General features: G+C 42.5%; 5 protein-coding genes, 1 long non-coding RNA gene and 1 pseudogene across 13 annotated transcripts; 3 read left to right on the top strand and 4 right to left on the bottom strand.

Annotated features, from left to right (window-relative positions):
- Positions 1-9,460: 9,460 nt before the first annotated feature.
- Positions 9,461-30,654, bottom strand: LOC143680879 (alpha-1,3-mannosyl-glycoprotein 4-beta-N-acetylglucosaminyltransferase C-like). Of its 2 annotated transcripts, none has more exons than XM_077157442.1 (4): positions 30,146-30,654; positions 28,465-28,665; positions 27,414-27,570; positions 9,461-12,928 (listed from the first exon to the last, which is right to left on the bottom strand). In XM_077157442.1, exons 2-4 carry the CDS (start codon positions 28,570-28,572, stop codon positions 11,793-11,795), a joined length of 1,401 nt encoding a protein of 466 aa, XP_077013557.1. In that variant the 5' UTR covers positions 28,573-28,665; positions 30,146-30,654; the 3' UTR covers positions 9,461-11,792. The 2 variants fall into 2 exon arrangements, 1 of the variants encoding a protein (XP_077013557.1); XR_013174215.1 differs by lacking the exon at positions 9,461-12,928 and adding an exon at positions 24,771-25,279 and having other exon boundaries at positions 30,146-30,642.
- A 36,292-nt stretch (positions 30,655-66,946) lies between these two features.
- On the top strand, positions 66,947-102,031 carry LOC143680881 (uncharacterized). Its single transcript, XR_013174216.1, has 5 exons — positions 66,947-67,008; positions 90,398-90,599; positions 98,161-98,341; positions 100,470-100,656; positions 101,889-102,031. It is a non-coding gene; the product is annotated as an uncharacterized LOC143680881 (long non-coding RNA).
- On the bottom strand, positions 69,760-74,061 carry LOC143680880 (alpha-1,3-mannosyl-glycoprotein 4-beta-N-acetylglucosaminyltransferase-like protein MGAT4E). The gene is made up of 4 exons (XM_077157444.1): positions 73,968-74,061; positions 73,765-73,892; positions 72,191-72,347; positions 69,760-71,488 (listed from the first exon to the last, which is right to left on the bottom strand). Exons 2-4 carry the CDS (start codon positions 73,867-73,869, stop codon positions 70,350-70,352), a joined length of 1,401 nt encoding a protein of 466 aa, XP_077013559.1. The 5' UTR covers positions 73,870-73,892; positions 73,968-74,061; the 3' UTR covers positions 69,760-70,349.
- A 7,668-nt stretch (positions 102,032-109,699) lies between the features above and the next one.
- LOC143678991 (heterogeneous nuclear ribonucleoprotein H2-like) lies at positions 109,700-111,303 on the bottom strand (annotated as a pseudogene).
- Positions 111,304-112,741: 1,438 nt separating this feature from the next.
- On the top strand, positions 112,742-128,214 carry TMEM183A (transmembrane protein 183A). Of its 4 annotated transcripts, XM_077157446.1 has the most exons (9): positions 112,742-112,950; positions 113,144-113,233; positions 114,058-114,225; positions 118,333-118,492; positions 119,402-119,582; positions 121,963-122,043; positions 124,571-124,726; positions 127,531-127,691; positions 128,008-128,214. In XM_077157446.1, the coding sequence occupies exons 1-9, from the start codon at positions 112,842-112,844 to the stop codon at positions 128,018-128,020; spliced, it is 1,119 nt and encodes a 372-aa protein (XP_077013561.1). In that variant the 5' UTR covers positions 112,742-112,841; the 3' UTR covers positions 128,021-128,214. The 4 variants fall into 4 exon arrangements, with proteins under 4 accessions (XP_077013561.1, XP_077013563.1, XP_077013560.1 ...); XM_077157445.1 differs by having other exon boundaries at positions 112,743-112,950; positions 127,531-128,214; XM_077157447.1 differs by lacking the exon at positions 112,742-112,950 and adding an exon at positions 113,049-113,067 and having other exon boundaries at positions 127,531-128,214.
- Positions 128,215-131,451: 3,237 nt separating this feature from the next.
- On the top strand, positions 131,452-180,940 carry PPFIA4 (PPFI scaffold protein A4). Of its 4 annotated transcripts, none has more exons than XM_077157449.1 (29): positions 131,452-131,581; positions 142,360-143,009; positions 146,400-146,501; positions 146,878-147,042; positions 147,351-147,425; positions 147,671-147,760; positions 148,358-148,549; positions 148,865-149,011; positions 149,306-149,440; positions 151,990-152,073; positions 152,373-152,504; positions 152,802-152,864; positions 153,531-153,622; positions 155,624-155,732; positions 157,388-157,596; positions 159,052-159,292; positions 159,788-159,823; positions 160,049-160,182; positions 160,486-160,652; positions 162,558-162,651; positions 163,129-163,210; positions 163,719-163,919; positions 164,640-164,702; positions 167,092-167,267; positions 170,998-171,095; positions 171,826-172,001; positions 174,232-174,300; positions 177,717-177,894; positions 178,550-180,940. In XM_077157449.1, exons 2-29 carry the CDS (start codon positions 142,776-142,778, stop codon positions 178,597-178,599), a joined length of 3,594 nt encoding a protein of 1,197 aa, XP_077013564.1. In that variant the 5' UTR covers positions 131,452-131,581; positions 142,360-142,775; the 3' UTR covers positions 178,600-180,940. The 4 variants fall into 4 exon arrangements, with proteins under 4 accessions (XP_077013564.1, XP_077013566.1, XP_077013567.1 ...); XM_077157451.1 differs by having other exon boundaries at positions 179,952-180,939; XM_077157450.1 differs by lacking the exon at positions 131,452-131,581 and adding an exon at positions 142,136-142,213.
- A 4,542-nt stretch (positions 180,941-185,482) lies between these two features.
- MYOG (myogenin) lies at positions 185,483-188,147 on the bottom strand. Its single transcript, XM_077155777.1, has 3 exons — positions 187,639-188,147; positions 186,772-186,853; positions 185,483-186,218 (listed from the first exon to the last, which is right to left on the bottom strand). Exons 1-3 carry the CDS (start codon positions 188,107-188,109, stop codon positions 186,097-186,099), a joined length of 675 nt encoding a protein of 224 aa, XP_077011892.1. The 5' UTR covers positions 188,110-188,147; the 3' UTR covers positions 185,483-186,096.
- Positions 188,148-251,423: the final 63,276 nt, after the last annotated feature.

Consider the following 251,423-nt stretch of genomic DNA (forward strand, 5'->3'; position numbering starts at 1 on the left):
GATAGTCAAAATATCACCATTGGATTCTTCCAATGCTTTACTTGCATGAAGTCAGTGTCTGAAGGATAATGGTTTTTTTTTTTTTTTTTTTTTTTTTTTGGTTTCCACTATTTTTATTCATAGCACATAGAATACCATTTTTAAAAATACAAAACACGTAAAGAAATCAGAAAATGTGATCCATAATTAAGAATTGACACAACCAATAAAAACAGAATCACAGATGACTAAGTTAATGGAATCACTCTTTAAGAGCTTTATGATAACTGTTAGAAATGTGTTAAGGAATTTTTTTTTTTTATTAATTAAAAAAAGAATTAACAAAACAATTAGAAATCATTCCAATCTACATGTACAATCAGTAATTCTTAATAACATCACATAGTTGCATATTCATCATTTCTTAGTACATTTGCATCAATTTAGAAAAAGAAATAAAAAGACAACAGAATAAGAATTAAAACAATAATAGAAAGAAAAAAAAACAAAAAAAACAAAAACAAAAAACCTATACCTCACATGCAGCTTCATTCAGTGTTTTAACATAATTGCATTATAATTGGGTAATATTGTGCTGTCCATTTCTGAGTTTTTATATCCAGTCCCGTTGTACAGTCTGTATCCTGAAGGATAATGTTTTTTGACACCTTTATGGAGTTTTGTGGAAATTGGAGGTATAGAGATGTTGGCTGGCTGTTGTTAGATATGCTGTATACATTAATGATTGAAAGGGATGTGCTTAAGGCTTCAAATGAGAAGCTTACACACCATCTGAAGGAAAATCTTATTTCCTGTAGCTGTAGATTTGAGATCTCAGAAAATTAGACTCAGAATCTTATTGTTAGAGTAGCAACTTTTCAATATAAACTGAAATCTCAATCTTGCTTTGTGTCTGCCGTTAAAGTGGGGGCATTATTGGAAAGGAGTGGGACTCTGAAAAATGGGATGATGACATATGGATTGATAATGATGTCAATGGAGAGGTTGAAACCCTAGGTCATGCTGAGTCTTCTCTAGATAACCCTGTAATAGTCTTCCCTGAGGGCATAGCTGCCCCACCTCCAGCCTGCCCTGAGGAGTTGGCCACCCAACTTCCAACTGAAGGGATGAATGATTAATCATGTTTCATTAGATGAAACTGTGAATGAATGCCCTGCAGCAAATGGCTTGGAAGATACTTCTAATTCTTTTCATGACCCACCCCTACTGCCCCTCATTTCTTCCAGACCTATAACTAGACTAGAGTCCCAACAGGTCCCAAAAGGTGAGGTACAAAATATCACCCTTGGGGAGTTATGTTATACTCCAAAAGGACTGTGTAAATTTTCCAATTTATATAAACAGAAATCAGGGAATATGTGTGGCAATGGATTTTAAGGGTGTTGGATAATGGTGGAAGAAATATAAAATGGAGGGTTTTTAAATTTCTTTTTATAATCAACTCAGGCTGAGTTTATTGATATGGGCCAATAAGCAGAGATTCTGCATTCAATGTCATAGTTCAAGGAGTAAGAAAGACATTAACAGTTTGTTTGGATAGTTGACTGAAATATGGATCAAAAGGTGGCCAACATTATCTGAGGTTGAAATGCCAGAACTGCCCTGGTATAATGTCGATGAGGGGATCCAGAGGCTTAGAGAGATTGGAATGTTAAAATGGATTTATCATGGGAACCTTCTCTTACACTCCAGGAATGTCCGGAGGATGCACCTTTTACTGGAACTGTAAGAAATAAATTTGTGAGACTAGCACCATCATCCTTGAAGAGCTCTGTAGTTGCAGTTCACTGGAGGTCAGATATTATTGTGGGAACAGCTGTCATTGAACTGGAATCCTTAAACACAATGGGGATGAAGGATCCTGAGTTGGCAGAAGCCAGGTGGCAGCACTTAATCACCAAAGACAAGGTGGACCTGGCTATTATAATAGACAGCAGACTCAAAGGAGGAGTCAAAATAATCTGATGTGCAGAGACTTGTGGCATTGACTAGTAGATCATGGGGTACCTAGAAGTGCAATAGGTGGGCAGTCTACTAAGTTCTTGTTTGAGTTGTATAACAAAAAAGTTCTAGGTCAAGTGAACAGAAGTCTAACTTGAATTACAAAAACACAGAGTCACGGCCCCTTTAATCAATTTTCAGACTTGAGACAGTTTACAGACCCAGGCCCCTTGAATGAGGGGAGGCCAGGTCCTTTTTGGGGAGGACCCTGTTACACTGCCACAAATTTATACTATCAATCTTCCTCCAAGTCTTCCCCAAGGAGACCAACGGCCTTTTACTAGGGTAACTGTGCATTGGGGGAAAGGAAATGATCAGATATTTCAGGAATTATTAGACACTGATTCATAAGTGACATTAATTCCAGGCAACCCAAAACGTCACTCTGGTCCACCAGTCAGAGTGGGGGCTTATGGAGGTCAGGTGATCGGATGGAGTTTTAGCTCAGGTCTGTCTCACAGTGGGTCCAATGGGCCCCCAGACCCATTCTGCAGTCATTTCCCCAGTCCAGAATGCATAATTAGAATAGACATACTGAGCAACTGGCAGAATCCCCGAACTGGCTCTCTGACTTGTGGTGTAAGGGCTATTATGGTAGGAAAGGCCAAGTGGAAGCCACTAGAACTGCCCCCTACCTAGCAAAATAGTAAATCAGAAGCAATACTGGATTCCTGGAGGGATTGCAGAGATTATTGCCATTCTTAAGGACTTGAAGGATGCAGGGGTGATGATTCCCATCACATCCCCACTCAACTCTCCTATTTGGCCGCTGCACAAAACAGATTGGTCTTAGAGGATGACAGTGGATTATCATAAATTCAACCAGGTGGTAACTCCAATTGCAGCTGCTGTTCCAGATGTGGTATCATTGCTTGAGCAAATCAGTACATCCCCTGGTACCCGGTATGCAGTTATTGATCTGGCAAGTGCTTTCTTCTCAATAGCTGTTAGTAAGGACCACCAGAAACAAATTGTTTTCAGCTGGCAAGGTCAGAAATATACTTTCACTGTCCTATCTCAGGGATGTATCAACTCTCCAGCCCTATGTCATAATCATGTCTGCAGAGACCTTGATCGTTTTTGTTGCTCAAATGTGGCCTGTCTCTCTAAGCCATTTTGGCAGTTGAACTCACTGCCCTCCCCACTATGTGGACATAACTCCCAGGGGCATAAATCTTCCTGGCAATGTGGGACAGAAATCCTGGAATGAGAAGGTACCCAGCATTAAGGAATTGAGAAAGCCTTCTTGACCAAAAGGGGGAAGAGAGAAATGAGACAAAATAAAGTCTCGGTGGCTGAGAGATTTCAAACAGATTCGAGAGGTTGTCCTGGAAGATACATTATATAGATATCCTTTTTAGTTTATGGTGTATTGGAGTGGCTGGAGGGAAGTACCTGAAACTGTTGAGCTGTGTTCCAGTAGCCTTGATTCTTTTTTTTTATAGCCTTGATTCTTGAAGATGATTGTATAAAGATATAGATTTTACAATGAGATTGTGAGATTGTAAAAACCTTGTGTCTGATGCTCCTTTTATCCAGAGTATGGACAGATGAGTAAAAAAATATGGATAAAAAATAAAGAAAGACTGGGGGGACAAAGGATAAAATAAGTTGGGTAGATTAAAATACTAGTGGTCACTGAGAGGAAGGGGAAAGGAGTATGGTATGGATGAGTTTTTTCTTTTTTCTTTTTCTGGAGTGATGCAAATGTTATAAAAATGATCATGGTGATAAATACACAACAATGTGATGATACTGTGAACCACTGATTGTATACCATGTATGTAATGTATGTGTGTGATGGTTTATCAATAAAAATATTTAAAAAAAGAGAAACACAAAAACAAAAACCTGGCACCTCAGAGGCTTCTATGACCCTGCCCTGATGTGAAGCCAGGGCCTGCTTTGATTTGAGGGTGCTTTTTCCCATCTAGGTTGTTAAATGTTTTAAATACCACCTGTGATATAATGGAAGGAAAAATTAATCCAAGGTACAGTTAAAGTTTCTAGAGCAATTTATATGCCAGACTTGGGGGTGATGGTGATGGGAAGGCACTTGCTAATGTGTTCTTACAAAGTCCTCATTAACACCACGGGAAAAATAGGCATTATTATTATCCGTATATTAAAGAAGAGACTCAGAAAAGTAAAAGGAAGGAACACTTATTAAGGACCTGCTGTTGTAGATTCTGCTGTTTCTGCCTTTGTCCATGGGTCTTAATACTTGTGTTTCCAGGCTTTAACTCCTGGAAATTATTATCTCAGCTACTTCAGGATATCTCAAATTAATTTTGATCCCCAGGACCCACTTTGTTCCCTAATCTTCACCCCACAGGAAGCTTTTAGAATGAAGAAAAAGTCAGTAAAAGACAGCTGGATGGACATAGTCACATGAAGGAGATGAAGACAAAACAGTAAGAAAAAATCAAAGAGAAGTACTACTGAAAACAAGGCTGGATGCACTGGAGTTTCCCCCTCAACTTCGCTTCTCCCACCCTGTGTATTAGAATTGGTGAGAAAGGGTTGGGAGAAACTCTAAGTGACAAATTAGGGAAACTCATTAACCCTTGCATTGTTTCTGGCCTCATTCCAGATATTCTGAATGAGTATTTGGCTCTCTACAGCCAGTCTCAGCTCTTTCCTTGGATTAATTGGGCCAGATAGGTAGATAGATATCTACAGTCTATCTGCCTAGTCTACATTCCAGCAAGACATGGAAGTCATACTGACTCTGTAGCCACTGGGAACAGACACTTCAGGCCCACTGATGACTGATCAGGATTGAACTGTGCTGCTGGAACACCCTCTCACCTGGGGGGACTATGAGTTACTGAAGCGTCTCTGAATGCTGCACCCCCACCCTCAGCACATAATGCCTAGTGGTGACCCCAGACTAGAATCTAAGCCAGCTGACTGAAGCCTGCTTCTCTACTGGGGCTCTCTTTTTAAAATGGTTTTTCTGGAATGATCCAGCTTTGTATCAGAAATATATTCCATCTATGAGCAGAACATCCAAAGCCCTGGGCCTCTGCATATGTGTGTCGCTACAGACTGTGTCCTGTACACGGGAAAGTGATGGGGGACTGAAATTCCTCCCTAAAAGCCCTGGTTTGGGCTTTTCAAAATGGGAGCCACCCATCTTGGGAAGGAATGCCTACTCGACCTTCTTCTTCAGAGCGGAGTCAATTTCTCCTTAAACAATGGTGACTCCTCATCTGCTGGTTGCTGGACAGAAGGAGTTCAAAATGCATGATATTGTTCAAAAGGATGCTTGTTGTGTCCCTGGCAAGGGCACATCCCCTTGAGGACCAGGACTTCCAACCTTGCAGAGTCCAGAGTTGCAGGGATGGGAAGCTTAAATCTCCAGCTGACCATTGGGAATGATTGTAAGTTGAGCCACTCCTGCTTCCACTCTTAGGTTCCTAGACCCATATATTCTTCCTCTTGGGTCCACAGAGCGGTCTCTGATTTAATGCATATATTGCAACCAGAAAGATGGGACCCCCCCATTTTTTCAGTGTTACTTCCAAGCTGGAACTTCAGCTTACCTTTAAATAGCCATTCCAGTGCTCTATGTAGTAAGCTGCTCCTGGATTGTGTGTTCTGTGATATGAGCAGTGTATCCTGTGGTCAGGGACTCACTTTTACGCCTCCTTTGCTGGGAAGTTGGTCCCTTGGCTAGATGTTATATTGTGTGGGATTTCATACCTGAGGATCAGGTATTTCATAAGCTCCTGGATAGCATTGCTGATTGAGACTCTCTGAGCTGGAAAAAGCAGCCCTTATTAAGAATAGATGGACCATGTGGATGAACCACTGGCTTTTCAATGATAAAAGGGGCCCAAATGTAGCTAACTTGCCATTATGTGTCTGGTTGGCCTTCTCAAGGAATAGGGCCATACTGGGGACTTAATATTAATCCCTGTTGCTGACAGTTTGGGTATTCATAGGCAGTTGTAGTTGGTTGGTCTTGCTAAGTAGGAGTCCCTGCTGTTGGACCCATATGTAGCTTCCATCTTTGCCACCATGACCAATTCATTCATATGTCCATTGTGCTACTTCCAGGTTGGCTAATGTTAACTGGCTGAGTTATTTGTCTATTTGGTTGTTCAGAACCTCTTTCATGGGGTTGCTTTCTGGTGGGTATTAATGTGTGATACGAAAGTCTTTGCTCCTTGTGTCCACTCTCATATGTCAACCAGCATTCCTCTATACCAGTCCTTCTTATCTCTAGTCTTCAAGTTCTTTTCATTCTAGGCCCATGACAAGATGTCCAGACCATTGGCCATTGGCCAGAAATCTGTGAATTAACAGATGGACTTCTCACAGCTCTGCCTTTGGGATGATTTTCCTTCTCTACTTTCTTTCAAAATCACTCCTGAAGGTGGCTATCATGCAGCCACCATCCATTTTCATCTTATACTTAACACATTGAGAAGATCCAACCATAAACCAAGTTTGGGCCTTTTTTCTCTCCTTCTGCTGGTTGTAGGGCCATTGGTACAAGCTGGGAGAAGGATTTGTGACAGCTGTTAGATGCCATGGGAGTATGGTCTAGCTGCTAATGCAGCTTATTCATGCTTTCTGGCCCTGTTTGGGCTTGATCCCAGATATACCACTTTCACTGTTTGATGGACTGCTGCTGGGCCTGTCTGATTTTATAACTTGGCAGGTCTAATGGAACTCAGCTCATACTGGCAAGTTTGGGACAAATGGTCACTAGGGGCTCTTAAGCATTTTGTATCTACCAGGGACCAGGAGTTGTTTCTCAAAAGACATAATCCTCTGTGTGGATAGCATGACTTTGCTCCAGAATCTAGGGGTCTCCAGTGAGATTTTTCCCATTGGGGCTTGCAATAAACTGTATACTGCATCTATTCTCATCACTCCAACCTCCAACACCACAGGGTCTGCTGAATTGTATAGCAAGAGCCCACACCTGATGTAGAGCCCTTTCTTACTGCAAGACCCACTCAAAGCTGGGAGCTTTCAGTATCACCCAGTAATCAAAATGGAGCAGTATTTCTAGGTGTGGACGGCATTGCCTTCAGAACCCCAAAAGATCTAACAGGCACTGGGTTTCCTTTTTTGTAGAAGAGGATGCAAAGTGCAGCAATTCATCTTTTACTTTGGAGGGAACATCCTGGCACTCCCTTGATGACCTCAGTCAAGATTCTGAATATTTGTAGGATTTATCTTTCTCTCCCTTAACAAGGCCTCCAGCATACCAGCCACTTCTTGCTTGTCTTGACTGGTCAGTGTGATGTCATCAATGTAGTAGATGAGTATGAAGTTTCTATGGGATGTCTAGGCTGCTTTATATATGTCTGTCTGGACTATATTATAACAGAGGGCAGGAGAGTTAACATAGTTTTGAGGCAAAAAATGTAAATAAATAATGTCCATTTCACATGAATGCAAACTATTTCTAGACCTCTTTTTTAAAATTTTTATTAATAAAACAAATCAATATACAATATAAACATACTTTTTTTCTTTTTTATCACATAGTTGTATATTCATCTTTATGATCATTTCTTAGGACACTTGCATCAATTCAGAAAAAGAAAGAAAAGGAAAACAGAAAAAAATTCATACATATATACCCCTTACCCCTCCCTTTCATTGATCACTAGCATTTCAATCTACTAAGTTTATTTTAACATCTGTTCTTCCTATTATTTATTTATTTTTAATCCATATGTTTTACTTATCTGTCTCTAAGGTAGATAAAGGAAGCATCAGACACAAGGTTTTCACAACCACACAGTCACATTGCGAATGTCATCATACAATCATCTTCAAGAAACATGGCTATTGGAACACAGCTGTACATTTTCAGGCAGTTCCCTCCAGCCTCTCCATTATGCCTTAACTAAAAAGGTGATATCTATTTAATGCCTAAGAATAACCTCCAGGATAACCTCTCAACTCTGTTTGGAATCTCTCAGCCATTGACACTTTACTTTGTCTCATTTCTCTCTTCCCCCTTTTAGTCGAGAAAGTTTTCTCAATCCCCTGGTGCTGAGTCCCAGCTCATTCTAGGATTTCTGTCCCACGTTGCCAGGGAGATCCACACCCCTGAAAGTCCTGTCCACATAGAGAGGGGGAGGGCAGTGAGTTTGCTTATCTGGTTGGCTAAGAGAGAGAGGCCACATCTGAGCAACAAACGAGGTTCTCTTGGGGGTGACTCTTAGGCCTATTTTTAAGTAGGCTTAGCCTATCCTTTGTGGGGTTAAGTTTCATATGAACAAACCCCAAGATTGGGGGCTTAACCTATTGCTTTGGTTGTCCCCACTGCTTGTGAGAATATCAAGAATTCTCCACTTTGGAAAGCTGAATTTTTCCTCTTTCTCACCATTCCCCCAAGGGGACTTTGCAAATACTTTTTATTCACTGTTCAAATCTCTAGTCCTCTTTTCTAATCCAAATGGAAAATAATGCACACACCAATCAATGGCTACATAGCTAGTTTTTGCAATGATACCATGTCTGGCACAGCAACTGCAATTAGGGTTACTAATTGGATGTGTTTGTGGTGTATTATATCATCTGTCAGGATTTATCTGGTTTCTGCAGGAGACAGGCTAGGGAATTAACAGAGATATGATAGGGAACACCAGCCCCTTTGTCCTTTAGGTCTCTAAAGGCAATAATCCCTGTCATCCCCTCCATCTCCCCCTCACCCCCAAGATATAATATTGTTTTTAATTTCTTATCTTGGCCAGGAATGGGGCCAAGAGGTTTCCACTTGGCTTCCCCATTATGGTAGTTCTTACTCCATTGGTCAAGGGCCCAATGTGAGCTTACTACAACTGCCAAATACATCAGTTCCAATGATACACTCAGGGATTGGGACATGACCACTGGATGGGTCTGTGGACCCACTGTACGCAGGACTTTGGCAAAGACTCCGTTTATAACCCAACCCTCTTAAGCTCCCACTCTAACAGGGGCTGGGTCATGTTTCACATTTCTGGATGTTAGTATCAACTCAGACCTTGTGATCAATAATCATCAAAATGTTTGAATATTTTTCTTTCCCAGTTGTACAGTGACTCAAGTAAATGACTATAGGTCCTTCTCAGAGGAACTGGGGAAATCATTGCAGTATATACTTGTTGCAAAGTTGCAGGGTCCTTTGTTCTAGGGACCTGGCCACCTCTTCAGTCAATAGGTCCTGATCTGAAAACTCGTTCAGGTCCAGGAACTGAGTTGGAATTGTGACTTTTTTATTGGACTGGTGGCTCTCAGCCTCCTGCTTCTCCATTCTTGCCTTCTCTTGGTTGTAGATGTTAAGCAGCAGCTTTATTGTATGCCTGTCTATTTTGCCTATAAGGATACTGTGCTCTATTAACAATCCCACAACTCTTTGAGGGTTATAAGCCATCCTAAGTACTTATTTTATTATCCATTTTCTCAGACCACTCTTCATTAGTTCACATCTGCCAAGAAGCTGACAAAAAACAGGATTAGATGTTCAAGAGCTTTATTAGTGGCATGAACAACAGAAGGTGGGAAACCTTGGTGAAAGTTGGCAACTCTAAAGGGTGACAGAGAAGGAAGGATTGAGTGGGAAGAATCTAGGACTGCAGTGGGCTCTAAGAAAAGTTTTCAAGCTAAAGTCACTTGTTGGAGGAACTCCCCATCTTGAAAGAATGGGCCTGGCTAAGTATCCCTGCTGCAGTCAGTGATTGGCTAGGAGCAGTCTGTGGGAAGTATGGCCTTGTCACTAGCACTGTGGTAGATCCAGAGAGGCAGCAATGGGACTGTCAGTCAACCATGCTGCCCGCAGAAGGAGCTCTGAACATTGTATATTCATGGCTGCCATTTACACTCACCCTATTCCCCAACATTTGATATTCCCAAAGCTTTTATGTCCTACCCTAATTAGGTTCCCTCCCTGCCCCCCTCCTGTTTCCATCCTATTTCCAAATTACCCAACTTTTTAGCCACTTTGATTACAACTCATTTGGGTATTCTTCCTCACTATTGATTTGAGTTCTTCGCAAGTATTCCACTGTTGGAGATGGTTTTCTGAGGGCTCGAGCAGTTGGCTGTCCGCCGAGGGCATGAGCATTGGAACACCATGCTCGGCTGATGTGGAAAACTGCTGAAGCAAATGCTCTCAAGGACACTGACTCAAGAGCCTGAAGAGAGCTGAACAGAGAGCATTCTGATAAGAAGTAAATGGTTCCTGGGACGAGGAGCTGGGAACCAAACTTTGTAGCTGTGCAGGCATGACATATTCAAAAATAATCTTTCTTTGATTATACTCCCTAAAGCAGTTCCCATGTAAAAGCACAATAAATATGTGGATGTCAGTATATCTGGAGTTCTTGCTCTTGCTCCTGATGAGCTTGAGTCCCCTGACCCCGCTTAACTAACTTGTGTCTGTCGTTTCTTAATCCTTCATGGTGCCCCTTCTTTTCCCCTGTTCTCCAGGGGATTCCTGGCATTCCACTGAAAGTGCTCCTTTCCTTTTCCTCCCCGCTGGCTTCATGGGTTATAGTTCTTTTGCTGGTGAAAAACTCTCCATCCACTGCAAATTAGTTGAGCTCAGAATTCAGGGGTGACTTTTTGTGAGAATAAAGATCTCTTAGGAAAACTCAGCTAAAGATGTTAGTAAAATATCTGAAGTTTTTCTTATAAAAAAAATCCAAGGTGCTTTATAATCCCAGAGATAAGACTATGCTGGAGACAGGAGCTACCAGAAATATGAGAAAATTATTTTTAATAATTTTAATGCTACTTATAAAAGAATCCTCTGGTATGTTGGGTGGTATTGTAGAAGAGGACTCTGCCTAACCATACAGGTTACTTGTAGTGGATTGAACAGGGCCCCTGCCCCTCCAATTCATGTCTATTTGGAAATTCGACCGTGATCTTATTTGGAAACAGTGCTTGCAGTTGTGTTTAGTTAAGAACCTTGAGATAAAAATCATCCTGGATTTAGGGTGAGCTCTAAATCCAATGACTGGCATCCATATAAAAAGAGTAGAGGACAGAGAGACACATGGAGAGAAGAAGACCATTTGAAGATGAAGGGAGAGATTGGAGTTATGCTGCCATAAAGAAGGGAATATTTGGGGTGACCAGAAACTGGAAGAGGCAGGAAAGATGGTCCCTAGAGCCTTCAGAGGGAGCAAGGCTTTGCTGATACATTAATTTCAGGCTTCTGCTTCCAAAACTGTGAAAGAATAAATTTCTATTATCCTAAGGCACCAAATTTTTGGTAATTTATTATGGCAGCCCTAGGAAGCTAATACAGTATTCAATCAATGTTTATGAAATGAATGAACGCCTTATAAAGGAAAGATGAGATCACAGAGGATATAGTCATGTTTCTGGCCAACTTAGTTTTTCTTGTCATAAAGAAAGCTCTTCCTTTAAAGAATTCATTTCCTGGCTTGTGGAACAATCCTCTCATACACTGCTAGAGTCTTGGGATATGAGCAATTAGTTGTTCCTACTCACATGTTCCAATTGTTTCTAGAGGGCTGATATTCTTGCTCCAAAGAAAGAACTTTGGATGGTAGACCCTTATGGATGGAAAATCAGGGAAAAGCTTACAAATTTTCTGCCTCTGAGTCTATCTGGGACCAAGAAATATTACCTCCACTCTGCCTTTCAACGTGCTGTATCTTCTGCATTAAGAATCTTGAAAAGATCCGGCAATGAGACATCTCTGCTAATTTAAAGACTTTAATGTTTTGTCACCTCTGTAGACTCTCACCTCCAACTTGCCCTCCAAGAAGCCCCCAATGTAGTCTCCATATATTACTTAAACTTTACTTAATCCAGAGGTTGATGTGCCTGATTACTATCGCAGAGGGTGAAGTAGCTGTGACAAGCAGTCTCACACATTTCACCTTCTTTCCAGATTTTTCAGACAATACCTGCTTATTCAGGATGCCATTTACCAATAGCCCCAGCAGAGTATAGTTGTCGCAGTCATTATTCCCATAAGTAGACTCATAGCCCAGTTCTACTTGTCCCTCTTTCAACTGATTCTCCTCTTTTAAGTCAGAACCAGTCAGCACTTGAACTCGGAACACTTTGGCAGGTATGTCCAAAACCACAGTCAGATGGTTGCCAGCCTCAGCCCCCTTGGTGTAGAAGAAATTTTTATCCAGGCTATAGGCATTCATGGGAACAGAGTTATTGGTAACCTGGAGGTTAGTATAGATGGAGGCAGCAGGGTTGATGGGAAAGCCAATGTCATTTTCTTCAAACTCCTTATCTTTGAGGCTATTTAACTTACCCTCAGTGGAAGAGTAATTGCCCATGTGATAGAAGAGAGAAGGGAAGAATTGAATTGGTTTCTTTTGCATGAGGAGGTCAAAAAAGTGGGAGATGAGGTGGTCACAGGGCATTTCTTGGTAGAAAAGGAGAAGAAAATGTACAAAGCGGGGGAGGTCTCCAGTACGAAAGAGTTTTCCAGTGAAGTTCAGCTGAGAGAACTCCAGAGTCACCCAAGGTTTGTCTTCCCAGGCAGACAGTATGGTAGCAATCTGGGTTACAAATCCAGGAGCACATTTCACATCATCTTCAATCATTAGGAAATAATCAGAGTGGTTGGTAGCAAAGTTCATGAGGAAGGCGTAATCCATGTTCTGCTTAGAGCGGAAAGCTACATAGGCAGAGGTATCATTTAATTTCTTTTTAAGGTTCTTCAAGGGAAGATAGCTTTTAAGAGGGGTATTGATCACTACCAGCTGTCTGGCCAGGATGTATGGTTTAAGAAGTCTTGAGATGTTGGAGAGTATTTGATCAAGCCATTTGGGGTCAGGATCTGACAGGTGTACCAGAACAATGAAGTGTTTCTGCTCAGATGGAGAGGAAGCAAAGAAGAGGGACTGCAAGGTGTCCAAGAGGTAGCTCCCTTGGGGACGCTGTACTGAGGAAATCCCTATGGTCAGCAATTCTAGAAGGGAGAAGTAAAGGGACCTTTATCAATTTAGGACTCTGAGGAAAGTAGTTGCTATGGCTGAGGTTATGATACTGTCCTAGATTTTCCCATATGCCATCTCCATATGTGCCTATGTTTACATTTTCCCTCCATAGGGCTAAGTATGGACTAGATTAAATGTTAGTATCTGGCCATGTGTTGTGAGTTTTTTTTTTTAATCATTACTTTTCAAAAACTGTTGGGGGGATTGGATAAAGGATGACAAATTAAACATTAGTATCAATGCCCACCTCCTACCTAAAATCCTACAATCCCCCCAGAAAGGTTGCCATAAGAGAACTACAATATTTGAAGATTTCCTGGAAGGTAGAGAGAAGACAGCACAGGTTTGGTGGAGAAATCTAAGTGGAGGAATCATTAGCTCAAAAGACACACAAGAGAAAGCCACTACCTGGGTGCATCTTTCCGTCAAAAACCTCAGGGAAATTCTAAGTTCAGGGCCACTAAATACAAATAAGAGGAGTGGGTGCTGATGTGGTAATCTAGGCAATTAACTATAGAACTGGTTCAAAACTGCTGGGTCCAGTGACCACCAAGGGACTGGTGGTAGCAACATCTATTTCCAGGTTTAAGTCTTCAGGATTTCTGTGTAAATAAAGGGAATATCTGCTAGAGTAAAGCACATGATTTGAGTCCTGGGGCTGGAGAGAACATAAGAACTGAAGCCAAGAACTCTAGCTGACAGAGGGAGAAAAGGCGATACAACTGACTATGACCTTTGCCTCTAGGATAATGCTCTGTGTGTAGTTTCTGAAATAGAAGTTCAGAAATGTAGAGACTGCCAGAATGTGTCTACAGCAGATAAATGGGGTAGTACTTCTGATGACTTGAGCCTCAACTATTAGAGATAGGAGGATTCTTTACCTAGAAGACCAGCCATCAAGATCTCTTACTGGTTTCATGTTCTGCTCCTCTCCTACAATCTACCAAGACAGGTTTCCAAAACAGAAACCCATTTTTACAGCAAGACAAATAGGGATGGTCATTTAGAGTGAAGAATTACACTGTTCATTCAAGAGTCTCAAATATAAATCTGAAATAAGAATCACCAAAAATTTGAGGAAAACCAACATAATTGAAGAGAAACAACTCAACCAGAAAGAGAACACCAGAAACAGAGTTAACAAAGGAGACAGTAAATTGAGGAAAACTTCAAATAGGTTAATTCAGTCCCTAGAGAGATTGGGGAGGAAATCACATCCTTTGGAAAAATTTCAAGTTGTTACGATTCAGAAAGAATTTGTAGAAAAATGAATATGGAGACTTGATCAAGTTCAGGTTAGACGTTCTGGCAAGACTACTTCATGGATTAGTGATATGTTCTTCCATCAGAGGCACATAATGACAGAGTGTTTGTTTTTATTGTATCAGCAGCCTTTGCTGTTCAATGCCTGAATCTATTAGTTCATTACGGATTGCAAAATGGTAATAGCTCAGTCAATCATTCCTTCTTTAGTTATTATCTGGAATGTTTATATATATATATATATAACATTATATATATTGTTATATATAACATTATATATATATAATTATATATATATAATTCCTTTCATTTACTGTTTGGTTACCAAGTGATATGGTTTATATGGGAAAGTAAGCTAGAAGTTTGATTCTTTCCCTTTATTTCCTAGTTTTCAAAATAATGGGTTGGCTTCTGTGTTAGATTCAGTTGTCAACTTGGCCAGGTGAGCATACCTAGTCTGGTTGCTGCAGACATAAGCCAATGGTACGTGAACCTCATTTGTTGCTAATTACATCTGCAGTCGGCTAGGAGGTGTGTCTGCTGCAATGAGTGATGTTTGACTTAATTGGTTTGTGCTTAAATGAGCTCGGCATTCCTCATCTCAGCACTTGCAGCTCAGCCCAGGCCTTTGGAAATGCGGAAAGAAGTCACCCCGGGGAAAGCTGTTGGAACCCAGGGGCCTGGAGAGAAGAGCAGCAGAGACCATCCTGTGCCTTCCACGTAAGAAAGAACCTCAGTGGAAAGTTAGCTGCCTTTCCTCTGAAGAACTAACAAAATAAATCCCCTTTTATTAAAAGCCAATCCGTCTCTGGTGTGTTGCATTCCGGCAGCTAGCAAACCATAACAGCTTCCTAGCATCTTCCAATGGTACCTAAATTTGTCAGTTTTGCTTTTGTGTTATTATAAACTCAAGGATTTTGTATGTTTCAAACCATTGAAATTTTATTCTTACTGTGACTTTACTTGTCCCATCTTTGGCAAGTTGTTGGGACTGAGTCCTTTTGATACAACTTTAGTCAATTTTGAAAGCTTCTTTGTGATATGGTATGACATTTCCTGTCTTGGACCTGGAACCAGTCATTTTTTTTTTTTACAAAGAATTCTGGTTCATTTTAATAGAAAATGATATTTAGAGTCCAGAGATTGTGTACTAGGGATGCTCACTGATAGTGAATTGGTCATTCTAGGCCTTAGTGAACAGACTAGAGACATCTTTTAAAAGGTGAAACATATTCTCCAATTCAAAATGCATTTAAATTTAAAGAAAAAGGTAGTTTGTTTTCTTTGAGAGCTCTTTGTGTTATTATTAAGCTTGTTACTTAAGTATTCCTTAAATTAATCTTATTTTATTGATGTAGTAAATAGATGATAAGTCATGCCCGCCTCAAGGTTAATTTTTTTTATCATAAGCCATCACAACCTACGGGAATGTAATAGGTGTCGTATTAGGACTTCAGGAGAGTACATGGTTGCCAAAGTGAAGATGGTTCAGCAAAGAGGATCATAAAGTCTTGATTGAGCTGAAAGAGAAAAGGCTATGTGTTCTTTAGCCACAGACTTCAGGAATAGATGCCAGCAGGTTACCAGTGACAGGGGAAAAGGCTACCATTGTTGCAGAGTCCAGTGAGGACCACAGATAGATTCAGGCTGGAGCAGTAATTTTGAGCATACTTAGCATACAGGTGGTAACTAAGGCTCTGAGATTGAACGCGGTCAGTGAGAAGGCGAATCTCAACAGAGACTGAGCTCTTGGTATGTTAACATTTAGAGGCTGGGGAGGAAGATAAAGCAGCAAAGGAGCCTGAGGATCTGTCAGTAAGCTTGGAGGAAAACCAAAAGATTATGGATCCTGGAAGCAACTGATGAAAATATTCAAAGAAAAGATTGATCTACTTACTGTGTTAAATGCTGCGATAGGTTAAATAAATTAAAGATAGGAAGTTGACCAATGTATAAGCAGTGTGGAAGTCAGTGGATTTTGTTGATTCTCTCTATTGTTTTTTAATTCTCTGTTTCATTTATATCTGCTTTAATGTTTGCATTTTCTCTTTTCTGCGCGCTTTGGGTTTAGTTTGCTCTTCTTTTTCTAGATCCTGCAGTTGTGAGGTTAGATCTCTGATTTGAGGTCTTTCTTCTTTTTTTGTTCACTGTGAATATTTTTAAATTTTATTTTAGATATTTTTTTAACTTCAGTATTGTAGGGTATAACATATATACAAAGCAAAAAAGTAAAAGAGCTATAGTTTCCAAAGCACTCTTCAAAAAGTTGTTAGAAGATAAATCCCAGAGTTTGTCATGGGCTACCATGTGATCCTCTCATATTTTTCCTTCCAGCTACTCTAGAATAGAGGAGGCTTAAAGGACCTCTTTCTTATTCTGGGCTCCCTGTGTTTCAGTTGTTCAAATGAGCTATACAGATAGGTTAATTAGATTATGCACTACAGACAATTTCAGTTCCAGATCAAATAAAACTTTCTTCCATTGGTCTCAAAGAGTATGTGTGGTTCTAAAATATAGACACTGTCCTCCTTACCCCTGTGTTCTGAATTACTTTCACTCCAACGTATTCGGCTTCATTCTTATCTCTAAATATCAGGTTATATATATAAAACAGCCTCTCAAAATCAAAAAATAATAATCACCACGCCAGACTTAATGTATCTGCTCTACGTTTACAATCTAGGGCCCTGTTTTCTTATAAACATTTTCTAAAGGTGACCAGACCATTGTTGTTTTCTTATTTCTGGCTTATTTGGTCTCACCAAATGTCCTGCATGTTCATTCACATCATTGCATGCCTCACGACATTGTTCCTTTTTGTAGTAGCGCAACCTTCGTTCAGAAGTATGCACCATCGTTCACCAATCTTGTCAGTCAGTGCATCTTTCAGCCACCTCCATCTACTGGGCTTCACTTATAATGTCCAAAGTCAACACTCCATCAACATTCTCAATTTTAGATAATTTCATTGATCGCAAGAGACAGAAAACCAATAAACACATCCTCACCAAATAGGAAATCTAAACCTTTTCTTAAGTCTTGTCCTTACCCCATTACCTCTGCTGTTGCTGAGGTAGTGCTGGTGGTTTCCTTTTGAACATAGCTCATAGCATGCAATAGCAGTTTTTCCCCTGTACCCTGGACTTAAATACTCTTTATACAAGAATCGTATCTTTGAAATAATTCTTACGAGAACTCATTCACATTTCTAGTGTGAGCCAGTAGAACACGTAGGTCTATACAACCCCTTTCAATCTTATTTATCTTCAGTATGGTAATATTACTTCTAGGCCCACTAGAGAATCACCTTTGCTCCTATCTATTCTCTTACATTGGAGTTCAATGTCATTAGCTAACAGTTTATCCATCTCTAGCTTCTATGTATCTCTAAGACCCCTATATTCTGTATTATAAGCCTCTGATTATACCTTTATGCTGGCCATAAAAGTGGAATCATACAGTATGTGTCCTTTTGTGTCTGGCTAATTTTGCTCAGCATTATGTCCTGAAGGCTCATCCATCTTGTCATGTGTTTCAGTACACCATTTTGTCTTAGGGCTGCATAATATTCCATCATATGTATATACACTTTGTTGATCCATTCATCTGTTGATGGGCATTTGGTTTGTTTCCATCTTTTGGTGATTGTGAACAATGCTGCTATGAACATCAGTGTGCAAATGTCTGTTTGCTTTCAGCTCCTCTGGTATAGACCAAGTAGTGCTATTGCTGGGTCATAGGGCAATTCGATATTTAGTTTCCTAAGGAATTGTCAAACAGTTTTCCATAGGGCTTGCATCATTATACATTCCCACCAGCAATGCATAAGTGTCCCAGTTTCTCCACATCCTCTCCGACATTTATAGTTTCCTGTTTGTTTAATAGCAGCCATTCTCATAGGTGGGAGGTGGTATCTCATTGAAGTCTTGATCTGCATTTCCCTTATGGCCAATGAAAATGAGCTATCTGTATTTGAGCCATCTGTATTTGCTCTTCAGAAAAATGCCTAGTCATATCTTTAGCTTATTTTGTAATTGGATTGTTTGTTCTTTTGTTGTTGAGTTGTACGATTTCTTTATATATATAGGAAATCAAACCTTTCTCTGATGTGTGATTTCCAAATATTTTCTCCCATTGAGTTGGTTGCATTTTCACCTCTTTGACAAAGTCTTTTCAGGTGCAGAAGCATTGGATTTTGAGGAGTTCCCATTTATCTATTTTTTCTTTTGTTGCTTGTGCTTTGGGTGTAAAGTTTAGGAAGCTACCTCCTATTACTAGGTCTTGAAGAGGTTTCCCTACATTTTCTTCTAGAAGCTTTATGATGCTAGTTCTTATATTTAGGTGTTTGCTTCACTTTGAGTTGACTTTTGTGTAGAGTATAAGATAGAAGTCCTCTTTCATTCTCTTGGCTATTGATATCCAGTTCTTCCATGCCCAATTATTGAAAAGACTATTTTGTCCCCATTCAGAGGACTTGGGGGCCTTGTTGAAAATCAGTTGGTCATAGATTTGGTGGTCTATTTCTGCACTCTCAATTCGATTCCATCAGTCAATGCTTCTGTCTTTGTGCCAGTACCATGCTGTTTTGACCACTGTGGCTTTATAATAGGTTTTGAAGTCAGGGAGTGTTAATCATCCCACCTTGCTCTTATTCTTTAGGATGCTTTTAGCTATTCAGGGTCTCTTCCCATTCCAAATGAGTTTGGTAGTTAGCTTTTCCAAATCTTCAAAGTAGGTTGTTGGAATTTTGATTTGTACTGTGTTGAATCTGTAGATCAATTTGGGGAGAATTGACATCTTAACTATATTTAGCCTTCTTATCCATGAGCAGGGAATGTCTTTTCACCTATTTAGATCTCCTTTGATTTCTTTTAGCAATATTATGAGCTTTTTGGGTACAAGTCCTTTACATCCCTAGTTAAGTTCATTGCTAAGAATTTGATTCTTTTAGTTGCTATTTTGAATGGATTTTTTTCCTTAACAGACTCCTCAGCTAACTCATTGCTTGTGTATAGAAATGTTACTGATTTTTGCACAGTAATTTTATATTCTGCCACCTTGCTGAATTTGTTTATTAGCTCAAGTAACTTTGCTGTAGATTTCTCAGGATCTTCCAAGTATAGTATCACATCATCTGCAAATAATGAGCGTTTTACTTCTTCCTTTCCAATTTGGATGCCTTTTATTTCTTTGTCCTGCCTGATTGCTCAAGTTTGAACTTCTAGAATATGTTGACTAATAGTGGTGACAATGGGCATCCTTGTCTTGTACCTGATCTTAGGGGAAAGGCTTTCAGTCTCTCTCCATTGAGTACAACACTGGCTACTGGTTTTTCATATATTCCTTTTATCATATTGAGGTAGTTACCTTTGATTCCTATCTTTTGGAGTGCTTTTATCAGAAAAGGATGCTGAATTTTGTCGAATGCTTTCTCAGCATCAATTGAGATGATCATGTGATTTTTCCCTTTTGATTTGTTAATGTGCTGTATTATATTAATTGATTTTCTTTTGTTGAACCATCCTTGCTTTCCTGGTATAAACCCCACTTGGTCATGGTGTATAATTCTTTTAATGTGCTGTCAGATTTGATTTTCTAATATTTTATTGAGAATTTTTGCATCTATGTTCATTAGGGAGATTGGCTTGATTCTTTTCTCATTGCATTTTTACCCAGTTTTGGTATTAAAATTATATTAGCCTCATGAAATGAGTTAGGTAGAGTTCCTTTTTCCTCATTTTTTGGGAAAAGTTTGAGCAGGATTGGTGTTAGTTCTTTCTGGAATGTTTGATAAAATTCTCCCGTGAAGCCATCTGGCCCTGGGCTTTTCTTTGTAGGAAGATTTTTGAGTGCTGATTGAATCTCTTTATTTGTGATTGGTTTGTTTTGTGTCTCCAGGAATTTGTCCATTTCATCTAAGTTGTCTAGTTTGTTGGTGTATAGATGTTCATAGTGTCCTCTTATGATTTCTTTTATTTCTTCAGGGTCTGTGGTAATGCACCCCTTCTCATTTCTGGCTTTGTTTATTTGCCTCATCTCTCTTTTTTTCTTTGTCAGTCTCACTAGTAGCCCATCAGTTGTATTGGTTTTCTCAAAGAACCAAATTTTGGTTTTACTGGTTCCTTCTATTGGTCTTTTGTTCTCCCATTCATTTATCTCTGCTTTAATCTTTGTAATTTCTCTTCTCCTATTTGCTTTGGAGTTAGTTTGATGTTCTCTCTCAAGTTCCTCCAGGTTTGCTGTTAAGTCTCCGATTTTTGCTCTTTCTTGTTTTTTTAATATAGGCATTTAAGGGAATAAATTTCACTCTCAGCACAGGCTTTGCTGCATCCCATAAGTTCTGATAAGTTGTATTCTCATTTTCATTCATCTCCAGATAGCTACTGATTTCTCTAGCAATTTCTTCTTTGACCCAGTGGTTGTTTAAGAGTGTGTTATTTAATCTCTATATATTTGCGAATGTTCTCGTCCTTTGGTGGTTACTGAGCTCCAGCTTCATTCCATTGTGATCAGAGAAAGTGCTTTGAATAATTTCAATATTTTAAAATGTATAAAACTTGTTTTGTGCCACAGCATATGATCTATCCTGGAGAATGTTCCATGAGCACCAGAGAAGAATGTATAACTGTGTGTTTTGGGGTGCAATGACCTATATATATCTGTTAGGTTTAATTCATTTATCAAATTATTTAACTTCTCTATTTCCTTGTTGATCTTCTGTCTGGTTGTTCTCTCTATAGAGGAGAGTGGTGTATTGAATTCTCCTACTATTATTGTTGAAACATCTATCACTCCCTTCAGTTTTGCCAATGTCTGTCTCATGGACTTTCGAGTTCCTTGATTGGGAGTATAAATGTTTATGATTGCTATATCTTCTTGGTGAATTTACCCCTTAATTAGTATGTAGTGTCCTTCTTTGTCCCTTCTGATGTCTTTACATTTAAAGTCTATTTTGTCTGATATTAGTATAGGTACTCCTGCTTTCTTTTGGTTGCAACTTGTGTGGAAAACCTTTTTCCACCCTTTCATTTTTAATCTATTTGCATCCTTCTGTCTAAGATGAGTCTCTTGTAAGCAGCATATAGCTGGATTATGTTTCTTAATCCATTCCACCAATCTGTATCTTTTAATTTGTAACTTTAATGCATTAATATTCAAAGTTATTACTGAAAAGGCATTTCTTGATTCCACCATATTATTTTTTTATTTTATTTGTCAGATTTATATATCCTTTCCCCTTTTTCTCTCTGTATTCTTTAAATTACCTTTGGTGGTACTCTTCAATTTTGTGCCCTCCTCCAGACTTCCCTCTCCTGTCTCTTTTTCTCAGCCGGCAGAAATGCTTTTAGTATTTGTTGTAGGGCTGGTCTCTTGTTGACAAATTCTTTCAGGATTTCTTCATCTGTGAAAACTTTAATCTCTCTCTCAATTTTGAAGAACAGTTTGGCTGGGTACAGAATTCTTGGCAGGAAGTCTTTCTTTTTCAGGATCTTGAACATATCATGCCACTGCCTTCTAATCTCCAGGGTACCAGTTGAGAAGTTTGAAGTCTTATTTGATTTCCATTGAATGTAGTAGATTTTCTCTTGCTGCTTTTAGAATTTTCTACTTCTCTTCAACATTTGACAGACTGACTAGTATTTGCCAAGGCACATACTTTGAGAAAACCAACAGGCCTATTTGGATTGATTTTGTTTGGAGTTCTTTGAGCTTCTTTGACTTTTATTTTTATGTCCTTTATGAGGGTTGGGAAGTTTTCCCCCATTATATCCTCAGCTAGTCTTCCTAGTCCTTTACTCCTCTCTTCTTCTTCTGGGATACCAATGATTCTTATATTTGTGCACTTTGTTTTGTCTATCATTTCTCTGAATTCCCATTCAATTTTTTCTATCTTTTTTGCCATTTGCTGTTTTGAGTCTTCAAAGTCAATTATCCTGTCCTCTATATCACTTTTTCTTTCTTCTGTCTTTTCAAATCTGGTGTGTGTACCTCTAGTATGTGTTTTATCTCATCGACAGAGTCTTTAATTTCTGTTATTTTTCTATTTCTTCTTTCAATTTTCTCTTTGTGTTCTTCTACTGTCTTTTTGATCTCCCTTACATCATTTGCTATCCCACTTGTTCTATTAAGTAGAGTTGTATGAACGTCTTTGATTAGTTGTTCCAATGTCTGTGTCTCCTCTGGTGTTTTAATTTGATCATTAGGCAGGGCTATATCTGTCTGCATTGTAATATGCTTAGTGATTTTTTGCTGCCTTCATCGCATGTAAATATCTTGATTGCTTTACTTTGGGCATTGATTTCTTTCAGTAGTCTACAGCCTTGTGTCTGTGGGATGGTCGTATGGCAGGGAGCAGGGCATGGGGTGGGGCACTCAGTACAGTGATTTGTTTCAGGGCATGTATGGGTGCAGGTTGGGGATGTTACACTGAGGCTTGTGAACGTGGGTGCCCAGCGGCCAGGGAGGCTGCAGCTGAACAGATGCTCAATCTGGGTGGTGTAACCCTGGTGTACACTCGCCTAAAGCACGGGGCTCTTTGTGTGCATGTGTAGAGCTGTGGCAGCAGGTCAGCATTATGCATTTGTGGATTGGGGGCAGATCCACAATCTGGGCTGTACAGATCAACATTTTCTCAGAACTGTGAAGTGAGGCTGAGGGCTGTGTGCATGTGTGGTTGTGGGGCTGCTGTAAAGTACAGTTCCCAGAGCTGAATGATGTGATTTGGGGCCCATGAGCATGCATCGGCCTGGGAGTGCCATAAACAGATGTGCTGAGCTCAGGGAGTGCTGGGTGAGGCTGTGTGACACTATAGGCAGGGGGTGGGGGTAGCCTAGGTATGGAGATTAGTGCCCACAACCTTTATGCACTGGCAACAGCTTGCAGGGAACTGGAGGAAGAGATAGTGCTCAGGAGGGGTACAGGAGAAGTGGGTTGGCCTGCATTTGGAGTGGGAGTGTGGGCAGGTATGTGCACTGGGGGCTGGTGGGGTGGGGTCACTGGAGCACAGGGAATGGGGGTGGGTGACATGGTTCAGGTGTGTGGGGTGTGGGGTGAGTCGCCGGTCAGGAGGCTGCACTGGTGAGGGTGGCGCACCCAAGGAATGCGGCCTGGCTTACTTACTAGTCCTATGTTCCCGTACTTGCACTCCCATGGATGCCCTGGCTCCGTACCTCCACGCCAGTCTCCAGCTTTCTGCCTCTCAGTTCCTCGGCCTCTGCAACCAGTGCTGCCACATGTGGTGCAGAAGGCTCTCCCAGGTCAGCCACACTCCCAAATTGCCACCTTAGTCACCCTCCTGTCCCTTCTCTAACTTTTCTGTAGAGCAGGGATAATCTCAAGCTACTCTAGTCCATTTATCTTTTTTTTATATAAGTATTTAGAACTATAAATTTCCTCCTCAGAAGTGCATTTGCTGCATCCCATAAATTTTGGTATTTTGTACTTTCATTTTCATTCACCTCAAGATATTTCCTGCATTCCTTTGTGATTCCTTCTTTGACCCATTGACTGTCTACCAGCCTTTTCCACCAGCTCCTCCTTGGATGCTGCATAGTCTTCCACTAGACTCTCTAGTTTCAAAATAGTTGATTCAGACAGTTCCTACCAACTGATTCTTGGAACGTCTTACTCTGCCATCTTCCCACAATCTGCTTTATAATGGTTAATTTTGTGTGTCAGCTTGACTGGGTGATAATATTCAGTTGTTTGGTCAAGCACTGGTTTGCTTGTTACTATAAGAATATATGAGGTGCATCTGTGATCAGTTGATTGTGTCTATAATCAGTTGATTGCATCAGTAACCAACAAAGGAGGTTGCCTTCACTTATATAGGTAGTCTTCTCAAACAATCAGTTGGAGGTCTTAAAAGCTAGAACTGAGGATTTCAGAAATCAGAAGAAGAATTTCTGCTTGAACTTCAGCATTGGCTCTTGTTGGAACTTTCAGCCAGCCAGCTTCCCTTGGGGAATTTGGACTAAGGACTTTAGCATCACCTTTATTGGAGTTTCTACCTTGTGTTCTTTCCTGCAGAGTTTAGATTTTGAAGCTCTGTTGGCTCTGTTTCTCTGGAGAACCCTGACTAATACAGATTTTGGTACCAGCAGTGGGGTGCTGCTTTAACACTTGCCTAAAGATATAGAATTGGGTTATGGATGGAGTTGGAAGAATTTTGAGGTGCTTGATTAGAAAAAGCCTAGATTGCTTTAAAGAGACCATTGGTGCCCCCAGTGAGGCCTTAGAAGGAAATGATGAAACTGTTATTTGAAAATGGAGAAAGTTGAATCTTTGTCTGAATAATTTGTCTAAAAAACTTGTCTGAATAATTTGTTTGAATTATGTCCAATGTTGGAATTTGAGTGGAACTTGTAAACAATAACCTTGGATATTTAGCTGAAGAGATTTTCAAGCTAAGTTTGGAAGGTAGAGCCTGATTTCTCCTTGCTACTTGTAGTAAAATATGAGAGGAAAGAGGTAAATTAAGAACAGAATTGTTAAGCAGTAAGAACCAGAACTTGATGATTTGGAAAATTCTTAGCCTATCTAGATAGCATTCTCTTAGACTAGTGCCAGAAATGGCCCTAAAAGAGCCCTCTTTGAATTCCTGGAGGTTAGTTCCTAGAGGATAGAGTACTCCACATGAGGGTATGATGGAAGAGCCATTTTCTAAAGAGATCAAGCATATGACACATGGATCCCATCAACCCTCTTACGGGAAGTTAGAAATGGAGATGCAATTATTCAAGAAAGTCAATGAAAGATCCTTTTGCCTGATGACTTGGACCCCTTGATTGCATGGAAGACTGACAAGGTTTGTGAGAATTTTGTATCAGCAGAAACACTGCCAGCAATGGCTGAAAGGTATAGAGACAGGATGAAGTGAAGGAAGAGTGACTTCAAGGGCAGAACCTTATAAGCAGAGGTTTGGGCCAAAGAGATCTCTTCAGGCTAAGTGAGAGGGACTGTGACTCTTGCATTTGTAGGGTCCTTTAGCCCCAGTGTTCAGAAAGGATGAGTCTTGTGTTTCAGTGCTCAGGGAGGGTGGGGCTGATGCTCCAGCAGACCTGTGGGACAGAGCATTAAGCTACAGATTACTCTGAGACACTGAAACATAATGGAATTTACCCTACTTAGATTTTGGACTTGCTTAGGACCTGTGACCCCTGTTTTCCTTCTAATTTCTCCTTTCTAGAACATGAAAGTCTATCCTATACCTGTCCTGTCATTGTAGTTTAGAAATGGATAACTTGTTTTCTAGATTTCATATGTCCACCAATGGAGAGGAGTTTTGTCCTAGGATGAACCACATGTATAATTTATTTAGATGAGATTTCAGACTTCAAGCTTTCACTGAAATTACTTAAGGGTTTTGAGATGATGGTATGGGGTGGATGTATTTTGCATGTGGGAAGGGCATGTCTTTTTGGATTGTTTTGGATTCAGTCATATCTCCCACAATGATATGTTCAAGTCCTAACTCCTGGTCCTGTAGAAATGAGTTCATTTGAAGGTAGGATCTTTGAAGATCCTTAAGATGAGACTAAACTGAATCACAGTGGATCTTAATCAAATATTACTGGAGTCTTTATAAACCAAGGAAATTTGAACAGATTAGGAGTGAGGAGGAGACAGGAGAAGACAGATTACCATGTGATAGAGACAGAGGTTGGGTTGTGGATTGCCAACAGAATACTACAGACTTCAGAGAAATATGCCTGTGAATATCTTGATTTTGGGCTTACAGCCTTCAAAACTGTGAGACAATAAATTCCTGTTGTTTAAGCCCATCAGTCTTTTTTATAGCAACCCTAGCAAATTATGACACATGCCCAATAAACATTTGATAAAATTCCATTTGCTCTCCTTGATACAATTCTTAGCTAGCTAGGAATAGATGGTAAAATCCTTACTTTGCTAGTAATGTAGAAATAGACTAATGCAAGCCTCCTCTTATGATAAATGAGAAATATGACTCTCCTTTAAAAAGGCAATCATAGTTTTCATTCAAAGGAAACTATGAAGCAGGTCTCTTGGATATAAAGGTAGATTTTTTTTAAGACACTGACTGTAAAATATTTTAGTCTGTACTATTAATAAGCTGAACTTATTAATGAGGCACTCATACTCAGGTTGAGTAAAAGTCTCAATTGAGTTTAAAGCTTTATGTTGCAGATTTCACTTACGTGTTTTCCTTTTATTTCATGTAAATAAATAGAACCCTTATCAAGTTGTTTTATTGTAAGAGCTTTTTTCTTTCTTCATCTGAAGTGAAAACCTTTTATATTTTTATGGTTCCCAAGGCTTGGGAGGCATGTTTTAAATAATAGTAGTAATGTACTAGGTAAAACAGGAGATACTGTTACCTCATAAATTGTACTTATTGTCAGTCCATTTCAAATGTTTGCAGAACTTAACAAGAGGCTGTATATAAATTAAAAATTGTATTAGAATGGATTATATTTATTGTATTGAGATAGTTTACATTGAGGATGTGTTTATTTACTACAAATGTATTTTTCCTCATTTGTAGTAAATGAATACATCATTTGCTACATGATGTGTCACTGTCAAAGGTGCCCACATCAAAGATGGAAGGACAAGCCCTCCATCATATGGGAGAGTCTACAAAGCACTGAGAACCATCATTGCTGGCCTGAAAACTTGCCATAGTCCTAGCTTTGCTCTCCAGAACCATCACCTGTCTTGCAGATCTACTGAGGTAGTACTTCTAAAGCTTTAGTGTACATAACAATCACCATGAGTGTGGTTAAAAGGAAAAGTGTGATTCTGTAGAACTGGGAGGGATGCAAGATTCTGCATTTCTAATAAGCTCCCAGATACTGTCAGTGCTGTTGGTCCATGGACCACCATTTGTGTAACAAGCCACATAAAAACCCAAGGAGTCCGCCCACCCAAGACACTGCATTGCCACCTCCCAACTTCTTTCCATTTTATTTAGTCCCCCTTCCCATTGTTTTCTCCTGTATTCCTATCCCATCTTCTCCTCCCTCATTTTATCCAGGATGGGAGATTAATGGACTCTGGATTACTATCTTTTGCAGTTTAAGTTCTATAAGCATGATCCATCTTCTCAGCATCCCTGTCTTCTTCAGCAGGTACCTATTCCCTTTAACTTTCCATCCACTTTCTCTTTCTTAACTTTGCTTGACTTATCTTTGGATAGTTATGGGCACTCACTTTTTTCCTTGGGAAGATCTCCAATCAAGATCTGGGAGTTCACATTTTTGAGTGGTTCTGAGTTTTTCTGCATATCTTTGAAGATTTCTAAGTGGTTTGTTCTGCCAGGGTTGATCTGCATCCGGGCTCTCTGCCAAGCTACCATCTTCTTTTCCTCCTGAGAAAAAGGTATGTTACAACACCATGATTCATCCCCTTTGTAGATCATAATGGAATAATCTCGAGGATACAGGGCAGGTTTCTTAGGGCTCAATTCACTACTGTTCCCTCCTTATCTTCTGAAAAAAAATTCTACTTTAGGTGTTCTTGTATTGGTCCTGAGTTGGGATTTCTCTAACTTTCTTGAATTATATATAGGGAATGAGAATGCCAGTCTGTATCATTCCTTATCACTGTTAAACCAACTGTTACAGCCTTATGGGTCACATAATCCCATGAAGGGCACAGCATGTGTTAGGTGTGAGAGATAGAGGGTATTAGGTAATTATCCCCAGTCTAAATTCTTTCCACTTCACCCTTCCAAGTTCATTCAACACCCTCCCTTCTTTTCTTTGGCATCTTTGGGTTCTGGTAGAATTTTCTTTACTCATCAGAGTTTTGTGCTTTTTTTGCCTGGAGAAATAACCTCTCTGATGTTTAGGATCCTAAAGTCTAAAGTGGGTGTGGGTGTGGGTTGGAGTGGATGAATACATAAATGAAAATATGAATATGAATATGAATATGAAAACCAAGGGAAACTTTCTAGAATGGGAAACTTGGAAAACTTAGCTACTTCTTCAGTTGCTGTATGAAAAGGGCCAACTCTGCTGAAGCATTCAGTAAGTGTTATTTCTTCCTAGCCCTAATTCTCTCTTTTCTAGACTGGCACTATTTCTTATTATTGTCTCCATCAAAGAAAAATGATACTTTAATTTCTCAAGCTTTTCTGTCTTTCTTGTTCTTTGAATGCCTACAGTGTTAGTGATTTCATACAGATAGAAACTTAGATAATATTTTCTTTTTTCAGTTGAGGAGTTTTACCTTTGCTCCATCCATAGTTTCTGATACTCACCAAAGACAGGAAACTTGTAGTATCAAAGGGATTTTCTTTAATAAAAAAGAAGATCGGGAGCACCACTGCTGTTGCAATTATGACACATTTCCATAGGAAATATTTCATGGTGCCCAGGTTGGACTCTCATTCTTGTACAGCTGTTTCTCAAACTGCAATTCATAGGTTAGCCTATTGACTCGGATGTCTGCAATTTAGACACTGTTGAAAATAGTTTTCATGTGAATGCAATATTAAAGAAAGCTTTTCTAGTTACAAAGAAAAAACTCTCATACGATTACAATGGGCATATTTTAAATAAGCTTAGTTTCCAAAGCCAATGATTCTGAAACTGGGGTTCTTATCTATATTCTTAGGGATCCTTAACATGCTTTTCCTTCAAAAAAGAGACTATATATTTCTCATGTCTGGGAAACACAGCTATATAGGGATGTGTGCAAGGTGCTCTCAATCTCACAGCCTAGGGCTTCCATCCTCTTGCCTGCAAATCTCCCTACCCATGCCTTCATTTCTCTTGTTCTGGGCACCACTCTTTAATTATATTGGGTCCCACCTTGATTGCCCCACCCCATGCCCCCTGACTTGATTTTGATCCAAGGTAAGGCCAAGGGCGGGGAATTTGATTCCATTCCCCCCTGCCTTCAGCATGTCCTATAGGAGTCCAGTTGCATTATGGGGAGTTGCTCTCATTCACACATTGGAACCAGACAGCAATCCTTGAGGAAGCAGAAAAGGAGTGATGAGGGAATGGGTCAGGGATTGAGAAGGGGTGATATTTAGTGGATATTTGTGATACAAGAATGATGGAAAAGCCTATTGGCTCCTTAACCCTATTGACTCCTGACATTCTGTAGACTTGGCTTTTGTTTTTATACCTTACGTTAAGTAGCACGGGATGTTCACAATAATGTATATTCACAGTAATGTGAAATACTCTTGACTAATCCTGAGGCATTTAATCGTCTCTCCCCTCTAAGCTCTATCCGTTCCATCTCCCCTGCCCATTCTGTCTACCACTAATTCCTAGACTTGATTCAGATTTTGATTTGGCACATGATGAGCCAGGAGATCTGTGAGGTGGAAGTCTTTAGTCACATGCCTTACTGTCCTCCTGATCTTTTTGTATAATCCTTAATGAGATCAGAGCACAATGTAAGCCACACCCAAAGGCTGTCACTCCAAGAAGAAAAAACAGTGGAAAAGGTAATTTTGTCCTCTTTAAATCTCAACCTCAAGCTAACATTTTGTCTTATGTTTTCCATGTGTGATAGTCTTTTCTGCCTAATTCCAGACACTGTCCAGGGGCTCGCTTGACAAAGGCTCTGGGAGTAACTTCAAGTTCTTCCAAATATGTTCTCCCCTCTATGATCTGAGGTCTAGACTCTTTTTGATTATGCATGTATCTTTCCCAACTCTCTTTCATACCTTATTATATGTATATTTTTCTTTCTGGATGAATTATTGAACAAAATGTAGACATTGGAAAATTTTTAATTTCCATAGGTAATTAAGATATAATAGTTATATATAGGATCAACTCAAAGGGTCAAGAGACAGTCTCCATTTCTAACAGGAACTTTCTACTCTCTCGAGGCTTTTGAGAGGCATTAAGTAAGGATACAGAAAAAAGTGGGATTTTTTCATTTTTAAAATTACAACCACATCACATGAAAGCCCTCACCTTGATTGGAGTTGTGGTTCCATATGAGGCTTTTTCCTGGGTGCACAGGAACTGAGTTTTGTACTTCTTGAGTGCTCAGGGCTCAGGGCTTTCCTCAAAGTCAAGAAGATGAAAGTGTAATGTCTGGGGGGTTAGGATGGGACCCAATGTGCATCCTCTAAGGCAAGCCAAAGTTGGTCAATGCTCTCAGATGACACCCCCCAACAACCATTGTTCTCCCTGAATGAGGGTGACTCACCACCCCAGCCTTGCATCACCCTAACCCTTGAGTGAGAGTCACCAGGGAGATAGTGAGAGGGTCCTGATATCAACTTACCAGGGTTCTGACCTGCATCCAGGGTGTGGATTATAATTGGGCCACATTTTCCCTCAAGTTAAAATTATTTTATTGATATTTTTCCAATTATAACTGATGCATATTCAGTGTAAAACATTCAGTAAATTACAAAAAAGATTGAAAATTACTTAAAGTTACAATGGTGAAAGATAACCTCTTGATAATTTTCGGTAAATATCTTGAATCAAAATGAGAAGGTGGACTGAACTAAGGGTTTATGGCTACAGAGATCTATTCATGGCTACAGAGATCTATTCATTCAGAAGTGCCTGGAGAGCAGGAGTAGCTATACTAATATCTGACAAAATAGACTTCAAATGCAAAACAATTAAAAGAGACAAAGGAGGACATAATGTATTAATAAAATAACAATTCCATAAGAAGATATAACAATCATAAATATTTATGCACCAAACCAGAGTGCTCAAAAATACATGAGAAAACACCAAAAGGACAAATAGACACCTCTACTATAGTAGTTGGAGACTTAAATTCCCTGCTTACATCAATGGACAGAACATCTAGATAGAGGATCAATAAAGAAACAGAAAATCTGAATTATACAATAAACAAACTAGACTTAACAGACATTTATGGAACATTACACCCCACAATAGCCGGATACACCTTTTTCTCAAGTGCTAATGGATCATTCTCAAGGATAGACCATATGCTGGGTCACAAAGCAAGTCTCAATAAATTTAAAAAGTTTGAAATCACATAAAAAAACTTTATCAGATCATTAAAGAATGAAGTTGGAAATCAATAACAGAGGGTCAGAAAATTCACAAATTTATGGAAGCTAAACAACATACTCTTAAACAACCAGTGGGTCAAGGAAGAAATTACAAGAAAAATCGGTAAATATCTCAAGCAAGTGAAAATGAAAGCACAGTATATCAAATTTATGGGATGCAGTAAAGGCAGTGCTAAGAGGGAAATGTATTGCCTTAAATGCCTATATTAAAAAAGAAGAAAGAGCTAAAATTGAGGGATTAACTGTCCACTTGGAAGAACTAGAGAAAAAAACAGCAAACTAACCCCAAAGCAAGCAAAAGAAAAGAAATAATGAAGATCAGAGCAGAAATAAATGAAATTGAGAACATGAAAACAATTGGGAAAATCAACAAAACCAGAAGTTGGGTCTTTGAGAATATCAATAAAATTGATGGACCCTTAGCAAGGTTGACAAAAAGAAAGAGAGAGAGGATGCAAATAAATAAAATCAGAAATGGAAGAAGAGACATAACCAGTGACACCACAGAAATAAAGGAAGTAATGAAAGGATACTTTAAGCAACCTTATGTCAATAAACTAGACAATGTAGATGAAATGGACAACTTCCTAGAAAGGCATGAAGAACCAACATTGACTTGAAACAGATAACCTCAACAAACCAATCATAAGTAAAGAGATTGAATCAGTCATTAAGAAGCTCCGAAGAAGGTGGGCCATGGTGACTTAGCAGGCAGAATTCTCGCTTGCCATGCCAGAGAAACAGGTTTGATTCCCAGTGCCTGCCCGTGCAAAAAAAAAAGAAGCTCCCCAAAAAGAAAAGTCCAGGACCAGATGGCTTCACATGTGAATTCTACCAAACATTCAAGAAAGAATTGGTACCAATCCTGCTCAAACTCTTCAAAAAAAGAGGAGGTAAGGCTACCTAACTCATTCTATGAAGCCAACATCACCCTTATACCAAAGCCAGACAAAGACATTACAAGAAAAGAAAATTACAGACCAATCTCTCTAATGAATATAGATGCAAAAATCCTCAACAAAATTCTTGCAAATCAAATCAGCAGCACATTAAAAGAATTATACACCATGACCAATCAGGATTTATTCCAAGTATGCAAGGATAGTTCAACATAAGAAAATCAATTAATGTAATACACCATATCAACAAATCAAAACAAAAAGCACATGATCATATCAATTGATGCAGAAAAAGCATTTGACAAAATTCATCATCTTTCTTGATGAAAACATTCAAAGGATAGGAATAGAAGGGAACTTTCTCAACATGATAAAGGGAATACATGAAAAACCCACAGCTACCATAATCCTCAATTGGGAAAGACTGAAAACGTTCCCCCTAAGATCAGGATCAAGACAAGGATGTCCACTGTCACCATAGTTATTCAACATTATGTTGGAAGTTCTAGCCAGAGCAATTAGACAAGAAAAAGAAATACAAGGCATCCAAATTGGAAAGGAAGAAGTTAAACTCTCACTGTTTGCATATACTATGATACTATATGTTGAAAACCCTGAAAAATCCACAGCAAATCTACTAGAGCTAACAAATGAGAACAGTAAAATGGCAGGGGTACAAGATCGATACCCCAAAATCAGTAGTATTTTTCTATACACTAGTAATGAGCAATCTGAGGAGGAAGTCAAGAAAAAAATTCCATTTACAATTGCAACCAAAAGAATAAAATATTTAGGAATAAATTTAAGTAAGAATACAAAAAACCTACACAAAGAAAACTACAAGATATTGCTAAAAGACGTTATGGAAGACCCAGATAAATGAAAGGACATACTGTGTTCATGGATTGGAAGATTAAATATAGTTAAGATGTCAATTTTACTTAAATTGATTTATAGATTCAATGCAATGCCAATTAAAATCCAAAAACTTACTTTGAAAAGATAGAAAAACCAATAACCAAATTTATTTGGAAGGGAAGCGTGCCCCGAATAGTTAAAAATATCTTGAGAAAGAAAAATGAACTGGGAGGTCTCACACTACCTGACCTCAAAACATATTACAAAGCTACAATGGTCAAAACAGCATGGTACTGGCATAAAGATAGATATACAGACCAATGGAATCAAATAGAGTGTTCAGATATAGACCCTCTCATCTATGGGCAATGATCTTTCAATTGTCTTCAATAAATGGTGCTTGGATAACTGGATATCCATATGCAAAAGAATGAAAGAGGATCCATTTCTCACACCTTATACAAAGATGAACTCAAAATGGATCAAAGACCTAAGCATTACAGCTAAGACCATAAAACTTTTAGAAGAAAATGCAGGGAAATATCTTATACAACTTGTAATAGGAGGCGGTTTCCTAGATCTTACACCCAAAGCATGAGCATTAGAAGAAAGAAATAGATAAATGGGAATTCCTCAAAATTAAACAGTTTTGTGCATCAAAGAACATTGTTAAGAAAGTAAAAAGGCAGCTGACACAATGGGAGACAATATTTGGAAACCACATATCAGATAAGGGTATAGTATCCAGAATATATAAAGAGATTCTTCAACTCGACAACAAAAAGACAAACAACCTAATTACAAAATGGGCAAAAGACATGAACAGACACTTCTCAGAAGAGGAAATACAAATGGCTAAATTGCACATGAAAAGACACTCAACTTTCCTGGTTATTAGGGAAATGAAAATCAAAACCACAATAAGATATCATCTCACACCCTCCAGAATGGACATTATCAAAAAAACAGAAAATGATAGGTGCTGGAGAGGATGTGGAGAAAGAGGCACACTTATCCATTGTTGGTGAGAATGTAAAATGGTACAACTGCTATGGAAAGCAGTTTGGTGGTTCCTCAGAAAGCTAATTATAGAATTGCCATATGATCCAGCAATCCCATGGCTAGGTATCTATTCAGAGGACATGAGGGCAAGGACACAAATGGGCATTTGCATACCTACATTTATAGCAGCATTATTTACAATTGCCAAGAGATGGATAAGGTCAAATGTCCATCAATGGATGAGTAGCTAAACAAACTGTGGTATACACATATGATGGAATATTACACAGCTGTAAGACAGAATAAAAGTCATGAAGCATGTAACAATGTGGATGGATCTTGAAGACATTATGCTGAGTGAAATTAGTTAGAAACAAAAGGACAAATACTTTATGGTCTCACTGATATGAACTAGCATGAAGGAGTGAACTTGGAGAATTTCAGTTAAGAACACAGGTTATTAGGAGATAGAAATAAGGTAAAATTGAGTAGTTGATGCTGAAGGAATACAGATTGTGCAACAGGACTGATTTTAAAAATTCAGGAATGGATAGCATGATACTACTTGATTGTAGTACAATAATGTAAGTATACTGAATGAATCTGAGTATGAGAATGATAGAGGGAGGAGGGCTGGGGACATGTATGTAACCAGAAAGAAAGATAGAAAATAAAGACTGAGATGGTATAATTTAGGGATGCTTGGGGTGTACAATAATAGTGATTAAATGTACAAGTTAAAAAATGTTTTTGCATGAGGAAGAACAAAGGAATGTCAGTATTGCAGGGTGTTGAAATTAGATGGTCATCCATATTTTAAAACTTTAACTTCTGTGTGAGACTTAAAGGAGAGATGTTTATTTGGTGCAAAATTTATATTTTGGGTAGTGCATTTCCTATCTTACTGGTATGGTCAGTTTAATTGAACACCATAAGTACATGGAACCTTGAATAGGGCATGAGATTTTGTTGGTTTGTCCAAGTTAGTGTGATGCCTTGATAAAATCCAGAGTGATTTGAACAGTGAATAAAGAAGTATTTGCAAAGTCCCCTTGGAGGAATGGGGAGAAAGGGGGAAAATTCAACTCCCCCATTTGGAGAATTCTTGATGTTCTCATAAACATTGGCCATATCAAAAGGCCAAGCCCTCAATCTTGGGGTTTGTTCCTATGAAACATCTCTGCAAAGGATAGGCTAAGCCTACTTAAAATTAGGCCTAAGAGTCACTACCAGAGAACCTCTTTTTTTAAAAATTGTTCTCCGGTTTGTTTATTTCTGCTTTGATCTTTATTATTTCTCTTCTTTAATTTACTTTGGTATTAGTTGCTGTTCTTTCTCTAAATTCTCCAGGTTAGCAGTTAAATCCTCAAGTTGTGCTCATTCTATTTTTTTTAAATTTGCAAGCCAAAACAACATGCAAACATGAACATTCTTAACATACAAATATTCCATACATGGTGTACAATCAATGGCTCACAATATCATCACATAGTGGTATATTCATCACCACGATCATTTTTTAGAACATTTGCATCACTCCAGAAAAAGAAATAAAAAGAAAAAATTCATACATACCATACCCCTTACTCCTCCCTCTCATTGACCACTAGTATTTCCATCTACCCAATATATTTTAACCTTTGCTCCCCCTATTTTTTTCTATACCCCTTACCACTCCCTTTCAATGATCATTAGTATTCAGAGAACGTCTTTTGTTGCTCAGATGTGGCCTCTCTCTAAGCCAACATAGCAAGCAAACTCACTGCCCTCCATGGGACATGACTCCCAGGGGTGTAAACCTCCCTGGCAACATGGGACAGAAATCTTGGGATGAGCTGGGACTTGGCAGCAAGGGATTGAGAAAACCTTTTTTTGACTGAAAAAAGGGAAGAGAGAAATGAGACAAAAGAAAGTGTCAGTGGCTAAGAGATCTCAAACAGTGTTGAGAGGTTATCCTGGAGGTTATTCTTGTGCATTATATAGCTATCCCCCCTTTTTTGTTTATGTATTAGAGTATATTAGAGTGGCTAGAGGGAAGTACAAGAAACTATAGAGCTGTGTTTCAGTAGCCATGTTTCTGGAAGATGATTGTATAGTAACGTAGCTTTCACAATGTGATTGTGTGATTATGAAAACCTAGTGTTTGATGCTCCTTTTATCTAGGGTATGGACAAATAAATAAAAAATATGGATAAAAATAAACAAATAATAGGGGGAACAATGGTTAAAATAAGTTGAGTAGATAGAAATACTAGTGGTCAATGGGGGCGGGTAAAGTGTTAGGAATATATGAGTTTTTTCTTTTTTCTTTCTTTTGCCGGAGAGATGCAAATGTTCAAAAAAATAATTTTTTTATTTTTGTGCATTTAGGTGATGAATACACAACTATGTGATGATATTTTTAGTCACTGATTTTACAACATGCATAGAATGCTTAAGAATTCTTGTATGTTTGTTCATTAAAGTTTACAACAAAAATATTTTTAAAAAATATCCAGGGCCTGAGGTGAGCGGCAGCCAAACAGCTGAAACTGAGAGATAATGAAGGCCAAGTCTTGCAAAACTGTGGTTAACTAGTCCCTAGTGTCTCTATCAATATTTGAAGGTTAAAAAGATCAGATTTAATCTTTGCAAAAAAGGTAATTTTATGTTCCCAAAATGGGACATAAAAAGTGATTGTATTTGACATTTCTGTCATCAGAAGCTTGTGGGAAACTCATGTGAAGAAGCACAGAGCTTGGCAGAAGAAGGAGGCAGAAAAGCTCAAGAAAAGCGCATTGGAAAAGATCAAGGAGGAGTGGAACTTTGGACCGAGTGCAGGAGGAAAGGCATTCCCCCAGGCCATGTACTGCAAGAATGGTTTTGTAGACACCAGCGTGAGGCTTCTGGAAAGGATCAAAAGGTGTTCTCTCACAAGGTAGAATTCCTTTTCCAAGGAGAGAGACGAAAGGAGGAGTGCAGTTGTGTTTGAACTTGCTGGAAGGTAAATCTATAGGTTTCTCTGCAGCGAGTGGCTGTCCAGTGCGGCCTGGGGCTGATGTCGGCTGCCCACCTGAGGCCCAGGCATTAGCCTTGGCGGCCTGAATGCTTGTGCCTTTAGAGAGCTTTCTGTGCAAGGGGAGGAGCCGATTATCTGTTCCCAGCTAGGTTCTCACCAAGTCCTCTTCCCCCTTGAAACTCAGTGTAGCCCTGGAAAGGGCACTGCCATCCACTTGGACCCTTCTGAAGCTGAGGAGCAGAACTTTTCTTCTGTTTTTTCACTTGACATCTAAAGCAATTCTGCCTTTTTTTTTTTTTTTAATGAACTGAGCCTTTCATTTGTAGAACATCTCTCAGTGGCACTGACTTTGCTGCCTTGTCACAGTGCTGTAGAGCTGCAGCAAAGAAGCTTGTCCAGACTCTATTCAGTTTTTATACCTTGAGATTCCGAGCCCAGGACAGATCAACTGCCCACCTTTCTTTACCTCAACGGTTCACAGGTAGCATCTCTTGTCTGCTTCCTCTCCCTCCAACTTGTTGATATGCTTAGGGAAGTGTCCACAGGGGGTTGTCTATGATCTGAAATGAGTTTTCGCATGTTAAATCTGACATTTTCTGGTTGCAGCAGCACCTGGTAGTACAGGAAAAGTCAGCTTGTTAAGGGCAGCCTGCAAATGAAAAATGTTCTGGGGCTTTAGTTCATTTTAGTGAGACAGAGCTCCTCTGAGTCATGTCCCACACCTCCACCCATGCCCTCCCCCATCTCTCTCTCTTTTTTTTTTTGAATATTTGACACTTGCCCTTTATTTTTTTTAAACTTTTTTTATTAATTAAAAAAATTAACAAGCAAAACATTAAGATATCACTCCATTCTGCATATACAATCAGTAATTCTTAATATCATCACATAGTTGCATATTCATCATTTCTTAGTACATTTGCATCGATTTAGAAAAAGAAATAAAAAGACAACAGAAAAAGAAATAAAATGATAATAAAGAAAAAAAAGATTATACATACCGTACCCCTGACCCCTCGCTTTCATTTACCACTAGCATTTCAAACTGAATTTATTTTAACATTTGTTCCCCCTATTATTTATTTTTATTCCATATGTTCTACTCTTCTGTTGATATAGTAGCTAAAAGGAGCATCAGACACAAGGTTTTCACATTCACAGAATCTCATTGTGAAAGCTATATCATTGTTCAATCATCATCAAGAAACATGGCTACTGGAACACAGCTCTACATTTTCAGGCAGTTCCCTCCAGCCTCTCTGCTACATCTTGAACAACAAGGTGATATCTACTTGATGCATAAGAATAACCTCCAGGATAATCTCTCCACTCTGTTTGGAATCTCTCAGCCATTGACACTTTGTCTTATTTCACTCTTCCCCCTTTTGGTCGAGAAGGTTCTCTCAATCCCTTGATGTTAATTCTCAGCTCATTCTAGGGTTTTTCTCAGTCCTTTGATGCTGAGTCTCAGCTCATTCCAGGATCTCTGTCCCACGTTGCCAGGAAGGTCCACACCCCTGGGAGTCATGTCCCACGCAGAGAGGGGGAGGGTGGTGAGACTGTTCGTCATGTTGGCTGGAGAGAGAGGCCACCTCTGAGCAACAAAAGAGACTCTCTTGGGGGTGACTCTTAGGCCTAAATTTTAAGTAGACTTGACCTATCCTTTGTAGGGTTAAGCTTCATATGAACAAACCCCAAGACTGGGGGCTCTGCCTATAGCTTTGGTTGTCCACACGGCTTGTGAGAATATCAAGAATTCAACTTGGGAAAGTTGAATTTCTCCCTGCTCTCAACATTCCCCGAAGGGGGCTTGCAAATACTTTTCCAGTCACTGATCAAATCATTCTGGAATTCGTCGGGGCATCACTCTGAACAAACCAACAAAATCTCATGTGCTACCTGAGATTCCAAGTACTTCTGACATTCAATCAAACTATCTACATGAGTTATATTAGGAAATGCTCTAGTCAAAATCTGAATTCTGTAACAAACATTTTTTGCTTTAGTCTCACACATAAGGTGACATTCTAAAGTATTAATTATCATCTATTTTCAGCACCCTGCAATAATGACATTCCTTTGTTCTTCCTCATGCAGAAACATTTTTAAAATTTGTACTCTGTACATTTCACTATTATTATACACTCTAGGTATTCCTAGATTATACCATCTCAATCTTTAACATCTATCTTTCTTTCTGATTTCATTTATGTCCCCAGCCCTCCTCCCTCTATCATTCTCACATGCAGCTTCATTCAGTGTTTTAACATAATTACATTACAGTTAGGTAGTATTGTGCTGTCCATTTCTGAGTTTTTGTATCCAGCCCTGTTGCACAGTCTGTATCCCTTCAGCTCCAATTACCCAATATCTTATCCTATTTTTATCTCCTGTTGGTCTCTGTTACCAACGACATATTCCAAGTTTATTCACTAATGTCAGTTCATATCAGTGAGACCATACAGTGTTTGTCCTTTAGTTTTTGGCTATTCTCACTCAGCATCATGTTCTCAAGGTCCATCCATGTTGTTACATACATCATAAGTTTATTCTGTCTTAAAGCTTCATAATATTCCATCGTATGTATATATCACAGTTTGTTTAGCCACTCGTCTGTTGATGGACATTTTGGCTGTTTCCATCTCTTTGCAATTGTAAATAATGCTGCTATAAACATTGGTGTGCAAATGTCCATTTGTGTCTTTGCCCTTAAGTCCTCTGAGTAGATAACTAGCAATGGTATTGCTGGGTCGTATGGCAATTCTATATTCAGCTTTTTGAGGAACCGCCAAACTGCCTTCCACAGTGGTTGCACCATTTGACATTCCCACCATCAGTGGATAAGTGTGCCTCTTTCTCCACATCCTCTCCAGCACTTGTCATTTTCTGTTTTGCTGATAATGGCCATTCTGGTGGGTGCGAGATGATATCTCATTGTGGTTTTGATTTGCATTTCTCTAATGGCCAGGGACATTGAGCATCTCTTCATGTGCCTTTTGGCCATTTGTATTTCCTCTTCTGAGAAGTGTCTGTTCAAGTCTTTTTTCCCATTTTGTAATTGGGTTGGCTGTCTTTCTGTAGTTGAGTTGAACAATCTCTTTATAAATTCTGGATACTAGACCTTTATCTGATATGTCGTTTCCAAATATTGTCTCCCATTGTGTAGGCTGTCTTTTTACTTTCTTGATGAAGTTCTTCGATGCACAAAAGTGTTTAATTTTGAGGAGCTCCCATTTATTTATTTCTTTCTTCAGTGCTCTTGCTTTAGGTGTAAGGTCCATAAAACTGCCTCCAATTGTAAGATTCATAAGATATCTCCCTACATTTTCCTCTTACTGTTTTATGGTCTTAGACCTAATGTTTAGATCTTTGATCCATTTTGAGTTAACTTTTGTGTAGGGTGTGAGATACGGGTCCTCTTTCATTCTTTTTTTTTTTTTTTTGGTTACAGTTCCTAATTTTTTTTTATTAATAAAAAAATTAACTAACACTACATTTAGAAATCATTCCATTCTACATATGCAATCAGTAATTCTTAATATCATCACATAGATGTATGATCATCATTTCTTAGTACATATGCATCGATTTAGAAAAAGAAATAGCAAGACAACAGAAAAAGAAATAAAATGATAATATAAAGAAAAAATAAAAATAAAAATATATAAAAAAAAACAAAAACTATAGCTCAGATGCAGCTTCATTCAGTGTTTTAACATAATTACATTACAATTAGGTAGTATTGTGCTGTCCATTTTTTTTTTTTTTTTTAGAAATCATACCATTCTACATATGCAATCAGTAATTCTTAACATCATCTCATAGATGCATGATCATCGTTTCTTAGTACATTTGCATCGGTTTAGAAGAACTAGCAATATAACCAAAAAAGATATAGAATGTTAATATAGAGAAAAAATATGTAAGTAATAATAGTAAGAACAAAACAAAACAAAACAAAAAACTATAGCTCGGATGCAGCTTCATTCAGTGTTTTAACATGATTACTTTACAATTAGGTATTATTGTGCTGTCCATTTTTGAGTTTTTGTATCTAGTCCTATTGCACAGTCTGTATCCCTTGAGCTCCAATTACCCATTATCTTACCCTGTTTCTAACTCCTGCTGGACTCTGTTACCAATGACATATTCCAAGTTTATTCTTGAGTGTCGATTCACATCATTGGGACCATACACTATTTGTTTTTTAGTTTTTGGCTAGACTCACTCAGCATAATGTTCTCTAGGTCCATCCATGTTATTACATGCTTCATAAGTTTATCCTGCCTTAAAGCTGCATAATATTCCATCGTATGTATATACCACAGTTTGTTTAGCCACTCGTCTGTTTTTTTTTTTTTTGCTTTTTTTTTATTAATTAAAAAAATTAACTAACACAACAATAGAAATCAATCCATTCTACATATGCAATCAGTAATTCTTAATATCATCACATAGGTGTATGGTCATCATTTCTCAGTACATATGCATCGATTTAGAGAAAGAAATAGCACTACAACAGAAAAAGAAATAAAGTGATAACACAGAGAGAAAACACAAATAAAAATAAAAAGTACAAAAATATATGAGAGAAAAAAAACAAAACAAACAAACAAAAAAAAACTATAGATCAGATGCAGCTTCATTCAGCGTTCCAAGATAATTACATTACAATTAGGCAGTATTGTGCTGACCATTTTTTTTTTTTTTAGACGTCATACCATTCTACATATGCAATCAGTAATTCTTAACATCATCACATAGATGCATGATCATCGTTTCTTAGTACATTTGCATCGGTTTAGAAGAACTAGCATTATAACAGAAAAAGATATAGAATGTTAATATAGAGAAAAAAATAAAAGTAATAATAATAAGAACAAAACAAACAAAACAAAACAAAACAAAAACCTATAGCTCGGATGCAGCTTTGTTCAGTATTTTAACATGATTACTTTACAATTAGGTATTATTGTACTGTCCATTTTTGAGTTTTTGTATCTAGTCCTATTGCACCGTCTGTATTCCATCAGCTCCGATTACCCATTATCTTACCCTGTTTCTAACTCCTGCTGAACTCTGTTACCAATGACATATTCCAAGTTTATTCTCGAGTGTCGATTCACATCATTGGGACCATACAGTATTTGTCTTTTAGCTTTTGGCTAGACTCACTCAGCATAATGTTTTCTAGGTCCATCCATGTTATTACATGCTTCATAAGTTTATCCTGTCTTAACGCTGCATAATATTCCATCGTACGTATATACCACAGTTTGTTTAGCCACTCGTCTGTTGATGGACATTTTGGCTGTTTCCATCTCTTTGCAATTGTAAATAACGCTGCTATAAACATTGGTGTGCAAATGTCCGTTTGAGTTTTTGCCCTTAATTCCTTTGAGTAGATTCCCAGCAATGGTATTGCTGGGTCGTATGGCAATTCTATATTCAGCTTTTTGAGGAACCGCCAAACTGCCTTCCACAGTGGTTGCACCATTTGACATTCCCACCAACAGTGGATAAGTGTGCCTCTTTCACCGCATCCTCTCCAGCACTTGTCATTTTCTGTTTTGTTGATAATGGCCATTCTGGTGGGTGTGAGATGATATCTCATTGTGGTTTTGATTTGCATTTCTCTAATGGCCAGGGACATTGAGCATCTCTTCATGTGCCTTTTGGCCATTTGTATTTCCTCTTCTGAGAGGTGTCTATTCAAGTCTTTTTCCCATTTTGTAATTCGGTTGGCTCTCTTTTTGTTGTTGAGTTGAACAATCTCATTATAAATTCTGGATACTAGACCTTTATCTGATATGTCATTTCCAAATATTGATTCCCATTGTGTAGGCTGTCTTTCTACTTTCTTGATGAAGTTCTTTGATGCACAAAAGTGTTTAATTTTGAGGAGTTCCCATTTATTTATTTCCTTCTTCAGTGCTCTTGCTTTAGGTTTAAGGTCCATAAAACTGCCTCCAATTGTAAGATTCATAAGATATCTCCCTACATTTTCCTCTAACTGTTTTATGGTCTTAGACCTAATGTTTAGATCTTTGATCCATTTTGAGTTAACTTTTGTGTAGGATGTGAGATATGGGTCTTCTTTCATTCTTTTGCATATGGATATCCAGTTCTCTAGGCACCATTTATTGAAGAGACTGTTCTGTCCCAGGCGAGTTGGCTTGACTGCCTTATCAAAGATCAAATGTCCATAGATGAGAGGGTCTATATCTGAGCACTCTATTCGATTCCATTGGTCGATATATCTATCTTTATGCCAATATCATGCTGTTTTGACCACTGTGGCTTCATAATATGCCTTAAAGTCAGGCAGCGCAAGACATCCAGCTTCGTTTTTTTTCCTCAAGATGTTTTTAGCAATTCGGGGCACCCTGCCCTTCCAGATAAATTTGCTTATTGGTTTTTCTATTTCTGAAAAATAAGTTGTTGGGATTTTGATTGGTATTGCATTGAATCTGTAAATCAATTTAGGTAGGATTGACATCTTAACTATATTTAGTCTTCCAATCCAGGAACACGGTATGCCCTTCCATCTATTTAGGTCTTCTGTGATTTCTTTTAGCAGTTTTTTGTAGTTTTCTTTATATAGGTTTTTTGTCTCTTTAGTTAAATTTATTCCTAGTATTTTATTCTTTTAGTTGCAATTGTAAATGGAATTCGTTTCTTGATTTCCCCCTCAGATTGTTCATTGCTAGTGTATAGAAATGCTACAGATTTTTGAATGTTGATCTTGTAACCTGCTACTTTGCTGTACTCGTTTATTAGCTCTAGTAGTTTTGTTGTGGATTTTTCCGGCTTTTCGACGTATAGTATCATATCGTCTGCAAACAGTGATAGTTTTACTTCTTCCTTTCCTATTTTGATGCCTTGTATTTCTTTTTCTTGTCTAATTGCTCTGGCTAGAACCTCCAACACAATGTTGAATAATAGTGGTGATATGGACATCCTTGTCTTGTTCCTTATCTTAGGGGGAAAGTTTTCAATTTTTCCCCATTGAGGATGATATTAGCTGTGGGTTTTTCATATATTCCCTTTATCATTTTAAGGAAGTTCCCTTGTATTCCTATCCTTTGAAGTGTTTTCAACAGGAAAGGATGTTGAATCTTGTCAAATGCCTTCTCTGCATCAATTGAGATGATCATGTGATTTTTCTGCTTTGATTTGTTGATATGGTGTATTACATTAATTGATTTTCTTATGTTGAACCATTCTTGCATACCTGGGATGAATCCTACTTGGTCATGATGTATAATTCTTTTAATGTGTTGTTGGATACGATTTGCTAGAATTTTATTGAGGATTTTTGCATCTATATTCATTAGAGAGATTGGCCTGTAGTTTTCTTTTTTTGTAATACCTTTGCCTGGTTTTGGTATGAGGGTGATGTTGGCTTCATAGAATGAATTAGGTAGTTTTCCTTCCACTTCGATTTTTTTGAAGAGTTTGAGGAGAGTTGGTACTAATTCTTTCTGGAATGTTTGATAAAATTCAGATGTGAAGCCGTCTGGTCCTGGACTTTTCTTTTTAGGAAGCTTTTGAATGACTGATTCAATTTCTTTACTTGTGATTGGTTTGTTGAGGTCATCTATGTCTTCTTGAGTCAAAGTTGGTTGTTCATGTCTTTCCAGGAACCCGTCCATTTCCTCTAAATTGTTGTATTTATTAGCGTAAAGTTGTTCATAGTATCCTGTTATTACCTCCTTTATTTCTGTGAGGTCAGTAGTTATGTCTCCTCTTCCATTTTTGATCTTATTTATTTGCATCCTCTCTCTTCTTCTTTTTGTCAATCTTGCTAAGGGCCCATCAATCTTATTGATTTTCTTATAGAACCAACTCCTGACCTTATTGATTTTCTCTATTGTTTTCATGTTTTCAATTTCATTTATTTCTGCTCTAATCTTTGTTATTTCTTTCCTTTTGCTTGCTTTGGGATTAGTTTGCTGTTCTTTATCCAGTTCTTCCAAATGGATAGTTAATTCCTGAATTTTTGCCTTTTCTTCTTTTCTGATATAGGCATTTAGGGCAATAAATTTCCCTCTTAGCACTGCCTTTGCTGTGTCCCATAAGTTTTGATATGTTGTGTTTTCATTTTCATTCACCTCGAGGTATTTGCTAATTTCTCTAGCAATTTCTTCTTTGACCCACTCGTTGTTTAGGAGTGTGTTGTTGAGCCTCCACGTATTTGTGAATTTTCTGGCACTCTGCCTATTATTGACTTCCAAATTCATTCCTTTATGATCTGAGAAAGTGTTGTGTATGATTTCAATCTTTTAAAATTTGTTAAGACTTGCTTTGTGACCCAGCATATGGTGTATCTCTGAGAATGATCCATGAGCACTTGAGAAAAAGGTGTATCCTGCTGTTGTGGGATGTAATGTCCTATAAATGTCTGTTAACTCTAGCTCATTTATAGTAATATTCAGATTCTCTATTTCTTTATTGATCCTCTGTCTAGATGTTCTGTCCATTGATGAGAGTGGTGAATTGAAGTCTCCAACTATTATGGTATATGAGTCTATTTCCCTTTTCAGTGTTTGCAGTGTATTCCTCACGTATTTTGGGGCATTCTGGTTTGGTGCGTAAATATTTATGATTGTTATGTCTTCTTGTTTAATTGTTCCTTTTATTAGTATATAGTGTCCTTCTTTGTCTCTTTTAACTGCTTTATATTTGAAGTCTAATTTGTTGGATATTAGTGTAGCCACTCCTGCTCTTTTCTGGTTGTTATTTGCATGAAATATCTTTTCCCAACCTTTCACTTTCAACCTATGTTTATCTTTGGGTCTAAGATGTGTTTCCTGTAGACAGCATATAGAACGATCCTGTTTTTTTAATCCATTCTACCAATCTATGTCTTTTGATTGGGGAATTCAGTCCATTGACATTTAGTGTTATTACTGTTTGGATAATATTTTTCTCTAACATTTTGCCTTTTGTATTATATATATCATATCTGATTTTCCTTCTTTCTACACTCTTCTCCATACCTCTCTTCTGTCTTTTTGTATCTGACGCTAGTGCTCCCTTTAGTATTTCTTGCAGAGCTGGTCTCTTGGTCACAAATTCTTTCAGTGACTTTTTGTCTGAGAATGTTTTAATTTCTCCCTCATTTTTGAAGGATAATTTTGTTGGATATAGGAGTCTTGGTTGGCAGTTTTTCTCTTTTAGTAATTTAAATATATCATCCCACTCTCTTCTAGCTTCCATGGTTTCTGCTGAGAAATCTACACATAGTCTTATTGGGTTTCCCTTGTATGTGATGGATTGTTTTTCTCTTGCTGCTTTCAAGATCCTCTCTTTCTCTTTGACCTCTGACATTCTAACTAGTAAGTGTCTTGGAGAACGCCTATTTGGGTCTAATCTCTTTGGGGTGCACTGCACTTCTTGGATCTGTAATTTTAGGTCTTTCATAAAAGTTGGGAAATTTTCAGTGATAATTTCTTCCATTAGTTTTTCTCCTCCTTTTCCCTTCTCTTCTCCTTCTGGGACACCCACAACACGTATATTTGTGCGGTTCATATTGTCCTTGAGTTCCCTGATACCCTGTTCAAATTTTTCCATTCTTTTCCCGATATTTTCTGTTTCTTTTTGGAATTCAGATGTTCCATCCTCCAAATCACTAATTCTATCTTCTGTCTCTTTAAATCTATCATTGTAGGTATCCATTGTTTTTTCCATCTTTTCTACTTTATCCTTCACTTCCATAAGTTCTGTGATTTGTTTTTTCAGTTTTTCTATTTCTTCTTTATGTTCAGCCCATGTCCTCTTCATGTCCTCCCTCAATTTATCGGTTTCATTTTTGAAGAGGTTTTCCATTTCTGTTCGTATATTCAGCATTAGTTGTCTCAGCTCTTGTATCTCATTTGAACTATTGGTTTGTTCCTTTGACTGGGCCATATTCTCAATCTTCTGAGCGTGGACAGTTATCTTCTGCTGCTGGCGTCTGGGCATTTAGTCAGATTTCCCTGGGTGTCGGACCCAACAAGGTTGTAAGATTTTTCCGTGAAATCTCTGGGTTCTGTTTTTCTTATCCTGCCCAGTAGGTGGCGCTCTTGGCACACATTTGTCTGCGGGTCCCACCAGTAAAAGGTGCTGTGGGTCCTTTAACTTTGGAAAACTCTCGCCGTCTGGGAGGTTCGCTAGCCGAAGTGGCTTGGAAGAGTGCCAGCCGGCCCGGGGTCCGAACGCGGGGAGGGTCACTGGCCGCCACAGCCTGGGAAAGCGCCCGTCCGAATTTCCTAGTCGGCCCGGGGCGCCAAGCGTAGCGGGAGGGCGCCAGCCGCAGCGGCTCGCCCGGGAGAGTGCACGTTCCCGGGGAGTCACGGGTTTGGAAGGGCCCCCCCCATCACCGTTCTCCGTGGCCTGGGGATTTCCGATCCAATTCTCTCAGTTGGTCCGGAGGGCCGCGCGTGGTGTGGGCGCCAGCCGCCGCGGTTTGAGGGGACCGCCTGTTCAATTCTCCCAGCCAGCCCAGGAAGGGGGAAGGGAGTGACTCCGGCCACTTGCCTCCCCGCCTGGTGAAGCCCGCACCCCTCAGCGATCTCACCAGAGCGGGTTCTCTCAGCCAGCCAGCCATTCCAGGATGGGGTACACTATCTTTTTTATCTCTGTCGTGGCTTTGGGAGCTGTTCTGTATCGTTTCTACTCCCCTAGTAGCTGTCCTGGAGGAGAAACTAAGATCCACGCGTCTTACTAAGCTGCCATCTTCTCTGGAAGTCTCTCTTTCATTCTTTTGCATATGGACATCCAGTTCTCTAGGCACCATTTATTGAAGAGACTGTTCTGTCCCGGGTGAGTTGGCTTGACTGCCTTATCAAAGATCAAATGTCCATAGATGAGAGGGTCTATATCTGAGCACTCTATTCGATTCCATTGGTCGATATATCTATCTTTATGCCAGTACCATGCTGTTTTGACCACTGTGGCTTCATAATATACCTTAAAGTCAGGCAGCATGAGACCTCCAGCTTCGTTTTTTTCCCTCAAGATACTTTTAGCAATTCGGGGCACCCTGCCCTTCCAGATAAATTTGCGTATTGGTTTTTCTATTTCTGAAAAATAAGTTGTTGGGATTTTGATTGGTATTGCATTGAATCTGTAAATCAATTTGGATAGAATTGACATCTTAACTATATTTAGTCTTCCAATCCAGGAACATGGTATGCCCTTCCATCTATTTAGTTTTTCTGTGATTTCTTTTAACAGTTTCTTGTAGTTTTCTTTGCATACGTCTTTTGTCTCTTTAGTTAAATTTATTTCTAAATATTTTATTCTTTTAGTTGTAATTGTAAATGGAATTCGTTTCTTGATTTCCCCCTCAGATTGTTCATTACTAGTGTATAGAAACACTACAGATTTTTGAATGTTGATCTTGTAACCTGCCACTTTGCTGTACTCGTTTATTAGCTCTAGTAGTTTTGCTGTGGATTTTTCAGGGTTTTCGATGTATAGTAGCATATCATCTGCAAACAGTGATAGTTTTACTTCTTCCTTTCCAATTTTGATGCCTTGTATTTCTTTTTCTTGTCTAATTGCTCTGGCTAGAACTTCCAACACAATGTTGAATAACGGTGGTGATAGTGGACATCCTTGTCTTGTTCCTGATCTTAGGGGGAAAGTTTTCAGTTTCTCCCCATTGAGGATGATATTAGCTGTGGGTTTTTCATATATTCCCCTTATCATTTTAAGGAAGTTCCCTTGTATTCCTATCCTTTGAAGTGTTTTCAACAGGAAAGGATGTTGAATCTTGTCAAATGCTTTCTCTGCATCAATTGAGATGATCATGTGATTTTTCTGCTTTGATTTGTTGATATGGTGTATTACATTAATTGATTTTCTTATGTTGAACCATTCTTGCATACCTGGGATGAATCCTACTTGGTCATGATGTATAATTCTTTTAATGTGTTGCTGGATTCAATTTGCTAGGATTTTGTTGAGGATTTTTGCATCTATATTCATTAGAGAGATTGGTCTGTAGTTTTCTTTTTTTGTAATATCTTTGCCTGGTTTTGGTATGAGGGTGATGTTGGCTTCATAGAATGAATTAGGTAGCTTTCCCTCCACTTCAATTTTTTTTGAAGAGTTTGAGCAGGGTTGGTATTAATTCTTTCTGGAATGTTTGGTAGAATTCACATGTGAAGCCGTCTGGTCCTGGACTTTTCTTTTTGGGAAGCTTTTTAGTGACTGATTCAATTTCTTTACTTGTGACTGGTTTGTTGAGGTCATCTATTTCTTCTTGAGTCAAAGTTGGTTGTTCATGCCTTTCTAAGAAGTTGTACATTTCCTCTAAATTGTTGTATTTATTAGCGTAAAGTTGTTCATAGTATCCTGTTATTACCGCCTTTATTTCTGTGAGGTCAGTGGTTATATCTCCTCTTCCATTTCTGATCTTATTATTTTCATCCTCTCTCTTCTTTTTGTTAGTCTTGTGAAGGGCCCATCAATCTTGTTGATTTTCTCATAGAACCAACTTCTGGTTTTATTGATTTTCTCTATTGTTTTCATGTTCTCAATTTCATTTATTTCTGCTCTAATCTTTGTTATTTCTTTCCTTTTGCTTGCTTTGGGGTTAGTTTGCTGTTCTTTCTCCATTTCTTCCAAGTGGACAGTTAATTCCCGAATTTTTGCCCTTTCTTCTTTTTTGATATAGGCATTTAGGGCAATAAATTTCCCTCTTAGCACTGCCTTTGCTGCGTCCCATAGGTTTTCATATGTTGTATTTTCATTTTCATTCGCCTCGAGATATTTACTGATTTCTCTTGTAATTTCTTCCTTGACCCACTGGTTGTTTAAGAGTGTGTTGTTGAGCCTCCATGTATTTGTGAATTTTCTGGCACTCTGCCTATTATTGATTTCCAATTTCATTCCTTTATGATCTGAGAAAGTGTTGTGTATGATTTCAATCTTTTTAAATTTGTTGAGACTTGCTTTGTGACCCAGCATATGGTGTATCTCTGAGAATGATCCATGAGCACTTGAGAAAAAGGTGTATCCTGCTGTTGTGGGGTGTAATGTCCTATAAATGTCTGTTAAGTCTAGCTTATTTATTGTAATATTCAAATTCTCTGTTTCTTTATTGATCCTCTGTCTAGATGTTCTGTCCATTGATGGGAGTGGTGAATTGAAGTCTCCAACTATTATGGTAGATGTGTCTATTTCACTGTTCAGTGTTTGCAGTGTTTTTTGCCTCATGTATTTTGGGGCATTCTGGTTTGGTGCGTAAATATTTATGATTGTTATGTCTTCTTGTTGAACTGTTCCTTTTATTAGTACATAGTATCCTTTTTTGTCTCTTTTAACTGTTTTACATTTGAAGCCTGATTTGTTGGATATTAGTATAGCTACTCCTGCTCTTTTCTGGTTGTTCTTTGCATGAAATATCGTTTCCCAACCTTTCACTTTCAACCTATATTTATCTTTGGGTCTAAGGTGTGTTTCCTGTAGACAGCATATAGAAGGATCCTGATTTTTAATCCATTCTGCCAGTCTATGTCTTTTCATTGGGGAGGTCAATCCATTAACATTTAGTGTTATTACTGTTTGGGTAGTACTTTCTTCTACCATTTTGCCAATTGTATTTTATATGTCATACCTAATTTTCCTTCTTTCTACACTCTTCTGCACACCTCTCTCTTCTGTCTTTTCATATCTGTCTCTAGTGCTTCCTTTAGTATTTCTTGCAGAGCTGGCCTCTTGGTCACAAATTCTGTCAGTGACTTTTTGTCTGAAAATGTTTTAATTTCTCCCTCATTTTTGAAGTACAATTTTGCCTGGGTATAGAATTCTTGGTTGGCAGTTTTTCTCTTTTAGTAATTTAAATATCTCATCCCACTGTCTTCTCGCCTCCATGGTTTCTGCTGAGAAATCTACACATAGTCTTATTGGGTTTCCCTTGTATGTGATGGATTGCTTTTCTCTTGCTGCTTTCAAGATCCTCTCTTTCTCTTTGACCTGTGACATTCTGACTAGTAAGTGTCTTGGAGAACATCTATTTGGATCTATTCTGTTTGGGGTGCACTGCACTTCTTGGATCTGTAATTTTAGGTCTTTCATAAGAGTTGGGAAATTTTCAATGATAATTTCTTCCATTAGTTTTTCTCCTCCTTTTCCCTTCTCTTCTCCTTCTGGGACACCCACAACACGTATATTTGTGCGGTTCATATTGTCCTTGAGTTCCCTGATACCCTGTTCAAATTTTTCCATTCTTTTCCCGATAGTTTCTGTTTCTTTTTGGAATTCAGATGTTCCATCCTCCAGTTCCCTAATCCTAACCTCTGTCTCTTGAAATCTACCATTGTAGGTTTCCATTGTTTATTTCATCTTTTCTACTGTGCCTTTCATGCCCATAATTTCTGTGATTTGTTTTTTCAGACTTTCCATTTCTTCTTTTTGCTCATTCCTTGCCTTATTTATATCCTCCCTCAATTCATTGATTTGGTTTTTGAAGAGGTTTTCCATTTCTGTTCGTATATTCTGAATTAGTTGTTTCAGCTCCTGTATCTCATTTGAACTATTGGTTTGTTCCTTTGACTGGCCCATATCTTCAATTTTCCTGGTGTGATTTGTTATTTTTTGCTGGCGTCTAGACATTTAATTACCTTAATTAGTTTTTTCTGGAATTGCTTTCACTTATCTTACCTAGGGTTTTCTTGCTAGATGAGTTTGTTGTCTGTTTGTTCTTTGACCTTCAGTTCAGCTTTTCCTGGGCCTCTAGCTTAAGTTTTGTTTAATAGATGGTAATTTTTCAGTTCTTGTTTTCTTGTCCTGCTTGTAAGGTGCCTTTTTCCTCCCCACCCTTAGGAGGGTCTACATAGGTATTACAGACTCCAGCCAGTTTTTCCCGGCCTAAACTGGCCTCCTATCAGGGGGAAGGAGTCACCTGCATCAGTTTTCCCTGAGGGTGAGACCCAGCAGGTTGAAAGACTTTCCTGTGAAGTCTCTGGGCTCTATTTTTCTTATCCTACCCAGTATGTGGCACTTGTCTGCCTGCAGGTCCCACCAGCAAAAGATGTTGTGGCTCCTTTGACTTTGGAAGGCTCTCCCTGCTGAGGGCATGGTGGAAACAGAGGAGAGGTTGTAGGCTGGTTTTAATGGCTTCAAATTGCCAGGGCCTGGGGTCTGAATTCCTTGAGAGAGGGATTCCACCTAAGTTGGGCTTCACCACCCCCCCCCCACCCCCCCACCCCCCCCCCACCCCCCCCCCACCCCCCGCCCCGGGAAGGCACAGGTGGGAGATAGCCCTGAAAGAAGTCTGTTTCTGCCTATTCCTGGGGCAGTTGCAGCCCAAGTAGTCCTGCCACTATATCCAGAGGCAGCCAAGCCTCCGTAGAAATAGCCACAAAAACCTCTGTTTCATCCCCTTTCCTCTTTTTCAGTTAGCCCAATAAGTGACCTCTGCCTTGACCAGGTTCGCCTGAGCTGGGGGCCTATTTTTAGTAGTCAGAATTTGTTTATTAATGCCACTATTGGTGTAGGTTGGACTCAGTCCCTGCTACTGTTAAGAGTCTCTTTCCTTTCCCTCTGGGAAGCCGCCTGTGGAGGAGGGGTGCCAGGCACCGGCCGTCACGGCTTGGGGAACTCACGGTTCCAGAGACTCGCAGCCGGTCCAGCTGGTCCAGACTGGGGTACGCTGTGTGTCCGGTCACTATCGTGACTCTGGGAGTTGTTCTGTACTGTTTCTGGTTATTCAGTAGTTGTTCTGGAGGACGAACTAAAATGCGCACGTTGTTAAGCCGCCATCTTGACCCAGAAGTTCCCCCCATCTCTTTTACCCTGCTGTTGTGTGGTGGAAAGGGCTCTGGATTGGGTGACTATTTGGGATGATTCTGGGGTCTTATTTGGATAAGGAGTATTTGCAGCTATAATTGTTAGGATCTTAAGATGATGTCATCCTAGATTAAGGTTGGCTCTGAATCCAGTGGCAGGTGTCTTTATAAAAGACAGAAATGAAGACCCAAAGAAAGCGGTGTGACGATGGAGGCAGAGATTGGAGAGATGCATCTATAAGCAAAAGAATAACAAGGATCCTGAGGCCAGGAGAGAGGCATGGAACAGGTTCTCTCTCAGAGCCTCCAGGCGGTCGAATCATGCCAACACTCTGATTTTGGACTTCTGATCTCCAGATCTGAGAGAGAACAATTTCTATTGCATTAAGCCACCAAGTCTGTAGTAATTTGTTACAGCAGCCCTCAAAGCTAATATACTTGGTGAATTGAATCTTCAGTCAGAAAAATGTCATCTTTAAAGTCTTTAAGAATTCTTCAGCATGTGTGCAACTTTATCCCAGAGTACTTGATCTAGGGGAAGCCGCAGGTACTGCTGAGTTTTTCACCGTCACATTAGCAGCATATCAGTGAAGACCCAGGGCACGGCATGGTTGGACCATGGCAGAGCCTTGATCAGAATTTTTGTGCTCTTTCTGGTGCTCTTTCCCTACTATAAACTTATAAATGCATTTGGAAATTTGGCAAAGTGAATATTAAATGTTTATCCAGTATTTCTAAAAGCAACTACAGAAATGCAGCACACATTTTCAAATCTAATGTATGGGAAGACTTTATTTTTGGAAGATGTTACCTTAGCATGCTGTCAATAAACAATAGGTTTTGTGGTGAAGGGGTGAGCCTGGCTGTGTGTGTTCATGGGGCGTTTGATTTTAACCATATCATAAATTCATGGCAGCTTTGAAATTGTTCTGATCTGCCTTTTTGAAATTAATGGCAACTGCAGTGTCTTTGCTTTCTTTTTAAAATAGCTGGAGAGCTAGCACATAAATCTGATGCTCTAATGCATGCTTGCTCCTTGTATGTTTTTTTATTTTGCATGTTGTATGGTGGGGGTCTGTCACACAAAAGGTAACATGATGTTTGTGGCCACTTATTTATAGGTTCGGATTCATGGACAACACAGACTTCAGTGATATAAAAACAGATTTTATTAGGAAAACAATTAAGGAAAATAATTAAAAGATAGTAATTAAAAGAGTCTTCAAAAATTTGCTGATTGTATATGTAGAATGGAATGATATCTTAGTGTTTTGTTTGTTAATTTTTTAATTAATAAAAAAAGTTAAAAAAAAAAAGAGTCTTCAAAAATAAAGTGTTGTTATATCACCAGATATGATGGCTCCAACACCTGAGGAGGAGTGCTGGAGAGCTTCAGAAGCGGCATCCCAATTCTCATTAGTAAAAATCCACAGCAATCTTGGAGGCAGTTTTCCGAGTCTCCTTAGTTAAAATCCGTAGCAGAGCATAAGATTCTTTTGAGGTGCTTTCCCTCTCTCATAAGATTCTCCTCTCCCTTCTTCTCCTAAGTTTCTCCTCTTTCTTTCTTCTTCTTCGTCATAAGATTTTACTCTCTCACGCTCTCTCTAACTGCTTGCATGCAGTTTTTATGGTATCTTCACATAATAGTGGCCAAATTCCAATTAGCTTATGTGACACGTGCAGTTGGGTCCTCTGGGAATGGGCTAGGGACCGAGAGGAGCTTCTTGGGACCTAGATATCTTTATCAAAGGACACCTTCTTCCAGGAGGATAGTCAGTCCTCCCAGCTAGAGTGCACGTTTCAACTATTTCTTACCAAGGTCACCCAATAGCAACATTGGTTGCATGCTATGGCAACATCAGGTGAACAGAACAGACTACAAATTTATCCTTCCCTTACAGGGCCACATTTCATTCTTTTTCCATGTGACTGTCTGGTCATTGCAGCACCATTTGTTGAAAATTTTTTTGGTGGGGGTGGGGTGGGGAGTGTATGGGCTGGGAATCGAACCTGGGTCTCCCAGTGGTCCTTATATTTTCAATAATGCTATTTTACTTGGCTATGTGCATGCTGCAGATACCCAACATTTATTTTATATATATAATATATATATATATAATAAAATATATATATATAAAATAAAGTATAATTAATAAGCTGACAGAGGGAGAACTAGAATAATAAAATTTGTTTAAGCTAGACAAGTCAAGAAAGAAGATAAGGTGAATACAAAACAGATCAAATAGAAAACAAAAAGTAAGATGACAGGTATAAAACCAAAATACATCAGTAACCAACATTAAATGTAGATGGATTACAATTATTAAATTCAGCTTACAGGAAACATTTACAAAAGACAAAAATATTGAAAGTAAAGTGACAGAGAAAATTATATTGTACAAACACTAACCAAAAGAAATCTGGTTATCATGTTACTATCAGGCAAAATATTAAAATAAATAGGTGGTTAAATAAAAATAACAAAAAAAGAAAAAATAAACAAATAAATAGATGGTTAACCTACTAGGAGGCTATAGCCATTCAAATTCTTCAGGAAAATGAGAGCTTTCAAACTGTCTTCCCTCCTCAGGAAAAAAAAAAAAAAAACGCTGAAATATAACAAAATTTTCCAGAGTTCTAGAAAACTGTCAAAATTTAGAGCAACCATGCAAATTCTGAACCAAGAAAAAGGCAACTTAAAAGTGTTAGGAGACCTTGATTTTGAGGCTTGCTCCTGTGAAGCCTCTGCATACATTGTCTGTATGTAGCAGAGAAGCTTAGCCTACCTATAGGTATGCCTAAGAGTTACTTCTGGAGGACCTCTTTTGTTACTCAGATGTGGTCTCTCTCTCTCTGTGAGCCCAAATTTGCAAGTGAAATTATTGCCCTCCCCCCTATTAGCATCCAGGGATGAAAGTCTCCCTGGTGGCATGGGAGATGACTCCCAGGTATGAGAGTATGGAGGTAAATGAAATAGAAAATAGAAAAGTAAATGTGAATATCAATGGAACAAAAAAAATTGGTTCTTTGAAAAGGTTAATAAGATTGACAAACCTTTAGCTAGACTGACAAAAGAAAAAAGAGGGAGGATGTAAATAACTAAAATAAGATACAAAAATGGTAATATCACTACTGATATTAATGAAAAAAATTATAAGGGAATACTATCAACAATTGGACACCAACAAAGTAGATTCAGGCACATTCCCTACACACACACAGATTACCTAAATTGACTCAAGAAGAAACAGAATATCTCAATAGAAGTAAAATAAGAAAAGGGATTTACTCAATAATTAAAAAAAAATACTTCCACTAAAGAAAAGTTCAGGTTTTGTTTCAACAGTGAATTTTACCAAACATTCAAAGAAAAATTTACACCAATCCTTCTCAAACTCTTCCAAAAACTTCAAGAGCAGATAATACTTCCTTATTCATTCTGTTTCCAGCATTACCCTGATACTAAAGCCAAATAAAGATAGCACAAGAAAAGGCAATTACAGTCCAAGTTCCTTATGAACAGATGCAAAATCCTGAACAAAATACTAGCAAACTGTGTCTAATGGCATATGAAAGTAATATATACTATGTCCAAGTTGAGATTTATCACAAAGATGTGAGGGCAGTTCAACATTAGAAAATCAATCACTGTAGTATGCCACATCTATAGAACAAAGGAAAAAAGCACAAATGATCATCTAAGTAGATGCAGAAAAGGCATTTGACAAAATATAACATCTCTTTCATGATAACTCTTAGAAAACTACAATTGGAAGGGGACTTCCTTAACAACATAAAGCTATTTATGGAAAACACACAGCTAATGTCATAGTCAATAGTGAATGATTGAAAGGTTTCCCCTTAAGATCAGGAGCAAGACAAGGATTCACAGTTTTACCACTGCTATTCAACATTGTACTGGTAGTTCTACCCAGAGCAATTAGGGAAAGGAAGGAAGGGAGAGAGAGAGAGAGGGACGGAGAGAGGGGGAGAGAGAGAGAGAAGGGGGGGGAGAAAGAAAATGAGAGAGAGAGAGAGAGATCTAAATTGGAAAGGAAGCAGCAAAATTACTTCTATTTGCAGACAACATGATCCTATATATAGAAAATCCCAAACAATCCACAAAAAAGTTACTGGAGTTGATAAATGAATTCAGCAAAGTTTCATGGTACAAGATCAACACACACAAATCAACTGTTTTTCTTTACACTAGCAGTGAACATCCAAAGAGAATATTAAGAAAACAATTCCATTTATACTTGCATGCAAAAGAGTAAAGTACCTAGGGCTAAATTTAACCAAAGAAATGAAAGACTTGTACACTGAAAACTGTAAAACACTGCTGAAAGAAATTAAAGAAACCATAAATGAATGGAATGGTATTCCATGTTCATGGGATGGAAAATTTAATATTGTTGAGATGTCAGTACTTCCCAAAGCAGTCTACAGGTTCAAAACAATACCGACCAAAACCCCAACAGCCTTTATTGTAGAAATTACAAAGCTGATCCTCAAATTCCATGGGAATTGCAAGGGAATCCAAATAGCCAAAACAATTTTGTAAAGGAAAGGCAAAATCAGGGGATTCTCATTGTTATCCTCTCTTATATCCTCATGCAACATTGCGTCTTTCTCTCTCTGTCCTTGACTTTCTGAGACTTCCTCACTTGCTTGGTTTCTTTGTGTCTAGGGATCTAGAGGCCCTAATCTGGGGGAGTGGAAGCCAAATGAAGTCCCCCTGTTTCTGTCCTTGGTTCTCTGAGACTTCCCCCACACTCTCTCCTTTCCTCCGCTCTGGGGACTCAGACCTTTCTTCCCGATGAATCAATTCTTCTCTTCACCTCTACCACAGAGGTCCTTTCGCCTGCCTCCATCAGTCTCCTTCTCTCCGTTCAATGGCTTCTGAAGCATTCTATCTTTTGTAACACAGAATTCTGAGCTAAGAATTCTTGTACCAAACAAAGTGTTGTTGTTAACATTCTAGGGAGTCACCTCTGGTTTATGCCGTTGGGAATTGGGTACTTTCCAGGAGTGTCTCCTCTCCAGGACTTGATCGTTCTTCTCTATTGAGATCCATTGCAGCTGAATATAGAGCTTCCCTTCTAGAGCACACTTGCTTTTTAGCCCCTAGGAAACAAGAATCTGAGAAGACAAAGGAGCATTGTCCTAGACTTATCCCAGATGGAGGGAGCACCTCCACCTTGGGAGCAAAGGTCTAGGCAGCTCCTCTAGGGAAAAGATTGTCCTGGGGATGCCTGGCAACTTTGCTCCCATTTTCCCAAGACATTGGACTGATGGAGAGGGAGGACTCCTCAAGAGCATTGTCCTAGAATTCTTCTGGGCAAGGTTGGGGTTTGGGACCCCTTTGACCTGTGTTTGGGACGCCCCTCCCCAACCCGGAAGCATAGGTCCAGACATCTCTCAGGAGAAGTATGGGGTTTGAGTTCTCCACTCCTCTAGAGCATTGCCCTGGAATTCTTCCAGGCAAGGGCAGGGTTAGAGTTCCTGACCCGTGTTCAGGAGCCACCCAGAAGTGTAGGTCTAGCCATCTCTCAGGAAAGATGTCCCGAGGATGCCCAGCAATTTTATTCCCTGTGTTCCCAAGACATTTGGCTTGTGGAGAGGGAAACACCCAGCTCTGACGCACACTGGACACACAAGCACTGCTGAGTCTCCTCTATTTCCTTTTGCAGGGAAAATGGAAAATGCCAATACTCTACAAGCTAAAAAATGGGAAAGCATAAGCCCTCCAATGGGACTTTTAAATACAATACCATCCTCCAGTCTATAAAAGACAGGGAAAGTTGTCAGAAATTCCCTATACTTGGATGTTTATGGCTCTATCAAGACAAGGTCTTGAGAGGGACTTGTTACTTGTCTTTACCCATGTCTCAATTTCCATTAGAGGAAAACATCTTAATAATCACCTTTTAGAATTTGTTTGCTAACAGGCATCAGAAAATAGACTACCAAGCCAGTTAACTGTAAAAAGTTAAGGGAAATCACTCAGGAAAAAGAGGAAAACTTGGCTTTGTTCCAGGGAAGGCTAGTGGAAGAAATTTTCCTGGGCATTCATTTCATCAGCCAGTCTGATCCTGACATTCAGAGGAAGCTGAAAAAGCTCTCCATGGACCCATAAACTCCCACTAATAACCTGTTAGATCTGACTTTTCTGTCTTTAACAATCAAGACAAGTCTGAGGAGGAGGAGAAGAAAAAGGAGATCAGTAAAAGACCAGAGAACAGGCTCAGCTTATTGCAGTCACTGTTAAAAGCACCCTACCCCCTCAAGGTTATCTGAATCATGGCTCTAAGCCTCAAGGGCTTGGTTCAACTGTGGGTCAGAAGGCCACTAACAGAGCGTGTCAGAAACCTCGACAACCCTGGACTTGGGGACCCAACAGGGCCTTGCCCCAGCTGCCACCAATGTGGGCATTGGGCCAGGGACGGCACCTTCTCCTTAGGGAGGGGATGGAACAGCCCCTTGAGTCCTGTTCATGGCAAGTGAGTAAGACTGAGGGTGCCTGAGGCTGCTTATGGCTCTGCTGACTTCACATCTGACTATCAAACTAGAGGAGCCTTGGGTGACACTCAACGTGGCAGGCAAGATTATTAATTTCTTAATTAACACTGGAGCCACTCTGTCCTAAACTGCTGCTCTGGACCTACCTCCACTCAGATTTGTCTAGTTATGGGAATTGATGGTGTGCTGGTTTGAAAGGATGTATGTACCTTAGAAAAGCTATGCTTTAATCTTAATCCCATTTTGTAAAGACAGCTGTTTTTTCTAATCCCTATTCAGTACTGTATGTTGGAAACTTTAATTAGATTATCTCTATGGAGATGTGACTCAGTCAAGTGTGTGTATTAAACTTGATTAGGTGGAAAAGTGTCTCTACCCATTCCAGGCAGGTCTTGATTAGTTTACTGGATCCTATAAAAGAGGAGACATTTTTTGGAGAGAATGCCTTTTGAGAACATCAAGAAAGCCACAGCAGAGTCAAGCAGAGCCACAAGGCCGAGAGAACCAGAGTCCACCAGCCAGTGAGCTTTGGAGATTCTGAGAGAGCAGAGAATGATGAGAGCTGGAGCCCAGGGGGCGCTTCATGAACAAAAAGCCCAGAAGAGAAAGTTAGCAGACTTTGCCATGTGCCCTTCCAGCTGAGAGAGAAACCCTAAACATTACCGGCCTTCTTAAACCAAGGTATCTTTCCCTTGATGTCTTAGATTGGACATTTATATAGGCTTGTTTTGATTTGGACAATTTCACAGCCTTGAGCTGTAAACGAGCAACTTATTTCATTCCCCTTTTAAAAAGTTGTTCCATTTCTGGTGTATTGCACTCCGGCAGCTAGCAAACTAGAACAGATGGTATAGCCAAAACTAAGATCTTCACTACCCCCTCCTTTGTAGGCTTGAGGATATTCTAGTGTCTTACAAATTTCTCATTGCCCCCCAATGCCCCATCCTCCTAAGGAGGGATCATCATTCTCCCTGGAAGTCACCTGAAAACTAGTAAACCCAGATAGCATTATCCCCTTGTTTGCTCCAAGGCCCGTACTAGGTTGAGGGAGATGCTGAAAGGAGATGCTTGAACAAATAAACAGAGGCATGGCATAAAGGCATCCCAGGGCAAGCCTGCTGAGTAGCCTGTCTGCATTCAGGTTTTCAGTTTTAGATCTTAAAAACTCATTTGTTTGTATCCCTCGTCACCCTGACTCTAAATACCTATTTGCTTTTGAATAAAAACACAAATTAGTATGGCCTCTCTCTCTCAGCCAACACGACAAGCAAACTCACTGCCCTCCCCCTCTCTACATGGGACATGACTCCCAGGGGTGTGGACCTTCCTGGCAATGTGGGACAGAAATCCTAGAATGAGCTGGGATTCAACATCAAGGGATTGAGAAAACCTTCTCGACCAAAGGGGGAAGAGCAAAAAGAGACAAAATAAAGTGTCAGTGGCTGAGAGATTCCAGAGTCCAGAGGTTATCCTGGAGGTTATTCTTATGCATAATACAGATATCACCTTTTTTAGTTAAGGTGTAACAGAGGCTGTAGGGAACTGCCTGAAATTATAGAGCTGTGTTCCAGTAGCCATGTTACTTGAAGATGATTGCATAATGATATAGCTTTCACAAGGTGACTGTGTGATTGTGAAAACCTTGTGTCTGATGTTCCTTTTATCTACCTTATGGACAGATGCGTAAAACACATGGATTAAAATACATAAATAACAGGGGGAACAAATGTTAAAATAAATTTAGTAGATTGAAGTGCTAGTGATCAATGAAAGGGAGGGGTAAGGAGTATGGTATGTATGAATTTTTTTCTGTTTTCTTTTTATTTCTTTTTCTGAATTGATGCAAATGTTCTAAGAAATGATCACAATGATGAATATACAATTATGTGATGATATTGTGAATTACTGATTATATATGTAGAATGGAATGATGATATGGTAAGAATGTTTGTGTTTGTTGTCATGTTTTAAAAAATTAAAAAATTAATTAAAAAAAACAAAGCAAGTATGAAAAAAGATTTTTTTAAAAGCAGATTAGACAATACTCCCCCAAGAGTTTTGAAATAGTCCCCAGATCTTTAAGAATGTCTTAGCAGCAGACCTTACTGACCTCCAACTGCCTCAGAGCTCAATCTTGCAATGTGTTAATTTAGTGACCTAATATATTCCTAATATAAAAGTGAATTTTGTTTGTTATAGTTACTAACTACAACCCTAGATTGATTTAGGAAGTTGTGGAAAGTTTGAAAAAGTAATCTTATTAAAATAATTGTTAGTCGCGGAGACCCGGGTTCGATTCCCAGAGCCTGCCTGTGCAAAAAAAAAAAAAATTGTTTGTCTGCTCTTAATGAAAAGTTAGAAAATTTTTTCTTAACCACCAGAATACTCTAAAAGATAAAAATTTATATCAGAAAAATATTCTTGTTAATGTTTATGTTGATCTCATCATCTTTTATTTCAAAAGACAAGTCTTCACACTCTTAAAGGAAAACTGTTACAAAAGATTTCTCTCACTTTTTAAAAGCGAGGTGCTACAATAGTTTGACACATTATATAGAAACTGTTTAGTAAGCGTTACAAGAATTAAAAAAAAATTCTATCCTTCTGTTAACTTAAATTTGTATAGAGGAAATGCTATCCATATACTTAGAGATTGTATAAATTTCTTAAAGACTTGACAATGTTCTCACTGTCCATGTTATATACTAATACCGATCTGTATGATGTTGTTTAAAAAGTTACAGATCATAGAAACAACTAAATTTGTCACCTTACTTTGCTCTAATACTTCTCTAAAAGTATATGTGGTCAGCTAAAAGGACTTTAAAAGAGAACCAAGGCAAGTATGAAACTTCTGCTATGGTTTGTGGGTTAATGCAGTCACGTACTACTGAGCTCTAACTTTTATTTTTTAAATTCTGAGATGCTTTGCTGACTGTATAATCTAGTAGAGTTCCCATCTACTGTGTAACACCCAAGACTCACAGTCTAAGATAGACCAAAAAAAAAAAAAAATCCAGAGTGTTTTAATCAGAAGAAATAAAAAAGTATTTGCAAAGTCCTTAAAAGGACTAGAGAAAACTGTGAAGATAGTAAACTTTCACACCTGGGAAATTTGCTACTCTCTTAAGCAATAGGAGATCCTGCAAGGAGGCCTGGCATCAAGGAATTGAGAAAGCCTTCTTGACCAAAAGGGGGGAGAGAGAAATGAGAAAAAATTAAGTGTCAGTGGCTGAGAGATTTCAAACAGAGTCAAGAGGTTATCCCGGAGATTATCCTTATGCATTATATAAACATCCCTTTTAGTTTGTGGTGTATTGAGTGGCCAGAGGGAAGTACTTGAAACTATTGAGCTGTGTTCCAGTTGCCTTGATTTTTGAAGATTTTATAATAATAAAGCTTTTAAAATGTGACCATGTGATTATGAAAATCTTGTGTCTGATGCTCCTTTTATCTAGGGTATGGAGAGATGAGTAAAAAATATGGATAAAAATTAAACAAATAATAGGGGGGAGAAAGGTTAAAATAAATTGGGTAGATGGAAATATTAGTGGTCAATGAGAAGGAGGGGTAAGGGGTATGGAATGTATGAGTTTTTTCTTCTTTCTTTTTATTTCTTTTTCTGGAGTGGTGCAAGTGTTCTAAAAAGTGATCATGGTGATGAATACACAACTGTGTGATGATTTGTAAGCCATTGATTGTATGCCATGTATGGAATGTTTATAAGTTAAGATTTATCAATAAAAATATAAAAAAACTTTTTATGAAGTTACAATAATAATATGCTAGTGTTGTTCTGGTATAAGGATAGGCATATAGACCATTGGAACGGAATTGAAAGTTCATAAATAGATCCATACAATGATGATCAATTGATTTTCAACAAGGATGCCAAGTACATGCAATGGGGGAAGAATAGTCTCCTCAACAGATAGTGCTAGAAAAATTGGATATCCATGCTTTCTACAAAAATTAACAGAAAAACGAATTGATAACTTAAATATAAGAGTTAAAACCGTAAACGTCTTAGAAGATAACATAGGGGCAAAACATCATTACTTGTGATTCTGCAATGGATTCTTAGGTATGATGCCAGAAACATGAGCCTCAAAAGAAACAACAGATAAATTTGATTTCATCAAATTTAAATACTTTTATGCCTCAAAGGTCATAATTAAGAAAGTAAGAAAATAGCCCACATGGTGGGAGAAGATAGTTGCAAATCATATATCTGATTTACTATCCAGAATATATAAAGAATTCCTACAAACAACAACAAAAAGCCATCAGCCCACTTTAAAGATGGGCAAAGGTCTTGAACATTTCTCCAAAGTGATATACAAATGTCCAATAAGCACATGAAAAGGTGCCATTAGGAAAATGCAAATCAAAACTATAATGAAATACTACTTCACACCCACAAGGAAGGCTATTATTTTAAAAATTGAAAATATCAAGTGTTGGTGAGAATGCAAAGAATTTGGAATGCTTGTGCATTGTTGGCGGGAATGAAAAATGGAGCAGCCACTGTGGCAGGCAGCATGGCATTTCCTCAAAAAGTTAAACACATAATTTCCATGCTCTTAGATATATACCCAGAGATATTGAAAACAGGGCCTCAAACAGATATTTGTACACTAAAGTTCATAGCAACATTATTCCCAATGGCCAGAAGATGGAAGCAATATATAAAATATAGTATATACATACAAGGGAATACTATTTAGCTGTAAAAAGGACTGAAATTCTGATGCATGAACCAACATGGATGAATCTTGAAGGCAACATCAGAGAGAGCTAAGACACAAAAAGACAAATTGTATGATCTCGTTTATATGAAATACCTAAAAGAAGCTATTTCATAGAGACAGATGTTGGTTCATAGGTTATCAGGGCTGAGAGGTGGAGGTGTGGGGTGGAGAGATGAAGTTATGGATTAATAACTAAGTAGTTTCTGTTGGAGGTGATGAGAAAATCGGGGTAATGGGTATAAGTGATGGTAGCACAATGTTGTGAATACTACTACTGATTTGTACACTTGAATGTGGTTAAAGGAGAAATTTTGTGCTGTGTTTGTTACTTCAAAAAAAGTTTAAAATTTTTTAAAGAAAGAATGAAATTAATACATGCTACAACATGATGAACCTTGAAAACATTATGCTAAGTGAAATAAGCCAGACCCAAAAGGGCAAATCCTGTATGGTTCCACTTTTATGAAATATCTAGAATATGCAAATTCATGTAGATCATAGATTAGAAATTACCAGAGATTGGGTTAGGGGAGAATAGGGAGTCACTGCTAAATGTGTAGGAATTCAGACACCACACCTGACAATGAGAGAGTGCACATTCCTTTATTCAGGTATACCAAAACATTTAACATTTCAAGGCATAAAGTAAGCCTCCAAGTATTGAAATCATTCAGCATGTATTTTCTGATAGCAGTGGAATGTAGATATAAATCAAGAGCAAATTATAACTAAAAAACCCTAATTATTTGAAAACCAACAATATACTTCTAAATAACCTATGGGCAAAGGAGAAATCACAATAGGAATTAGAAAATATTTTGTGCTGGATGACAATATCAAAACTGATTAGGGAGGGCCACGGTGACGCAGCAGGCAGAGTTCTCACCTGCCATGCCTGAGACCTGGCTTCCATTCCTGGTGCCTGCATGCAAACAAAACAAAACAAAACAAAAACTGTGCTAAGTCACTAAAACAGTGCAGAGAGAAATTTATACTATTAGTATGGATATTAAAAAAGACGAACAACAAAAATGAATGATTTAAGCTTTGTCTCAAGGAGGTTAAAAAAACATACAAAAAAACAGTAAATCAAACCAGAAGTAGAAGGAAGAAAAAAATAAAGAACAGAGATCAGTGAAACAGAAAAAATGGTACACTAGAGATTAACCAAGCCAAAATTTGATACTTAGAAAAGAGTAATAAAATTAATAAACCTTTAGGTAAGACTAATAAAAAAATGAACCTGAGCAAATTATCATAGATATTAAGGTATTAGGAATACAATAAGCCATATATTTGGCATTTTTAGATGAAATAGACAAATTCCTTGAAAAACTTAACTTCTAAGAATTAACACAAGAAGAAATATAAAATCTGAATAGTCCTGTATCTTTTTAAAGAAACTGAATTCATGATTGACTAACTTCCCACACGCAACATAGTACAAGCTTAGATCGTTTCATGGGTGGATTATTCCAAACATTTAGGAAATAACACCAATCTTAAACACATTATTTCAAAAAACAGAGGAGGGAACACTTCCTGGTTTTATGAGGTCAGCAAATATTAATATCAAAACCTGATAAGGACATTATGAGAAAGAAAAATTATAGCACAATCTCTCAAAAGAAAATAGATACAAAAATCTTAAATGAATAGTAGCATATTTAATCCAGCAATATATATATATATAAAGCATAATAACATCATGATCAAAAAGACAAAATGTTCAGGAATTATCATCTTAATGGATGAAGAAAAAGCATTAGAAAAATTGAGCACCCCTTCTTGTTAAAAACTCTGAGCATGATAGCAACAGAGGGGAGATTTCCTTAATCTACTCTCCAAAATAACTTAATGGTGTTATTGAAAGCTCCCCCCTGAAATTGCAAATGAGCAGAGATGTCCACAATCAACTTCTATTTAAACATTGGACTAGACGTTCAATAAATCAAGGGAAAAATTAAGAAAAGACATATGATTTGGAAATAAAGGAATAGAATTGCCATTATTTGCAGATGACATGATTATATACAAAAAAAATCCAAAAGAATCTTCAGACAACCTATTAGAATTAATACATGATTTTAGCAAGGTGAGTATACAAATGTCAATTGTATTTTTTATATGTCAAATGCAAATAATTAGAAAATAAAATTTCCAAATGGTGCAATTTATAATAGCCACAGAAAATACCAATCCTGGGAATAAATCTAAAAAAAAAGTCTTGCAAGCCCTCTAACCTAAAATCTATATCTTTGAAAGAAATTAAGAGAGATATAAATAAATGGAAATATACATATATTCATGGATTAGAAGTCTCAACATTGTAAAAATTTCACTTTTCCATAAATTAATCTATAGACACTTTCAATACCAATAAAAATTCTGGGATTATTTTGGTCAAAATCAACATTCTGATTAAAAAAATAATAGAGATATGCAAAGAGCCAAGAAAACTCAATGCAATCTTGAAGAAGTTGAAGGACTATAAAGCAGTAGTAATGATGGCAGTGTGGACACTCCAGTGCCTGCCCCATGAAGGTTTCCCTCTGATCAACTCTTGCCCACTCCTGCTGATACCATGCTCAGGCAGGCACTGGTTTTCTCTGCCTGCTCTGCCCTGTCTGTGGCTTTCCCCAAACCAACCACGGAATTCTTTACTGATGTGGACTCAGCCATCCCTAGCTTTGAGGTCAAAGCTACTGAGGCCACAGAGTCAATCACTGTTGGCTTTGCAGGACACAATTTATGTCAGTTCTTTACTGATGTGGAGTCAACCACCTCCAGTTTCGAGGTCAAAGTCTCTGAGGCCACAGCTGATTATAATACAAGTCAGACATAGAAGTTTATGAGTGAAGATTATGATGTCACTGCTCTTTATTCTGAATATTCTGTAAAGATCATGCTTGGAGGACCAGACCAGACCAGTCCAGCAGCAGCACCATCTTAGTGCAGTAAATGAAGCAAATGTTCTATTAGCTGTGTCCATCACTCTGCACCTGCCAGTTTATAAGATTCTGAGCTTTAGAAAAAGCCTCCCACTGTACTATTGTAGATTGCACAACTGTAGGAAACTAATGAAACGTAGGATGGGTTCCCAGCCAAGGAGAAGCTTAGTATGGTATCAATTCTGGAGTGGGTGGAGGGAATTGAATACATAGATATAGGGAGGGACATTTCTTAACCATATTGCATTAAACATCAGCTCAATAAATGCTCCTTTGAATTGGGAAAAAACAGTGCAGTACTGATGTAAAGATCAAGCCATAGACCAATAGAACGTAGTAAGGTCCAGAAATGGATCCTTGCACAGAATACTATGATTTATGGCAAAGGTGACATTGCTGTACAATTAGAAAAGGATGATCCTTTCAATCAATGTTTCTGAGTCAATTAGGTATCTATTTGTTATAAAAAATCATGAGCCTTCAAAATGTCCATCAACAGACGAGTGGCTAAACAAACTCTGGTATATACGTATGATGGAATATTATGCAGCTGTAAGACAGAATAAAGTTATGAAGTATGTAACAACATGGATGGACTTAAGGATATTATGCTGAGTGTGATTAGCCAGAAACAAAAGGACAAATACTGTATGGTCTCACTGATATGAATTGACATTAGTGAATAAACTTAGAATATTTCATTGGTAACAGAGACCATCAGGAGCTAGAAATAGGGTAAGATATATGGTAATTGGAGCTGAAGGGATACAGATGGTGCAACAGGACTGAATATAAAAACTCAGAAATGGACAGCACAATACTACCTAACTGTAATACAATTATGTTAAAACACAGAATGAAGCTGCATGTGAGAATGATAGAGGGAGGAGGGCTGGGCCATAAATGAAATCACAAAGAAAGATGGACGATAAAGATTGAGATGGTGTAATCTAGGAATACCTAGACTGTATAATGATAGTGACTAAATGCACAAATTTTAAAAATGTTTTCGCCTGAAGAAGAACAAAGGAATGTCATTACTGCAGTGTACTGAAAATAGATGGTAATTAATATTTTAAAATTTCAACTTATGTGTCAGACTAAATAAAAAAATGTTTATTTGGTATAAAATTTATATTTTGACTAGTGCATTTCCTAGTATAGCTTATGTAGACAGCTTAATTGAACAGCATAAGTACATGGAACCTTGTGTAGGACACGAGATTTTGTTGGTTTGTCCAGAGTGATGCCCTGATGAATCCCAGAATGATTTGATCAGTGAGTGGAAAAGTATTTGTAAAGTCTCCTTCAGGAAATAGTGAGAACAGGGGAAAATTCAACTTCCCAAAGTTGAATTCTTGAAATTCTCACAAGCAGTGTGGACAACCAAAGCTATAGGCTGAGCCCCGAGTCTTGGGGTTTGTTCATATGAAACTTAACCCCACAAAGGATAGGTCAAGCCTACTTAAAATTAGGCCTAAGAGTCACCCCCAAGAGAGCCTCTTTTGTTTTGCTCAGATATGGCCTCTCTCTTCAGCCAACACAGCAAGCAAACTCACCACCCTCCCTCTGTGTACGTGGGACATGACTCCCAGGGGTGTGCACCTTCCTGGCAACGTGGGACAGAAATCCTAGAATGAGCTGAGACTCAGCATCAAGGGATTGAGAAAACCTTCTTGACCAAAAGAGGGAAGAGTGAAATGAGACAATGTGTCAATGGCTGAGAGATTCCAAACAGAGTCAAGAAGTTATCCTGGGGGTTATTCTTACGCATTAAGTAGATATCACCTTGTTATCCAACAAGTAATGGAGAGGCTGGAGGGAACTGCCTGAAAGTGTAGAGCTGTGTTCCAGTAGCCATGTTTCTTGAGGATGATTGAATAATGATATAGCTTTCACAATGTGACTGTGTGATTGTGAAAATCTTGTGTCTGATGCTCCTTTTATCTACCTTGTCAACAGATGAGTAGAACATATGGAATAAAAATAAATAATAGGGGGAACAAATGTTAAAATAAATTTAATTTGAAATGCTAGTGATCAATGAACGGGAGGGGTAAGGCATATGGTATGCATAAATTTTTTTTTCTGTTTTCATTTTGTTTCTTTTTCTGAATTGATGCAAATGTTCTGGGAAATGATCATGATGATGAATATGCAGCTATGTGATGATATTGTGAATTACTGATTATATATGTAGAACGGAATGATCAAAATAGGAATGTTTGCATTTGTTATATGTTTTTTGGTATTAAAAAAATAAAATTAAATTAAAATTAAAAAAAAATCATGAGTCTTAATCCACAGATTACATTAAATATCAATTCCATCTGGGCTAGAGTTCAGTTACTAAGAGAATAGGAGAAAAGTTATTAGGTATTTGGTTCTATTAGTGATGAATTCATATCTGTTTTCACCTCTGCTCTTTTAGGATACTCTTGTATATTCTCATTTTTGTTTTTGCAGGTGAATTTTAGGATAAAATGTCAAATGTGAAAGAAACTACAACTCATTTGGAATTTTATTGGGACTGCACTAAACTTACCTATATTTGATATTTATCATTTTGAATACTAAGCATTTGTTGTTGCTATTAACCTCTTGCCAGCACCAACTATATTTTATTCATTTAAGAATCTTTACTACCTTGTGTAAGGCCCAATAAAAAGGGCTCACTAAATAAGTATTTCTGGGTGAATAAATGAAGGAATGTATTAATGTAGGCTGTAAATTTCTAACTCAAAATGCCAAATAGAGTTTCATGCCCTTAGGCAATTAATTGTTTACTGCCCTCAAGAAAGCATGTCTGCCAGATAGCAACCCCGATGAACATTACGGAACTTCTCTTTAGAAACATGTAGATATGAAAATATATACAGCTTTGCTTCTACTTCCAAGGAATTCATGGACAGTTGAAAGTCAATGTATAGATTATCAGTTCAACAACTCTTGTTCTAGCAAGGTCCAGTGCTTGCCCTTTGGAGGATTGGTCCTTGCATCAAGGCAAATGCCAGCTCCATCCACATGTTCATGCTTCATCCCCGTATTAGGTAAAGCAACATCTGCCTCAGGAGAAAATCCTGGGATGGAAGGGAGACCCGTGGGTAGAAAGCACTGGGGAAGATGGTGGTGGATACATTTCTCTCTCTCTCTCTGGCTCTTGGGAATCAGATGTATCTTCTCTTTATGCCCCTCGTGAATTTGTGTGTTTCAGCCATATTAAGTAGCCTGGAACGACTATGAAGGTGATGATCCTGACCAAGGAAAAAAGCTACAATTCCTTGTTACCTGTGTTGAATCCATCTCTAAATCTGATCCTTCCAGACTCCACATTGGTTCTTTTATTCCTACCCTTCCTCAGACTCAATCCAGATTTTGATCATTCTAATATATACTTTAGATTCCTGAGGAGCTGTCACCAGCAGTTGTATACATTTCACGGCCCCCACAGAATCTTCTTTATAAAACACCTTCTGATCCAATTTCCCTTTCACCAGTGGTCCCAGCAGTAGATAGACGGCACAGCCTCTTTTCTCCCGGACAGGCTCATAGCCCAGTTCTACCTGCCCCTGTTTCAGTCGGTATAATCCCTGCTTACCGATGCCTGTCAGCACCTGTACCCGGGTCACTTTGAGCGACTGATTAAATATAAAAATTAACATGTTGCCAGGAATGGCATACTCGGTCAGGAAGTACACGTCATTCAGAAAATGGGTATTTTTGGGGAGGTGAGATTTCCCCACTGCCATGTTGGTGTAGATCTTCCCAGGAGGGTTGGTGGGTTTACCGAGATCTTCTTCCTTTCCCCCTTCTTCTGGGTTGCATGTGTCCTCAGAAGGGGAAGAATTGTCCTGAGAGTAGAAAAGATTGGGAATGAGTCTAATTGGGGCTGTCTGGCCTAAGAGCGAGCCAAAATTTGAGAGAAGCAAGTCAGTAGGCGTGTCCTTAGGGAAGAGGAAGAAAAATGAGGTCAGACGGGAGAGGTCACTCGTGTGGAAAACTTTCCCAGAGAAGCTCAGGCTGGAGAACTCCAGGATCACCCAACGCATTTCTTTCCAGGATGATAATGCCCAGTAGATGGCAGAAACAAACTTGGGAACAAAGTGAACATCTCCTATCATCAGAAAGTAATCAGAGAGGTTGCTAGCAACGTTCATGAGGAGGGCATAGTCCGCTTTCTGCCTGAAATAAAGTGCTTCACAGGATGAGGAGTGATTGGTGTTGTTCAGATCTCCTGGGAGAAAAGAACTATTGAGAAAACCATGGATCACGAGCAGCTTCTGGGTCTCAATATGTTGTTTGAAGAGACTTGAAATATTGGCCACTTTTTGGCTGAGCCATCCAGGGTCAGGATCTGACAGGTGTACCAGCACTGTGATATACTTCAGCTCAGGTTCTGAGGACACATGGAAAAGGGACTGCAGGGTGTCCAAGAGGTCACTTCCATGAGGATGGTGCACTGAGGAAATCCCCACTGTCAGCAGTTCTGAGGGGAGATATGGAAATTTTAATGCTTCAGAATAGTTACATTTTCCTGCAGATTAGGATTAACCTCCAGTCTTTTCCTTTATAGCAACCTGGGGTACATTTATAGACCATGACTAAGGGATACTATCTGGTCAGAAGCATATGTGGTTTTATTTTATCATAACATCTAAAAGACAGCCAAGGTAGCTAACATGAAAGACAGGGTTTTCTAATGGGGGAAGTTGCGAGGAACCAAAAGCAAACTCTGCCAGCTTGATACATTCTCTTAGCCTGGCCTCAATCTTCAAAATTATTTCAGGTCTCATCAATCAGGCTTGGGTTAGAGGTCCTCAAGGGACCTTTATAAACCCAAGGGTCCTGGAAGTCTAGTACACTGGAGCACAGTGCCCACACTGTCCTTTCCCTCTACCCAACATTTTTCCATGGCCCTCTGTGGCTCCTCTCCCATCCTGTCTTTTCCTCCCTGGCAGCATACCGTGAAGAAGCTTCACTAGGGGATGTCTCCTTAAAAGGGTCCTTATGGATGCTCTTTCCTTTTAGTCATTTAAGGGGGAAGAAGGTGGGAGGAAAATGCACTCAGGATTGTAAACGGCACCAAATTCCATAGCACGGTTTTTCTTCTAATATCAGTTCCCTTTCCCTCATTAAAAGACTCTGTCTGACCTCCTCTCAGTCTGACCACTCCCTCCCATGTACTCACTCTTTTCCTGGGGAATAGTTCCAGCTAAGAATCTGTAGTTGGCATATTGGAGTAAAGGAGAGTTTTTCTGCATTTTCTTGAAGGTCCTAAGATGGTTCTCGTTTTCATATTGGATTTGCTCCAGATGTTGCTGCCACATATTTCTCTTCTTTTCCTCCTGAGGAGAGGATAAGTGTTAGCCCTGAGATTCATGTCCAAATTCTCTGAGGCAAATGCAGGGCAGATTACCCTTTTAGAACTGACTGGGCCATGCCCCAGGATGCCAGTCACCAGGAAGGCAGAGTATCTCTGCTCATTTCCCTGCTGTTCCTACCATGTGATGAGAATACTCAGGAGCTCCCAACACAGGTCATGGACCCTGCATTGCGGGAAGTGGGGCCCCTTCGATTTTGTGTGGGATGTCTGTAGGAAAGTCCTATGTGTGAATGTAAGAATTTTCCTTCCTACACTGTACCCTCCCCCCATCTAATCTCTTATTATTATCAGGTTAGCAAAAGTTTTCTAACTCAGGTTAGAGATGTGCTAGGTGCTGTGATAGATGTTGATGATCGTTGCCCGGTCCCTGCTCTCAAGCAATTTACACATGTATTCTAAAGTCCTGTCTTTTACGGAAACAGACCATTCACACATTTCTGAGCCATTTCCCCACAGCCACCCAATGCTTTAATCTAGGTGGTCTGAAGCATTTTAGGAAAAAGGTGGACTCCACAGCCTCAGCATGACTGTTAAGGATGATGCTTCTCCATTTGCAGCTGAGGAACACTTGGGGAAATATTTTTTCAGGGCTTTCAGTCTCAATCTCTTCATGTGCAAAAGGGAAGGACAGCATCTCCCACGCTAGTCTCTGGTGAGGGGAGTGGCTAGCACCCAGGAAATCCTCAACTCATGCTTGTCCTGCTGGTCATCAGGAGCCTCCGGAGATTCCAGCACATTGTCCTGTCTGTGCTGAAGACAACTTCTCTTTGTCCTGCTCCTCTTCAAATCCTATTAATATTTCAAGGGCTGGTGGAAAGTAGCTGTTTCAAACGGAAGAATTTGGATGTAACTGAATTAAGGTGTCAGGGGTTAGTTTTGAATGATTCCTTCAACAACCTAAAATACCCTCATGGGATTTCTGAAAGAGGGCTTCAGGGAGATGGCGAATCTTTAATCACCTGCATTCCATACCCCTCTGCTAGGCACTTCTCTTAGTTACCTGCAATTAGGCAATAAACCTCCAATTCTTCCCAGGGTCTAATGCTTTCCAGTTTGCCCCTGGAAATGTCCCCTTTCTTAATCTTTTTCTCTCTATTATCATTTATAGTGTTTCAAATTTCTTTTTTCCCCCATCCTGAGTGGGAAATTGCCAAAATGTAAGTAACCTTTCTTAAGGAAAATAAATAATTGAATCATATTACTTCTTTTTATGTTCAGTTAAAAAGATCACTCTAGGTTTTCACTTTTTTTTTCTCAGAACATTTGCAGTGATTCTAGAGTATTTCACATATATGAGACATCTACACCATCATCTATCTTTCTAATTTTCTACTTAATGATTGAAAACTGGTTCCACTGTCAGATTTTTTGTTACTCACCATAAGAAGCTTATATTCACCATCTTGGATTCTCCCATAGAGGAAAAAGCTCAGAAGGACTAAGGATACGATTGCTATGATATATCTCCAAAAGTAATGGTGCATGATGCCAGGGGTTGGCTGGAGCTCTGCAGAGAAATGTGAACAGCATATGGTTATCGAGGCCTCCTACTCAGGGAAGTACAGAGATACTGTTTTCTTACCTTTTCTTCTTCCAGCCCTTACTTCAAGGTAATGCTATCATGTTCTTTCTTGAGCATGTTCCTCCGATACTGTCCCCCTTCGCCCCAACTTTTTTGCCATCTAAAGAAAGGGAAAAGCCAAGGAGATTGATTCCATTCACTGTCTTCATTCTATGTACTTCATTCTATGTACATGGATTTTCAGGTATAATGAGAGAAGCTGCCATTATTCATCCACTTACGCAGGGGATATTTCTTAGGAAAAGTGCTGAATGAAAATGGACAGGGTGATGATATTAAGGGGAAATCCCTCTTAAAGTTTACCAAAGAGAGGGTGTGGTACCAAGGAAAGGAAACCAATGAGGACCCAAATATTATTAATCCTGTTCTCCCCAAATCCTCTACTCAAACTAAAGTTTTCTCTTGGGTTTTGTGTTTCTCCTTGTCTCCAAGCCATTATGCTGCCTGATCCCTCAAGGCTCACCTCAATGTTTCCTTCCAAGGTCATGCTTGGTAGGGGTGGCAAGATTTTTTTATTGAAACTTATACCTCAGACCCAAACCCTTATACAACTTCATGACATGTGCCACATTCCCAGTAGGACTACTGAGAAAGGAAGGAAAACTGAAGGTAACCAGAAGTTTCTAACCATGTGAAAACCCTCACCATAAATGGAGCAATAAGTCCTTTGGCATCATTTTGTCTGTATGATGGATCTTGGGTCACACACACAAAAGGAACTTGAGGTTCTCCAGAGAGCAATGATTTCCTTTAAATTAATAAGAAAACAACCCTAATAACTGTAGGGCTGGACACTGTACAGAGTAGGATGCGGCCACTTGAATGGCTCCTCTGAGATAGCCAAACATGGCCACCCCTCCCAGGAAATGTCCCCCGACAACCATTGTTCTCTCTGAATGGGGTGGGGTGGGGGTGAGATCAGGCAGCTCACTACCTTAACCATCACACCCAGAGCTGTTTGAAGGCAAAGGTTTTGGTTGGTGAGAAAGTATTGAAACGAGCTTTCCAGTTGTAGCAGAGACAGTAAGGCTCTCCAAATATTCCATTTAGAATCCCCTACATTTCCAGACCCCATTGCAGTTAGGTGAGACCATGTGATTAACTCTAGCCAATGAAAAATGTATAGAAGAAGTATGTACCATTTCTTGGGTGAGACTGAAAAACCAGTGTGACATTTTACACTTCTCTCTTCACTACTCTGGTGTCTAAGCTGGCTATGCATTCCAGATGGTATAGCTACAAAATAGTGGATCATCTGTCAGACTGGTTCCCTGTGTGACTGTATGGAGCAGAGCCAACCTGTATGAGTTATGTAATGTGAGGAAGAAATAAACCTTTATTGTTTTAAACCATTGAGATTTGAGAGTTGTTTGTTACTACAGCATAGCTTAACCAGCAATTTAGAAAGACTTTAGATTGCAAATCTATCACCTTGAATCAAGTTGAGAGCAGAGGGTTCTGAGTAATACCTTCAATAACTTAAAGGCCTCCATGCAGTGTTCTAAAGGAGAGCTACAGGGAGGTACTTTCTTCATCACTCCCATTCCATGCCTGTTTCCAGGCTAAGATCAGGCCCTATTACTATGTAGGTTGCTTAATTACAACAAAATGGCCAATAAACTTCCAATTTTTCCTGGCCCCAGTGCTGTTCTCTTCGACCCTGGAAATTCTCTATTCTTCATCTCTTCCTCTTCAATCTCATCATGACAACCTCCCCATTTTTGCCTGGACTTGTGGACTCTCACATGTTACTCTACCTGTATGGTCTAGTAGTTAGCAAAGACTCAAGCGGCTTTCTGGAGTTCTTTTCCTGCATAATTTTCTCCTTTCTGAAACTCTGCTCTGTAGTTTCCAGTCACCCACAACTTCCTGAACGCTTATATCTGTCTTCTCAATTCAGCAAAGCCTTCCAGACTCTGTTCGGGTTCCTCTACCATGTACCCATGGTCTAGAAATTGCCTCAAGGCAGAAAGTGAGGACAGTTGAAGGGCTTGCCTCATGTTTCCCTTTTCTCCTGTGGCCCAGTATCCAAAAGTAGATTTTTTCCTTACATTTTGTCCAATTTTCTAGTTGCTTAAAATAAGAAGTTAACTTTGGTACTAATTACTCTATCAAGTCACAAACCAGAAATCCTCTTTTTTAGAGTACAGACCAATTATTTTGTAGATTACCCTTCAGCTTGAGTTTGTCATGTTGTTTCCACAAGATTAGATTCTGATTTTTTGTTTTGCATAAGAATACTACATACATGATATTGAGCTATTTTCAGTAGATCACATCAGTAGTCACATCATGCCAGTTGTTCTATTTTTGCTGTGGCTAGCTGTGATCATTTGACTAAGGCGGTGTTTGCCACTATAAAGATGCATTTTTAGGCATCCCACAAACTTTTATTGTACTGTTTTCAGTTTAAACTTTTTTCTAAAATTGTTATAATTTTATACTGGACTTATGACATTTCTAAATCTGTCCTTCAATTTGCAAATGTAGGTTTTTTCCCATTTCAATCACATTCCTTAGTTTTAAATATTTTATTAAGGAAAATATAGCTTAAAAGAAAGTAGGAAGAGGAGCACAATAAACCCCCATGTACCTAATCCAGTTAATACTGTTTCATTTATACTCTTGCCCTCTTCGCCCACACCTCCATAACAGAGCTGGAAGCACATTTAACACATCATATCTAGTTTTGAAAGTTATATTTTTATTTCTGCTTTTAAATTTTATTCTGAGAAGGTGGTCTAATGCAATTCTTTGAATTTTCTTGAGATTTGTTTTATGATCTAGTATATAAAACACTTGTGCATATGTTCCATTTGTGCTTGAAGATAAGTGTGTGTCCACTAACTGCTGGACATTGGATTATATATATATATATATATATATCCATTAGATAAAGTCTGTACTTTGGCATTCAAATTATTTACATCCTTACTAATTTTTGTCTGCTTGATCTGGGAGGGGTGTGTTAAAATATTCTGTAATAATTGAGATTTGCAAATTCAAATTGTAATTTCTACTTGAAATTCTATAAATATAGTTTTACATTTCATTTCTTTCATTGAGGTAAAAAGAAATATATATATATATATATATATGTATAGTGGAATGCAAACATCTTAAGTGAAAAATTCATACATATAGGTAAGTTTTATCTCTCTAGAAAACCCTGACTGATATATCAGCAATTCTACTATTCAATATTTGTCCAAGAGAAATGAAAGCATATGCTCACACCAAGACTTATATATACATTTTCATAGCATCTTCATTTATTACAGCCAAAAGCTTAAACAATCTAAATTTCATTAAATTGGGGAATAGATAAACAAATTGTAGTATATCCACCAATGGAATAAAAAGTAATAAAAAGGGAACAAACTGCTGATACATACAACAATATGGCTAAATCTCAAAGCATTATGCTAAGTGAAAGAGGCCAGACACAAAAGACTGCATATATATATATACTGTAACATTCCATTTATATTACATTTTAGAAAAAGGCAAACTATAGTGATAAAAAGCTTATTGGTGGCTGTCTGTCTGGGACAAGGGGTATGGGCACATGAGTGTGTGTGAGTGTGCACGCGCATGTGGGATGGGGGTAACTACTTGTAAAAGACCACAAAGGAACTTTTAGGATGTTGAAACTGCTCAATATCTTGATTGTGGTAGTGGTGGTGGTGGTGGTTACATGACTGTACACATTGTCAAAATTAATCACTTAAAATAGGAAAATTCCATTTTTCTTAAATTATGCTTCAGTAAAGCTGACTTTAGGAGAAGGGGCCAAGATGGCGGCTTAGCAATGTGTGCATTTTAGTTCGTCCTCCAGAACAACTACTAAATAACCAGAAACAGTACAGAACAGCTCCCAGAGTCACGTCAGTGACTGGACACACAGGGTACCCCAGTCTGGACCAGTTGGAACAGCTGCAAGCTTCCCCAAAACCGTGAGTTCCCCTAACCACGGCTACTGGCAGCTGGCGCCCCTCCCCCACAGGCTGCTTCCCAGAGGGAAAAGAAAGAAACTCTAAACCTGATCAAGGCTGAGTTCACTCATTGGGCTCACGGAAAAAAAGGAAAGGGGAGGAAACTGAGGTTTTAGTGGCTGTGTTTCTACGGAGACGTGGCAGCCTCTGGATTCAGCAGCGGGACTTCCTGGGCTGCAACTGCCCCAGGCATAGGCAGAAACAGGCTGCTTTCAGGGCTGTCTCCCACCTGTGCCTTCCCCAGGGGAGGGATGAAGCCCAACTAAGGTGGAATACCTCTCTCAAGGAATTCAGACCCCAGGGCCTGGCAATTTGAAGCCATTAAAACCAGCCTACAACCTCTCCTCCGTCTCCACCATGCCCCCAGCAGGGAGAGTCTGCCAAAGTTAAAAGTGCCCCATCTTTTGCTGGTGCGACCCGCAGGCAGACGCGCTACATACTGGGCAGGATAAGAAAAACAGAGCCCAGAGGCTTCACAGGAAAGTCTTTTAACCTGCTGGGTCTCATCCTCAGGGACAAATGATGCAGGTGACTCCTTCCCCCAGATAGGAGGCCAGTTTAGTCCAGGAAAACCTGGCTGGAGTCTATAATACCTACGTAGACCCTCCTAAGGGTGGGGAGGGAAAAGGCACCTTACAAGCAGGGCAAGAAACAAGAAAACAAGAACTGAAAAATTACCCTCTGTTAAACCAAATCTAAGCTAGAGGTCTGGAAAAAGTTGAACTGAAGGTCAAAAAACAGATAGACAACAAATTCATCTAGCAAGAAAACCCTAGGTAAGAGAAGTGAAAGCAATCTCCAGAATAAACTAATTAAGGTAATTAAATGTCTAGACGCCAGCAAAAAAATAACAAATCGCACCAGGAAAATTGAAGATATGGCCCAGTTAAAGGAACAAACCAATAGTTCAAATGAGATACAAGAGCTGAAACAACTAATTCAGAATGTACGAACAGACATGGAAAACCTCATAAAAAACAAAATCAATGAATTGAGGGAGGATATGAAGAAGGCAAGGAATGAACAAAAAAGAAATGGAAAGTCTGAAAAAACAAATCACGGAACTGATGGGGATGAAAGGTACAGTAGAAGAGAAGAAAAAAACAATGGAAACCTACAATGGTAGATTTCAAGAGACAAAGGTTAGGATTAGTGAACTGGAGGACGGAACCTCTGAATTCCGACAAGATACAGAAACTATGGGGAAAAAAATGGAAAAATATGAGCAGGGACTCAGGGAACTGAATGAGAAGCGCACAAATATACATGTTGTGGGGGTCCCAGAAGGAGAAGAGAAAGGGAAAAGGAGGAGAAAAACTAATGGAAGAAATTATCATTGAAAATTTCCCAACTCTTATGAAAGACCTAAAATTACAGATCCAAAAAGTGCAGCACACCCCAAACAGAATAGATCCAAATAAACATTCTCCAAGACACTTACTAGTCAGAATGTCAGAGGTCAAAGAGAAAGAGAGGATCTTGAAATCAGCAAGAGAAAAGCAATCCATCACATACAAGGGAAACCCAATAAGACTATGTGTAGATTTCTCAGCAGAAACCATGGAGGCGAGAAGCAGTGGGATGATATATTTAAATTACTAAAAGAGAAAAAAAGCCAACCAAGAATTCTATACCCAGGCAAAATTGTCCTTCAAAAATGAGGAAAAAATTAAGACATTTTCAGACAAAAAATCACCGGGAGAATTTGTGACCAAGAGACCAGCTCTGATCTCAGATCAGAAATGGAAGAGGAGACATAACTACTGACCTCACAGAAATAAAGGAGGTAATAACAGGATACTATGAACAACTTTACGCTAATAAATACAACAATTTAGAGGAAATGGACGGGTTCCTGGAAAGACATGAACAACCAACTTTGACTCAAGAAACCATCACAAGTAAAGAAATTGAATTAGTCATTCAAAAGCTTCCTAAAAAGAAAAGTCCAGGACCAGATGGCTTCACATGTGAATTCTACCAAACGTTCCAGAAAGAATTAGTACCAATTCTCTTCAAACTCTTCAAAAAAATCGAAGTGGAGGGAAAACTACCTAATTCATTCTATGAAGCCAACATCACCCTCATACCAAAACCAGGCAAAGATATTCCAAAAAAAGAAAACTATAGACCAATCTCTCTAATGAATATAGATGCAAAAATCCTCAATAAAATTCTAGCAAATCGTATCCAACAACACATTAAAAGATTTATACATCATGACCAAGTAGGATTCATCCCAGGTATGCAAGGATGGTTCAACATAAGAAAATCAATTAATGTAATACACCATATCAACAAATCAAAGCAGAAAAATCACATGATCATTTCAATTGATGCAGAGAAGGCATTTGACAAGATTCAACATCCTTTCCTGTTGAAAACACTTCAAAAGATAGGAATACAAGGGAACTTCCTTAAAATGATAGAGGGAATATATGAAAAACCCACAGTTAATATCATCCTCAATGGGAAAAATTGAAAACTTTCCCCCTAAGATCAGGAACAAGACAAGGATGTCCACTATCACCACTATTATTCAACATTGTGTTGGAGGTTCTAGCCAGAGCAATTAGACAAGAAAAAGAAATACAAGGCATCAAAATTGGAAAGGAAGAAGTAAAACTATCACTGTTTACAGATGATATGATACTATACGTCGAAAACCTGGAAAAATCCACAGCAAAACTACTAGAGCTAATAAATGAGTAGAGCAAAGTAGCAGGTTATAAGATCAACATTCAAAAATCTGTAGCATTTCTATACACCAGTAATGAACAAGCTGAGGGGGAAATCAAGAAACGAATCCCATTTACAATTGCAACTAAAAGAATAAAATACTAGGAATAAATTTAACTAAAGAGACAAAAAACCTATATAAAGAAAACTACAAAAAACTGCTAAAAGAAATCACAGAAGACCTAAATAGATGGAAGGGCATACCGTGTTCCTGGATTGGAAGACTAAATATAGTTAAGATGTCAATCCTACCTAAATTGATTTACAGATTCAATGCAATACCAATCAAAATCCCAACAACTTATTTTGCAGAAATAGAAAAACCAATAAGCAAGTTTATCTGGAAGGGCAGTGTGTCCCGAATTGCTAAAAACATCTTGAGGAAAAAAAACGAAGCTGGATGTCTTGCGCTGCCTGACTTTAAGGCATATTATGAAGCCACAGTGGTCAAAACAGCATGGTATTGGCATAAAGATAGATATATCGACCAATGGAATCGAATAGAGTGCTCAGATATAGACCCTCTCATCTATGGACATTTGATCTTTGATAAGGCAGTCAAGCCAACTCGCCTGGGACAGAACAGTCTCTTCAATAAATGGTGCCTAGAGAACTGGATATCCATATGCAAAAGAATGAAAGAAGACCCATCTCTCACACCCTATACAAAAGTTAACTCAAAATGGATCAAAGATCTAAACATTAGGTCTAAGACCATAAAACAGTTAGAGGAAAATGTAGGGAGATATCTTATGAATCTTACAATTGGAGGCAGTTTTATGGACCTTAAACCTAAAGCAAGAGCACTGAAGAAGGAAATAAATAAATGGGAACTCCTCAAAATTAAACACTTTTGTGCATCAAAGAACTTCATCAAGAAAGTAGAAAGACAGCCTACACAATGGGAATCAATATTTGGAAATGACATATCAGATAAAGGTCTAGTATCCAGAATTTATAATGAGATTGTTCAACTCAACAACAAAAAGACAGCCAACCCAATTACAAAATGGGAAAAAGACTTGAATAGACACCTCTCAGAGGAGGAAATATAAATGGCCAAAAGGCACATGAAGAGATGCTCAATGTCCCTGGCCATTAGAGAAATGCAAATCAAAACCACAATGAGATATCATCTCACACCCACCAGAATGGCCATTATCAACAAAACAGAAAATGACAAGTGCTGGAGAGGATGCGGAGAAAGAGGCACACTTATCCACCATTGGTGGGAATGTCAAATGGTGCAACCACTGTGGAAGGCAGTTTGGCGGTTCCTCAAAAAGCTGAATATAGAATTGCCATACGACCCAGCAATACCATTGCTGGGTATCTACTCAAAGGACTTAAGGGCAAAGACACAAACGGACATTTGCACACCAATGTTTATAGCAGTGTTATTTACAATTGCAAAGAGATGGAAACAGCCAAAATGTCCATCAACAGACGAGTGGCTAAACAAACTGTGGCATATACATACGATGGAATATTATGCAGCTTTAAGACAGAATAAACTTATGAAGTATGTAACAACATGGATGGCCCTTGAGAACATTATGCTGAGTGAGACTAGCTAAAAACTAAAGGACAAATACTGTATGGTCTCATTGATATGAACTGACATTAGTGAATAAACTTGGAATATTTCGTTGGTAACAGAGACCATCAGGAGATAGAAATAGGGTAAGATATTGGGTAATTGGAGCTGAAGGGATACAGATTGTGCAACAGGACTGGATATAAAAACTCAGAAATGGACAGCACAATACTAACTAACTGTAATATATATGTTAAAACACTGAATGAAGCTGAATGTGAGAATGATAGAGGGAGGAGGGCTGGGGACATAAATGAAATCAGAAAGAAAGATAGATGTTAAAGATTGAGATGGCATAATCTAGGAATGCCTAGAGTGTATAATAATAGTGAAATGTACAAGGTACAATTTTAAAAATGTTTTTGCATGAGAAAGAACAAAGGAAAGTCATTATTGTAGGGTACTGAAAATAGATGGTAATTAATATTTTAAAATGTCACCTTCTGTGTGAGATTAAAGCAAAAAATGTTTATTTGTTACAGAATTTAGATTTTGACTAGAGCATTTCCTAATATAACTCATGTAGATAGTTTGATTGAATGTCATAAGTACTTGGAATCTCAGGTAGGACATGAGATTTTGCTGGTTTGTCCAGAGTGATGCCCCAATGAATCCCAGAGTGATTTGATCAGTGAGTGGAAAAGTATCTGCAAAGCCCCCTTTGGGAAGTGGTGAGAACGGGGAGAAATTCAACTTCCCCAAGCTGAATTCTTGATATTCTTACAAGCAGTGTGGACAACCAAAGCTATAGACAGAGCTTTGGGAAAAGTCTTGGGATTTGTTCATATGAAACTTAACCCTGAAAAGGATAGGTCAAGCCTACTTAAAATTTAGGCCTAAGAGTCACCCCCAAGAGAGCCTCTTTTGTTGCTCAGATGTGGCCTCTCTCTCCAGCCAACACAGCAAGCAGTCTCACCACCCTCCCCCTGTCTACGTGGGACATGACTCCCTGGGTGTGGACCTTCCTGGCAACGTGGGTCAGAGATCTTGGAATGAATGGAGACTCAGCATCAAGGGATTGAGAAAAACCCTAGAATGAGCTGAGACTTAGCATCAAGGGATTGAGAAAACCTTCTCGACCAAAAGGGGGAAGAGGGAAATGAGACAAAGTGTCAATGGCTGAGAGATTCCAAACAGAGTCGAGAGGTTATCCTGGAGGTTATTCTTATGCATCAAGTAGATATCATCTTGTTATTCAAGATGTAATGGAGAGGCTGGAGGGAACTGCCTGAGAATGTAGAGCTGTGTTCCAGTAGCCATGTTTCTTGAGGATGATTGAATAATGATAGAGCTTTCACAATGTGACTGTGTGATTGTGAAAACCTTATGTCTGATGCTCATTTTATCTACCTTGTCAACAAAGGAGTAGAACATATGGAATAAAAATAAATAATAGGGGGAACAAATGCTAAAATAAATTTAGTTTAAATGCTAGTGATCAATGAAAGCAAGGGGTAAGGGGTATGGTAGGTATAATCTTTTTTTTTTTCTTTCTTGTGTTCATTTTAATTCTTTTTCTATTGTCTTTTTATTTCTTTTTCTGAATTAATGCAAATGTTCTAAGAAATGATGAACATGCAACTAAGTGATGATATTGTGAATTACTGATTATGTATGTTGTTTTATTTTGTTTCTTTATTTTTTTAATTAATAAATTTTTTTAAAAAGCTGACTTTAAAACTAAGAAAAAATTAACAAAGAGTTATTCAAATCGAAATGTAACAGTTTAGGTAACAGGGTAGAAATCTATCTCTAAGAAATAGAAATATATATAAACCTGATTTGTAATAGAGATGGAATTAAGATGAACAGGGAAAGAATTATTTTTTTAACGTTTTTTATTTTATTGTGAAAAATAACATATATACAAAAAAGCAATAAATTTCCAAGTACATTTTAACAAGCAGTTACACAACAGATTTTAAAGTTTGGTATGGGTTACAGTTGCATGATTTTTCAATTTTTCTTCTAGCTGCTCCACTGGAGACCAAAAGAAATATCAATATACTGATTCAGCAGTCATATTCATTTGTTAAATTCTATCTTCTCTATTATACTTTTTCTCCTCTCTTTTTTCTTTTTTTAATGAAAAATAACATACAAAAAAGCAACACATTTCAAAGCACAGCACAACAATTAGTTGTAGAATAGATTTCAGAGTTCAGTATAGGTTATAATTCCTCAATTTTAGGTTTTTACTTCTAGCTGTTCTAAGGTACAATATACTGATTCAGCAATCATACTCATTTGTTCGACCCTACCGTCTCTGTATAACTCTACCATCATTTTTGTTTTTTCTCTCACTCTTTAAGGGTATGACATTAGCCTTAAAATGGTCATTAGGCTATGCCCATTCTAACTTTTTCATGTTTGAAGGGGCTGTCAATAATATGGTATAGGGGGATGGAACTTCTTGATGTTTTGGAAAGGTTGGCCCTTCAGCATTTCAGAACTTATCTGGTTCAGGGACCCATCTAGAGGTTGTAGGTTTCTGCAAAGTTACACTAGTGCATGGAACCTTTGTAGAATCTTCTATAATGCCCTAGGTGTTCTTTAGGATTGGCAGGAATGGTTTTGGTTGAGGTTTGGCAAGTTATGAAAGTAGCAATGTTTAACTGAAGCTTGTGTAAGAGTGGCCTCCAGAGTAGCCTCTAGACTCTATTTGAACTTTCTCAGCCACTGATACCTTGTTTGTTATACTTCTTTTCCCACTTTTGGTCAGGATGGCATTGTTGATCCCACAGTGTGAGGGCCAGACTCATCCATGGGGGGTCATCTCCCACGTCAACAGGGAGACTTTCATCTCTGGATGTCATGTACCATGTAGAGGGAAGGGCAATGGTTTCACTTGCAGAGTTGGGCTTAGAGTGAGAGAGAGAAACACACCTGAGCAACAAAAGAGTTCCTCCAGAGGTGAGTCTTAGGCATACCTATAGGTAGGCTAAGTTTCTCTGCTGCTACATACATAAGCTTCACAAGAGCAAACCTCAAGATTGGCCTATTGATTTGGGTGTCCCTAATGTTTGACACAGTATCTGGGGTTTCCCCAGTGGTAAAGTTAAATAGTTCCATATTTTTTCTCCCATCCTTCAGGGGACTTTGGCAATACTGTTTGATTACCTGCATAATATACTCTGGGATTTATCCAGGCATTACATTAAGCTATAGAGGATTAAAGGCCCTCATTCTTATTCTGGGCTCCCTGTGTTTGGATTGTTTAAATGGTCTATCCAGACAGGTTGAGTTAGATTATGTGCTACTGAAAATTTAGCAGAATGTTCATTTTAATAAATAGTGCAGGGATGCATGGTCCACATAATAAAAATAACAGAATTGGAACCCTAACACACACTCTAAATGAAAATATAGTCTAACTAACTGCAAAAAGAATACATGGGAAGTCAATCATTAGACTGCAGAGTAGGAAAAGCATGTGACAGTTTTTACAATAGTAGAGATAGTAAAAAAAAAAAAATCAATGAAACTGAATAGGCCCACATTTATACAGGTAATTCATTCGACAAAATAGGAAGGTAATTCAATAGGTTCAGGAAAGTCTTTTCAAAAAAATGGTACTGGAATAACTGGATATCAGTGGGCAAAAAATGAAACTCTACCATTATATCACTCCATGCACCAATATTTGAGGAATCATGGACCTAAAGATAAACCTTCCACTAAAAGATTCTGGGAGGAAATATAAGAGAATATCTTTGCAACCTTGTGATATACAAAGATTCTTTAAACGGGACAAAAAACAATCAGTTACCATGAAAGAAAAAAGCTGATAAATTGAACTTCAGCAAAATTATATGTAACTTTTTTTTTAATGGGCAGGCATTGGAACTCGAACCGGGGTCTCTGGCATGGCAGGCGAGAACTATGCATGCTGAGCCACCATGGCCCACCCTATATGTAACTTTTAAAAACAAAAAATAGTTTTCAATATTCTTTAAGCATCTTAACTTCAATTTAAATCATTGTATCTTTGACTTTTGTGCATCCAAGAATGTTGTTAAGAAAGTAAAAAGATACGACGCAATGGGAGGCAATATTTGGAAACCACATATCAGATAAGGGTTTAGTATCCAGAATTACAACCCAATTACAAAATGGGCAAAAGACGTGGACAGACACTTCTCAGAGATGAAATACAAATGGCTAAAAGGCACATGAAAAGATGCTCAACTTTACTGGCTGTGCTGGTTTGAAAGGAAGTATGCCCCCTAGAAAAGCCATGTTTAATCAAAATCCTATTCTATAAAGGTAGAATAATTCCTATTCAATACTGTATGTTTGAAACTGTAATCAGATCATCTCTTTGGATGATGTGATTTAGTCAAGAGTGGTTGTTAAGCTGGATTAGGTGATGACATGTCTCCACCCATTTGGGTGGGTCTTGACTGATTTATTGGAATCCTATATAAGAGGAAACGTTTTGGAGAATGGGAGTTTAGATTCAGAGACAGCAGAGCAGAATGACATAGCCACGAGAAGCAGAGTCCACCAGCCAGTGACCTTTGGAGATGAAGAAGGAAACCAGGGAGCTTCATGAAACCAGGGGAGAAGAAGCTAGCAGATGACACCGTGTTCGCCATGTGCCCTTCCAGATGAGAGAGGAACCCTGACCATGTTCACCATGTGCCTTTCCAGATGAGAGAGAAACTCTGACTGTGTTTGCCATGTGCCTTCTCACTTGAGAGAGAAACCCTGAACTTTATTGGCCTTCTTGAATCAAGGTATCTTTCACTGGATGCCTTAGATTGGACATTTCTATAGATTTGCTTTAACAGGGACATTTTCTCAGCCTTAGAACTGTAAACTAGAAACTTATTAAATTTCCCTTTTTAAAAGCCATTCCATTTCTGGTATATTGCATTCCAGCAGCTAGCAAACTAGAACACTGGCTACTAGGGAAATGCAAATCAAAACCACAATGAGATATCATCTCACACCCACCAGAATGGCCATTATAAAAAACAAACAAACAGAAAATGTGAAGTGCTGGAGAGGATGTGAAGAAAGAGGCACACTTATCCATTGTTGGTGAGAATGTAAAATGGTACAACTGCTGTGGAAAGCAGTTTGGCAGTTCCTCAGGAAGCTAAGTATAGAGTTGCCATATGACCGGGCAATCCCATTACTAGGTATTTACTCAGAGAACATGAGGGCAAGGACACAAATGGACATTTGTGCACCAATGTTTATAGCAACATTATTTACAATTGCCAAGAGATGGAAATAGCCCAAATGTCCATCAATGGATGAGTGGCTAAACAAGCTGTGGTATATATAGATGACGGAATATTATGCAGCTGTAAAACAGAATAAAGTCATGAAGAAGGTAACAACATGGATGGACCTTGAGGACATTAGGCTGAGTGAGATTACCCAGAAACAAAAGGACTAATACTGTATGGTCTCACTGATATGAACTAACATGAATGAATGAACTTGGAGAATTTCAGTTAAGAACAGAGGTCATCAGGAGATACAAATAGGGTAGATATTTGTGCAACAGGACTGATTGTAAAAATTCAGAAATGGATAGCATAATACTACCTGATTGTAGCACAATAATGTAAGTACACTGAATGAAACTGAATGTGAGAATGATAGAGGGAGGAGGGCTGGGGGCACATATGAAACCAAAAGGAAAGATAGATCATAAAGACTGAGTGATATAATCTAGGAACGCTTAGAGTGTGCAATGATAGCGACTAAATGTAAAATTAAAAAACGGTTTTGCATGAGGAAGAACAAAGAAATGTCAATATTGCAGGGTGTTGAAAATAGATGATCATTCATATTTTAAAACTTCAACTTCTGAGTGAGACTAAAGCAAACAATGTTTATTTGGTACAAAGTTTATATTTTGACTAGTCCATTTCCTAACACAACTTATATGGACAGGTTAATTGAGCACCATGAGTACATGGAACCTTGAGTAAGGCATGAGATTTTGCAGATTTGTCCAGTGTGATACCCCGATAGATTCCAGAGTGATTTGAACAGTGAATAAAGAAGTATCTGCAAAGTCCCCTTGGGGGAATGTTGAGAAAGGGGGGAAATTCAACTTCCCCATTTGGAGAATTCTTGATATTCTCACAGGCAGTGGGGACAAACAAAGCAATAGGCCAAACCCTCAATCTTGGAGTTTGTTCATATGAAACTATTCCCTGTAAAGGACAGGTTAAGCCTACTTAAAATTAGGCCTAACGGTCACACCCAGAGAATCTCTTTGGTTGCTTGGAGGTGGCCTCTCTCTCTCTTAGCCAACACAACAGGAAAACTCACTGCCCCCCCTCTCTACATGGAACAAGACTCCCAGGCATGTAAACCTCCTTGGCAATGTGGAACAGAAATCCTAGAATGAGCTGGGACTCAGCATCAAGGGATTGAGAAAACCTTCTCCACAGAAAGGGGAAAGAGTGAAATGAGACAAAATAAAGTGTCAGTGGCTGAGAGATTTCAAACAGAGTCGAGAGGTTATCCTGGAGGTTATTCTCACACATTGTATAGATATCCCCTTTTTAGTTTAAGGTATGTTAGAGAGGCTAGAAGGAAGTGTCTGAAACTGTAGGGCTGTGTTCCAGTAGCCATGTTTCTTGAAGATAATTGTATAATGATATAGCTTTCGCAAAGTGACTGTGTGACTGTGAAAACCTTGTGTCTGGTGCTCCTTTCATCCAAGGTATGGACAGACGAGTAAAACATATGGATTAAAAATAAATAAATAATAGAGGGAACAAATGTTAAAATAAATTGAGTAGATTGAAATGCTAGTGATCAATGAAAGGGAGTGGGAAGGGGTATAGAAAAAACAGGGGGAACAAAGGTTAAAATAATATGGGGAAGATGGAAATACTAGTAGTCAATGAGAGGGAGAGGTAAGGGGTATGGTATGTATGAGTTTTTTCTTTCTTCTTTGTATTTCTTTTTCTGGAGTGATGCAAATGTTCTAAGAAATGATCATGGTGATAAATATACAACTATGTGATGATATTTTGAGTCATTGATTATATACCAAGAATGGAATGTTCATATGTTAAAAAAAAAAAAGAAAGTAAGTAAAAAGGGAGCATACACAATGGGAAACAATATTTGGAAACCACATATCAGATAAGGGTTTAGCATCTAGAATATATAAAGATTCTTCAACTCAACAACAAAAAAGACAAACAAACCAATTACAAAATAGGCAAAAGACATGCACAGACACTTCTCAGAAGAGGGAATACAAATGGTTAAAAGGCACATGAAAGGATGCTCAATTTTACTGGCTATTAGGGAAATGCAAATCAAACCACAATGAGATACCATCTCACACCCATCAGAATGGCCATTATAAAAAACAAACAAGCAAACAGAATGTTAAGTGCTGGAGAGGATGAGGAGAAAGAGGCACACTTATCCAATGTTGGTGAGAATGTAAAATGGTACAACTGCTGTGGAAAGCAGTTTGGAAGTTCCTCGGGAAGCTATGTATAGAATTGTCATATGATCCAGCAATCCCATTGCTAGGTACTACTCAGAGAACATGAGGGCAATGACACAAATGGACATTTGCACACCAATGTTTATAGCAGCATTATTTACAATTGCCAAGAGATGGAAACAGCCGAAATGTCCATCAATAGATGAGTGGTTAAACAAGCTGTGGTATATACATACGATGGAATATTACACAGCTACAAGATAGAATAAAATCACGAAGAAGGTAACAACATGGATGGGTCTTGAAGACATTATGCTAGATGAAATTAACCAGAAACGAAAGGACAAATACTGCATGGTCTCACTGATATGAACTAACATGAATGAGTGAACTTGGAGAATTTCAGTTAAGAACACAGGTTATCAGGAGAGAAATTGGGTAGAGATTGGGTAATTGGAGCTGAAGGGATACAGATTGTGCAACAGGACTGGTTGTTAAATTCAGAAATTGATAACAAGATACTACCTGATAGTAGCACTATAATATAAGTGCACTGAATGAAGCTGAATGTGAGAACAATAGAGGGAGAAGGGCTAGGTACACATATAAATCATTATATATTTGTAATAGTTATCTTCTTTTTCTTCTTTTTGGTTTCCAGATGAAAAGAGAGGGAATAAAAGGAGGAGGAAGTGTCTACACCTATGTGGCTACTGTCACAATTTCCATCACCATCTATATCACCACCTAGAGTTCCCTCCCACCTCCCCCTTCCAGTTAATTCCAACTCCCGATAGGCAACCACTGTTTTCATTTAGATTAGTTTTGCCTGGTATTGAACTTCATATAAATGGAATTCCATGGTATGTATTATTTTCTGGCTTACTTCTTTAGTTCAAAATAATATTTATGAGATTCATTCATGTTATTGTGTTCTTTTTTGTTGTTTAGTATTCCATTGTATGGCTACACCACAATTTGTTAATCCTTTCTTCAGTTGATGGATATTTGGCTTGTTTCTAGTTTGTGACTATTATAAACAAAGTTGCTATGAGCACTGCTATATAAGTCTTTTTTTGTATATATGTTTTCATTTCTCTGAAAGAATTGCTGAGTCATAGGTTAGATGTAGTTGAAGTTTATACAAAATTGCCAAATAATTTTCCAAAGTGATTGTACTATTTTTACTCCCTACTTCCCTCAGGTTCCAGATGCTCATTATCTTCTACATATTTAGTGTCATCAGTACATAATTTGCTATTTTAGTGGATGTGAAATGTAGTTTTAATTCATATTTCACTAATGACTAATAATATTGAGCATCTTTTCTCATACTTGTTGGCCATTCACATATGGCTATTCAAGAATTTTACTTTTTGAATTGGCTATCTTTTTACTATTGGTTTATAGGCATTATCTATGAGTTCTGGGTGCAAATACTTATTCAGTTGTATGTATTGCAAATATTTTGTAACAGTCTGTGGCTTTCTTTTCCATTTTTCAATAATGGCTTTTCATAAGCAGAAGATCTTTATTTTTTATTAAGTGCAATTTGTCATTTTTTTCTTTCATAGTTAGTTTCTTTTTATGTTCTTTTAAAGAAGTCTGGGCTTAGCCCAAGGTTATAAAGACATTCACATCTGTTTTCTTTAGGACACATTATAATTTTAGCTTTTACCCTCACAAATTAATTTTTTTATATTGTAGGGGCCAAGTTAATTTCTTTCCCACCTGTGTTTTCCAATTGTTTGGGCACTATTTGTTGAAAAGACTTTCTTTTACCCATTGAAATGTTCTGTCATCTTTGTTAAAAGTCAATGGACTAAAAGGTTATCCTGGAGGTTGTTCTTAGGCATTATATAGATATCCTTTTTTAGTTATGGTATAAGTCCATGGACTGTGGATTGGCAAATCTGAATTCCATAGGGCAGGCCACAAGTTGTAACTCCATGAAGGCAATGTTGAATTCCCCAGAAAAAGTTAGCTGCCTGAAGTAGAGATATAAATTCTTTCTGACTTCCAAAATCCTCAGTTCAGGCCTCCAACTGACTGGATGAGGAGATTGCTGAAGGCAATCTCATTTGTTGATTGTAGATGTAATCAGCCAGAGAAGCAATCAACTGATTAAAACCCATCTACGAAATATGGCACAGGAACAATCAGGCAAGTTCTTAACCAAACAACTGGGTACCATTTAACCTAGTCAACAGAAGAAGTTAACCATTGTAGTATTCAATTCAGGTACTGTGAACTTAACTTAGCTATTTTTTTAAAAGATTATTTTGACTATTTTAGGTCTGCTATATTTCTACACACATTTTAGAGGCAACTTGTCAAGTTAAAAAAAAGCTTACTGGGATTTTGAATGGGTTGTGCTGAATTTATAGATCAAGTTGGAGAAAATGGATATCTGAACAATATAGAGTTTTTCAATCCAGGAATATGGTTTATTTATTAGATATTATTAAATTTCTGTCAGCAGTTTTTTAAAAATATGTTTTTATTAAGATATCTTCATAATCCAAAGTAAACAATCAATGGCTCACGATATAGTCACATACTTGTATATTCATCACTATGATCATTTTTGGAACAATTGCATCACTCTAGAAAAGAAAAAAGAAAAAACCATACATCCCATATCTCTTACCCCTCCCTCTCTTTGACCACTAGTATTAAAATCTACTCTTTTTTTTTTTTTTTACCTCTAATCCCCCCACTATTAGTTATTTATTTTGTGTCCTTGTCTTTTTTACTCATCTGTCCAAACCCTGGATAAAGGGAGCATCAGACACAAAGTTTTCACTATCACATGGTCACACTGTAAAAGCTACATAGTTATACAATCATCTTCAAGAATCAAGGCTACTTAATACAGTTACAGTTTCAGGTTTCCCTCTAGCCACTTCAACATACCATAAACAATAAAAGGATATCTATATAATGCCTATGAATAACCTCCAGGATAACTTCTTGACTCTGTTTGAAATCTCTCAACCATTAAAACTGTAGTTAGTCTCATTTCTCTCTCCCCGCTTTTGGTCAAGAAGTCTTTCTTAATCTCATGATACTGGGTCCTGGCTCATCCCCAGGAGTCATGGCCCACATTGTCAGGGAGATTTACACCTTTGGGAGTCATGCCCCACGTAGAGGGAAAGGCAGTGAGTTCACCTACTGAGCTGGCTTAGAGACAGAGGCCACATCTTAGTAACCAAAGAGGTTCTCAGGGGGTGAGTCTTAGGCATAATCATCAGTAGACTTAGCCTATCCAGTGAAAAATGAGTTTCACTGGGTGAAAGGGCTCAACCTATTGATTCAGTTGTCCCCACTGCTTGAGAGAATATCAGAAATTCCCCAGGTGGGGAAGTTCAATATTTCCATCTTGCTCCCAGGTCCCCCAAGGGGACTTTGAAAATACTTTCTTATTCTTTGCCCACATTGCTTCAGGATATATCAGAGCATCATAATAACCTATTCAAACTAACAAGATTTCATGCCCTAAATGTTTTTGCATGAGGAAGAACAAAGGAATGTCATTACTGCAGGGTGTTGAAAATAGATGGTAATTAATATTTTAAAATTTCAACTTATGTGTGAGATTCAAGCAAAAAATGTTTATTTGGTACAAAATTTATATTTTGACTAGTGCATTTCCTAATATAACTTGTGTAGATAGTTGGTTGGACAACATAAGTACATGGAACCTTGTGTAGGACATGAGATTTTGTTGGTTTGTCCAGAGTGATGCCCCGATGAATCCCAGAGTGATTTGATCAGTGAGTGGAAAAGTATTTGTAAAGTCCCCTTTGGGGAATGGTGAGAATGGGGGAAAATTCAATCTCCCCAAGTTGAATTCTTGATAGTCTCACAAGCAGTGTGGACAACCAAAGTTATAGGCTGAGCCCCCAGTCTTGGGGTTTGTTCATATGAAACTTAACCCCACAAAGGATAGGTCAATTCTACTTAAAATTAGGCCTAAGAGTCACCCCCAAGAAAATCTCTTTTGTTGCTCAGACATAGCCTCTCTCTCCAGCCAAAACAACAAGCAATCTCACCACCCTTCCCCTGTCTACGTGAGACATGACTCCCAGGGGTGTGGACCTTCCTGGCAACGTGGGACAGAAATCCTAGAATGAGCTGAGACTCAGCATCAAGGGATTGAGAAAAACCCTAGAATGAGCTGAGACCCAGTATCAAGGAATTGAGAAAACCTTCTCGACCAAAAGGGGGAAGAGTGAAATGAGACAAAGTGTCAATGGCTGAGAGATTCCAAACAGAGTGGAGAGGTTATCCTGGAGGTTATTCTAATGCATTAAGTGGATATCACCTTGTTATTCAAGATGTAATGGAGAGGCTGGAGGGAAGTGCCTGAAAATGTAGAGCTGTGTTCCAGTAGCCATGTTTCTTGATGATGATGGTATAATGATATAGCTTTCACAATGTGACTGTGTGATTGTGAAAACCTTGCGTCTGATGCTCCTTTTATCTACCTTGTCAACAAACGAGTAGAATATATGGAATAAAAATAAATAAAAGGGGGAACAAATGTTAAAAAAAGAAAAAAAAAAAAGATCTCATGCCCTATTCAAGATTTCATGTAATTATAGTGTTTGAATAAACTGATCATACAAGTTAAATTAGATAATGCACTACCAAAAATAGAAATTTTGCACCAAATAAACATCTCTTCCTTTGATCTCACACAGAAGTTGAAGCTATAAAATTTAGACCATGTCATCCTTTACTCTGTATTCTGATTTACATTAGTCCTACCCAGATCAGCCTGATTCATATCTCTAGTTGAAGTCTGAGCATCTTTTCAACTTTTTAAACAGTTGCTCTTTGGCATAACGCTGTTAGTAATATTTTGAAGTTTTCAGTGTAGAGGTCTGTTCTAGTTTGAAAGCTGCCAGATGTGATACACCAGAAACGGAATGCTTTTTAAAAGGGGAATTTAATACGTTGCAAGTTTACAGTTCTAAGGCTATGAACATGTCCAAATTAAAGCAAGGTTATAGAACTGTCCAATCTAAGGCATCCAGGGAAAGACACCTTTATTCAAGAAGGCCAATGACGTTCAGAGTTTCTCTCTCAACTGGAAAGGCACATGGCAAACATGGTGACATCTGCTAGCTTTCTCTCCATCCTTCTTGTTTCATCACACTCCCCCAGGGGTATTTTCCTTCTTCATCTCCAAAGGTCTCTGGCTGTGTGGACTCTAAAGCCTTTTCTAAAATGGTTCCCTCTTAAAGGGCTCCAATAAGTAACCCCACCTTGAATGGGTGGAGACACATCTCCATGCAAACCATCTAATCAAAAGTTACCACTTACACGTGGGTGGGTCACATCTCCATGGATAATCAAAAAGTTCCCAGCCAGCAATACTGAATGAAGACTAAAGGACATGGCTTTTCTAGGATCCACAACAGATTTAAACCAGCACAAGGTCTTACATATCTGCTGTTAAATTTATTCTTAAGTATTTTGCATTTGTTGAAGTTACTATAAATGGTATTTAAAACTGTTCATTTTTAAATAGTTTGCTAGCAGTATATAGAAATAAAATTAATTTTGTATATTGACCTTGTATCCTGTGATCTTGCTGTAAGTTCATGCATTAGTTCTAATAGTTATTTTATAGATATTTAAGGATATTTAAATAACCATTTTATTTTAGAATATTTTTAGATTTACAGAAGGTCGTAAAGCTAATATAGACTTCTCATATTCCCCACACCCAGTTCCCCCTGTTAACATCTTACATTAGTGTAGTACATTTGTCACTACTAAGGAAACAATAATGATATGTTATTAACTAAAACCCATACTTTATTCATATTTTACTTTTTCCTTAATGTCCCTTTTATGTTCCAGTATTCCATGCAGGATACCACATTACATTCAGTCATCACATCATTTGAGGCTCCTCTAGACTGTGACAGTTTTTTAGACATTGCTTTTTATTATCTTTTGAGAAATACAAATTAGGTAATTTGTAGAATGTCCCTCAATTAAGGTTGTCGGATTTTTCCTCATGATCAGACTGGAGTTATGGGTTTGGGGACAACTGCAGGCTTCCATCCTCATCACATCATACAAAAGGCATGTGCTAGCAACATAAATTACCATTGTGACCTTACCCTTGATCACTGACTGATCTTTAGGAGGTTTTACATAAACAACTATCTGAAAATAAATCTTCATTTCTTCTTTTTGAATTTTTATGTCTTTTATTTATTTTCCTTGCCACTGCAATGACTAGATCTCTACTACATTGCTAGAAAAGACATGATTGGAGCAGAAATATTTGCCCTGTTCCTGAACTTTTTTTAAATGGATATATTTTATTTACCCATAAAATGTATAAACCAACCAGCCAAACTACTATGTTGACATGATGCAAAAAAAAAAAAAAAAAACAAATAATAAAGTAATGAACCAATTAGAGGAAGTAATATGACTACTTTAAGACCCAGTTCAAATGATGCCTCTCTGCAAAGTATTTCTCAGTTCTCCTAGTAAAGTTAGCCACTCTCTCTGTGGACTGCTACTGAGCTTTGTTCATACCTCTGTTACAGCATTCACCTCTTTTAATTATCAAGTACCTGTTGCCCACAGTGGCTGTTCTAGTTTGCTAGCTGCTGGAATGCAATATACCAGAAACGGAATGGCTTTTAAAAAGGGAAATTTAATGAGTTGCTAGTTTACAGTTCTAAGGCCGAGAAAATGTCCCAATTAAAACAAGTCTAAAGAAATGTCCAATCAAAGGCATCTAGGGAAAGATACCTTGGTTCAAGAAGGCCGATGAAGTTCAGGGTTTCTCTCTCAAGTGAGATGGCACATGGCGAACACAGTCAGGGCTTCTCTCTCAGCTGGAAGGGCACATGGCGAACACAGCGTCATCTGCTAGCTTTCTCTCCTGGCTTCCTATTTCATGAAGCTCCCCGGGAGGTGTCTTCCTTCTTCATCTCCAAAGGTCGCTGGCTCATGGACTCTCTGCTTTGTAGTGTTGCTCTCTCTGAATCTCTCATTCTCAAAATGTTTCCTCTTTTATAGGACTTCAGAAACTAATCAAGGCCCACTCAAATGGGTGGAGACATGTCATCCCCTAATCCAGTTTAACAACCATTCTTAACTAAATCACATCAACCAGGGAGATGATCTCATTACAGTTTCAAATATACAGTATTGAATAGAGATTATTCTACCTTTAAGATATGGGATTTATATTAAAACATGGCTTTTCTTAGGGGGCATACTTCCTTTCCAACCAGCACAGTGGCATTTAAGGTACTTTGTCTTGTTCATCTTCATATTATCATTTCCTAACTCAGAGTTAGGGAGATATAGGCATTCAGTAAAATTTGTTAATGAATGGATACCACTAATAATAACAGGACCCCACTGGCCTAAGACTGTTCATGGGCTACCATCTAAGAAACACATACAACTCCAGAAGCCTAGCCCAAACCCCCCCAAAAGAAATTTTTGGCACTTTTGGTCAAGAAGGCACCATGAGTATATGTGGATTTTCCTTCAACCCCATCCCATCCTGGCCATGGCTCTGCTCTGAGCAAAAGTAATGAAGGATAAAATATTTTAAAATCAAAGCTGATGTCAAAATTATATGAGCATTTCTTTAGATCGGTAAAGGAACTGAAATATACATCTATAAGTGAAGTCTGAAGCCCAGACCTAGTAAGCTCTAGGAAGAGAAATAGTAAGGGATGCTTAAGATGTTGACTTCTACGAAGAAACAGGGTACCCGAACTAGTCACAGTACGTGAAACCAGAGATAGGAACAGAGCTACACAACCCATAAACAGAGTCTAGAAATAGCAGTAACTGCAGTCAGGTCAGGATCCAGCTATTGCTTGAGATAGCTGCAAAACCAGGGCCTGGGCTAAGATGCCTCCAAAATCCACAATTGATTTCTAGTACCTTTGTGGAATAAGAGCTCCAAGGCACCAACATAAGATGTATCCTTGAATTAAGGACCTTAATGGGCTGACTGAAGTCAATTATAAAATCACTGCATACTGCAGCACAAGGAGGAAGATGGAGGGAAAGACAGAAGAAAGGAAGGGAGGGAGGGAGGAAAATGAAAGGTGCTTCATATGAGCTTCCAATCTGAAAGAGCAAACATCATGACAAATGATAGCCAATGAACTTAACATATAGAAGAATTCACTTCCAAGAAAAGATAAAAAATTGAGCAATAAAGGGCAATAAATGAGTTTAAGATCCTTTAAGATATAAATAAAGGAATACTGTAAAAAATGGGACAACATATTATGAAATAGCTACACATTAATTAGGATCAAGTAAGCAGGAAAAGAAACTAACTTTAAATAGAAAATTAAAATATATATTCACTAAAATACACAAAAATAAAAAGCAATAGATGAGTTTATTTCTATGTAGGGTCACCTATGCTCACTACTGGTATTCCAGCTTCTGAGATAAGTCCATCGGTTCTGGCTTCAGGCACAAAGATATTGGAGAAATCAAAGAAGATGAACTATGTTACTTAAAGCAGGTTGTGCTGAAGGGTTTTCCTTTATCTTGAGGTGAAGAATTCTGAACAGTACTAGTCTCCTTAAAGGTAAAGTATATGTATTGATTGGAGTCTACGTGTTGTGTCTTTCATTCCTACAGGTGTTCTTTGCTTCAGCTAGGATTGCTTTTCTGGAGAAGCCAGCCGAGAGATAGAGTCGGGATAATTTTACCTTATGTTAGAAGTGTCTTATTGGGCCAAGCCAGATTAAATTAGGCCAAGATTGGGACAAAGAAGTGAAGTAGTCTTTGCCACAGTCAAATATCAGATAAACCTCTTCTCTTTCTTATCTGCTGTTTTTTAAGGTCACTAAGGAAAGACTCTGGGCTGAACTGCTGTTCATATCCAGTAATCTCTGGAAATTACTGGGCAGCCTTGATTATCCAGAGGCATACCACTCCAGATCACTGACAGCTTGCCAAGCTTCATGTAGACAACTTGACACAACAGGAAGTTACTTAGGAACTCTACTTTGGGCTCTCAAATTTCTCAAGATTATCTGAGAGGGATGCCGTGGGCTAGCACAAGGAATCATGCGAAGTCAAATTGGGCATATAAATCAAGAGGTCTTCTAAACAGATGCAGGAATTTCTCACAGATCTTAAGAGGTAGATCTTAAGAGGTGGAATCTTTGAGGTTCTGTGAATACTTTGGACTCAAAAGAGTCCAAAATACACTTTTGGCTAATGTTAAAAAGTGTAAGTTCATTAAAATCTAAGTTCCATGAGATGACCCAGAAGGTTGGTGATCTGTTTAACTTCTTATTCAGCCTGTTGGGACCGCAGCAATCTTTTATTTTTATTTTTTTATTTTTTGCATGGGCAGGCACCAGGAATCGAGCCTGGGTCTCTGGCATGGCAGGTGAGAACTCTGCCACTGGGCCGCCGTGGCCCACACTGCAGCAACCTTTTAAAAAGTGGATCTGTGTTTCTTGATTTCAAAGTGTAATATCCTCTCTTCTTCATGGGAGTGCCAATAGCTGGATGACCCCCAATGCAAGTTGGTGCAAGGAGGTTACAAATTTAGAGAGCCTGTAGGATTTTTTTGGTTACAAATAAAAAGAGCAACTAAAGTAGTTGGGGGTCTCTCATGAAAAAGAGGAAATGAATGCACCTGGATCTCAAGAGGACTTGGAATTGGGACTGGAAAATCTAGTTTAAGTAAAAAAAAATCCAGGAAAAACTGTCTTTCTATCTCATGTACTGTGTCTCTCAGAGAATTTGCTTCATTCTATTTTGGCAGATGAGCTTTCTTAGATTTTTCACAAACCATATTCACTTGGCAGGAAAACAGTCCCATCATGCACATGATGATGCAAAAAACATCTCTTGGCATGTGACTTGTTTATCTAGGATCTGATAAGGAGACAGGTTGTGGGGTGGTTTTAGATTTGGAGAGAATGTAAGCTGATATCCTAGGTAATGTAGAAGGTTTGGGGTTTTTAGGTAATAATGTGATTGTGGATTTGGGTCAGGAAAAGCTAGGAACCAATGGGGATATGTGGCCAGAATTTCAACGTGCTTCACTCCATGCACAGTTGAACGGGGTTGCCTATTCTCCCCATCTGAAAGTTAGGCCATGACTTGGTCCTCAAGGCTATTTCATGTAGCTTAGTTTATTTTAGTACTGACTCAGAAGCAGAGCTTCCCATTCTTACCTCTGCAGGGATGCTTAATTTCTATTTCCCACCTACATACTCCAGTACCTCTATAGCTTTGACTTGATTCTAGTGCAAGGTTTTCTGAAAATGTGCCATAAGAACAGTTCATTCTACTTTATCATCTGAAGGAAGAAACAATTAGTTGGCTTAAAAGATAGTCAACCATCCCTCCCTTGCATCTATAGATGATGCTGTCAAGTCATTTCTTATGGGTAAGGTCACCAAAGACATGGACCAGTATGGCTATTTGGCCTGGGTAGTTGCTACACTTATTGTGCCAAGGACAGGGCAAAATAAATATGACCTATTAAGATATTTTTGTAAATCGGGAGCAGTTGTTGCATCTATGGCAGAGTGTGGAAAGAGGGAGAATTATCTAGTGGGAGTCTAGTGGAAATATTTTCTGGGATGGTGGCAGTAGTGAGGCAGTAGCTGCTGGGTGGGTTAGGCTTCAGGAATTTTAAGCATAACTTCCAGAGCTTTGAGCTAATGATGTTTTTTTTTTGCACCCCACAGGTTCTTATATTATGTAGAAGAAAGGAATGGAGCACGTAGTCCCTGTTGGAGGCGAAATTATAAAGGTCCTAAGGGCATAGGTGACTGGGTCCTGAAGTTGGGATTATGACGCTGATAAATATCATGCCTCTCCCCCTAACCTGCTCTGGCCTGCTCTTCAGACATGATGCTTGATCAAAGCTCTTCAGTTAGTATCAATTCCTTCTTCACCTGGTCTCATTTCATACTAAACCCAGCCATGTCCCTTGTGAATGAGCAGATTCCAAAACTTTGTAGGGTGATGGCCACACTGAACAGAGCAAATTAAGGGAACACAGGTTATAAGACATGAGCAAAGAGATTCCTCACTGAAAGTGTAGCCATAGTGGTAGGATGAGAATTTTAAAAACTGCTGTGTTATGGAGAAGATAGTTTCAAGAAGAATGGGATGCCCATAGAAACATAAGGAAAAGGCAACTCCGAAAATGCAATGAGGACGTCTTGGGAGACCCCTTGGAGTAAACTTTCAATGAACAGATGAGTTTCATGCCAGAGTTTGGACACACACAAAAAGCTACTTACTAGTATGAATGGCTGAAAGAGGAGGAAGTAGTGTCTAGCACAGATGTTTTCAAGGCAGAGTAGACCAGTACATGTTTGAAAACAACAAAAAGGAAGCTGTTTGTAGGAAAAATATGTTTGTTTCTATAATTCCTGATGTGTTTAATTTTTCAGATTTAATTTTCAAGGTCTATTTAGTCCCTAAAGTCTTGTAATGAGGCTCTGCTGCCCCCCTGTGGTGGTTGGCTGCCCAGGAACTTCATTTTAAACTAGGAGTTGAGGACTCTCTGTAAAGGGCCAGAGAGTAAATATTTCAGGCTTTGAGGTCATATGATCACTTTCACAACTACACAACTGCTCTTGTAGAGTGAAATTAGCCATTGGCACTAGGTAAACAAATAGGTGTGACTGTGTGCTAATAAAACTTTATTTACTAAAACAGCTACGGGTCAGAGGTGGCCTGCAGCCGTAGTTTGCCAAACCTTGATCTAAACCTCTGGTTCTCAATATTTGGGCTGAACATCGAAGTTTCCCGGGGAGCTTTAAAAATGTAGGTGACAGGTTCCACCTCAGACCTTCTGTATAAGAATCTTTCGGTGTGGGGTCAAGTCATTGGTATTTTATAAAATTCCACCCGATAGTCTATTGTGGGGCCAAGGTTTCAGAGCTACTGATTCATATCAAAACACTTGTAGTTGTGAGTGCAGCAGACAATGACAGCTAACACTTATTGGGTACCAGTGCTGGGCTGAGAGTTTTCCATTTATTAACTCATGTAATTCTGACAATTCTATGAATTGGGTATCATTATTATGCCCATTTTATAAATAAGGACATTATAAATGTACCGAATGTCCTTTTTTTTTTTTTTTTCCCTAGTGCCACTGAATTCATATTTTGAATCGGATTCTTCTGAGACTTTTTCTACAGCTTTGGAACATTATAGAAGTTAATTGTTCAAGTACCTTTTCAGTTTGTTTTCTGTCTCATAACTTTTTTCCATCTTAGCCAGTGTTTGACTCTCTCTGAATAGGTTATTAAAATTACTCAAAAGCAGAGCTTTAGTGTGATTGTCTTTGTTTTAGAGGTAATATGGTATTGTGGTTTTATATATGGGTTTTGGAGCCAGACAGTCCTCAGTTTAAGTTAAAGCTCTGTCATTTTCTTACTAAGTACTCAGTAAATATCAGCTAGTCTTCCAGCATTTTAATAAACTAGAGCAGGCTTTCTTGCTTCTGACTCCTCAATGTTTTCTCTCTTGATGCAGTAGAAGCAGAAAACACAAAACGTATCTTTAAATCCCAACAATAATTTTATCATCATCACAGCAATAATAAAAATAATAAAAATAGCTGACATTTATTGTGTGCTTCCTATGCAACCTAGATGCTATTAAATGTTTTTCGTGGATTAATTCATTTAGTAATTTCAAAAAGCCCATGAAGTCAGTATTACTTTGAGGCCCTGAGAGGTTAAGTAACTTAATAAATGGTAGAGCCAGGTTTGGTACCAAGGAAAGTCTGGCTTCAGAATCCACACGCTTTACTACTTTTCTATACTGCTTTATTAGACAATACTGCTTCCAATGGGAAATTCCACTGTCATAATTTTCTTTAAATCAGAAGGAATAACTTTCCACTGCCTCCAAAGCCGTGGTTTCCAGGCTTTAGCATTTCACAGGTTATAAAAAAATTTAAAGAAGATTCTGGTAACCAACATAGAGGAGGACTTTAAAAAAAACACCAGCAGCACCATTTACTATTAGCACAAATTAAAGGACAACTTAACACCAAAAAATTAGATGGGCATCACCTAGAAGGATAGCATCTTAATGCTATTTGTATTCATATATTGTCTGAAAATTTCCCACTTTCTTGAGGACAAAAGGTTTTATAGAAACATTCTCTTTCCACCCTCTTCTTCTTGGCTAAAAGCTAGATACCACTTGCATTTAGATATAACCTCTCTTTCAGTATCTTCTACAACTTGCCATTCTAGAAAGAACTCATATTTTGGGGTCTGAAGGTTGTTGCCTTTTATTAGAAAGTGAAGTAAAATATTTATTTATTTTGCATGGGCAGGCACTGGGAATTGAACCCTGGTCTCTGGCATGGCAGACAAGAACTCTGCCTACTGAGCCACTGTGACCCATCCTTTATTGGTCTTTGTTGTACTAAAGTGACCAAAGGACTCAAGAGTCTGAAAGGTCTTGCTTAAGACCTGTTTTGAAATTTTGAAAGACGAAATAAAAAGTTATGGGAATCAGCACTCTTTCATTCAATTCATTAAAATAGTAATTATGGTGTTGATAAATGAGAGACATTTCAGTTAAAACTTTTAAGTTTGTGACAGTAATGGTAGGTGAATGGTGCTTTGTCTCTTGCACCTTTGATTTCCTCCAAAGCCTGAATTCCTAAGTGTTTTCAAGAGTAGAAATCTACATGCATAGAGGGCACATGAATTTTTTATCGATAATATTGTCAAATGAGAAGGCCCGATGCTTTCCATCTGCATTTTGTAACTGATTATAAACATGAATTATGTATACATGCAGAAATTGTTTGAAACAATTTTCTTTTGGCTCATAGTCCATTAGACCCTTGTTTCATTTTATAACTTTAGATAAATTAAATTTGAATAGCTCACAATTATAATCAATTATATTCAGCTTTAATTATAATTCCTAATTGATTCAAGCCTATTAGCCTGACCCTGGTAGTAATTTGTTACATGATGTTAGTAAACTGCAAGTGGTTTGTTCCTAATAACCTTTCACGTGCTAGCTAATTAGATTAAAAGAGATGTCCCCTTCTAAATATTTTAGGGGGGCATTCTCTGGTAGATCTAGCAGATTGGAGGTCTGGGCCCAAAGCACTGTTGTCAAGTCAGAAATTATCACCCTTTAGGAGCTGCAAGGAAGCTGGAAGGATTAAGGAGAACATAACTCAGGACACCAAACAATTTCTTATTCCTGCTAGAGGTACTAGCCCAGGGTCCTGCTACCTCACAATTATGTAACCCTTGCTCAGGCACTCTCTTTCTCAATCCGAACAAAGGAAAGATCTTTCCGCACTGATCCCTTCTAGCACTTTGTTTGTAGGACAATGACAGATTGAGAAGTTTAAGAACACTTCTCCCCATTTTGATAATTCAGGAATTTGTAGCTCTTGCATAAGAAAGACGAGTAAAGATTCTTATAAACCTCTTAATAAGAAGGCTGATGACTAATTCCCTGTGAAGATGTTCTGATATTAGTTTGAAAAAAGGGGTTTCTTTACAAGGTTTCCTTCTTTTCCTCACCTCTTACCTACTCTTAAATCCACCGTAATTTGGTTCCTACCCTACTGCTCTATTGGAGCTTCCTCAGCAGCCTTTTCCTAGCCTGCAGTTTCCTTAACCAATATAAAGACTTTGAACAAATTAACCAGTTCCTCCTTGAATTTCTCTTCTCCTTCGGTTTTGTGACGTTATCAGTTTTTGTCCTGCTTTTTAGGCTGTGTGTTAGGTAGCCTGTAAGATGGCTCCCTGTGACCTCACCTCCTGGTATTCACACAGTCACACTGCTGTGAAATCCCTTCCCCTTGATGTGGGCTACACTTAATGATTCGCTTCTAATAAATAGGATATAGCAGAAATAATGGGATGCAACTTCTGAGATTAAGTTAGAAAAAGACTATAACTTGTACCTTGGGTGCTTGCTCTCTCACTTTTTTTTTAGTTTTTCTTTTTTAGTTTATTTATTAATTAAAACAATTAAGAACAAACAATAACATTAACATATAATTCCATTCTACACATAAGTTCAGTAATTCTCAGTATCATCACAGAGTTGCATAGTCATCATTTCTTAGAACATTTGCATCAATTCAGAAAAAGAAATAAAAAGACAACAGAAAAATATAACAGAAAAAAAAATTTTACAGGCCATACCCCTTACATCATGATCCCTTTCTTGATCACTAGCATTTCAAACTAAATCTATTTTAACATTTGTTCCCCCTATTATTTATTTTTATTACATATATTCCTCTCATCTGTTGACAAGGTAGATAAAAGGAGCATCAGACGCAAGGTTTTCACAATCACACAGTCACATTGTGAAAGCTATATCATTATACAATCATCATCAAGAAACATGGCTACTGTAACACAGCTCTACATTTTCAGGCAGTTCCCTCCAGCCTCTCCATTACATCTTGGATAACAAGGTGATATCTACTTAATGCATAAGCATCACCTCCAGGATAACCTCTCGACTCTGTTTGGAATCTCACAGCCATTGACATTTTGTCTCATTTCCCTCTTCCCCCTTTTGGTCGAGAAGGTTTTCTCAATCCCTTGATGCTGGGTCTCAGCTCATTCTAGGATTTCTGTCCCACGCTGCCAGGAAGATCCACACCCCTGGTAGTCATGTCCCACGTAGACAGGGGAAGGGTGGTGAGTCTGCTTGCTGTGTTGGCTGGAGAGAGAGGCCACATCTGAGCAACAAAAGAGGTTCTCTTGGGGGTGACTCTTAGGCTTAATTTTAAGTAGGCTTGACCTATCTCCTGTGGGGTTAAATTTCATATGAACAAACCCCAAGACTGGGGGCTCAGCCTGTAGCTTTGGCTGTCCCCACTGCTTGTGAGAATATCAAGAATTCAACTTGGGGAAGTTGAGTTTTCCCCCGTTCTCACCTTTCCCCGAAGGGGACTTTGCAAATACTATTCCACTCACTGATCCAATCACTCTGGGATTCATCAGGGCATCACCTGGACAAATCAACAAAATCTCATGTCCTATACAAAGTTCCATGTACTTAAGGTGTTCAATCAACTATCTACATAAGTTATATTAGGAGATGCACTAGTCAAAGTATAGATTTTTACCAAATAAACATTTTTTGCTTTTGTCTCACACATTAATTGAAATTTTTAAATATTAAGTACCATCTATTTTCAGCACACTGCAGTAATGACATTCTTTTGTTCTTCCTCATGCAAAAACATTTTTTTAATTTGTACATTTAGTCACTATCATTATACACTCTAGGCATTCCTAGATTATGCCATCTCAATCTTTATCGTCTATTTTTCTTTGTGATTTCATTTATGCCCCAGCCCTCCTCCCTCTATCATTCTCATATGCAGCATCATTCAGTGTTTTAACATAGTTGTATTACAGTTAGCTAATATTGTGCTGTCATTTCTGAGTTTTTATATTCAGTCCTGTTGCACTATCTGTATCCCTTCAGCTCCAATTACCCAATATCTTACCCTATTTCTATCTCCTGATGGTCTCTGTTACCAAGGAAATATTCCAAGTTTATTCACTAATGTCAGTTCATATCAGTGAGACCATAGAGTATTTGTCCTTTTGTTTCTGGCTAATCACACTCAGCATAATGTCCTTAAGGTCCATTCATGTTGTTACATACTTCATAACTTTATTCTGTCTTACAGCTGCATAATGTTCCATCCTATGTAAATGTCTCAGTTTGTTTAGCCAACTGTCTGTTGATGGACATTTTGGCTGTTTCCATCTCTTGGTAATTGTTAATAATGCTGCTATAAACATTGGTGTGTAAACGTCCATTTGTGTCCTTGGCCTCGTGTACTTTGAGTAGAAACAGCCTATAGATGGGTCCTGTTTTTCAATCCATTCTGCCGGACTATGTCTTTTGATTGGAGAGTTTAATCCATTAACATTCAGTGTTATTACTGCATGGGTAGTACTTTCTTCTACTATTTTGCCTTCTGGATTTTATATGTCATATCTAATTTTCCTTCACTCATAGTCTTCCTTTCTACACTCTTCTCCACACCTCTCTCTTCTGTCTTCGTATCTGTCTGTAGTGTTCCCGTTACTATTTCTTGCAGAGCTGGTCTCTTGGTAACAAATTCTCTCAGTGATTTTTTTGTCTGAAAATGTTTTAATTTCTCCCTCATTTTTGAAGGACAATTTTGCTAGATATAGAATTTTTGGTTGGCAGTTTTTCTCTTTTAATAATTTAAATATATTATCCCACTGTCTTCTCGCCTCCATGGTTTCTGCTGAGAGATCTGCGCATAGTCTTATTGGGCTTCCCTTGTGTGTGATGGATTGCTTTTCTCTTGCTGCTTTCAAGATCCTCTCTTTCTCTTTGACCTCTGACATTCTAACTAGTAAGTGTCTTGGAGAACGCCTATTTGGGTCTAATCTCTTTGGGGTGCGCTGCACTTCTTGGATCTGTAATTTTAGGTCTTTCATAAGAGTTGGGAAATTTTCAGTGATAATTTCTTCCATTAGTTTTTCTCCTCCTTTTCCCTTCTCTTCTCCTTCTGGGACACCCACAACATGTATATTCATGCACTTCATATTGTCTTTCAGTTTCCTGAGTCCCTGCTCATATTTTTCCATTTTTTATCCTATAGTTTCTGTTTCTTGTCGGATTTCAGATGTTCCGTCCTCCAGTTCAGAAATCCTATGTTCTGTCTCTCGAAATCTACCATTGTAGGTTTCCATTGTTTTTTTCATCTCTTCTACTGTGTCTTTCGTTCCCATAAGTTCTGTGATTTGTTTTTTCAGACTTTCAATTTCTTTTTGTTCTTTCCTTGCCTTCCTTATATCCTCCCTCAATTCACTGATTTGGTTTTTGATGAGGTTTTCCATGTCTGTTCATACATTCTGAATTAATTGTTTCAGCTCCTGTATGTCATTTGACTTGTTGGTTTGTTCCTTTGACTGGGCCATATCTTCAATTTTCCTAGTGTGATTTGTTATTTTTTGCTGGTGTCTAGGCATTTATTTACCTTAATTAGTTTATTCTGGAGATTGTTTTCACTTCTTTTATCTAGGGTTTTCTTGCTGGGTGAATTTGTTGTCTATCTGTTCTTTGACGTTCCATTCAGCTTTATCTGGACCTTTAGCTTAAGTTTTGTTTAACAGAGGAGAATTTTTCAGTTCTTGTTTTCTTGTTTCTTGCCCACTTGTGTGGTGCCTTTCCCCCACACACACTTAGGAGGGTCTACTTAGATATTATAGACCCCAGCCAGATTTTCCCAGACCAAACTGGCCTCCTGTCAGGAGGAAAAAGTCACCTGCATCGGTTTTCCCTGAGGGTGAGACCCAGCAGGTTGAAAGACTTTCCTTTGAAGTCTCTGGACTCTGTTTTTCTTATCCTGCCCAGTATGTGGCGCTTGTCTGACTGCAGGTCCCACCAGCATAAGATGATGCGGTACCTTTAACTTTGGCAGACTCTCCCTGCTGGGGGTGTGGTGGAGACAGAGGAAAGGTTGTGGGCTGGTTTTAATGGCTTCAAATTACCAAGCCCTGGTGTCTGAATTCCTTGATGGAGGAATTCCACCTGGGTGGGGCTTTACCCCTCCCCTGGGGAAGGCACAAGCTCCAGATAAGCCCCCAAAAGAGCTCACTTCTGCCTATGCCTGGGGCAGTTGCAGCCTAAGAAGTCCTGCCGCTGTATCCAGAGGCAGTCAAGCCTTTGTAGATACACAGCCACAAAAACCTCTGTTTCCTTCTTTTTTCTCCCCCTTTTTCTGTCAGTCCTGCCCCCTTGGCACTGGGGCAAAAATGAGCAACCTCCGCTTTGATCAGGTTCACCTAAGCTGGGGGACTATTTTTAGTAGTCAGAATTTGTTAATTAGTTCCACAATTGGCGTTTGATTGTGCCCAGTCCCTGCTGCTCGTAAAGTCCTTTCCTTTACCCCCCTGGGAAGCGGCCTCTGGGGGCGGGGCAACCACCACCGCAGCTTTGGGAACTCACGGTTTTAGGGGGTGCTCACACCGGTCCAGCTGGTCCAGACTGGGGTACACTGTGTGTCCGGTCACTATTGTGGCTCCAGGAGCTGTTCTGTACTGTTTCTGGTTATTTAGCAGTTGTTCTGGAGGACGAACTAAAATGCGCATGTTGTTAAGCCGCCATCTTGACCCGGAAGTGTTTTTTTTTTAGTTTTTAAAGGAAGATTTATTTGACAATTTTCACTTAGAGCAGTATACCCAAAAAGAAATCACAATACAATTAAAGGTTCAAATCAAGGCCTCAGAATTTCATACAAACACCAAGACCAAAAATCCTAAAGTATTTGTATTGCATCTCAATTTTCCCCATTAACTTAAAAAAGCTTAAACTTATGTGCCTCATGAGTTCTTTAAATGAAACTAGAATGAACAAACATGCCAGATATTTCACTTTTAATTGTAGACACAGCTGCTATATTTTGAGTCTTACAAAAACAAAACAAAACAAAACAAAAAAAGTCTTCCAACACACATCCAGTGTTCAGTGTAATGTGATAGATATAAGAGCAACATTTAACATAATCGAACTGTTTTAACCTAAATATGCTTGCTATTTAAGTATCGCCTGCAACATAACTAGCTTGAGAAAAGCCAAAAATTGTTCAACAGCTATAGTTTACTCAAACTTCATTGTTACATCCTAGATGAATGTCTGTGTTCAAAAATACTGAATCTCAAGTCTTTAAAACAATCGATTTCCATTTAGAGTAAGCATAAGTCACAAGCTTGGACTGCAAAAGTGTTAAATTTTGTTTTTTCTTTAAAAAATATTGACCAGAAGTCAGCAATAAGGGTCAATTACATTCCCTATCTACCACTCATACCGAATATGCTAGGCATCTCTCCCATTCTGTTCACTCTCAGAGATGAACAGCTTCCACTCTTGCGGTAGATGTTGTTCATTGCTCCTTGGCTACCAATGCAATGGTTGATTGAAAGTCACTGGAGTTTTCCTGTAAAACTTGATCATATCCATTCATGCTGCACCGACCACCACAGCCACCTCCACAATCACCGCTCCATTGCTAGTCAGTTGGGCCACCGTAACTGGACTGGTTTGATAAGCCAATGTCCCCCATCATTTGACTACCATTAGCACCACCACATGCTCCTGCTGTAGAATTCAAGAATAACTCTACATATCTCTTGTTAACTATTTGCTTTGTTGTTTGGCACAGTCGCTACAGCACCTTCGTGAGTAGCAAGCTCAACATCTGCCTTGCCAGTATCTCTGCCATCAGAACCAATTTCAACGTGTACTCTCATACGACTGAGTAGTGGGAAAAAATTGTAAATGACTTTCTCAGCATGTCTGTAAAGTAATCCCCGCATGTATACACAGTATCCTGTTGTGTTCTGGAAAGTAGAGTCACCATCCCCGTTATCTGTGATCAGATATTCCTGTAAAACAATAATTGAGGTCTCTTCCAAATCAATATGACCCAAATCCATAGCCATTATTATAGCCATTATAGTCATCATAGCCTTCATAGCCTCTGCTGTAAGCACCATGTCTCATCCTTTCAAAGCTGGCTACCTTGGCAATACTGTTATACTCTTTGCCAGTCTCAGGTCTGTCACAGGGACCTGGCCACTGCATGGCCATGAGCTTTCTTAGAGGATCATAGTGAGTTCTAATTTCAGCTCGACTGCTCTTAAAGATTTTTATATGGTCATGCCCTATTCTTTCCTTATGTTTCTTTAGAGACTTTTTAGTCATTTTCTATGATGCAAACTGCAAGAAGGCTTCCCCTGTGCTTTGCCCCTGGAAATCCATGGGCAATGTTATTCCATTTGGCACAATTTCCAACCCTGAGAAGACTTGACAATTTCTTTCTTGCTACATCCAAAGGGAAGTCCTCTAAGACATATAAAACCATCATTTGCCGCATCAGGACTCTTGGACCAGTATGCTTCAACACCCAATCCATTTCAACATTGCTTGACTTCAATATTTCAACATATATGTGTCCCACAGTTTCTGTCTTTTTTTCAGGGCCAATTTGACTTCATCTTTGATTCAAGTTCAACAAAAGCCTTGCCACTTGGTCTGCATTCTCTGGTGTAGATGAAATGAATACCTTGAGCTCCATTTTGAATTTTGCACTCAGAAAAACAAACAAAAACACGCTGCACCTCATCTGCAAACAAGATCAGGGTAAGCCTACGACCTTCATCATAACCCCCTCTCTGCGTTTGGTGCTCAACATCATCACCTCTTAGAGAATTGTGAAAGAGACAGTATACACGACTTCAGTGTGGCTAAGAAACCTCTCTTACTCTTTTGAGAGTTGCTCTGGGGAAAGCAAGCTGCTATATCATGAGGACGCTCAAGCAGTCACTGAAGAGGCCCACAAGGTCTCTGGCCACAAGCCATTGAGGAGTTGTGGATTTCTCACCGCCATGTGAGTGAACTGGAAGCAGCTCCTCCACCAATTGAGTCTCGAGATGACTAAAGCCACAACTGACATGATTTCAGTCTGATTTGAGACCTTGAACCAGAACCTCCCAGCGAGGCCACTGCTGGATTCCTAACCCACAGAAACCATGAATAAGTCGTTTTCAGCTGCTAAGTTTTGGGGCAATGTGTTATGCTGAAATAGGTAATAAACACAGACGGTTTCTCCTTGGACTCCTTCAGGGATTTGTCTTCTTCCCTACTTCCCACATTCTCAATGTGGGCAGGGATGCTTTGCTAGCAGCTTAGTTCTTTGTATCCACAATAAGTGACATAGTAAATGCCCAATAAAAAAATATTGAATACATGTAATCTGTTTTGGAAATTTCATTTACTCTCACAACTTAAACAATATACCCAGGCTAGATCACTCTTCTAATCTTCAATCAGGCATTACTAACTTTTTAACCATTTTCATGTGGCTACACAGCTAACCCACCTGATTTTCTGGCTGGGAACTTCAGAATGTTTTTTGACTCCTCTTCATTTTTTGCCCCCTTCTATCCAATTATCATGTTGTGTTGATTAATCTTCATGATGTTTTCATATATTTATTCTACAATTTTTATTGTCATCCCCACCTTAGATCAGGCCGGTATTACCCAATATGTTGCAATAGGTTCCTAACTGGTTTCTTCTCTACAGTTTTTTTTTCCTTCCTTTATTCCTTTCTCTGCCCCCAAGAAGATTCAGCGGTTCCTCAATGTTTCTGGGACACCGCCCAAACTCCGCAGTTTTCAGTTCAAGCCTTCCAAAATCTGGCTTCTGCCTATTCAACCTTATCTGAAGCAGCATACCTGGAACACATCTCACCCTAGCTCCGTTTTCGTACCCGAAGTGTAAAACTCCTTCACGCCCCTGTTTAAGGTCCAACACACAAATTACTTCGCTATTATGGTCCCGTTCTAACTTTTCACGTTTCAAGTTAGCATGCTCCTCATCATCACCTCCTTTGCAGAGCTTTTTAGTCCTCCCCATCTAGGTAGGTGCACCTTCCCCCCCCCCCCCTTTTAAAGCATTTATCACATTGTATTGAATATGTTTATTATTCTACCTCCCCCATCAGACTGTGAGTCTCAGGGCAAGACATTGTCGAAATCACCCCTGCATCCTCAGCGTCTAGCACAAAGTCTTAGACCTAGTAAATCCTCTCCGCGCGAGAGAAGGAGCAGGGCACGAAGAAAACAATGTTATGTGCATCTGGGTATCAAAGTGAACCCAAACTATGGACAGAGACGGAAGCAGGAAAAATAGAGGAGACCAGGAGGTAAACCCCCAGTATGATCAAAGCGGGTGTGGGTTCTGGGTCTGAGTTAGTTACCAATCATCTTACAAGAAGTATCACGAAAACCGACACCAAATGAGACAACAGGCCACCATTCTTACAAAACCCAGACCCAGCGGGTCCGTGGACGCCGGGTGATGACGTACTACGTGGCGGAAGCAGTGATTGGTTTCCGAAGAGGGGCGCCGGCCGCCAATGCGCCTCGAAGCCCTGGCCTAATTCCTCGCGAGAGCAGCAGCTTCGGGTGCGGGATGGCCGCGGAGCCGGGCGGAGTTGGCCCGCGGCGCCCGAGGCCGGCTTTCCGGCCCGAGACATGGCCCGGGGTCCCGGCCCGTTAGACCGGCCTCTCTCCCACGCGGTCGCCATGCCCAAGAGAGGAAAGCGACTCAAGTTCCGGGCCCACGACGCGTGCTCGGGTCGAGGTGGGCGAGGGTGCGCGGGCGCTGAAAGCCTTGGGGCTGGCGGCAGGGTGGAGGCTGGACCTCGCGGAGGCGAGCGCTCGCCTGCGGTGGGAGGGCGTGTCGGGCCGCGGACCTCAAGTAAGGAGGAGGTTTTGGTGGGGAAGAGACCGAAAAGAGAAGGCCTCCTCCTTGAGGGTTGGTGTCTATATTTCAGTGACCGTGGCGGATTATGCCAACTCGGATCCGGCCGTCGTGAAGTCTGGACGGGTCAAGAAAGCCGTGGCCAATGCTGTTCAGCAGGAAGGTGGGCTTTTGGCGAGTCTTTTCAGACTGAGGCCGTGAAAAGAGAGCTAGTTCTGTAGTTTTCCTGAGATCCTCACTCAGTGCTTTTCTCGCAATCTGTTGGTCATCTTCCCGTAAACGTGTTTGCTTTCTTTAATGTTTACTCATGTCTCCAGTGGAGGGATTAGCCAAGAATAGTACTTTCTGTAGCAGAAATATTTGTGTTTGCATAAAAACAAACAAAAAAACCCCGAACCTTTTTGTACACTTCTTTAGTTTCTCCTGCTGAATTGTTGGGTATTACTCTTTTCTCAGTAGATCACATATATTCCCCAGTTACTCTGCATTTTGCTTCGCTGTGTAATAACCTTATAATGCACTTTTCCTTTTCCAGTGCTGCTCTTGTTTTGAAGTTTTTTATTCATGGATCCCTGAGGCTTGTGCTTTTGTGACACCTACTGTCTCCAACCCAGGACCAGGATTGGAGGGTTAGATGTTATCCATTTCCTCTCCATCTCAAACATTGCTTGTCCAAATTTATGTAAATGAGAATAGAACTCACTTTTTGTTTTTATCCTGTAGGACTTACAGTGAGAAAATAGCATGCTCACTTTTTCTTCAGGTCTCAGCTTTTGCAGTTTGTCCATTGCTTTCCCATTTTCTGTATTTAAAATTATAAAATGTCTTTTATACTTGATAATAGATTCTCAGATTTCTCCAGCAGACTCTTTCACACTGCCTTTTTTCTCTCTTTCCTTTCCCTAGTGGATGTTGATAGGCTGGCTAGCTGTTTGATTTTCTGGATGAGACTCTGTGCCATCTTATTCCCCCCTTATTTTCTTCCAGTAAAATCTCTCTGTGGCTTGGAAGCCTCCCAGGTTCCTACAGAGGAAGCTCTTTCTGGGGCTGGTGAGCCATGTGACAGCATCAACAGTAGTGATGAGATGGATGCCCGGGAGGAGAGCATCCACGAGAGAACCATCTCCAGAAAAAAGAAAAGCAAGAGGCACAAAGGTATAAGACTTGTTCCCTTTTGGCCTATCAGTCCTGTCTTTGGAGGATAAACGGAAGCTATTACCTTTTCAGTAACACAAGGGAGATATAAGAAGTGGAGAACCAAAGTCTAGAAAAAGAACGTAGCTCTCAGTTAGGATCTTGGTAGTTGAATGGGTTTAATTCACCAGAACTTTTGCTTTTGCTAAATTTATGAGAAAAGGAAATTGTAAAGAGTCAGATTTCTAGAGCCGTGAATTTGACTATCATTGCTATTCATTTGCATCGTGTTATTATGAGGTAAAAACCTATATGGCAACATGAAAACAAAAACTTGTTGGATTTCTGAATGTGTCAGGAAAGACACATCAGCAGTGTATAAGAGTTCTAGTTTCACCATATTCTTGTCAACACTTGTTTCTGACTTTTTCATCATAGCTATTATAGTGAATATGAAGTGGTATCTTATGGTTTTGATTTTCATTTCCCTGATGGCTTATGATGTTAAGCATCTTTTCATGTGCTTATTGGTCATTCATGTATGTTCTTTGGAGAAATGTTTGTTTAAGTTCTTTGCCCATTTTAAAATTGGGTTATTTGTCTTTTTATTATTGAATTGTAAGAATTTATATATTCAGGGTTATCAGATATATGATTTTCCAGGAAAGAGTTGTGACATAAAAATGTTTTCTCAAATATGTGGATTAAGCAGTTCATTGTTATGGGTCATGGGCTTTTAGATGCTACACAATTATTTACTTAATATCTGCTTTATGCCTACTAAGTACTGTGAAATAGAAAAATGTGTGATGTTTACATCCTGGTGGTAATAAAACATATAAATGAAGCAAAGAAAAATAAATTAGTGGTTTCTAAACTAATAGAATAATTTAGATTCTGGGTTGTGTGCTATCTTAATGAATCAGAATTTCTTGGGGTAGAGCCCCAGATTACTTTTCTTAAAGCTCTGCTGGTGGTTCTGATGATCAGCTGAGTTTAGGGGGAAGCTGATCAATAAAAAATACTATATGTATTTTTGGTTTCAGAGCTACTAGAACTTTCATCTCTGCTTGAGAATCAGATAATAGATTTTTGTATTTGTTAAAATACATTGAAATAAATAAATAAATGTTATTGCTTATTGTTAAAATGAATAAATTAATGAAATAATATTCCTTTGCAGTTATACCAATTGTTGTCAGTGATACCACTCTTTTCCAGGATGAAAAATTGTTAACCTTCCCCACTTCTTTGTTCCTTAATTTCTCACTGTAAATCCCTACCCACCGTAACCATTCTATTAGAGATTTATCATTGATGGTAATGGCGGGGCACATTCTACAGGACAACTTAGGCTTTATCTCATTGAGATAAAATTCACTCCTTTAAAGTGTACCAATTAATGGTTTTACTGTGGTCACAGTGCAGTCATCAATATGATCTAAGTTTAGAACATTTTCATCACCCCAAAAAGAAACCCCATACCCATTAGCGTCATTCTTCTTTCTTCATTCTCTCCAAATACCTCCCTCTTACCCCCACCCCAGATAATCACTAGTTTATTTTGTGTTTCTATAGATTTGCCTGTTCTGGTCATTTCATATAAATGGAATCATACAATGTATTGTCTTCTGTATCTGGCTTCTTTCATGTAACGTAATGTTTTCAAGGCTCATCCATATTGTGGATTGAATCAGTACTTTATTTCTTTTTATTGCCTAAAAATATTCTATCAGATGGATATACAATGCTTTGTTGGACATTCGGATTGTTTCTACTTTTTAGCTATTATGAATCATGCTGTTATGAACATTCACGGACAAGTTTTTGTGTGGATATATATATTCATTTGTTTTAGGTAGAAATTCTTAAGTGAAATTACTGGGCCATGATAACTGTATTATTTAACTTGTTGAGGAACTGACAGATTGTTTTCCAAAGTGTCTATACCATTTTGCATTCCCATCAGCAGTGTATAAGAGTTCTAGTTTCACCATATTCTTGTCAACACTTGTTTCTGACTTTTTCATCATAGCTATTATAGTGAATATGAAGTGGTATCTTATGGTTTTGATTTTCATTTCCCTGATGGCTTATGATGTTAAGCATCTTTTCATGTGCTTATTGGTCATTCATGTATGTTCTTTGGAGAAATGTTTGTTTAAGTTCTTTGCCCATTTTAAAATTGGGTTATTTGTCTTTTTATTATTGAATTGTAAGAATTTATATATTCAGGGTTATCAGATATATGATTTTCCAGTTACAGACTTTTAACCATAATTCATCTTTTGCTTCATTGCTCTACTTAACTCCCATTAGGTTCCTCCATTCTAGTCATACTGGTTTTTTCTTTGTTTTAGCTTCTTTCTAGTGAAACATAAACAAAAGAAGAGCAAATAATATATAGTGAATCCCCACCAAGTAGTCATTTCCCAGCTTCAGCAGTTAACAACTCATGGTCATTTTTGTTTCACTCATTATTCACCCACCCATAACTCTAACACAAACATACACACATAGAGGAATATTTTGAAACAATCTAGATACCCTATCATTAGCTCTTTAAATATTTTAGTAGTTATCGCCAAGAGATGAATACTTGTAAAAATATACGCACAATACAATTATGACATTTTAAAAAGTTAATACTTTCTTAATATAAAAATCTTGACAAGTCTGTCTCTTTTCTACCCTCATGAGTGTTTTGTTTTTCTAAGCACTTTGGCTTCAGGCTGGCTGTTTATTTCACTTGGAATGTTTTGTCCTCTTAACCTTTGCTTATCAAAATTTTTGATGTCCTTCAAGGTTCTGCTCCATGAACCTTTCCTTTACTGGCTTTATTTCCTTCATTTTCAAATGTCTTAATAATTACATATTTATTAAACAGTTACAAGTGTTCAGTCAGTACTGAATTTTGTTCCCAAAGATAGAAAAATTTTAATAGCGCTCTGCTTTGTAAAAGTCCACATGGTCTCAGTGGAGGAAAATCTGATAGTCCTTTGCCTTCTCTTTCCTAAAGAGAAGGTTTAATGTGGAAGAAGATGCAGCCCAAACATGATAGACTGAGCCTTGAATGTTTACTGGATATTACGAGATAGGAACCAGAAAAGAGGATGTTGTTTTAGAGGTATCAGTCTCTGTTACAAAAAAGCTAACTCAAGAACCTGATTGAGCCATGGAGCTACAAGAGAACTCTGCCTGCTGAGCCACCGTGGCCTACCCCATGGAGCTACAAGAAACAGCTAGAAAAGTAGGGGCAGCTACAGGAAGGTGGTTTAGTGGCTTTTTGCCCAGGAAACAGGAAAGCTAGATTTAGGGTATTTTATGACTAGAGCTGAATTAAGGGAATTGGCAGATCCCAGATTCAGGTATCATTATTGAATGCGAGTTTTTCCCTGAACCTGAATATATATAGTGTACCTGAGGGTCGAGACGATTAATACTACTGAGATTTTGAAGGAGGAGGAGGTAGAAGTGACTGAATGTCTGTGGCTTGGGTCATAGGTCAACCTGGTAATGAAACAAAGAGAAACTAGAGGGAAAGAAACATGTTTATAGGTAATTACTGAGTAATGAGAACTTATCTAGTTTTTTATTTAGTTTGCAATTAGTATTTCCTTATACTATACTAAAATCAATCAGTTGAACTAAAGAAAATGTTTAGTGGGTGGGACACTGCAAGGGAAATAAAGTGTAGTGTTTGTGTTTATAATGCAAAGCTAGAATTTGGAGCCAGAAAACCAGATTCTGTTTACCTTGACTAGGTGGCAAGATTCTGTTTTCTCATTAGTGTAGTGACTATAATATTTTCCTTGTTTCCTTTGCAGAATTATTAGTGTTGAGTGATATAATATATACCAAGGTACTTTTGAAAATTTCAAAATACTATGTAAATAGTTGTTTTAAAAAGTTGTTAAATTTAAGAACAAGGCTTACCTCCTTGAACAATGGGAGGCAAAAGCTTCCAGCAACTCAAATAAGCAGGGAATGATGTTTGAGGGGCTTCCCTGGACCTATTTAAAATCTTTTTGTTCACTGTGTAAGCCCTGAAAGAACTGAAATGATTAGGGATCTTTAGGAATGCATATAATAGAAGGTCAAAGATTATAGTTCTGTTTTCTGTTTCAGAAAACCTGGACAGGGCTGGAGGAGAAGAGTATCCCATGGATATTTGGCTGTTGCTGGCTTCTTACATTCGTCCTGAGGACATTGTGAATTTTTCCCTGATTTGTAAGAATGCCTGGACTGCCACTTGCACTGCTGCCTTTTGGACCAGGTTGTACCGAAGGTGCGACCAGAGAGCTCACTGTGTTATCTGTTTAGCTGATTTCATTGCTGTCTGTGATTTGGTCACCCTGGACGGTGACCCTTTTTAATTTACTCTACTCCATGCCAGGGCATGAGCCTGGCTTTGGACTCCTTGAATCCCTCTCTAGTTTAAATTTGATATTAGTTATTTATCCAAGTAATTGTCTTCCCTATGCTTACCCCCTCAGTAACTCCTTTCAGTAAAAAGTGGTGTTTCAGGTCCCTTAAAGAACTTTCTTTTGACTTTTCTTCTGAGGTTTATCTTAACCAGAATTTTCAAAAGCTACAGATACCTATCTGCTTTCTTTCCGACTGAGTTGGTTGTTTCTTAGATTTGCTAGTCATCCTGAAGCTTTTGTACTTATGCTGCCGTATGTGTAGATGTAGTGGTGAGGAGAGTGAGGTATATGATCAGTAAAGGGGCAAGCTTTTGATGTTGGGTTGAAAGCATAGTAAAGATTGTAAACTGTCAGTAAGGATGTGGTGGAAAAGTATGTAGCAGGAATTAGAGAACTTGCTGAAACTTCTGACAGAAGAACCTGGTGACTCTTCCCCAATACAGATTCTTTTTGAGCAACTGAAGTATGTTGTCCTGGTATTTGTAAATCAGAGACTGTAGAGTGAAATAGTGAGAGTTAAACTTTCAAAATGGATGGCAAAATGCAGGATTATAAGTCATGTGTAAATTGGGTTTTACATAGTGAAGAAACAGTAAAAGTAGCTGAGAAGTGAATGAGATGGCGATTTGTATGTGCATGCACATTGCGAACAAGCTGGTTACTGGCTTGTGGAATAGTGTAGTTCGTAGAGAGACTAGGAGTCCCAGGAGATTGGCATGGAGCAGGAGGGACAGGTCACACATTGGTAGGAGTAATGTGTCATGTTTCAGACACTACACGCTGGATGCCTCTCTGCCTTTGCGCCTACGACCAGAGTCTATGGAGAAGCTGCGCTGTCTCCGGGCATGTGTGATCCGATCTCTGTACCATATGTATGAGCCATTTGCTGCTCGAATCTCCAAGAATCCAGCCATTCCAGAAAGCACTCCCAGCACATTAAAGAATTCCAAAGTAAGTGTGAATTATTGTTGGGTTTTGACTAATGGACTTTTGTGTGGCAGGCCTGTTATCATGGCTTATTCTCTGGCTTCCCTAATGGGGAGGGCTGTAGCTTATGGGCTGCTAGGGGACTAATGTAAACTCAGTCCTCAGAAATTTCACTTCTCCAAGATGTTGCCAGTGTGCTGGGCTGGCTTATGTTATCTTTCCCATAGAACTTTCCTGTACTCTTAGTGTATTCCTTATTCTCTTTATTTTAATTTATTTTCATGCACTGTACATTGGACCACTTTAGAGATGATGGTTTTGATGATTTGGGCTAGGAAGAACACAACTCAGATGGTCAAGGTAAAATTAATTTTTTAAGATGCTTTAAATCATTTTACAAAGATATAACACAACTCATTTTCTCTTTCAAATGGGACCTTGACATCTGGGATTCTCCTTTCTTGTTGACTTCCTTAAGGGGTCCTGGTCTAGAATTCACTCCTTTAATATTTACCAAGTGCAGGTGCCCATTATTGCCAGGCTTTGTGGTGGATTGTCTCAGAGACTATAAGGTACTCTCACTCATAGGCCTTTGGTGCTCTACAGTTCTTCCTGTGTTCTAGGTTACTTAGATTCAGGATTTCCCCAGTGTATTTTTTATGAATGTATTATATTCCAGTTGCTGGCATTCTTCTGATTTGTAAAGAAGTCTATTGGCCTTTATGCCATCCCTGCTATGCCCCCCAAGAACAACCTCTAGTGAAATTACTTTTCCCAAACTAGACTAGAGTAGCACATATGACTATTTGGCAAGTTGATGTCTTAGCGCTCTTCTCATTCACCTAATACAGTTGTTTAGATCTTGCATCTTTTGAGTCTGTAAGTGATATTATTCTTTTCCTACTCAAATTCCATTGTTCTATAACACTTTCTATTCTCTTGTGCTTTTGTTATCATATTAATGGAAGTCATATAATTCTCTTCCTCTAATTTAGTTCTAGGTTGAGAATATTCTGCCTGATAAATACTGATTACAAAGCTGGTGTTGATTTTAAGATTACTGAGAAAAACTCACACATAAAGTTTTCCCCAGGGTTGCAGACTGAGGTGTTCAGGGCTGAGCTCATTTTAATGTTAGCTGCTGGATTTAGTGCAGGAGTAGTATACCAGGGGAGTAGAGTTTCACCCAGCAGCTGCTTTTGCTTGTAATATGAGTGGGCAGTGTGTCATTTCACATTTACAGTTTCCCTCCCCCGAAAGACATTTGACATTATTGAATAACTCTCGTGAGGGTGGTGGTCATCCCATAAGTTAACCATACCAGGTGCTTATCAGTTGCTGGGAGCAGAGCAGCATTGGGCAAACTCCTCATGCTTGGTACATCCTAGCGGCTCCAGTGCACAATGCAAGTGCTACTGTCTAAATACTAAAATACTCATGTTTTTGTATTTTTATCATTCTGTATTAACCTTTCAAAAGTGGAATGAAAAGTAAGGTTTTTACCTAGTTAGTAAGCCTAGCCACCTGGCTGCTGCTTTTGTGCTTGTTAGAGATTTTCTGAACAGGATGTGGAACTGCAGTGGTAGGTGTCCCAGGCATGGCCTTGCCACTTGTAGACCTACAATCACATGGCATTCAGGGAGTTGCCAGCATGCCTAAAGGAAGTTGTCCCAGGTCTCTGGACTCCAGCTTTTCGCATTTGATTCCCCCTCTTTCTCTTTTCAATAGCATAGCTTGTGTGGGACACTGGAGCCGTTGTGGTGGCAGCAGAAGTGTTTGCCCCTTAAGGCCAAGCCCATTATTTTTGATGGAGCAGCAGGACGTACAGGGCATGTCTGAAGGGCAGGACAGCTGGCACGGCGGACGACCCACCCCTTATCCCCTGGGAGGTACTTCACTTCTTGTGCTTAACCTAGCTGTAGCCTGACTGTAGACTGATTTCAGCCCAGCTCTGTAGTTTCCACACTGGCTGTCTGCTCCCAGAATGTCCTGAGCGACTTGCTTCTATAACAGGGCAAGTCCTCTCTGCTTGCCTTATGGCCTTGCTAGAATCCCTTGTATTTTAACATAGAGGAATGGCCTGCTAAATCAGAGAGAATGCCCCAGTCATAGATACCATGTTTCCATCTTTTAAGATGAAAACACTAGGGATTGAACTCAGCAGTCTCTGAGGTTGGCTTATATTGGTCCCTTCTCTTTATTCAACAGCCCTGGGATTGTCTGTCTTTATGTTGCGTCAGTGTTGAATTAGGGGTCTCAACATTGGGACTGTGGCTGACTTTAGATTTGTCAAACAAGAGAGGTTTTTACTGATTATACTTACCTTGGAGTGTATTTTGATATTTTCTTTTCTGTCTCTTTTCTCTTTTTTGGGGATGGGTATTTTATTTTTATTTTCTTACAGTGCTTACTTTTCTGGTGCAGAAAGATTGTTGGGAACAGACAGGAACCAATGTGGGAATTCAACTTCAAGTTCAAAAAACAGGTATGTGGTCTTATCATGCTCTATCATGCTATGAGTGGCAGGGCAGTATCTGCATGGATATAAGAAGTAAAAGGGAAGTTAGTGAAGATCAGTGGGCCAGATGTTCTAAGGATTCGAATAGGTTGCATATCAACCTGTGGTTGGCAGTTTCCTTTAATTTATCTTGGCACATTATGCTAACCAGAATCATCTCTGACCTCTTAGAATCAGGGCCCCAATACCTTTTATGTGACTGGCCTGGATTGATACTCCTTATATTATTTGTGTACACATGGTCAAGTCTCTCGGCATCATTGATTGGAATATTTAGACAGGCCATATCTCCCTAAGAACATTATGCTGTACTGGGAAAGAATAATGGGGTCTTAGGCATTCTAGATTCCCCCCATAACATAAGATGGGTAATGCCTAAGGAGCTCTTGTAAAGATGAATAAAACTCATGAAATAATCCTTCTCCAAAGGATACATGGTGGGGAAGCTTTAAGGATTTCAGTATACCACCGAGGGTTCTGGAATATAATTGTTTCTCACTGCTAGGGGAGGCAGCACTTTTTCATTATTTTTTTGTTTTTCAGGTAATATGTTGTTTTGATATATTTCACTAGGCATCAAAATTGCCTTATTAAAATCTAATTATATACATCAAAACTTGCAATAATGCCATGAAAAGAAAAAGATTCTATTTTGAAAGTGACTACAAAGATCTAGCAGCTTAATACAAAGCTTAAACCTTGACTGGATCCTGAATTAGAGAAAAAAGACATTTGAGGGACAGTTAGGGAAGTTTGAATACGCCATGGATATTAGATTATATGAAATTATTGTTAATAAATAATTTATATGGAAGTGACTTCATTCTTAGGAGATGTGTACTGAATTATGTCAGCGTTACTTTTTAATATCTTAGTGCCCCCACCCCAAAGTGTGTGATTGTGTGTGTGTGTGTGTGTGTAAAGAGAGAAAGCAGATATGCAAAATACCTACTGAAGGGTATATAGGAGTTTGTGGCACTATTTTATTACCTTTTCTATATGTATATGAAGATTTTTTAAAGGTGCGAAAAAAGGAAAAAACTTATTGTAACAGTACACTGAGGTTATTTACCTAAACTTCTTTGTTGTTCAAAGCAAATGTATTTGTAAGCAACAATAAGTTACATGGTTTTATGTCTGAGATAGTGTGGGGAGGCCTGAGAAGGCATACTGCCTAAAGGTTATAAGAAGAGTAAATACTGTTCTATCTCTTTCTCTGCCTTTTGCTGGGATTCTAGCTGAGCTCTTGGACACAACGAGAATCTGTTTTGCCTGCCTTTTCCATTTTTCCTCTTCCTCATTTTTTCCACCTTTCTCTTCTTAATGTCTCACTGATGAGACATAATTATAAATACAGTTGTTATTTCTCACTTGCTGACACATGAGTTATGGATGAGTTTGTAATGAAAGCAAATCATACTTTGTGTATTGATTTATTTTAAAAACATGATTTGAGGGAAGAATTTTGGCTCTGATATTTTGCTTTTAATAAGATGCCCACAATCTGTGATACCCATCTGGAAGAGACTAGGGGATAGTCCTAACAGTGATGAAATGTGACTATAAGCAGAGTCCAGAATTACTGCATGAAAATGAATGCTGAGATTTCCTCTTGTTCTGAGATTCGTGTCTTCTTTTATTTTTTATATGCTTTATGATGGGGGTCACATTTCATTCTTTTTCCAGGTACTATCCTGTTATGGCAGAACGATTTGTTGATTTTTTTTGAAGAGCATGGGCCAGGAATCAAACCCAGGTCTTCCCTTGGCAGGTTCTTTTGTTTTTTGATGTCAGGAATTAAGTCCTGTTTCCATCTCCTTTGTGTAACAGGTTCTTTGGAGTCTTCAAGTACCAGGAAATATATAATCTTTCAAACATTGGAGGACCTCTGGTAGAGCCTATAAGTTTTCATTTCTTGTCAGATGGCAGGGAGTGCCATCTAAATGAAACAAACCTATTACCATATACTTGTGAGATCTAAATTTAGTATAATGGTACCTTTTTAAAAAAAAAGTTTAACCCATTTGGTAGAAGTAAAAGCTGGCTATGGACCAGGATGTGGAAATAACTTTGCAGCTATTATTCAGACTGTGCATGAGGTAGTATTTATTAAAATGAGATTTTACTTGTGATAGTTCTGGTTGGAGAAAAGATTTCATCTTTGAACTAAAATCCAGTGGTTTCTATTAACCATGCCGTTCCCGACCCTCATTACAGATGCCATAATAATTAATGTTGGATGTAACTGTCCTTTAAAATAAAATTCATGAGCCTTCCTGTTTGTGAATCTTGTAACATCTGCCTCTCCAAATGCGTTTCCCCTACTTCAAAGGGCAGATTTTCTTGGATCTCTGTGTAGAAACCCATAACTATGTAAGGAAAGGAGATAACAGAAAAGTAGATCTTCACTAGTTGAGCCATAGGGTTTTCATTCGTGGGGTCTTGGAGTCAGAAATTTCATCTAAGCATTAGATTAATCTTCATTTCTCTTCAGTCGCCTAGGTTGAAGAGCAAGTGTATGGGCGGATTGCAGCCTCCTATTCAGTATGAAGATGTTCACACCAACCCAGACCAGGACTGCTGCCTGCTGCAGGTCACCACCCTCAATTTCATCTTTATTCCAATTGTCATGGGAATGATATTTACCCTGGTGAGTGGGGACACAGAATTCATTCTCAGCTTTTTTACAGACTTAAAGAGATTTGTTAAGTTTAACCATCTAAGAAGAAATATTTTAAGAAAAATTTTTTAAGTCTGAAATCAGACTTGTCTTATATATTAGGAACAGATGCGTTTGTGGAGTAATTATACCTGAAAACTTTTCACTTCTGTTTCCTTCTCTTTGGTAAAGGGAATGTTTTTGCATCTTCATGCATAGTGGTTATTAATGACTAAGACATATTATCTTGTTAGAATAATGATGAGGCTTATACATGAGTGGTGTATGTCAGGACCGTAGGGCAAGTGTGTGATGTCATAAATGTAATATGTGTGATGCTCTGACTATTCAAGGCTTAGCTAAGAATTAGATTAGAAAACTATGTATGTCTCTGGCAGATTTTTTTTTTTAACTTTTTTTATTGTATAATGTAACATACATACAAAGCAAAGAAAGGAAAAAGCAGTAGTTTTCAAAGCACTCTTCAACAAGTAGTTAAAGGATAGATCCCAGAGTTTGTCACGGGATCTATCCATCATCTCAGATTTTTCTTTCTGGTTGCTCTGAAACACTGGAGGCTAGAAGGAATATATATATATATATATTTTTTATCATCACTTTTCTTTCTTTTTTGTGAAAAATAACATATATACTAAAAAACAAATTTCAAAGCACAGCACAACAATTAGTTGTAGAACAGATTTCAGTATGGATGGGTTACAATTCCACAATTTTAGGTTTTTACTCCTAGCTGCTACAAGATACTAGAGACCAAAAGAAATACCAATACAGTGATTCAGCAATCATATTCATTTGTTAAACCCTACCTTCTCTGTATAACTCCATCATCACCTTTGATCTTTCTGTCCCACTCTTTAGGGGTATTTGGGCTATGGCCATTCTAAATTTTTCATATTGGAAGGGGCTGTCATTAATATGGGATAAGGAGATGGAATTAGCTGATGTTCTGGAGAGGCTGGGCCCTCTAGGTTTCAGGACTTATCTGGTCCAGGGACCCATCTGGAGGTTTTAGGTTTCTGCAAAATTACCCTTGTGCATAGAACCTTTGTAGAATCTTATATACTGCCCTAAGTCTTTTTTTAGGATTGTCTGGAATGGTTTTGGTTGGGATTTGGCAAATTTTGATAGGTAGCAATGTTTAACTGCAGCTTGTGTAAGAGTGACCTCCAGAGTAGCCTCTCAACTCTATTTGAATTCTCCCAGCCACTGATACCTTATTTGTTATACTTCTTTCCCCACTTTTGGTCAGGATGGCATTGTTGATCCCACAGTGTGAGGGCCATACTCATCCCTAGGGGGCCATCTCCCACATTGCCAGAGAGACTTTCATCTCTGGATGTCATGTACTACGTAGGGAGAAGGGCAGTGGTTTCACTTGCAGAGTTGGGCTTAGAGTGAGAGAGAGAGAACACACCTGAGCAACAAAAGGGGTCCTCCAGAGGTGAGCCTTAGGCACCTGTAGGTAACTTTATTAATTACACTTCTTTTCCCCCCTTTTGGTCAGGATGGGATTGTTGTTCCCGTGGTACCAGGGCCGGACTCATCTCTGGGAGTCATCTCCCATGCCACCAGGGAAACTTTCACCCCTGGATGTTATGTCCCACATTGGGGGAGGGCAGTGATTTCACTTGCAGAGTTGGGCTTAGAGAGAGTGAGGCCACATTTGAGCAATGAAAGAGGTCCTCCAGAAGTAACTCTTAGACATACCTGTAGGTAGGCTAAGCTTCTCTGCTACCTACATAAGCTTCACAAGAATAAGCCTCAAGATCAAGGGCTTGGCCTATTGATTTGGGAGTCCCTAAATGTTTGACACAGCATCAGGGGATTCCCTGATGGTAAAGTTTAATAGTTCCATATTTTTTTCTCCCATCCCTGAAGAGACTGCTGCTGAAAGATTTTCTAGGCATGTTTCATCTGACATTTTTGTTTGTTTTTTAAATTGGGTTGGTAACTGGAGAGTTCACATAATTTATCTTTTCTGTATCTTATAGGCTTATGTTCAGAATATATGAGCTTCTCCATCCACACTGAAAATAGCTATATTTTTTTCTGGTAAAATAAATGATGTATGCTTCCTGTAAATAATTTAAATATGTAAAGATACTAAGAAAGTAAAAGTGATTTAGATTTTCTACTCCCCTTTAATTGCAGTTAACCATTTGGGAAATGTTGTTTAGGCATCTGTTAATATGTACATGTATATATATAAATATATTCCTCTTTCTCAAATAATTTTGCATAAGTGAGATTATGTTATACATATTCTTTTTATGGTAGGTACTTCTCTCCTCCAAAGTTGAGCCACATTAATGATCTAGTTTATATGGATCATATTCTTATATGCTCTATACATACTCATAGAAACCAAAAAAATAATCATTATTTAGGGGTTTTATGGTTTATTTTGCAAAAAAGTAATATTAGATTATGTGTAATATTACTCAACAATACCTCATCAAAATCCCTTCAAGTCACCTCATATAGCTCTAACCCAGTTTTAAAATATTGATTCTGGTTGTAGTTTATGTGGACGTATCCCAATTTTTCAGCCATTTGTGAGGCTTTCTTTAGCATAGTTTAAATATATGAAGCTTATACATATAAGCTTATACAAATTGATGAGCTTATACAAATCACTCTAGCATTTGTGTATATTTACAAATTAGTCTTGGTACGTAGGCAGTATAAATTGTATCTAGACTGTTTCATCTCAGAGTGAGCCATTAGAAACCAAGGTTATTTAATTTGGTACTTAATTTGCTTTTCCCTCTCAGTTTACCATCAATGTGAGCACGGACATGCGACATCATCGAGTGAGACTGGTGTTCCAGGATTCTCCTATCCATGGTGGTCGGAAGTTGCGCAGTGAACAGGGTGTGCAAGTCATCCTTGACCCAGTGCATAGTGTTCGACTCTTCGACTGGTGGCATCCTCAGTATCCATTCTCCCTGAGAGCATAGTTACTGCTTCCCATCCCAGGAGGCAGCCCTGAGCTTGGCTGGTCCATGAATAGATTCCAGTTTGGAGGGGGTGACTGAATTGTGTATCTGCTTAGTAATGCACAGGCTCTTCAGGTTCCTGAGGCTCCTGTTAGGGCAGGGAGAGGGGTCAAATAAAAAGGTAAAACAACTAGGGTTGTTTTAATTTTAATTTTAAATTTTGCATTTGAAAAGAGAAACCTGGCCCTATTTTCTGCATTAATACCCCATTTGGTGCTACTGAGTGTGTTGTCCTTTATTCTCTTATCCCAGTGAAAGTGGCTGATCTTTCTCTAGGGAAAAATCAAACTCCTGAGTCTTCATTCCCTCATGAATCAGAGGAACCATAGAGGCCTAAAATTGTTGCTACTGTTGCTTTCAGTTTAGCTGCCCCTCAAATTCAAGTGAATATTTTTCTCTTCTCCCACTACCCTTCTCCACAAATAAAGCAGGTAACAGGGTTTTCAGAGTCTTATTAAATTGACTGGTGTGTCTTTTCTTTTTAATAATAATTGCATATTTTTGTGTGAATTTTTGTTTTAGTTTCCTGGGCTGTTTAAGCAAATACTATGAAATAGGTTGAGTTAAAAGGCAGGAATTTATTTGCTTACAGTTTCGAGGCTAAAAGAAGTTACAGGGCCACGGTGGCTCAGCAGGCAAGAATGCTTGCCTGTGATGCCAGAGGACCCGGGTTCGATTCCCGGTGCCTGCCCATGTAAAAAAAAAAAGAAAAAAGAAGAAGTTACAAATCAAGACATCATCAAGACAATACTCTCTCCCCAAAGACTGTAGCATTCTGGGCCTGGCTGCTTGCCATCCTTGGTCTCTGGCTCCTGTGTCACATGTGGCGCACATTGTTGATTTCATCTTCTTCCTATGGCTTTCTCTCTCTCTTTGAATTTCACTCCCTTTATAAAAGACTTTCAATAATAGAATTAAACCCCATCCTGATTGAGGTGGACCCACACCTTCTTAACTGAAGTAACCTCATCAAGAAGTCCTACTTAGAATGGGTTCACACCTGCAGGAATGGATTAAATGTAAGAACATGTTTATCTGGGGTACAGAGAGAGCTTCAAGTCATCATGCAATTCTTTTGCCAGTTTTTTAGATAGTTTTTGCTTGGGGTGATAAGTGATGATAATAAGTTTATACTCTTGGTACTGTGATAGGAACTTCACATAGAACTCTTATTCTTACAGCCTTGGAAGGTAGATGATGCTATTCCCATTTTATGGTTGAGAAAACTCAGTCACTTCCCCGAGGCTGTAAGAGCCAGTAAATGGCAGAGCCAGGATTCTGACCCAGATCTGCATGTGTTCTTTCTGCTGTCCCACAATGAAAAAGAGCAATCTCATTTCTCTTTTGGTAGATGATGGTGAAAGGGAGTAGCTAGACTGTACACAGATTAAAAAGGTGAGTAAAAATTTGATGATTGTATACGTTTTCCCTAAATCAGCCTAGAATGTATTTCTTTTGAAGTAAAATAAAAAACAAACCAAGAAAGTTACTGCAGGAAGGATAGTGGCATTTTATTGAATTGTTAGAAATGCATTAGATTGAATGTCATTTGAAAAATGAAAGCATCCTTCTGAACCGTAAGCAATTAGTGATTTCCCTTCACTCTGCCTGCACTTTGCTCCCTCTGCTGCCACCCTGGGTGTTTATAGGAGCCTGGCCTCTTTTGTCCCTGCAGAAATGCTAATGTCCTCCGGTTGGGCAAAGGACCCATCATACCTGGTATACTTTTGAGAAGAGGCTCATGGGTGGCTTTTATTTGTTTTTATTAAAAAAAAAAAAAACTGCTGCTTTTACTTTCTCCCCCCCACCCCCAACAGAAATTAGCCATTGAGCTGGACAGTGCCAGGAGGTGGGCATTAAACACAAAAACTTTGTGGAGGCAGTTGTTAGCAGAAGCCAAACTGCCAAATTAGTGTTTTGTTTTGTTAGTTTTCTTTCTTTTTAGCATTCTGTCCACCGCTTGTTATTTAAAGAATATTCTGAGGAAGCATCTGCTTAATGTTGTCACTAGTTACAGCTAATCTTACCCCACACTGAGGGTGGTGCTAAAGCTGTTCACAGAAAAAGAGCCTGGGTCAGTGAAAAATAGCATGTGATATTTAAATGATAAAAACAGGGCAGGCCATGGTGGCTCAGCAGCAGAGTTCTCACCTGCCATGCCAGAGACCTGGGTTCGATTTCTGGTACCTGCCCATCCAAAAAAACAACCCAAAGACAAATCTCTAAAATCAAATGTTGCCTCCTTGAGGGAGGAGAGAAGCACAGTTTACGGACCCATGAGGGAGTTGTCCCTGTAGATTATGTGTCCACCATTTAGGAATTACCTTGAAAAAGGAAATAAATTTAGCATAACAATTGTGTTCTGACTCAATTTCTGGGTTTTTGGATGAAATGTCATGGTATGACAGTAGATAATATTTAATACTGCTTCAGAAGTTCTTTTAGCATAATGCTGACATTTAGTGAAGTGTCTTATCAGTGGTTATGGGTTCAGCCTTGAGTCCACATTGGCTGAGCTGCCTGTTGTAGATTGAGATTGAATCGAATTTTATTAATGAAAGGATGTGAAGTGTCTCAGGGATTTCCTTTTTGTGAGAATCTTAAGAGCATTTGTGGAAGAGTTGGAACTTACAGAAGTGCAGGTTAAAATTACTGCTTTGTAATTTTCACTTCCTTAAATACAGTGATTCCACTGTGAGGGTCAAAGAAGTAAAATGGTAAGTTTCGCTTCAGTTCACTCCCCCCAAATAAAAATTACTCATACTTTGCTTTCTTCCAAAGATTCAAGGAAACTAAGCCAAATGATAAATATATTAGGGAGAAGAAAAACTAAAATGAAAGCAAGATTGTATGTGTCATCTTCAACTACAGCTATTGCAACTAATATAGAACATACTGTTTATCTACAAACGCATACATGTGTACACACCCCATGTAGATAAAAATTCTTAACACTTCTAGCAGAGCTTACTAGGTATCCTTAAAGGATTGAGTAGGCACTGTGATGAAACTTCACAAACCAGATGGAAAAGAGGCATTGATTGTCACGGGAGACAGGGTTAGCAGCAATTCAGGAAAATGAAGAGATTAAGCTAAAATCTGTCAGCCAGGAATTTTGGCATTTGAGACTGTTTTCATACCATGCATAAATTTCCCAGAAAAACACTCCATTTTATAGTAAGTTTTAGGACAACCAGGTGACTCAGTGCATGTAATATAATTCACTTACGTGAATACAAAATTTTATCTGGGTTTGAAGTTTCTTCACTTAAATAATGGATGCGACCAAAAGAAAAGTAGTAAGCGGGTGGGAGAGGGCACGTTGTGAAAGATAACTATTGGCAACAATTACAAGGCCAGGGCCTCGAACAACCAGGATTAGAGAGATTAGGGACATTAGGGACGGCCGAGTTCAAAGGGAGGGAGGAGATGTGTGCTGGGAAGGATGCAAGGCCTTCCTGGGCCCTGAGTCCTTACTCCTGCTGGATAAAACACGGGCCCTTCCCTCCAGCGTGGGTACTCTCGAGGCCGCACCAAGATGGCGCGCAGCACCAAAGTACGGCAGGGTCGAGAAGCGCCCGGGGGTGGGAGGCGTGGCTTCAAGAGACGCGGCCAAGCCCCTCCTCCTGGGGGCGTGACCATGGGGGGGGTTCTCTGCTGAGGAAGGGGGCGGGGCCTCAAGGCTGTGCGCTTCGGCTGCGGCTGCCGAGGCTGCAGCTCCCTCGGCGACCACTCGGCCTTCCAGGACGTGTCCAGCTCGGCAGGTCTGGGGCGGCTGTCTGCTGCCTTCGAGTCGCGCCGCCGGGCCTTTGGCAATTCCAGGCAGGTGAGCGCCCAGTGTCCGGGTTGGGAGAGGGATGCCTGTTTTTCCCACCTCCAGCTGTCCCCACAGTTTGGGGAGGGGTCCCTACCTAGAGCGCCTAGGAAAACAACCCCTTTTTACTCCGGATGTTTGGTCTTTTGTAGACATTGATACTGCTCCCTCCGCCGCCCCTCACTGGCCTTTGCAGTGCCCCGTGCCCTTGGATATGAGAATGGGAGGCGATGCCAGATTTGCTGGGAGGGCGTGGAGTTCGCCCTCAGCATCATCGGCTTCGGGGAAGGGGGGGCCGAGTTGGCCAGTCTCCCGGTGGGAACTCGGTGGATTGCACCCCCCATTTCCTCTTCAGGGGAATCAGAGGAAAAGCGCTTCTTGTCTCCTGGGCTAGCTCTAGTCTTTAAGGCATGCCAGGGGTTAAGGTTTTCGTGCTTCCTGGGGGTCTCAGTCCTTCCCGCGTCTCACCCCCTTCTTACTATCGCTAGTTCTCCATTCCTCGAACTGCCAGTCTCGGGTTGTGCCAGGGATGCCCCCACCACCGCAGTGCCAAGGCGGTGGGGTGGCAGGAGTGGCCAACCTGAGGCCTGGTGGGGGGTGGGGGGCACAGGAAAAGAGAGCTGCCACAGAGATTCTCAACTGCAAGGGTGGGCGTGGGGAGCTGACTCTCAGCCACGGAGTAGGGATGATTTCCAGCGCAGATCCCCCAGGTTTTGATGGTGGGTGGGAAGAGAAAGGTCGGTTTGCAGGACTTGGAAATGTGGTGTGGGTGGTTTTCTTTGAGAAGGAGGAGGATCCAAGACAAGGTGCCACTTGGTGCTGATGTCACCTTTGAAGAGAGGTGTGTCGGTAGTATCCATCAGAGGGGTAGGAGAGTTGGGGTTGCTGTTCTGCTCTTCTCCGTGGGGGGAGCAGGTGGTTGAGGAACAGGCCCTGCTTAGCATGGAGATCTCTGCCTGCTGTGAACTTAAGGGGCCTCTCCAGGAGCCAGGACTGGGACTTCCCTCAGTCCTTTCCAGGGTTGTTGGAACTGGTACCTACAGCTTCCAGCAAACTATTGGGAACCTGCTATATGCCTGGATGCACTGGATATGCACTGGATGCTAGGTGCTGGGTTTTCCAAAAGAATTTAGGGACATGGCACTGCATACACACACACACACACACACACACACACATGCAGAGCTTTGTTACATTGCGATTGGATTAAAAGGAAGACCCCTGTGCTCATACTTTTAAACAGCTATCTAAACTGAAATCTAACCCCCCCATGCCCCCCCCCCCAACACACATGCCACTATCAACTGGCCAGGTAGACCCAGTGGAGCTGTCTTGACAAAAGGGACAGTAGGAATGATTTCCCTTGGTTGTTTGCTAAGACTTTATCCTGAGGCCTGAAGAACCTGCCTGAGCTAAATAGTATCTCAAAGTAATGAGATGATGAAAAGCACCATGGTTATTGGGGCCAAGAATACACCAGATACTTGGCGCAGAGGGAGACGCCCTCTCTGGAAGATGGAAGAGTGGGGGGAGGAGCATGGAAGGGAACTCTCATGCAGTGGCATCTGGGTGTGTGCTGCTGAGTGCTGGAGTGTGTGAGGTCTGGCAGCTGGGTTGTAAGGAGGCTTGGAGGGGCAGGGCAGGCTGCCAGCCTCCTGGGTCTCCTCTCTGAGCTGATGGCTGAAATCTCAGAGTTGGAAAGAGTTGTTGGGAATTGTTTCTGGTCCCTTCCTGAGCCTCTGAGGCTAGCAGGGCTCAAGCTAGGGGTGAGGACGAGGAATGGGGCTGAGGAGCAATGAGGCAGGAGTGAAGGCTCAGCAGGTCCAGGGAACTGGGTGTCAAAGGAACTAAGATATGGGGGATCTGACTGAGGCCTTTTTATGCCAGAGATACTCTCCTGGGGCTTTAGGCCTTGATGTGTTGGGTTAGTGGGAGGGTTGCTATAGAAACAAGGGGTGGTGATGGAGTGGCCTAGAGTTGCGTTTGTGTGTGTGTGTGTGTGTGTGTGTGTGTGTGTGTGTGTATGTATGGAGATGGGGAGTCAGTGAGGAGCAGGGAGGGTAGAAGGAGTGAAAGCTGCCCCAGAGTCATGGTCCCATGTAGAGAATTGGGAGAAATGTGAGAGAAGGGAGCAGGATCAGAGGGAGGGGCAAGTGTGTATTGCAGCCACATGAAGTCACCACCTGTCCCTCTGGCCTGCTAGCTCACTGACCTATAATTAGCTCTGGAGGGCATGTGGTGCTGGCTTGCAGGCCCGTGGCTCTTTGGGTGGCTGGCAGCGTATACAGTGCTCAGAGGGGCCGTGGTGTTCAGTGTACTCTGAGAGGGGCTGCTTCTAGGGGACCCCCAGCATTTGCTGTACTGAGAGGGACCTAAGGAAATAGAGAAGAACCACTGTCTAAGATGGTATGAAACTCTAGGGCCCTATGGAGCCCGCAGACTCCCATCTTTTCCTTGCCTAGTCCCTTGCTCTGCAGCCAGACTAGAAGCAGGATTCCTGCCTAGCTTATTGCTTGGTAGCCCCCACATCTCCCTCAAGTGTCTTCTTGTCCTGGAGGTGAAGACGGCTCTAGGACCGAGCAGCTTTCTGCCTTTCAGTCAGGGCCTGAGAGGCCTTGGCTGGGGCTGCTTCATTCTGAGAGAGCTGGAGGAGAAACTGCCACTGGTTAATTCAATTGGTCATACTCCAAGGGATGCTCAGCACTGGTCCCCAGGCCATGCCAGAGTCTGGATAGTTGGCCACATGCTATTCTGTATTGCTCACCAATGATTATAGCTCTGTTCTCTCAAGTAGACTAAACTTGTGGAGGGTTGAGGTTGTATCTTACATGTCTTTTGTATCCATAACAATTCCTAGCTCCGAGTTGGATCCATAGAAATCACTTGGTAAATAGTTTGTGGATTGAATTGAAGAAGTCTTCTTCTGGTCCCTTGAGTTCAGTGAGGCAGGGCCTCCTTACAACTAGTGATATTTAACCTAGAGCAGAGAAGCCTGGAGACCCAGTGCAGTAACGTTTCATCTCAGTAGGGGAATTAGGTTATATAGGCAGTCATAAAGTGAAAATCTCTTAAACCTCCCATAAAATACGGTATATGGGTTTAGATTTATAACTTGAACAAGAATATTACTGTATAAATGTGTTATACATGATATATATTATATATAATATCGATTATATAAATATGTTAGGTGTACATTATTATATAATGATTTTAAAAGAGTACATATGAAAAATATAATTTTAAGGTTAAATATCAGGTGAAGTAGTTGGTTTGCATTTAGAGGCTTAATTGCTTATTTTGTTCAGCTGCAAGAGTTGAATTTTATAAATTAAATGCATATCTGCTGTGACTTCAGGGCCACCACTTTCATTTCAAAGGGCAGATAGGTTTTGGTTCAACTTGAGAAGCTTCCTTAGAACAATAGAAAGGGCTTCCTTATTTAGTAATGAGTTCCTTGTTCCTGAAGGCTAATCAGATAAAGACTGAGCTGTCACAAAGGTTATGGAAGGAATTCCCCTGCAGGTGGAAGAACTGCCTGCAGGACGTCAGACAATCCTTACAACTAGGAATCTGCAATTGCAGGTGAGGGGTGAATGTGGGATGGAGGCTCAATGGTAGAGGGGCTTCACAGCTGCTACCGAGGAGGGTTCGCCTTGTTTGCTTGGAGGAGAGCTGCTGAGTGGAGCGTGTGTGGTGGGGCTGGGCCTAGGCTGTCCTGTGAGGAGTGGACATTCTGGGAGATACAAGGGCTGGCCCCTGCCATCTCTCTTGGACATGAACACCCTGCAGTGCAGCCCTGGTGGCGGGGCTGAGTGTCCACTTCTTTGACAGTTCACATGAGGCCACTTGTGGAGTGTACAAAATTTGTTGTCCCCTGTTGAGGGTAGAACCCCTGGAACAAGCAGAGTTTTCGTTCTTTTTTTTATCATCCCTATCCCTTCCTCCTCTCCCTCTCACACATTCTCACACAGGCTCAAGACCACACATGCACTTACACTCTTTCATGACCAGTGATACACTTTCATGATCATGCATGCAGGTGCAAGCTTGTGTGACGGCCACTTACTTAAATGACCATACGTGGTTTCATGACTCCAGGATGTGTGTGCTTGTATCATGACTCACACTCACTCTTAGGACCATGCACACACTCACACATTCTCATGACCACACAGTGACACCCCACTCTCACGACTGTTCACACTCGCTTGTTCTCTCTCATGCACACGCTGTCATGACCCCCTTCTTGTGACCATCCTTACACAATTCTCTTTCATGACCACACATATATACCACTCAGTCTCATGACCACACCCTTACACACACATGGATATACATGATTCCCCCAACATCCCCTCTTTCACACTCAGCCCCCCCACCACACACACGAGAGTGTTATCACTTACGCATAGACACCTCCTTTATGCCACTTATATTTCTTGGGGCAGTTCTGTGGACTCTGAATGTTTCACACCCTGGCGCCTTCCTCTTATGTTCTTGGTCCATCCCCGGCCAGTCCTATTCTCTGTTAGGGGATGGCTCCCTAATCTGATGGGCTGTTCTACTAATTGAGTGACTTCTGAGCCCCTCCCCTGTTTTTTTAAGCACCAGAGGACTCTGTTTAATATTTGTTTTACGCAGAACTCTACTTTAAAAAATTTTTAATTCTCCAAAGACACCACAATAATTACTTTGCTTCTTTCTTTCTTTTTTTTGCCAACATTAATTTGAGGACATGTGTTAATCAATGACTAATTAGCGGGAAATGACTAGGGAAACTGTACTTGATGTAATTTCAGCAGAAGCTGTGGGCTCTTTCCAGCGTGTGCAGTCTTATATCCAGGTTTGAGTAAATCCATTAGATATTAGGAATATGGAAAATAGCTGAGGGGCCTGGTGCTGTTGCTGTATCCTTTCTGGTGTCTTGTCCTGTTGTATTGATGGGTATTTAGTTTTGTAGACGTCTTTGGCATATAATACCTTAAACTGGGGATTTCCTACCCTCTTTTTAGACTCAGAACTCTTTTATACAAATGAAACCTTAATCAGATGTCCAGTAAAACTGACCAATCTGGAGTTGATGGAATTCAGAGTCCTTTGCATTTGACTTACCCTTTCTCCCTTGTTTCTTCCCAGACCGCCCCTAAAACTGAAGCCCAGTTTGCAAATCAGCTGAAGCCCAGTTTGCAAATCTCTACCTCAGTGAAAGGGAAGGTTGTGCTGGCTGTAATTGTGGGTGTTTTAGAAGAGGAACTATTTTGGGGCACACACAGGCCCGTAGTCCTCCTTTCCCTACCAGCCTTTGACACTGGTCCTTCTGGGGTATGACAGTAAGTGTGACCATATGGCTAGGCATGCCCAAGACAAGCCTGGTTTACACCTGTATCTTCTGTTAACAGAAGTGTCTCCATTCACTCTTGGAGGAGTCCTGCATTGGATAGTAGGTTATGTGCCCACCCATGTGATAGGCTGTGTCTTGGGAAGGTTGACCAAGCTGGAGAGATGGGTTCCTCAGGGTGAGGCCAAGGGAGCCTGTCACACAAACAGCTGCCTCCTCGTATGGCCACCTGAGTGTGCCTGGTGTGAGGAGATTGAGTGCCTGGGTCAGCAGCTGGTGCTAGATAACCTGCGCTTCTGTAGCATTTTATGCTGCTCAGAACAGTTTCATGTCTGTTATCTCCTCTGACCCATGTGACCACCTGTGAGATCGGTAGAACACGTGATGCGATATGACCTCCATTGTACAGATGTTGGAGCCTGAAGCTTGCTGGTGTTTTAGAGGACCCAGAAAACTGGATGCTTTTGAAGGGACTTGTGGCCTGCAGAGAGAAATGACAAGTAGAGCTTTCCAAGAGTCTTTTCTCTGGGAAGGGCTTCCTGTAGCCACAATGGGTTTTAAGTTTCCTTGTTGTACTTAGAATTGCTCAGCTTTGAAGTGCTTAGGGAGCCTAAGGGAACTGAGGCTCAGAGACATTATCTTTCCAGAATTGCAAGAGAAGTCAGGGGAGGAGCCAGCATTCAGACCCATCAGTCTGCTCCAGAGCCCACCTTTCAAGATAGGAGTTGCCCTGTCTTGCTCTTAAAAATCTTTCATTTTCAGATGGCAGGAAAACGACCCTGTTCCTAGACCTTTAGCCAGTTTTTCCTGTTTGGGGGCTCCCCTTTGGTAAAGTCAATAGGAAATGATCTTCTCAGAAATGACACCAACCAAACCTTCAGTTCCAAGTGTATTAGGACCCTGTGTGAGAAAGTTGAGGCATTTAAAGAGGAGTAGGAAGGATTCTTACTGTTAAGCCTAAAGAGGGAACAGTATAAAGGAAGGTAAGTTCTGAAAAGAGGGGTAAAAATAAAGGGCTATGCTGGTTCAGTGGAGGTACACATCTCACCTGTGGTAGGGATGGATCATAAAAGGCTTTATGGAAGAAGTGGTGTTAGAGCCGAACTTAGAAAGATGATAAAAAATCCATTAAACTGACCTGGTAGGGAGATGAGAGGCAGGCCAGGCGAGGTACCAGAAGAACACAAGCAGTAGAGGTCTCAGAGCATGGCAGGCAGCAGGGCTAAGGAGTAAAAGGGAGGAGGCTGAATTGGACTTTTGGAAGAGAGAATGAGTGAGGGCAAGGCTTCTTGGGATGCTGAGTTGGAGAGGGAGAGGGGCAGGAGAGACAGAGAAGCTTCTGCATCAGAGGGAAGGTGAGGTGGCAGGTTGCCTGGGAGGGATGAGCCGGTGGGCTTCAGATCCACTGGGGGACTCATATCTGAAAAACCCACAGGATGAAGAGAGCAAAGAGCTCAGAAAGCTGTATCTGCAATTCCCACAGTTGTGTGGCATGGTGTATGGAACTCAGGGGTGATCGCTTACAACTTGGGGTGGAGTCAGCTAAGAGTTGGGGACAGAGATTTGGATGGGTGGTGGATGGGGCCTTGGAGACAGATCACTTCCAGTAGGGAAGCAACTGCCTCATGACCCACGATGGTTGCTCTGCAGAGGTTTTCCCCAGGCTAGAGGAAGGGAGGCGGTGTGCAGAGACAAGCCGTCTTCAGGCCACCCTCACCCTGGACGAGAACAAGGAAGGCCACAGTCCAGGCTCCCTGGTTCCCTGGAGGAGGCAAGAGTCCTGAAAGGCTCATAATTACCTTTCCTCTTCCTCCATCCCCTACCCCTTTTTGTGGTCAGAGAAATGGGAATTGAATCCCAGTTCTTCCTCTTACTTAGCCGCATGGACTTGGGTGCAACTCTCGCATCTGTAAAATAGGAAGAATTAAATCTACCTTGTGAGGAGCTGTGAGGATTCAATGAGGTTAATATATGTTAATTGGCATTAGAGTGCGCTGCACATAGTGAAGATCGAATAAATAAATCCTAGGTGCCTTCATAAGCCTGATTATTTTCCTGGATGACACTTCCCTCTCTGTTTCTTCCAGCCTGTACCCTTCCTCCAGTGGAGCAGTGCATGCCTTTCCTTCTCTACCTCTTAGCTCTGAGGCTACTCCCACCGCATGGCTCCCTCTGTGCCCAGCTCGTGGCTTCTCAGGCTTGGGCGTAGCTCCCAGCAGCTTGGCCCTTGCCGGTCCAGCTCCCGTGATGGGGGCTGCCATCTGCCAGCGCAGGAGGGAGCCCAGCATGCGTGTGGCCAGCCAGGAAATCAGACCCAAGTGCCCATCCCTCGGGGTTGTGAGGTGAAGAAAGGGGTGACTTTTGGGAAGCCAAAAATGCCTCTGATTTTGCCTCCTGTATATTTATAAAGCCCAGAGACCTACTTTTCCTCTGGCCCCCTCCCTCCTCGCACACACGCTCACACCCGCTCACTCTTGAACCTTCTTCCTCAGGTTCACAGCCCTGCCCACGTGCCTCTCCGGCAAAGCCCCTTGCAAATGCTTGCTTTGGATGATGGCAGCTTTGCCTCTGAATCGAGACCCGTGAGTTTTACTTTGAAACTGGGCAGGAGTTGAAGAGGCTTCTGTTAGGCTGGGCTGGTAATTGTGCTATTTAAAAACAGCCCTGCAGCCCGAACGAGCCAGGTGTCCTGACACTGAGTCTGTCCTCGAGTTCCCTTCTGCTCGCGGTGCCTGTGCAGTGGGCAAGGGAGGGGGCAGGAGGTCCCGGCCAGTCATCTAGGGGCATCTGCCTAGCACTCTCACTGGGCCCGTCTTCAGCCTGCTCTGCCTGATGCCATTTGGCCAGGGGAAGTGAAGTTGCTACCTGGCACCTGGTTTGGAGGGAGGCTGGGGAAGGGCTGGTGGCACAAGCCAGCTTTCCTGCTGCCAGAATGACCAAGAGGATTTGGGGAGGCCAAGTTGTGCGAAATAACCATCTCACGGCAGGCAGCCAGACAGCCCGTTTCTTCCTGCCTAGAAGGAACTTCAAAACCTCCACCTCCAGCCCTGTCTTTGACCAACACTATGGGTAGTTCAGACTTCCCAACAATTGTCAGGTGCGTTCTTCTACTTTCCAAAGCTCTGCTCATCCATCGTCCTACCTCCCTAAGGTGGGCAAAGCAAAGGTGGTGGGTTCCATTTTGCAGAGGCAGCAGTGGAGGCTTGAGTGCGTAGTGACGAGCCCAAGGTCACCTGGCTGGTCTGTGGCAGAACTGCAGCTGGGTCCCCTGAGTCCCAGCCGCGGGCTGCGTCCTGCGTCCTGTACAGTACGATGTGGGCTGCCTGGGGTTCTGCCTGCCTGATCTCATTCCTCGGAACCTGAGCTTCTGAGCATCCCCATCTCCAGAGGACACCCTCTGCCATGAGGGGCCCGACCCCCAGCCCGGCCTTTGGGTCTTGGTGAGGGTGGGAGGGTGGGGTGGGGGGAGTGGGTGGGGAGAGGATGCAGTCCCGACTGTTGATGAGCTTGGAGAGGTATGGTGGGGCCCTGGGGCCTTTCATCTGTAAGGGTAGGTGAAAAATCCCGGCCTGAACGCGGTGCGTGGGAGAATCAGAGGAATTGCTGTTATTAGCATCAGTGAGATGGCAGCTTCGGCAAGGCTGGGTTAGCAGCCCTTCTCCTGTGCTCCAGCTGTTATGGGGGGCAGGGAGGTGAGCGTGGGGCTGCCCTGGCAGTGGCAATGTTGGGGAGATAAATTCTGGGCCAGGGTACTACTTGTCACCTCCTGGGACCTTGCCCTCCATGGTGGCTGTCCAGCTTGGGGAAAGGATCCCCTTCACTTATTGTATCTGGGAATTTGTATGTGGCCGCCTGTGTATGTGTCCTCCATCTCTATGTTCCTATGTCTGCTTAAGTGTGTGTGCATGTGTGTGCGCATGCATAAATCTGTGCGTGTGTGTGTGTGTGTGTGTGTACGTGTGCATATGTGCACCCATGCCGCACATCTGCTTGAACTATTGGGGCCCCTCTGGGAATGGCTGTAGGCGTGAGCTCCTAGAGTTCTCAACCCAGGGCTCTAGTTTTCAACGGATCTAAGTCCCACAGTCCTCCCCAGCCTCCCTTTTAGTGTCCGGGCAGCCCCTCCCCACCCCAGGTCACCCACACCATGGCAGAGGGTGATGGGGGGAGGGTATAGGTGGTGGGTTCAGGTGGAAGAGACTTAGCCCTTCTCTGGTTTCACCCTGCAGAGCTCAGCCCTCTGGCCAGCCTATTTTTCCCATCCCCGAAGGGCAGCTGCCCCCATGTCTTTTGCATGGGGGAGGGGTGGGAAGGATGGAAAGTGCATTTATGGAACATCTCCCATGTGCTCTTCACCATGCTGTGTGCTTCACATCCATCTTCTTATGTCCTGAGCGCTCTGAAGACCAGTCCCTCTGAAAACCGGTTAAGGTTGTGGCCTTCCAGCAGCGGCCGGGGAGGTCAGCAGAGATGCCCCGCTGGATGCCGCCTTCCTCACTGCACCTTCCTTTGCTCTGACCACTGGGCTTCCCTGTGCCAAGCTCAAGGCCTAGTGGGGTCCAGGCTATGCACATGCTAACCACTCTAGCTGGTGACTTCTAGCAGTGCCAGTAATTACTGGGAAGGAACAGGGATACAGCTGTGAGCAGGCAGCCCCGACCTCAACCCTACCACGAGAGAAGCACCCCACCCCACGCCAGCCCTGGGTTCGTTTCATCATCCAATCCTTGCTCCAAGCCAGAGGTGGCAGGCTATGAATTCAGAATGGAAGCCTGCTGTCTGCCAGGCTTGAGTGCCCTATTCCTTGGCAGGTTTCTGAAGTGGGGAATGATTTGAGCCAGTGCCTCCTCCCTGAATTATAGGCATTATGGCAGGTCAGGGCTCCCTGCCTGCCCCAGTGCCCAGCCTGTTTCTCTCCAAGGAGCCTGTGTTCAGGGCAGAGTCCAGCCTGTGTGAGATACACCTACTAGGAACCTTTAACCCCTTCTGCACTTGTCTTGGAATGAGTATGGGGGAGAGGGCTGTGGGAGAGGAGCCAGACTCGATTTCCTCCTCTCCCGCCCTCCCACCCCCAGGTCTCAGGAGGACTCTGGGCAGCCTGCCTGCTGCTCCCCTAACGCTGACTGAATCATTTCTATATTTGGCCAGTGAGCCACGTGGGCGGGGGAACCACTGCGGCTGCACTTCTGACAGCTGTGGGGGGTGGAGAGGGGTGGAGAGGGAGGAGCAGGGGCTGCAGGAGGCAGAGGCTACGGCAGTAGGCATGTGTGTTCCTTGGGAGAACTAAGGAAGGCGCTATCTGAGTGAGTAAGCCTGGAGAAGGGGCTTGCGTGACACCTCCCTCCCTTCCCCCCACACTGTGCCAGGTCCCTGCCTCCTCCCATCCCTGCGGTGCCCCACCTCCTCTGGAGACCCTTTCTGGTCCTCACGGCACCCTCTCCTCCTACAGACTTGCTAAGACTCGACTCATCGCCCTCCAGAAATGATGGCTGTCACTGGACCCAACCGGGACTCTGTCGGGCTCCAGCGCGCAGTCTGAGAGAAAGGCGCTCCTTTTAGCCCTGGCATCCCTGCCTGTCATGGCCACGCTTGGCTGCTGCCCACTCGTCTGGGGACTCAGGGCACCCAGCCCCAGCCCTGAGGGGCGAAGCCAGGCCTTTTGGCTCCATTCTACAGGGGCCCTCCAGGCACCAGGTCCCTTTCAGAGCATGAGCAACTGATGCCATGGGAGAGTCCCGGCCCACCTGTCCACTCACCTGGCACTCCCCACTCTGAGACCCAGGCCCTGGGTCCCGCTGGAGGTCCCAACTCTGTGAGCCCCTCCCCTGTTCCCCGACGCTGAGAAGGCCCTGCCCATCCCCAACCATGTGTGAGGTGATGCCCACAATCAATGAGGGGGACCCCCTGGGGCCCCCCCATGGCGCCGATGCGGACGCCAACTTTGAACAGCTGATGGTGAACATGCTGGATGAGCGGGAGAAGTTGCTGGAGTCCCTTCGGGAGAGTCAGGAAACCTTGGCGGCCACGCAAGGCCGACTCCAGGACGTCCTGCATGAGCGGGACCAACTCCAGCGTCACCTTAACTCTGCCCTCCCCCAGGTAAGCTGGAATGCCCAGCACTCGTCCCCTTTGCCTCCCCCAGCTCTGGCTGAGTCCAGCACCCTCTGTGCCCTCAGCTAATCTGCATCAATTTGCATGCCAGCAGTTGGAATCCAAGGAGCGTTTACTCTCCTTCAGCTCCCTACGTAGACTCTTTCCTTGTCACTCCCAGGCTCCTCAGCCTGGAATTGTTTGTGCCTGGAGAGATGGACTTGGATGTGGGAAGATAACCTACCCATAGTTGCCAGCTGCAATGAACCCTGGCTGCCAGCAGGTGGCACCCTAGACCGGAAAGAAACCTTAGCCCTGGCTGCAACTTACCTGTGCCCTCTTGGAGTTGGGGGCTAAGGAATCATAGAAAGTGGAGATGGGAGAAGCTTTAGCAATCTTTAGTCCAGCTCCCTTATTACACAGATGAAAAAAATAAGAGACGTTACATAGCAAATTCTAGGACAGAGCTGAGTCTAGAAGTCAGGTGTCTTGTTCCCTGTCTCATGCTCTTCAAGAACACTGCTGCTTGCTATGGAATGGCCACTACTTACTGCAAGCTCCTGTGTCCTAAGCACTTTGCATGGATCACCTCACTAAATTTCCACAAAAGCTATGAAAAGGATACTATCATCACTGTCATTTCTGTTTTACAAAAGATGAAATGAGAGCTTGGAGAGATTAGCGAATTGGTCCTGACCACTCAGTTAGTGGGTGATGGCAGGAGGGATGGAGCCCTGGCACTGAGCCCCCAGCGGTGAAGTGTCTCGCCAAGCCACCGCGTACTTTCCACTCTACCCCACTGGCCCTGGGCACTCTGCTTCCTATGTAATACACTTGGTAGATATTTTAGGTTAGATGCGTGCTCTGAGGGCAGAGAAGTGAGCAGGGACAGAGAAGGGCTCCTGGACCTTCTTCTTGCCTGCTGGTCATCAAAGAATATGTAGACTTGTCCTGGCAGTCAGGCCCAAGAAGAGGCAGGCTTTGTCTGTCTGCAGCCACAGTGAGCAGTGACTGCCTGAACGCCCTGCTCTCTCCACCTACTGCTTCCTGGGAGAGAAAAGGTTTTGAAAACCAGGCCCTGGACATGCTGTACAGCCCACCCTGAGCCTGTGAGCAGGGTAGTCAGGGGGCTGCCGGGGGTGGGGGAGACAGCTCACCTGGATGAGTGAGTCTCCTGCCCAGGGCTTGGAAGTGATGGGAGCAGAGCCTTGTGGTGCTTTAACAATAAGAACAAGGGTCTCTGGTGAAGAATTGGGGTGGGTAGGTGGATCATTACTACCTCCCTATGCACAAAGCCCTGGACAGGCCAATTCCCAGCCCCAGGGAGCTCACAGACTAGAAAGGAGATGAAAAGAAAGAACCCAGAGGACTAGAAGAAAATGTGGAGGGAGATAAGAGAGGTCCCAAAGGGTTGCGGAACACAAGGCCAGTGCTAAAAATAGCTGCCTTTGATGGACTTGTGCTAAGTGGTTTCTATACACTGGCTCCTTTAATCCTCAAAGCAATAGTGAGGTAGGACCCTTATCTCTGTTTTACAGATTAGATTGCTGAGGTCCCTAAGGTTAAGTCACTTGTCCAAGGTCGCACAGCTAAGGAGGGAGGGGTGGGCAGAGCTGAAATTTGATCCCAAGCCTGCAGTCTGCCCTCTCCGGAAGCTTCTTGAGGGTGGGGCTTATGCCTTTCTCAGGACAGGGAACAGAGCAGGTGCTCACAACTGTTTGAATGATGAGTTTCCAAGCCAATGCTCTTAATGACTGGGACGGCCCCAAGGAGGCCACCGCTGTTGAGATGGGCTTTGTGATTTCATCAGGTGTTGCCTGAAGATCAGGCCTCTGTGGGGAGAGGGAGCCCCTTGGACAAAGGTGTGTTGTTGGGAAGGCTGCTGGAGTTTGGAAACAGTAGGATGTGTGGAGTCATGAAAGGGAACAGTGGATAGGAATCAGGAAAGGGAAGTTTGAAAGGACAGGATAAGAAGTTTGTCCTTAATTTTGTAGATTCCACTGCTCTTTGGGCGATTATTCCCGCAGCAGTGTGTCAGATGGGTGAGAATGGTTGGAGGTGGAGGGGACGTCCTGGGGTGGGGAGACCAGGCCCACCACTGAGCTTGAGACAGGAGAGGAGTGAGCACCTGTCCCTGATGGTGTTGTCATGGCGTGGGGCTGCGGGTGTGCCAGAGCCCGCTCTGTGAGTGCAAGCACATGTGTGTGTGTGTGTGTGTGTGTGTAAGCCGATGGGGGAAGCAGCATGGGCCCAGGCCTAGGCTTCCAGGGTGTGAGATGCTTGACCACCTTTGTCCATGCCCTTGATAGAAAGGGAGTAACAAGCGACAGGGTCAGAGGTCAGCGGCTTCTCAGACTCTAGCATCTCCTGGGCCCCTTGTTCTCTTCCCACAACCTTCCTAGCCCCCTTTTCCATGACTTTGGGCCATAAGAACGGATTGCTTTGGGAATTCTTCCTTGGATCATGAATCTTTGGTATACAAGGGACGGTGCAGGTTAGGACAGACTGTAGCCTCTGTTCTGTCACTCTCAGACCTGCAGCATCCATGGCGTTTAGGCCACTCATCTGAAAACTTTTTTAAAAAAGTTTTAAATGAGGTGAGGTTTAATTAAATAAATAGGTTATGATGGGCCTGGAACTGCGGGGCTGCCCTTTCAGCCCTGTCGGCTTGTTATGATGGATAGAGAGGGCTGAAAAGGTGTCTGAGCCTGATGGTGTGGGGCTGGGGCCCCCTCGAAGGGCTGCTTTGTGCCAGGGTATTGGGTAAAGCCAGGACAGACGCCTTGGCCTCAGGTGCCAGGATGCAGCCCTGGTCTGATGGAGCCACATGGCCGATTGGGCAAGTCTGCACTCTTCCTTGCTCCCCGTAGATGGGCCCCTCGCCCCACGACTGGCTAACACTTATTTCACTGGTCACCAGCAGCTTACAAAGCACCGGGAAGCTGGTAAAAGAGCCCCCTGGAGCACTCACTCAGAGGTTATCTTCCTGCCCCCTTCTCTTCTCTCTCTAATCGCCGTTGATTTCTGTTTGGACCTCACAACCCCAAACCAGAAGTGGAACTTCCCTCCATCAGTTTCTAAAAGGCAATTCATGGAATTGCTGGGGAAACTGAAATATGAAGTGGGAGGGGGGCATCATCAGGTCACACCAGTAGCTGGAGTGGCATGGGGCTACAGAGCTGACTCTGTGGCTCTCTCTCGTGTCCAACCCGTTCCCATTCCCTCATGTCCTAACACGTTCTTGGAAACCCCAGGTGATGTGGGTCCCTCACTGCCCTGACTACAGATGTGTAAGGATTGCTCTGGGGGCAGGTAGTGGAAGCAAGGGAAGACTTAGGCATGCACAGAACTCCTTCGGAGATGATTCCCCAAGCACTGAGGGGCCTTGGGGATTTTCAGGAATTTGCCACCCTAACCCGGGAGCTGAGCACGTGTCGGGAGCAGCTTCTGGAGCGGGAGGAAGAAATTTCAGAGCTGAAAGCAGAACGGAACAACACAAGGGTAAAGGGAGGTGGTACGGTGGGCTGGGGTGTGTGGGGCGGGGGCGCGGACATCGGTGTGAACATCTGGACTAAGGGAGCAGGGCCAGGCACAGCCCGAGGGCCATCCTCACCCCTTCGGGCCTTATATCCAGAGGCCATATTCAAGTCCCTTAACCTTCAGTGCTGGGCGTTTCGTGTGTAATTACTGGGCGATGGAAAGTGGCTGGATGGGGGAGAGGCCAGGGCAGCCAGCTTGGGGTGGGCATTCAGTCGGGGCAGCAGTTATTTACCACCCCGTGAGGAAGTCTCGTACTACTTTCACAATGGCGCGGCTGGCGTGGTGCCCCCTGGGTGGAGCGCCCGGGCCTGGGCTCATGGCCCTCCCGCCCTGCCAGCTGCTCCTGGAGCATCTGGAGTGCCTGGTGTCCCGGCACGAGCGGTCGCTGCGGATGACCGTGGTGAAGCGCCAGGCGCAGTCGCCGTCGGGGGTGTCCAGCGAGGTGGAGGTGCTGAAGGCTCTGAAGTCGCTGTTTGAGCACCACAAGGCCCTGGATGAGAAGGTAGTCGGGGCTGCCGGTCCGGGTCTGGCCCGCCGCGCCCAGCCAGGCTCCCCGGGGGCCTCCGTGTGTCCCTTGTCTAGACGTCCACATCCGTGGTTAGGGAAGACTGCCTCTAGCTTGGGGTTTGGCTCCCTCTTGTTGATGGCCTCATTACAGGGACCTCCTGTGAGGATCCCTCCCCAAATTTGCCTCTTAGCATGTCCTTCTCTTTGCCTCGGGCTCAAAATGGTCGACCAAGCCCAGGCCCCTCCAGCCCAAGCCCCGTGGGGGTCTCCCTTTCTTCTTCCCGCTCTCCTTATCTCGGGCAGGTGCGAGAGCGGCTCCGGGCAGCGCTGGAGCGAGTGACCACCTTGGAGGAGCAACTGGCAGGTGCCCACCAGCAGGTAAGCTGCCTGCACCAACCTCCATCTGTCGGCTGCAGTGCCTGGGAGCCAGGCTGGTTTATCCCTCGGCTGCAGTCTGTTCCTTATCTGATTTCTCCCCGAGTCTATTTTGGCTGGGGGCTGCTGGAGAAGGCTGAGCTGGGCACCTCTGTTTGGAAGGCAGGGAAAGGAGGCTCAGAAGGGCCTGGAACATATAACAGGTTCTCTTCTCTCTGACCCATTGTCCTGGGGATTTTGCTCTGTAGGTGTCTGCCCTGCAGCAGGGGACAGGGGCTCGAGATGGAGTGGCAGAAGAGGAGGGGACCGTGGAGTTGGGACCGAAACGCCTATGGAAGGTAGGTCAGGGGGCAACTGTGTAGTAAGGGGCATGTACTCCCCAAGATAGGAGGAGATGGGGGGTCCTCCTTGCCTTAGTTCAGTAGAGTAACTGATTGAATTAAATTTGGGGTCTTCTCTAATCTTCCCACTTCTCTTTCCTTCTTTCCTCCACCCCATCTTCAAAGGAATCTATAGATTTTTGTTTTTGTGTTCCACACTGTTAGGCACATAACAATGCTTGTCAACTTGAATTGAATATTGGGTACTGTTCACCTGTGTATCAGCTTCTCGCAAGGCTCCTTTTCTCTCCATTTCCCTTCATCTTGCTGTTTTCTGGGTTTCAAAAGACAGAGAGTTCAGAGACTATCCTTTCTCCAGAGATAGACAGGAGAGCTAGGGTGTGTGCCCACTGCCTGTGGTGAGCTGGGGGGTGGGCGTGGGGCAAAAGGAGGGAAGGCGTACCTGGAGGCGTGCTCTGCTACTGGGGCGAAGCCGTGCCCAGCTCTGGGGTGCAGGCTCTCTCCCAACTCCCTGGTGAGGGGTAGGGAGGAATTGGGATAGGGACATGGGATGCCCTGGTCTGGTTGCTGACGGGAAGCTCACTGTCCCTGGAGGATGAACCGGGCCGGGTAGAGGAGCTGCAGGAGCTCCTGGAGAAGCAGAACTTTGAGTTGAGCCAGGCCCGGGAGCGACTGGTTACCCTGACAACCACCGTGACTGAACTCGAGGAGGACCTGGGCACGGCCCGCCGGGACCTCATTAAGTCGGAGGAGCTGAGCGGCAAGCACCAGCGGGACCTCCGGGAGGTATGCGAAGGCCTGGCCCTCAGCAGTCTCGTTTTGCTGGGTGCACAGTGTTTGGTACTTAGGAGGACAGCTTCTTGGATGCTCTGGGTGTGGCGGGAGGGTGAGGTAGGGAATGGAGAATGCAAGAGTGAACACTTGGCTGGGCCCGTTGTAGGGAAAGGTGGTGGCAGGGATGGGACGAGGTCAGAAACTGACAGGAGGGAGGAGGGCATGGTGAGGATACAGCCAGCCAGGTGTTGGTGGGAAGGTGCAGACAGAATGGGGGCAAGCCCAGCGGCTGGTGACCTTCCCTCTCATCTCTACTTCTCCCCCCAGGCTCTGGCCCAGAAGGAGGACATGGAGGAACGGATCACCACTCTGGAGAAGCGCTACCTGGCTGCTCAGCGTGAGGCCACATCCATCCATGACCTCAATGACAAACTAGAGAATGAGCTGGCCAACAAGGAGTCTCTACACCGCCAGGTAACTCCTCTGGATGGGTTGGAAGTGTGCAATGCATTTGACTCTGGAGGCCTCGATGATTGTGCCAGACCTTTCCTTGTGACCCAGGAGCTCCAAGGGTCCCAGGGGTCACCTAGGGAAGGGGAAAGCGTCATCCTGGGTGAGTCAGGCATCTTGATCAGCCAAGAACCTAGGTTGTCCCTTGCTGCTCCTGACCTGTCACCTGTGCTCTGCAGACTGAGGCTGGGGCAAGGTGGAGGGGGAGGCAGCTTTAGTGCTCCTTCCTGAACTACCTCCTCGCCCCCACTTTCCCAGTGTGAGGAAAAGGCCCGACACCTACAGGAACTGCTGGAGGTGGCAGAGCAGAAACTGCAGCAGACAATGCGCAAAGCAGAGACTCTGCCAGAGGTGGAGGCTGAGCTGGCCCAGAGAATTGCAGCCCTCACCAAGGCAAGTGGGTGGGAGCCTGGGGACCTGCCTGTGTCCTTTGCTTCCTGAGCCCGTATGGAACCAGGCAGTGAGCAGAGAGGGTGGAAAGCAGTTGGGCTGGGAGCCAGAAAACCATTTCCCATTGAGGGTTTCTGGGAAACACACAACCCTGTGTCTGTCCGTTAGAAAAAGTAATCCCTCCCTCTTCACCCCACAGGACTGTGATACAAACATTAGAAGGGGGGTGAGAGTACATTAAGAAGTAGAAGAGACTATGCCAATGCAGATTATTTCTATTGTCATTTATACTACTGTGGTTAAAATTCTTTTTGTTTAGGGCTGGAGAGGAAAGGTTAGGACTTTCATCTCCAAAAAGGTGACATCTGAAGAGGGTGGGAGTGGGAGTTTAGACTGAACGCCTTCTCTTTATCAAATTGCAGCATTCTAGATCTAGATTCCACCCCTGGTTGCTTGAAGCTTTAGGATGAATGAAAAGGAGTATGCTTTTGCCTAGTGGATAGTTAATTTTGTGGAGGTATTTAGGCTGAAAACATGAACGGCTCTGGAAGAGTTGGGGAAATGCGTGAACACAGATACGTGGTGGGTTAAGGAAGAGGATTTAGGAGTGTTTGCAGCAGGTTGGAAGCTTTCAGGAGGGCCTCTCTGGGTCATGCAGTGACCCCCAACCTGGGGAGAGAAGGAAACCAGTACTTAGTAAGCACCGGGCACTTGGGTCTTTGCAGGAGGGGGGCTGGCCAGAGTGGCAGCTCGGGTGCTTTGGGGGTGGAATCCACAGCCTGGCCATTCCTCAATAGACCCAAGACCAAGTCTGATTCTGCTATTGACTGGCCCAGTGACCTTGAGACAGTCACCCCCTCCCTTATTGGGTCTCAGTGTCTTTATCACTATGAGGAAAGGGTTGGCCTTGGTCTCTAAGCAAGTGCTTTGTAGCCCCTAGGAATGAAGGACTAGATTTAGATTACAACCGAGGATGTTATGTGTGGGATGCTGAGCAGTCAGCTTTGATGTCTCCCAAAAACTGACAAGAAGGGATGAGCTGAAGTGATTAATATGTTCAAGTGAGTCTTAGTAGGAGGGTTTTAAGGAAGGATTCCTGAGTATAAGATGTGTTCTTTTCTGGAATAACTCATCAGTGGAGACAAGAGAGGGACATGAAAGAAGAGGGAGACCACTCTTCCTGGGCTGGTTTAATGACAACAGTAGTAGCCATAGATAACATTAGTTGATGCTTATTGTGTTCTCAGTGCTTTCCATGGATTATTCCGTTTAATCCTCACAATGATCCAATTTATGGGCATTAGGTTCTGTTACTATTCATGTTTTGCAGTTGAGGAAATTAAGGCACGTAGAGATTCTTCAGTGACTTGCCCAAGGTCACCACCCAGCTGATAAGAGAGGAAGCCAGGATTTGAATCTAGGCAGTAAAGCTTGAGTCTGTTGCAGTTTCAGCTATCTGGAGGAATTGTGGAAATTTATAGTAGTTCATGCTTTCAGGTGGAGCTTTTCTGGAAGTGTGTGTGTATGTGTGTATGTTATGATTTCTTGAGCACCAGCTTTGCCAGTTTTATTTTATGTTATTTTTTTAAATACCAAAAAACACCAAGCAAACGCAAACATTCCTATTTTGATCATTCCGTTCTACATATATAATCAGTAATTCACAATATCATCACATAGTTGCATATTCATCATCATGATCATTTCTTGGAACATTTGCATCTATTCAGAAAAAGAAATAAAACGAAAACAGAAAAAAAAATTATACATAGCATACCCCTTACCCCTCCCTTTCATTGATCACTAGCATTTCAAACTAAATTTATTTTAACATTTGTTCCCCTTATTATTTATTTTTATTCCATATGCTCTACTCATCTGTTGACAAGGTAGATAAAAGGAGCATCAGACACAAGGTTTGCACAATCACACAGTCACATTGTGAGAGCTGTATCATTACACAATCATCTTCAAGAAACATGGCTACTGGAACACAGCTCCACATTTTCAGGCACTTCCCTCCAGCCTCTCCATTACATCTTGACTAACAAGGTGATACTCTACTTAATATGTAAGAATGTCCTCCAGGATAACCTCTTCACTCTGTTTGGAATCTCTCAGTCATTGACACTTTGTCTCATTTCACTCTTCCCCCTTTTGGTCAAGAAGGTTTTCTCAATTCCTTGATGCGGAGTCCCAGCTCATTCTAGGATTTTTGTCCCACGTTGCCAGGAAGGTCCACACCCCTGGGAGTCATGTCCCACGTAGTCAGGGGGAGGGTGGTGAGTTTGCTTGTTGTGTTGGCTGGAGAGAGAGTCTGCCAGGTCTTCAGGCTAACCCTACGCTGGAAGAAGGTAGGGAAAACCTAGGATGGGAGAGGGTATTGCGAAGAAAGGCGACGGTGTTTGCAATTCTGATAGGTGGGAGCTGGGCTTCATTGGTACTTGGGGCTCTGATGCCCAAATCCGTCTGGCACCAAAGTGCACGGGATTTGGGCCTGAGCAGGAGGAGCAGAGAGACTGACAGGCTTTGCTGACACTCACTGCACCCAGGCTGAAGAACGGCATGGCAGCATCGAGGAGCACCTGAGGCAGCTGGAGGGGCAACTGGAGGAGAAGAACCAGGAGCTGGCGAGAGTAAGGACACTCCCAGTGCACCACCCCGGCATGATCTGTGGCAGGACCACTGGGGAGTGGTGGCAGCTGCGGAAGGGCCTGCTGTAGAGAAGGGGTGGGGTCTGGCCTGGGACAGAGCCACAGAGGGGAGGATGTGGGCCAGCTGGTGCGGAGGAGGTGGTCAGGAGAGCTGGAGATGGGGGCTCCAGGGGCACGAGAAGGGGCCAGGTGAATGGGGTCGCAACCCTGAGGGGGTAGGTGGATGACTGTGGGGGACGGCCGTGAGAAGGCCCTGAGGTGGCCTGGTACCTGGTGGGCAGGTGCGCCAGCGGGAGAAGATGAACGAGGACCACAACAAGCGGCTGTCCGACACCGTGGACCGGCTGCTTAGCGAGTCCAACGAGCGCCTGCAGCTCCACCTCAAGGAGCGCATGGCAGCCCTAGAAGAGAAGGTACAAGGGCGGTGGGCCTGGATGAGCCATGAGCCGGAGGGAGGGGGAGAGGCGGGCCCAGGTGAGGTGTGGGTGGAGGGGCGGGGCCGGGATGGGAGGGGTGAGCAGGGCTGTCCCGGTCCCGCACTCAGGGTGCGGGTGGAGTTGGCCTGGAGAAACCCAGAGAGGCTGGAAGAGGGAGAAGCGAGATGGGGCTCGGACAGGGCGGGAGAGTGGCTCTGGAGGGTCGGGAGAGGGTCAGAGCTGGGGGAGGGATTTCCCGGCCTGAACCAGAGCCCCTGGGTTGTTCTCCCCCAGAACACGTTGATCCAGGAGTTGGAGAGCTCCCAGCGGCAGATCGAGGAGCAGCACCACCACAAGGTAGCCCACCGGCTGGCCCCGCCCGGGCTCCGAGGGTCGCCTGTTTTCCATGCAACTGCTCTGACACTTGGCGCTGTGTTAGTCAGTGTCTTAGCCCGTGTATATACATTTCTTCATTAATCTTCACTGTAGCGCATCACAGTGGCTACATCACGATGCGCCTGTAAAAAAGAAGCTGAGGCATAAGCATGGGCCCTAGGGTGGCCTGGGAGCAGAAGCAGGCAAGGCCCAGCAAGGGGCTTATCAGACGGATTTGATGGGGATCTGGAACCCGGGTACTTATTGAAGGATGAGCCACTGTCCGTGCCTCAGAAATGTCCGTGAAGTCTGGAGAGCACGAGGGGTCCCTGTGCTGCCAGGCTCGTGTCCTCACCTGTGGTTGGTGGCGAGGGGTCAGCAGGCCTGTTCCAGTACAGTCCCAGACGGACCCCTGTCCTGGCCCCACGCCGCCTGCGCCTCCGCCGACCCTTCTGCTCACTATCCAGTTGGACCTCTTTCGCTTTGGTGTCATCTGTGGGCCTGGCTTGGGGCCCCTGGCTTTGGACTGTGCAGTGCATTCTTCTGCTCCTCTCCAACTCTGCTGTCCTCTCTGTCCTTTTCTGATTCCCACTCTCCCCTCTCTGCCCCTCCCCGGCCCCCACCCCACCCTGGGTCTGCCTGGCACAGGGCCGCCTGTCTGAAGAGATTGAGAAGCTGCGCCAAGAGGTGGACCAGCTGAAGGGTCGAGGGGGGCCGTTTGTGGATGGCATCCACTCCAGGTACTGGAGCACGGGAGGATGGGCGCGCTGGGATGGGGTCCTGGACAGACCCTGAGGAAGGTGACTCCCCCCGACAAAACGACTGCCCAGGACCCCAGGGTCCTCCTCCTATCCAGGGCGGGACATTGAGGCTCACAGAACTTGGTCACAGTCACCCAGCTCACTTGGGCAGTTTAGAGGCGAGCACTTGTCCTCTAAGAGGTGCTGCAAGGCAAGTAAAGCAGGTGATGCTCCGGGACAGAGACCATGCTTCCTGCTTCCTTGACGAGAGGCATGCCCTTGGAGAGGGGCCTGCTGCATTACCTGCTCACACGTGCCCCACAGTGCCTGCCGATGGGAAGTGCCACTTGCTCTAGTTCTTTTTAAGACACTGTCTTTAGAGCCCTGGGAGTGGCAGGCAGCGGGCAGAAAGACAGCAAGAGAGTTTGAAATGAGGCAAGAATGTCCTTACTGCTGAGAGTTGAGATGCCACTTTCCTAATAAGGTTGTGGCATCCCTTTTCCTGAAAACATTTTAAGAGATAGTGAGTGGAGCTTCCCCCCAGTGCTTGAATTAGGCCCGCATTTTAGGGAACTTCTGGGTTTTTTCTCCCCATTTTGGGTACCAATTGACAGTGATCTCAGACTTCAAGCCTAACTTCAGTTCTCTGCCCAGGGCAAAGATCAAGGAGACTGAGTGGATGATGCCACTCAGGTCCACCTGTCTTGGCCATCTCCTCTATAAAGCAAAGCCTCTTAGATCAGAGCCCTGCAGACCCCTTCAGGCATGTGCTTTGTTATGTCAGGGAAGTAGGGACCAGCTTCCCTGAAGAGAGGTTAAGGGAGATGCATTTGTCTATGTGTGTGTGTGTGTGTGTGTGTGTGTGTGTGTGTGTGTGTGTGTGTGTGTGTGTGTGTGTCGGGGAGAGGTGGGTGCCGTAGTCCTCAAATTAGGGAAAGGGACATTGAACTTGAAGGAGAGAAGCTCGTGGGTGTCTGGGGTAGCAGAGAATTAAGTACCATCTTCAAGTTCGTTAAGAATTATTGTGCAGGGATTTGGAGAGAAGCAAGGAATGAAGACAGAAAGCAATAGTTGGGATTACCCCTATTTTTCTCCCTCTGTAGATTGCTCAAAAGAAATCAAGCCCCCAATTTAATAAAGCATGGTGTACAGTATATGAAGCCATTTGCCACTGCTTGCTTTCTTTAATGGTTGGGAATCCCTGGCCTTGACCTCTGGGGCCCAAGTCTTGGAATTGGGACTGAGTTGCCAGGGAGAAAAGGGGGATAAAGCAGGAGCCCCCCTTGCCTGTTCTCCACCTACCTTGTATAGTCTTGTAGTCTCACCCTGTTCCTTAGCTCTGGGGTCCCTCAAGGCTTCCAAGGTTGTAAGGATAGAGGAAGAAGTCTCAATAGGGAAGGGGTCTAGATATTCCAGAGGGTCATTCTTGGGATCCTAAAATCTCAGAGTTGCAATAGACAAAGTGTTTTCTCTGGTCTGTGTCTCTGATTCAGTGGCAGGGTCTTCCGAAGTTTCCTGGTGAGATTATGGGGAGACCCAAAGAGAGTTGTTGGGAGAAGACTAAGAAACAAAGCCCTCAGAGTTAAAAGGACTTTCCAAAATCATCCCTTCCAACTTCTCACATTGTCAGGAGCCCTCCTGCACCATTCTTGAATACCACTTCAAGCCATTTGCCACTGCAAAAAAAACAAGATGGAAACTTGTTTTTTCTCCAAAACTGCAGTTGCATCATAAGTCAACTCTTGCTTTTTTAGAAGATCCTTCTAATGTTTAATGGAAAGCTGTCTCCCTAGAACTTTCTCCCCTGGGTCATTCTGACCCTGAGAACAAGAGAGAATGAGTCTAATCTCTTGCTTACAGGGCAGCCCTTCACATATGTATGATAGCTCTATGTCTTGCTAAAATCTTTCTTCTCTGAGCTGAAGATCCCTTAGCTCTTTGGTGTGATTTGGGACTCTCAGTCCTCAGCTTCATCTTTTTCCTCCCCTTCCACCTCTCAAGGTCCCATGTGGGCAGTGCAGCAGACGCGCGTTTCTCCCTGAGCACAACCACCCACGTGCCCCCAGGTCTGCATCGCCGCCACTCATTACTGCGGGAAGAGTCAGCCAAGGTGAGGGGGTGGAGGTTGAATGTGTATGTGTGGGGTGTCTCCCTGGGGACTTTGGGGTCCGTTCGGCCGCGTGCCTGGCTCCAGTTACACAGACGGCCGGCGGGTGGTGCAACTCTTCCCCCTGCCCTCCCCCATGGCGACAACAGCTGCAGCCCTGGGTTTGGGGCCATTGTCAGCTGCAACAGCTGTGGCCCCCCCACCCCAACCTCCTGGTGGGCGAGAGGGAAGGGGCTGGCAGGCAAGAGGGAAGGGGCTGGCGGGCGGCCCCACAGAAGCGTGTGTGCGTGTGCCTGAGTGGGCAGGCGTGTGCTTCTGGTGGTCAGGGTGAGGGATGCAGAAGATGGAGTTGGCAGTCTTTCTGCAACAAAATCTGTGGCTTATGGGGGAGGTGAAGGAGGGATGACAGGTTAACTGGGCCCTTGGGATGGCACCTGGAGTTTTCTCAGAGGCAGCTGAGAGTTCATGCTGTCTGAGTCTGACTAAGTAGATTATGAGGGAACCAGAAGGGATAAGGGTTAGAAAAGGGTTGACTTTTCTGTCTTTCAGGGAAATGTGCTTTCTGCCTGGTCCCCTAATTGTTAGCCTAGCTCTATTCAGAGCCCAGGCCTTCTATGTGCTCTGGGGCACTATATGATAAAGAAGGAACTCTCAGTCTGATGGGGGGAAATACCTAATCTGATGTGGGAATCACAGTCTGAAGGGGGTCCTTTTTCTCTCTCCCCTCACCCCTTTGCTCTTTCTGTTTATGTGAGGACATAGCAGCTGTGCAGGGGCTCAAGCTAAAGGCTGCAGGAGCTAAAAAAGAGTCCTAAGGGGGAATTTGGGGGTTAAGGTCAGAGAGGAATGGGTGTTAGAGCACCTCTCTGTCCTTGGCCCCCTCCCTCCTCTTTCCCCTGCTTTTCTGACTCTCCCAGTCTGATTATGTACCCTGTCCTTTCCCGGACCTTTGTCCACCTAAGAGATTTGTGGGATGATTTCTGAGAAGCTGCCACCCTTGAGGGTTGGTCAGAGGGTCCTGCAATGTGTGGAAACTTGGAGAGACACAAGACAGTCAGGCATGGCTTTTTCTTGTTCACTGTATCTACCACCCTTTTGGGGTTTGTATTCATAGAAATTGATAGTCATTATATAGTACTTAATTATGTGCCAGACGCTGTGCTAAGTGCTTTATGCAAATTTCCTCTTTTAATTCTCACAACTACCTATGCAGTAGGTACCATCATCCCCATTTTACAAATTAAGAAACTGAGGCACAGAGAGGTTAAGCAACTTTCCCACGATTGCACAGTTAGTATTTAATGAAGCCGAGATTCAAGCCAAGGCAGTTTTCTCTGGAATCTGTTCATAACTACTATGCGATCTAGCTTCTTGATTAGTTAGAGTACTATTTCTTAGACTTTAATATGCAAACAAATCACCTGGGACTGTTGTTGAAATTCAGATTCTTAATAAGCAGGGTCTAGGATGGGGTCTGCATGTCTAACAAGCTCCCAGGAGAGGCCAGTGCTGCTGGGTCCTAGGACCACACATTGAGTAGCACAGAGTTAAGAGTTCTTTCAGAGGGAGGTGGTAGATGTGGGGACTGGCTTGTTTCTCAGCTACCTTGGACCTTGGGAATTCTTTTTATTACCCCTTTGCCCTCCCTTTTTGCTTAGGACTGGGAGCCATCTTCACTGCCAGGGGTGCTGGCCCCCACAGCCGCCCCTGCCTTTGACAGTGACCCTGAGATCTCCGATGTAGATGAGGAGGAGCCAGGGGTCCTGGTGGGCTCCATGGATGTCGTCTCCCCCAGCGGCCACTCGGATGCACAGACCCTGGCCATGATGCTGCAGGAGCAGCTGGATGCCATCAATGAGGAGATCAGGTCAGGGCAGGGACAGTGGCCCAGGAAGTGCCCGAAAGGACAGGGGCTCCTTTGTGCTTGGGTGCTGCAGGAAAATCCCATGTGTTTGCTTCCTTCTTACAGCTACACCCTTTGAGGGCCACAGTGTGGGCCCCCTCTGCCCTCTGTGTGGCATCAGGCAAGGCTCTGGCACAGTGAGGGACAGAGAGAAACAGGGACTTCGGATTGATGTCTCAAACTCCCCTCTCAGGGCTGGTGACGGAGCTGGGCTTGGTAAAAGTAGGCTGCATCCTATTCACTGAGAGTGGAGTGCCCACCTACTGAGACCATCTTGGGGTGGCAGCTTTGTAAACGTTTCGGTCAGCATTACCATGCCCCTGGGGTAGACAGCATCATCTCCATTTTCCAGACAAAGGAGCAGAAACTCAGCAAGGCTAAGTGACTTGTCCAAGCCGCACACCTAGTAAGTGGCAAACGTGGTCCACTCTGCCAGCCTTCCCATACCCGGTGAGGCATCCAACAGCGACCAGTGCCAGGGAGTGTTGTCAGAAGCCTCCTTTATACCCTGCGCTTTGGAAAGTCCATTAATGTGAATGACAAACAACAAATCAGAGCCAGAGAATATCCGAGTCTTGCAGGGTCCTAGAGGTTATCTTGTTTGGAGATTTTTGGATTTTGCTGAACAGTAAAAAAAAAAAAAAAAAGAAAGACAAATAGAAGAATATAAGGGTACTAATGTAAGGACTGCCAACTTAATGCAATGTAAAAGAAATGCCACTTACTGTCACAATCATTCTGTAAAAGGAAGGAAATTTTAACATCCCTAAAGTAGGAAAGTCATATTCTCAGAATAAGGACAAGTCCTTCTCCATAAAAGAGGGTTGGTATCTTCCAACCAGCTCTGTGTGTGTGTGTGTGTGTAGATGTGTATGAGTGAGTGTGTACAAACACCCCAGCACTCCTCCTTTCTGAGTGCCTCGCCCTGCCCCGCATAACACCATTCTCATAATTTTTCTCACTTTCCACTGGAGCAGGGAAAACTCTGTTAGGGCTCAGCATCAGTTAAAGGCCCTGTTAAAGGTTCTGATTACTCCCGACATTGTATATATTGGGAAACTGAGGCCCAGAAAGCGGAGTGCCTGACTCATCCCTACAGTTCGTGGGAGGTCAAGAATTCTGACTTCCAGGATGGTTTGTGTTCTCCTGATTAAGCTGCCTCCTTCCCCAGCACCTGCTTTCGTTGAACTGGGGAGGCAGGTGCTAAGAGAGGAGGAATACGTTTCCAAGCTAGGGTGGGAAAGAAACTGTGCTGTGGCCGTGCCCTGTCTACCCCTGCAAAGCCAGAAACAATGGGGCGCCCCAGGCCTTGCCTTCTGTGCGTGGTGGTTGGGTGGGAATGCAGACGGTACCCGGCACCTACCTCCTGCCGGTCCTTACCGGGGCTAATGGTGAGGCCCGCTTTTGCCCGCCTCCTAGGATGATCCAAGAGGAGAAGGAGTCCACCGAGCTCCGTGCTGAGGAGATCGAGACCCGCGTGACCAGTGGCAGCATGGAGGCCTTAAACCTGACGCAGCTGCGAAAACGCGGTTCCATCCCCACTTCTCTGACTGCCCTGTCCCTGGCGAGCGCGTCGCCCCCACTCAGCGGCCGCTCCACACCGAAGCTTACCTCGCGCAGCGCTGCCCAGGACCTGGACCGAATGGGGGTCATGACCCTGGTAAGAATCCTAGGGCACTTGACAGGGCATGTCTTTCAGCCCCTGGCTCTGCTTTGGAGTCTGGCTGAGGGGCGTTTATAGGGCTCACTCTCTTGATGGGTCCTGCCATCTTCTTCCCATGGCGAGTGCAGATCCCGGGATGTCAGACTACCAGCATGCACTTCCGGGTTTGGAAAGGGCCTGTGTAGTATCTTCCTTGCCCGCTGCCTTGATAAGCACAGAATAATTAAGAGCCTCACCTCCCCTGCCCACCCCTCTTCCTTTACTTCCAGAGAAAGCCCTGCCTTGTGTATCCAGGCCAGCTTTGGGGGGCTGCGGTATTATCTCTAGGCCTGTGTGAGGCCCTGAGGGCCCTGATGGGGCCAGGAGAGCCTGGGGAGAGCCTGGGGAGATGAGAGTCCCAGCTCCTCATCTAAGGTCACTGGGCTCCCCCTGGGGTTGACTTTAAGGCATCCAGAAGGTGAGTCCAAACTCACCCTTGGCTCTCTCTTCCAGCCCAGTGACTTAAGAAAGCATAGGAGGAAGCTGCTGGTGAGTGCTGCCCGATAACCCAGGTACTAGTGGGTGAACTGACCCCAGGCCCTTCCCTTTCAGCCTCTTCTCCCTGGGCCCTTGATTCTGAGTCTGATCTCAGAGAGGCCCCCAGGGGAGGCCTCCCCCCCGTGCATTTCTCCCTGCTCTTCTGCCTCGTCCGGGCTGGGTAGGCAGGCCCCAGATCTTTCCCTCTATCCCCTGACGGCTCCACTGTCTGTTCAGTCGCCAGTGTCTCGGGAAGAGAACCGAGAGGATAAAGCCACCATAAAATGTGAGACTTCTCCTCCTTCCTCACCCAGGACGCTGCGACTAGAGAAGCTTGGCCACCCAGCCCTGAGCCAGGAAGAAGGCAAGAGGTGAGTGGAGCAGGCCCCTCCTCTACTCTCTCCATTCCTGGGGTCGTCTCATCCCTCCCCTTGCTTCTGAATGGACTGCAGCTCGCCTATCTCAGGTGCCCGAACATCTCACTTCTCTTTGCAACACCACCAGGAAGGACATTCCTGTGTCTCTGTTAGCATCTGCTCTGATCATTCCCCTTTACCCCCACCCCAACTCTGACATTTAATGTAAGTTCTTCCTGAGGTCTAACTTCCATCTCTCTTGCTGTAATTTAAGTATGTTTCTTCTCATCCCACCCCCTCCTGGCTGTCATCCTTTAGTTCCTTGGAGGATCAGGGCAGCAACCCCAGCAGCAGCAACAGCAGCCAGGACTCCTTACACAAGGGTGCCAAGCGCAAGGGAATCAAGTCATCCATCGGCCGACTGTTTGGGAAGAAGGAGAAAGGCAGGCTGATCCAGCTGAGCCGGGACGGAGCCACGGGCCATGGTCTCTGTCCCCCTCCTAGTGAAGGGGTGGGGGTGGGGTGGGGGAGACAGAAGCAGGGACTCTGTTCAGATTGGGTCTTCTCTGCCTGCTTCCACCGGCAGGCAGGTTTCAGGTCCAGAGAAACTGGAGTTTCCTGTTAGAGTTCTTTCACTATGAGTCTGGGCTGCCTGTCAGGGGGTGACTCCTTCTAGTAGAAGGGCAAAGCAGAGTCTGGATGGATACTTAATTTTCATGCCTTAAAAGGGATTCTTGTTTTGAGTGACAGATTGGACCTCTGTGGTTTTTCTGATGTCACTGTCCTCCAGACCTATGGGAAGTAAACCAGCAAAACCAAGGAAGAGAAACTTCTTGTTTCTTCCTTTAGAAGAGTCTATTTGATTGGAACTTACTTCTAGAATACCTGGCCTCCAGGATTCAACAGCATTATAATTCCTAATTATGGTTTTGTAAACAGTAAATTCAAGTACCTGCTTGGGCAGGGGTCGCGTTGTTACCGCTCTGTGATGATAGAAAGTTCTGGTACATGCTTGATATGCGGCATTTCTTTCCCGCCTCTCTTCAGTCATCTGTTTAGCAAACATTTATTGAGTAACTGCTGTATCCAAGGTATAGTCTTAGGTGTTGGAGTGGCAGTCCATCCTTTCAAGGAGCTCAGTGGCTAATGCAATGGAAAATAAGTAAAGTGACAGTTCCCAAGCACTGTAATGAACTTCTGGAATTCAGAAGAGATGGGTATTTAACTAAGCCTTGGAACAATGGGGTTGCTGGAGTGGCCTTCTCTGCCAGGCAACACCTGAGCTGTAGCTGGAAGGATAAATACGCGTTAGCCAAGAAGAGGGAGATGTAGTCGAGCAGGGGGGCAGGTTTTAAGGAGGGGAAAGGCTTTCACGTGAGAGCCCTATACACAGTTGAGTGCCATCAGGGTGGGGAAGGGGGAGTGGGAAAAATGAATTTGGACAGCTAAGCCCAGGTCAGCTCTTAGGACCTTGTAAAGTCTGCTGAAGAGGCAATGGGAGCGTTGGCGGATTTCATGGAGGAGAGGACTGTGATCAGCTGGGAGAATCCAAATGCTTAATTGCTCCATCCTGCATCTGAGGAAGGTGTGAATCTTCCAGCTGAATGTGGAGGAGAGGCAGCCAGGGAATGAGAGCGGTCCGCTCACCCCAGCCCGCAGCGGGTACAGGAAGTTGTGGAGTCAGCCGTAGACCGGGGAAGCTCAAAATGTCCCACCAGGGAAGAGGCATTTAATGTGAAAGATTTCCTCTCTGATTGATTTCTGGATTCCTCACATCCATTGCCCTTTGTACAGTGGAAATTCTTATATAGAAATGATTTCCAAGATGCTGCCCCTTGCCATGAATTCTGTAAGGTTCTGGCAGCAGTTCAAGGAGATTCTTAAAGGAAGAGGGCAGAGCTGTGCGTGTCCCCTTTGCAGTTTTGTACGAGTGTGCGCCCAGAGAAAGAGGCTGAGTGATGCATGTCTCAGCCTGCCCTGTTTCCCCACCCCTCGGCTTGTCAGGATAATCCTCTCTGAGTCTCATGTCTGGCTCTCTGGGTTTCCTTTGCACCTTAGCTTGGAGGAAGGACAGGTTCTGTTTAGAATTCGGTTGCTGTTAGGGAAGAATAATTTCAGCCCATCCCGGCTAGAAAACACCTCTGGGCTGAGGCTTCCGGGGATGGGGATGACTCATTTAATGTGACTCTGGGGCAGACTTGGACGCAGGGATGTTGAGCGGAGGCTCCAGGAATAATGAGCCATCCCATAAAGGCTGACACGTGCCCAGGAGGACTCATGGGTTGTCATATTCTGAGGCACCTCCCGCCGCTTCTGCTCACCTTCCCTGGTTCAGGCCGAGGGAGGAGAAGCAGAGCGCCTGGCTGACGCGCCCCTCTCTTCCCTTCAAGTTGTGCTAACAGACTCCGAGCTCAGTCTGCAGGAGCCCATGGTGCCTGCCAAGCTGGGGACCCAGGCAGAGAAGGACCGGCGGCTAAAGAAGAAGTAAGAGCCATAGGCCTGGGTCTGCCAGGGTGCGGCCCAGCTCCCCACCCACTTCCCTTTTTCTGGGCTTCCCTGGGTCCTGAGCTTAGGGAGCCAGTGCCCAGCCAGGCCCATTATGAACTGGGTTGGCCTGGTCTGTGTGGGCACAGCGGGGGCTGGGAGGTGGTTCTTAGATGGCCCTACAGAGAAGGAGGGCAGGAGGCTATGGAAGAGTAATGGCCCTGTGGGTCTCTGACAAGGCAGACTGAAATGGCTAAGTCAGTTATGAGTGAGGTTGTATGCAAACCTACATCCTCTGCAGGATGGAGAGACGTTTCTTTCTAGGTGTCACCCTGCTTCAGGCCTAGAGTAGAGGTGGCAGTCCCAGGGTTCGGGAGTGGGGTACTGTGAGTCCAGTTCTTGGCATGACCCAGCAGTCCCCAGGAGTAAGCACAGTTGGGAGACAAGGGCTAGTTAGTCTATTTTTCCTCCTGCAAGACACCAGCTGCTTGAAGATGCCCGTAGGAAAGGAATGCCCTTTGCTCAGTGGGATGGGCCTACGGTGGTCTCCTGGCTGGAGGTAAGCCCCCGGCAAAGAGGGTCACCCAGGGAAACGGTGGGAAGGTCATATGGGGTACGACAGGGACTCTTGAGGCAGAGGGTAGTGTTTTGCAGCACGTTTCACCCCTGCCAAGTACGCATGTGCTGTGTGTAGCTTTTAACCCTCTCTCACCATAATGAGTTCCTTTGGAGGACAGAATTGGTGCTTCTCACTGGTGCCTCCTGGGTAGCTAAGTGTGGATGAGTGCTACTAATTATCACTGGGGCATTAGACTTTCACAGGCAGTTCCACTCTTCATATAGGCTGTCCCCAGGGGATACCCACCCACCTCCCCAGGCCTCAGATTTTTTATTGGTAAAATGGGAGAGACAGGGATTTGATGATGGTCATCTCTATGTTTCTTTGTGTCCGTGTTTTGCACTTGCTCAACTAAGACCATTGCCCCTTGGTATTTCTAAGCTTTTGGCAATGGAGCTCAGATCTTGGGAAAGGGACTGACTCTCCTGCCTGTGCCCTGCGTCTGCAGCTCTGGGTGGGGATGCCTGCCTGGTACGTGGCAGCCTGCCGGGCCAATGTCAAGAGCGGTGCCATCATGTCTGCCCTGTCGGATACTGAGATCCAGCGGGAGATTGGCATCAGCAATGCCCTACACAGGCTCAAGCTCCGGCTGGCCATCCAGGAGATGGTGTCACTGACCAGCCCCTCCGCCCCACCCACCTCCAGGACTGTGAGTGGCCTCTCTGTCATCCAGGATGTTTTCAGAGGCCCTGGGATAGTGTTTGAACAGCCTTCCATTGGTTTTGGGGAATATGGCAGCATTAAGCCCCAACACCCCTACCACCATCCCCACAAAGGACCCTGCCTCATCTCCAGGAGGAGGTGACATTGATTCTAGGGGGATTCCAGCAGGCCTGGTTCCCTGCCTCCCACATGCCACCCATGGGCTCCATTTTCCCATTCCTACCTTGTCAGGATTCCAGATCTTTGAGCAGGCTTTCTAGGATGGGACTTCTGGAATTCTGTGGTGTTGCCAGATTGGGGGAAGCAGAAGGAGTAGGACACTTGTGAATTCTGCCCTTGTCCTCAAACTCTCATGAGAATGCAGACTACTCCATGGGCTCCTGGGAGAAAATATTTCATTGTAGTCTTTCTCTGTGCCTGGGGTCAGCCTCTACTCCAGATCAGCACCATTTATTCATATGCATTCAGGAAACATTTATTGAGCACCTTCTACATGCCAGGTACGATGTTAAGAAATGCGGATATGATGATACAAGAGGTATGTCCCTGCAATCAAGTAGCTCAGGGCTTGACAGGGTGCAGAGCCCTCAACTCCTATGGGAGGATTTAGAGGAAGAGATTTTGTCTTTGTCCTTGGGGCCCCCATCCTTAGGGGGAGACTGGGGATGCACAGCTAGGACCAGCTAGTTTTCCTCTCTTCCTACAGTCTTCTGGGAATGTCTGGGTCACCCATGAAGAGATGGAAACTCTAGCAACATCTACTAAAACAGTGAGTCTGGGCCTTGGCCCTGGGGCTGGGGACTGAGTTGGGGCTGATGATTCCCTTGAGGATGCGGAGAAGGTTGTGGGAAGGTGGAGAGCAGGGATGGGGTTCTGTGCTCAGGGTGGAGGTTTGATAAGAGAAAGAGGGAAGACTGGGGACGGTTTTTATAAGTGTGTGCGGGGTGTCTATCTAGTGGGTCATGAGCGCATCCTAGGTCGCTTGTGCCCTGCAGTGGAGCAGAGCTGGGCTTGGGGGGGCTTTTGCGCTGGCTCCAATGGGCCTGAAGCCACACAGTCCTGCCTTTGTGCTCGATCCTTGATGGAGGGACAGGGAGGGGTGGGAGCGTCCTGGCCTCCTGCCTGGCTCCTAACCAAGCTGGAAGGGGTGTACGCCTGTCTTTGCTTCTCTCGTTGGTGCATGGGCACATGCCACGGGCATCTGTTCTCTCTTAACCGTACCACAACTTCCCCTGGCCACCCACCCAGTTACTGGGACATCTTCTCCCTCTTCTTGATGGGGCTTGGGGTAAAGGCTGCCAGGTTTCTTGACTTTGCCTGTTTCCCCTGACACGCTGCACTCGTTCCTGCTAGGACAGTGAGGAGGGCAGCTGGGCTCAGGTAAGACCCCTTCTCTTCTACAGAGACAACTCTCAAGGGTTCAGGACAATACTCTCCCAGTGGTCCTCACCTTCGCACAACCCTCTGCGTCCCAGTAAGACCCACTCCACACAGGTTCTCTCTTCCTGCTGAAGTCCCCCTCTGCTCATTTCCCCTTAGTGACTTGTTCTGGTTTACCAGGAGGGCTGTGTCCCCAGCATGCCTGGCTCTACCCCTTGATTTGATTCCCCTCCCAGGGAAGATGAGGATTAGATGCTATGACTCCTCCTTCTCCCTGCGCCTCTCAGGGGCACCTTGGTGAGCTGAGCCGACACTCTTCATTTAGTGAGAAAATGTTTATTGAGCATCTACTAGGTATTAGGCCTTTCCAGGCTCTTCGGTTGCAGAACTAAGCAAAGTCTTCACAGAGCTTATATTCTAGTAGGGAGACAGACAGTAAACAGACAAATACATGGACAGCATTTCAAGTAGTGATAAATGCCATGAAGAAAATAAAGCATGGAGCACACTGCTCATACTTATAGGGAAAACCTCATCAACCGGAGACTGGATACATCAGTGATCATAGATTGACACAATACAAAGCTATTCAGCAGAGGAAATGATTGAACCTGAGAAACATAATTTTAATTGATAAATGGAAGCCCCCACAAGATTCATAGAATCTGATTAAAAACCTAAGAAATAATCAAAATTAATAATAAACCGTTTTTTTTTTTAAAGCAAGGGAATGATAAACAGAGAACTCAGGATAATGGTTATCTCTAGAGGGGCAGCCAGGGAAGGGATGGGAAAAGAGCACAAAGGTAGATGCATCGCGTGGATAATTTGCCAATTCTTAACTTGGATGGTGGGTCCCCCGATGTCAGTGTCATATTTATGCTCAATAACTCACATGCTATATGTGTAGCATGTTTTATCTCTTTATTGGTATTCTCTGTATTTATTGAGGCAGTGTTTTCATACTTTCCTTCATTTCCTTACACATGGTTTCCTTTAGTTCTTTGAAGAGATTTATAATAGCCTCTTTCAAGTTACATATATTTTTATATGTATCAATAATTTCATTTTAAAAGATAAGGGAAAAAATTTCATTCTAAAAAATTTAAGTTGGGTAAGGAAAGAGAGTGATGGAGGTGCTGGTAAAACCAAAGCTTTCTAGAGATAAGGCAGTCAGGGAGGGCCTTGCCGAGCAGAGACCTGAGGCCTCTTGGAATCAGGGAGAGAGAGGGTGTGTGTGGGAAAAGCAGTAGACAAAAGACCTGGAAAATTCTTGGAGCAGATGACCAGGCCTTGGAAAACTGAGTGCTGGGGTGCTTTGGGGGCAGGCCCCATTCTTTATTTTTATGTCTTTAGCCATCACTTCACTCCCTGTGGACTGGAAGGCCAGCTCCTCCCAGAGCCTGATTGGCTTCCTTTTGCCCCTCTGCCTGTCCTCCCAGCTCAGCAGGCATGTCTGAACACCACAAACACATTCCAGACTTGACAGCAAGGATTTCATGTTATCTGCTGTCTGGATAGTTGCTTCTGTTCATTAGTGTAGATAACTGATATATGAGTGGCATGTCATCATTTTGAGGTCTGAAAAAGTTCCATTTAAAATCCTCACCTCCTAATACTACCAGCCCTTTAGTGAAAATAAACTGGAATTTTCTTGAACTGTCCTTCCTCCCTCATGGGTGGAGGATGGATGAATGTTTCTCCCAACCAGAAATGCCAGCTACAACCTGAGGGCCCTGTCTTCTCCCGGACGTAGCCCTCCCATCTTGTCTCCCCAGACCCTGGCCTATGGGGACATGAACCACGAATGGATCGGGAATGAGTGGCTTCCCAGTCTGGGGCTCCCCCAGTACCGCAGTTACTTCATGGAGTGCCTGGTGGACGCCCGCATGCTGGACCACCTCACCAAGAAGGACCTGCGCGTCCACCTGAAGATGGTGGACAGCTTCCATCGGTGAGCGCAGCTAGGACCCAGGGCCACCGCTCCCATGTGGGAGTCCCCCAGCACTGACCCCCAGGGCCAGGGGTCTCTCTCTAGGAATCGAGGTGCTTCTGGGTGGCCACTGCTCTCTCTCCCTGTTGAGAAAATCTCCCTTGCCAAATCCTTGTTTCATCTTGCAATTTGAGGATCTATTTAGTCCCCTCATCTCTAACCCTTAAGACAACAGAAGTCATTCTCTTTAGCTTTACCTTTTTTGAAATTTTCTTCTGAGATCTGAAGTTCATCACTTGTCGTTGGGCTGGCTGAATACTCTGCGTTTACCCTGAGAAGACTCAGTTTAAACTCAGAGCCTAATTTAGGCATCTGATTCCTTCTAAGTTGAAGGGAAAGATCTTTCTGAGTCCTTCCCTGGCAGCATCCCATGTCTGAGCCTCTCAGTTGTTAGCCCCACATCTTTTTGTACAGGATGCCGTCCAATCCTCTCTTTGTCTTCTTTGCTGAGAAGATCTTGTTTAAAGTGTCTGCAGCAGAAGTCCCAAACCGGCAGCCAGGTACAGGATGTGTTTTGTTTGGCTCACACAGTATTCTAAAAGTGATGACTTCAGTTGCCGATAAATACTAGGAGATTTCACACAGAATTCTGGATTTCTGGCTTCTTGGAAAGTTGAAAACTCTATCAACACATTCTAGCAGGGAAGTAACCAGCTGGAGCTGGATAACAGCAGCCCTCTTCAGACGGGTAGGGAGCCCCAGGCCCTCCCAGCCCTCTCCAGCCTGCTTCACTCACTCACATGACCTGTGCAGCCCAGTGGGCTTTGAGTTGGAGGGCACGCTGGGGTGGGGGTCATGGGTCTGAGGGTTGAAACCCTTAGGAGTACCTCTCCCTAAGCATCCTAACGTTCCTAACATCTGGCTTCAGATAGCACAGGCTGCTGTTTGAGCCAAGTCTTTTGCCTTGAGTGACTAATGGGACAAGAGATGGGGCTGACAGTTTGTGGTGTTTCAAGATTCTCTTGAGGGCTCTGTGGATGCCCCCGAGTCTCTGACTCATGCACCGTGGAAAGTTAAATCTGGAAGGGATCTAGTTAGCCTCCCATTTTATGGATGAGGAATAGGCATAGGAAGCAGTAACAGCCCAGGGTCACCCAGGAATGTGGGCGGAGTGCCAGTGGAAGCCAAGGCTCCTGACTGCAAGGACAGTGCCCCCCCCACCCCCCCCACTGCAGAGCTCCCTGTCCTGGAACTCTCAGCCTCCCCGACCCCAGGCTGAGGGCTGAGTTGTGAAGGAAGCGAGGTCTTCTTCTCCCCGCCCCACCCATGTCTGAGCCTCCTTCCCCCCCACCCCCCGCCCCCCAGCATCACCACTGGGGCTGAAAAGGAATCTTTCTGTCTGTGCTTGGAGGCTGCCAGGCCCAGCTGCATGTGTCTCCTTCTCAGTGCTACAGGACTCTAAGGGCTGTTCCCTCTTAGCTGGGAGGTGCTGAGCTGCTGGAGGATCTGTCAGCCAGCCCTACTCAGCATTCTGGAAATCCTCCCCATGCTCCCTCTACCCAGTCCCAGGAGGGAATCCTGGCTTACACCCGCATGTGGGACCCAGATTCAGCAATCAGAATCAGCTCAAACCTTCAGTGCTTCAGAATCTCTAAAGCATTTTCATGTTCTTACCTCAACTATGTACATACCTGCTTTTACTCAACATATTGTAAGCATGCTATGTTTTTGAAAATTATTTTAAAACATAATTTTTATGACTAAAAAAGGGATTTTTAAAAATTCTCACTTTACACATGGAAAATCAGGTCCAATGGAGGTTAATTGACTTCTGCCAGGTAACTTGGTTAGGTGATTAGAGATTGGAGCTAAACCCTTATCTCTTGACACCCAACTCAGAGGTCTTTTCCTTAGAACATTTTATGCCATTAAGCAGGTTTCCCTGAGGAGCTTCTGCTTTGTTAAGAGGGGACAAGCACACACAATTTTCAGAAACGTCATCCTAACATTGGTACCACTTATTGAGTGCCTCTGATGTTCCAGGGGCTAGGCTAAGCCCTTCCATTCATCATTGCATTGAATTGTCACAGCATCCCTGCAAGAGAGGTATGACCCCATCTCACATATGCAGAAACTGAGGCTGAGAGAGGCTGAATGTCAGCTAGTAAGTGGCCAAGCTGGTGTTCAAAACCAGGTTGATCTGACTATAAGGACTTTATATTTTTACTGTGCTGTGTAAGCAGCTTTAATGGTTTTAGGAACTGGACTGGAAATTCAAGGTTGAAATTTGACAGAAGGCATTTCCAGCCATGAGGGGTGTGTGTTTATACCCCTCAAAGTGGACTCAGGCTTAAACTAGTGGCTTCAGCAATCAATGCATGGCTGGAGCCAGAAAAGGGTTCCTATAAGTAGAAGTTCTGAGCTACAAGGGAGAGATTGTTGTAGGCAGGAGGGCCGCCATGGGCAGGGCTGAGGTAAGAGAAGGAGGATGGCAATCTGCAAAATTTAATCTCAGAAAACAGTGACCTCAATAATAGAGTCAAAAACAGTTGGAGTTGGATGGGACTTTCTATTCTATTCCTCTACTTTATATGTGATAAAAGCCCAGGGAGGCTGAAAGACTGAGTAGTGTTTGATTTAAGGAGGAATGCTACCATGCAAACTGTCCCAAGATGGAATGAGCCCCAGGAGGTGGTGAGTTCCCTGTCATGGGAGGTGATCAAGCACAGACTCAGTGACCACTCAGAAGGATGCTACAGAGGTTGCCCCTGCATTTGGCAGGAGCTTTGGCTAATGACCTCCATAGTCGCTTTTAACTCACAGATTCTATGGTTCTCTGCCTGGCTTAGTCATTTATTGAGTCCTTACCGGGTGTCTGGTACTGTTTAAGTACTTTTAATCCTTTATATAGATTATATCATTTAACTCATTAAGCATTTATGGAGTGCTAATACTGTGCCAGACACTGTTCTCTGGGCTTGAGGTATATCAGTGAACAAAACAGTTTCTTGCCTTTCAGGGAACTTAGGTTCTAACTGGGAGAGATAGACAATGAACAATAAATATATTATATACTATGCTAATAGGTTAAAAATCAGATCAGAGTGGGGGGGGTGGGAATGTGGCACTGGGGGTGTTGATGGTGATGTTGCAGTTTTAAATCTGATGGACATGGTGACATTTGACTCAGATTGAGGAGACATTTGAGCAGATACTTAAAGGAGATAAGGGAGTGAGCCATGCAGTAAACAACTAGTGCAAAGACCCCCCTGCTTGCGTCTGTGTGGCTGCAGCAGAGAACGGGAGGGAGGTACTCAGAGGGGAGTTCAAAGAGGTAAGGACAGATCGTGTAGCACTTTGTGGGCTATTGTAAGGACTCCGAGTGAAATGGGGAGACAAAGGTGCATCATATTGTTTTTGCTTTTTCTTTGACTTGTAGGAGGTAGGGATCATTGCCGAGCTAGTGCTGGGCACAGTGCTTGGAGAGAGAGGGACATGTTGGTTTCATCCAAAGACCATTTCCTTCCATCACTCAGGACCACTTCCTGGTGGAGAGGGAGGACATAGGGTAGGCAGAGAGTCGGAAGGATGAATGCAAGCCCTGGAAGGGAGGAGCCTGAGCAGCGCAGGTGCTCTTTGTGCTGGAGACAGTAGGTCCAAATGTGCCATGGCTGGTGCTTGTCGGATAGGTGTGGCTGGAATGTGGCCACACTGAAGCTCCGGCTCATGGATACTCTCTCTGTACCTGCAGCACCAGTCTTCAGTATGGTATCATGTGCCTGAAGAGATTGAATTATGACCGGAAGGAGCTGGAGAAGAGGCGAGAGGAGAGCCAGCATGAGATCAAGGGTAAGCTTGTCAGGCTTGGGCAGGGCCTCCCTGGAAAAGTGTGGGGACAGCCTTGGGGCAGCCGGGGCTGGCCTTGGGCTGAGCAGGAGGAGGCATTCTGTGCCTCAGGGAATACTAGATCTGAGAGGGAAGATATAACCTACAGTCTGTATCAGAGCTCTCAGTCTGATGATGGGGATACAGTCCATGCCCAAAGGATGCTCCATCTGATGGAGTACAAGCAGCTCCTGCCCCACCAGCTGTAATGCCCCTCCTGTTCTGCTCACACACCAGACAATGGCCACCAACAAGACTAATGCAATGAATCCCCTGGGACAGCACTAGAGACTGGTGTGAGAAGGCATTTATGGAACCTGGTGATCTGGGTGGGGTTGGACGGGAAAGAGGAAAGCTTTAAAAGAGCCCAGAAGGACAGAAAGAATAAGGTGACGGGCATTCCAGACTGGAAGCAGGGAGGCAGCCCACTAAGGTCTTGGAAGAAAGCTGTAAGCCTGATGGCCTGACCCTGAGTCTTGCAGGCTGGCAGAGGTGGGGTGAAGTGGGGCTGGTTCTTCTGGGGCTCAGGCGCCTGGGAGGACAGAAGATGTGGAAAGTAGGTAGAGGAATGGGAACCAGACAGCAGGGTGGACTGGGGCTCTGGGGCTCGGGAGCTCTACACATCTCTGTCCCTAGAGGCCCCTTGGTCTAATCAGCTGTCTTCTTCTGCCCCTTTTCTCCCCCAACCTTCCAGATGTGCTGGTCTGGACCAATGACCAGGTGGTTCATTGGGTCCAGTCTATTGGGCTTCGGGACTACGCGGGAAACCTGCAGGAGAGTGGCGTGCACGGTGCCTTGCTAGCCTTGGATGAGAACTTCGACCATAACACACTGGCTCTGGTCCTCCAGATTCCCACGCAGAACACCCAGGTGGGCAACCTTGTAACTGAGCCATTAGTAAGTCATTCTCTCTCTGTGTCTTGTTCTCTTGGTCTTACACACACAGGCTTAAGGAGTGGTGGGTCCCGAGTGGTGGGGGCAGGGCTTACCTGGGGCCTGTCCCAGAGGGGATCACAATATCTTCAAACCCCACCCCCACCCCCACCATGGGTCCCTGTGCATGATAACTGCCATAAGGAACATGCTCCCTTAATACACAGAGCACACCTAGCTCAGGCCTGGAGCATGGCGTGCCCTTCCTTGGTTAACCCCACACTGCTGTGGGTACCCCCAACTCCTCCCAACCCCATCTTCGCAGCCAAGACTCTGTGGCACCTTTTCCTCAGCCTGCTTCTCCAACCTGACTTTTCTTAGAGGAGAACTAGCCTTGAGCCTGAGGGAACCAGAGAGCTCTTATAAGTGGCTCCTACTCTGGGGATCTGGTCCTGGCCCCTAAGCTTAAGAAGCTAAATATACCCAATCACAGAGCCCAGAGCATCTCCACGCCAGGGCTTTGTCTCTCCATCAACAGCTCAAAAGATTAGACATCTCCTAGATTACAGTTCATACTTATTATGGAGCTGTAATCCAAGAATACATCAAAGTTCCCTTTAACCTATTTATATTTTTGCCCTTTCTAACTTCCTGTGGGTAATGGATTCTAGAAATGTACTACCTGTTGTGTAAAGTACTTCCTGATTTTATTTATCCTAAATTTGCCCCTGTCAGGCTTTTCTGTGGGAGGGAAACTGCCTAGTCCTCATATTCTAGGCTCAGTAAGGAGGTTTGTACTTGACAGGTTCTCACACTGTGATTTCATAAACATTGATTGTGTTGCCTCTGTGCCCAAGCCTTTGTCTCACCAGATGGAAACGTCCTTTTAGCCTTTCCTTATATACTTTCCTCTATTCCCTGATCATTTTAGCTGCCCTTGTCCGGACTGTTTGCAGCTGTCAGGTCTTTTTTGAAATTCAGCCACCAAATTGCTATTTTAGGAGCAGACACGTTCTGGCTTGTGGGAGGATAAGGGTGCGTTGTCTTTTGATGCTAGGGTGATGGCCTAACCTTGTGGACTTTCTGCTGTGACCCCCCTCCCCCCAAATGGTTAAAACCCATAGCACAGATCCCCTAGTTCTCTAAGGAGAGTTTGGATTTCCCCCAAAATGCAATTTCTCTCCACTGGCCTAACTTGAACCTCATCTGCTGCTTTCCTGCCCACTCACACAGCTTTGCCAGATGTTTCTGAAGTTTATACCCTGTTGTGTTTTCACCTTTCCCTACCTAGGGGAGCAGTGCTATCTGCATACTTGAAAATTTACGTGCTCCCCTATCCTGACCATTTATAAAAATGGTATGTGTTCCCAGTACTAACAAAGGTTATCCTTCTGAAACTTTGTGGTTAATATTTTCCACCCACAAATGGGCTTGTTTTTCTGACTTTTGTTTCCTATCTCTAAATTCAATCAGTTTTTGTGGCTAGCCATTCATCTGTAAATAGTAGCAGAAACTCAACTTTATTGCTTTCTAACTTGTCTTACCTTTCTGGCCTGGCCTGTTCATTTATGTTAGCTATTGGGGGGAAGTGGTATCTGACCCAGAATGGAATCCTTCATTAAAGATGATTAAAATAACTAATGGCAGTTTTTGGAAACTTTCTTGTTTCTGGCATTTCCCAAAACTCCTAGTGAGTTACCCTCCTGGTAGGTTTTCTCCAGGTACCACTCAGCCCCAGACCAACTAATATCCATGACTGAGCAGTCTTCCTAATTTAAATTTTGTATAATACCTTATTAAATATACTTATTTAGCCTAAATAAGTGGATCCTGGCTACCCATAGTCTGTATGCTTATTTACCCTTCCAGAAGAAGTGATTTTTGCCTTATAGACAAAAATGTGTTTTTTTTCCCCAGTAGTAGGTGAAGCCTGCCTATCCATATGTTCTGTGATCCTACTTTTAAATAAAATTATGTTCTGCTAATTTTCTCTATATGAAAGAACTCTAAAGTCTACAGTTTCACTTATAAGAGGACACTAAGGTTTGACTGAATGGGCAAAAATCAGGAAGGTGTGTGGAGGTCCCAGATTCTTCTCCCTGATGGGCTAAATGCACTGAAACCTCCCATGCCTGCCCTTGGACCCCAAGGAAACAAATGAAAGCTAGCACAGAAGTCATAAACTATGCTCTTGCCACTTCTCCCTCTCTCCCCCTGTGGCCTGCAGGCGCGTCAGGTGATGGAGAGAGAGTTCAACAACCTGTTGGCCTTGGGCACTGACCGGCAGCTGGATGGCGTGAGTACCCGGCCCTGCGTCAGGAGCCTCGGGGATTTGGTCATGGATGAATTGAGGTTCATGAGCTCTGTTCTCCCTGGGCTGGGTGGCCTAAGGAAGGAGAGCTAGAGTGGATAGAGATGATCATATCACGGGATCCAGGGCCTAGCAGGACTTATTTTTGGGTAGCAATAAGCTGTAGAGAAATCTCTACAAAAGAATTTCCTTGTATAAAAGCTGAAATCTCCCATCTGTTATACTTCCAGTATCTCCCAATTCTATGCCCCACCCTCCTCCCTCCTGACCACGTCAGCTAGGAGGTTTCTCCCAAAGGCCATACCTTTAGGATCATACCCTTTATCCATCTCTCAGACCCCTCTTGTCAGTGCTACCAGCAAAGCACATCTCCAGGCTGCTCATTAAGATCACAAACCAGTCTCCAACAAGTGGGGTGTTTGGAGGGAGATGCTGTGCTTAGGAGTTGTTACAGCTTTTCTATCTTATTCCTCACTGCAGTCTGATACACCTAAACACATGGCTCAGGCTTTTATCATCCCAGGCTCCTCTCTCCTTTCACTCTTGCTTCTCTTTTCACATCAGCTTAAAGCTTTCCTCTCTCAGCCCCTGAGGTCACTGAAGAAACAGAGCCCCTTCCCTTGATTTGGTCAGGCCTTACCCTCAAGTTGAGGCTGGACTGTGTCCGGGCAGTCCCTGACATCCTGAGCCAGAATCCTCCCCTAAGAGACATCTGCCTAAACTCACTTCTTGTTTCCTGAGGACATAGCCCCCTCCTCAGCTCCTGCCTCTTTCCTTCCTCCTCTACTTAACCATCAGCTGTCAGGACTGCCTTAACTGTCTTGGCCCCAAGCGAGTTAAAAAAGAGCCCAGATCCTGTTTATTTTTAGCTGCTTCATCTTCAGGCAGATCATTGTGTCTAACCCCCATTTTCTGTGCAGCTCCCCTGTCTCTACTGCTCCCTGCCTCCCCACCCCCATGCCGCCATCACCTCTGTTTAGACTTCTGGGTCTCCCTTTATGACACCATTAGTATTTCCTGCTGTTCGGTTTGAACCTTGGTTGAGTTTAACAGGCCTGAAATCTACCTTTGTAGAATGACTGCCCCTTTTCAGGAGATAGGGCATGCTGAAGAACAGACAGAATTTATGGAGGGGCGTTTTCTTCAGAGAGGTACCTTGAAGTCTGGAATGTGTTATATGGCAACATTTTTCTATTCAAGGAGATAAGCTGCCAGACCCCAGCTGTCCCCACTCCCAGAGATGCGACCTTAATTTTCCCAACCCCCTCTGTGATGTTGGCCCCGTCCACTCGTTCCTCACACCCCTAGGATGTTAGGATGTTAGCTTTCTTGGTTGCTGCCTGGAAAAAATGACCTCCATATATATCAGCATGGTGCCTTCTAATTTAGAAAGCTATTTATTTCTACAATCAATCATTTAAAAATATATATTCTTTGAATGCCTACTCTGTCCCAGGCATGGGCCGGGCATCGTGGCACAGTGGTGACAGCTCACTTTTTACCTGCTGCATCAGAGGTAATGTGTGGCAGGCCAGGACTGGGGTAAATGTGTATCTGATTCCTGTGTTCTTTCTTCTGTATCCTGTGCCTCCTAGAAGCCCATTGAGCTAGCTGGCCTGTCAGGCTTCGGACACTGGGGTGTAGTTACTGAGTAGGCGATGCCATCAGGCAGCATGGTGGGGTTTCTATGTGTGGGCTGGAAAAGGACTGGTTTTTGTAGGGAAAGTAAAGAAGACCAGGTCCTGGGAATAAGGGGGGGGGGGGGGGGGTCGTGACGGAGGGGGAGCACCACGGAGACTGCTTCCAGCCCGGCCATTTTCACCTTCATCGCTAGCAACCTTGAGCTGTCTCTGGCACCGATTCCCTCTGCCAGTCCTGGTTCTCAGTTTTCCCTCTCACATCAAGGCTCTGAAGGGCTGCATCCAATTCTCCCTCTACATGGAGGGCGGGACTCAAGGGAAATGAGGGAGCAGGAAAAAGGGGAAGAAGACGGAAACAAGGCCTTAGAGTTGGTTGAAGGTGGAAATGGAGAGAGTGAGTAAAGGAAAGGGCTCAGAGATGGGTGAAGGGCAGGGTCATGGGAGAACAGAAATGATGAGGGAAGGGATGGGACTTCTGCAAAGGGAGCCAGCTGCCATCCATTCATTTAACAAACATTGAATGCCTATGCTGTGTCCAGGCACTACTCAGGGATTAGCAGTACATTAGTTAGAACAAAAAAAAGATCATGGTCTCTGCCCCATAGATTATAGAATTTAAGAGAGAAGGGGAAGAAGAGAGCCAGAGAGGGAGGATATGAAATGTTCACTTAAGTATATGTAAAAATCTACTAGGTTGCATGCTGTAATAGAGAGGTACCCTTGCACTAAGGAGTGCTAGGAGCATTTGCCTACTCAGGGTATAAGTAACAAACACTAAGGGTTATGGCTGGAGGAGTTGTTGAGGCTCTGACAGGGGGGTTAATGCCCCCTGCTCCTGCTGGCACCTCTGTGTCTGCACCAGTTTTGAGAACATGAGTAGAGGGAAGTTAGACATAGGCTGGATGCCACAAAGCAGGATGGATGTGAGCACTGAAGGTTGGGGTGGGGTGAGGTCTGTGCAGAAGGAACCCTGGTAGGTTGTGGCCCTGGGTACCCTTTGGCAGAGAGAGTTATTTTGGAGAAGTGGCTGGCGTCAGTGAGGGGGCAGATGGCAGGGGGCCGCTGACCATGTCGTGGGAGGAGTCTGTCTCTGATTGGTCATCTGCTGACCCATCTCTGCCACTGGGTGCTGTCACCTGATACCATCAGGGACAGACAGCCTGAGAAATGGGTAGTACATTTTACAGATGAGGAAACTGAAGCTCAGAGAGATCACTTGACTTGCCCAGAGTCACACAGCTAGTAAAATGGCAGGGTCTGGATTGGAACACAGGTCTTCTAACTCCTGACTACTCTTCCAGTGTACAGGTGTTGCAGTCATACTAATGCCCCAGAAGGGCAGGTGGGTGTTCCCCGGGGCTGGCTGGTGACCACTTCCCATGGGGTGAGGTGGAGAAGGTTGAGGAGAGAGGTCAATGGATATCCCAAACCCTGTTTGTGAAGTTCAGGGTAGGTCAGGGAAACGAGTTCAACAGGAAGATGACAAATTAGACCAAAGGGGACCCCCCCACCCACCCAACCTAGAGACAGAGAATTTCAGTGTTGCAAAGGCGCCTAGGAATCATGCAGTTCAGCCCTTTCATTCTACAGATGGAAAAACTGAGGACCAGAAAGGGCAGTTGATCTTGCTCCCTTCTTTCCCAAGAGATGGGACTAGTACTCCTAGAACCAGCCACCGCTGCCCTCCCCCACTCCAGGCAAGAAGTGGGGGGTGACAATTCCAACATGCCCCTTGGGCCTCTGCCTGTCCCCACGGTGCAGGGGGACGACAAGGTGTTCCGCCGCGCACCCTCCTGGAGGAAACGCTTTCGGCCACGGGACCACCACAGCGGCGGTATGCTCAGCGCCGCGGGCGAGACCCTCCCCGCAGGCTTCCGCGTGTCCACCTTGGGGCCCTTGCAGCCTCCACCGGCCCCGCCAAAGAAGATCATGCCTGAAGGTGAGTGACAGGCCGGCTGGCCCAGGCCCGGGTCCCGCCCTGGTGTCCGGGGGCCGAGCTGGAGTGGGGCGGGGCAGGAGCCTGGCCGCGGGCGCTAACGCGAGGCCGGGGCTGTTGGCGGCCCGCACGGGCTGATGCTGCACTCACGGCTGTCGAGGGGCGGCGGGTCGCGTCCGCCGGCCGGGCCGGGCCTCCCGCGGGCGAGCGTGTGCGCGCACTAACCCCCGCTCTGTGTGTTCTCCTGCGCTGCCGACTGCGCCCAGCCGGGACGGCGGGGGCGCAGAGACCGGAGACCTCCACGGTTCGGACCTACTCCTGCTGACACCCCCAGCCGCCCGCCCCGGGTATGACGGGGGTGTGCCCGTGGCTCGGGGTAAGTGGGCCGGGCCCTGGGACGCGGGGCCATCCGTCCGCACACGGCCTCTGCCGCGCTCCACGGTCCCGCCGTCCCGGCCTCCGCGCACGCCTGGCTGGCTGCCCGCCGGGCCCTGCCGCTCCGGCCCGGCTCGTGCGCATTCCCCGCCTGCCCCTTCCTGCTTCATCTGGCCTTGGGCGCTGTGCGCTTGGAAGCCCGCCCGAGTTACCTGGCAAGCCCGTTCTCCCAGGAGCTGACTTTCAACTCACAGCCTTCTGCCTCTCTCTCTCTCTTCCTCAGCTCACTCCCACTATCTCTACGGACACATGCTCTCCGCCTTCCGGGACTAGGCCCGGCTTCCGGGGCCGGCTCCCTCCTTCGGGGCTTCACAGGCTCTGCCGGCCTGACCTTTCCTGCTCGTTCCCCTTCCTCCCACGGCGCCTAGTCTCATCTGTGACTTTCCAGTTGCCCTGGATCTCAGAATATTCTCGTCCGCTTCCTCGACATCCCACTACCACTAGTCCACCCTGTGTCCTTTCTAAGTCTTTCCTGGACGCACCTGGGGGCTCCTCGTATCATGGAGGCATCCAGGTGTCTGTGCTTGGGGCTCTGGGGGAGGAGGAGGGCAGCGGGGTGGGTGGGTGCAACTCCACACACCTTCTCCTGAACCTAGCCTGTTCTGGACTGCGACCTCCACCAAGGACCAGGACCTGTTGCTAAGGGCTGGGGATGGTTCTTCCAAGAAACGGGCACATCAGACTCTGCCCTGCTTGGGCTATTCTGGGGTCCTTGACTATATCAGTTGTTCTGATATCTGGCTTTGGGACTCCCAGCCCTGCTCCCCCAGCCTGTCACCACCACTGCAGCTCTGGCCTCTAGTACCTCCTTGGGGGTTGGGAGGGGCTGCAAAAGGCCACATTCTCCCTCAGGAAGGTGAGGCTGGGAGCAAGGACACTCAGGTGGAGATTCCAGGCCCTGGCTCAAGCTGAATCCCAAATGTGAGTTTGGGAAGAATCAGAGAGAAATGGGCGTCAGAGCTTTGGGCCAAGGATGAGGTTGGGGAAACTCTCAGCACCCTGTCCAGTGTGATGTGTAGGCAAGCCCACCAGAGGGAGAGCCAGTGGTCTCAAGTAGCAATAAGCCCCAAGAGCAGTGGAAATGCCCCCTCCTCCAGTCACAGGGTGGAGCTGCTGCTGGGCTGGGAACAGGGAGAGCTGGTCTGGATCTAGGATCTGGGCGGAACAGATCTAACAACCATGTACTACCAACTCTGCTCCTAGCATCTTTTTCCTTGCTGCCCTGTCTGCCCCACTTCTTAAGGAATCTCAGCCCCATAAGAATAAACTTGATGATGTATTGAACATACAATGACTCTAAAATCTAGCCTAGGGAAAAGAAAGTCTGAGGCTTCCTTCCCCTGACCTCCTGGGAAGAAAATAATGCTTTCACTTCAGTGAGACGTGTCCCAGGTCCAGTAAATCCAATGTTGGTGAAGGTAGTCACTCTCCTGCTTGTCCCCAAAATCACCCAAGGCCCTTTGGGTGTGCAGGGACTGCCTCCTCCAGAAATTCTTAAGACCCCAGCTTCCACCGTCTTTCCCAGCAGCATGGTGGAAACCATGGCTGAGGGATATAAGGCCTGGTTTCATAATAATAATTCCCAATAAATTCCTTTTTCTCACCCACTTCCTCTTCCTGCTAAGGTGCCTGAAGGTGTTTGGGACTCAAGTTCCAGGTGGGTTGATGGAACCCAGGGCTTCATCCAAGTGAGAGGAAAGAGAAAGCTTCCAGAGCATGTTTCTTGAAGTGGGACCAGTTCAGTGCTATCCTGCGGCTGGAGCACCTGGTTTGCAACCTGACTGACTTGGGTTCTGAGCAGAGATTAGGCTGGCAGGTGGGCTAATGGGTCAGAGCACCCTGTCCAGAGGGAGTGATAGAGCCTGGGGCAGTACCAGGGCTAGTTTTTGGGAGAGAAGAGGCTCACCACTGGTGTGGCTGGGTAGGCTGTCCTCTAGGGTTGGACAAGGCAACCACTTGCCCTTGGCTTCTCCCATTGTTCCTGCCCTCTCTGTCAGGCCACTGGGAATGGAGCAGGAGGTGTGATGGAGCAAAAAATGAGTTGAATGTCGAGAAAAATCCCCCATCCTTGGGTAATAAATACTAAGGTTATAGAGAAACCCCAGGTTCCTAAGGTGGGTGGACTTGGGGCCCCCAAAGCCATCTGTCTCCTTCAGGGGGCTCTCAGTAGGCCAGCTCTGGGAGATTTGGCCTCAGTCTTTCCTCTACAGCTTAATTCTATCTTGGTTGGCCCAGTCATAAGGTAACAGATAGAGGGATACAGATCCATTCAAAGCATCTTGGGAATATTGCGGGGAGGAGATGAGCAGGAGGAATCTGTGCATACACTGATGGAAGGCTGTCGTCTTGGTGTAGCCCTTGTCTCATAGTCAATATATTTTTTATTTGGAGAGTCACCAGTGACCCGAGCCTGCCTCACCAGCCTCCTCTCTCTTGTCAGGTCCCTTCTCAGTACTGTACTGGCTCAGTGCATCAGGAAAGGGTGTGTGGGTGTGTGTGGGTATGAGTGTGGGTGTGTACGTGTCAATAAACGACCCAGTTTTACGACAACCTACAAATAGCCTCCAGTGTTTTTTTTAACTTTGGGCTTGCCTGACAATATGCAGCTTCTTCCACAGTCCTGAGAGCTGCTGTAGTCTGGGAAGTAAGTATCAGTTTTAAAACTTGTAAGTGAAAAACCTTCTGTTTACTTGTCTAACCACAGAATTGATAGAGAGGTTAGTGTTTGGGTTGCTTGTGCCAACAGAGTAAAGGAAAAGATAAAAAAGTGAGGAGCTCTGACTGCTGGGCTTAATTTATTTCCTCCTCTTCACCCTTACTTACCTGGTCATGCTTCCTCTACTTGGACCTTTTCATGCTGCTCCCAGAGTTATTGCTCCTGAACCTGCTCTGGTCATGTCACTCCACTCCGCTCAAACTTGCAGCAGCACCTCTGGATTGGAAGTCCGCTCCTTCGTGTGCAGCCTGTGCCTGCTTCCCATCACTCTCAGGTCTGCCTAACTCAGAAGTGGTGTTTGTGGGTCAGCCAGACCCATCACCAGAAGAGAGCAGGGCTGCTTCTTTCTTTGCCTTTGCAGCTGTGAACCTTCAAGACCTACTGTGTGCCTCACTTGGGAGACATTGTCAGTATCTCCTCCCTAGAAGAATTAGATAACAGCAACCCTTTGCTTCCCAGCACTCTGTTTACACCACAAATACTGTGTAGGAATAGTGATTTTGTTGTCTATTTCCCACAATGGGCTTCAAGGAAGCTTCTCTAAGTCATTCTCATTGATCTCTGTATCCCTGCATGTAGGTATCAGTAAGGAAACTGACTGTTTTGCAGATGGTTGTTCTAAGGATTACTATTAATCCTTCCTAAAAATTATTGAGTACTATATATATATAGCTCATATATATGATATGTATATATGTAAGCTAATTTAATCTTCACAACAAACCTGTGGTGTAAGTATTATTACCATTTTACAAGGCAGGAAATTGTAAGGCTAAGGATCACATAGCTGGCTCTCAAACTGAGGTTTTCCTGACTCTGGTGCTGTGTCCTTAACTATGATGTATATGTTAAAACTCCTGGCCCAGACTGTTCAGAACATGTTATTTGCCTCATTTAAGTGAGTGCATGCCCCTGCCCCTCAGCTACGCTTTCCCCAGCCACCCCATCCCCTTTTCCCAACTCTTCTGTCTGTATCAATCCTGTGGTACTTGGCTCCTGTGAACCTTCACGGGGCCATGTTCCTTCCACTCACTTAGATGGTAAACTTCCTGAAGGCAGCATAATGAACCATACATGCTTATATCCTCTCCAAGGCTTAACAGTGCTGCCAACACCAATGGAACAAGGGTGACAGTGCCCAGGGGCACAGGTGACAGGATGGAAACAAGTTGAGGCAACCTGGACATAGCCCAGGGAGGTCAGTCAAATATGAGATAAAGGGTTGGCCAAGTACCTGCAAGTCTCTGAGGGCTTTACTCACATACCTTCCATAATCGCAGATAGAAATGATAAATCCTGTGACCAGCCAGAGTCCAGGAGCACTAAGATTTCCTACTGTTGCCATTCCCTGGGATGGGAAATGAGAGAGGAATGGGCTTAGGTGGAAATGTGAGCTTGATTTTGGAAATAGTGAACTTAAAATGAGACCCCAACATCATGATCTGTCTGCATTTATAAACAGGAAAAAAGGAATCTAACTTTCTTTCCTGAAACCCTTTTCTTTGTCTTCTCTAGGAATATCCCAAGCAAAGTGAGAGGCAGGGTATCTGGATGCTGGGTGGTTGCCTGTGACTGAGGGAGGACAGGCATGAGGCACAGCCATGATTGCTATGGGGTGGCAGTTCCCACCCAGGCCTGGGCTTCTGTAGCCAAGACTTAAGCCTCAACCCGGACAGAGCTTTCCAAACCTTTGTCCCTGAGCCCAGTTTCCCCCTTAGGCTTCTCTTTCCTCTCCTGGAGCCCTGAAGCCAAGAATTGAAAGTCCGAGGGATGTGGCATACTGGGGATGGTGTTTTATCTGTGATGCAGATACCTGAGCTGAGAGAATTCTTCTTTCCTTACCCTCCATCCTCCATTGCCCACCTCAGGTTGATCCAACCAGCCTCTCACCTGTGGCATTTAAAATGGTTTTCCATTCTGCCGAATTCCTCTAAGAAGTTAAATACCTAAGAATGCTAATTGGAGTGCAACAAATCGTACTTGAAACCTGTAATTCATACTAATTAGCTAAACACTCTAAGAAATTACAATTCACATAACAATTACATAACATAACAATTGGTATGTAAATTTCAAGTGATGTTTATCTTTTCATTCTAGTGAATGAAAGTCCATTATTAAGCAACATGTGATTAACCCAGTTTGATTAATAAATCAAGTGTAGGTGCTTCCACTGAAGACCAAATTTAAACTAATTTCCCTAAAGAACTACAATTTATTATTCATTAATTGGAGTCCTATCTGTAAATCTCTTGTGAAGTCTAAGCATCTGTCGATTTAAGAGAGTCCCTGTTCTCTGATGACAGTTGTTTATTCCTTGAAAGTAATGAGCGGGGCTGAGCTCTTACTTGGCAAAGTTTGCCATTCACACTTCTGGAATTCCAGCAGATTGTTTCTCGGGAGGTGGGGGATGGCGGAGTGGGTGGAAGGATGGTTAAGGACTATGAAAAAAGTAAGTAGACAGTGGCTGTACTCGATAATGGCAGGGAACTATTGATTCTGATAGCCATTGCTAAGGACTGTTCATTCTTTTCAGAGTATCAAAATGAAGCTCAGTTTCCAAGTGACATGATAACTTAAGAAGTATAACCTGAATATATATATATATGTTCTGCAGTCGCAGAGGTTATGAGCTGTTTGGTAGAGTTGAGTGCTGTTTTCGAGCTGCCCTCCACTGCCACCCTTCCAAGAGGAGGGCAAGGGAGTGGCAGGATTGTAGCCACCCTAAATTTGGGAAGTGTCAGAGGCAAAGGAAATGAGCCCGAGGGGAGAAGATCCCTTTTGAATGTCTATTTCCATATTTGGTTGGTTAATAAGGGAGTGAATGTAGATTCTAGAGCCAAAGCCTTGGGGCCAGGCTGCTGCCCTCCCCCATCCCCAAGGTCAGCGAGTCAGAGAAAGTTAAGCATCATGGAAGCGACTTAAGAAGAAGAAAGTCCCACAAATGAGGGCTGATGAGGCTAGTTGGTGATTTGGGGCTGGGGGGGTGGAGGGGGTTCAGAGTCCCCAAAACGCCCAGCTCCGACTTGTTGTTTGGGGTAAGTGGGTCCTGGGGGAGACCCTCCCTTCTGCACCCTGACCCGGGTTCTGTGAGGCTGCTCTGAGGCTTGCTTCTTACTCTTTCTTAGGTAGTTTCTGGGGAGACTCTGGGTCCCGGGTATTGACATCACTCTTCAAAATCAAGGTCAGGAGGGCGGAGGAGGGGGAAGCGGCCAGCAGAGCCCAGAACAAGAGCAGAATGGTCACTGGAGGCTGACGGATAAATCTGGGGTATGTCAGTTGTTAAAGCAGTTGTCAGAGGGCCCTAAGGAATCGAATGGGACTATGCTGTGTCGTGCTCTGAATCCCAAGACTTCTGTCATGTTTCTGAAACTCGTCATTTGCAATAAATCTGACAAACTTAGCCAGAAGCTTTTGGAATTAGTAGTGTTTGTAGAAGTTCATGATCCCTTGAAGTTGTAGCACCTAGCTCTGTAGTTAATCCTAATGTATCCAAAATCTTTGATCTCTATCCCCCACATAACTTATTCCTTCAGAAAGCCAGTGTTTGAAAAAGACAAACAGAAAAAAACAGCACCTCCAATGAAGAGACCTCCCCCATCCCAACTTCTTTTCCTTTGACCTTTCGAGCCCCTGCCCCTTCCCCTGGTTGCCTTCATTCTCTGAATGGTTGGCGGGGACCAGAATCTCCTTCATCCTGGCGGGGATGGAGAAGTGTAAAGGGGCCAGCTAGTCAGTCTGCTATGGCGTGTCTAGTATCTGACATCCATACTCCTAATTTAACCATGCCTGGCTACAGGATGTCGTGTAGCACCAGAGGAGAGGCAGGATTAGGGAGGTGAAATCCACAAATTTCAACTCTCCAGCGCTGCCACCTGGCTGTGGGCTGAGCACTGGGCATATGAGCATGCTCAACTGATTGAAACCGAATAGACCTATTGGGCTGTACACTGGCAGGCAGTAGACTGGGAACAATGTCTATGACTTTAAGTGCATCCAACTGCTCAGCAGAGTGTCCCGCGAGGAACTCTGTGAAGTCCAGTCTTCCCCCCAGCCTCTGGACCAGACCCAGCTTCCTTTACAATGGTAGAAAGAGGAGGGGTCCTCAGCCCCCAGTGCCCATCAGCAGGGTGGTGCCTCCAGAGCTTCTAGAGTGTTGGCATCTCTCCAGTGCTTCTGTCACTCCAACCCTTGGAAGCCCTGCCCTTACGGTGTGTCTGGGTCACCAAGTAGGAAGGGGGCAGGCGTGCCCAGTCATCCCCCTCCCTCTGCATCATTGACACTCTTCTAGCAACCAGTCTTTATTCATTTTTTAAAAAAGGAAATCCAAATAAGTTAGCAAAAAAAAAAAAAAAAGGTACAAAACAATGGCAAAACCACACAATGTTTAGTTAACAAAAGAAATCACCCCCCAAAACCACCCTCCCTCCCTTCCCTGCCTGTCCCTGGCCACTTGAGCACAGGAGACCTTGGTCAGATGGCAGCTTTACAAACAACACACGAAACAAAACAAAACAAAACATAAAACCACTGGAAGGTTCCCAATATTCACTGCAAAAGCTTGGACCCTTGGACAGAGGCTGTGCCTCCTCTTCTCCCTCGGTTCAGGGCAGGCCCAGCCCAGCCACTGGCATCAGGAAGAGACAAAAACAGGAGATGTGCACAGCCCGTCCAGGCCAGGACACTATCTTTGTGTCTTAAAATACTTCTTTGGGGGAATGGGAGTTGGAGTCTGCATTATGATAAGAGGGAAGCTCCTGAGTTTGCCCCTTGCCCTAGGGGGCATACGTGAGGGGGCGCTCTGGTCCCCTGCTTTATCTCCCTGGAAACGGATGCCCTCTGCTCTAAGGAGTCAGCTAAGTGAGGGAATTCAGGTCCCCGCTGGCTGGTGAGTTAACCTTGTATAAAGGAGGAGGAGGAGAGCCTGGCATGTGGCAGTCCCAGGCTGGCTTCCTGGCTTCAGAACAGCCTGGCTTAGTAGAGGTCCCTGCTGTAGAAGTGGAGGCAACTGTGACCAGCTTGGGGGGCTCCCAAGCCTGGCCTGGCAGACAATCTCAATTGGGCATGGTTTCATCTGGGAAGGCCACGGAGACATCCTCCACTGTGATGCTGTCGGCGATGGAGGTGAGTGAGTGCAGACTGTGGGTGTCCGCGGGGTCAGCAGCAAGGAGGTGGTCTGCAAGAAGGTGGGGAGGGTGTGACACAGGGGTTCAAGGGGGTCTTGAGCCTAGAGTGGAGGATGGGCCCCTTTGGGCGTGTCACGTTTCTCCAGGACAGATGTGTGAGCAGAACTCGGGAGCTCTCCTTCCCAGGCCATGCCTTTCCCAATTGCTGTGAGTGTGTTTGTCTGCTCCCTGAGCTCCCCTAGTAGGGTTAGGATTTGGAAACAGCAGTTCTGAGGTGGAGCCCAGATGGTGTATCATTGGAGACTGGAGCTGCCCTTTGCTGGGCCCAGCTATGCAGCACTGACTCAGCAATTCCCAGGGACCCCTGAGGCAGGGACAGTCTCCTCTCTGCAGAGAAGGTCAGTCACCAGGCACTAGCTGGGAAACTATAGGAGGCCTAGACCACTCCTTTTTAGCCCATCTTTTGGGGCACTGGGTTCTGCAAGTCCTTGGAGAGGCCAAGGGAAGAGGGCTGGAGCAGGAAATCTGGTAAGAGGGGAGAACTGGGCCTAGGGAGGGGCCGAGGGAGTTGAGCCAAGGCTACCAGGACCCAGGCCGACTTACCCCCAGGGGTGGGGCCAAACTCCAGTGCGCTGCCCCACTCTGGACTGCAGGAGGCGCTGTGGGAGCTGCATTCACTGGACACCTGCAAGATAGGGTAAAGGCCCAAGGTCAGGGCACGGCCATTCTTAGAGGGCTTCCTCTGCCCAATCCCAAATGGGTAGAAGTGCCTGTGGTGGAGCTGGAGGATGGGCTAAGGGCCATGGTCCTCCAGCCCAGGCCACACCTCCACGCCAGAGTCTTCACCACCAGCTCCTTTCACCCTCTCCTACCCAGCTCCTGCTTCCAGACCTTCCGTGGCCTTGATCCTGGGTGGTGATTTCCCCCTCAGAGGTCACTTAGCTTAAAGGGGTCCCTGATGTTCATTCCTCTCAGCATAAAGACAGTGTGTTTGGCCCAACCGAGGCCATTTCTGCACAAGCCTGAGACTGAGTAGGTTTTCTGTCTGCTCAGCCACTCGCAGGGTAGGGCTGGGGTGGGGGACAAAGCAGTCTTCTCTGGTGTACCTTGGCCTTGCCTTCTAGGTCCTGCGTCTAGGCACTCGGATTAGCCCTCACCCCCACGCAGGGTGGCTGTGGACCTGTTTCTGGAGCCCTCCGACAGCCTGTGCCCCACCCCTCACATCGGTACCTTCTCCCCACTGCCTTTAACTTGTCTGACAAGTACATGAGGACACAGAAGGTCAGCTGGACAGACCAGCTCTGACAAAAGAAGGGGTCCTGCAGCGCCTCTCCCCGCCCTGCCCCCGCCCGAAGGCCTGGGCCTGGCACCTGCACCAACCGCCATCCCCACCCCACGCTGTCTGGAGGCTGCCCGGGGCCTCCGTCTGACCCTGTTCCCCCAGGACCGGTGGGCGGGGTGGCCACTTACCCCTGGCTGGGGCCCACCCCCGCCTCGGTAGCGGAGGTCGCGCTCTTCCTGGTTGAGGGAGCTGAGCAGGGCCTGCAGGCGCTCGATGTACTGGATGGCGCTGCGCAGGATTTCCACCTTGGGCAGCCGCTGGTTGGGGTTGAGCAAGGTGCTCCTCTTCAGGGCCTCGAAGGCCTCGTTCACCTTCTTGAGCCTGCGTTTCTCCCTCAGCGTGGCCGCTCGCCGCCGGTCCACCGACACCGACTTCCTCTTACACACCTTGCACGCCCATGGCAGGCACTGGCCTGGGCAGTGCTCCGGGGTCCCTAGCCCCTTGTCTTCTAGGGGCCCTTGGGCCTCGGGGCTCAGGCCGAGCTCAGTCCGCTCGTAGCCTGGTGTCTCGAAGCCCTGGAGGTGGACCGGCAGGTAGTTTTCCCCGTCATAGAAGCGGGGCTCCTGGTAGAAGTATGGGGATGTCTCATATAGCTCCATGGGGTCGGAAAAGACTTGTTCCTGCCACCAGCCCCCAAGCTCCTGCAGCCCCTCACGCCAACTGCTGGGTGCCATTTAAACCCTCCCTGCTGGCATGGAACCAGAGATAAATATAGCCAACGCCACAGAAACCTGAGCCCCCCTCTAAGCTGTTGCTGCACATCAAGACGTTTACAGTGGATTAGATGTGATTCCCCTTCCCTCTCCCCCAACGGCCCCCACCCCACGTGGCCAGCCTGCCCCTGGCCCAGGCCGGCTCCTGTGCACGGGCAGGGAGGCCGTCGGGTGTAATTTGATTAGTTTTCATTTCTCGGCAGCCCCCATGGGGCAGGAGAGGTGGGGGAGGACACACATTCTCCTCTCATCTGCTCCTTTCAATTACTGGAGCCGGGCGGCCTGCCTGCCCTGTCCTTGCTGGTCCCAAAGATGAGGGCGGGGTTTTGGGGTGGGGGCAAGGAAGATGTGGGTTCAGACTGGAGGGGGATTTAGGAAGTCAATTTATCCATTCCCCTGCTTCCTGACAGCACCGTAGGCAGACCGTGTCAGTCAGTGAGGCTCTTAGAAACTTCTTCCTCAAAGAACCAGACTGCTTCAAATTTGGGGTATGTGTGGATATTCACTGTCCAAGAATAAGAAGGATTGAAATTCAGAGGAACAAATGGATTCAGTTTCTGGGTTTCCAAGTAGCCTTGACATCATTTGTTTTCTTAGGTCTCATGTGATTGGGAGTAAACTGACGCAAGCGGATTCTTTGTGTTGTTGTTTGGGTGTTTTGGCAGGGGTCAGGGAAGCTTTCCTTTTAATACAGCTGGTCAGGGTCAGAGCAGGGATTAGAGTTTACAGCTTACACGTTGCCACCTACTTCGCAGTGGTAAGGTCAAGATCTATTCAACTTTAAGTGTCCTCTCTCCCTCACTTGGGACCATTTATCTATCCTGTGTTGCCTGGCCAACTCTATTTCCTGCCCCATCAGGATGCCGGACTTTTCCTGACTCCTTACTGGAGATGGGTGTGAAGAAGAGAGAAAGCAGGGACCTTCAGAGCCAGGTTAATTCTCTGCTCCCCTTGACCACCCGGCTGGGTTGTTCTGCCTCTTCCTTCCTGCCCCTGCCCTCTGTTCACAGGTATCACGCACAGGTTCTCAGATGTCAGGTGGGGGGAGGGGCTGCTGCATCTTTGGACTTCTCAGTCTGTGGTCACTCTCAGTAGAGGCCTCGGAGTCTGAAAGGACAATTCCTCCCGATACAGTGGGCAGGCCTCCGAGACTGGCCATGAGTGAGGCTCAGTCTCAGCACTGAGGGATTACAGGAAAACCCAAGGCAGCTCCCCACCCTCAGAGACCTTACCATCTAGCAGACCATCACGGCCCCCTCGTTCTACCCAAGCCCTGACGCCCGAATCCCTCTTCAGCTTCTGCTGACCTCACAAGGCAGCCTGACCCAGAGGTGTGCAGCTCCAATCCAGCGAGTCCTGGGTTTTGAACTAAAATTTGTCCCCTGGATCTCTTTCCCTTTGGTCCCAGTTCTTCTCTCTAGGACCCCACAGACTAAGTGTGTTGCCTCCTGCCTGTGATGGATAAGACAGACAGTAAGTGGGAGAGGAACGCTGGCAGGGGTGCGGGGAAGACGTCACAGGGAAAGGGAGATCTGAACGGGGCTCAAAACAACTGGCTTTCCTTCCTCCCTCCTGTTATCCGTGATGAGGGCCAGGAAAATGTGGGTGTCCTTTTGGGGTAGGAGACAGAGATGGGATGGGGGACACAGAAGGAAAACAAAGTATATGTGAGGGGGAGTAGTGAGGTCCTAATTTGGTTCTTAGCTTTACCAGCATCATAAAAAGGGTTGGCATGGAGGCAAGGAGTACTAAACCTGCTCTGACCCCAATCAGCTGGGCTGAAGAAGGAAGAATGTCTACTCCCAAAACAACCCCATGCAAAAATAAGAAATTAAAAAAAGACAAAAACACCTTGCCTCAGTTTCCACTCTAATCCTGTGAGCCCTGAGAAAAGGAATGGTGTCAGAGCTACCCTGGAAACTCAGATATTGCATCTTTTTGTCCTTTTGGGATCTGATCTAACTTATCTCTAAACAATGTGTCCACTCTCTATAAAAATGGAAGCAGGAGAAATGGGCTTGTTCTGTGATGATTTCCTGTATTTTACCATCTAGTGGGTGAGCACGGACACCAGTGTGAAAGCTAAGTTACAGTATAAGAAAGAGCTATCTTAATTCAGCAGTAAACATGAGAGTGACGATCAGTTGTAAATAAGTGGGTTCATCGAAAGAGTATTTCGGGAGTTTGTAGACAGACGAATCCACCGAAGGCTGGGGTCTTTCTGGAAGAGCTGAGGAGGAAACTGTCGGACCATGTGTTGGAGGACAGGCAGGATTGGGATGGGAAGAGAGGAGGAGGGTGAAGGGACATTGGGTAGACTGGTTTGGGTGGTGCTCAGGGTTCACGTAAGTGGGTGATTGGTGACAAGCCCACCAAGATGGGTGGAGGCCTGACCAGCATGGAGGGATTGGAATGCTGAGGCAAGAGCCCACAAGAAGACTATGACAGGAATCCAGGTGTGAGGAGATGAAGGTCTCAACAGCCTTCTCAGAGGCAGGAGGATGGATTCTTGGACCCCAGGAGGACGCATGTGTCAGGCTGGCAAAAAGGATGGTGCATGTGTGTCTCCTAGAGGAATGGTTGTTTGTGAGTATTAAATGAAGTGGCACCTGGCACATGGGGACACCCAAGAAATATTAGTCCCTTTCTTTGCTTTGTCCTCTCCTTCACTCATGATGCACCCCCAAGCCTCGTGGTCCTCCCCCTCCGGCTGTTTTCCTGCCTGTCCTCCTTTGCCTCCAGGATATAAGAACAGCAGGAATGGAATACCTGACGCCAGCCTGGATATGGATTCATTCCTCCCTCCCCTCCCCTCCCTTCCAAGGAGATATGTTGAGCACCTTGAGTTGGGTGTTTGGGTCACCATGGTGACAGGCTGGCCTTGTGTCTATGTTTGCCTCTGCCCACATGTAATGCAGGCTGGGAGGTTAAGGTGACCTCATGTGTCTGGGTTTCGACGAATGCCTGTCTGTAGATGTGTTCGTGTTGTCTGAGTAGCGTGTCTTGGGGACTATTTCAGGGCCCAGGTATGGGAAACAGAAGCACCTGGGTTTGGGAATACAGGGCACCCAGGTATCTCTGACCTCTCCAAACCTAATGGGAGGGATTGACAACCATTTTCCTCTTTCAGAGATGAGCTGTGGGGAAGCTTCTAGAAGCCTAGCCTTCCTCCTCCTGCACATCCCACCATCCCACACAGGCTGCCCTCTGATGGATGGGAACACATTGGTGCCAAGCACAAAACAGCCTTTGTGCTCTGCCACCAGCGGAGATCCATCAGCCCGAACCTGACAGCAGGGCATCCAGCCCTAATCCCCACCCCTGCTGCTCGGACACACAGGCTCCACCCCCGCCCCCGGAGCCTCCTTTTCCAGCAGGCCTCCAGAAGAAGTCTCTGCCCATAATCCTGAAGCTGGGCTTCAGGTTCGGGCTCTTTGCTCCCCTACCCTGACTGTCTCAACTTGATTCTATTTGCATGCTGGGCTGATCTCTTTTGCATGGTAGCGGTTAGGTTTCACAGTGCTCAGAAATCCCCCTCACCTGCTCCCTGCTTCTTCTTTCCCCCTCGGCTGCACACCCAGTCCCAGCTCTCCGACCTCCAGCATCTTCCAGCTCCTGCTGACTGGCAGGTGGGCTGAACTGGGCTGCCAGGTTGCTTGGCTGAAATCAAAGCAAGTTTCCCATCCCAGGGTCTCATGTGGTTAGAAATAGAGGAGGGAGATGAGAAGTGTCTGGAAGGATGGGAACCTCTGGCTTTTCCAAACAGGCTCCACTTCTTGTTTCCTAGGCTGGTTCTCCGTATTACTGATGAGAATTAAGTGGGGGTTAAGTGGCAGGAATGCTTGTGCATTTCAACAGGATCTAGATACATGAACCATGGCATGCAAATCAATACTCATTTTGTGTGTGTGCGTGTGGGACAGTAGCTTTGTAGGAGAGTGAAAACTGGTCGCACCATCGTAGGATGCCACAGCTGGAAAGCTGCTTAAGGATCAGCTAGTTCACCTTCTTCTGGGTGAAACTGAGGCCTGGGGAAGGGAAGTGACTTACCCACGGGTGCAGAGAGCTAGTGTCAAATATGTGAAGGGTGTCAGCTCTTGGACTGTCTGCGGTTAGGCGTGAGGGTTGAATCCAGTGTTTCCTCTCCCTCTCTGAGGCGGTGGAGTGAAGAAGGTGGCTACGTGTGAGTACATACTTTCCAGGTGGGCCTGTGGGCCACAGGTAGACAGGCAGCAAATGGATTGGACATACTCTAGGCTAAAATGGAGAGCTCAGGGAGACAGCTGGGTGAAATAGTGATGAAGAGATGCAAAGAAGACACAAGACAGGTATGACAGAGTTGGCTGGAGAGGCCCAGGGAAGCCTGAGGTCTTTGAGACAGGAGGAGAGGTTTGGCTTAGAGGCAGATGGAAACCAGGGCTGAGAGGTGCAGCAGAGGGAAGGGCCCCAGTCCTCCAGAGGCCACACATTGTTTCCATTGAAGACCAAGCATCAGATAACCACTGGGAAATCCCATCCCTTCCAGGAATCTGGAGCTCAGAATCCGGCTCATTCATCAGGAATCTCTGGCCTTGGGGTGGAAGGAGCCAGCCTGGAGGCGGAAGAGGATGGGTCAGTGGGGATAAGGGGTCACAGGGAGGTGGCCAGTGAAGACAAAACAGAGAGCTAGTTTTAGAAATAACAGATTAGGGCTCCAGCGAGCTTGTTGCCACAGTATGACTTGGGGGCCTGGATCTAGTGGGGACTTGGGAAATGCCAGTGAGGATTCCTTAGGACCATTCCACATTCCTTTGAGCAGCTTCTGGTTAAGGCAGCTACTCTTGGGAAGTTAAGGAAAAGTGGCTGTAGGAACCAGGAGGCAGGGCATGTTGCTGTGGAACCTTGGGCCAGTCATTTCTCCTCTCTGGGCCTCAATTTCTCCATCTGTAAATCACAATGCTGGACTGAATGATCCAAATGGCCCATTTGAGAGGCAAAATTCTTTTTTGACTCTGTGTAGGTCTGGAGGAAATGCCCATGAGTCAGGGTAGAGGATAGTCGTGAGGGTTGTTGAGCCAGGCACAGACCTAAAGAATGACTAATAGAATCAAGGGGACAAGTTTCCTTGGGATATTTTGTCCCTTTCCCATCTCCTCTTCTGCTTCCATACTCAATCTCCCTGGAAGGCAGTCAGATATTCTCTGGACCCATCTCTACCTCCTTAGAACTGCCTTTTGCCTTCCTCACCTCTGGGTTCAGTCCCCTGCCTCTTTTGCTTCCCTTTCCTTCTAGCCACTCCCTGTGGGTTCAAAAGCTCCAGCATGCCACCCCACCCCCTTCCACTCCCATTACAGCTTCTATTTCTGCCTCTTTGACAAGTTGTGACATATTTGGGAGCAGCTGCTGCCTGGGTGGAGATGCCTCTGCTTTCCTCCCCACTCTGTCCTCTCCTCCTTAGCCCCTCTCCCCACCACCAGCCCTTCCCAAAATGTTCGCTGAGACCCTCCCTGCATTCCTCACTCTGGAACTCAGATGTCCAACTTTCCCAGGTTCCTGCAGGGTGGCCAAGGCTCTAGGCTGATACAAGCACGCTTCCAGGACAAAAAGTCAAGTGGCTGGGGGCAAGGGGTAGGATCTGTTCCGCCACTGCCTAGCTGGGCTGTTTGAGGCAAGTCTCTTCCCTATCCAAGCTTAATTTTTCTTTCTTTAAAATAGGAGTGATGAAAAAAAAAACAGTAGTGATGAATAATTTCTTCCCGATAACCGTAGGTAGCTTTGCCATCTATTAATTGTAGGGCCTTGGGGACCCCTCCCCGTGTTGTTGATCCCTATACTCTTGTTTCCTCTGTAGACTTTATTTCATTGTCCCCCTTTCTCTCAAGTATCATTAATTTCTCCCTCTCTGCTGACCTTTCCCCTTAGCCGATAAACATGCTAAAGTCTCTCCTACCAAAAAACCCCTTCGTTTGCTATGTAATTCCTTCAGCTGTAGCTTTGTCTCTAACCTTCCATTCTTCATCATGTTTCTAGAGAGAGGAGTTTATGCCTACTCTTTTCATTTCTTCTCCTGTAGTTCGCATATCTACTCACTGACTGCCACCTTCCCTGGGCCACGAAAACTGCTCTTCCAAGATTACCAGGGCCCCTCACCTCCAGGGGATACTTCTCTATCTCAATCTTAGCTTCCACGACCCCTCCATCTCCTGATTCTTCTCTGATGTTTTTCACCATTCTTCTTCCTTCCCTCTCCTCTTCTTTCTCTGTATGAGCTCATTCTCCTCTGCTCACCCCTTAAAGGGAATTTTCTGTTCTCAGTTCTATTATGCTCTGTCTTGATAATTTCATTTACTTACCTGGATTTCAACTACCATGTATATAAATGCTTGGTAAATATTAGCTGTTTTAACCTTTATGTGTTGGCAATACCCAAATCTTTACTCCAAGCCTTGACCCGGAGTTTTAGATCATATATTTAAGGATCTTGTAGACATACCCACTCAGAGATCTTGCAGGCACTTAACATTAAATGTGTCTGATATGGAATTCATCAATTATCCTCCCCTCCCAATTCCAATATTTCTCAATTTTGGACTGCAGCAATCATTCTCCCAGTAATTCTTTTTTAGCTCTTATCCCTCCATATCCAGTCACTCAACAGGTCAAACAATCCCTGCTTTCCTCTCCACTCAACAATCCCTAGACTCACAGAGGGCCAGGGATTATTCCAGCTCTCACCAGCCAGGATGGAGAGACTTCATTGAACACATGGAACATTTAATAGAGATCACCAAAGGGTCACACTTCTCTAAAAAAGTAAGGGCTTCTAAAATAAGAAAACAAACTTCAAAAGAATAAAATTTATCTACAAATACTTTGGTTCCAGAACAAAGGCCAAAAGAATATAATAAAATTCAATTCTTAGTTATGCAAAATTAAAAACTTCAGGCATTTGATAAAAATTAATAGACATGCAAAGAAGCAGATAATCGTGAATCCCAATCAGGAAAAAACCAGTCAACTGAAAGAAACTCAGAAATAATGGGGGTGATAGAATTAGCAAATACAGTCCTTAAAACAGCTGTTACAGATAGCTAAAATATTTAAAGGAAGACATGAATATAATGAGAGAAATGTAAGATACAAAAAGTAATTGAACTTTCACTGGATAGGATTAAGAGCGGATTAGACTCCGCAGAGAAAAGGATCAGTGAATTTGAATACAAAGCCACAGAAATTATCTAAAGTGAAACACAGAGAAAATAATACCAAAAAAACAGAGCTTCAGTGACCTTTGTGACAGTATCAAGTGGAGTATGTACTTGTAGTTGGGTTCCACAGAGGGCAGAGAAATATTAGGGTTAATAATGGTTAAAAATTTCCAAATTTCATGAAAACTATAAACTCAGATCTAAGTTGTTCAATAAACCCTAAAAAGGATAAGCACAATGAAAACCACATCAAGGCACGTCATCCTAATCAAATTGCCTAAAATCAGGGATCGAGAGAAAATTTGAAGCACAGCCAGAGAAAAAGAGGCACATTGTTTATAGAAGAAAAAAGATAGGAGTCACTGCCAAGATGAGAATCAGGTACTATGAAGGCCAGAAGACAAAATAGTACAACATCTTTGGAATGCAGTAAGAAAAGAAAAACTGTCAACCAAGAATTCTATACTCAATGAATATATTTTTTCAAAAATGAAGGTGGAACAAAGCCTTTATCTGACAAAATCAGATCTGGTGATGAATTCCTTCAAATAGAAGGAAAGTGATATAAGATGGAAAGTTAGGTCTATATAGAGAAATGGAAAGCACCTCTAGTGATAAATATGTGGGTAAATATAAAAGACTGTCCCTCTCATTTTAAAATTTCTTTAAAAAATAATAACCTATTTAAGGGAAAAAATAATGAAAATGTATTGTGGGCTTTCTAACAGACAGAAGTAAAACGTATGACAACAATAATATAAAGATTTAGAGGAGGAAAAGAGAAGTATACTGTTATAAGGTCCCATGAGTCGTATAATAGTACTTGAAGATAGACTGAGAAGTTAAAGATGTACTTTGTAAACACTAGAGAAACTACTAAGAGGTATAGCTAATAAGCCAACATCGGGTATAAATTGGAATACTAAAAAATGCTCATTTACTCCAAAAGAAAGCAGAAAAAGAGGAAACAGGAACAAAGAAAAGATGGGACAAATCAAGAACAATAAGCAAGATGGTAGGTTAAACCCAACCATACCTATAACTACATTAAAGTTACAGATATGGCAGGATCCAACTATAATAGGCTGTCCACAAGAAACTCCACACAAAAAGACACCAATAGGTTGTAAGTCAAAAGGTGGAAAAATATATATCATACAAGCACGGATCGTAAGAGAGCTTCAGTGGCTCCATTCGTATCTGAGGAAGTAGATTTCAGATCAAGGAATATTACCAAGGACAGAGAGGGACATTATATAATATTAAAGGAATCAATTCATCCAGAAGACATATCATCCTAATATGAGTTTAAGAGGATCTGGAGTGAAACTGACAAAACTGAAAGAAGAAAACCCACAATTTTAGTTAGTGTCTAGCAGTTCTCTCAGTAATTTATAGAACAAGTAGAAGAAATCAATATGGAGTTAGAAAGCTTAAATAACTTTATCAGTCAACTTAATTGATATTTGTAGACCACTCCACTCAAAGATAGCAGAATACTATTCTTGTCAAATGCACGTGGAACATTCAGCAATATAGACCACGTGCTGGGCCATAAAACAAGTCTCAATACATTTTAAAAGATTGGTACTCCTCCTTTTAAAAGAGGAGTATGTTCTATGACCATAGCAAAATTAAATTTAAAAATCAATAGCAGATAAAGCAAAGGGAGACCAGCCCTGCATTGGGTTTTGTTCTTCGGTTCTTCCACCGCCTTTTTCAAATCTAACTTGATACTCCTCCACCGGGCTAGCATCTCTTTTGCCATGGCCCTCAGCGATGCTGACGTGCAAAAGCAGATTAAGCACATGATGGCTTTCATTGAGCAAGAAGCTAATGAGAAAGCAGAAGAAATAGATGCAAAGGCAGAAGAAGAGTTCAACATTGAAAAAGGTCGACTTGTGCAAACCCAAAGACTTAAGATTATGGAATATGATGAGAAGAAAGAAAAGCAGATTGAGCAGCAAAAGAAAATTCAGATGTCCAATCTGATGAATCAAGCAAGGCTCAAAGTCCTCAGAGCCAGAGATGACCTTATGACAGTGAGTAATTAGTCCTTATTAGGTAGAAAATCATAAAATTGTATTCATTTGCCTATTTTAGGGAATTTACTAGTTAATACTAGTTAATTAAGGATTTGATGAGAAGCTTTTTAGAAAACATTTGTTCAGCAATGTTTGAGAATTTGAAGTATGCAAATCGTTATACTAGGCATTATGAGAAATAAAAAACTTTCCTAAATAAGAATACCAAGGACTATCACGCATATCATAGAGACATTATCTTTATTGCTCAAAGTTAATAGGTTCTGTAATGTGGGTATCTAGTATGTTACCTTTTTTGAAGATTAATGGCACTAAATGGGAAGGATTCTGAGAAGGATAATCCAATACATTAGAAATCCTTTTGATGATACATTCCTGATGCACAGTTGTCTGTCTCATATGGTGAATTTAGCTTTTAAAACCAGATGTAAACACCCTAGTGGTTTAGTAAGTTTTATTTCTAGTTTTAACCTATATGTCTTTATTTTCTCTTTGCCTTGACTTTTTCATTCACTTATTTATATTTTATTAGTTATATTTTCTAATTTGTCTTTATTTAAACTGTTTAATGGCTATATTTTTGTAAGCTGTTTTAAATTCTTTTAAATAAATAAGAAAATTTTAAGTGGCAGAGATAACTTGGCACCTAATATTCAGATCATATGTCAAATAGTCCAATCAAATACTCAGATCGTATGTGATATGAATATTCATTCATTTGTGAAATATTTGATTGTATACTAAGGGTCAGGCACAGATCTATGTACTGGAGTTACATTTTAAAAAAAAAACCCTTGCCTTCATGGGACCTTACATCCTAGTGGGTTGATGTGGGTTGCATTTAAATGTTTAAAACAAAAATACTGAGTGTCATCTCTTTTTTTTTTCTACTTTTCTAAACTTTCTCTTTTTCAATACTAGTCCTTCTCAATGTCTTCCCCCTTTCTTTAAAATAGTCACATCATTATTTTACACTTCAGTAATATCTCCTTTCATCATACACAGTGATTTTCAAATGTTGAGGGGTGGGCTATAGAGAGACTCCAGTTGTATAGCTTGAACTTATTTTACTTTTAATAAAAGGAAGAAATTCAACTTTGAAAAAAAAAAATCAATAGCAAATGTTTTTGGAAAATCTCCAATTATTTGGAAATTAAACTTCTAAATAACCCCTGGGTCATTCATTGAGCCCTTTCTGCCAGGCCCTGTGCTAAGTGCTAGAGTAACTTTATCTCATTTAATCCTCACAATAATTCCATAAAGGAATTAGCATTATCACCATTTTGCAGATGAGAACCCAGAGCTCTGAGAGGGTAGGTGGCTGTTATGTTTTGAAGCTAGAACCAGAAACTTTAGCTCTGCCTCACTGCCAAAACCCAGCTCACCATCTGTATTTTCTTCTACAGTCAACTGGTTGGGGCATTCAAGATGGAGTGCTGCACAGAGAGCTTCACTGAGTCCCCTCTTGGGTATGGGGGGAGGGGTCTTGGGCAGCTGACATGCTTCTTGCCTCCTTACCAGCTCCCTCTCCCCAATCTCACCCCCAGGCTCAAGAAGGTGCTGAAGAGCCTTCCCCATGGAGAGTCTCCTACTGGAGGTGTCCTTGCGTTCTCTCCCACCAACATTCCTCTTTGTTTTGAGGCTCTTCTGTCCCTAGGCAGCTATGTCTTTGGTGGTCTCACCTGTCTCTCTCAGGAATTCAATACAAACTCCTTAAAAGCTGTCCTGACTTTCTTCCTCTTGGGGTCCCACTGTCCATACTCCTGGTTTCCCATCCCCATCCTGGCAGGCCTGCTTTCTGCTCCAGGGTTTTCTGGGCCTTTATCCCTGCCCCTCTGGGCAAGGCCAGAGACACTGTGCTCCTCATGCAACCTTCTCAGACCACCCCCGTCTCTGGTCAATTGGAGTCCACTGGTGGTCAAAATATCCCCAGGCTTGGCCTCCCCTTTTCTTTCTCTTTTGCTTGAGAGACCTGTGAGCCAGACTACCTGGGATTTAACCCTGGCCTCATTACTTTATAGCTCTGTGATCTTGTGCTCATGACTTGACTTTTCTGTGTCTCCTGATAGTCATCTGTTTAATAAGGATACAAACAGGACCAGTCTTATAGGGTTGTTGTGCAGATAAAATGACTTAATATTTGTCAAGTGCCTGGTATGTACACAATAAGCCTTAGCTCCATTATTCTTATTGAACTTAAATTCTTCTGTCCCCGTCGCCCCCAATAGACCAAGCAGAAGCAGTGTTGCTTCTATCACCCCATCATCCTGGGGGTTCTCTGGGAAGAGGGATTGCATTTCCCTGAAGAGTTGGGCTCCCTGAGGGCAGAGACTACATCTCTCCCCATTAGACAGAGACTGTGTCTATCCCAAAAGACAGCGGCTGTGTCTGTCCCAAAAGACAGAAGCTGTGTCTGCCCTAATAGCGTGCTCTCCAATGATCAGCACAGGGCTGCGAATTCCAGAGGCTCAGGGGTGCTCTTGGGAGGTACAGATGTTGTAGGGAGGGCTCTGAAGGCTTTGCCCTGTGGAGAGGTCTGATTCTGGTGAGGTAGCCATGGGATTCTCTGCAGAGAGTTCTACTCAGGGTAGGGCAGCCCCAGACAGAGCTGGGCAGGTCCAGGAACTAAGTCAAGAGGCAGCCTCTAGGCTACACCTACCCTTGAGAAGGGGAAAGCCAGAGATTTCTCTTGAGACTCTTCTGTCCATGTCTACTACCATTCTGAGGAAATTCAGCCCCAGACACAGTCCTACTCCTTTCCCTGTATTGAGAAGAGAAGAGATGCAGTATGGCATGGGGGCAAAAGCAGACTGAGATGGCATTGAATCTTGGCACTGCCACTTGCTGCTTTCATTTATTTAATATCTTGGAAACTTCATTTCCTCATGGGTAAATTGGTAATAAGAAAACCTATTTCTCTGGGCATATCATGTGCTCAATAAAAGTTCGTTGAATGATTATTTGTTTCCTTTAGGGGGGGGATTTAGGAGAGAGTATAATGAGCCTACTTCTGGTAAGCTGAATTCTAGTATCTGTGGGCTGGAACGGTCATCAAGATGACTTGAGTTCATTCCTCAGACTTTAATCCATCCCAGGCACACACTTAAGTAAGCTCCCATAATGGAACCCTTGGTAATGCATTCTGATGCTTTGGCCATGAGAAAATCCCTTCTAACACCTCTTTGCCCTCACCCTACACCACTCCTAATGACACATCATAGGCCTTGCCTTTTCTTCGGCTTTTCTCTGCAGTGGACATGAGGGATGTCATATAACTCACTGGGTTAGGGCGTCTGGATTCTAGTCCTAGCTCTGCTGTTGGCCCCTCTCGGACCTTGAGAGGCAGAAGCTACATTCACTGAGCCTCTACTGTGTGCTGGGTGCTGGGCTAAGGGTCCTCTGTAGATGACCTCATTCGCTTCTCACAAGTCTCTGGGGTAGATGGCACAGTCCCCATTTTACAAAGAGACCCGAGGCTCAGAGGAGTTAAGAAACTTGCCCCAGATCCCACAGCAATTAGGGGTGAGCTCCAGTCTCCCTGAATCCACAGCCTCCTTCCACTGTACTTGTACTCTCCTGACTTCTCTAGGGGCCTCAGTTTCCTGATCTGTAAAATAAGGGAATTCAGATTCAGTGTTCTGAAACTGATCCCTTCCACCTGCCAAGGCCTCCGGAAGGATCTTAGGAAATTTCAACTCAGCTTCCTGGCGTGGCTTCCCTGCCCTTCCCTGACCTTCTCTCTCTCTCTCTCTCTCTCTCTCTCTCTCTCTCTCTCTCTTTTTTTCTTCTTTTTTCCGTCAACCCCTGGGCCCTCCTCACCATCCTCTTCAGTGATTTGGTGTGAGACAAGGAACCAAATGTTTCCCTGGAGTCGGGGCAGTTCCATCTGCTGCGTTCCCGGCATAGCGGGCTGTGGGAACGCTGAGTCCCGCCCTCCAGACTCTGGAGCCCGGGGCCTTCTCCTGGAGTCACACCGCCTGCCTGCATTCCCCTTTCTGTGGGTGCTTGGGCCTGCCGGATGCGGGACCCATTTGTTTTTCTGCCTCTGAAGGCAGATGGCCTCCTGGTGGAAGGGGTGGGGTTGGGCGGACTTGCTGCCCAGGTCCTGGGACTTTTCCTCACAGGCTGTTTTCCAGATCTAAAGTGCCAAGCCTCGCACCTCAGACCAGAAAAAGGGTTCGCACAGCCAGACCTTCACTGGTTCACATGCTCCACCCGCTCTTGGCTCATAGCCCTGAATTGGCATTTCTAGTCCATGGTTTGCTTTCTCCCATTCACAGAAGGGGAAGTTGAGGCCTTGGGAGGTGGCTCAGGGGATCGGACTGGGAGAGGAGCCCTGGCACCTGCCCTTCCAGGCCCCCGTCCTCGGCACCCTGCTCTTTCAGCAGGGCTGTCTTCACAGCATCATGTCTGGCTCTCCAATTGCCTGTTCCTTGTCCTTGGCTATAACCAGATTTCTGAGAGTGGCTGTTTTCTTTCTTGGCTAGTAAGGCTCTTGCACTTCCTGATCCGAGGGTGAGGAGTGGTATTTTTTTTTAACTCCTGAACCCAGAGCCACCTGCATTTCCATCTGGTTCATCTGGTAGGGGTTAGATAGCAAAGGGGAGCAAACACCCTGGGCTCGGCGGGGGGGGGGGGGGGGGATTGGGACAACGTGGCTGGCGTTGCCGTGTCATCATCCACGACTGCATCTCCAGTCAGGAGCTTCCCTGGCACTGATACAAATACCTTACACACATGGGCCTTGGTCTCTATGGGGTCTTATGAGGTAGGTGTTATGACTCCCGTTTTCAGACCGGGAGGCATGGTTAAGACATTTGATAACTACATTTGTAGCAGGCAGAGGCAGGATCCAAATGCAGCTTGGCAGACTCCAAAGTCAGCGAGCAGTCCACTCATTAAGGTCCCCTACCTGAGACTCAGACCCCGGGCAGGCTTGGTGGTCAGTGCATCAGAGTGGTACTCAAGGCGAGCAGTCTGCGAGCACGCGGTGTGGGTGGTCACTGCACACACATCATTGAGCCAAACCATGGAGCCTTTGTATCACAGAGCGAGATTTCAGGGTCATTTCTCCTCCTATGAGCATCCTAGCCTACTTCCTCTGTGACCTAGGGTGAAATCCTGGCTCTTGGGACGTTTATGCCATCTATTTGCGAAAAATGAGGGCACCATGCAGCGGGGCATATAACTGTTATCTAATAGAGGCAGGGGTCGGGATGCTTTCACCTTCAAAAGCGTTGAGGCAGCTCAAGGTTTGGGTAAGCTGCATCAAGTTGCCTGGGGCTTTGTTTACTGCGAGGCAGACAGCCTCGCTCATGGAGTGGTGAATTTCAAAGCGCTCCATCCACCCTGCAGCGGGGGTGCCTGGCAGTAGTGCCGTAGCTCTGGCAGTGAGTGCTGGCGTGTTCAGTAGTCCTCAGGGCGCCTCACTCCCCGCCACACGCTGCTCCTGGGCTCCGGCTGGTGAGCAGATGGTGCCTCCTGGTTCATCTTCCTTTTGCTTTTGCTCTTGTTGGCTGGCCCTGCCATGGTTTGGCTCTTAGCCTTGGGGTTTGGAAACCAAGAGCTTGATCTCTGACCTTTGACATCTTCACCCGCCCGGGCACTGCTAACTCCAGTGAAATCATAGATGCATAGTTACCAGAGCCGGGAAGAATCTTAGATCAACGGCCTCAGTTAAAGAGGAGAAGCTGAGAACGAGAGAGAAAGAAGTGACTTGCCTGAGGAGACAGATGGTAGAGTGGAGTAAGCCATACTGGACGTCAGCCGTCTGCCTTCCTTGTCCTCCAGAACTAAGCAGTATTCACTTAGCATGCACTGAATGTCTTCCACGTGTAGTCACACTGCCCTTACCTGGCTGATCATCAGGTGCACGCACACACACCCCATACCCGCTGACCAGAGCCTCCCTTCTACACTTTTTCTGGGCCCGCCAAGCTCCAGATCTTTCCAGATCTCTGCCCCCTTCTGCACCACCACTCCCTGTCCAGTTCTCCACCCTTTTTGTTCTTGCCCTTGTGATGCCGCAAAGGGCTGATCTGGACCCCCGGCCTCTCCCCACTACCATTGCCTGGTGGAGAGCTGTGCCAATTAATAGCCTCAGGTTGGTTACTCATCCTCTCCAAGCCTCAGTTTTCTCATTTTGCAAATGGGGATAATAACGCACTTAGCTCAGTGCCTGGCAGACCGTCGGCACTTAGTAAGTGTTAGCTGTTATCATTATTAGTGGGGCTATTATTATTCCTGAAAGCAGTGGTTCTCTGGAAGATTTCCTGCCTAACCTAGAGGCAGGGGCTTGGGGCTCCATAACCTTTCCATGATCCTCCCTCCCCCTCCAACCAACCTCGCATTCTGGGAGTCCTTGTGGAACTTTCATTTTCCTACCCTGGCCCCATTGTCAGCCAAGCCTCTTACATTTCATGGATTTCAACTCTGCCTGTTACAAGTTATAAATAACCCCTGGCCATCTGTTCCGTGAAACCCCAATACTGAGACTAGAAGCAGAAGCTTCCTAGACCCCTGCCTCCGTCCTTCTCCATCTTCCTCTGGTCCTGGCAGGATTTTTATTTTCTCTTGTTTAAAATTTAAAGCCCTTCCCTTTTGTCCTGCTTTTCCCACCCCGCAAGCCTGTGTGTGGACTCTCCATCATTGCAGATGTCAAGGAATCTCTGGGGAACAGTTCTCTTTTGGAAGGAAATGCCCATTTAAAGAAATTGTACAGGAGCAATGCACTCCCTCTTCAGCCCTCAGACAGGCAGGGCCGGCAGCTGCAAGGCGGATGGAATGTGCACAGAAAACCTGAGGGACTGGGAGGCAGATGCTCTCCGCCCCCCCCCCCCCAGCAAAGGGGCTCTGAAGCGGTGGCTTTCTGCATTCCAAAAGCCAGTTGAGTTTTCTACTTTATTGTTGGGGTGATGAGGTGAAAATCCTTGGGGCACTTCTTGGCTCTCATTCCCATCCACTAGAAAACCATTGTCTGTGTAAGCCCTGGATGCTTCAGCTCTATGCACCTGCCAAACTGATGTGGGGGGCTCTACGTAAACAGAGCGGCCTGCACATTCCCCCTTCTCGGGACGTGCATTTCAGCAGGGGCTTCCTGGAGACAACGCCAAGGCCTCTGTGATCTGCTCGGTCAGCCCCCCTGGCGCGGAGGCAGCCGTCGTTGTCCATCCCGAGCCACGTGATCAGAAATCCACGTGTACAGCGAACACATAAAAGTTTTAACTGTCTTATACGATATTTAGTAAATACAGAGGAACAGTTATAAGTCACAAGGTATAAAAATAATAATTCAGCAAACACTCGTATCCCCGCCATCTGGTTTAAGAAAGAGAAGGTGGCAGCATTGCCCTTGCGTGCCTCCCTGCCCTCTTCCGATCCCTTCCTCCTCTCAGGTATTCCTCGTCATTAATTTTGTTTTGTACTTGTAATTCACTTGTACTTCTTTACAGTTTTATCACATGGGTGTCCCTAAATGGCATTTTGTTGTTTGCCTTTATATGTTTTTGAATATTTTATGAATGCAATCGAAGAATATCCGTCTTTTTGTGAGTAGCTTCTTTCCATCCATGTTGTGTGTTTGGCTGTGGTTCTTTTCTTTACTGTACAGACTGCCGTGGTGTGGCTACATCCCAACTCACGTCGCAATTCTGCTGCAATGCTATTGCTGCAAGGTGTGTTCTTCGTGTGTCTCCTGGTGCATTTGTGGAGGAGCTGCTCTAGGTATGTGCCCTGAAATGGAATTGCTAGACCACAGAGTTGGCGCGTTTCCATCTCTGCTGGATAAAGTAAAGATTGTTTTCTAAGGCAGTTGAACCAGTGTACAGTCCCACGAATAGTGACATTAAAAATCAGACTAGCTTTTTTTTGCCTATCTGGAGGAAATAAAATAGCATTTAATTGTGGCCAGAATTTGCATATTCCTGCTGACTAATGAACTGAGCATTTTTCTAATGTTTATTTGCAATTCAGAGTTCATTATTTGTGATTTTCCTGTTCAAATATTTTGCCCATTTTTCTATTAGATTGCTTTTCTTTTTCTTATTGATTGTACTGGTTCCCCATACGTTCTGGACAGTGGTAGTTTATCAGATATACATGACGCAAGTGTCTTCTCCCACTCTGGTTTCCTTTTTAATTACAGGTCTCTCTTTTTTTTTCTTACGGTTTTTATTTTGAAATAACTTCAAATTCATGCACAGTTGCAAAGATCATACTAAATACATACAGAGAACTCCAGCATAATCCCTCTCCCCAGAGTCTGAGCCATCAATTTTAACATTTTGCCACATTTGCTGTATCATTCTATCTATCCATATATCTACCAATCAGTTTATCTCTCATCTATCACTTTTCTAAACAGTTGGGAGTAGGTTGCATTCCTCATGCTCCTTGACATATAATACTTCCTGTACATTTCTTAAGAACAAGTATATTCACTTATGTAACTAGCTTCAGTACAGTTATCAAGTTCAAGAATTTTAACACTGATGTAGAACTTTCAGTCTATATTCCAATTTTTTCATATGTCCCAATAATGTTCTTTGGGCATTTTCTCCTCCATTGTTAGATCCAGTCCAGGATCAAGTACTATATTTAAATGTCATTGTCTCTATTGCTTTTTTTTTAAAAAAAATGTGGAAACATATACAACATAAACTTTCCTATCTCAACCACTCCCTAGCACACCGTTCAGTGGGGTTAATCACATTCACGGTGCTGTGCTATCCTCACCACCATCCATTACCAGAACTTTTCCATCACCCCAAACCGAAACCCTACACCCATTAAATATTAACTCCCTGTAGCACCTCTCCCCTTCCTAGGTAACCTATACTATATTTTCTGTAGCTATTCATTTCCATTATCTAGTTCATATAAGTGGAATCACACAATATCTGCTCCTTTGTATCTGACTTGTTTCACTCAACTTGATGTCATCAAGATCCATCTGTGTACAGGCATATATCAGCACTTCATTCCCTTTTAAGACTGAGTAATATTCCACTGTAAGTAAATACTACATTTTGTTTATCCATTCATTTTCTGATGGACATTTGACTATTGTGGATTACACTGCTATGAACATTGGTGTACAAATATCTGTCTGAATCCCTGCTTTGATTTCTTCTGGTTATAAACCTAGAAGGTTGATTTCCAGTAGTTCTGTGCTTGACTTTTTGAAGAACTGCCAGGTTGTTTTCCACAGTGACTGCACCATTTTATATTCCCCACCTATTTCTTAAAATCCTCGACAGCATTTAATATTTTCTATTTTTTAAAAAATAGTAAACATTCTGGTGGAAATGAGCTGTATCTCATCGTGACCTTGATTTGCATTTCCCTACTGGCTCATGATCTTGAGCATCTTTTCCTGTGCTCATTGGCCACCTGTATATCTACTTTGAGATATCTGTTCAAGTTCTTCTCCCATTTGTAAATTGGGTTCTTTGTCTTTGTGTTGTTGAGTTGTAGGAATTCTTCATATATTCTGGATATTAAACTTTTATCAGACATACAGTTTCCAAATATTTTTTCCCATTCTCTTGGTTATCTTTTCACCTTTCTGAAATTTATCTATTATCCATTGCATCTATTTTTTCTTTTCTTGCTCATGCTTTCAGTGTAAAGTCTAGGAAGCTACTGCCTGACACAAGGTCCTGCAGATATTTTCCCCTGAGAGTCTTATAGTTTTAGCTCTTATTTATATTTAGGTCATTGACCCATTTTGAGCTGAGTTTTTTACATGGTGCGTGATAGGGGCTCACTTTCATTGTTTTGTATGTGGGTATCCTGTTTTCCCAGCACCACTTTCTGAAGAGAATTCTTTTTCCCATGGAGTGGGCTTGACTCCCTTGACAAAAATCAATCAGCCATAGATGCGTGGGTTTATTTCTGTGCTCTCAATTCTATTCCATATTGTTGTCCACACTGTTTTGTTGACTACAGCTTGGTAACAAGTTCTTGAAATCAAGACGTGGTGAGTCCTCCAACTTTACACTTCTTTTCAAGATTATTTTTGGCTATTCAGGGTCTCTTGTCCTTCCATATGAATTTTATTATTAGTTTTCTCAGTTCTTTGAAAAAGGCTATTGAACTTTTGATTGGGATTGCATTGAATTTTATGTTGCTTTGAGGATAGTGACATTTAAAAAAAACCTTTATTCATTTACCATACAATCCATCCAAAATGTACAATCAATAGCCCTTGGTATAATCACAGAACTGTGCATTCAATACCACAGTCAATTTGAGAACATTCTCATTGCTCAAAAATAAAAAGCCCCATACCCCTGAAAGAATATTACAATGCTGCTGTTAACTATAGTGCTTAGTTTGCATTAATTTTATTTTTCCCATATACTACCCTATTATTAATACCTTGTAATAGTGACATACATTTCTTCTAGATCATGTAAGAACTTTCTTATATATATACAATTAACCACAGTCATCAACCATAATGGGTTTCACTGTTATATGGTCTCATGTTTTATCCTCTTAATTTCCTTCTATTTACAAACATGACCTAGACTTCCCCTTTCAACCATATGCGCATTCAGCCTGTTAATTACACTTACAGTGTTGTGCTGCCATCACATCTATCCGTTTCTAAACTATTACAATCAACTTTATTAAAAATTATGTACACCTTGGCAGATTTTCCCGACTTCCAGGCCAAGATGGCAGCTTAACAATGTGCACGTTTTAGTTCGTCCTCCAGAACAACTACTAAATAACCAGAAACAGTACAGAACAGCTCCTGGGGCCACGTCAGTGATTGAATAAACAGCGTACCCCAGTCTGGACCAGCTGGACCAGCTGCGAGCCCCCCAAAACCATGAGTTCCCCAAGGCACGGAGACCGGCACCCCTCCCCCGCAGGCTGCTTCCCAGAGGGGAAAGGAAAGAGACTTTACCAGCAGCAGGGGCTGAGCCCAAACAAACACCAATTGTGGAATTAATTAACAAATTCTGACTATAAAAATAGGCCCCCAGCTTAGGTGAACCTGGTCAAAGTGGAGGTCGCTCATTTTTGCCCCGGCGCCAAGGGGGCAGCACTGATGGAAAAAGAAAATAAAGAAACAGAGGTTTTTGTGGCTGTGTTTCTACAAAGGCTTGACTGCCTTTGGATACAGTGGCAGGGCTTCTCAGGCTGCAACTGCCCCAGGCATAGGCAGAAACAAGCTCGTGTGAGGGCTTGTCTGGAGCCCATGTCTTCCCCAGGGGAGGGGTGAAGCCCAACTCAGGTGGAATCCCTCTCTCAAGGAATTCAGACACCAGGGCTTGGTAATTTGAAGCCATTAAAACCAGCCTACAACTTCTCCTCTGTCTCCACTATGCCCCCAACAGGGAGAGTCTGCCAAAGTTAAAGGTACTGCATCATCTTATGCTGGTGGGACCTGCAGGCAGACAAGCGCCACATACTGGGCAGGATAAGAAAAACAGAGCCCAGAGACTTCACAGGAAAGTTTTTCAACCTGCTGGATCTCACCCTCATGAAAACCGATGCAGGTGGCTCTTTCTTCCTGATAGGAGGCCAGTTTGTCTGGGAAAATTTGGCTGGGGTCTATAATACCTAAGTAGACCCTTCTAAGGGCGGGGGGGGGGGGGGGGGGGGAAAGGCACCATACAAGCAGGGCAAAAAACAAGAAAACAAGAACTGAAAAATTCTCCTCTGTTAAACAAAATCTAAGCCAGAGGTCCAGAAAAAGCTAAACTGAATGTCAAAGAACAGATAGATAACAAATTCATCCAGCAAGAAAACCCTAGGTAAAAGAAGTGAAAGCAATCTCCAGAATAAACTAGTTAAGGTAATTAAATGTCTAGATGCCAGCAAAAAATAACAAATCACACCAGGAAAACTGAAGATATGGTCCAGTCAAAGGAACAAACCAACAATTCAAATGACATACAGGAGCTGAAAATTAATTCAGAATATACGAACAAACATGGAAAACCTCATCAAAAACCAAATAAATGAATTGAGGGAGGATATAAAGAAGGCAAGGAATGAACAAAAAGAAGAAATCGAAAGTCTGAAAAAACAAATCACAGAACTTAGGGGAAAGAAAGGCATGGTAGAAGAGATGAAAAAAACAATAGAAACCTACAATGGTAGATTTTGAGAGATAGAACATAGGATTAGTGAACTGGAGGATGGAACACCTGAAATCCGACAAGAAAAAGAAAATATAGGGGAAAAAATGGAAACATATGAGCAGGGACTCAGGGAATTGAACGACAACATGAAGTGCACAAATATATGTGTTGTGGTTGTCCCAGAAGGGGAAGAGAAGGGAAAAGGAGGAGAAAAACTAATGGAGGAAATTATCACTGAAAATTTCCCAACTCTTAGGAAAGACTTAAAATTATAGATCCAAGAAGTGCAGCATACCCCAAAAAGAATAGATCCAAATAGACGTACTCCAAGATACTTACTAATCAGAATGTCAGAGGTCAAAGAGAAAGAGAGAATCTTGAAAGCAGCAAGAGAAAAGCAATCCATTACATACAAGGGAAGCCCAGTAAGACTATGTGTAGATTTCTCAGCAGAAACCATGGAGGCGAGAAGACAGTGGGATGATATATTTAAATTAGTAAAAGAGAAAAACTGCCAACCAAGAATTCTATATCCAGCAAAATTGTCCTTCAAAAATGAGGGAGAAATTAAGACATTTTCAGACAAGGAATCACTGAGAGAATTTGTGACCAAGAGACCAGCTCTGCAAGAAATACTAAAGGGAGCACTAGAGACAGATACAAAAAGACAGAAGAGAGAGGTGTGGAGAAGAGTGTAGAAAGGAAGACTATCAGTAAAGGTAAAAAATAAATAAATAAAGGAAAATTAGATATGACATATAAAATCCAGAAGGCAAAATAGTAGAAGAAAGTACTACCCGTGCAGTAATAAAACTAAATGTTAATGGATTAAACTCCCCAATCAAAAGACATAGATTGGGAGAATGGATTAAAAAAACAGGACCCATCTATATGCTGTCTCTACTCAAAGGACATGAGGGCAAGAACACAAATGGACATTTGCACACCAATATTTATAGCAGCATTATTTACAATTACCAAGAGATGGAAACAGCCAAAATGTCCATCAACAGATGGGTAACAACAAACTGTGGCATATACATACAATGGGATATTATGCAGCTGTAAGACAGAATAAAGTTATGAAGTATGTAACAACATGGATGGACCTTAAGGACATTATGCTGAGTGTGATTAGCGAAAAACAAAAGGACAAATACTGCATAGTCTCACTGATATGAACTGACATTAGTGAATAAACTTGGAATATTTTGTTGGTAACAGAGACCATCAGGAGATAGAAATAGGGTAAGATATTGGGTATTTGGAGCTGAAGGGATACAGATTGTGCAACAGGACTGAATATAAAAACTCAGAAATGGACAGCACAATACTACCTAACTGTAATACAATTATGTTAAAACACTGAATGAAGCTGAATGTGAGAATGATAGAGAAAGGAGGGCTGGGGGCATAAATGAAATCAGAAAGAAAGATAGATGATAAAGATTGAGATGGTGCAATCTAGGAATACCTAGAGTGTATAATGATAGTGACTAAATGTACGAATTTTAAAAATATTTTTGCATGAGGAAGAACAAAGGAATGTCATTATTGCAGGGTGCTGAAAATAGATGGTAATTAATATTTTAAAATTTCAACTTATGTGTGAGACTAAAGCAAAAAATGTTTATTTGGTACAAAATTTATATTTTGACTAGTGCATCTCCTAATATAACTTATGTAGATAGTTGGTTGAACACCATAAGTACATGGAACCTTGGGTAGGATATGAGATTTTGTTGGTTTGTCCAGAGTGATGCCTCGATGAATCCCAGAGTGATTTGATCAGGGAGTGGAAAAGTATTTGCAAAGTCTCCTTCTGGGAATGGTGAGAACGGGGGAAAATTCAACCTCCCCAACTTGAATTCTTGATATTTTCACAAGCAGTGTGGACAACCAAAGCTATAGGCTGAGCCCCCAGTCTTGGGGTTTGTTCATATGAAACTTAACCCCACAAAGGATAGGTCAAACCTACTTAAAATTAGGCTTTAGAGTCACCCTCAAGAGAGCCTCTTTGGTTGCTCAGATGTGGCCTCTTTCTCCAGCCAACACAGCAAGCAAACTCACCACCCTCCCCCTGTCTACGTGGGACATGACTCCCAGGGGTGTGGACCGTCCTGGCAATGTGGGACAGAAATCCTAGAATGAGCTGAGACTCAGCATCAAGGGATTGAGAAAAACTCTAGAATGAACTGAGATCCAGCATCAAGGAATTGAGAAAACCTTCTCGACCAAAAGGGGGAAGAGTGAAATGAGACAAACTGTTAATGGCTGAGAGATTCCAGAGTCGAGAGGTTATCCTGGAGGTTATTCTTACACGTTAAGTACATATCACCTTGTTATCGAAGATGTAATGAAGAGGCTGGAGGGAACTGCCTGAAAATGTAGAGCTGTGTTCCGGTAACCATGTTTCTTGATGATGATTGTATAAGGATATAGTTCTCACAATGTGACTGTTTGATTGTGAAAACCTTGTGTCTGATGCTTCTTTTATCTACCTTGTCAACAAACAAGTAGAACGTATGGAATAAAAATAAATAATAGGAGGAACAAATGTTAAAATAAATTTAGTTTGAAATGCTAGTGATCAATGAAAGGGAGGGGTAAGGGGTATGGTATGTATAATTTTTTTTTTCTGTTTTCGTTTTATTTTTCTGTTGTCTTTTTATTTCTGTTTCTGAATTGATGCAAATGTTCTAAGAAATGATCATGATAATGAATATACAACTATGTGATGATATTGTGAATTACTGATTATATATGTAGAATGGAATGAGCAAATGTTAAGAATGTTTCTGTTTCTTTCTTGTAATTTTAAAAAATATTTTTATTAATTAAAAAAATTATGTATACCTTGAGCATCATCTGTCAATTATACCCTCTTTCTATCTCCTGGTAATCTATATTCTAGATTTTAACTCAAAGAGTTTGCTCAATATTGACATTTTATTGATATTAAGTGTTCTGACCCATGAGCATAGAATCTCCTTTTTTAAGGTCTTCTTTAATTTCTTTCAGTAATGGTTTGTAGTTTTCTGCATATAAATCTTTTGCATTAAATTTATTCCTAGATATTTTATTCTTCAAGTGTCATTGTAAATAAAATTGTTTTCTTGATTTTATTTTTTGGTTGTTCCTTGCTAGTGTAAGGAACTAGGAATCATGACACCATTGATTTTTGTGTATTGATCTTGATGGATAGAAATTTATTTTTTTGAATTCTGTATTATTTATCTTTCCATTTAGATTTAATGACCTTTGTTCTGTTTTAGAAATATTTGCCTACATTGAGATAATCAAGATATTTTTTCTGTTATCTTTTAGAAATCTTATTGCTTTAACTTTCACATTTAAGTCTCTATATGACTGGAATGGAGATTGTATGTGGCTTGAGGTTGGGGGTCAAGGTTCATATTTTTAAAATATATTTTTTATCCACATTGTTCTAGTTTGCTAGCTGCCAGAATGCAACACACCAGAGATGGACTGACTTTTAATAAAAGGGGATTTATTTGTTGGTTTTTCAGAGGAAAGGCAGCTAACTTTCCACTGAGGTTCTTTCTAACGTGGAAGGCACAGGATGGTCTCTGCTGGTCTTCTCTCGAGGCCTCTGGGTTCCAACAACTTTCCCCAGGGTGACTTCTTTCTGCATCTCCAAAGGCCTGGGCTGAGCTGCTAGTGCTGAGATGAGGAATGCCGAGCTGCTTAGCAGTGCTATGTTGCAATCTCTCATTTAAGCACCAGCCAATTAAGTCAAAGGTCACTCATTGCAGCAGACATGCCTCCTAGCCGACTGCAGATGTAATTAGCAACAGATGAGGTTCACGTACCATTGGCTCATGTCCACAGCAACAAGATTAGGTATGCTCACCTGGCCAAGTTGACAACTGAATCTAACTAACACACACATGGATATCTAATTGGTGCAACATAATTTACTGAAAAGACCATCCTTTCCTCACTGCATTGCAGTGGTACTTTAGTCATATATCTGGTGATTATATGCATGCGTGTTTCTGGAGTCTGTTTTCTTCTACTTATCCTTGCACCAATATTTTGTTCCCCGGATTGTCTCCTCCTTTAGAACAAGTTAGTCAGTTTCTACCCCAAAAAAACCAGATAGAATTTTGATTGATAGTGTACTGTGTTTTGGAAGGCCTGACATCTATACGATTTGAGTCTTCCAATCCATGAACATGGTACATCCTTCCATTCACTTAGATTTTTTATTACCTCTCTCAGTTATGTCTTATAGTCTTCATTGTAGAGAATTTATGCATCTTTCATTAATTCATTCCTAGATATGCTGATTTGAAAGTATTATATACCATAGAAAAGCCATGTTTTAATCCTGATCCAATCTTGTGGAAGCAAGTTTCTTTTAAACCTGATTCAATACTGTATGGGAAGCTTTTGATTAGATTATCTCCATGGAGATTTGAGTCGCCCAATTGTTGGTGTGACCTTTGTTTAGGTGGAGATGTGACTCCACCTATTCCAGGTGGATCTTGATTAGTTATTGGAATCCTTTAAAAGAGGAAACATTTTGAGAGAGTCAGAAGCTTCAGAGCTGACAGAGAGAGCAGATGTAGATACTTGGAAAATAGTTGCTTCAGAAAACAGAGACAAATGTTTGGAGATGCTTGGAGCCCAGCAGACATCACCCTGAGATGTTAAGCAAGCCAGAACCTGGAGAGTTCTCCAAGCCAGAACCTTGGAGAGAGCCAAGGGAAGACAATATATGAAAGTCATACCCAGAGAAGCAAAGTGAGGAACCCCCAAAGGAACAGAGGCTGAAATCAGTAGAGCCCAGAAATAAGGGACCAACAGATGGCTGCCACATGACTTCCCATCTAACATAGGTGTTCTAGACTCATCGGCCTTTCTTGAATGAAGATATCCTCAACTTGTTATGTATTTAATTCCCCTTTATAAAAGCCATTCCATTTCTGGTATATTTCATTCCAGCTGTTTGCAAACTAATACACTAGATATCTGTGTTTTGATGCTGATATAACAGTCTTTAAATTTCACTTTCTAATTGTTTATTGCTACTGTAGAGAGGTATGATTAACTTTTTAATATTGGCCTTGTATCCAGTCACCTTTGTAAATGCACTATATGTTTTAATAGTTTCATATAGATTCTTTTGGAAATTCTGTGTTCACAATTATGTAATTGGTTAATAATGACGGTTTTACTTTTTCTTTGCAATTATTAATTCTTACTTTTAATTTTTTACTGCCTTATTGCACTGGCTACAACTCCAATGTAGTGTTGAAATGAAGCCATAATAGCAGACATTCTTATCTTGTTACTGATTTCAAAGAAGGAATCTTTCTATATTTCACCACTAAAGATGATAGTTGATGTTGGTTTTCTAAAGATAACTGTGCTGGTAGGACGTATGTCCCCTAGAAAAGCCATGTTTTAATCAAAATCCCATTTCATAAAGGAAGAATAATCCCTATTTAATACTGTATGTTTGAAACTTAATCAGATCATCTCCCTGGAGATGTGATTTAATCAAGAGTGTTTGTTAAGCTGGATTAGGTGACAACATGCCTCCACCCATTTGGGTGGGTCTTGATAAGTTTCTGGAGTCCTATAAAAGAGGAAACATTTTGGAGAATGAAAAAGATTCAGAGACAGCAGAGAATGCTATAGCACCACGAAGCAGAGTCCAGCAGCCAGTGACCTTTGGAGATGAAGAAGAAAAATGCCTCCCAGGGAGCTCATGAAACAGTAAACCAGCATAGAAAGCTAGCAGATGATGCCATGTTCTCCATGTGTCCTTTCAGCCAAGAGAGAAACCCTGACCATGTTCACCGTTCTCTTCTCACTTGAGAGAGAAACCCTGAACTTCATCAGCCCTCTTGAATCATGGTCTCCTTCCCTGGATGCCTGTGATTGGACATTTCTATAGACTTGTTTAATTGGGACGTTTTCTCGGCCGTAGAACTGTACACTAGCAACTTATTAAGTTCCCCTTTTTAGAAGCCATTCTGTTCCTGGTATATTGCATTCTGGCAGCTAGCAAACTAGAACAATAATTTATATTAGATTAAGGAAGTTCCTTTTTACTCCCAGTTTTCTAAGTGATTTAATGAGTATTGAATTGAATCAAATTCCTTTTCTACATCTGAGAACATGTTTTTCCCCCCTCCCTTTTATTTTGCTAGTATGGTGCAATGACTTCAATAACTCCCCATATTAACTACAATACAATTCTGACTATAATTACCTGGACTTAAGTCAAACTCCACAGATTAAGGGCACATTCCTCCACTTTTTTTAAAATGTGATTTTATTAAGATATAGTCGCATACTGTATAATCATCTAATGGTTCATGGTATCATCAGTGGTTCACAGTATCATCATATAGTTGTACATTCATCATCACAATCGATTTTATGAATATTTTCATTACTCCATAAACATTAAAAACAAAAGTAAAAAAAGAACACCCCAAACATCCCATACCCTTTATTCTCCCCTATTATTTATTTTTTCATCTTCATTTTCTTACTCATCTGTCCAAATACTGAATAAAGGGAGTGTCAGTCACAAAGTTTTCACAATCACATGGTTACACCATAAAAATTATATGGTTATACACTCATCTTCAAGAATCAAGGCTACAGGATTACAGTTCAATGGTTTCAGTATTTCCATCTAGATACTCCAAGACACTAAAAACTGGAAAGGTATATCTATATAATGCATAATAAAAAGCTCCAGAATGACTTTACAACTCTATTTGAAATCTCTCAGCCCCTGAAACTTCATTTTGTTTCATTTCTTTTCCCCCTTTTGTTCAAGAAGTCTTTGTTAACCCCACAATGCCAGGGCCAGGCTCACCCCCAGGAATTAGGTCTCATGTTGCCAAAGAGAGTTACACTCCTGAGAATCATGTCCCATGTAGTTAGGAAGGCGTTGACTTTACCTGTGGAGTTGGCTTACAGAGAGAGGCCACATCTGAGCAACAAAAGAGGTTCTCTGGGGGTGACTCTTAGGCATAATTATAAGTAGTCTTAGCCTCCCCTTTACAGGTTTAAATTTCTTAAGGGCAAGTCCCAAGATTGAGGGTTTGTTCTATTAAATTGGTAGTCCCCAATTCTTGTGAGAATGTCAGGTCTTCACCAGGTAGGGAAGTTTAATATTTCCACATTTTCCCCCAGCCCCCTTGAGGGACTTTTAAATTGTGTTATATAATATATATATATATACACACAAAGCAAAAAAGAAAAAAGCAATAGTTTTCAAAGCACTCTTCAACAGGTAGTTACAGGATAGGTCCCAGAGTTTGTCATGGGCTACTGTCATGGTCAGGTTCATGTGTCAACTTGGCCATGTTATGGTACCTGTTTGTCTGGCTGGGCAAGTGCTGGCCTGTCTGTTGCAATGAGGACATTTCATAGAATTAGATCATGATCATGTCAGCTGCATCCGCAGCTGATTCCATTTGTAATCAGCCAAAGTGGAGTGTCTTCTGCAATGAGTGATCAATCTAATCACGGGAAGCCTTTTAAGAAGGATTCAGAAGAGACAGTCTCTATTCCTGCTTCGGCTGGTGAGCCTTTCCTATGGAGTTCATCCAGACCCTCCATCGGAGTCGTCGGCTTCACAGCCTGCCCTGCAGATCTTAGACTCTGCATTCCCGCAATCACGTGAGACACTTTTATAAATTTTATATTTGCTAGTGTTCTCTGTTGATTCTGTTTCTCTAGAGAACCCTAACTAATACAGCTACTATACCATCATCTCATATTTTTCCTTCTAGCTGTTCCAGAATATAGGAAACTAGAGGGAATAAATATTTTTTTATCATCACAATCAACTTTTTTTGTGAAAAATAATGTACATACAAAAGAGTAATAAATTTCAAAGTCCCGCACAACAATTAGTCGTAGAACAGATTTCAGAGTTTGGTATGGGTTATAATTCCACAATTTTAGGTTTTTACTTCTTGCTGCTCTAAGATACTGGAGACTAAAAGAACTATCAACTTAATGACTTAGCAATCATATTCATTTGTTAAACTTCACCTTCTCTGTGTAATTCCACCATCACCTTTGATCTTTCTGTCTCACTGTTTAGGTGTAGTTGGGCTATGCTCATTCTAAATTTTCATGGTGGAAGGGGCTTTCAATAATATGGGGTAGGGAGATGGAACGAGCTGATGTTCTGAAGAGGCTGGGCCCTCCAGGTTGCAGGACTTATCTGGTCCAGGGACCCGTCTGGAGGTTGTAGGTTTTTGGAAAGTTACCCTAGTCCATGGAACATTTGTAGAATCTCATATATTGCCCCGAGGTGTTCTTTAGGATTGGCTGGAATGTATTTTCTTCCGGGGGGGAGTGTGCATGGTCTGGGAATTGAACCCAGGTCTCCTGCATGAAAGGTACTCATATTCTACCACTGAACCACCCGTGCACCCTGGCTGGAATGGTTTTGATTGCGGCTTTGCAGGTTATGATAGGTAGCAATGTCTAGCTGAAGCTTGCATAATAGCGACCTCCAGAGTAGCCTCTCGACTCTATTTGAACTCTGTCAGCCACTGATACTTTATTAGTTACACTTTTTTCCCCCTTTTGGCCAGGATGGCATTGTTGATCCCATGGTGTCAAGGCCAGACCCATCCCTGAGAGTCATCTCCTACACCACCAGGGAGACTTTCACCCCTGAATGTCATGCCCCATGTAGGGGAGAGGACGATTTCACTTGCAGAGTTGGGCTTAGAGAGAGTGAGGCCACATCTGAGCAACAAAAGAAGTTCTCTAGAAGTAACTCTTAGGCATCCCTGTAGGTAGGCTACGCTTCTCTGCTACCTACATAAGCTTCACAAGAGTAAGCCTCAAGATTAAGGGCTTGGCCTACTGATTTGAGTGTCCCTAAAGTTTGACACAGTATCTGGGGATTCCCTACAGGTAAAGTTTAATATTCCATATTTTTTCACCTGTTGCTCAAGGAACTTTGCAATACTCCTTGATTATCTGCTTAATATATTCTAGGATGTATGCAGGCATTACATTAAGCTATTCAGGATTAAAGGCCCTCATTCTTATTCTGGGCTCCCTGTGTTTCATTTGTTCAAATAAACTATCCAGACAGGTTGAGTTAGTTTATGTGCTACAGAAAATTCATGTTCCAGACAAAGTAAACCTTTTTACCTTTGGTCACAAAGAGTAAGTAGGGTTCTAAAATATAGACAATGTTTTCCTTAGCTCTGTGTTCTGAGTTACATTAATCCTCACCTGATCAGCTTTGTTCTTATCTGTAAATACCAAAGTATAGATATAGAAAACATCCTCTTAAAATCCAGAAATAATAATTACCACTCTAAACTAAATGTGTTTGCTATAAGAGCATACAATCTAGGCCCCCTGTTTTCTTATAAGCATTTTCTAAAGGAGACCATACAATAACTGTTCTTTCGTTTTTGACTCATTTTGCCTCACCAAATGTCTCACAGGTTCATTCACGTTGTTTCATGCCTCACAACTTCATTCCTTTTTATAGCAGCACAATATTTGATCATATGTATACACCATCATTCACCAATCTACTTCTCGGTTGGTGCATCCTTCATCCACCTACATTCATTAGGCATCATGTGTAATGCCCAAAGTCCACAGTCCATCAACACGCTCAATTTTAGATAATTTCATTGTTCCCAAGAGAAAGATCATCAATAAACACACCCTCACCAGATAGGAAATCTAAATCTCCCCTTAACTCTTGACCCTCTCCCCATTATTTACCCCTGCTGTTGCTGTGGTAGTGCTGATGTTTCCTGTTAAGCATAGCCTGTAGCATGCAATAGCAGTTCTTCCCCTGTACCCTGGACTTAAACACTCTTTGTACATGAACCATACCTTTGAAGTAGTTCTTGCAAGAACTTATTTATAATGACTAGATGCTGATTGAGAGGTTTCTAGGTGTCTGAACAGACACTATTCCTTCATTTTTCTTTCAGTTACAATTATAAAGACCTCCACCCACCAAATATCTACATTATTACCGATGGAGTGAATAAGGGTGTCTCTTCTCTGAACTGACATTAGTATCCTCATTGGAAGGCATTTAAAAGACAAATGTGAATAAACAAATCAATACACTCCAACTCTGTTTCAAAGCCTTGGTTCCAGCAATCAGGTTCTCAACAGCTGGGGAATCAAAAGCATTTGACCTTGAACTTCAAATAAGGTTTTGTGTCATGTTTACAGAAGAAAGAGTTTGCAAGAAAGCTGGAACCATTTGGCCCTAATCCTTAATTTCCTTTTCTCCCCCTTTCTGTTGTCAAATAAATAGTACCAAGTTGGGGCTCCAGATCAGGACTGCTGACTGTCTGTAAATCCACTCACTCTGCCCAGCCCTGAGTCCAGCTCTCAGGACAGTCTCCTACACCACCCCACTCCCTCCCCTCCTGTCATCCTCCATGGCCTTTTGGGCCACTCCTTAAACCAACCCCACCACCAAGGGCACCAGGAGAGCATCCTCTTCCACATCTCCCTCTCTGTCCGCATTCTGCTCCAGTACTGTCCTGGGAGAGGGGGTGGGTGGGAATAGAAAATGACCTCCTATTATGTTTTAAAAACAGAGGAGAAATAAACAAGAAACAGAAGAGGAAGGAAAGACTTTAAATTAAAATGATGTAAATAATGTTCTGTTGGAAGAAAAGTTTCCCTGAGCAATGAAATTATACCAAAAGGCAGAATAAGGGACAAAAAAGACCCTTAAGCCCTATTGTAGTTTTCAAGGTACTCATCTTACCATAGTTTATGTATTTCAGTTGAGATGATCATGCAATTTTTCCCTTTCAATTTGTTAATGTGCTTTGTTACATTAATTGATTTTCTTGTATTGAACCATCCTTGCATTCTCTAGTGTAAACCCCACTTGGTCATAGTGTAAAATTCTTTTAATGTGTTGTTGGATTCGATTTGCTAGTATTTTGTTGAGAATTTTTGCATCTGTGTTCATTAGGGAGATTGGCCTGTAGTTTTCCTTTCTTACAATATCTTTACCAGGTTTTGGTATTAAAATAATATTAACTTCATAAAATGAGTTAGGTAGTGTTCTTTTTTCCTTAATTTTTTTGGAAAAGTTTGAGCAGGACTGGTGTTAGTGATTTTTGGAATGTTTGATAAAATTACCCTGTGAAGCCATCTGGCCCTGGACTTTACTTTGCAGGAAGATTTTTGATGACTGATTGAATCTCTTTATCTGTGACTGGTTAGTTGAGATCTTCTATTTCTTCCTGAGTTAGTGTAGCTTGTTTGTGTGTTTTCAGGAATTTGTCCATTTCATCTAAGTTGTCTAGTTTGTTGGCATATAGTTGTTCATAGTATCCTCTTATGATTTCTGATTTTCCCCCCTTTCATTTCTGATTTTGTTTATTTGCATCCTCTCTCTTTTTTCTTTGTCAGCCTTGCTAGTGGCCCATTGATTTTATTGCTTTTCTCAAAGAATCAACTTTAGGTTTTATTAATTTTTTCTATTGTTCTTTGGTTCTCTCATTCATTTAACTCTGCTTTAATCTTTGTTACTTCTTTTCTTCTATTTGCATAGGGGTTAGTTTGTTGTTCTTTCTCAAGTTCCTCCAGATGAGCAGTTAAGTCTTTGATTTTTGCTCTTTCTTGTTTTTTATATTTTATTTATCTATTTATTTTCTTTCTTGTTTTTTTAATATAAGCATTTAGGGCAATAAATTTCCCTACCAGCACAGCCTTTGCTGCATCCCATAAGTTCTGATATGTTGTATTCTCATTTTCATTCATCTCCAGATAGCTACTGATTTCTTTAGCAATTTCTTCTTTGACCCGCTGGTTGTTTAAGAGTATGTTATTTAATCTCCATATATTTGTGGAAGTTCTCATTCTTTGGTGGTTATTGATATCCAGCTTCATTCCGCTGTGAGCAGAGAAGGTGTTTTGAATAATTTTGATGTTTTTAAATTTATAAAGACATGATTTGTGCCCCAGCATATGATCTATCCTGGAGAGTGTTCCATGAGTACTAGAGAAGAATGTTTATCTTCGTGTTTTGGGGTGTAATGACCTATATATGTCTGTGAGGTCTAACCCATTTATCAAGTTGTTTAATTTCTTTATTTCCTTGTTGATCTTCTGTCTGGTTGCTCTAGCTATAGAGGAGAGTGATGTATTGAAGTCTCTTACTATTATTGTTGAAACGACTGTTGCCCCCTTCAGTTTTGCCAATATCTGTCTCATGTACTTTGGAGCTCCTTTGGGAGCATAAACATTTCTGATTGTTATTTCTTCTTGATCAATTGTCATTTATGTTAATATATAGTGCCCTTCTTTGTCTCTTATGATGTTTTTATATTTAAAGTCTATTTTGTCTAATGTTAGTATCACTACTCCTGCTTTTTTTTGGTTACAACTTGCATGAAACATCTTTTTCCATCCTTTCACTTTCAATCTATTTGTATCCTTGTGTCTAAGATGAGTTTCTTGTAAGCAGCATATAGTTGAATTATATTTCTTAATCCATTCTGCCAATCTGTATCTTTTAATTGCTAAGTTTAGTATGTTAACATTCAAAGTTATTATTGAAAAGGCGTTTCTTGAATCCACCATCTTCTCTTTCGGATTTTATTTGTCAGATCTACATATTCTTTTCCCTCTTTCTCTTTTTATCCTTTAAGTTACCCTTCCTGGTACTCTTCAATTCTGTGTCCTTCTCCAGTCCTCCCTCTCCTGTCTTTTTTCTTCAGCTGACAGAACTCCCTTTAGTATTTTTTGTAGGGCTGGTCTGTTATTGACACATTCTTTCAGGATTTGTTTGTCTGTGATAATTTTAATCTCTCCCTCAGTTTTTACTTTTATTATTTTTCAATTTTTTCTCTCCCTCAGTTTTGAAGTACAATTTGTCTGGCTACAGAATTCTTGGCTGGCAGTATTTCTCTTTCAGGGTCTTAAATATATCATACCATTGCTGCTCAGGTTTGCTAGCTGCCAAAATGCAAATACCAGAAATGGATTAGCTTTAAAAAGGGAAATTTAATAAGTTACAATTTACAGTTCTAAGGCTGTGAAATTGTCCAAATTAAAACAAGTCTATAGAAATGTCCAATATAAGGCATCCAGGGAAAGATACCTTGGTTTGAGAAGGCCAATGATGTTCAGAATTTCTCTCTCAGCTGGAAGGGCATGTGGCAAACATGGCAGTGTCTGCTAGCTTTCTCTCCAGACCTCTTGCTTCATAAATTTCCCTGGGAGGTGTTTTCCTTCATCTCCAAAGGCTCCTGGCTGGTGGACTCTATTGTTCTCTTGCCATTCTGTCATGGTTCTGTGGCTCTCTCCTCATTCTCAAAAGGGACTCTCTCCAAAATGTCTCCTCTTTTGTAGGATTCCAGTAAACTAGTCAAGACCCACCCAGAATGGATGGAGACACACCTCTGTCTCATCAAGTTTAATACCCACAAGTGATTGAGGCACATCTCTGTGGAGATAACCTAATCAAATTTCCAACCTATAGTGCTGAATAGGGATTAGAAGAAACATTGCTCACACAAGATTGATTAGAATTAAAACAAGGCTTTTCTAGGGTACATAAATCCTTTCAAGCTGACACAACTGCCTTCTCACCTCCACAGTACCAGCTGAGTAGTCTGAACTCAGTCTTATATGGTTACCCTTGTATGTAGTAGATTGTTTTTTTCTTGCTGCTTTCAGGATTTTCTGCTTCTCTTCAACTTTTGACAAACTGATTAGTATGTGTTTTGGGGAAGACCTACTCGGATTTATTCTATTTGGAGCTCATTGAGCTTCTTTGACTTGCATACTTATGTCCTTTATATGAGTTGGGATGTTTTCCCCCATTATATCCTCAACCAATCTTCATAGCCCTTTACTCTTCTCTTTTCCTTCTGGGACATCAGTGATTTTTATGTTTGTGTGCTTTGTTTTGTCCATCATTTCCCTGAAATTCAATTCAATGTTTTTCCATCTTTTTTTTTCACCATTTCCTGTTTTGAGTGTTCGAAATCAGTAGTCCTGTACTCCAGTTTGCTTATTCTTTCTTCTGCCTCTTCAAATCTGCTGTTGTGTCTCTAGCATGTTTTTTATTTGGTCTACAGCATCTTTAGACTCTGTGATATCTGCTATTTTTCTATTTATTCTTCCAAATTCCTCTTTATGTTCTTCTAGTGTTTTCTTGATCTCCTTTATATCATTAGCCATCCCATTTATTTTATTTTTTAGACTTATATGAACATCTTTGATTGGTTGTTCCAAAGTTTGCATCTCCTCCGGTGTTTTAATTTGGTTGTTAGGCTGGGCTATCTGTCTGCATCATGATATGCTTAGTGATCTTCTGCTGTCTTCATGGCATGTAAATATCTTGATTGGTTTACTTGGAAGTTGATTTTCTTCAGCAGTCTAAAGCCTTTTATTTGCAGGATGGTTGTGGAGCAGTATGCAAGGCATGGGATGGAGTTCAATAGTGCAGTGATGCATTGTAGCACAGGTACAGACATAGGTTGATGATGCTATGCTGGTGCTTATGAGCATGAGTGCCCAGTGGTGGGGAGGATGTGGCTGTGCAGGTGCATGGGTCTGGGGGGTGGGGCCCATGTGTGCACTGGTCTAGGGCATGGGGCCCTTTGTGTACATGTGCAGAGCTTAGGGCAGTGGGTCCACGTTGCGCCTGTGTGGGCTGGGGACAAAGGTGGTCTGCTGCAATCAGGTCAGCATTTGCCCAGAGCTGGGAAGGGAGAGGGGTGACTGGGGGCCATGTTCATGTGCAGATCTGGGAGGGCCATAAACTTATGTACATGTGTCTAGAGCTCGGGGGTGGGGGGGCAGACAGGGTGGGGATGCACGACTGTATGGGCTGGAGGTCGGTGCAGCCTGGCTATGGAGGTAAGCCCCCAGCCTTTATGCACTCTCAACTGCCTGTAGCGGGCAGGGATGGAATGGTTGGGCTCAGGAGGTTCAGGGCATGACTGCACTTTTGTAGGAGATGTAGGTTGGGCCGGGACAGGCTTGGGCGCGCTTGGGGCATGGGTGTGGGGCAGGTACACACGTCAACAGGATGGGTGGGGTGGGGGAGCTTGGAGTGAGGGGAAGTGGGGCAGGTGACAGGGTTCAAGTGCATGGGGTGTGGGCTGCGTCATGGGTCACAAGGGTAGCACATTCAAGGAACGCGGCTTGGCTTACTTCCTAGTCCCTGTCTCTCTGTCTGTACACTCCTGGCCTCAAGGGGACTTTGCAAATACTTTTTTATCTTCTGCCCTTATTACTCTACAGTGTAGTGGGGGTATCACACTAACCTGTGCAAACCAATAAGATCTCACTCTATTCAATGTTCCACGTAATTATAGTGTTTGAATAAGCTGATCATACAGGTTAAATTAGATAGTGTGCTACTGAAAATATATATTTTCCACCAAGCAAACATCTATTCCTTTGTTCTCACACAGAAGTTGAAGTTTTAAAATACAGTCAGTATCATCCTTTGGCCTTTAGTCTGATTTACCTTAGTCTTATCCAGGTCAGCTTTAGTCATATTTGTTATGGAAGTCTGATCTCTTTTTCAGCTTTTTAAACAGCTGCTGTATGGGGTAATGCTGACTTTCATAGCTGCAGAACACTAGCTCTGAGTCACAGATGCTGCACAGACACCCAAAGTTCCAGGGAACGACCAGGTTATGCACAAAGAGCTCAGCATCTCAGAATTTAGAAATAACAGTTACAATTCAGAAATAGATGTGATTGCTGGAACCTTTACAATAAGCCTTGCCTTGATAACTTATGCCCTCAAATTCAATTCTCAGAGCTTACACCTTGTGGTTAGCCCATATTAGTGAGGCACTATAATATCTGTCTTTTTTTTTTTTTTTTAAACATGGGCAGGCACTGGGAATCGAACCTGGGTCCTCTGGCATGGCAGGCAAGCATCCTTGCCTGCTGAGCCACCGTGGCCTGCCCAATATCTGTCTTTTTGTTCCAGGCTATGATAGTTAGGTTCTGCTGTAGAATTGGCCAGATGATGGTGCCCAGTTGTCTGGTCAGGCAAGCACTGGCCTAACCATTACTGCAAGGATATTTCGTGGCTGGTTGATAAACCAGAAGGCTGTTTTATTAAATCAGTCAGTTGATTGCAGCTGTGGCTGATTACATCTACAATCAATTAAGGCCATGTCTCCCACAAATGAGATAATCCGATCAGTTGGATTTGATTCAATTGGTTGAAGACTTTTAAGGAAGAAGAGAGAATTTTCACTGTTTCTTCAGCCAGCAAGACTCTCCTGTGGAGTTTGTTGAGAGTCTTCATCAGAGTTGCCAGCCTTGCAGCCCGCCCTATGGATCTGAGACTCTTTTATTCCCATAGTTGCGTGAAACACTTTTATAAATCTTATATTTGCAGAAATCTGTTGGCTCTGTCTCTCTAGAACACTGTTCTAGAACAGTCACTGATACATTGGCTTATTTCATTCCACATACTGTTCTCAATGTTCATTCACCTAGTTGCGTGCCTCACAACTTCATTCCTGCTTGCAGCCTCTCGATATCCATTGTATGCATGCACCACTATATACACATTATATATGCATTCCATTGTATGTATACACTGCAGCTCACCCTTCTGTTCATCAGTCTGTGTATCCTTAGGCCACTTCTATCTATTGAAAATTGCAAATATTGCCACCAAAAACATTAGTAATCCTATTCTTAACCCCTTGTGAAACCACCACATTGCCCCCTAGAGGGGCTGTACCATTCTCCTTCCCTACCAACCATGACATTCCTCCTTCAGACACTAGCCATAAGGTACTTGGTTCCCAGGCCACCCACACTTCTGACCAACTGACTACAAACTTTGGAGTCCCCACTGCCCCTTCAGGTTTGATAATTTGCTAGAACCACTCACAGAACTCAGGAAAGAGCTATACTTACAACTATAGTTTTGCAATGGTGACAATGACGCAAATAAGAAGAGATGCAAAGGGTGAAGTCTGGAAGAGTCTCAAATGCAAAGTTTCTGTGTCCTCTCCACATGAAATCATGAGTCACCTTCCTGGCACATTGATATATATATTATCAATCATGGAAGCTTACTTGAGTTTTGATTGTTCAGAGTTTTTATGGGGTTTCATTAGACAAATATTATTGATAGAATAAATGCTTATGTGGTGGAACTCAATCTCCAGCCCCTCTCCCCTCCCCAGAGGTCAGGTTGATATGACAGGGCTCTATTAGGGTTCTCTAGAGAAAAGTAGCACCAGGAGATACCCACAAATATAAGACTTATAAAAGTGTCACACACAACCATGAGAATGAAAGACTCCCATATCTGTAGGGCAGGCTGCAAGGTTGGAAACTCTGATGAAGGGTCCCTATGAACTCCACGGCAGAGGCTTGCTGGCGGAAGAAGCAGTGAAAATTCTTTTCTCCCTTAAAAATCTTCAAGTGATTGGACCAAATCAAACTGATTGGATTATATCATTTGTGGGGGGCATGTCCTTAGTTGATTTTAGATGTAATTAGCCACAGCTGCAATCAACTGACTGATGATTTAATAAACCAGCCTTCTGGTTTACCAACCAGACACAAAACATTCTTGCAGTAACAGTTAGGCCAGTTCTTGCCTAACCAGACAACTAGGCACCATCATCTGGCCAAGTTGACATCAGAACCTAACTATCACAATGGCCAGTACTTGTGAGATTGGCTCCTCTCATTATACTAAGTCATCTCATGAGTGTAAACTACCAGGTGTGATCAGGGGCCCACCGTAAATAACGAAATACTTTTTATCGTATATCATGAGAAATTCCAGGGATGTAGAAGTTACCTAACAGAAATGTGGGACAAAGACTAGTCAAATTATTTATTATGCTGCACATGGTGACCCATATTGATTGACTTTTGGATGTTACATCCTTTTTTTTCTGGTTTGTTGCATCCTTTTACTTTATCATTGGGTTTGACTAACTAATGTTGCTATGTTGAGGACTTTTTCAACTATGTTCATGAGAGAAATTAATGGGCAATTTTCCTTTCTTATAAGGTTTTGTCATGTTTTGGTACCAAGAGTATGCTACCCTCATGTAGTGTTTCCCAGCAATGTATGGCCACCAGAACTCAGAGTGTGACCTCATTTGGAAATACTGGGAATAAGATTAAGTAATACTGGGTTGAGATTAGGTAATAATGGAGCTCTAATTCCATTGTTGGTGTCCTTATGAAAATAGGAGAGGACATACAGACATACACAGGGAAGAAAGCCATGGGAAGGCAGAGGCAGAGATCGAAGTTGAGGCAGCTACAAACCAAGGAATGCCAAGGATTGTCAGGAGGCACCAGAAGCTAGTACTTCTTTCCTAAGGTCTTCAGAGGGAGCATAGCCCTGCTGATAACTTGATTTCAGATTTCTAACCTCCAGAACTGTGAGAGAATAAATTTCTATTGTTTTAAGCCACCTAGTTTATGATAGTTTGTCATGGCAACCCAAGGAAACTAATACACTTCAGAAAACAAATTGGAACGTGTTTATATCTTTCTATTATCTTGAAGAGTTTGTGTAAGATTTGTACCCAATTCTTCATTAAATATTTAGAGGAGTTCACTTGGAAGCCACTAGAAGAGTGCACTTAGGAAGCCTTAAGATCCTAGAATTTTCCTTATGAAAGGTTTTTAATTACAGATTTCAGTCTCCATTAGAAATAGGACAATTCAAAATTTCTATTTCTTTTAGTGTCAATTTAGTAACTTATTTCAAGGATGTTTTTCCATTTCATGAAAATTTTAAAATGCACCAAATACAGTTGTTCATAATATCCTCTTAATATATTTTTTAACATCTGTAGGATCTGATTTATAGAGAAGTCCTTTTTTGTATTCCTGATGTTGAAATAGATGTTTTCTGTGTTTTGTCTTTGATCAATTTTGCTAGGTGTTTTAAAGTTTTATTGGTCTCTACAAAGATTCAACTTTTGGCTTTGTTGATTGTGATAGTTAGATTCAGTTGTCAACTTGGCCAGGTGAGCATACCTGGTCTTGTTGGTGCAGACATAAGCCAATGGTACGTGAACGCCATCTGTTGCTAATTACATCTGCAGTTGGCTAGGCGTGTCTGCTGTAATGAGTGACGTTTGACTTAATTGGCGGTGCTTAAATGAGAAAACACAATGTACACAGCCTAAGCAGCTCAGCATTCCTCATCTCAGCACTTGCAGCTCAGCCCAGGCCTTTGGAGATGCAGAAAGAAGTCACCCTGGGGAAAGTTGTTGGAACCCAGGGGCCTGGAGATAAGACCAGCAGAGACCATCCTGTGCCTCCCACGTAAGAAAGAACCTCAGTGGAAAGTTAGCTGCCTTTCCTCTGAAGAACCAACAAAATAAATCCCCTTTTACTAAAAGCCAATCTGTCTCTGGTGTGTTGCATTCTGGCAGCTAGCAAACTAGAACATTGATTTTCTGTTATATGTATGTTTTCCATTTCATGGATTTCTGCTCTTCTCTTGATTACATTCTGTCTTCCAGTTTCTTTGTGTTTAATTTCCCCTTCTTTGATATGTCCTTTTTTTTAAATGCAATTTTATTGAGATATATTCAAATACCATATAATCATCCAAAGTTTATAATCAGTGGCTCACAGCATCAACATATACTTGTGCCTTCATCACCACAATCAATTTTAGAACATTTTCATTTCTCCAGAAATAAAAAATAAATATAAAAAAGGAATACCCAAAACATACCATAACTTTTATCCTCCCATTTTATTTCTTTTTTGTCTTTATTTTCTTACTCATATGCCCATACACTGGATAAAGGTAAGTCACAGGGTTTCACAATCACATGGTTACACCATAAAAGCTATATAATTATACAATTATCATCAAGAATCAAGGCTACTGAATTACAGTCCAACTGTTTCAGGCATACCCTTCTAACTATTTGAACACACTAGAAACTAAAAAGCAAAATCTAGCGTTCAGGGGTGGTTCAGTGGTAGAATGCTCACCTTCCATGAGGGAGACCCGGGTTCAATTCCCAGGCCATGCACCTAAAAATAAAAAACAAGAACAAGCAATATCTATATAACACATAAGAATAACCTCCAGAATGACCTCTTGGCTCTATTTGAAATCTCTTAGCTACTGAAACTTTATTTGGCTTCATTTCTTTTCACCCTTTTGGTCGATGTTCTAGTTTGCTAGCTGCCAGAATGCAATATACCAGAAACAGAATGACTTTTAAAAAGGGGAATTTAATCAGTTGCTAGTTTACAGTTCTAAGTCCGAGAAAATGTCCCAATTAAAACAAGTCTATAGAAATGTGCAATCAAAGGCATCCAGGGAAAGATACCTTGATTCAAGAAGGCCAATGAAGTTCAGGGTTTCTTTCTCAAGTAGAAGGCATATGGCAGACACAGTCAGGGCTTCTCTTTCAGCTGGAAGGGCACATGGTGAACATGGTGTCACCTGCTGGCTTTCTCTCCTGGTTTCCTTTTCATGAAGCTCCCTGGGAGGTTTTTTCCTTCTTCATATCCAGAGCACTGGCTAGCAGACTCTCTGCTTCATGGTGCTCCAGCATTCTCTGCTCTCTCTGAATCTCCCATTCTCCAAAATGTTTCTTCTTTTATAGGACTCCAGAAACTTCTCAAGACCCACCTAAATGGATGGAGACATGTCATTACCTAATCCAGTTTAACAACCACTCTTGATTAAATCACATCTCCAAGGAGATGATTTGATTATAGTTTCAAACATATAGTATTGAATAGGGATTATTCTGCCTTTATGAAGTGGGATTTTGATTAAAACATGGCTTTTCTAGGGTCCATACATCCTTTCAAACCAGCACAGTCAAGAAGGCTTTCTCAACTCCATGATGCTAGGGCCAGGCTCATCCTTGGGAGCCATGTCCCATGTAGGGGGAAGGGTAGAAGGTCACTAATTTTTACTTCTGTAAAATTAATCTGCTAATGCAATGTAGTGTAGTTTTCATCTCTAGTTGTTCCATTTCATCCCCATCTCCAAAATTTTGCAGAAACCTACCTTTCCATTCATTTCAGGAGGCCTTACCCTTATTTCTCAGAGAATTTTTATCTTGATCCTTGATGATAATTGTATAACTATATAGCTTTCATGGTGTAATCATGTGATTGTGAAAACCTTGTGACTTACACTGCCTTTATCTAGTATATGGGCAGATTTTATCTTACCTGCTTTAAAGCCTTTGTCAGATAAGCCCTTGTCAAAAGGAAGCAAAAAAAAAAAAATGCAACAACCCAATACTACATTTACCTACCCACATCATCTCTGCAGTAACATCTCTAGATGGTCTTTCTCATGTCAGATGAGATTTTCTTGATTTTTCGTGTTCTGAGTGATTTTCGATTGTATCTTGGATGTATTCAAGGGAAAGGTCAAAGTTCACTCATAGAGCTTAGTCTTGACTGAGTTTGGGAAAATGACGGAGGAGCACCGGAGAGAAATCTAAGCCCTGGGATGACTGCAGCATCATCAGGAGGCTCAATGGAGAAGAATCTGCAGGGCTACCACACAGCCATCTCCATGGTGAGTCACAGCAGGGACTTTGCTACTTCAGAGCTGGCCTCTTTCTCTACATACAGTCTGCTAAGACAAGGCGTTTGTGTCATCTCTAAGCCTCCATCTCCTTATCTGCCTCAGTAGTCCACATGGCCTCATCTGCCATCCCAGTGGGCCCCACTGTTTCATTTTGTGGGGGACGCCAGGCCTGGGTGCCTCATTTCCCCATACTGTTCATGGGAGAATAGCTGTGGACTATGAGGATGGAATGACAGATGCCAAGTCCTCTTCTGCGTGTTCCTCGACATCCTACTTCCAGCCTAGCAACTTGGCCGCTGGTTCTGGGAAATCAGAGGATCTTTGCGAACCACCCAAGGAAGCCACTTCCCCATTCATTTTCTGTGACAAATGTCCACTCTGTTTTCACGTTTCTCTGCATGAGGATCCTTGAAAAGAGTCACAGTGATTTCAGTGCTTTCAGGAACAGGCCACACTATAACACCCCAGTATGGGTTTTTTATTCCTTTGAGCCTGCAAGGGCAGAGTGTCCGTCCTACTTGGCTGCCCACATAGCCATGGTTCCTAATGTCCTTTCTCGCCATTCCAGAGTGCTCCTCCGTTGTTGTCTTGGAGATGATGGCACGCCTGGTGGGAACTGGCAACACAAGCTGGCGCGTAGGCACGGAGTGGAGTCTTTAATAGGTTCTTCACATGGATGCTTAAATTATTGATTTTCAGGCTTTCTTTAGTTCTAAGATAGATATGTACAACTTTATTTCTAATGTATACATATGCATTTCCTTCTAAGAACCATTTAGCTGCATCTCATACATTTTGATATGTTGTATTTTCATAATCATTCAATTCACAATATTTTCTAATTTTCATTGTAAATTCTTCATTGATGTATGGGCAATTTAGAATTGTGTTGCTTAGTTTCCAAATGTTTGAAACATTTCGTAATTTTTCTAGTTATCTTTTTTTTTTTAATTGGTAGTTAATTTAATTCCACTGTGGACAGAAAACATGATTTGTATGATTTTAGTCCTTCAATATTTGTTGAGAGGCTGTTTTATGGTCAGTATACAATCTCTTTTGGTAAATGCCTCATGTGTCCTTGAAAAGAATGTGCATTATCATATTCCTGGGTTTAGCATTCTAAACATGCCAATGAGTTCAAGTTGGCTAATCATTCTACTCAAATTTTCTCTATCCTTACTGATTTTTTGACCATTTATTCTATCAGTTACTGATAGAGGTATGGTAAAATTTCCAGTTATGATTGTGGATGTATCTTCTTACCTTTTAGTTTTGTTGGTTTTTGCTTCATATGTTTTGAAGCTTGCTAATATAGGTATACACACATTTAGAATTGCTATATCTTCTGGTTGAATTCTTCTCTTTTTTTTTTCAACCCTTTTAATTATCATGTATCTCTTTATCTCTGGTAACATCTTTTGCCTAAAAATCTACTTTGCTCTGGAATCTGTTCTATAACTACTTGTTGAAGAGTGCTTTGAAAATTATTTTTTTTTCCTTCTTTGCTTTGTATATATGTTATATCTTAGAACTAAAAAGTACAAAACAAAACAAAAGTCTACTTTGTCTTATGTGAGTAAAGAGAAACCAATAGGAAGAAACGATTTTTCTATTGGTTAGTATTTGCATGGTATATCTTTTTGCCTCCTTTTACTTTTAATCTTTCTGTGAACTTATATTTAAGGAGTGTCTCTTATAAGCAGCATTCAAAAATTCAGTCTGTCTATGAATTTTATTTGTAATATTTAGTTCATTAATATTAAAGATGACTACTGATATAGTTGGGTTTAAATCTACATCTAACTATTTGTTGTCTATTTGATATTTTCTTTTTGTTTTTTTTCATTTCCAGCCTTATATTGGATTAATCAAGTGTTCTATTTATCATCCCATTCCTCTCCTACTTTCTGTAGTTTGTTATATACTATTTTATTTCTCTTTTAATTACAGCACACATCCTTGACTTAGTACAGTCTACCTTCAATTAGTATTTTTTTCAGTTAATATTTTTATTGCTTTCCATGCAATGTAAGGATACCACAACACTTTAAATTCCTTTTTGCATCCCCTTTAATGCTATTATCATGTATTTTGAGTCCACATATAATTGAAATTCCACAAGACATTATTGTCTTTGTTTTAACTGTCAATATTCATCTAGATTTACTCATAGATGTCTCCTTTCTGGTATTCTTCATTTCTTCCTGTTTAACATTAAACCATGCTTTCATCTTGGATCAATTTACTTTTGTCTTTATATATTTTTAGGGTTGTTCTTCTGTAATGAATTATCACTACTTTCATCTGTTTGAAAATTATTTATTTTGGATATTTTGCTGTTTATAGAATTATTAGTTGCAATTATTTGTTTTCAGCACTTTAAAGATGTCATTCCATTGACTTCTGATAATCTTTTTTCTGTTGAAAAGTCAAATGCTAGTATTATCTTTACACTTTTGAAACATATTGCTACATCTTTTTTTTACCCCCTCCGGCTTCTTTCTAGATTTTCTTTGTTTTTTGTGTTCTCGAGTTTTACTATGGTGTACTTAAATGCTCTTCTCTTGGTATTTTTAGAACTTCTTAAATCTGTGACTCCATTACTCTCAGTCAGTAACTCTTCAAATACTGTATCTGTCTTATTCTTTTTTTAATTGTGAAAAATAACATATATACAAAAAAGAAATAAATTTCCAAGTACATTTTAACAAGTAGTTATACAACACATTTTACAGCTTAATATGGGTTACGTGCCACGATTTTTCTTTTTTCTAGCTGCTCTAAGACACTGGAGACCAAAAGAAATATCAATATATTGACTCAGCAGTCATATTCACTTGTTAAATCTTATCTTCGCTAGTACACTCTTCCTTCTCTTTTTTCCCCTTTTTTTCATGAAAAATAACATATATACAAAGACACAATAAATTTCAAAATACATTGCAACAATTAGTTATAGAACAAATTTCAGAGTTTGGTATGGGTTACAATTCCACAATTTTAGGCTTTTATTTCTAGCTGCTCTAATATACTGGAGATTAAAAGAAATATCCATACACTGATTCAGTACTCATTTGTTAGACCTGACTTTATTTATGTAACTCCATCATCACCTTTGATCTTTCTTTCACTCTTTAGGGATATTTGAGCTATGACCATTCTAACTTTTTCATGTTGGAAGGGGCTGTTGATAATATGGGATGAGGGATGAAACTAGCTGATGTTCTGAAGAGAATGACCTCTCTGCATTTCAGGAATAATCTGGTCCAGGGACCCATCTGGAGGTTGTAGGTTTCTGCAAAGTTACCCTAGTGCATGGAAACCTCTGTAGAATCATACAATGCCCTAGATATTCTTTAAGGTTGTGAATCTGCCTTATTCTTTATTCCTCTTCTTTTGACACTTCAATTATATGTATGTTGGGCTTTTTAACCATATTCTTCACACATTTCCACCCTTTTTGGGGGGTAGGTATTTTAATCTGAATATTTTTTATTGATTTATTTTCTACTTTATCAATCTCCCCTTCTGCGTGTCTAATCTGCTTTAAACCCCTGAAATCAATTCTTAATTCATATTACTGTATTTTTTAGTCTTAAGATTTCCATTCAATTCTTTTTGAATTATTCTGTTTCTCTGATGAAATGTATTAACTTTAATCTATTTTCTTAATTATATTAATGATAGTTATTTAAAAATATGTATCTAATAACCTCCAAATTGGAATCACCTATTGTCTGTTTTTGTTCTTGTTGTTTGGGGGGAAAGGCTTCAAAATTTTTGTGAGCTGTCAATTTTTTGAGTGCTTGATATTGTTTCTGATAAATCATCCAAGCTCTTTATGATGCCAATTTCCTCGAGATTTTTTTTTGCATGGGCAGGCACCGGAAATCGAACCCGGCTCCTCTGGCATCACAGGCAAGCATTCCTGCCTGCTGAGCCACCATGGCCCTCGAGATAAAGTTTTAACTTTATTCTGTCCAGCAGATAGATTATGGCCATGGTAACTTGATCCAGTTGAGGCTGGTCTACAACCTACATTTTACCTACATTTTTAAGATATAAGTTCTTCAGTATTCTAAACTGAAAGCCTAGGTACTTGGCAGTTCCAAAAGTCCAATTTTATCTCTCCAGGACTATAAATATTACCAAAATCTCTCCTTGGTTTTTTGAAGCATTGTTTCACACATGCACAATTTAGGCAAATGCTTTGATGGGAAATTGTCTGTCAAATGTTTGCTTTAATTCAGTGCATTTCCCTTTCCTTTGAATCTTGGCCCTTCAATCCTGACTGCCATTAATGTTCTTCACCACATTAGAGAATTTTCCAGTGCACATCACACAGCTTTTAAAGTTGTTCTCAGTGTGAGGGATAATCTGATACCAACTACTTTTTCATTAGTAGAGGCAAAAGTGCTCTTCTAGCTTCAAAACTCTATGTCAGCAGGGAACTTGCCAGCCTTGCTCATCACTGTCTCCCAGTTTCTAAAGGAGTGCCTGATATATAGTAGGTGCCTAATAAATGGGGTGGACCAGTCCTGCACTGCAGTGATTTGACTTGTCCCTTGCTCTACTAAAGAACCTCAACGTTGGGGAAGATGCTGCATCTGAACCACTCTGGTACCTCTTGTTTTGTCTGGAATTCCATTGAAACGACAGATTGATTTGGGGGCAGAATTGACATCCTTATAATTCTTGTATTCTAAATCATAAATGTGACATCTCTATTTATTTAGTTCATTACCAGAGGTAATGTGAAACAAAATTAAGAGCATTGATTCCGTATTCAACCTATCTGTTCAGATGCCAGCTCTGTCACTCAGTAGATGTGTGACCTTGGTATATTTTCAAGATTCCTTCTCTGTAAAATGAGGGTGATTATAATAATAGGACCTTTCTTACAGGGTGATCGTGTGGATTTAATAAGTTGATAATGGTAAAGCACTGGAACTACTTGCAAGAAAGTGGATTTTTCATAAGTGTTTGTTACATGAAGTAATAATTCTCTTTTAATAATATATAATAAAGTTTTAAGTATTTCTCCATAAAAATCTTGCATACCCTCATAGGTTTAATCCTAGTTACTTTATATTTTGTTGAAATTTTGCATATTCTGTTTTGGCTGGTTCATAGAAATTAAATGAAGTGAAAATGACTTTTGTACATTGATTTTGTGCCCAGTAACCTTGTCAATGCTGCTGTTTATAATATACACAGATACATCTTTGGATCCTTTAAGTTTTGTCACATGGATAATTTTATCATCAGTAAAAAATAACAATTTTGGTTCTGCCTTGCCAGTTCTTATAATTTCCCTCACCGCCTTTTTTCTCTTCCTTCCTTTCTTTCCTGTCTTAACCAGAACTTCCATGTCTGTGTGGTGATAATGTCCTTTCTCCTCTTGCTCCTGATATTATAGGAAAGTCAAGGATTCACCATTAAATATGATGCTTACTGTAAGTTTTTAAATATATATTTTTTACCAATTCCCTTCTGCTTCCAGTTTGCCATATTTAATCAAATGCTTTTTTTCAGCAGCGATTGAGAGACATTTTTTCCATTAATCAATTAATGTGGTGAATTACATTAACTGATTTTTTCTTAAATGATAAACCAACTTGCATTCCTGGAATAAATCCATCTTGGTCATGAATTAGTAGGTTTTTTATATGTTGTTGTATCCAGGTTACTAATATTTTGTTTGGATTTTTGTATCTTACTCATGAGTAGAATGGCCTGTAAAATTCTCTTCTCATACTTTTCTTGATCTGGCTTTGGTATCATGGTTATGCTAGGTTCACAAAATGAGTTGAGTATTTACCGTTTTCAGTACTTCTGGTGGGGTTTTGTATGATTGTTCTTGAATGTGTGATAGAATTAGTAACTCAATTTCTTTACTGGTTATGAAACTATTCAGATTTTTTTTTCTTGCATTAGTATTGATAAGTTATATTATTCTAGGAATTTTCCCACCTTATCTAAGTTTTCAAATTTTTGACACATTTTTTTCCTTAATACCATTTATTATCACTTTAAATTATCCTTAAGAATCTCAGCAGCATATGTAATTTTGCCCTCTTTTCAGTCCTAATATTATTGACTATGACTTCGCTTTTTTACTTGTTCACTCTTGTCAGAGTTTTATCAATTTAATTAGACTTTCTAATTATTGATTCTCTTTATTGTTTTCTATTTTATGAATTTTGATTCTGACTTCCTTCTACTGTGTTTGAGTTTGTGTTGTTATTTCTTGAATTTCTTAAGTTGAGTGCCTAGTTCATTTTCAGTCTGTTTTACTTTCTAATATATGCATTAGAGATTATAATTACTACTTTAGTTGCATTTGATACACTTGACATGGAATGTCTTTGTTTTAAAGCTTTGCTAAATACTTTAAATTTCCATTATTATTTATTCCTTAACATGTGAGTTACTCAATGTTTTCATATCTCTCTTTCATGGCAGATTTTTTCACTAGATATAGCAATTCTAGGATGAGAGTTAGTTTTCTTTAGCACCTATTATTCCGCTGTCCCCTGGCTCTCACTATTAATGAGAAGAGCTATCAGTCTAATTGCCATTTATTTGAAACTTATATCTTTTCTCTTTGACAAACTCCCTGTACCCTGCAAGATTTGTAACAATTGAAGCTGTATGTAAATACTGACATCAGTGCTAGGTTTACCTCCCTGGAGTCCTGCTTTCATATGGTTTTAGGCTTCTGAATTTATCTTTCTTTCTTTTCCAATTCATTGATGATTTTAAAAAGAGGCTTTAAACATTTTGTCCAGGAATTGTAGTTGTCTTTAGTGAGCAGATCAATCGGTAAACCACTCTGCTATACCTTAGAGACGGAAGTCCATAAGCTTTTAAAATTAATTGCAATAGTGAAGCTAGTACAACAAATTTACAGATTTTTATCCCCAACACAAAAGTGGTACAAAAGCAGCTGGATCAACATTATTTCTACAAAAGTGCACTCTTATAGGCCTGTACTGGCTGTGGATCAATTTTGAGAACATCAGTTAAGTTCATGAGGACAGCTATTTAGCAAATGAAACCACTTCCTAGTACAGATTCCAGATTTACAATATAAGTGATGGTTCTCACCAGTGATGTTTGTTTCATGAAAAGAGAAAACAGACCCACACATTGCCTAGAGTTTGACCACACGAGACATCTTAGGTTCTAGGATTTATCTAATGCTTTCTAAAATTGTTGGAAAATTGAGTCTTCTTGGTGAGAATAATTCACTTTCAGTTTAATAAATTCCTTGGAACTGAAGCCCCACTGATGGTACTGATAATTGATCATTTAGATACATTCTAAAGTTTTATATACCAAATGGTGAAGAGCACTGACACCGTCCTGCCATCACTCCTACTTAAAAGTCTCTGCCTGTGGGGAAATTCCTTAACCTCTCTGTGTCTCAGCTTTATCTGTCAAATGGGAACAATACTAGCCCATCTCAGAAGCTTATTGCGAGGCTTGAATGAGTTAAGTAGTGCCTGTAACACATAAGCACTCAGTAACATGTTCACTTCAAAAATGGTAAAAAATACCGTAACTGAAAGAGTTGTAATCATCAAAATATGAGAATTTGTATCCCTTCAGACTGAGCAACAGGACTGGATACAAAAACTCAGAAATGGACAGCACAATACTACCTAACTGTAATATAATTATGTTAAAACACTGAATGAAGTTGCATGTGAGAATGATAGAGGGAGGAGGGCTAGGGACATAAATGAAATCAGAAAGAAAGATAGATGTTAAAGATAGAGATGGTATAATCTAGGAATGCCTAGAGTGTATAATAATAGTGAAATGTACAAGGTACAATTTTAAAAATGTTTTTGCATGAGGAAGAACAAAGGAATGTCATTATTGCAGGGTACTGAAAATAGATGGTAGTTAATATTTTAAAATGTCACCTTCTGTGTGAGACTAAAGCAAAAATGTTTATTAGTTAAAAAAATATATATGAGAGTTTCTTCTAAATGTGATTTTATGTCCATCAAATAGCACTGCATTCCTTTACTACTGCTGATTTCGTGATGCTTAGGATACTCATGCAATCAGAAATGAAAGCAGGTTCCAACTACTGGCACTTGGCTCTCCTGTCCAGCTTAAGTTCCACCCAGGCACTTCGTCCAGCACATCAGCAGTGCTCACCTTCAAATTACTGCGTTTACAAGTCCTGTCAAATCAGTAAGATGTGAGGATCTGACATCTGACAAGTTGGGTCACCTTTTAATACTGTTGTGGTCCTTCATCGGGAGAACTTCAGTACATCTCTCCAACTTTCTGTGACTTCACCACACAACAGCATTTACTTAAACAATGTCTATATACTCTGCTTCATCTTCTTCCAAAATTTCAGTAAACTGACAGTAGTTAAAGCAGAAGAATATAGAAAATTCACAATTTTGGTGACTTCTCCCTGGAATCAGGCCATACATGTGATTTGCAAACTTCATAGTATATATTCTTCAAACAAATGACATGACCCAACCCTCCTTTTGATGGGAATAAAGTGCTGAGGCTCCTCTGTCCCCATCTTTCATTGCAGAAGCCCCACCTACCATCAATGAGTTATTTTTTGCATGTTTGTAGTCTTTCTTTCTTTTCCTCCCTCTATCCTTCCCTCTCTCTCCCTCCCTCTTTCCATACTCCTCCTGTAGTTAGATTCAGGAGTCAACTTGGCTAGATGAAGGTGCCTAGTTCTGTTGCTGTGGACATGAGCCAATGGTACATGAACCTCATCTGTTGCTTATTACATCTGCAGTCGGCTAGGAGGTGTGCCTGCTGCAGTGAGTGATGTTTGATTTAATTGGCTGGTGCTTAAATGAGAGAGCTCAATGTAGCACAGCCCAAGCAGCTCAGCATACTTCATCTCAGCACTCACAACTCAGTCCAGGCCTTTGGAGATGCAGAAAGGAATCACCCCGGGGAAAGCTGTTGGAACCCAGAGGCCTGGACAGAAGGCCAGCAGAGACCATTCTATGCCTTTCCATGTAAGAAAGACCCTCAGTTGAAAGTTAGCTGCCTTTCCTCTCAAGAACTATATGTTAACTAAGTAAATCTCCTTTTATTGAAAGCCATCTGTCTGGTGTATTGCATTCCAGCAGCTAGCAAACTAGAACAGCTCCTCTCCCTCCCTCCCTCCCTCCCTCCCTCCCGCTCTCTCCATCTCTCTGTCTTTCTTCATCCTCTACCTGGGAGGTTAAGGTCTAGTTTTGTCAAAAGTGTCTGGTGGACTGCCCTTTAGGGCCAGGGGGACACATGTAACTAATGGAGAGCAGGAGAGAGGCACTCTGAGAAGTATGAATCATGTTTTACATTTCTATACTTTTTGCTTGTTTTCTTTTTTTTTTAAGTTAATACTTATAGAGCACTTAATATATGCCAGGCACTCTTCTAGGGACATTTCAAATATTAATTCATCCAATTGGGAAGGTTATGGGCTCCTTAAGCCATATCTGCCTTTTTTGAATGGGATGGGGACAAAGGAAAAGAGGACCAACTCAGAATTATTAACTGTCTCCAAACATGCCCTTACCCTGTATTCCCTGTCTCTTTTGATGCCTCCAGGATCCACTCAGCATCTGAGACAGAAAACTAGATGTCATCCTAGAACTCTTCTCCCTCCCTGCCCACATGTCATCCATTACAAGGGCTTTCATGGCCTCTTCCTCACTGGCCTGTCTCTCTTGTAGCACTTGTCACACTGATCTATAATCATCTGTCTCCCTGTCCATCTTACCTTCTTAAGGGGCACAGCCTGGCCTTTATCTCTGAATACCTAACACCATAGCCAGCCCTCAAAAACCAACTGCTGAACAAATGAATGACCAATATTCTATCATTATTGCATGAGAATTTCTTGGACTAATCCACCTACCCCCACCCTGTTCACGCCCCTAGTTTAGGGTCCTGCTCTTTCTCTTAGGAACTTTTACACTTACTTCCCAACAGATGTTCTTTCCCTCTGCCTTGCCCCAGTCCCCAGCCCCACCCCCTTTCCCTCATTGCCTCAAGAGTCAGAGTCGTTTCTCTCAAGGACAAATCAGAGGGTAGCACTGCTGTGCTTAAACCTGCCACGCTTCCCATCGCCCTTGGCATAAATTCAAGGCCTCATCCCTCTCCTGTGTTCCTCCCGAACTGTGTCCAGCCACCCTGAATGGTTGCGTGTGGATGTGTAGGCCCCTGTATCTTTGCATTTGCTCTTCCTGGGACGTTACGTCTCTTTCTCTGCCCGACAGTCTCCTGCCCATCCTTGGAGATCCAGTTCAAGCGTCCCCTGCTCTCCGGAGCCTTCTGGGATGCTCTGACTTCCAACTCCAGAGTACGAGGCCTCTATCTGAGTGTTTGTTGATTGGCTGTAATTGTTTGCTCGTGTATCACCCATCTCCCCCCAACACTTAGATTCTGAGCCCCTTAAGAATATAGTTCTGAACTTTTTATCCCTAGGTCCTTGGTAGGTTTAAAAAATACTAGAGGGAAGAGAGATGGAGGTTTATAGAAAAAAATCATCCTCTGAGTACAGTGAAGATTGTGTCTTCAGTGTAAAGGGCTTGCAAAGGAGAGCCAGAGCTGGCACTGCTAAAGCTGGGCCCGACCCGCAGCTCTCACTCGTGCCTCCCTCTTCCCATCTCGAGTCTCCCCACTCCTCTTCATTTCTTCCCCTATGCCCTACTTACTCTCCTTCCTGCCTTTTCCTCTTTTTCTTTCATTTGCTCTCCTTTCTTCCCATGGCTATTAACTTTGACATAATCGCATATTGCCCCAAACATTATTATAGCAGCGTTAATGGAAGTAAACAATAATACTGTGCCTGCAGTTCTGCCACTACAACAAATCACATTGTTCCTTTCCCATCTTTATATGCGCATATCATTTTGCAGAGTTGTAATCATAATGTAGTTTTAATTTTGTAGTCTACTTTTTAACTTAATATCAGAAGCATTTTCCATGTTGCTACACAGTCTTCATAATTATCATTTTAATAGCTGCATAATATTCCATTGAATGGATAGGTCAAATTTTACTTAACTGTTTCCTTTCTGTTTCTTTTACCATTTCCAGTGTTTCCCTATTGCAGGGAATGCTGTAAGAAGCATTTTTCTTTTATATTCTCTTTCCAGCTCCTTCTTTTTTTTATTTTTTATTTTATTTTACATGGGCAGCACCGGGAATTGAACCCAGGTCTTCTGGCATCACAGGCAAGCATTCCTGCCTGCTGAGCCACTGCGGCCCTCTGGCTCCTTCTTGCTCACTTTTCTTTCCCTTCCTCCTCGTGTCCCTCTCCTTCGTTTCTCCTTCTACCTCCTTGGCTGCAGTAATTTATCCCTAAGTGGATACAGAAATCATCTTAGTGGAACACAAAGTTTGAAAAAAATAAATACATGAAATTTGCAATAAAATGTTCTTCAGGACATGTGTGCTATTTTTATACACTCAAAACTGTAAATGATACAGCTTTTCCTTCACAGGGGGTAGGAATGCAGGAGGTGACCAGTTTGGGGAAGACTGAGACGGGGACACACTGTTAGCAGTGGGAGAAAAAGAGAAACAATTTAAATGTCCATCAATAGGGAACTGATTAAATAAGCCATGATGTGTCCATGCTAGCAGTATTGGGTAGCCCTTACAGAGATTGTTGTTGATCTATATGTATTCAGTTAGCTCGGTTTATAGTTTACTATTTATGTAAAAAAGTAACAAAACCCAAACAACAGTGCTTATTTTCTGTGATTCTTATATACATATAAAAATATATATATATATACAATATGTGATCTATGTATACAGATCTGTGGCATACACATATACACACGCGTGCACGCGCATGCACACACACACACTGGTTTGAAAAAATTATATACCCTAGAAAAGCCATGTTTCAACCCTGATCCATCTTTTTTTTTTAATCCCTATTCAGCACTATAGGTTAGAAACTTGATTAGATCATTCTAAGGAGAAATGACACACCCAATTGTGGGTATTTTAACCTTTGATTAGAGGGAGATGTGACTCCACCCATTCCAGGTCTGCCTTGATGGTTTACTGGAATCCTTTAAAAGAGGAAGCATTTGGGGAAAAGCTTCAGAACGATGAGAACCACCCAGGGCCCATGCTGCCAGAGACCTTTGGAGGTGAAGAAGGAAAACGCCCCCAGGGGAGCTTCATGAAACATGAAGCCTGGAGAGGAAGCTAGCAGATGTTGTCATGTTTGCCACGTGCCTTTCCAGTTGAGAGAGAAACCTTGAACTTCATCGGCCTTTGTTGAGTGAAGGTAATCTCTTGTTGGTGCCTTAATTTGGACATTTTTATGGACTTGCTTAATTGGGACATTTTCACCGCCTTAGAACTGTAAACTTACATCTTAATAAATTCCCCGTTTCTGGTATGTACCATTCCGGCAGCTGGCAAACTAGAACAATTTATAAAACATATGTAGAAAAATGCCTGGCAAGACACATACCAAACTGGTAACAAGGGTCACCCCTGTGTTTCGGAGGAGGAGTGGATTTAAGGGACTGATCAAAGGGAACTTGCACCTGAACTCAGCAATGATCCCCCCTGGAGAATTCCTTGCTCTCCTTCCTCTTCTGTGTCCTTCTCCACCACTCAGCCCTCAAAGATAGAGAGTGCATCTTTTTTTCGTTTTTTTTTTTTTTTTAGGGCAGTTGTACATTTACAGAAAAATCATGTAGAAAGTACAGGGTTCCTACATTACCCAACCCTCCCATTACACGTACAGTTTCCCCTATTATGAACATTTTGTCTTAGTGTGACATATAATGGTTTCATTTTTCACCAAGAAAAGTGTATTAATATATTATTTATCCAATTCAGGAATTAATTTAAAAACTTTGCCACTGCTGGGTCTTTTTTTTGGAGACCATTGTACACTAACTGGCCCCTGATTTAGGGGCTAGGAATGAACAAGTTGAAATGTAATAAGAGAATGCTAATAAACATGCAAATGCAGAGTGAGCTTTTTGTTTCCTGCGTACTGGAATGTGGGCTGTTGGAGACAGTTGCTGGTGGGCCTGGAACAGGGAAGAGCAGGGCCCACATTGCAGGCCCTGCCTCCCAGCCTGTCCTCCCCACCCCCCTCCCAGCAGGTGGAAGTTGGGGGTTTTGAAGTTTGGTTTCTTGCAGGGAGTCCTGGATGGAGGACAACAGATGGGCCCACACAGCTCTGCTGCTCAGACCGAGGGGAACAGGTGGAGGCTCCGGGGCCAGAGTGTGAATGCTGGCGATTCACAAGGGGTGCGGGTGGGCCGAGTGCCCAACTCAGAGGCAGTGACAGCTGGGCAGCACGTGGGCGGGAGAGAGCGCGGGGGGCACCGCGGGGGTGGGGTGGGAGGAGGTGTCCAGCCATGGGGGTGGAGGCATGAGAGGGCAGAGGACAGGGGAGGGAAAGAAGGGGAACTCCTCTCTCCAACCTCCCAAGCTGGGGCAGGAGGGAGGTAAAAGGTCTCAGGTTGACCTAAGGGCTCAGGAAGGCTGTGGGGTAAGTGGGTATAATGAGAGTGAAGGGTGTCCCTTTTCTGCCCTATCACTCCCCTCCCCCTTCTCCAGCTGTCCTCTACCTAGCCCTAAACCCAAGGCATTCGGGCCATTTCAGCAGCTGTGCCAGTCCTTTGCCTGGGTCAGGGCACCGGCAGGGGAGGGAAGCAGCTGCCATCCCTCCCCCTGAAGACAGGGGATAGGAACACAAGGAAGTGACCAGATTGGGGAAGTCTCAAGTATGTGACAGGGACACTCCATGCTTTTCTGTCTAGAATTCCTACCTGTCTACAATAACCCCTGCCTAGTGCTTTTTTGTCAAGTGAAAACGTAGCAAAAGTAAAAGCATTATGAAAATAGTAGTAACTATTAATATACCAGACATTATATGCAGGGCACAGTGCTATTGTCATTGAATCCTCCTGACCACCTATTAGGAAAGTACTGTAACTTCCATTTTACAGATGAGAAAACTGAGGTTTCTTGGTAAAGTTATGTGCCCAAGGTCAAACACTAAGAGAGGACAGATCTGGGATGTGATGCCAAATTTGTCTCTCTAGAGATCAAACTCATAGCCTTTGAGGAGGACTGAATTAACAGAGTTCTCTGCAGAGCCGAGAGCCAGCAGTCGGACATTTCCAGAAGTAACAAGGGATGGATGGGTCTCATTAGTCTTTCTCACGGTCAGGATTGAGAGCAGCCAGTTGAGATGAGGTGAAAGTAAAGGCAGCTGGAAACTTCTTTCCTCTGGAGATTTCTCCAAATGGGAGAGACCCACCCCTTTCGGCCGGTTTTGGAGACTTGGGCTGCAAGCAAGGGACACGGCAGTGCTGTGGGAACAAGGTACGTAGGGCTGGACGGACACCGGCAAGCCAGGGTCCTAGCCCGAGCTCCGCTGTTCTCCCGGGTGGGCAGTTCCGCTGGGCCTCCCCCCGCGCCGCCCCTCGGCCTTCGGGCTCTCCTGCCGCGTTCGTTCGGGGAGAGCCCCCGGAGGGCCGCGGGAGCCCAGGCGCCCCTCCCTCTCTTCTGGCCCGTTATGCAGGGACGGACCATGTCACGAAGCGTCGGGCAGTGCCCTCCCGCTGGTCGCTCAAATCCTGAGCCCAGCCTGGTGTCCTCCTTCCTGCCTCGGGGCATCCTGAACCGAGAGCGCTGCCGGAGGGAACCGGCGCTGCGGGAGGGCGTCCGGCCCCTCCCGGCTCCCCGCCGCACGCCCAGGCTTCGGGCCGGCCGGTAGGGGGACCCCGAGCCTCAGGCAACGGCCGCGGCCAGGGCGGCTGCAGACTTCCTCCGCTCAGCCCATCCTCACACCTCCCTGAGACTCAGTGTCCTTCTCTGTGAAATGGGAAAATGGTTACACTTACTTCACCAGCGATGCTGCGAGGGTTAAATAAGTTCTGAAAAAAGAAAGCATTGTTAGATTTCTCTTGTTGTTCCTTATGCTATAATTCTGAACGCTCGGCGTCCAATACATGATTTTTGAGCTAGGCTGTGCACCTGGAGCTCTTTTAAGCCCTGGATGAAGTCTGTCCAGTTCTTGAATCAGGGATAGTGGTTGAAAGAGAAAAGCCCAGTGACAGTGGAAGGTTTCTTTGTGTCTCCCATCCTGCCTGACCTGCCAGCCCCCTGTCTCGATAGAGCGAGTGACTTTAGGGTACAGGGGTGGACACCTCTCGCAAACTCTTGCTTTCCTCCCTGGTCTGGGTTTTTGGAGTGGCCCTATAGAGGGGACAGGGAGCCTAGGCCAGAGGAAAGTGGACCCAACTAAGGCCACAGACCCGTCTCCACCCTGATCTCAGAAAAATGCACTTAGTGCAAATTCCTCTCTCACGCCCATGTCCTCTGGTGACAGTGCCTTGAGTACAGGGTGGGGGCAAGACATATCTGAATGGAATAATGCCAGACTAGCATTTAGAGTTCTGCTGAAGATCAGGGAATTAGGGCCAGAAATAAGACTGGCAAGGAAGAGTAGGCTAAAGCCAGAGTCCGTGGTCACGTCTGTGTTTTCCAAAGGTCCTTTCTCTCTTCTTTTCCCAGAAATGTTGACCAGTTCAGATTCCTTGGGGTGATGGATTGAATGCCTAATGTCCCCGCCCTGGCTTCCATCCCTGCTGGGCAGGGCTTTAGCAGGAGGAGATAGCTCGTTGCACCCAGTTAGCTTTCTACTAGGTAGATGGGAACCTCACTTCTTCCCAGAACCCTTCTGGCTTCCATCTAAGCCCTCGTCCCGGGTCATGATCCACAAAGCACCTACTTAGGGGTTCAGAGTGACGAGGTCATTGTTCACATGCTGACTGTGCTGCTTTTCAAAGTCTAAGTGTTTTGCTCCCTGGGGTGCACTGCATGCTCTTGGGGAGGGGCACCGTAGTGCCCTGGAAAGAGACCCGGGCTGGGAATCAGGAGGCCTGAGAGCGCATCGTAATTCTAGCACTGACAGTTTGGAGCATCCCTCGGAGCCTCAGTGTTGTTTACAATTGTTGTTGTCATTGTTGTGTTTTTGCTGTTGTTTGGTTCTTAAACTTTCTATCTTGAAATAATTTCAAACTTATAGGACAGTTGCAAAAATAATACAAAGAACTCCAACATACCTCCCGTTCTGATTTATCCACCTATTTTAACATTTGCCATGTTTGTTGTATCGTTCTATAGCTGTCTCTCTGCCTATCATCTATCTATCTATCTATCATCTATCTATCTGTCTGTCTGTCTATCTATCATCTATCTATCTGCCTGTCTGTCTGTCTGTCTATCTATCATCGATCTATCTATATATCTATCTGTCTATCTATCCATGTCTTCTAAACATTTGAGAGCCAGTTGTATACATCATGGTCCTTGAACACGTATACTTCCATATTCATCTCCTAAGGCAAGGACATTCACATATTTAACTATCTTAACTATAGTTATCAAGTTTAAAAACTTGTAACACTAATGTAAAGCTTACAGTCCATATTCCCATTTTTTTAATATACCCCAATAATGTCCTTTTGGGCCTTTTCGCCTCCATTATTAGATCCAGTCCAGGGTTATGTATTGCATTTAGCTGCCATTATCTTTTTAGTTGCTCTTTTATTTTTTTAATTGTGGAAACATATACAACATAAACTTTCCTATCTCAACCACCCTCAGCTTTACCATTCAGTGAGATTATTCACATTCACAAGGTTGTGCTGAAGCCTCAGTGTTTTAATCTGTTAAAGGGGATCATAATAACTTCCCAGCTAAACAACATGGTGATATGTGACATAAATGTGAGAAAGGGCTGAGCACACGGTTCTACCTTCCCTTTGTTTGTATGTATCTAAGAAAAATGAAAACACATGTCCACACAAAAACCTGTATACCAATGTTAACAGCAGCGTTGTTTAGGCTATTACTTATAATAGCCGAAAAGTGGAAACAATCCAAATGTTCAGGATAAACAAAATGTGATACATCCTTACAATGAAGTATTGTACAGCCTTTAAAAGGACCGAAGCAGGGCGGCGATAGTGGCTAAGTGGCAGGGTTCTTGCCTGCCATGCCAGAGACCCGGGTTTGATCCCAGTGCCTGCCTATGCAACCAAAAAACGAAAAAAAAAAGGAATGAAACCCTGATACAAGCTATGCCATATGACCTGGATGAACCTTGAAAACTTTATGTTAAGTGAAAGAAGCCAGACATAAAAGGCCACATTGCGTCAGTCATTATAAGAAATATCCAGAATAGGCCAATCCGCAGAGACAGAAAAGAGATTAGGGTTGCTTAATCTATTAGGGCTGTGGGGAAAGGTGGGTGCATTAGAGAATAACTGCCAATGAGCATAAGATTTCATTTTGGGTTCATTAAAATGTTCTCAAATTAAATTATTGTGATGGTTGCACGATGTAAACATACTAAAAACCATAAATGGGTGAATTTTATGGTATGCAAATCTTATCTTGATAAAGCTGATTTTAAAAAAACATGAAAGAAAAAAAATTTAACAGTGCATCGTGAATTTAATCTGGGATCCCTACTTTTTTCCTCCCTCCCCTCTTTTCCCCAGTTGATGGTTGTTTTCTCCCTCTCTGAGCATAGTGAAGGAGTGGGCATAATTTCTTTTTCTTGAGGAACAAGGGCACTCCCCAAGGGGTGGGGGAAGAATAAGGGTGGCATCAGGGAGTCTGAAGCCAGGCTGGCTAACCTCCAACAGAAGTCACATAATTGCCGCTGCCTCGATTGTCCCTACTGTCCAGTGGGGGGAGGGGAAGCAGAGAACAACTTGCCCTCACACCCTTGGAGGTGGTGTGTGAGGAGACCCAAGGAGGTGCTTACTGGTCCATGCTGGTGGGGATGGTGCGGGCAATTCAGAGAAACGTGAGCTCTACTGTGCCCGTTACACAGTGGAGCCACGTCCAGGTCTTCCAGGCGGTGGCAGGGTGGCAGGTGGGTTGTCCACAGGCACCTTATTGGCCAGAGAAGCCAAGAAATCCCTGGTTGGCACCCCATGGGCTGAAGTCAAGGAGGGGCTTGGACCGTGGGCTGACAGACAAAGAAGAGCTGGGGCCGGGAGAAGACCGATTCTGTAATTGGTGTGCAATGTGGCAGGACAAACTGCTGGCCTTGGAAGAGGGCAGTGTTGGGGGGTGGCAGATTTCAGGGGAGATGGGGGTTAAGGTCGAAGGCTTGGTATTTTCCTCAGTACTCAGTGAGGGGCAAGGAGGAGGGGACAGGGGCTTGAGGTTGTGGAAAGTGAGATACTTCCAGATCTGTGAGCTTCCAGATCTCTGTCCCCAGCCAGCTGTCATTTACTTGCCAGGTCCTTGGCAAGTGGGGTCTGTTCTCAGCTTCTCTTCCCTCCCACTCACCTCCTCCTCCCCACTGCTTCCCTTCCTCAGCCGCGAGCATGCTCAGATCTTCCTGCCTAATACTAACCTCTTTTTGACCCCACTCTCCTGCAGCTAACCATCTACCTTTTATTTTTACCCCTGTACATTCTTTTAAAGTCTTGTCTGCACCCACGGCCTCCACCTTTCCCCATGTGCTTCAGCGCTAACCCTTGAGATGGCGTTTCTATGCCCACCCTCCCCGAGCGTCCTTTGAGGTCTCCACTCCCTTCTTGTCACGAGATCCCACCTCTCCCGGCTCAGATCTTTCCTGCCTGTTCTCTAGCCCTGAACCACTCAGCACGGCTTCTTCTTGAAACCTGTTAGCCTGAGCCTGCCCTCTGGCTGCTTTTTCTCTGCACCCCTGGTGCTTTCTGCTTCTCCTTTCTGGCTACTGTGGGCACAGTCCAGTTTCTTTCCAGCTTTTTCTCTCCTGACCCTCTCCCTGGGTGATCTCATCCTTCCCAGGACCTCTAACTGCCCCCTTGATTCAAGGGACTCAGCTTGAGCTCGGATTGCTCCTTTGGCATTTCCAGAAGCCTAGTGGACACCTCTGCCTAGGCGTTCCATGGGCATCACCCCCAGCCTGTCCAGGAGTGGACACCTCATCCTTCCTCATGCCCTTGACCAGTTCTCCTTCTTCCTATTTCCCTTCAGTCACCAGAATGTCCCCAGAAACCCAAGCTTGAAATCTGAGAATCATCCCTTACCTCCTCTTTCTCCTCTGACTGCTCTGCCTGCCTACTTTCTGAGCGTGGGAGTCCTCCTGTGCAACTTCTCTCGTCCATCTACTTCTCTGTTGCCTCCACTTTCTTGTACACTTAGCTTTTCATCATGGTTGACCAAGACTGCTGTAGCCTCTGACAGGTCCCCCTGCTCTCACCCTTCCCTGTCAGTTCTCTCTGTACCGTGTTACCGAGTGATCTTCCTAATACCTCTCTCAGATCCTTCTAGGACCCTGCGCAAAAATCCTCAGAGGTTTCCATTACCAACAGAATAGACCATGATATTCCAATTTTATAACCTGAAAAGAAGCAGCTTCAAATACATAAAATGGGTAATGTTATCATTTCTCTTTTACGGCTAAGAGAATTGAGGCTCAAAGAGATGTGATGAGTTGCCCAGGTCACCGAGCTTTAAAGGGTGAGGCCAGGGCCGGGGCAGAGACCTTCTGGCTTTGACCGGATGTGCTGCCCACTGCACTGTGCTCACCCTCTCCTGGGAAGCTTCCAGCAATAGGTCCCTGCTGGCACCCTGCTGCGAGCCTGAGGCAATGCCCAGCTAAGCCCCTGGTCTTGCCTGCATATGCCGGGCAATTTCCTTCTCCTCTGCTCAGGCTGTTTGCTTTTTCTGTCTGCATTTGGGCTCCATCCCCGTGCCACCAACGCTTCTCCACAAATCACAGCATCCCCTTCCTCCTCCAAGGCCCAGGCCATGTTGCTTTCTCTGATAAACCTTCCCAGCCCATGTCAGTGGAATGTGCGCTCCTGACACCCAGCATCTTGAACTCTAGCTAATTCTGAGCAGGGCTTGACACCAGCCCTGCCCCTCAGTCCCTAGGCATTGAGCCCTTGGCAGATACCTTGGAACAGTGCCATCGTCGTTGTTGGCCCTAAATAAATGGCAGCTGAATAAACAAATGAATGAATGAGGCTCCTTGCGCATCTCCTCCTCTAGGAACCCCATTCAGACCAGTCTGCCCGGGCGATTCCTGTCACCCCAGATCCTCACACAGGCCGCAGTGAGTAATACACATCACACACGGCTCAGGCCTCAGCTGACCCACGTCCCAGAATCACTTCTGCCATTAGCTTCCCTTTAACCTCCTCAGCCTCAGTTTCCTCGTGTGTGATTAGGGACTAAGAACATCTGCTTTGCTACCTCACATGTGTGTGGTGAGCAGTAAATGGAGTGTCATATGTGG

This window comes from Tamandua tetradactyla, chromosome 4 (genome assembly GCF_023851605.1).
Source record: "Tamandua tetradactyla isolate mTamTet1 chromosome 4, mTamTet1.pri, whole genome shotgun sequence".
NCBI lineage: Eukaryota > Metazoa > Chordata > Mammalia > Pilosa > Myrmecophagidae > Tamandua > Tamandua tetradactyla.

Excerpts from the sequence above, each read along its gene's own strand:
- LOC143680879 (XM_077157442.1), bottom strand. The coding sequence starts at position 28,572 with ATGAAATATTTCCTATGGAAATGTGTCATAATTGCAACAGCAGTGGTG. Across the intron at positions 27,571-28,464 it reads CTACAAGTTTCCTGTCTTTG|GAGGAAAAGAAGATGGTAGC; the intron begins GTGAGTATCAGA and ends CCTTTTTCTCAG. Across the intron at positions 12,929-27,413 it reads AGATCTTCCCAAGGAAAAAA|AATTGCTGACCATAGGGATT; the intron begins GTGAGTGCCCAT and ends TCTCCCTTCTAG.
- LOC143680880 (XM_077157444.1), bottom strand. The coding sequence starts at position 73,869 with ATGCACCATTACTTTTGGAGATATATCATAGCAATCGTATCCTTAGTC. Across the intron at positions 72,348-73,764 it reads GTGAATATAAGCTTCTTATG|GAGGAAAAGAAGAGAAATAT; the intron begins GTGAGTAACAAA and ends TCCTCTCCTCAG. Across the intron at positions 71,489-72,190 it reads AACTATTCCCCAGGAAAAGA|AACTGCTGACAGTGGGGATT; the intron begins GTGAGTACATGG and ends ATCTCCCCTCAG.
- TMEM183A (XM_077157445.1), top strand. The coding sequence starts at position 112,842 with ATGGCCCGGGGTCCCGGCCCGTTAGACCGGCCTCTCTCCCACGCGGTC. Across the intron at positions 122,044-124,570 it reads ACTTCAAGTTCAAAAAACAG|TCGCCTAGGTTGAAGAGCAA; the intron begins GTATGTGGTCTT and ends ATTTCTCTTCAG. Across the intron at positions 124,727-127,530 it reads TGGGAATGATATTTACCCTG|TTTACCATCAATGTGAGCAC; the intron begins GTGAGTGGGGAC and ends TTTCCCTCTCAG.
- PPFIA4 (XM_077157449.1), top strand. The coding sequence starts at position 142,776 with ATGTGTGAGGTGATGCCCACAATCAATGAGGGGGACCCCCTGGGGCCC. Across the intron at positions 152,505-152,801 it reads TGGCAGCCCTAGAAGAGAAG|AACACGTTGATCCAGGAGTT; the intron begins GTACAAGGGCGG and ends GTTCTCCCCCAG. Across the intron at positions 167,268-170,997 it reads ATGGTGGACAGCTTCCATCG|CACCAGTCTTCAGTATGGTA; the intron begins GTGAGCGCAGCT and ends CTGTACCTGCAG.
- MYOG (XM_077155777.1), bottom strand. The coding sequence starts at position 188,109 with ATGGAGCTATATGAGACATCCCCATACTTCTACCAGGAGCCCCGCTTC. Across the intron at positions 186,854-187,638 it reads GGGGTGGGCCCCAGCCAGGG|GTGTCCAGTGAATGCAGCTC; the intron begins GTAAGTGGCCAC and ends CCTATCTTGCAG. Across the intron at positions 186,219-186,771 it reads GTTTGGCCCCACCCCTGGGG|ACCACCTCCTTGCTGCTGAC; the intron begins GTAAGTCGGCCT and ends ACCTTCTTGCAG.